The sequence below is a fragment of the Ambystoma mexicanum genome, chromosome 3p, assembly GCF_040938575.1.
Source record: "Ambystoma mexicanum isolate Mex_15411 chromosome 3p, UKY_AmexF1_1, whole genome shotgun sequence".
Taxonomy (NCBI): domain Eukaryota; kingdom Metazoa; phylum Chordata; class Amphibia; order Caudata; family Ambystomatidae; genus Ambystoma; species Ambystoma mexicanum.
In genome coordinates, this window is record NC_090925.1 from 150165806 (window position 1) to 150454163 (window position 288358).

The window sequence follows — 288358 nt, forward strand, 5'->3', positions numbered from 1 at the left end:
TTAGTGTATCATCAAATTTGGAGTCCAGGCCAGCTACATGACTTTCAACAGAAAAATACTTTCCACAGATGATAGGGCTGGGGGCCAAGATGAGGCGCCACCCAACAAGCAAGAAAGGCAGGCAAGCAATATATAGTCAGTCCAAAGACATTGTAATAGTGCCAAAGACACAGCAACAACTAAAATGAACCCCAAATGGACAATCCAGACTTTTAAAAGACTTCTCTCTGCCCTTTTTGTATGGCAACCACCCAGCAAACTGTTTCCCAGCAGCACGAGCACCTGTCCCCAGAACTACAGGAAGGCCACATTGGGAGGGATACGTCATCGTTCGTGCCCAGGAGCAAAGGCACAGGGCTTCTGCTCAAGTCCTCTTGCTGAGAAGACATGTCTCAGAGCAACTCCGGCTTCATATCATCGCGAGGGGCCACGCCCCACTGGATCGACATCCCGGCCCCTCGCCTGACACAGATAAGTGCTGCAACGCTCTGCATAACCACGGGGAGCAGTGGGGTCGCGCAGGGGGTGCCAGCCAGCCCCACCAGACAGAGACAACTGGTGCCTGCTTCCTGCAAAGGTAACTGTACCACTAAACACTGCATGCCACGTAACGGAGCACAACACTAATCAGCGCTTCCCAGCCATGCGCAGCACCATAAATCATTGGATAGCAGGCCGGCTTGCTAGGTGTGTGAACACAATTTCAGAACACCTTCCTAAGGCATTACTATTACTGCTTACTCCTGCATGCACTAACACTTTACCACCACTTACCAGAGCCACATGCAGCCCTACTGTGCATGTTAAGTAGCCACGTGCGTACGGCGCCTCTCTAAATCTCTTGCATGTGTACAAGCATGTGAACAGCAAAATGTGGCAGTGTTTGATATGAGCACTAATTGGAGCACTTTATTGCAGGATTTGAACAGATACTACGACACGCCCTGGCACAATGAATTTGCGAGAGACAACAAGGGACACCCTGGTGACAACTAACCTAAGCTAAGTGCTGCACTACCTCATGTGTGTTTATTATGTTGTTGTGCCTTTGTATACTGCTATAGTGATATTGTATATGTGTGTAGAGTCAGAAGCAGAGACGCGTGTTTCTATGAGTGTAACAGCTAGCTAGAAGCATGCGCAGTGATCAAAACCTTACCCTCACATCCCCAACCTATCCATAACCTCTCCCTAAACCTCATTCCGGTTTCCATACCCCCGCTCCTATCCAACCATTGTCACACTACCCTAACCCTCCTTCCCTGCTGGGGTTGCGGAGCCCTGTATAAGCATTGACTTGCAGCAGGTCCCAAAACCGCAGTGGGGGTGGTTGGTTCATGCCACTCCTGTGCCTCGGAGCTGTGGACGGACCCTGTCACAGAACTGTATGCAAAGTAATGTTATTTTATGAGTTGTGTTGTAATGTAACAGACACATGAACCCTCCATGCGTAGCATTTTCTGACCTCTCCCTAAACCTCATTTCGGTTTCCCTACCCACCTCCCCTCCTATCCAACCATCGTCACCCTAACCCTACTTCCCTGCTGGGGTTGCGGAGCTCTGTATAAGCATTGACTTGCAGCAGGTCCCAAAACCGCAGTGGGGGTAGTTGGTTCATGCCACTCCTGCGCCTCGGAGCTGTGGACGGACCTTGTCACAGAACTGTATGCAAAGTAATGCTATTTTATGAGTTGTGTTGTAATGTAACAGACATATGAACCCTCAATATGTAGCATTTTCTGTAAAAGTCATAAATTGACGCGATTCACGGATGATGGTTTGAGGGCCACTTTTTTTGAGGCGAGGGGTGGGCCACTTTTTTGAGGCGAGGGGTGGGCCACTTTTTTGTTGTTGTCCGGGCCTATTTCTTGTCCCAGTCCGACCCTGATAGTCGATGTACATCTTTTTCTGATACTTGATGAAAATCAAAGATAGGCAGTGGGCTCTGTCTCCGTGGGTCAGTTAATTCCACTAAGGATTGATCAATTGACAATCCAGATGAGGTTGTGGCCAGAGCCTGAGATTTAGTAACAATATCAATCTTAATCTGTTCAATTTTATCAATAAAGAAAGAATTGAAGAAATTAGTCTGCACAGAAGAGGGTTCGATTGATGTAATTTTACAACTAGGGTTGCAGAAATTAAAAACGATGGAAGAAAGTTCCCTGGGTAGATTATTAGCAGCCTTTAATTTTATACAAAGAAAATCTCTCTTTGCTTGAAAGATGGACAATTTATAATCAAGTAACTTCCCACTATACTTCTGCGTATTGAAGACTCTTTCTGAAGTTATATGCATACATTTTTAGGCAATTCAAGTCATGATGTGAGGTTAGTACTTGCATGCCAGAGGGGTGATTGGAAGGGTGGGGCAACAGGAGACTGCTCATTCTCACAGCAGCCCTTAAAGTGTGTGGTTTCAGACGTGAAGGAGAGAGTTAACCGCTTGTAACATTGAAGCTGCACCAAAATAGCCTCATTAGAATGCCTAAAGAAGTTAGATGCCCCTCACAAGGGTGTCCAGTCAATTGGTCGACAGCAAACTGGTCGACAGGACATTTGGTCGACACCATTTGGTCGAATGCCAAATGGTCGATTTTTTTTTTTTTTTATATATATATATGTGTTTTGTGGGTTTTCGTGTGTCGAAAAAAAAAAAAAAAGAAAAAAAAGTGGGTTGGGGGGGGGACACCCCCCAAAAAAAAAAAAAAAAGTGTAAAAAAAAAAACAAAAAAAAAAATTCGACCATTTGGCATTCGACCAAATGGTGTCGACCAATTGTCCTGTCGACCAAATTTTTTCGACCAATTGACTGGGAACCCCTCACAAGTAATTTGCTCCCACACAAGTAAGTTTGCCCCTCCCCCACAGTCTCTGAAGTTAGCGCCTCTCCCAACATTTGAAGGGTTAGCCCCCCTATGAAATGTTATCCTAGGTGCACCCCTGCCAAAATGTAGCAGTTTTGCCTGCACTGCTGCCGCCATGATGTTACGTGACGTGCCCAGCACCATTTCAGAAGTTTCATTCTGTAACTGAATCACAAATAACACATGCACCAAATATAGCTCTGTTGGATAAGGCTCCAACTGCAGAGATCTCTAAGCTGCAGGTCACGTGTCTGAATCTCTGTGTGTTGTTGGCAACCCAGGTAGGCATTCATCTACCAATCCTGTAATCCCCAGCCAGGGGAAAACAAATAGAAGTTACTAGGAGCAGCATTTACAATATTGAAGCTTGACATTAGCTGATGTTGTTATATGTATATTTTACAGTTTTTTCGCTGCTGCCGACATACGTAGTGGTCGTTATCTTGTGATGGCACTTCCTGTGATGTCATCACACGCAAATTAACGGACCCGCACTTAATTCGCCACACTTGTCCCCACAAATCATAGGGCCAGCCCTGGTTAGGTCATGTTAATTACATTTTCAACTTTTGTGAAGTAGAATGCAAACGTAAAGTGTAAAATTACATTACGCCTCACACAAAACCTCGGGGTTTTGCAGTTTTGCAGGCAGGAAATGGAGGCGGAAACACACTTCCTCTCCGGTCTCACTTCGCCTGCAAAATGTGACAGAGATGTCCTGATTCATTAAAGTGAGGCATAACAGGCTCCTGTCCTGGTTTTACACCTCACTTTCCTGTTCTAGGGCATGGGAAATGAGCCACTGTGCCTTATCTGCAAACATTGGGAGTCCCTAGAAGTGATTACTTTGACTCTATCCATAAAAGAGCCTTCTACATTGGGGCAGATGTAATGCTGTTGGATGTGAAATGGTGTCTTCTGGCTCCTCTGTCTGCGGCCCCTCTTGCTGTCACCTAGACTTGGGTTATTGCAGCACTGCCCCGGCCACAGTGACCCCCCGTCACTTCATTTAGTAGGTGGACATGTATGGTCGCCTTCTACAGAGATCACCAGAGATTCTAGTATAGGGGGTAGACTGTAGGAGAATGAACATTCATTTTCTCCCCGGCTGCCGCAAGTCAGCAGACTAGTTTGGACCCGGCAGCGCTCTGCCCCCCAGTAGAATGAGCTTTGCTTTGCCTGGCATTTATGTTCTGTTATTGGGTCTTTTATAGAGCTTTAGCACGCTACAATGATGCAACCAAAGCATGGTCACTGGAGCTTTGCGACACACTCCTTCTCATCTCCCGGCCCTTTACTCTCCCTGGGGGTGGGGCCTAGAGGCAAGAAGTGATGGGTGGCAACATGTTAGGACATTGGACCTGAATTGCCAACTCCCTACTTTTATTTGTATCCATTTACTTTCTGTGAATGCCCAATACCATCTGCACCAAAACCCCTTCCTGGACTTGACGTAGATGCCATTCACCTCCCCCGACCCCATGCCACAGCCTCCTCTCCATGCATTACTGTTGTGGACTGTCTGGTGCCACGACTGGAGCAGGGGCGTAGGAGACACATAAAATCTGGGGGGGACAGGGGACATCTTGGGAACTTTGCTTTATTTATTTATTTATTTATTTATTTATCGTGTTTTAGTCAAAGAACTCGACTTTTCACAAATTTAGAATTAAAATAGCAGTACGTATTAAATTACAAATATCACTGTATAAAACAAGAGAAAAGAAGAAAAGAAATCAGAAGAAAATTAAAGGATGCAGCAGCAAAGAACATGTCTTTGTATGGTGCATTTATGGACTTATCATTGGACTATAAGCTCATGGTAAGCGAGAGGAAATAACAATTACTTCCAGTGGGCCACAGCTAGGACGCCAGCTTGTTAAGAGGCAGATCACCTTTAAGTGGACTCCTGCCAAATAAAGGAGTTGCAGCTTTTTCTACCAACTGCAAGTTGCTACTTTTTTTGTGTGGGCAAGGAGACGTGTGTGTCTCTTGGAATGGAAGGATGGTGGTTTCAAAGAAAGAGGAAATCTTGTTTGTGCCTCTGAATAAGCCCTGTTATGGGAATAGAGGGACCAGGTGTGTGATGTTGCTGCTTTGACTGTCCTCCGGGGGTGGGGGGTACAGCAAACAAGGAGGATGAGCGATCACAAGCCAACCCCCTTATAAGCACTCCGAGATCCGCAGCCGGATGTGTCGGACCTGGGGGATGCCTAGTAGGTGGGGTGTATGTGGACCCAGGGGGGTGGCCAGAAGGGCAGCCCGCTATGTGGGCTGCCCCTCTAGCACCCCTGCGAGGGCCGGGCCAGCCTCTCACGATGAGTCTGGTCCATCTTATTCCATCTCATGCTGGCTTCAGAGCCTAGCCTTTCGTTGCCTTTGTTATTATGAATGCAGAGCTGGACTCTGTTCCTTTCTCGTTTAACATTTGCTGCAAAGCCTGATCTATTTGATTCTTTTGTATGTTACTAGAACGGCAGAGCATGGGTCCTCTGCCCTGCTACATTATTCAAAGAGCTTCTCTGGCCTTTCTTTGCTTCTCCCTTGTCTCACTGCTTGCTTGCTTAATACATACCTCCTAGCTTGAACACCCAACATATTCCCCCTAAAACAGCAATGGCAACTGCAGTGTGTCTTAACTTCTATTTGTTCTGTATCTTGAATTGGCCTCTTATTTCCGCTTTTCTGTCTGCAGCGGAAAGGCATTTGCCAGTCACTGCCATGATGGTTCTACCTGGCCATAAGAGGGCAATTGGAAGAACATGGGCCTATTATGCCAAAGGCTGGCAACTGCCTTCCTAATGCCTATACAAGAGACAACTCTTGCCTTTGTTTCTAACAGTAATTCAGTGGATGAAGAAACGCGAGAACAAATATATTGCTTATAATTGAAGGGGATGATGTCACACTTGGTTAAGGCATTTTGATCACGCCAGGAGCTAATTTCCAGCTGCAATTAAGCGATTACCTTTTAGACATCTGTCTTTAAATAACGTTAGTATCACCTGGAAAGCACAGAGGTTGCTCAACAGGGTTCCTGGAGCACGAGGGGTACCCTACTTGTGGGCATAGATAATTGGAGGGCATTCTTGCCCTGGTTTGGAGCTTGGCCCCTACAGCCATGATGGGGGGACGGGCCTATTACTTTTGGTTGTACGTACCCTTTGAGGGTGAGCAGACATTGCCTCCTGCTTTAGCCCACTAACAGCTCTGCTTTGCAACTTTATCACACATACCTGTTAGATGGCATGTAACTCAATGCTACTAATGTTATCAGCCTCAGTGGTCTGGAAACCTTTGCCACATCAACTAGGGTACAGGCTTGCCACCTGAGACTTACCCATGTCTGAGTCTGCATCTGTCGCCCTGTGGGGAAGACACACGCAGAAAGAGCAGGGCACAGTGCCCTTGTGGGTTTTTCACACTTCCTCGAAGTGGGCACAATTCACTGCGCAGAGAAAGTGGCACATGCTGGGAAACATTCTCCCACTTTGACAATTTCACCCAAAGAGCGAAATTGGCCATTTGAAATACCTCTGTCGACTTATTATTGCACAATCCACACTGATGGGTTTAAGCACCTGCTTAACGCGAGATGGCATTAAGGGCATTTGCCAACACATTAAAGAAGCACAGGACACCCTCTTACCAACGACATGTCATGCTCAATCATTCTGATCACGAATTGCCATTTATCTGGGGTCATGTTAAATGTATTTATTTATTTTATTTATTACATGTGTAGCATCACACAAAACCCCTAAGCATCAAGGCACAAAGTAAACTGCATGGAGTGGACCACTTCCGTGGGTGCACGTTTGTACATTTCCGCCACAAAATGGAACATTTTGGTGTAAAAGGCAGGTGAAATCACATTGCTTTTGCACTTTGGAGGAGTGTAAATACCTTGCGCAATTAGCAATTGCTGGCAGAATTGACAATGGCTTCCTCTGGACTCCGCCCGCTTTTACCAGGTTTCATTTCCAAGCAGATCCCAGAGGAATCCCTTTCCTTATTTCCAGCATAAGAATCCATGCTGGCAGTAAGGCCACATTTGTCTGGTGGAGCGGGAAACACAGGGGGTCCTGGTATGTCCAGTCGGCTCCCAAACTCCACCCAGAAAATGCACGAAAATCTGGGCAATTAGAAAAAGCGACAGTAATAGTGTTTTCCACCACTTTTTCTGAACCAATTGACCTGGAAAATGCTGTGTTGCATCGGAAGCTGAATGCATTCACTCTGCCTATTATACCACCGGAAGATTAAGCCAGGAAGTGAACACAGGTGTTGCATATTCCTGTGCACAATCTGCATTTGGAGCTTTAATTAACTGAGCTACCTTACAAATGATATCTCCTCTGGGGCTTTGCCGTCTTAACCCCTTAACTGCCATGGGTATTTCCCCCCAGTGCCAAGGCCTTTTTTGGTGATCTCGGTATGTCGCCATTCAATCCCTTGTAACTTCTTTGTCACATGAGATATCTCAGCCAAAGTTGGCCCCTTTTTTTCCACATGTAGGCGTTCGTAACGCCATCCAGGAATCCTAGTTTGCTGTAGGGGGGGTGAGAGAAAATAACCCAAAAGGAGAACATTTTTTTTTTTTCAGAAAATGCCAATAAAATGTTGTACAAAGAAGCCTGTGGTGTTTTCCTTATAAGATATAGGAACAAATGGTTTGCTGTGCAGGTACGCCATTTTCCAGGCTTTCAAGAACAGATTGATTTTAGATTTTAGGCTTTTCCCTTTGCACCCAGGTTGGTGCACCCACACTTGTGAGGTACCATTTTTGTCAGGACACCTGTGTGAACGCAGGATAGTAGGACATGTGTTGTTGGCGGTGTGTTTCAGTGGGTGGCCAGAGTGAAATATCTAATAATTGAGTTTTTTTCCACCAAATTTAAGAGACATTTCCCTCTGCCCACCCACCGAAACACACCGCCAACAACAGATGTCCTACCTTCTCACGTTCCCACAGGTGTCCCGACGTAAACGGTACTTCACATGTGTGGATGCACCTACCTCGGCGCAAAGGGAAAAAGCTAACCCACTGATAACCCCAAGCCTTTCGGCAAAGCAGATTTTGCTCATATGGACAAGATTTGGGCCTAGGGTGTTGAAGCCACCAAGGAAAACAGAGAACCCCATGCATTTCCGAAAAGAAGACACCCGTGGGCACCCCCCTTTCCACTAAAAACATCCATGGTGGTTTAGTGACCCCCACACCCACACAAAACAAGTTATCATTAATTTTATTTTTGTTTTTATTTTGCCTCTTTCCTAGGGGCAGATTGTGCTAGCAATCTACCTCCAGGGAGGGCTACATGAGATATCCCCATCCATTTGGGGTGGGGGGGAAGACCACCCCCCTTTCCACTAAAAAAATCTATGGTGGTTCAGTGGCCCCCCACACCCACCCAAAACAAGTTATAATTTGTTTTATTTTTGTTTTTCCCCTTTCCTAGGGGCAGATGGGCACATGTGTGTGGCCATCTACCCCCGGGTGGCAAAACGTACTGCCCAGGCTTGGGAGGTGGCAGTGCCAATATTTGCAGTGGCCTCCCTCTACCCCAAATGGATGGGGGCATCTCATGTACCCCTTCCTAGGGGCAGAAATCTGCCCCCAGGGAAGGCTACATAAGGTGCCCCCCATCCACTTAGGGTGGGGGGGGAGGGCCACCCCCCTTGCAAAAATCCCTGGTCCCTAGTGGTCCCACCCGTATATTTTTTGTTTTGTGTGACCCCCTTCCCTGGGGCAGATGATCACCCATCTGCCCCCAGGGTATTGCCCCCATGCTTTGGGAGCCAGGGGGGAGAGGGCATCTTACATAGTAAGCAGCCCCTCCCCCACTTCAGAAACAGATCCCTGCACATCACACCAAACACATATTCTGGGGGGGATAAATGACATTACATCCCCCCCACTTAAAATTGTGGGGGGGATTTGTCCCCCCTACCCCCCCCATGCCCTACGCCCAAGGACTGGAGGGAATGAGGACACTACTCACCACATTAAAAAAGTACATTTAAAAAAGGGACAAAGTGTGCGTGCTTGCATTCATTGTTTGTAACGTGTGTTCATGCAAGAGTGTTTGAAGGAGAGTGTGTGGGTGTGTGAGTGTGTTTTGGCATGTGTTATATACACGGGCATCATGAATATGTGCTTTACAGTGGCCAACCTGGCATATATTTTGCAGACTGATCAGCATCATGAAAGTGTTTTACATTGGCAATACTACCATAGATTTGGTCACAGGCAGCGTGGGGAAGTTTTTACAAGGCAATACTGGCATATAACTGACAGACACCAAGAGCACTTGCATCACTGTGGCAATGCTGGCATACATTGTGGGCACAGGCATCATGAAATTTCATGCAATGCTCCCGTGTACTGTTTGCCACGTGGCCATTATCGTTGGGATTTTTTCATACAACAGATAGTACATTTTTTATCCAGTTTTAACCAAATATTTTACTTTAAAATGCTCAATTTTATCCCATTATTTAAAAACACATCTTGGGGGAGAACTTCCACTTAACCCTCTGACCTTGGTTTGGGCTACCCAGCTACTCTTAGTTACTCACATACATTTAGGGAAAATCTTCCTGCTTCTGCAATGGAAACATCTACAGCTGCCACAGACCTGGTATAATCTATAATGGAAGTTCCTCATCAGGGTCCCCAGACCCGGGAACCAGATGCCGCCTCCACCACTGAGGAGGGCCAGCACTGCTCACCAAGTGAGGACTAGAACAAAGATCAATGGATTTGGGAGTAAAGACTGCCACTGCCCGAATTAATTCTGAGAGAACAAGCCCACAGAGGAGAACTCAATTTGCAAGCATGGATGTGCTCAATCCCTCAAAAACATTTCTTAGAATAAAAATGAATTGCAGCGGTACAACCTTGGAAGTCAAACTTTCCTCAGCTCATCTTTACTTGTGTTTCGTTCTCCTCCCCCCCACATAGTTTAGTTTTTAAAGTGATTTAGTGAGTAAAAGTGTGCCAACATTTTCCCTTAAATATAACCCCACACGAGTATTACATGTACAATACATACATTTTCTTTCCCATTGAGGGGGTTTCAGCAAAGCCATGCTGCATATCACACACGGACCTTGGTCATAGATCAGCAACCACAGAGGAACCTCAGATAACTGTGAGTTCTCAATTGAAAACCAATGGAGCACTCTACCAGAGTATCCTGTGCTTAAGTAGCAATCCCCTACTACAAGTGTCAGCATGCAATATGCAGACCCAGAGTGTCTGATAGTGAGGGAAACTAGGAGGCTATGTGCCCCTTTCATGATATATATTTCGTTTTGGGGGCCTCAAAATCATGAAAACATTTACCAGGGTTTGCACAAGTAAGGTACAGGGATTGTGTTTTACAAATGTTGGACAAGGCATTCCACGTTCAAGGGAGCACTGACTGTTCTCCACTTGCAGCAAATGTAACATGTACAATCCCTCTCCATCACTCACTCTGTCCATCGTTGAATTCACTGTTTCTTGAATCATAACAATACATATTGACATTAAACAAGCAACAGGTCACATGTCAAGGTTATATATACAGCAATTAACAACATGAAGCATTATCAGCCTAGCCTGGGAGCATCACGGGGTTCTCAAGGGCTTATCTCGTAGAATCTGGATCTATTACAGCATCAAGGAGCATCGTGGGGCTACCGGGCACTAAGATATGAGCAGACATAAAGTGTCAAGATTCCTCCCATTTCCCCCAAAAGTTCCAAAACTTCCCAGGGCACCCTCTAGCCCTATAAATGCGTCTTTTCAGGGATGCACATCTGTCTATTTCATTACACCATCTGTTTATGCTCAGCTTGTTGGCCGAGCCCCATGGTGCAGCGGTTTGTCTCTTCCCTGCACCCAGTGCAACTGCCAGGAATGCCTTTTCATGTTTAATGAAGCCCGTCTCGCCCCAAATACCCAGCAGTTTCGGATCATGTGGAACCGGGGACCCCAAGACAGTAGAGATTTTGTTAATACATTTCCTCCAGAAGCTCTGGAGCACATCACAGCCCCACAGCAGATGAAAGAAAGTACCCTCTGTTATTTTGCAGCACCACTGTCTCTCCCTCCAACATGCCATCAGTATTCGAGGGTAGTACACCTGGTGAAGTATTTTGAGTTGTATCAGTCTTAGCTTAGCATCAATACCAATATCCTGTGGGAACATTAGTGCCTCCATCCATTCCTCAGTTTCCAGTGGACCCAGGTCTCTTTCCCATTTCTCTCTCAGTCTAATCAGTTCTTGTGTTCCAAAGGAATTAGTGACCTGATATAACGTGGAGGTGACCTTTGTCGGAATACGCCCTGGAAAGACATTTGTCTCCAGGGGGAAACATTTGGGGATCTCCTACAGGTTAGGAAATTGGGCGTTAATGGCATGTGTTAGCTGCATGTGTCTGTAGTGCTTGCCCGTTTGGATCCCAAATTTCCCCCGTAGGGCCCCGAAGTCCAGGAGGTGTCCGTATTGCACTACATCTGGGAATATGCGTATGCCCGGTCTCTCCCATGTCCCAAAGTGCCCCATCTTCTGAAATTTGGGGTTGTTTATTGTGCCACAGTGGTTGCTTGAGTGTTGGTTTACCCCTCCACCCAACATGTTGGTGAGCCTCTCCCCAGACCTGGAAGATGTGTAGTGACATCATTGATATCCCCCCCATCTTTTTGTCTACATCATAAAATATCTGCATGGCGGTGATCGTGCCTGCTTTTCTCATCTCAGCCCCAATATGCAGGAGTGCAGGGTCTCCATGTATCCAGTCGTTTACTACCCCAATTTTTGTTGCCCAGTAGTAGGTACGGAGACACAGTAATCCTATACCTCCCTGCCACACCAAGCGTTGCAGAGTTTTAAGGGCGATGCGAGGTTGCTTCTCACCCCACAGCAACCCGCGGAGGATGCTATATATTGCAGCGAAAGTTGTGTGGGTAATGGAGAGCGGGGTGCTCTGGAAGACGTATAGAAAGCGTGGAAGTGCTAGCATCTTGAACAGGGCTGCTTTACCCATTTGTGTTAAGAGGAGGGTTTGCCAGTGGGACACGTCGGGTGTGAATCTGTCCATCGCAGGGTGTCGATTAAGCTGGAGAAAGTCATCCAGAGCGGGGCTAATGCGTATGCCAAGATAGGTGAACCCTAAAATCGACACTAAGTACGGGCATTGCACAGGGATAGCGGCGTCTCCACCCTGGAGTGGGAAAAAATTGTTTTTTGTTTGTTCACCTGAAGACCTCTGAATTGTTCAAATTCCGAGAGAATGTGGGATCCCAGCGGAATTGATATTGTGAGGTTGCTGAGATATATGAGAAGATCATCTGCATACAACGAGATACGATCCTCCCTTCCCCAGGGCCAGGAGAATCCGATCTGTTCTCAGTCTTATTGCTAAGGGCTCAATCGCGAGAAGAAATAACAAGGGGGAGGAGGGACATCTCTGCCTAGTCCCACAGCCTAATTTAAACGCCCTGGAGGACTTGCCATTCACCCTCACGAGCGCCTCTGGAGAGTCATAGAGCAGTTTCACCCAGGACATGAATCCCTTCCCGAAACCCATCCGTTCCATAATATCCCACAGGGCATCCCACCCCACAGAATCAAATGCCTTCTCGAAGTCCATGGTCAAGAGTGCCAGTGGGTCCAAGATGGCCGGGGCATGATCTATAGCGAAGTGCACCTTATGCAGGTTGATCCGGGAGGATCTGTCAGGCATGAACCTGCACTGGTACTGGTGGACTAGGGATCCTATCACTCCTAGCAGTCTGTTAGCCAGGACCAGTACAAGGATCTTGGCTTTCCCATGAATTAATGATATGGGCCTATTTGACGTGCATGTATAGCAGTGATCTTCCCGGGTTTGGGGATCACCCCTATACATGTCCTCCTGAGGGCCAGGGGAAGTTGTCCCTGTTCCCTGCATCGTAGGAACATGCGGTGCATGCGTGCCGTTACTGCGCTCACAAGCCACTTCCAGATTTCTATCGGGAAGCCATTGGGCCTGGGGGTTTTCCTTGATTGGAGTTGTCACAATGCTGTCGCCATTTTTTCTTCAGTAATCTCGGAATCAAGGTCAACTGCCTGTCTCTCTGAGAGACGGAGGAGTACAATTAAGTCCAGAACGTTTGGGTCGCATGTCTCGATTGTCCTCGTGGAGGGGCGGAGTATCGTTTTTCATAGAAGGCAAAAAATGCCTCAACAATGTCGGAGTCAGCAGTCAACAATTCCTTCCCTTCCGTGAGTATAGCCTTAACCTATCATTTGCTATGGTTTTGCCTTTCTAGCGAGGCCAGAGTCTTGCCAGCTTTGTCGCCAGTCTTATATATTTGTCTTCGGACTGACCAGTGGGCGGTCCGTGCATTATCTAATGCAAGGTTTCTTAAAATCTTAAAATATTTTGTGATGTAGTTGGGGCCTGTGAGGCCTGAGACCCCAACTCCAAAAGCTGCTCCTCTGCCCTGGTCACCTGTTCATCTGCTTCTGTGATCTGCTGGGTCTGTTGCCGACGGTAGGCCGACACCAGGGAAATTGCTTCTCCCCGGAGGACCGTCTTATATGCTTGCCACATCGTTATTGGGGAGTCAACTGATCCCTCGTTAAGGTCGAAATAGTCTGTGGTCTTATGCGAGAGACCCTCCATAATCTTGGGTACTCCCAGATGATATGCATTCAAGCGACAAGCTGTCGCAGGTTTGGTTTGCCCATTTTTCAGTATTATCAGTAACAGGGAGTGATCCGAAATGCCTCTCACGAGGAACTTCGCTGATAGCAGCCTGTGAGCCATATTTCGTGGGACCAAGAAATAGTCTAACCTGGAAAATGACCTGTGCGCTTTGGAGTAGTAGGAGAACCCGTGTTCTGTTTCATGTAGAGCCCTCCATGTATCCACTAGTCCCATTGCCTCTGCAAAGGAATATAGTTTAGCAGTATCTGGGTTTTTGTTGCCCCCATGTGACCTATCCTTGTTCACCTCCATGACTTCATTAAAGTCTCCCCCCAGGACCCAAGTGTCTGCCTGTTCAGTGAGTGTTGCTAGTTGGAGATCGTTCAGAAGTTCACTTGTGGGTGGTGGGGGGGCATAGCCTGCAATAATACCCCACATGTCCCCGAGAACCATAACAAATCTACCTCATGCGTCTGCGTGTACCTTCTTCAAATAAAATGGCATTTTCTTGTTTATGAGGATCATCGTGCCTCTAGCCCCCCGCGAGAACCCAGCGTGATACGCCTGTGAATAGTTGGATCTCTTAAAGAAGTGGCAGTCGGTACTGACTAGGTGTGTTTCGGTGAGAAGGGCAAGATCGGGAGAGTGTCTTTTGAGAAACTGAAGGACCTGTCTTCGTTTTATGCTAGAGCCCAGCCCATTGACATTCCAAGTCAGTAGATATATTTCCGCGTCATGCATCATGTATATCCTTGTGGTGTTTTGCAGGGTCCTGGTGAGGTGTCATGAGTCTTGGACCTTGCCTATCGCCCCTTGTTTCTGTGTGCTCTCGTTGCATGCTTCGCTGCCAGTAATCTCTGATCTCGCTGCTGCCATGTGACCCACCCATGTAAACGATGGGTAATAACCAACCTCAATTGCCCTGTTTTTGGCCGATCGTACCCAACAGTTCCCACCCACCATGCACTCCCCCCCAAACTTGAAGTACCTGTCGCCCAAACTTCTAGAATTAAAAACGTATAACAATGTGTACAGGGCACCTTTCAGAGGCAACTTCAATTACCCCCAGACAAGCTCACACAATTTATGCAACCAGCAATAAGGAAAAGATACGTCCGGCTGCAAGCTGTCGCACGTCGGGGGGTGGAGTGGTGTGCCGGGTCACGCACCTGTGACTCAAGTCATGAGATTTTCTTTCTGTGAATATTTGCTCTGGATTGAGGAGATGCACGCGGAGGTGGCGCATTACTGGTTGTTCGTTATATCGTCCTGGTGTCTGCAGAGTGCTATCTCATTCATTGACCTTAGGAGGTGGTAGGTCCAGGTCCTGGTTCCGTGGTGGCTGTTCCAGTGGGAGTCTCTCTAATGGGGCCCTGGGTATATTATTGTTTTTCATCTCTGGCCTCCAGTCCCCTTCAAGATGCTGTTCTGCCCATCTGCATGCCTCCTTGGGGTCTGTGAAGTGTACCGTTGTGCCTTTATGGTATAGTTTAAGTTGCACAGGAAACAGGAGGCCATTCTCAACATTCAAGGATTGCAGACGTCTCTTAAGAGGATCGAAGAACTGCCTGGCCTGTTGCACCTCTCTTGTGTAGTCTGGGAAGAATGTAATACGGAACCCGTTATACTTTATTTATCCTTTGGCGCAGGCCGTCTAGAGCAGGGCATTGCGGTCTCTGTAGTTTAATAGTTTCGCGATCACTGTGCCTGGCAATTCTCCCAGTATGGTTCTTCCGGTTGGCATGCGGTGGGCCCGCTCAACCGAGAAAAAAGTAGAGAAGGTCTTGCGCGCAAACATGTCTGTCAGCCATTGTTCCAAAAAAATGTCCATGTTTGGCACTTCCGTCTTCTCAGGCAGACCCAGGATGCAGACTGTCAGATACCTGATGTGGTAATCGAAGGGTAGAAGATCTTGACCACGTAGTGTAGGCAAAGATTTCTCCCTACCCTACCCTACTCTCTGAGTAAATGCACACACAGAGAGATCATTTAGCCGAGAGATGAAAGGACAGAAGCTGGAACCAGGTATTGTCAGTTGAGAGTAAAGGACAGCTGCCGGAATCGGAAGGCTGTAACAAAGCAAGGGCCGTTAAGCAGCAAACATAACAATAAAGAACATGACGCAAAGCACTTGGTACCTTGGCTAACCTGTAATTGGGTGTCAGGGCTTCCCAGAGAAGTGTTTAAGGACCCTTCTGTATATGGCAGAGAGCAATGTATGGATGCGCTAGTGATTCCCCCTAAAGCAGTAGAAGAAGGAGTTGTAATAGTACTGATGAAGCACGTACTGATATAAGAAGAATAGAACAGAACAATAACACTTTCCAGCCGTGAATGAAAGGAAAAACTCATCCAGTCACCACCCCACAGTGTATATTGCCAGAGTAGATCCGTCCCGACGGCACAAGGACTCCTAAGACACGGTGTACAACAGTCTCTAGTCCTGAGGTTCACCTGACCCGATGGAACACAGATGCCTAACGGTCTAGAAGCGCCAGGGTTCGAAGTCCAAAAGTTCCTGAGCTGAATTTGTGCAATATACATGAGGGGTGTGTCAGGCTTAGTGAAGGGTTGTTTCTGAGACCAGTGTAAAAGATCCCAATGGTTCCGGAGAGCTGGCGGGTGTTCCGTCCAAAATCTGTTCAACAGGATAAAGCAGGCAGAGGTGATAAGTCGGTGAAACAGTCCGGGTTAATTTCCATGATTAGCTAGAACAATGACCAAATCAGCAGGCGGTTAGTAGGTCGAGTAGCGGTCTGGGTTCGTTTTCCGATGCAGGGTAGAACAATGACAAAATCAGCAGGCGGTTTGCAGGTGAGTAGCGGCCCGGGTTCGTTTTCTGATGCAGGTTAGAACAATGACAAACTCAGCAGGCGGTTTGCAGGTTGAGTAGCGATCCGGGTTCCTTATCCAAGGTAAGGCAAAACAAGAAGCATGGGCCGAGGCAAGGAAACGGAAGGAACAAGAGGTAAAGGTCGAAACAAGAGCAAGGCAAAATACGTAGCGACTAGATTTAGCAAAAATCAGAAGCACCGAGTACTAACGACCTGGAAGCTAAATACCTAATGCACCGCCCCCCCAATGCGTCGTACATTAGAACGTAATGGACGCCAAAGTCGCCATTGCAACCTCCAGGTTCTGTGTAGGTTGTAACGAAAGCTTGGGGGCAGAGTTGAGTGTGGCTGATGGTGATTCCGTTGAACATATACTAGAGCCGTAGAACGCCCTGATTGTGAATGGGGAGAAGCAGGTATAGTAGCCCGAACATTGGTGCCCCTGCGGCATCTAGCATGGAAAAGGGTCGGAGCCCTGATAGCTCTCGTCCTTCTGACGGAATCCTGACACGGACATTGTTGCACCTCGATCTTCCTTCACCCTCTTCCACCCTTTCCTCCAGTGTTTCAAGGTGTCTCATCACTGTGGCTACTTGTTGGTCCATGTTCCGGAGCCCATCTTCCGTCTCAGATATATGGTGTTCCCCTGTCCCGTGCGGGATGTTAGCTTCTGGAGGTCATGGGGCAAGAGGGACACATCCGCGCTGATTCAGATGGAGGCTCGCAAGTTGGAGATGGCAGTCATTACGTCCTTCAGGGAAATGTTGTCTTCTGCTGCCGCCCCGCCGTCCGATTGTGTGCGCGCAGTGGATGTGGTCGTTGCAGCGGTTGCGTATTGCTCCATCCTGCTCCTGCTTTTGAATTTGTCTTTAACCATATTGAAGTATTTAGGTGGGTTGCAACTTAGCTATTTCAGGTGTGGCCCGGATACAAGCGCTGGGGAAACAATGCAGTCAGAGTGCGAAGCGTGGTGGGTCGTATGAGGGTCTCTGTTACCTGTTGGAGCATCCTTGCCTGGCCAGTCTAGGCCCATGTCACCCGTTCCCCAGAGGGTCCTATTCAGCCATGGTAGGTCTCCCGAGTATTCAGGCAGCGGAGGGGTTGTGACTCAGATCCCCTGGTATGGCATAGCTTTGGTGGGTGTGTGCACCCACGTAGGTCTTGTGGGTCCTGATCCAGTTGTCCTCGTACAGCCAGGCAAGCTGGTGTCTGTGCTGTTCTTCCATGGCTGTATGCCAGCGGTTTCAGGGCCAATGGTCAGGATTTTGGTGCCAGCCTTGTCCGGCCTCCGGGGTGTGTATAAAGTGGTAGATGCTCCCAGCTTGGATGGGAGCCTCTATCATCTTTGTGCACCCACCAGTTTCTCCCTGACCAGTGCCTGTCTGTGGAGTGATCCGTTCAGTATTTATACTGCTGCTGTCCGCTTCTTACTTTGGGGGCTGGGGATCTGCCATGCTCTCAAGTGCCAGTGTTCAGAGGCAAGACAGAATGTCTATTGATGGCGACCCCACTGCAGCCGCCGGTGATTGTTACAGTCCGGAATGTTCCTCTGTCAAATGCGCAGACTTGTTAGACCAGCCCATGTGGACCATCTGTTTCCCGAATGGCCTCCTGGGTTCCTGTTCAGTAGTAGGGGTACCGGGAGAGAGGTCTGCACTGCCCATCCGTTTAATTGGGCTTACAGTAGTTGCTATTGCCGGTTTATGGTGGTGTATTCACAATTTCGTGCAGCGTTACAGTGTCAGCTATTGAGCTGACAACGTGCACCGTAGCACTACGGTGCTCAAACCCCTCATGGACCTGTATTTTAAGGTGGTTTCCTGGATAGCCCATCAAATATACCAGCGTTGATGCGGGTGAGATGTCCGTGTTCCTGGCCGTGAGTGGTTGTTAAGACTGTGTGCCGGTAGTAGAGTCTTTGCCCTTGGCCGTGTCTCACTGCTGCATATTAATTCTGTGGGTACGTGGCATGCAGACAATCGTCCGTCAAGTAACCGCCGCGGGGTAGGCACCACCAATTATTCAGTGGTTGTGCGGATTGAGAGCAGTGCTTTTGGTTGTCCCCTCAATTAGCCTCTTAATGCAACGGGCTGAGGAGGGTCATATCCATGCAGCGCAGGATCGGTCGGGTGTTGCTTTGGATGGTAACAGGTCACACAGAAGAGGAATAGCGTTGGGGGTTCCAATAGCGTTTGCTAGCTTCAGGCGCTGACTCCAGCAAACTGTTTGGTGTTTGGTCCTCAGGTTGCTTACAGGGGAGTTTGGGCGGGGGGTCATGTTGCCTGGTCCTATAGATCGCAGCTCTAGGGTCAGCAGCGGATACCCTCCATCTTCTCTTCACCACGGGTCTTATTTGTTGCCATTCTCAACCTCGCCTCTCCGCCCCCCACAACCCTGCCCCCTCTCACCACTGCCACCCCAACAACAATGTACCCCACCCGGCTCATGTCCTACATACTAGCTCCTTCATTCACGCACCCCCCCTGCATGCCACTTCACCCTGCCATCTCAACCTCTGCACTCGAACACCTATACACTCTGACCCCCCTTGCCCTCTACCCAATCACCATACCCCCTCTAACTAATTTATTTTCAAATTTCTTTATTGGGATTTATGTGATAAACAGTTGCATCATAGCATCGAGCAATCACAGTGGTAATAGTCAGGAATAATCAAAATAGGCCATTTAGAAATTAACGATTAAACAGAAACAATAAAACAAAAACAACTTTAACAAGTCTCCATATGGTCAATAGTGTAAGCAACATGGGGGGTCAGGCAGCAGATAAGTTCAGGTTAAGAACTGCGCAAGTATTCTGTGGCAGGTAGCATGTATCAACAGGGGCGAGTTGCTCAAGGGGGTTTATCGTCATTGGGGGGGTTAAGTAAGGCCCAGGTGAGCGTTTTCCAGGCAGCAAGTGCCAAGCTCGTGTCATCGGGGGATGTGGTAACACCATCCTCCCAAGCAGAGGTTTCTGCCCCTATCCAGCGCTCCAGTTCGTTGCGCCATACCTGGTATCGTGGGCCACCAGGTCGCTTCCAAGCCATAGCAATGGTCCTTTTGACCAGAATGCATACCAGGTCCATGAGCTTGACTGAGTGTTTGAGCTTGGCCAACCTGGGATACGTTCCAAGAAGGCACTCTTTCGGGCTCCATTCATATCTGGTCATGCCTGCCTCGCTACAGAGGATTTCCACTCTCGCCCATAGTCGCCGGACCTGGACACATCCCCAGAACATGTGTAAAAGATTTGCTTCATCTCTGCCACACCAAGGGCAGTTATGTTGGGGTAGCTCATATATTTTGGCTATTCTAAGTGGTGTCAGGTACGAGCGGTATAACATATTGAGCTGAATCAATTTGAATCTAGAATTTCTAGATACCACGTTAGGGAACGCTAGTGCTCTACCCCATTCAGCTTCAGACAGTTCATGACCCAGGTCTCTCTCCCATTTGGGTTTGAGATCCCGACTGCGGGGATTGGGCCTGTCGATTAGGTGACTGTATATACGGGACACAGGCCTCCATCCATCCCCCAAACTATATAGGTGTGTTATGAAGGGGTCAGGTTCAGGCTCCTCTGGCCACGTGTCCCATTTAGTCCGAGCCAATTTACGGATCTTTAAGTACCAAAGGAATTGGCCAGCCGGAACGCCATCGACAGATTGCAAGGAGGAGAAATCCCGGAAGGAGCCCTCATTGTATAGATCCCCCCAGGTGTACACTCCCAGCCTTTCCCAGTATCTAATGGAGGCAAGGTCTACAGAGTTCTGACATAGGTCGGCAAGGAGCGGTATGTCCGGATTGTATCTATGTTTCAAGTGAAGAAGAATTTTAACCCTTTGCCATATCTGACGACCCAGGGTAGCTAAGAAAGGAATCCCATCCACAAGATGTTGAGGGGCCCAAATGAGTTCGTTTAACCGGATTGGAGCAATCGGGCGCTGTAAAAGCAATGTTTCGGAGGTATCATCATCAGCTAGCCATTTAGCCACAAAGCTTAGTTGGGCAGCCAGGTAGTAACGTTCCAGGTCAGGGAGCCGGATGCCTCCTTGCTCGTAAGGGAGGGTCAGCGTGGATAATGCAAATTTGTGCCTACTAGTTCCCCACAAGAAGTCTTTAAGTATCTTCCCCAAAAGACGGAAGAAGAGAGTCCTAATGTAATAAAAAATATTTTGGAAACCATAGAGAAATCTGGGGAGAACAATCATCTTAATGATGGAAGCCCTGCCCATCATGGATAGGGGGAGGCGAGCCCAAAACCCAATCGACCTGCGCAAGGGGGGCAGCGCCGCTGCCGTGTTATTGACGTGCATGAGTTCTGGCGTATGATAGATATTGATGCCCAGATAGCGGAACGTGGTGGGGCACCAACCTATACCCAGCAAGGGGAGGTCATCAACGTGTGTATTCCGGAGGGCGCCCAACGGAAACAGACAGGACTTATGTCTGCTAAAGTGTATGCCTGATACCTTGGCAAAGTTGCCGAGGACCTCCAACATGGTTGGGACATTCAGCTGCGGGTCCCTCACATAAAGGAGGACATCATCCGCATATAGGGAAATTATATGGTCCACCCCGTCAAGCCTTATACCAGCATCAAAGAATTGTTTCCTAAAGAAAATGGCAATGGGTTCAAGCCCAAGTATATATAGCATGGGGGAGAGCGGGCAGCCCTGCCTAGTGCCCCTTTGTATATCCCATGCCGTGGAGATGAGCCGGCCAGATTTTACTCGTGCTCGCGGTTTGGTGTAGAGGACTGTGATCCATCTAATGAATCGTTCTCCAAAGCCAAACTCCCGAAGCACCGCTATCAGCCATTCCCAGTAAATTGAATCGAACGCTTTAATGGCGTCCAAAGAAAGCAAAGCGTAGGATTCCCCTGCATGAGTGGGATGTGACAATACATGTTGTAGCCTACGTAGATTGGCAGTGGTGTTGCGACCCGGTACAAAGCCACTCTGGTCGGGGTGCACCACCTCTCCAATCACCTTGGACAGCCGCTTAGCCAGAATGGTTGTAAGGATTTTAACATCATAATTGAGCATAGCAAGAGGGCGATAGGAGTCACAGTCATCTTCAGGTTTACCAGGCTTGAGGAGCGGAACCACTAAAGTCTCGCGCATACTCCCAGGCAGGATACCCAACTCATAGGCTTCTAGGAACACCTCGTGCAGCAGCGGGGACAATTCCGGCTCGTAGGTTTTGTAAAATTCGGCGGGTAGCCCATCACTGCCCGGAGCCTTACAAGTGGCCAGAGACTTGATAGCATCTTTTATATCCTCTATGTTGATATCAGCGTCCAAAGCCTCCTTATGTGGCAGCGGGAGTAGGGGCAGGCTAATTTCGTCCAAGGTGTTTGAAATTTCCTCAGGGGGCACCATATCATTATGGGAGTATAGTCGGGCATAGAACTGCCCGAAAGTGTCATTAATTCCATGTTGGGTCCGTTGCAGCGTGCCATCAGCATCTCTTAAGGCTGTGGTCGAGTATTTAGGGTGTTCTTTCCTACACAGCCAGGCGAGTAGCCTACCAGGTTTATCAGCGTGGGCGTGTGCTTTATTGGTTCTGGTGATGTAATCGAATTTGGCAAGTCTGTCCCAAGCTTCCTTGCAGGCGGCCCTAGAACTGGCAAGCCTGTCTTCCTGTGGTTGGGGGTCCAGGGTGTCGGATTCTAGCTGTTCTATTTCAGTTTCTAGTAATTCAAGTTCGGTTCTTAGGCGTTTCCTCATACCTCCAGCCTTTGCTATGACCTCTCCCCTTACAACCACTTTGAGAGCATCCCAGACCATGCTTAGGTGGTCAACACTGTCTTTATTCTCACAAATATAGTTCTCTAGGGATTCTCTGAGGTTTTCCCTGAACTCTGAATCTTTAAGTGCCTCAGTGGGCATCCTCCATGCAGGTATAGGAGGTCTGGGTCCAGTGATATTCCATTCAATTACCAGGGGAGAGTGATCAGAGATGGTGCGACCCAAATAATTGGAAGAGTCGATCTGGGGAAAGCTTTCCCTGCCGGTAAGGAGATAGTCGATTCTGGTGTGAAGGTTATGTGGCGAGGAGTAGAAGGAATAGCCTCGATCCCCGGGGTGATGCTCCCGCCAGATGTCTACCAGGTCTAGACGGTTTAGCATGACATTCATAGCAGTGGTAGCAGTCGACGGGCCCCCCAAGGGAGGAGCCGACCTGTCAAGCACGGGGTCGCTGACGCAATTAAAGTCGCCTCCCCAGATAAGGAATGCATCTCTGTAAAGCGCAATCTTTGTGTATAACATAGCGAGGTGCGCGGGGATGTTGTTGTTGGGGAAGTATGAATTGACAATACATATCTCTGTTTGTTCGATGTGGCCCCAGAGTATAACGTACCTTCCTTCAGGGTCCAGTTCAGCTTTTGTAAGCTGGAAGGGGATGTGAGGGCTGATCCAGGTGAACACCCCTCTGGCGAATTTGGAGTATGTGGACCCGAACCCCTGTCCACCCCAGTATGATTTGAGTGCCGCAGTGGGTTTCTTGTAATAGGGCCAGCCCTATCTTTTTTCTGTGTAGATAGGATTTTATTCTGTTACGGCGTAAGTAGGTACCCAAACCCCTCACGTTCCAGGTGGCAATTTTAAGGCGTGTGGACATGATGGTGGCAGTGGAGCCGGGGCGCTGAACCCATGGCAGTCTCAACCCTCTTCGGGCCAGCTTCATGTGCTGAGCAGTTGCCCCCTGGGTCTGTCGTCAACAATGCGCGTTGTAATCTTCCTGCTGACCTTGATTGTTGCGTTGATGTGTTAATCGGAGACTTATGAATAAATTTAACTTCCACTCGAACAGGTGGATTGAACAAGAAAGTTAACTGTATGTTGCCCCCAGCAGCTGTTCTGGGAGGACAACGCTCGGGGGCTTCCGCTACCCATCGGCCGATCCGGGTCATGTGGTGCGGTTGTGGTGTTGGCCTTGGGCCAGCCATGCTTGGGGTGGGGTGGGTTGTGACAATGCCTGTGGGTAGCCCATAGAGCTCCCGTCCTTGGAAGAACCAATCGATCGTTACAGCAAAAAGATCTATTTGGATTCAGCCATTGGGCGTCAGGGTGTGATCCTCTCCCTCAGCCAAATTATTGTGCTCCATCCACATAGTGGCTGCTGCCGGGGTCTCCATGTAGACGGCTTTGCCTTTGTATAGTATCTTGAGGCGCGAGGGGTACAGAAGCATGTATTTAAGATCAAGCTTCCGCAGTTGGGCTTTGACAGGTATGAATGAGTTCCTGGCTCGCTGCACTTGCGGGGTATAATCGGGATAGATAACGATCTTGGAGCCATTGCGTCTGATCTCACCTCCGTCCCTTGAGAATTTGAGGATCGTCTCTCTGTCGCGAAAGTTTAAGATCTTGGCAATCATCGGGCGAGGGTGTGATCCCGGCGGGGGTCGCTTTTGTAGGGCGCGGTGGGCTCTCTCGACGGAGAATCCCTGTGTTAGCTTGCCAGCTCCAACTTCCTGCACTAGTAGGGACTCAATAAATTCCGTGGGGTCAGTGCCCTCCATCCCCTCCGGAACGCCAAGGACTCTGATGTTATTGCGGCGGGCCCTTCCTTCTGCTTCCTCTGATCTCGCCTCGAGATGAGCCACTTGTTTCTCAAGTGTGATAACTTTGTGCTTTAAGTCCTTGGCAGTGTCTGTGGTATCCTGGAGGTTTATTTCCACCGTGCTTATTCTTTCCGCTAGGTTGCGGGCATCTTGACGGATGAGCTGCATGTCCACCTTGAGTTCATCTATCCTGGTCTCCATGCATGTTTGGAGTGCAGCAATAGCCTGCAGCACTTGGGCGTTACTGGGGTCATCAGTAGTTGCAGGGGGTTCTGTCTGTGTGGGGATCTCATATTGGCTGGGCTGTTTGGGTTTAGTCCCTGAGAACGAGTCCATAATTGTTGCACCCCTGTTTTTGTTACGTGCAGTAGACATTAGTCCCTCCTGGTGTTGTGACGGCAGGTATGAGCCCCCAAACAGCCCCTAGGCAGTGTAAAACAGTGTGAGCCACACAGGTCTGCGTTATTCAGTGGTGTTCAGCGGTATTCAGTGGTGGCGCCGGAGGGCGCAAGGGGGTGTAGGTAATTATGTGCTCCAGCGCAGGATATTCCCCCAGCAGGGCAATGGAGTGCTCTGCGATCTTCTAGCACGCTGGGCCGCTATCCCGTGACCCTGCTGGGCCCTGCTGTCTATGGCGCAGGCGAGTACCGGCTCCCAAGCGCTGGGTTAGGGTCTGCAGGCTTACCGGCACATCCGTGGGTGGACTGTTCTCTCCCCAGCCACTCGGTAACATGTTCAGGGGGGGAGGAGGGCCCCGCGTAGTTCGCCGTGATGACAGGGGTCCGCCTGCGTCCCCGCCGCCCCGGCGCACGGAGCCCCGCCGCCCTCGCGGCCGGCAGATCGCCGACGGGTCTCCCTCGAAGTGGCAGCGGTCCGCTCGCACTCTGCGTCTCCTCCGCGGCGGTCCCGGAGCCCCGGATGTGGCTCCGTTCGCTCCTCTGGGCAATGCTGGGGTTCTCTCGTGCGCTCGGGGGCCCCCAACAGTGGGACGTCTCCCGGGGGGGAGAGGGGATCTAAGGGCGGCCGGTCTTGCGTTTGGTGTCCTTATTGGGATCTATCCGCTCCGCTCACAGGGACAAGGGAGGCGGCGCCCGATGGTCCGTCTCCCCGCTGACTCGCTGCCGATTCAATCCGTCCCTCCGTCAGGCCTCGGCGCCGTCCGCCATCTTGTTTCTCCCGGGGGCACCAGTTCAAGAGCTGCGTTTTCGGGGACGCCGGTTCCGTTTCTTCTCGTTCCTGCGCCGAGCGGAGTCGGAATCGCTTCCCCCTCCTGGGTGTGAGTTTGGCTCCTGATCGAGTCGAAAATATAGATCGAATTAAGGATCTAGGCCAGGATCGAGACGGGAGCTCCACACAGTCACGTCTTTACGCCATCAGCGCTGGCCACGCCCCCCATACCCCCTCTAACTAAGATCAGAGGAGTGCTCCTGCCCCCTACCCACCTCGCACACACCTCAGCACATTCCCCCCTCTCACCCTCTCTCACCCCCCTGGCATCCTCACCCCGCCGGGCATCCATTGAGAACCAACCCCCTAACCTCCATTCCTACACCCCACACAATTTCCAACTCACAAGCCAGAGGAGCTCTCTGGTGCTCCAAACAACAAGAGCCCCCCATGGTTACCTATCGGCACAACCGCAGCATTGGTGCGGTCACGCAAGAACCCCCCTCAGACCTTCCTCCCAGAACTCAGTCCTCCCCACCCCTGCCAAAACACCTTTGACCCCTGCACTAGCATTCACCTACTCCTCCAGAGCTCCACGTCGCACCATCATTGTCAACCCTCTGCCAACACGCATCCCATCCAACCCCCACCTCAATCCCACACCTCCTCACCAGCAACACCCCTCCTTCAAAATCCCAGCGGATCCTTGACAGGGCAGACCCACTAGGACGTCTGCACCCCCCAAACTCCGCACAGCTTGGGGACTCCCCCGCTTCACCTGCGAAACCCTCTGGCCCTACCCCCATCACACCCAGCCTCCCAACCTCTGCTCATCTTTAGCCCCCACTCACAGACCTCCCCCTTCAACCCCTTTCCCTTCTCTCAAAGTAGCACATCTTGCCTTTTCCAAAACCGTTGCTTCATCCCCTTTCCCCTCTGACCCTCCGACACTCTCTCACACTCCTCTTGCAGCCAAATGCACAAAACACAGAAAGGGTAACTGGCCCTATCCCACGAGTCTCCATACCTCGCCATTTCTTCACCAGTACAACCTCCCTTTCTTTCCCAGCCCTGCCGTCGGGCCCACCTCACCTGCCACTCCCTGTATCCACTTCTTTGAATACAACCTCTCACCCAGTACACCTAAACCACTAGTTCCCTCCAGACATGAACCACACTCAACAACTCGCCTGACCCCACACACCGCACATGCACCACTCAGCCCCCACCCTCTCTCCCCTGATCCACCCCATCACATCTCTTGAACACCTACCACCGCCAGCCTACTCTTCCCGCTCCCCATCGACCAGACCCACTCACTCCCCCCTCAAAGAACACTTGTGTCCTGAACCCCCACTACCACCCCTCAGTCAGGATCAGCCACCCAGACTGTTCCGACCACATCTTGCATCGCAATGACTGACATCTTACCCACTTCCTCTCAATCCAACCGAGCCACCCCAGCCGCAAGCGTTAGGAAAACCACCACGTCTCATGAGTCACCTGACTCCTTTTCAATGCCTGTTCCGTGGCGAGAAACAGACACAGCATCTTTGACCTCCCTGATCTAGCTGAAGCCCTGCTACACAGTCTCCCAGCATCACCGACCCCAGATAGACCATTAACTATCAAATCCTTTGACTCCTGGCTTAAAGCATCACTACTTCCTCTCACCCCCTCATGCCCTGCAGCTTCTTGCAAAGGACCGTCCCCCAAATGCTTCAAGACCCAATTGAAGACCTTCAAAAGCCAAAATAACTACCTTGAGCGCCACTGACGTACATCTAAAACTCCTCTTAGCAAATATATGTTCACCCGCCACCACCGTAATTACAAATCCGAGATCCGAAAGGCCAAAAATGCCTATTACAATAAACAAATCCTGAACTGTTGCAACAGAAGGAAAGAGCTCCAGAGGATCATCTCCAAATTCGTGAAACCCTCCTGCACCTCTGCTCAGACCATGGAAATGCTCTGTGACTCGGTTTCCTTGCATTTCTACAACACATCACTAGACAGGATGGCAACCCTTAATACCAAACTTTCTACTTTCACCCCCTGCCCCACACCTGCCCCTCCTGACTCCACTGCTCTGATCGCCACACTGCCATCATTCAACTCTTTCAACCCCATCTCGAAAGATGAGTTCCTTGATCTACTATCCGGCAGCAGACCCCCTGGATCTCCCTTTGATCCCTGTCCGGCCTCTCTTCTCCACATGTACAGGAGAACACGTAAAGTCCTTACTAAATGACTCCCTCACCTCTGGCATCTTTCCTGAGGCCTTTAAAATAGAGCATGTCAAACCTCTTCTAAAAAAAAAGGGAGCCCTCGACCCCCTTGAGCCTAAGAATTACAGGCCGATTTCCAACACCCGATTCTTGGCGAAACTCATTGACCACGCTGCATACTCTCAGCTCAACCGTTTCGTAGAATCCAACAATCTACTCAACCCCGCTCAATCAAGCTTCAGGCTGCGCCATGGAACAGAAACTACTATGATCTCGAACTGGGATGATCTCAATGTCTCGGCAGACTCGAAGGGCTGTGCAGCGCTGGTTCTCCTTGATTTGACAGCCGCCTTTGACACTCCCTAGGAATCCGCGGCTCAGCAGTCAAATGGATTGCCTCATTCCTCAACAGGAAAAAAATCACTTTCCTCTCCCCTTTTCTCTCAACTGTGAACACTGGAGTACCACAAGGCGCCTGCCTCTCTGCTCTCCTTTTCAACCTCTATCTGACGACTCTACCAGGGATCATCCGTGTGCACAACCTCACCTGCAACAACTACGCTGACGATACCCAAATTGTCCTGAGAATTCCCAAAACAAGCTTCAACCCATGACCCAACCTTGAAGCTTGCCTCAGAGACATTGACCGATGGATGACAAGAAACCACCTCCTTCTGAACCCAGATAAAACTGAGATCATGGTGTGCGGAAACACTACCCTTCCACTGCAACCACTCCCATGGCCCCCCCTCCCTTGGCACCCCACTCCTACTTCTGAAATAGTCCAAAACCTTGGCTGCCCTATGGACTCAGGCTTAACCCTCTCCCATCAGATCAATAATGTATCACAATCCTGTCACTACCACCTCAAGCTCCTAAGACTAATTTTCCCTTACCTCACCTACCCCAACAGACTTGCTGCTATTATGTCCACTTTTATGTCGATACTGGACTATGCCAACTCTTTATATCTGGGTACACCGGCATACCAATTTAACAAACTCCAAAGAGCCCAAAACACTGCTGCCAGACTCCATCTTGCAGTGGGACACAGGGATCACATCTCCCCCGCTCTCTACACCATTCACTGGCTCCCTGTTGGATGATGGGCTGGTTTCAAAATCCTATACATTACCCACTGAGCAGTGAACAAGACCGGCCCAGCATACCTACAAGAGAAGATTACACCCTACCACCCATCACGCTCCCTAAGGTCAAGCACTGCCCTCTTACTAGTGAATCCAGCCTCCAATTCATCCAGGATTGGAGGTTCTGCCTACTCAACCTTGGTTCCAACCCTGTGTAACTCACTCCCTCCTCACATTCGACACACCCAAGACTACATGGCCTTCCGTAAAGCTCTAAAAACCTGGCTTTTTCCGTAAACCATGATTAGGACGATCTAAGGCCGCCAAAACTCATCCAAATATCTAGAATCATGATTTCATTGACATTAAATTGGAAAGTAATTAAGCCGACCAACAAGGGTTTCTAGGGATACAGAGGGAAGAGACCACAGAAACCAACCAATAAGACATGAAGGCGGAATTAGGAACTGTGAGGCCACAGTTGGCTGCCTTAGTGTCCTGCAAACTGTAGGATATGCATCTGCTGACTCTCTGCTTCCCGATTCTACTACACAGACCTAACAGCCTCTCGTGCCATCAAGTTGATCATACCCATTCACTCCTTACCTTGCCCGACTACATACCTAAGATACCAACCCACCCAAGGCACTAAAACAACCAGGCTCTTCAATGCCTCTCTTCAGCCTGTCCTTTAGCACCACTGCCTCAGTAAGACTACGTTGCAACGAGATAGATCCTGACCTATAACCAGTATCCTGCCAAGACCTACCCTGTAACCCACCTTAAACCACAACCAGGGACCTGGAAAACGGGCTCCCTGACGCATAGTGCTGAGCCTAAGTATAATGACCATCTGACCGTGCCAATCATAACTTACACCCAGCCCAACCTGTGAATCTACCTCAGAGTACCGCTATCGCAAAACAGGAGAACGATCACTACCAGCTCATCCAGACCCATAAAGTAACCAGGAACAGTGGGCTCCTAAGAGTAAATCATCCACTCCTGACACTCACCTCTCCAACCACTACGCTCACTCTCCACTTTACACCAACAAACAATAGAGCACAGTTATACCCCTCGATCAATTTCGGCTTAGCTGCACACCTACGAGCAACTCTCCATGAACACCTCAACAACCTGTATACCCCACGAAGAAATCGGCCTAGATGCACACATAAACCTCCTACACAAGCCTAATGCTGCCAGAATGCAATCTCGGAGACCAACCTCCTGACATTCAATTGAACTCTCACTACCACCGCACCTAGTGTTGGGATGCAGCCACCATCACACAAATCACACTGGCTGCACACTAATTGAGTGCATCCAAGCACTTTATTCGACCCTACTCTCTCGGCTGACCTGGACTACGGTCCCCAAAGGCGTTCAACCTACAAGCGCATTGAAATAATACCAATGTTATATAGGGCACTATATAAGTGCCAAATAACATAACATCCATACATCCTTCATCATGCTCCACCCTATGTAAATCTAACACTCTTAGCAGAATGAACAGGTATTACTGTGTCAATGTTAGCATATATTCTTTGCAGCATAACCGTCTGAATTGTCTCTGGGTACACCTAGCACACCTAGTTGAAAGGGGGGGCAGCATTGGCATATTTTCTTGATGCAATGTCCCACACATGGCAACCTTTTTAAGACCTGATTAATTTAAAACCTTCCAGCCATCACCTCTTGTGTTTTGGTATAGTCACTCCAAGTGTGACGGGTATGCCCAGACATGGGCCCCTTGCCTACTGTGCCTAGAGACCCAAGCTACTCCTCACTGATGACGGCCAACAAGGCTGAAACATTCATGGGGATGCTTGTGGTCTCATTCAGAAGGGATGTGACCTAGCAGTTCGTGCAGGAGTGCCCCTTTTGTGGTGGGACAAAGCTTGATTTGCAAATGGTTTTTCCCCTTCTGTAATGGCTTGGCAGGTGAAGAACAATGGTTTGGAGATTTGCCCAGGGCTTTGCCAGAGGCTATGATTAATTCAAAACCTTCCAGCCATCACCTTTTGTTTAACTTTCTAAGACAGCAAGACTACTAGAGGATACTTGCTTCTAACAACCATAACCAAATGCACGAAATTTATTTATTTATTAATGTGTTAACAGCTTAACATAAGCTTTTCACATATAAATCAATAAAACATTTTGTAGAATAATATTCTATTTAGATAAAACAAAAATAATATCATTAATTCATATCTGATAGTAATAATAATGTAACTTATAAAATAGACATTCAAGCTATATTATAAGACTTGCATGTCAATAGCTCGTATAAACCTTAACTGGTACAAACAGCCATAAGACTAGTTGTAGTCACAATAATAAAAATAGGTAAAATGTCTCTATATAGCTATTTCTAATAATTTTTCAATTGTTAGCCATACATTATATACAGCAATATAGAGCTTCATTCCTGAGCCATTAAGCGCTCTAAGCCAAAAATCTTCGCTGCAAATATGAACCGAATGGTGGACAAAGTCCCCATAACAAGTTGCATAGGTTTTTTGCATGGCCGAGCATCTAGTTAATACATGTTTTCCTGTTTCAATCACCATATTATTCATGCATAATCGACAGGATCGTTCTATATTGGTGAGATTACTCATAATTCCGCTGATGGCCAATACTGGCAGTTGGTCCGTCCGCAATAATATAATAAAAAGTCTTAATCGCGGAGAGGGGCATAGAGAGAGATAGGGAACCGGTTTCTTAAATATGTAACTCATATGTTGGACAAATTTATATCGTTTCAATTCTTCCAAGTGTGCATAGTTTTCAATCCAATCGTATAATTCTGATTTTTTAGATAAGGCACACAAGGTAGAAGTTCGAATGCTGTTATGCCTATTTGACCAGCCAATCTTTTCCAGATATTCCTCCATTTGTTTTTTCATGAGAGGAAATGAAGACGATTTGTTTATTTCCTTATGTAATGTGTTCAGAAGAGGATTTTCTGTAACTAGTGACATCTTCAAATATATTCAGCGCTTTTTCTGAGAACTTGTGCTTTTAAAGATATCAGGCCCAGTTCAAGTCTTAGGATAGCCATTGGTATACAATTTGGGAGGCCAAGTAATTTCTTCCAAAATTTTCCTTCTAATATCTGGAGCCACCCCAAATCCATGAGCTGCAGAGCTTCTAATCCATAAGTAATCATAGGAGTTAGTACCTTTAGATACAATTGTCGTGCAGCCCAGACTGTATATCCACCGTGAGAAGTAGAGAAACGATATATTAGAGCACTGATTTGTGCCGCTCTCGTGATTCTGACCTGCTTACACATCGCATATTGACCCTTTGGCTCTATTTCAATTGCCAAGTATCTATAAAAGGGAGTGTATTGAATTCCGGACCCTTGTATTTGTAGACACACTCTGGCGATTTTCTTATTGCTGATGACCATCATCTGGGTTTTGTCTAAATTAATAGTAAGGCCATTCCTATTGGCATAGCTCCATAATGCCTCTGCAGAATTTCGGAGACCTTTGATAGTATGGTCCATAATAACTATATCATCTGCATATGCTAGAACTGCACAGTGAGCTAGGCCAATCTTAGGTGGACAGTTATGGACTTCAGATAAGGCTTTTGGAATGTCATGAACAAAGAGATTATACAATGTTGGTGCTGTCACACAGCCTTGCTTGACACCTCGCAATTGGTCAATCTTATTGGTCCTGTTACCCTTTGCATCTAATTTTAGAGAGACTGTGGTATCCCAATGTAACTGTTTGAGGTAATATAATATTCCCTTCGGGCAACCTAGATGTTCTAATTTGGTCCAAAACAAGTCTCTCGGCACTAGATCAAAGGCAGCCTTAAAATCAATGAATAATATGTATAATGGAGGACTTCCGGGAGATCTGGCCTTATTCCGGAGTATATCCATTATAATAAGGTTGTGTACCGTAGAGTATCCACTCCTAAAGCCACATTGGAATTGGTCCAAGATCTTTTCTCTGTCCATCCATGTATGGAGCTCTTGAAGTAAATATGTCGAAAATAATTTGCCAGTGGAATCCAACATAGATAATAATCGATAGTTTCAGGGGTCGGTACGACTTCCCCTCTTGTATATGGGGACCAAGATTGCAGTTCGCCAGGAGTCCGGTATAAGGCCGTTTTTCAAAGTTTTTTCAAACAGTATTTTCAGAACCTCTGCCCAATATTTAGGGTTACTTTTTAATATAACATTCGCTAGGCCATTGGGCCCAGGCGCTCTCGATGATTTGAGTTTATTGATCATGATTATCAATGAATCGATCGACACCTTGAAAGGAGGGGCAGGGCAGTTCCAGACTGTCGGCACCATAGTCAGATCAGATAGCTGGTTATTGCGACTTCTCAAAAATTCCTCCCAGTGGCCTTTGTCAATTGGATTGTTAAGACTACTATTCGTTTCGCCTCTGGCCTGTCTCAATAGACTCCATATGGAGCGGGAATTTCTTGTGCATAATATTTGAACTGTCTTTTGCCATTTAGCTAATTTAGATGCATAGCGTTTTTGTCTAAGCCAAGATCTAAAGGCGTTCTTGCGTTTCTTACTGGAAATCAGATAACTATCCCAGGTGGTAGAGTTTTTCTGTAGCATCCTAAGTTCTGCTCTTAAGATTCTTTTAGCGTCTCTGATTTCAACATCAAATGTATTAGTTATTTTAGCATCAGGAGCAATTATGTTGACATTCACAGCGGCATACTTGTGTGAGAAGGAAGTAATCCACTTTTCAATATCGTTGCCGGACATTCTGAGAAGAGCAGCATGACCAATATTTGGCGTTTTGTTCATAGCTTCTACAGCTTTTGTGATATTTTTGTCTGACCAGCGAATATTTGAAGCGGTGTGGTTCGTTCTCAAATCGCAGATCGATCGAGGGCAGATATGATGAAGAACAAAATTAAATGTTAACAATAGAGAGGAATGGTCACTCCAATCGTTGTCACTAACCTTCATATCCGCAGTCAGATTAGCCATTGATGGACTTACAAAAATATAATCTAGAGTACTGCGGGCTCTGGTAATTCTCCAAGTAGATTGACCTGGATCGTCACTAGGAGTTCTACCATTCAGGATTTCGAAATCCCAAGCATTAAAAAAATTGAACCACAACAGTCCCTCCGAATTTGCCTCCTTATGCCACATCGTGCCTGTATTCTTCAGCAAAGGGTTATTGGTCTTACTCATTGGACCCACAATATGACAGTTGAAGTCACCTACAATTGTTACTAGATTGTGGTCAGCATCTACCATCCAATCAATCAGTAACGAATGGCATGCATCCCGAATGAGGTCTCTATGTGGGGATTCAGGTGGATTGTAGAGATTAATCACTAACATCTTCTCCATTTTATCTTTACCGGTGAGTTCAATCTCAACTGCTAATACATATTCGTCAAAGTTCGAGTGGATCCTCAATGATTTTAGTGGGTGTATGATTCCTGTTATAAGGCCCCCATACGGTCTTCCCTTGGGACCCTTTTTTTAGGCTAATTCCTGATGAATTGAATATCCATTGAGAAGTGCCTGGGTGGTGATCCACGTCTCTTGTAGACAAATACATGTTTTCCCCACTAGGAGAGAAGAGGAGCCCACTGCCGATAATAAATGGCTAAATCCCAGACAATTCCATGTGATTAGACTTTGATCTCATTGGGATAAGGAAAGCGATGGCAATGATTCAGCAAGCCACCCAGTCCGAATTCATGATAATAATGGTAAGGAAAACCCAACAGTGGATGGAGAGGTTCAGCTGATGCCAAGAACCAGGGTGCCTGGGATAGAACACGAGGCAAAATTCAGGCTCAGTGCATGAAAGCTCAGACACTGATGAATGTGTCTAATTCTTCATCCATGTTATGGCCGGCAGGGGCCTTCATTTGAAAGTCAATGAGTTTAGTCTTCAATTGTCTCCATTTTAAAATCCTATCACCCACTCGTGGGTGTTTTGCAATGTGAGCCGCTCTGGAGTATCTGATGCCCAATAACTGTCCGTTATGGACTTTGCGAAAATGTTTGGCAACGGTGTAGGCAAAGTCTTTGCTTTTGATTGCCCTAAGATGCTGGAGAATCCTTCAATTTAGTTTGTTGGTTGTGCTGCCCACACACCATTTGGAACACGGGCAGCAGAGCACATACACCACAAATTCAGTATTACAGTTTATGTGTCCATGTATGCAAAAGACAGAGCCCGTAACTGGATGTTTAAAAGAGGATTGTGTTCAAACATATTCACACACTGTGCATTTGGTACACTTGGTGAAATCCACCAGACTTCTGTCTCGCCATGATGCAGATTTTAATGGAGCAAGAAAGCTAGAAACCAATTTGTGCTTCTAAGAGGGAACTCTTTGAAAGATGAGAGAAGGACGTGATGGCATCACATCGCTCAGATCCTTATCTATGTGTAACACATGCCAATGCTTAGCAATTATGTCTTGAATCTTGCTGGAGGCAGGACAAAAGGTCAAGATGAGCCGAATGTGTGAGTCTGTATTGGTAGAACTGGGCCCACAATTAAAGGCATGGTCTAGTAAAAAATGTTATTTCAAAAATAGATAGGCCACATTAAAAAAAAAATACTAGCATCCTCCGTTTTAAAACTTCCTATGTAAAATTTTGAGATATTCAAGCTCAAAAAGCAAGCACAAGGGCGCCGCCATTTTGTGAAATGGAGGCCCTCCTGTGCTGGCTTTTGCGGCACTAATGAAGGAAAAGCCAGCCAGCTGTAGTAAACAAAGTCTACCGCTGGGTGACTTTCCCTTCATTAGTGCCGGGACTCGGAGGACGCGGACCGGAGACCAGAGCAGGAAAGCTGCAGCTGAATCTCGGTAAGTGCTATTTATTTTTTTTACAAAAAATAAGCACTAGCTGCGTTTTTTTTTCTAAGTTTTCCGGGCTGGAGGAGCCCGGAAAACTTAGAAATAAAACCGCAGCTTTAAAAACGTTGTATTTATGTTTGCAGTCGCTTTTGAAGCGACCGCAAACATAAATACAACGTTATTGTGTTGGAAAACGCTGCGGTTTTAAAACCGCAGCGTTTTCCAACACAACTGTGTTGTGTCTGCCTGAATCTGCTTTACCATTTGGGGCTCTTTCCAAGTTTCTCAGGCTCCTCCGAGCCGGAGGAGCCTGAGAAACTTGGAACAAAAAACCGCAGCGTTTTCCAACACAATAACGTTGTATTTATGTTTGCGGTCGCTTCAAAAGCGACCGCAAACATAAATACAACGTTTTTAAAGCTGCGGTTTTATTTCTAAGTTTTCCGGGCTCCTCCAGCCCGGAAAACTTAGAAAAAAAAACGCAGCTAGTGATTATTTTTTGTAAAAATAAATAAATAGCACTTACCGAGATTCAGCTGCAGCTTTCCTGCTCTGGTCTCCGGTCCGCGTCCTCCGAGTCCCGGCACTAATGAAGGGAAAGCCACCCAGCGGTAGACTTTGTTTACTACAGCTGGCTGGCTTTTCCTTCATTAGTGCCGCAAAAGCAAAAGCCAGCACAGGAGGGCCTCCATTTCACAAAATGGCGGCGCCCCTGTGCTTGCTTTTTCGAATTTTGAGCTTGAATAGCTCAAAATTTTACATAGGAAGTTTTAAAACGAAGGATGCTAGTATTTTTTTTTTAATGTGGCCTATCTATTTTTGAAATAAAATTTTTTACTAGACCATCCCTTTAACCAAAAGATAATTACGATCCCAGAAAATTGCCTATAGGTATGCACGGTGCACATTTTTCTTTGAGTAGCCCCTGTCCCTAAAGTGTTTTGCAGCATGCCCAGAGTGTACATCAAAGTCTTCCTTCTTAGAGCAATTACATCTGAACCGGACGAATTCACCATAACGTATGCTAGTAATGCACAACCTATTATATTCTTCTGAAACTCATTGGGCCTCATTACGACCCTGGCGGTAAGGGGTCTACGCCAGCGTTAACTGCGCCGACCCCTTCCGCCTTACTACGAGGTCCCTTAGCGCCATGGCGGTTTGTACACCTGCTTTTAGCAGGTGTAAAAAACCATGGCGCTAAGGGACCTTGGTGTTAATTACGCCACCGTGATTTACGGTGGCGTAATTTACGCCTTCCCCACTCCCATTATGCCCTATGGGGCAAAAATGGGAATGGGGAAGGGTAAATGGGGATTGGGGACTTACCGCCCCGCCAACCTCGGAATGGGGCGGTAAGTCCGCAATCCGCCATGGCGGAATTGCCACCTTAGCGCCATGGACCATGGTGCTAATAGCACCATGTTCCTCCGCCAAGGTCGTAATGAGGCCCATTGTCTTTTCTCAACTCTCCTCCTTCGTCTCTAACCTTCTCCCCCAACTCAATCTGGTTTCCGCCCTCACCACTCCACTGAAACTGCCCTCACTTCTGTTCTTAATTCTCTCCTCTCCGCCCGCTACTCTAAGCACTCCTCCATACTCATCCTTCTTAACCTCTCTGCTGCCTTCAATACTGTTGATCACCCTCTACTCCTTAACTCTCTCTCATCCCTTCGCTTCAAAGACTCTGTCCTCAACTGGTTCTCCTCCTATCTTTCCAAACGCACCGTTGCAGTTTACTGGGGCGGTAGCACCTCCCCTATCTATCCTCTTAACCATGGCGTTCCCCAAGGTTCCGTCCTTGGCCCCTTTCTCTTCCCACTCTACACTTCTTTCCTAGCTCCTATCATCTCCTCCTTTGGTGTCTCACACCATTTCTATGCTGATGACACCCAACTCTTCCTCTCCTTCTCTTCCTTCACCTCTGACATCCATCTTAAGCTCTCTTCCTGACTTTCCGCGATTAAATCTTGGATGTCCACTCACTTTCTAACCCTAAATACGGACAAAACACAAGTTCTATTCTTCCCCACTAACACACACCCTGCCCCCCACCTTCTATTCTCTTCTCCTCTTCCCAACTCCCCATCTCTCCCCATGCCCGCAATCTTGGCCTTCAAATTGATTCTAATCGCTCCCTCTCCCACCATATTGCTCTCACTGCCAGATCTTGCTGCTTCCACCTTCATAACATCCGTAAAATGTGTCCCTTCCTAACCTTCCATGCTACTAAACTCCTAGTCACCTCCCTCGTTTCTCTAGACTCATCTACTGCTCCACCCTATTTTTCGGACTCCCTTCTACCCACATAACTCCCCTTAAATCCATCTACCACTCCACTATCCGCTCCCTCTTTCTTCTTTCACCACAGGACTCCATCTCCTCTTCTCTCTCCTCCTTAGGTTGGCTCCCCTTTCACTCCCAGCTTAAATTAAATTTCCCCTGTCTCATCTTCAAATCCCTCTATGGTCTTGCTCCACCCTACCTTTCCTTCCTTCTCACTTTCTACACCCCTTGTCTCCCCCTCCACTCTACTGAACATTTCCTGCTCACTCCCCTTCCCTCACCCTGTGCCCCATCCCGCTTCTGTTCCTTCCAACTACTTGCTCCTTTCCACTTGAACCGTCTCCCTCTCCCTATCCACTCTATCTACTCCTAGCTCTCCTTCCGCACTTCTCTAAAATCCTATCTCCTCCAATCCCCACCCTGACATCTTCTGCTACCTCTCTCGTTTCGATCCTACCACCCTTCCTAACTCCTTCTTGTTGCTTCTCACTAAGGTCCTACACCACTCATGTTAAACCACTTCATTCAAGTAAACTGTTGCATATACTGTTTTCTGTTACTTGATTCACATGTTGTTTTGTAATGCTTATTGTATTCTCTATTGTCCTCTTGTAAAGCGCTTTGGCGTAAAGCCCTATATAAAAATTACAAATACAATGACTGCTGGTGGCCAAAAGGGGGTGACTGGAGCTGGTCGGTTTCCCAAATACTGTGGTGTGAAGACCATCAAACCCTTTGGTTATCTTCACATATAGAAACACCAATTCTCAAGCGTTCTGATTCTCAGTAAAGCGTAAATTAAGGTCATTGACATTCTTCAACTGTGCTTTTCCAAAGAATGAAAAGGTTGTCTATGTAACATAGCCAGCATGAAATCTTTTCTGTGTCGAACGAATTGGCTTCACTCCAAATGACATTATGCTCCCACCAACCCACAGAAAAAATAGCCCCAATGGCTGTGCCTCTAACCTTATGTTAAAAAGACCCATCAAACAAGAAATAATTATGATTGAGACAAAAGGTAATGAGTTCAAGAATCATTTGCGTGTGCTGCAAGTAGTTCAAGGATCGCATAACCAAAAAGGACTTGCAAGCTGCCAGGCCAACATCGTGATTGATCAAAGTGTAAAGTGATACCACATCGAGAGTCACTAAAAGCATGTCACTAAAAGCATGTCACCTTCCCATAGTATGCCGTTGATGTGGGACAGAAAATCCTTAGTGTCACAAAGATATGAAGGTAATGTCGAAACCAAGGGCTTGATCGTTTCATCAATGAATTTGTTAACATTTTCTAGAAGGAATCCACAGAGGGTGACAATGGGTCTCCCCGGATGTCTAGACAATGGGCCTTATTACAAGTTTGCCGGTGCAGTAACAGCGGTGCCGGTAAGCTACCGGCACTGTTGTTACCGAACCAGCAAACTACGAGTCTGCGGGTGCCTGTCAGCCCGCCGGTGTCCAGTCAAAGGGTCGAATGAAAAAGAGTTGAATACAATACGTTCGACTCAAAAGGATCGAAAACAAAACGATCAAATGCCTTTTTTTAAATGTATTTTTTTGTTGGGGCTTGGTTTAGGTAAAAATAGTGGTTTTAGGGCAAAAAAACAGGGGTTTGGGCCCCCCACCCCACAAAAAAAAATGCATTCCATTTTTTGGTTTTCGGTCCTTTTGATTCAAAACAATTGTATTTCGAATCTTTTCATTCGACCCTTTCACCTACAACCCAGCCCGCCAGGTCTGATCTGGTGGGTGGAACGGCACCCGCGAGCAGACCATGTCCGATGCACCAGCACCATTTAGGAATGGTGCCGGTGCATCTGACCATCCCATTCCCAATGGGAATGGGGACTAATTAATACCGGCACTCGGCAATGGGCAATTACTGGGTCCGGCGGGGTCGGAATGCCCCGGTAATTGCACATTGCCGGGTGCCGGTAAAAAATGACTCCGGCGGCAGCCGTGCCGGGTTTACAGGCACGGCTAGTGCCGGACTCATAATGAAGCCCAATGACTTATCCACCTTGGGCAAGAAATAGATGGTAGGAATTACAAAGGCAGCAGGTGATAAGAAAGCCAACAACTCATTATCCAGAATGCTGCAATCCACCCAGGTGTTCAAGAGAGACAGTAGTTCGAGTCTAAGCGTCAGAAAAGGATAACATCCGAATTTTCTGTAACATTTCTTATCCAGGAGCTGTCTATTGGCCTCACGGACGTAATCTTGGTGATACAGCATGATGATATTGGAACCTTTGTCGAAAGGTTATATGATGAAGTTTAGGGAGATTACGAAGCTCCTGCAGGACAGTTTTTGTTTGACAATGAGGTTATGAGAGAAATTAGAAGTGACTCATTTGCTTCAGATATATATATTTCTATGTGACAACTGTTAAACATTTTCTTAAACTAAAAAACACATTTACACACTAAACCAGCCCGATCGATTTTCAGCCTGCCAAGCCGTTACAGAAGAGGAAAGACCATATGCAAATCAGGCTTGATCCCACCCCAAAAGGGGCAGTTCAGCCCGAACTCCTAGGTCACATCCCTTCTGCACGAGACCACAAGCATCCCCAGACATGTTTCGGCCTTGTTGGACGTCATCAGTGAGGAATAGCTTAGGTCTCTTGGTCCGGCAGACTCAGGACCCACGTCTGGGCATACCCGTACTACTCGGGGTGAATAATGCAAAAACCAAAAGTTGATGGCTGGAAGGTTTTGAACAAATCATAGCCATGGGCACCACTCTGGGCAACCCTCCAGACCATCGTTCAGCGAGACAAGCCATTACAGAAGGAGAAAGACCATATGGAAATCAGGCTTGATCCCACCCCAAAAGGGGCACTCCAGCTCGAACTGCTAGGTCACATCCCTTCTGCACGAGACCACACGCATCCCCAGACATGTTTCGACTTTGTTGGGCATAATCAGTCAGGAGTAACTTGGTCTCTAGGCCTGGCAGACTCAGGACCCGCGTCTGGGCATACCTGTCCCGCTCTGGGTGACTAAAGCAAAACCAAAAGTTGATCGTTTGCAGCCACCATTAAGTATCCCAGTATCATCAAGAACTTTGTCGACCTTAAGCGGTCCATGGAACTTGCTATCACCCTTTAAAACACTGCGTACCCAGACCTGCTCTCCATTTTCTATTCTTGTGAGTCTGACATTGAACTTATTATCATGTATTCTCTTTGTGTTACAATTGTTAAGTCTTACTCTTTCCCTTAACTCTTCTTCATCCCAGTCTATATAATGCATCCTGCCCAACAACAGTGGACACACTGCAGTGGCAGCTTTTCTTTGCCTCAGGACCTCGAAGGGAATGAGACCCGTAGTTGTATGAGGAGCTAGTATGCATGCTAGAACCAGTTTTTCCATGGCTCTCAACATCTGCCAGCTTGAATAGACATGCATGCTCCCTGCATTATTGTCCTAACAAATCTATCAACAATGCCATTAGTGGAGGGGGGGGACAGTACTGTTTTGTGGTCCTCCAGATCCATTGAACTTAGAAATTGCTTAATTAGTCTAGACGTAAATTGAACTCCATTGTCAAAAAGTATTTTCTTTGGGATGCCCTCCCTCTGGAAAATATCGTCCATGAATTGTACCACACTCTGGTATCAGCCTCAACCACACATTTTACTTCCACCCACTCTGAGTATAGGTGAACTAACCATTACATATTTTTTATACCACTCCTGCATGTTAAAGGGTGCAGTATAGCTAGTGCCACATATTCCCGTGGCAAATTTGGAAGTTCCTTTGGCTTAAGATGTTGCACATGTGTCCTAAGTACCTTATGAGATGCAGAACACAATGCACATTCCTTGATTACTTCTTCTACATCTGTTTCTAACCCTGGCCTCCTGTAGTCTGCTCGTAATGTACCTTTTGTTTTGGAAAGGCCCAAATGTCCACAGTGAGATAGCTCGAGAAGCTTCCTTCTCATCCCTAAAGGTGGGATGATGCGGCCAGTCCTCACAACGTCACACTCATCAACTCCTAACTCATCTCTTGCTCTGTGAAATGAACCCAAACACAGGTCAGGAGTCCACCTTGACTAATTGCTTAAAACGAACTCCTAGACTTTACATAGTTCATGGTCTTCTTTCTGGGCTGTGCCCCATTCCTCTTGGGAAATGGACTCACCACATACCAAGAATACATCCTGAATAGGGTCTTTGGTGTCTTCTTCCTTTGAGAGAGACTGCATTTCTGGGAAGATAGTCAGCAATGAGATTCTTCTTCTCTGGAACATGTTTCAAATCAAATTCATGTCCCTGTACTGATGTCACCCAATTGACAATTCGTCAGGACACTCCATCCAGACCCTTTGACATGAAAACAGCAACTAATGGTTTGTGATCTGAAAGATCTTAAAATGTCCTCCCCGACACAAAAGTTTTGAATTTTGTAATGGACCACACTATGGAGAGTGCTTCCTTTTCAATGACAGAGTATCTACACTCAGCATCTTTTACAGTTCTTGAGGCAAAGGCAACATTCTTGTCCCCACCCTTGCCTTGTTGCATAGAACTGACCCTAAGCCACATGCACTAGCATCTGTCATTAAAAATGTTTCTTTGGACGTATCAAATGAAGAGAGAATTGGGGCATTAGAAATTGTTTGATATAACATTCTTTGTTAGACTCAGGGGTCCATTTTCTGCACAGAGCTCGTATGTGAGAGCATTTGTCTGAAAGGTTCATTACACAGTTTCAGTAGTATTCATGAACCCCTAAAAATGCCATTACTTGATGTTTATTTTTTGGTGGTAATATTTTCTGTATGGCCTTAACTATGCCCTCTCTGGGACTTATCCCTTCACCAGAGAAGCAATGTCCTAGATAATCGATTTGTGAGGCCCTAAAACAGCACTTGGACTTCTGCAAAGTTAAACCAGCATTGAGTATGATATGATATGATATGATATGGCATTTATAACGCGCCTATACACAAGTGTTTCAAGGCGCGATGAGGCAAGGGAGGGGGAACAGCAGGCAGATAGACAACGGTCCTACTAGGCCAGGTGTCATTCAGATCGCGCAAGTGCATGGGAAGGGGGAATGGAGAAAGTGCAGGGGGGGCGGGGATACTCCACGACTTCTTTTAGCTTAGTGTCATTTATTTATTTTTACATTTATAGCTGCACACAAAGCACTGAGACATCTAGGCGCTAGTTACAGTACAAGTGCCATAGCATAGTCCAAAAAGTGCAAGACAACCCAAAAAGGTACAACATAGGTTTGGTTCATGAGATCACAATCTGGTAAAGCCTCACCTCATGTTGCGGGGGCTACGTCAGGTGTGCACATGGGCATGAAAAGCAAGAATTTGTAAGGGTGCACAATCTGGTAAAACCTCACCTCAGGTTGCGGGGGCTACGTCAGGTGTGCACATGGGCATGAAAATCAAGCATTTGTAAGGGTGCACAATCTGGTCAAGCCTCACCTCATGGTCAGGGGCCAAGTCCTAAAAATTTAAGTGGGGGGACTCATCAACAAATGCAATGGGATGTGACGTCACCACAATTTGGCATATCAAGGTGAAGTATGCACATTTCATTAAATTGGCTTTGCATAGCCACCAATATTGACAGGACGAATGGCATTTGCCTTTCATAAAATCAACATACACACACAACCAAGAGAGGATATTTTCTTCTAATAGTGTTTTTGAAAACGTTAAAAGATGTGCATGCTTTAACCTCCAAGAAACAATACAAATGTTGTCCCTGGGACTTGCAATACCGAAATGGAACAATTTATCTTTAGTTGTTTATTTTTCATCAGGTTATATAGTGCAGTGGTGAAGTGTCGGGCCTACAAAACTGACGACTGTGGTTGGATCGCTGTGGCCAGCTTTGATGCATAAAGTCAAGGCGCAAATTCAATGTTTCTCAATTTAGCTGGGCGGGACTGAGTCCCCCCACGTGTACCCTCGCCTTGAGCCCTGCTCATGGTATGGGAGGTTGAGCAGGTACAGGTCAACAAGTTACATTGCTTTGAGACAGTTACAAAGGAAGGTCATTAGAAGCATTATAGAGAACAGATAACTTGAATTAAGGTCTACAAGTGGACAGAATTAGTGACATGCCCCAGGAGCTGGGTCCACATTAAGCCTGGTGGGGGGTGCCGGATTACATCAAGCCAGAATGGCAACAGTGCAGCAGTGGCCAAGAGCATACCAGATAAGCCTCGCCCTGTGTGGCAGGGCTACATCGGCTGCAACAGGCGTCAGCAGAAGGAATCTGGGAAATAATGTACCCCAGGGGCAGAGGCGGTTGCAAGGTATGTCACTGAATACAATTGCATTAGGAACACGATGCAGGCAAGGCTTAGGGCAGCCTGCGGGTAAACACTAGGGATGAATGGTATTTAAAGTGATGGTAGGAATATTTAGAAAGTAGCATATGGATCAGATTGGGCACCTGCCGCTCTAGGCAAAGGGTCGGGCCTGATGGGAATGTGAGACGGCCATCAAATACAGTGGTAGGTGAGGACGGGCCTCTAGCACTACCTGCAGTACAGTCTCGTGGCATTTTCCAGTATGCAGCAGAGTGGAGGCGGTGATTGCCAAGTAGCAAGCGCTAAGTGGAGATGTAGCGGCTGGGGGAGGAACACGTGGTTATGGACAATAGAGGAGCAGGGTAGATGGGTCAGAGGTATTAATCACATTACCTTTCGATTGCAGTAGATGGCACAGCGATGAGGGTGACAGCGACCCGGTACGGTAATGAGAATCGCAGGTGGACAAGGGAGAATTGTGTTCGGATGCCCCGTACACTCCTTTTGATGGGCCGGCTTTGCCTGCCAGTCCCCTGACTGCGAAGGCAGGCTTTTACTGGGCAGAAGTCCCATGCAGTCAGCTGGAGGGCGTGGTGGCCATGTTTGAAAGGAGCCAAGCTCTCCGAAAATACTGGAGAAGCCCATCCGGGATTACCTGGTGCTGGAAGTTTAGTGGGGCATGGGAGCCATCACAACTGGATTTGATGCTGCAAATGCCCAGACCGGGGTCGTTCAAGGCCCTTAAAGGAGTCATGTTCCCTAATGGTTGAACCCATAACAAGGATATTTATTTATTTATTTGGCATTTGTAAAGCGCACCTAACCCGTGGCCATCTGGGCGCTGGAGAGCAGGTAATACAAAATACAAGTGTTACCACAGGTAACAATGGAAGACATAGGCTTGACATATAGCAGGTTCAGCGTATTTGCAGTCAATAGCTATTTACAGATTCAGTGATCCCATAAGTATAAACAGATACAGTAATCATCAATATTTACAGATAGAGTATTTTTCCCATATGTATTTACAGATGCAATAATCAGATGTATTTACAGATGCAGTATTATTGTATAGTGATGATACTGTAGACATAGAGGCAAGGCTTGATGAGTACTCTCACTGAAGGAGGGCTAGAGGTTGGATGTGAGGAACCAGGCCTTAAGTTTTCTACGAAATGAGGCGTTGGAAGGTTCAGCTCTAATGGCTAGAGGTAGGGCGTTCCAGCTGCCACAACTGGGAAGCTGCGCCCCCGGCCTTGATTCTTTTGAATTTAGGAACCGTAAGAAGGAAGGCTGAGGCGGAACGTGTGGGCTTGGTGGTTTGGGTTGGAATAAGCAGGTTTGTGAAATATTTGCGAACTGTATTAGTAAGGCATTTGTGGATGATTGTCATATTGAATTTTATTTGCTCCTGAACCCATAGCCAACACACTTTACGTCTGATTTCAGAGATATGCTCTCTTCTTGGTATGTTTAGGGCCGCCTATAAGGCATTGTTTTGAGTGAACTGAAGTTTTTTGATACTGCTAGTTGCTGTGCCAGCGAGGAGAATATTACAATAGTCGCGTTTTGACAGAATGAGGGCTCATGCTAAGGTTAGGCAGCTGTCGGCTGATAAGTAGGGTCTGCAAGTGTTGATGAGTTTGGCAGTGCAGGCTGCTGATGAGATTGTTGAGTTGACTTGTCTGGAGAAGGTTAAGGAGGAGTCCATATACGCGCCCAGCTTTTTAACTTCTTGGGAGACGGTGATGGTATTCCCGTCAGTTATGAAGTGTTTGTATTTTGGGTCAAGTTTTTAAGGCATATTTGAGTACCGACTAGGAGTAGCGCCCCGTTTTGTCATTGTTTAGACAAAGTTCATGTTGGGCCATCCAGGATTGGATCATCTGTTATATGTCGTTGAGAATGGCGGAGTCTGTATCGTAGTCTCCAGAGAGATGGATAAGTATCTGCGTATCGTCCGCATAGTTTGTATAGGACACTCCACGTTCATCAAGGCAGTCAAATAGAGGCTTGGTATATATATTGTAGAGCATTGGTGACACGCATGGTCCTTGGGGTACACTGCAGAGAATGGGGGCAGGGGTGGCTTTAGCTAGGTTGGAGAAAACTCTCATAGTGCGCTCAGAGAGGAATGATTTTATCCAGGCGATGGCTTTAGGTGAGAATTGGGTTGCGCTGTCCAGGTGGTGGTACAGTATTTTGTGATTCAATAAGTCAAATGCCACAGAGAGGTCTAGGAGGAGTGATATGGCTAAGTTTCCATTGTGAATTATGGTGTCCATTTGGTTTTTAGGGTTGAGGAGTGCTGTTTCTTTGCCGTGTCTCGGTCTGAAGCCCGATTGGCGTAGGCCAAAGAGATTGTTAGTTTCCAGATGTTCCTGTATCTGGAGGTTGGCGGCCCGGTCAAGGATTTTCAGGAGGAAGGAGACAATCGTAATGGGATGGTAATTGGTTGGGATGCTGGGGTCAAGGGAGTTTTTCTTTAGGAGCGGGAGGACCCACTCTTCTTTCAAGTTCTTGGGGACTGTGCCTTGTGAAAAGGAGTTATTGATGAAAGAGGTAATAAATGGTGCGAGTTCTGTAATAGTCTTCGATGACTGGGGCAGGGCATATGTCGCCTTGACATCTGGACGGTTTGAAACTGGAGATGATTTTGATAACCTCCGGTTGTGGAGACTGGCCTGAATTCAAAATGGATGGGGGATAGGATTTCTTATGGTTGGAGGGTCGGTGTTTGTGACTGTAGTTTGGAGCATTGCTATTTTGTCCAGATGTGCATGCTGTATCTTGGCACACCGTGTTTCATCTTTCTGACAAGTGTCTGGTGGGCTGGTAGAAGACTCGAGTTCTCTCAAGATGGTGAATAGTTCCTTACTGACAGATTTGGCAATGGCTATGCGCTCGTTGTACGTGGCATTCTTAGCAGGCATTATTGCTTGTTTGTATTTTTTGGCAGAGGAGATAAATAGGTCTCTATTATTTTTGGATGGTGAGGCTTTCCAGAGTAATTCAGAAGCACGTTTATTAGATCTAAGATTCTTGAGGTCAGGTGTGAACCAGGAGTTCAGGTGAGCTGTAGGTTTTGGTTTGTGGTGTTTGAGTGGGTCCATTTTGACAATGGCTTGGAGGATGGTGGTGTTATGGAGATCTACCATGGCTGGTGGGTTGGTCTGGGAGTAGGTGCCTTCTGTGAAAGGGCCTAGTAATGGGAGCAAGTTTGTGCAGTTGATGTTACGCGGGTTTCTTGCAAGAGTAGCTGGGGTTAAGTGTGGGGCAAATTAAGGTTGGGTTTGTCTAGGGATAGTGAATGTGATGATGTTATGGTCTGACCAGGGGCAAGGGGAGTTGGCTGTAATGCTGGTTGATACATTTAGGTCAGCAAGCCAGTCTAAAGTGCAGCCTTTGTCATGGGTAACTTGTTCAATGCGTTGAGTAAGTCGAAGGCGGCCATTGTGTTTTGAATGATCGTGGCATTCGGATCCAGGCTGTCGCGAAGATCAAGGTTGAAATCGCCTAGAATGATGATTTGTGTAGATGGTTTAGTGTTTTTTGAGAGGAGGAGGATTATATCCTTGTCGAAGGTTTGGAGTGGGCTTAGTGGTCTGCATATGATGTGCATAGTGGTAGATGCGGTGTTAGGGTAGGATAGCTTGATTGAGAGAAGTTCCACGGAGGGGAAAGCTTGGTTAGGTGATTCTCTGATGGATAGGTTAGATTTAGCGATCAGGGCAACCCCACCTCCTATGGCAGAGGTTCTATCTTTTCTGTAAATTGTGAATCCTTCAGGTATGGCTAACGAAAGTACAGGGCCTGCTGCGGAGTGCATCCAGGTTTCTGTGACCGCTAGGAGGTCAAGTTGGTTCGTGGTTATGCGGTCAAATATTTCAAGGGCGTGTGCTAGAAATGATCTAGCGTTGATGAGACCACCCTTGATGGCAGTTTTGCTGATAGTGGTAGTCTGTATGTCTTTCGGGCCTTAAGTGCTGGGGAGTTAATAGTGCGGATAGGAGCATAATTTAACTCAGTAGGATTGCTAAGCCTTAGAGTGGTGTGAATGAGGCTGGGTATCATATTAGCTTTGGATGGCGTAATGTGCTGTTGGTCCAATCTGCTGGGTCTGGGCAGCACATTTGTTTCAGCGGGGGCAAAGAACAAATGGTCATACTCAGTAAGGTTAGGCAGCATGTATGGTTCTGGAGGGCTGGGCAGTGCATTAGGTTGAGCAGGGGTTATAAGCAATTGGTCACACTCAGTAGGGATGGGTAACAAGTTTGGAACAGCAGGGCTGGGCAACCCAGTTGATTCAGTGGGGCTAGGGCTGATTGACCCAGTGGGGCCAGGTGCAATTGATTGAGCAGGGCTTGGCACACTCAATTCAGCAGGCCTAGTTGCAATTAATTCATTAGGGGTAGCTACATTCAGTTCAGCAAGGCTAGAGGCACTTAATTCAATAGGTGTAGGCGTAATCAATTCTGGGCTGGATGCAGTTAGTTCAATAGGGCTAGGTACAAACAAATCAGCAGGGCTGGGCACAATAAGGATGTCAAGGCTAGGTAACACGTTTGAACATGTCCTTGGTCACAATCAGTTGTGCTGGGGTGTAAAATTGTCTGTGGGAGCAGTGTGCGTTGGTGTGAAGAAGTTATGCGCTCTGAATTGTGGTTCAGAACAAGCGTTAACATTGGCCAGCTTAGATTGATTGCCGTGCAGGTGCTCTGGAGCAGCTGGAGCTTTCGCGATGAAGCGCAGGGTGCAGGAGGTCTGCGAAGCTGAAGCCATGAGGCTGCAGGAGGTGGTTTCAATGGTTTGGGTGCCATCACTATACGGATGAGTCAGGGTGCTGTGGGTGTTGTGTTGGGCCATAGGGGTGGCGGAATAAGCATAGGGCTTATTGATGGTGCTGATGTTTTGAAGCGATCTTGTCTCCGGACAATTGATGGCGTAGGCAGAAGGTAGGAAAGGAGATTTCTGCCTTTTGCGCAATCGTGTTGTGTATTCCTTGCTGTGGGAGCGACGCTGGGAAGGCTGCTCGTAAGCAGCAAGGATAGCACGCTCCTCAGCTATGAACAGAGATTGTGCCGGCATGAAAATGTTTACAAGAAGCCGGAAATGTGGAGCAAGTAACATGTGTTCGAGATGAGGAGATTGGCGTTACCCGTCGTGAGGAATGTAGATTGCTTTCTGCAGCGCTGTGCAAATCTCCCAGAGCAACTGTATGGGTACATTTTAGGTGGCGAGACCTGGCCTCTTGGTAGTAGAAAACACCATCAATGTCACCAACCACATCCTTCATCACTCTTTGAAAGAAAGCTGCTGCAGATACTAGGCCAAAGGGCATTCTTTTGAATCTGAACATGCTCTCTTGAGTGATGAAGGTGGTGAGATCTCTGTGCTTAGGATGGAACTTAATCTGGTGGTAGGCTGAGGCTGAGGCCAAATCACGTGTGGAAAAAAATCTTTGCACCAGAGGTGAGACTGACCAATTCTCCAATGTTCGGCAGGTGAAACCAATCTACCACCACACATTTATTTAATGCCCTTAGGTCCACACATAGGCATAGCGAACTATTGGGCTTCCTGACCATCACCACCAGAGAGCCTATTGAACACACCTGAGTTTGGCAGCCACAGGAATGGATCCTATTTTCAGTTTAATTTCGTGGTAACTACCTTTCAAACACCCAGGTTTTTCCCTGAATACATGAGGCATTTTCCTTTTGGGGAATGAACTAACGGTGGCTACCCTGCCAAGGACCTTTGGGTTAATGGTTTGTTCCATGTCTATTTGCTGATACCAGCCTAAAGTACATCCCACTCCGTCAGAAACATATACCTGGGATCTTGTGATCTTGTTCTTACATCCAAAAGTAGCCAAAAATCACCCTAGCATGGTAATCTATGAGCCATCAAAGGCACTAGCATTAATGTCTGAGGGTTTAAAACTAATATTGGAACATTTGTTTTGCCATGTGTCACTATTAATAATTGTATAATCCAATCCTGAATCAATTAACATCTTCACAGCCACACCATCAATCAATATTATAGAGTGAGGATTTTCATCACATTTCTTGGAAGACCCCACCTCACATACCGACCAACAAACACCAGAGGATTCATCCTCAGATATATTGGGCCTCATTACACGATGGCGGTAAGGATTTACTGGTACCGGTAAAATACCGGTACCGGTAAATCCTTACCGCCTTACTACGAGGTCCCTTTGCGGGTTGGGGGATTTAACGCCTGCTTTTTGCAGGTGTTAAAAACCAACCTGCAAAGGAACCCAGGGAGCTAATTACGGTACTGCAATTTGCGGTACCGTAATTAGCGCCTTCCCCATTCCCATTGAGCCCTATGGGGCAAAAATGGGAATGGAGAAGGGCAATGGTGGAAGGGGGAATTACTGCCCTGCCAACCTTGGAATGGGGCGGTAATTCCCCTTTCCGCGAAGGCGGTGCCGGTATTTTACCGGCATGAACCATGGCGCTAATAGCGCCATGGTTCTCCGCCATCTGTGTAATGAGGCCCAATTGTCATCTATACATTCCTTTTCGGTATTCTCATAAACTTCTCTTACCATTTTGTGGGACAGATTTTGGCAGCATTTGGTAAAACTACACTTTCTACCACCACATTTGGCACATTGTGCCTTGTGACCTGGGCATTCTGGGTTGTTTGCCAAATGCAAGGGGTTCCCACACCTAACGCACCTCCTGGGACCTGAGGAAGTTAGGTTCCTTTTGTGATCTAACTTATCGTCACGCTCATCCCTTTTTTGATGCTGCTTGGGGAGAGTAGCAGAAGTTTTCTGTTTTTACAGGATTTTGTGTTTGTGGAAGTTAACAGCATTAACAGATTCTTTGGGATCTAGCTCTTTGGCACATGCTAACATATGTTCTAGACTTTTGCCAATTTCCAGAACATCATCTAAACTGGGGTAACCCCTTGCCCATACTTACTCCCTTATTTTGGCTTTGCAGACCTTCTTCATGAATTGATCATAAAGCCGATCATCATATGAGGAGCCAAAGTTACATTTGTTAGCGAGTTCCCTGAGAGCTGTAATAAAGCATTCAATAGAGTCACCTTTGGTATGCTCTCTAGTGCTGAAATGGTAACATTGTAATATCATGCTAACTTTTCTTTCATAATGTTTATTCAGTTTCTTCAAAATGACATGATATGCAAACGGTAGATCTAAATCTATGGCCTCACCAGAAGCCTGTGAGGTTGTGCCCAAGTCAGGGAGACGTTTTAAAATGCATCTGCCCTCGTAACCCAAACAATGCACCAGCAAGGCCCTGCGCCTTTCCATATTGAAATTTGGGCCATGGATGGCCATCACATAATGAAGTCGTCCCTCCTTGTGTCCCAGCGGACAGCAGGTTCGCCAGTTGTCTGCAGAAAGTAGGGGGCCAGATTTGTCATGGCTAGGATGAAGTCGCCCTTAGGCAAGGTAATAGACTCGGGGATAAAAGGTTTGCAGAAGGAAAGGGCAGATGAGGGTGCCAGAGGGGAAAAGAGTTTAGATACAAGACATGCAAAGTGAAATGAGAAGAGTGCAGGTAAGGTAAGGTAACCCAGAAGGAGACTGCGCCCAATATTCGATACTGAAATATATTTATTTTTATTTTCGTACAGAGTAAGGGCACTCTGTACGAAAATAAAAATAAATATATTTCAGTATCGAATATTGGGCGCAGTCTCCTTCTGGGTTACCTTACCTTACCTGCACTTATTTTTGGGGTTTTTCTTGGCATAACCCTATTACCCAGTGAGACGCGACTGTTGGTATACAACATAACTGTTTTTTGATATAAGGATACAACTAATAGAAAAATGTCGCCAAGTTAGACCCAACTGTCATAGCCAAGAACTCTTTGGAAAACTGAAATGAGAAGAGTACCACAGTCCCAATAAAGCTACCAGCAGTAATCTATCTACAGATAATCACCATGGAAGCAAAGAAGAGGTTAGTAACAGCGCACAGGGCACTCATTATGTGCAGTGAAGACCTACAACAAGGCAAGGTAGATTATACAGTAACACAAAAGTATAATGACTATGGTGCATGTAGGCAGAAAAGGTCACAGTGACAGGGGCCAACCTTTCGCCATGTAGTCTGCTCCAATGTTCCAAAGAGAAAAGTTCAGCCAGACAGGATTCTTACCATTGAAGAAGAAAATGTCATCATGCTATTGTTGGATACAGCAGGTCAGGTGATGAACAGCTGGAAGTCTGATGGAACCGCCATAGAAGAACAAAGCGTATCACATCATCTAGGGGCCGAGAGATGGTGGTGCGAGGAAATGCTGTGGACATCCACAACTGCGTAGGGAGCAGAGTTCCAGGCCTCACCAGTACACTATGAGAGTAGTCACCAGGGAAGCGACGAAGTATCCAATGGTCGAAGCGTACCAGCTCCAGACAGTGACAAATGGCATATGATGCTGTGCAGGAAACCAAACCATGCAGTCCACATAGAATGTGCAGGAACTCAAATGAAGCAACATGGAAACTCCCATCAGAGCTGCCATAGCCAAGCACAAAGCGTATGGAAGACAGGCTCCTGCAGAGCCACTGAACGCAGGGAGCAAACAGACACAGCAGCCACCAAGGTCCTTTTCTCCCGGCAACACCAAAGTCTAGATGTGCAAGGCAGATGAGAAGACAAACACAAAGCAGGAGGAGATGTAGGAAAGAAGCTGCAATTAGGGCACAAAAGAACTGGATCAGGCAGAAGAGAAGTAGGAGGGCCTCCAGGGTTCAGCCCCTCGCCATTCTGAAGTAAGGGATGTCCAGTAAATCAGTATGTATTTATTGTTATAATTAAGGAGACCCTCCTGTCCAAGATCATCTGAACCTGAACAGCCATGCAGCCTTATATACAGTATGTGTCGGAACCTTGAGAGATTCCAGATTACCCAGGTAACCCAATAACATGTTGTTCTTACATTAAGAAATAGAATGGCAACTAGATAAACAAATACATAACCATAACATGTTTATGCATATAGTTAACTGCCCCAAAACATGTTCACTTATTTCATTTGGATTAATTGAGATCAGATAATGCATTAGTAATATAATTGCTAATAAATATTAAATGTACAATATAAATGAACATATATAACAACCGTGTTATCTGAGCTTAAAATTCCAACCGCACTCTGGAGGCCGATTCAAATGTTATATGACATCAACGAAGCAGTGGTCTGCTGGAACCTAAAGGGGTCAGTTACCAAGATTTTTTTTTTAAACTTTATTTATACATGGTCATAATAGCCACATCCGGCAACCTGCAATAATACAGTACAGCAATACGTTACAATCATTCTTAAATTACGACGACAACATTTTAGGGTTTAGGGGGTACAGAAGTTTCGTTATCAGATGCCATGTCACATCGGGACATCCTGAAGGGGGCCCATATGTCTTTGGGGCAGCTAGTCCGTGGAAGTGTCAATACATTCCGTTCCTCCCTTTCATTAACTGTTGAGAGTTCCTTGAGGAAGCAGTTTACCTGTGGAGCGAAGATACTTTTCCATTTCTGGAGTATGCATTTTTTTAGCCACAACGCAGGATACATTAAACATTCTTTTAGTGATAACTGATGTCTTCCCGATATCCTCAAACAGATACCTTTGTGGAGAGAGGGAGGCAGGGATTTGTGTTATATTCTGTAGTATTCCTGCAACCTTTTTCCAATAGTCTATTATCTCTGGACAAGACCAGTACATATCAAGCGGGCCAGCCTGAGGTTCTCTACATTTGGGGCATTCTGTGGGATATACTGACCCACTCAACAGTATTTCACCACATCACCAAGCTGCCTGTCTGCAGAAAACAGCAAATGGCTGTGCTGACTCCTGTGCGCACCAGGACTTCAAAACTGCGTTTTTGCAGCAACAAAAAGATGGCTGCACCGTACTGCTAAGCATACTTAAGGCAGGATGGAACAAGGGCACACACTGAAGGAACGTGCCAGTGTGTTCTGAAACATATAAATGGAATCAAGTGAAAAGGCAGCACTGCTTTGCTGAAAACCCCAAGTTCCCCTTCAAAATTATACTTTTTCACCTTTTAAAAATGCTGCTTTGACGCTTATTCCATCTGTTCATTCTGAAACCACTGTGATTAACAAGGCGCTGCCATTCCCAGGATATTGCATTGTGCCTCAGCAAAACCAGGCATAATTCCTGAATGACAGGCCCTGTCAAACCAACTTTGAGAGAAATTAACAAGGTTGCACAGACTGGAGGATTGGACTGCAATGTGCTGCACAAAATATGTAACCTGTGTATATAATTTGTTAAGAGATTACAACTGTATAAATGTATGTTTGTGGCAAAATCGAATTTTAGTTAAAGTAACTATGGGAGGTTTTTGGAATTTGTAAAACTCATAAATCTCATAAATCTGACATCATTTTCCTGAAATCCAACCAGCTGAGAGCGAGGCAGAGACTATCACCCTTGTCCAATCCCATTGTTAGAGGCGTGTTTAGTTAAGCCTGCCCCAGTCATATACTTTGATGATGTCACTAGGCATCCCTGACAAGACTCTAGACACACACAGATGCTTCCTGATTTTCCTGCACCGGCGTCCTGTTCCATCTATCCAGATTCCAGATCCCAACTGCAAGGCCAAAACATTGCTGTCCCTACTCCAGGGCCCACTGCAAAACCCAAGCATTGCTGATCCTTCTCCAGGAAGGCCTCAATTCTGAAAACCCACTAATATCACATTAAAAAGGGGAAAGCTGTGGTGTTTTTGGGAAGCATCCTGATCCCACTAACTGCATGCATCCTGCAAACCTGCCATCCAGCTGATCTTTAGTATCCAGTGACCAGAATTGCCAGTCCAGAAGTGCCATCCGGTGACCAGAACTGCCCAGCTGTTTGCCAGGCGTGCTGCCGTGTAGTGACCAGAACCCTTGATGGTCCAAATTCCCAAACTAAAGTGGACTGTAAGTATCATCCCTACCCCATAACAATCCATAGTCTACTTGTCTTGCATTTGTCCTTATCCGACTCTCTAAGCCATCCTATCCTTATCCTGATCACTTGTTCAAACTGTCAGGATCATTCTTGCAATCCTGTCCTTGATTTCTAGTGTTAGGGCCACATTTCTCTTCATTTCTGTCTTGCATAGATCCTAAGCCATTAGCGATATTGTGTTTAAATAAATTAATTTCCCTTAAGAAAAGGGGTACACTGCGTGAAGGGTTACAACTGCAGCATAACTTTAGATATTCACGGGTGGCGTTCCTCTTTTCTTAGCCATTCAAACTAGTTTAAGTGAGATTTGCATTTCTATTTTAAAGCCGATTCCTCTTTTCACTGCTCTATTTTGTTAAAAACGAACCTCACTCTATCTTGCATAACTCACTCAATTTACCAGCTAGAGACTTACTTTCACTTCCATATTGTACCTGAGATATACCTCTACATCGCTCTCCGAATCAATGTATTTCACCCGTTTTTATTAAAAACCGTTTGGTTAAATTTAGGCGGGAATAGAAAAAATGCAACTTTCACACGTCATTTTGCTGCAACATGTTTTAAACTTGCCACTCATTTACGAACTGTATATTTTTGGTAATCCATTCTTTGTGATTGTTAGTGTATTTGTATTGTGGCTTTAGTGACAAATTATATTTGCTTCAAGGTTTTTCACACACATTCATTATCTATTTGTCCATTTCCGGATGTCATTTTATAACATTGCAAGGAGTTTAAAATCTGTTTTTCTCTCTTATTTGGGGAGGGAAGGTCAGATTTAGATTTGGTTTCCTATTTCTCATTCCTGCTTACCTGCTGCTCCTGTTTATCCACTCAGAATCTATTATTTGTGGGTTGACTGAACATTGCAGGGGAAATGCTAACTTGAGTGCTATCTTTCCTAAATCAAAAAGTGCTCCTATTCTGCTGTGCTGTGTATATGTTCCCCATGAAAGTTAAATCCAGTGCATTGCTCACATTCTCATTGTAATTATCACCCCATTGGTGATTGCTGCCCTATATTAAAAAGTGTATGATTTCTTTTGAATTTTAAAATAAATAAATAAATATTGTATTTTACCAACCAGCCTGGTTCATGGTCCATTGTGTCCTGGGGTATTTGAAATGGGGGTGTGATAGGAGAGGTGTCCCATCTCAATATTGAATCTAATATAAAAAGATAAGCATTTCAGTTGTGCGCTGCATCCTAGGTCGAGGCCAAAGTTTGTGTCGCCTGATTGAAATCCTTAACAATTCCCCATCACTGTCAGGTATACATTTTGACATTCTGGCCGGTGTGTAGTGTAGCCTATTCAATACTTTGAACTGGATTAGGCGTAGCCCCGCATTGAGTGATACGTCCTTGGTTAATTGGCAGTATGCAGCCCATTTCTTATCTGTAATTGATATCCCGATGTCTGCTTCCCATTGCGATTTAACATTGTTAAGAGAGGGAATGTGTGTCAGTACCATTGAGTAAAGTGTAGAGATACCAGGGGAAGACCAAGATACAATAGTTTGTATGCATTCATTCAGAAGAAGTTCATCTGGAAAGAGTGGCCATTTGGAGCGGAAAGCTGCCTTCATGCGGTGGTACTGAAGTTCCCGTTAGGAAATATATCCCGCATTTTGATTTCCCCATGTCTTTTGGAGGGTTTCATCAAATGTTGGGGAGATGCCAGGGAAATTCCACAGTGGGGCTCCCGAGTCATATGGGGCCTCAATCTGCAATTTCTATCAAAAATAATCGTGTGGAGGTTGACTGGAGATGCTGCGTATCTCTCTATGTAGGTGTGAGGTGAGGAGTCGTACCAATGCCTAGCGTGTTGTGCCTGTGAAACTAAATAATACAGCTCAAAGTTCTGGGCTGCTATGCCCCCCTTGTTATAGGGTTCAGTCATTTTCTCCCATTTCATTCTGGCCACGCCTCTATCCCACATAAACGTTGTGGCCATGGAGCGAAGTTTCAGGAAGAAGGCTTTCCCAGGCCATAAAGGAATGTTTCAGAACAAATATAGGAGCTTAGGAAGGACCACCATCTTCAAAACAGCATACAGAGAGATATCCAGCTTGGCCCAGATTTGTAATTTAACATTGAGTGATTGTAATAATTGGTCATAGTTATCCATGTATAGAAGTTGTCTATCCCTGGATACCATTATGCCTAGGTAACGGATGTTTAGCGTCGACCATTTGAGACCACATGACTCTGTAGGGCATGTCGCAGTGGGTGTCAAGGGGAAGATCTCAGATTTAGCATTGTTTATCCGGTACGCAGAAAAGTCTGAGAAATTTTGGATGTCCACCATAAAAGGTCGTAGGTTGGTTTCTGGGTCTCGGATGTACAAGAGTGTGTCATCTGCATAGAGTGTAATTGACTGGGTCGGACCCGTCATCCGTATCCCTCTATCCCCATGCTTTTGTCGAACAAACGCAGCCATAGGTTAAATGGTTTGGGCAAATAACCTTGCCTGGTGCCCCTTCCGAGTGAGAACAGCTTAGTGTGGTTAGTAAGAGCCTTTGCTCCAGGCGATGTATATAATAATTGAACAGACTTTATGTAATAAGGTCCTAGACCGAATGCTCTCAGGACTGCAAATAGGTACATCCAGGATACAGAATCGAAGGCCTTTTCAGCATTGAGTGAGGCCACCACTGCTTTCGCTCCGGGATCTACTTGTGCCATTATGTGACTGTTTATGCTGTTGAACCCCTTTGTCCTCCCGTACCTCCACACTCTCCTCACCTGAACCTTCGGAGTTGTCTGAGTCCAGTAGGTTCCGCCGGCTAAGGTAATCCCTTCCTTTTTTTAGTGGCACATGCCTGCCTCGGAGCGAAGCCACAGTGACCGCTGACTGGACAGCTGTCCCGGGACTCCTCTTCCGGGAACAAGCCGGAACAAAAGGGAAAAACCCACACCGGGGAGAAAAAACCCTTTGCGAGGAGATAGATGGCAGGTGAGTAGGCGAAGATCCAAGGCAACTTGTTGGCGGGATGATGTGCCGAAATCCACAGGAGAGATCTTAATAAAGTAAATCCAACAAGGGAATAGGCTCTGGTGACTGAGGAGAATGCTGCCGGTGAGTATAGAATCCCTGCGAGGAAGGGAATAGCCAGCTGAGGGAGGAAGGCAGCAGCGGAGCAAAACAGGGCCCAGAGGGACACGGCCCGGGAGGATGGAGCAATAAACACCAGAGAAGAAAAGAGAAGGAAGGAAGGGAAAACTAGAGGACCGCTAGGGTGAAGAACGCGGCAAAGAGGAAAAACCCGCCGCCGAAGCAGCGACCGAGTGAAGGATAGTCAGCTAGAAAAACTCTGAAGAAACAGCGGAAGAGAAAGGGAGAAGGGAGAGCCACTTCCGGACGAACCGACAGACAGGGAGGAAAGCAGAAACCCCTTCTCCAAGAAGAGTGAAACTAGCCGGCACCAATACCGCCGCAACGCAGAGGCGAGCAGAGGATAGCAGGAGGAGCCAAGAAAGTAAAGCGAAGGAAACAAGGTAGCTGGAGCGAGAACCAGCGAGGTTGAAACGCAGCGACTGCCGGGAGTAGGGATCAGATGACTTCCGGCAGTCCTGCGACCGGCCAATGGGCCGATACCAAACACAAAGAAGGGACTACCATCCCAGCCTGCCATGTTGCAGTTTCCAACGTGGAAGGAGCCGCCACCCGCGGCAGCGATTGCGGATGACAGTATGCCCTCCTCCCCACCTAACCGCCCGGGCTTTCCTGGGTAACGGCGGTGAAATTGAGTTAGCAACCTTGGTGCATGAACTTGAGAAGCGGGTTCCCATGAGTCCTCCGACTCAGGGTAGCCCTTCCAGCTCAGAAGGTATTCGAGACACCCACGATAATACCTGGAATCGTAGACACGAGATACCCCGTACTCATCTGACTCCGGGGAAAGTGCCGGAGCAGACCTAGGAATGGGTCGGTGGTGTAGGTCAGGATAGTATGGTTTGAGAAGAGAGGAATGAAAGACAGGGTGAATGCGGCGAAGGGTGGAAGGAAGCCGGAGGCGAAAAGCTAATGGATTCACCTTAGAGAGAATAAGAAAAGGTCCCAGAAATGGAGGAGACAGTTTGGAAGGCCGTGTCCATCTGGGCAAAACCGGGTGGATAGCCACACCTGATCACCGGGCACCCAGGCCGGACATTCTCTTCAGTGTCGATCGGCACAGGATTTTGTCCGTTGTCTGCTGGCCTCTAGACTCCGGATAGCAGAAGTCTGGGCATTCTTGATATTCCCTAATACTTCCTCCGCTGCCGGGGAGTTGGTATATCCAGTAACCTCTGGAAACACAGCACGGGGGTGAACCCCATACGTACAGAAGAAAGGAGAGAGTCCTGTGGCAGAATGCCTGGTATTGTTGTAAGAGAACTCCGCAGTAGGAAGCAAAGAGACCCAGTTGTCTTGATGTTGAGTAATGTAGCACCGTAAGTATTGTTCCAGGGTTGCGTTGAGGCGTTCCGTCTGACCATTAGACTCTGGGTGAAACCCTGAAGACAGAGCTCTTTCAATGCCCAACCGATTGCACAAGGCAGACTTTGAGATGTACTGACTTCCCCGATACGATACGACCTTATCGGGAAGACCATGTAGCTTAAAGACGTCCCGAGAAAAGACCTCTTCCATTTTGGCAGCAGTGGGCAGACCTGGAAGAGAGGAGAAGTGTGCCATCTTGGAAAAAGCATCCACCGTAACCATAATGCAAGTACAGGATTCTGAGACTGGCAGATCGACAATGAAATCGGTGGAGATCAGTCCCCATGGACGAGCAGGAAGTTCGACTTGAGTCAACAGACCCAAAGGTTTCCCCAGGCGATACTTGGCTCTGGCACAAATCGGACAGGTTTTGACATACTCGTGGATTTCCTTCTTAGCGGTAGGCCAAAGAAACGTTCGGGAGAGGAGTTCAAAGGTGTTATCTGCCCCTCTATGGCCGGCCGAGCGAGAGTCATGACTCCACTTCAGGATCTTAGTGCGTAGAGGACCCTCAGGAATGTACAATTTCTTCTTATAGAAAAGCCAGCCCCCTTTTTGTTGAAAAGGAGAGGTAGGGCGTAAGGGTAGTTGAGGCATTTCCTGCACTAGGGCTGTCTTCACCTCTTGGAGGAAATATCCGATGCAAGCCAGAATTTGATTTCGGTTAAACATGGACTCTTTCTTGATTGCCGTGTGCTCTTTAGTGGAGTCTTTACGTGACAAGGCGTCTGCCAAACTGTTCTGATATCCAGGGATATACGTGACTTGGAACTCGAACTGTGCAAAAAGGTGTGCCCACCTGGCCTGCCTGGAATTGGAACACACCAACTCTTGTAGAACCTTGAGATTCTTATGATCAGTTCTGATCAGAAATTGATGTCTAGCCCCTAATAGCAGATGGCGCCACTCTTCACAGGCGAGTTTCATGGCCAGTAGTTCCTTTTCCAGTACTGAATAATTGAGCTGACTGGGAGAAAGAGTTTTTGACAAGTACGCCACTGGATGTTCTACACCCTGTATGGCCTGGAGAAGAACGGCTCCTATCGCGACCGCTGATGCGTCCGTTTCCAGAATAAATGGCCGTGTTGATCTGGGTGCTGGAGAATGGGAGCAGAACAGAAAAGGCTTTTGAGATAACCAAAACTCTTACCGGCCTCGTCTGACCAGATAAACGGAACTGCCTCCTTCTTGAGTAGTCGCGTAATCGGGTACACCACCTCCGAAAAATTAGAGATGAATCTTCGGTAGTAGTTTGCTAATCCCAAGAATCTTTGGACTTCCCGAACCGAAGTAGGAGCCGGCCAATCGAGAATGGCGCCCACCTTGGTTTGGTCCATGGCAACCCCTTCTTCGGAAAGAATGAATGCGAGATAATGTACCGAGGACACTGCGAACTTGCATTTCTCGGCCTTGACCAGCAGCTGATTCTCCTGGAGACGAGACAGAACTTGTGTGACGTTTTTGATATGCTCCTTCATGTTAGGTGAAAAAACCAGGATGTCGTCAAGGTATATTATGACTGAGACCGACAGCAGATCCGAGAACATCCTGTCCATGAATCTCTGGAACGCCGCTGCTGCGTTCACCAACCCGAATGGCATCAGCCTATACTCAAAAAGACCGTATGGGGTGCGAAAGGCCGTCTTCCATTCATCCCCTTCTGTTATGCGGAGCAGATGATATGCGTTCCTGAGATCTAACTTGGTGAAAATCCGAGCCCCCTGTACCGCCTCAATGATGTCGGTTATGAGTGGCATCGGATACCGATCACGAATCGTGACCTTATTAAGACCCCGGTAATCAATACAGGGTCTGAGATCGGTGGTGTCTTTCTTCTTGATGAAGAATAGGGAGGCACCAGCGGGAGACTTCGAAGGTCGGATAAGACCATTCTCCAAGTTGGTGTCCAGATAGCTCCTTAGTACCTTCTTTTCAGGCTGAGAAAGAGAGAACATTCGCCCAAATGGAACCAGGGCATTTGGTTCGAGATCGATTGAGCAGTCTTATGGCCGATGAGGAGGTAGTCGAGCGTGAAGGTTCTCTTGGAACACCCCAGAAAATTCAGCACAAAAATTTGGAAGAGCTTGAATCCCCTTATGATCATTGGAGAGAACCCTGACCGACTGTTGATCTTCCCTGGCTTCGGGCGGAAGACAGTTGGCAGAACAGTAGGAGGAACAAAAGCTCAGTTGGTTTTCAGTCCAGTTGATGCGAGGATTATGCCTGCGAAGCCAAGGAATGCCTAGGATAATGGGGAAATGAGCGGCTCTAATGATGTCGAATTGAAGTACCTCTGTGTGTCGGTTGATAATCAAAGAGAGTTGCTCTGTGGTATGGGTGATAGGTCCGGAAGACAAAGGTGTACCGTCGACTCCTTCCACCTTCTAACCTTCCTTCCGGGCTAACCGTGTTAGACCCATCTTATCTGCCCACAGAGTGTCCACGAAGTTTCCTGCCGCTCCGCAATCCAGTAAGGCCAGTGTTTCCACCGGTATACCCTTGAGGTTCAGTATGACTGACAGAACCATCAATCTGGAATCATCTTGGGATTCTGATGCCGACACTGAAAGAGTAACGTAGGGACGATGAAGAAGATTTGAAGTCCCCCGGACACCGGTCCCTATTGGCGCCGAGGGTAATCGTTTCCCACCTTCTTTTCTGGTAATTCAGAGCAGTCTTTAAGGACATGTTGGTCAGACCCACAGTATGCGCACAGTCCTTTCTCTCTTCTTCGTCGTCTCTCAGCAGATGACAGAGGTGCCCTTGTGGCTCCGATTTGCATCGGTTCGTCGGCCGGGTTAGAAGAGAAGTGTCCAGAGGAAGAGTGTGAAGGGGGTTCTACTGGAATTCCCGATCCTCTTTGTTTCTGGCGTTCTGCCCTTCTCTCTTGGAGACGGTACTCGATGTGAAGAGCAGCAGCGAGTAGGTCTGAAAAAGTGGGAGAGCGTGGAGATCTGGCTAGCTCATCCTTAATCTCCTCTCTCAGACCTCTCCTGAATACAGCATAATGTGCCTGTTCGGGCCATCCCGCCTTGCGGCCAGTGTCTTGAAGGAGGAGATGTATGACAGTACATCTAGAGTACCTTGTCTTACGTCCAGCAAATCTTCACACGCGGTAAAAGATAGTTCGGGACGTTCAAAGGTCTGTTTCAGTAGGTTTTGGAACCCAGAGAAGTCCTGCAGGATGGCATTACCACTTGTCACTAATGGAGTGATCCAGGTCAACACGTTCCCTGTCATATTAGAGATAAGAAACCCCACTCTGGCTTGGTCCGTAGAAAACGTATGAGGTCTGAAGGTGAAGTAAATGGTACAGGCCTCTAAGAATTCTTTCACTCGCTTAGGGGAACCATCGAATTTCCCTAAAGAAAGGGCCATAGGGGGTAGTTCCGGAGAGTGGGAGGGTTCCCTGGCTGCTACCATCTGTTTAAGGAGGGCGTTCTCAGTCTTAACACCCTGTAATTCCAGTAACATTGCTTGGAAAGCTTTCCATAGCTCCTGGACTTGTTCTTCGGCTGACATCTTGATAACTTTTGGCATTTCAATCTGTGACTGTTTATGCTGTTGAACCCCTTTGTCCTCCCGTACCTCCACACTCTCCTCACCGGAACCTTCGGAGTTGTCTGAGTCCAGTAGGTTCCGCCGGCTAAGGTAATCCCTTCCTTTTTTTAGTGGAACTTGCCTGCCTCGGAGAGAAGCCACAGTGACCGCTGACTGGACAGCTGTCCCGGGACTCCTCTTCCGGGAACAAGCCAGAACAAAAGGGAAAAACCCACACGGGGGAGAAAAAACCCTTTGCGAGGAGATAGATCGCAGGTGAGTAGGCGAAGATCCAAGGCAACTTGTTGGCTGTTGGCGGGATGATGTGCCGAAATCCACAGGAGAGATCTCAATAAAGTAAATCCAACAAGGGAATAGGCTCTGGTGACTGAGGAGAATGCTGCCGGTGAGTATAGAATCCCTGCGAGGAAGGGAATAGCCAGCTGAGGGAGGAAGGCAGCAGCGGAGCAAAACAGGGCCTAGAGGGACACGGCCCGGGAGGATGGAGCAATAAACACCAGAGAAGAAAAGAGAAGGAAGGAAGGGAAAACTGGAGGACCGCTAGGGTGAAGAACGCGGCAAAGAGGAAAAACCCACCGCCGAAGCAGCAACCGAGAGAAGGATAGTCAGCTAGAAAAACCGCCGAAGAAACAGCGGAAGAGAAAGGGAGAAGGGAGAGCCACTGCCGGACGAACCGACAGACAGGGAGGAAAGCAGAAACCCGTTCCGCAAGAAGAGCGAAACTAGCCGGCACCAATACCGCCGCAACGCCGAGGCGAGCAGAGGATAGCAGGAGGAGCCAAGAAAGTAAAGCGAAGGAACCAAGGTAGAGAACCAGCAAGGTTGAAACGCGGCGACTGCTGGGAGTAGGGAGCAGATAACTTCCGGCAGTCCTGCGACCGGCCAATGGGCCGATACCAAACACAAAGAAGGGACTACGATCCCTACCTGCCGGGTTGCAGTTTCCAACGTGAAAGGAGCCGCCACCCGCGGCAGCGATTGCGGATGACACATTACTCCGAACAATCTACGGAGGTTTAAGAATGTGGAACTGGTCGGAATGAAGTCACATTGATCCGGGTGGATCAAGTGTGTTATGCTGGGAAGGAGTCTATTGGCTAGTACTTTCGCAAAAATCTTTGAATCTGTATTAATTAATGATAGTGGCCAGTATGAGGACATGTCCTGGGGTGGATGCCTGGGTTTAAGCAGAACTGTAATAACCGCTTCCCTCATGGAGTCTGGTAAGATGTTTCGTGTCAGTGCCTCTTCCCATACCTTAAGAAGAATCGGGGCCAGTTCCCCTCGATAGGTTTTATAGAGTTCAGCTCCCAGTCCATCTGTACCCAGGGCCTTCCCTGATGTTAGAGCTTTGAGTGCTTTCTGTATCTCCTCACACGTTATTGGCTGTTCAAGGGCAAGTTTATCCTCACCAGACAGCGTAGGAAGTTCTAAGGTTTCTAAATATTCATGTATGTCTGCTGGTGATTTGTGGTCCTGATTTGAGTATAAGTTTGAGTAAAAGGATTCAAATTCCTGATTAATATCTGCTCCTTTCGTGTATTTCCTCCCATCCCCGCCACGTATACTAGCAATGGATGTTTGTGGTCTTTCGGCCCTAACAAGAGAGGCCAGTGATCTGCCAAGTGTGTTCCCTTCACCATATCTGCGAGCCCTGACTGGGGCATGACATATTGTATTTCTCTGGCTGCCAGTTTTATCAAAATCCTTTAGTAACTTATTTATGTCTGCAAGGGTGCTTTTGTCGTGCGTTTCACTATGTCGGACCTCAAGCTGTCTGAGCTGTGACTCAGTAGAAGTGAGTTCCCGTCTTACTGATTTTAAGAGCCCTGTAGACTTGTATATAATGGCGCCCCTCACCCAGACCTTAAAGGCCTCCCAGAGTGTCTCGTAGCACCCCACAGACCCTAAGTTATTGTTGAAGAAGTCTTCAATATCTATACGGAGGGAGTCGACAACCTGCGGGTCTTGGAAGATGGTCGAGGGAATTCTCCACCTCCTGGTCGGTTTGGGAATATCATGAAATGTAAGAAGAAGTGATATAGGTGAGTGGCCTGATATTGTATGAGGAGGAATGTCACATTGCATGTGGAGGATATCAGCCAATGATCAATGCGTGGCTCGGAGTCATGAACTGAGGAATAATAGGCATATTGTCGATCATCTGGATGTAGTGTTTTTCAAGCATCCACTAATGATAGCTGTGTCATTATTTGATGTAGGGTGACCGCTGCTTTGGTGGGGGTTCAGTGTGTAGCAGAGGACCCGTCACATGTTATGTCAAGGACTGTGTTAAAGTCCCCGCACCAGATTATCCATGCTTTGTCCAGGGTTGTGAGGATATCAAGGATGCTTATGTAAAAAACCAGGTCATCTATATTGGGACCATATGTGTTTACTAGGTTTACTGGTTGTCCTGCAATCTCCCCCAGACCACTGCGTATCTACCCTGTGGATCAATCTTATCCCCTCTATGTTTAAATCCCAATGCCGGATTTACAAGAATGGAGACTCCCCTGGCCTGGGTGGAGTAGTTGGTGTAGTACCGTTGCTTCCCCCAGTTCGAAAGTAATTCTACATTCAACCTTCTGGTTGCATGCGTCTCCTGCATCATTAGTATGTCGGGACTGTGTCTATTAATGTGTGAACACAGTTTTCTAGCCTTCGTGTGGTTGTTAAGTCCACGAACGTTCCATGACATCAGATTTACCTTTAGTTTATCAACCTTTGAGAAATTGTTTAACCAAAATGAGCAGCATTTACTGTTATGGTAAGATGCATAATAAGGAGGAAGGTACCATCTGTAGCGGCATGACCATACCTTTTTAACAATTGAACTGCAACAACTGATGCAAAAAACAGCATCGTAAATATTGCCAACCCCCCTCCCCAAGTGCCCTCAAAAACTCGCATCCCTCCACCCCTCTCTGCATCATCCCCCCTAACTGGATGATGAACCCCTTCAAACTTTTGGAATTTTCCTGAAGTGTGCATGTTGCAGCATCTTGTCCATCAGGTGTCCATGACCTCGTAATCAAGGAGATCGTGTGAAGCCAACCGTTTAACCATCAAATAATGTTCAGTTCACTGGACATTGTCTGCCATCCTCCGGCTGAGGTCCCAGGTTATGGCCATCCCCTCGGTCTCAGGGGGGCAACAGAATATGTGCCTCAACATATGCCATTGCAGCCGCCAGAGTCTCAAAGAAGTGCGCTCTTCCACCGTGTTGTATTCTCATCTTGGCTGGGAAGATGAGGGCGTAAGGGATTTGGCGGCTGCAGAGCTGCCTTTTGACGGCCTCATAAGATCTCCTTTGAGCTTGTCACTCGAGGTGAAGTTGGGATAAATGTGTATATTATCTTCCTCGTGATACAGCATAGCTTTCTCCCCTGCGAGTCTAAGGATTGTGTCTCTATCTCTATAGTTCAGAAGATGTGCAATTATTGTACGGGGATGTGGTCCAGGTTTGGGGGGAGGGGCTAATGTGCGATGTGCCCTTTCAACCAAGAAATGTTCAGACAGTTGTTCGGTGCCAAATAGTGATTTCAGAAGATTTTCGACATGGCGTTCCATCGGTCCCTTACAGAAGGATTCTGAGACTCGACTATTCGTACGTGGTTTCTTCAGGATCTCGATTCTAAGCATTCGCATTTATTCTGTAGTTTAGATACGTCCCCTTGGAGTTGTGCGATGTCACGGTCGTGTCTGGAGACCGCGTCCTCGTTCGAGCTAATGTGGTTCTCAGTTTCGGTGATGCAGGCACTTTCCTTATCCACCCTCGCCTTGAGGGAGCCTATGGTGGCTACTATTTCATCAAGGTTAACAATGACCGCGAGGAAGCCATTCTGCATGGTGGCCAGTAGACGGTCGTCTCTTGCACTCTCAGATGACGTTGCTTCGGAGTCAGGAGGAGATGCAACGGCATTGCTGGAACCTGGAATTGAGAGTTTGTAAAGGAGTCCATCGGACCTTTTTTCATGGAGCCGTAGCCTTTCGCCATTTCAGATGATTAGCTCTTTTTTGATGGCTAGTGGAGTTGGCCTTGAGGATATCTGATTTGGGCGTCCAGTGGTTTCCGTATAACTGTGGTTGTGTCTGTTCGGAGGCTTATCGAAGCATGCAAAGGAGCCAGTTTCCGGGGGCTTATTTGATGAGATGGCAACAAGGATTAGGATATATCAGTTGGCTTGTCAGGTATAGGATTGTTGGGGAATAGTCTGGGAACTTTCTTGACTCTGAAGTCCGTGCTCGGTTATAAGGGCTATATGGCTTGTCCCGTGGTATGTATTCGCCTGGGACTATTTCCGGGTAAGAATTCGGAGTCAGGGACCCTGCAGGTCTTTTGGCAAAGAAGCTGTTAAGCCAGGTTGGCTTCGAAGTGTAGGTTGTGGTAGTCTCCCCCAGGTTACAAACTCAGGATAGTATGAATTTCTAGGGTCGAACACAGTTCCCCAGGTTGGGTGGATTTTGACCGTCCTTCTCCACGGTGCTGTCTGTCAGAGCCGGGGTGCCCCGTCCTCACAGTCGCATATGGTTTACCACAGGTCCCACTTGCCTAATTTAAGGAAGTTCCTATCCCAGGGTCCTCGATGGCTGGTTGCTTTCAATTATTAGGATACCCCGGTGTAGAGTGCATCAACAGTCCCCGGCTGTGGTGGCAGTTCCAGAGCATGAGAGGCATGAACAGTAGTGTATTTAGTACAGGGGGGTAGTTTTGTCCTCAAGCATTTATAGTACAGTGGTTTATCGTAGTCATAATTCTAACACATCTCCATATTATGGTTAATACATCTACATAAGTATGCATCATTGGAGGAAAGTAGAAATCCAAATTCTGGAAAAACAAATGCAGAATCCTTTATTTCTTAGGCCGCATGTTTAAGCATTGATAATTCAGTGTAGATGAGGGAAAATTTAAACATAGAAGAAAAAAAAATAAAAAAATAATACACCTTGTCACCAGCTCGGTGAGTTTTGTAAAAAGAGGACACATGTGTTACAAATATTTAGTGCATATTTAAATAGCATTACATGTCCATTTGTGACAGGAGGTCACTGAATTTAGCCTGTTGTAGTCCATACAGTGCAGAATTCTTCAATGACATTTTAGCAATGTACCAACGTTTCAACAGAAGTGCACATTTGTAAAGTTAGTTACCTCCACACTCCTATACTGATGCTGTGTTGTATTGCCTGTGTACAGTGTTGCAAAGTATTACATCATATTTGCCCACCTAGTGATGTGTTGTCACAGTCGCAACCAACATTTGCACAGCACAATGCTTGTAGCTTAAAGAAACCTAAAAATAGGGTCTGCTCAGAGGCGACGTCAACATGAAGGTGGTAGTGAAGATTCAGGTCATCGGTCTGAAAGGTGTGGGGGCAGGACTCGATGACGTAGGACGTTTCGGCTGTAAGAGGGTGGCAGCCTTCTTCTGGGGTCAGGTTAAGCAGGTCTCCCTATGAGTAAAAACAATATAAAAGTGTATTGGTGGATGTTCCAGGAAGTGGACCATAATTGTGAGTGTTTAAAAAGCCTGTGAGAGGCTACACTAGGGGGTGATCCCTCCGGTCCCAGGCACTAACCTTGCATTTGGCGAATTGGGTTCATTAGCTGATAGGTAGAACTCTCATGGTTAAGTGTTCGGTGTCCTGCTTGCTGAAGGATGCAGGATATTCACTGTGAGTAGATCTGTAAATACACACACAGTGAATTTAGTCATATGTGGCTGGAGCGCCTGACTGTGGTTCTGTGGTGAGAGAGACTGACTGAGGGTACCTTAAGGCTTATGGAAAGCAGGGCGCAGTACTGCAGGATTCCCTCAGTGTGCTTAGAGTCTCGGTAGCAGGAGATAAGTTCCTGTCTGGAGGTATGGGAGCTCGGAGACAGATACTGCAGAGCAGGAAGAGGAGACAAAAAAACGATAAGTGCTGGTTACCGGCTTGGAGAGGGATGAAGGGCTGGGAGTAAGGGAGCCCTTTCCAGGTTGGGGTGGACTCACCTCTAGTCTACGGACGGGCCGCGTGTGCTGTGTCCGCACAGTAATGGAGCTCGCGTTCGAATGTGGGAGAGCTGTATTAGGTATATGTAGTGCGCACGCATTCAGAAGTAGTATCTGTGCCTTGCGCATGTGCACGCACGATGATGGCGGGTCTCCAAGGAAACATAGACGCGGATCGGAGCGGAGTCTAAACAAGGCTGCTGGGGGTGACATGAACCCGATGCTAAGTATGTGGCACGGCTAATTAGGCACATAGAGGGGCTGGATGCCTGAGTGGCAAGTGAAATTGTGCGATAAAATAATAATAAATACACTCCAGGGGTGGAGCGCAGCTGTGAAATGAATAGTGAACGCAGCTGGGGGTATCTACGGCTGTAATACTTGCTGGGTGTAAAGAGGCGTGTGGGAGCAAGCCAGCAACCCAGATGCCTATGTCACATCTGATAAAAGAAAGTGAGGGTGTGGAGGGCCTCCAGGGATGGGTGGCTCTCAATAATGGGTGGGCGGGTGTGTGCTTACAGGATGGGAGCCCTTGGGGGGCCATGGGGCGTTACCTGGGTTCCCGGGGGGCAAACAATTCCCTGGCCGGCAGTAATTCTAGGTGGTGGAATCCATGGACTGAAGGGTGAACTACTGGAAAAGGCCTAAATGAACATTTACAGATATTTAAATGGTGTGAGCTCATTGATACCCTTTGAGGTGGTCTGTAACTTGAATATCCACAAAGCTTCTTTGAAGTTCAAGGCATTGGTGGTGTTGGAACAATCAGTTACTTTGTCTACTACCCACCATTTAAAGGAGTCACAGTTATGTTGGAACTCAAGGAGATGAGAGACCAGGGGCGCATTGTGTATTTTACATCTTATTCTTGACTTGTGTTCCCCTATTCTTTTGTTCACTGGCCTGGATGTTTGGCCTATGTATCTTAGATGGAAGGGGCATTCAATAAGATAAATGACATTGGATGTCTTACAATTTGAAAAATGGCGCATTTCCCATTCTTTGTTGTCTATAAGAAAAGATCATAGTTTTTTGGTTTGGCTACAAGCTGAACAACTTCCACAGGGATGGTGTCCGCGGATCTCCCGCATATTCCACAAAGTAGATCTTGAGTCCTTGCGTTTATTTCTAGCATGGGTCAAGAGATCTTTAAGATTTTTGAATCTCTTAAGGGCCATTCTGGGTACCACAGAAGAAATCTCCCTCCTGGCGAAAGGCCTATCCTTTGTTCCCACAAATACACTGACTGGTTTAAATTGGATGGAGAACTCTCCACTTTTCTTCGTACTATCAGAAGCAAAATTTTCTTCAAGGACAAAGACGGTCCCTTGGAAATAGAGGACACAGGACTCAGACCTAAAAATGATTCTTGATACCCAAGAGACAGTGACATCCCCTCTACGTTTCTTGCATTTGAAAAATGCCTCAGACAAGAAATCAAAAAACTCAAATCCACAAAAAATCATCAGAGAAACAAATTAACGATTGGGGAACACAAAGCCCTCAAAACCCTGTCCAACAACTCGGACATCGTAATCAAAATGGCAGATAAAGGAGGAGGTATTGTTATACAAAGCAGAGAACAATACACGTTAATGGTCATGGCCCTATTGAATGAAGACAACAATTATAAAAAACTCAAAAAAGATCCTACCAACATGTTGAAATCCAAAATGTTTTGTTGCAGGGGGTTTGGGGTTGTTGCTTTTCTGTTTTTTTTTGTTTTTGTTTTTTTGACTTCTTTTTTTAGATCTCTTGAATTTTGTGTCATATCTGCGGTTGGGAGCTCTCAGTTTATGATTTCCTCCTGGAACGTTAATGGTATGAATAATCCTGTCAAGAGGCAGAAGATTATGAACAGCTTGAGAGATATGCTGTGTGATGTCTTTTTCTTACAGGAGACACATCTTTTGTTGGAGGACGCTGAGGTATTACGAAAAAAAGTGGTTGGGTGAGGTTGTTGTTTCCTGTTATTCCTGTAAGACTCGGGGGTGGCAATTCTTTTTCGGAAGGGTTCTCCTATTACAGTTCTGAAGACTAACTGTGATCGGGATGGGCGGGTTGTGGTTGCGTTGGTGGAAATACAGGGTATCCAGCATGTGTTGTGTAATGTCTATGCTCCTTCGATTGACAATGGCTCTTTCTTTGGGGAAGTGTCACAGATGGTGCTTGATTTGAATTCAGCTAATATTGTGGAGGGTGGTGATTTCAATCTGGTGGTTAATCCATCTATGGAAAGCACCGGACGCTCTGATGTTCATAGGCGGCACAGCCATTTTGGCTCTTTTCAGATGCTGCTTGGGGATTGTGATCTGAAAGATTGTTGGCGGTTACAACACCCGGATTCCAGAGAATATACGTTCTATTCTGGAGCACATAACACTTATTCAAGGATTGATATGTTTTTTACTGCTGGTGTTGCGACTACCAATCTTTTAACTAGTCGAATCGGCTGTATTGCAGTCACCGACCACGCGCCTATTTTTTTGGGCCTATCTTTGAATTTTACGAGCTGTAGGACTTTTCAATGGAAGATGAATACTTCTATATTACAATATGAATCTATTCTTGAGAGGATTAGAACAGAGGCTGAATGTTTTGTGACTGAGAACTCTTCACATGTTATTAGTAAGAAGGTTATTTGGGAGACATTCAAATGTACGATGAGGGGCATTGCATTGAGTATATCCTGTGGTAGAAGGAAGAGACTGTCAACGGTACAGATGGAAACTGAGGTCCGTATTGTTGAAGTGATGGAGGATCTGATTCGTGATCCGAATGATATTGACAAAAGAATGGAATTGAAGAGGCTGAAGAAAAATCTGAATTATGTTTTGGGCGCTAGGGCTGAAAAGGATTTATATAGAATCAGAAGTGCTTATTTTGAAAAAGGCGAGAAGTGTGACAGTTGGCTTGCATACAGGCTGAGGCACCAGGTTTCGGAGGGAGCCATTAACTCTATAAAAGGATTAGATGGGGTGATCACTTTTGATCCCTGCCAGATTAATGCTGTTTTCAAGGATTTCTACATGAAATTATATGCGAACAAGGCTGGTGTTACTGGCAGTGATGTTGGCTTCTTGGATGGCTTGACTGTTCCAATGGTCTCTGATGATGATATGTCTGGTTTGAGTCGGTCGGTTACTGTTGATGAGATTAGGCTTGCTATTGCAAGTTTGAACTCTGGGAAAACACAGTGTCCTGATGGCCTACTGGCTGAGTTCTATAAGATTCTTCCCGAAACGGTGCTGGGTCTTTTGAGAGACATGTATGTTGAATCCAAAGTTGAGGGGCTTCTTCCAGAATCTACTAATCATGCCACCATCTCTGTGTTCATTAAGAAAGGGAAGGATTGTGTCCTGCCTTCCAGTTATCGGCCAATAAGCTTAATAAATACCGATAACAAAATTTTGGCTAAAATCCTCGCTTTACGCATTGAGGATATGATTCAGAGGCTTATTCACGCAGATCAGTCCGGTTTTATTAAACATCGTAGGACTTCTAGTAACATTCAGAATCTCTTGTTGACCATGTCTTGGGCCCAGGATCTGGATGATGATGTGGCTGTATTTTCTTTGGATGCGGAAAAAGCGTTTGACCGTGTTGATTGGCAATATATGTTCACAGTGATGAGGGCAATGAATCTGGGTGATGAGTTTATTTCATGGGTCTCACTTTTGTATGATCGCCCTACGGCTACTGTCAAGACGAATGGCTTGTTATCTGGAACCTTTAATCTCTGGAGAGGTACTAGGCAGGGGTGTCCGCTTTAGCCTTTGATATTTGTGTTGGCTATCGAGCCGCTTGCAATTGCACTGCGGAATGATTTAACTTTGAAAGGTGTGCCTTTTAATGGAGTTGAGCAGAAAACTTGTTTTTTTGCAGATGACCTTTTGTTGGTTTTAAGGAATCTGGAAGTCTCTTTGCCTTCGTTGATGGATATTTTGGGCAGGTTCTATGTGGCGTCTGGGTATCTGATAAACTGGTCAAAATCTGAGGCTTTACCTATCACGAGGCGCTGTGTTAGGTCATTGGTGACTGGATTTGTTTTCAATGGTGCGCCCGCAAAATGAAATATTTGGGGATTTGGCTGACTCTGGTTGTAAATTATATGGTGGAAGCGAATCTGGGGGAGGCCTGTTGTGAGCTGAAGTCATCCACGCTGAGGTGGTTGGCTTTACGTTTGTCATTGTGGGGGAAGATGAATGCCTTGAAGATGGTGGCGGCCCCCAAAATCAACTATATTTTGAGTATGCTCCCTTTGAAGATTAGCGCATGTTACTGGAGAATGATTGATGCTTCTATGCAAACCTTCCTTTGGGATGGGAAAACTCCTGTGCTTAAGTTGTGGAAGCTACAGCTCCCTGTTGACAGAGGGGGACTTGGGGTCCCCAATTTTAGGGCGTATCACCTTGCTTTCTCTTGTCAATTTTTGATTCCTTTTCTGGATGTTTCTCCGGGTGCTTGGGCTGTGGCGAAGGTGGGTGTGGTGGGTCCTCTTGCCCCACGAGGAATACTGACGACTGTTAACAAACGTGGTGGGACGCTCCCTTTGACTGGATTTTTGCAGGATGTGTGGAGGGGCGTTCATGAAATGTGTGGCTCTTCTGCTCAGACTTCCCCTTCGGCTTCGATTTGGTTCAATAAATCCATCACAGAGGCTGGCAAGCCTATTTTTTGGCCGTAGTGGTTTATTGGTGGTGTTCACTGGATTAAAGATATTTACAGAGATGGGAAATTGATTGATTTTGATCAGTTGTGTGCTGATTTTAACATTGAAAATGTGTCCGTTGCAGAATACAGGAAGTTGAAGAGGTGCATTGGTGAGATTGGTGTGAGTGAACTTGAGGTTTTGGAAAATATGGTGGTGGATTGTAAGTCTGTGGCGAGCAAAATGTATCGCCGGATGGTTGCAAATTATAAAGATAATACTGGGCTGGTGGATGAATGGAGCAGACGGTTAGATTGTGAGATTACTATTGATATGTGGAATGAGATTTGTGCGAATGTGAGGCTTTGCTCAGTTAATTTGTGTGAACAATCAAGACAAATTAAAGTTCTAAACAGAGTATTTTGGTGTCCGTTGAAACTCAAGAAGAGGGGCATGTCTGATTCGGATGTGTGTTGGTGTTGCGGTTTGGATGTTGGAACTCTTGAACATATGCTCTGGGATTGTGTCAGGGTGAGGGGCTTTTGGCAGGAGGTTTGCACTATATGCTTCCGGGTTCTGGATTGTAACATTGATTTGGATTTTAAGACGATGGTTCTGGGCAGTGGTGAATTACTTGAAGATCTTTCTGTGTCTGAGAGGAAATTTTTGTTCAGGGGTGCGTCAATGTCCAAGAAAATGATCTTGAGGGGCTGGAAATCCCGGATCCCGCCAACAGCGGAAGGTTGGATTGATGAGATGCTTTCCTTGGCAAGTATTGAGAAGGTGATGTATAGGCGATTGAGGAAATTGCGGGTCCATGCTAAGGTGTGGCATGTATTTTTAAATTTGTATTGACAAAGAGAATGTATATTCAAGAGGAATGTATATAGTTAAAAGGGGGTTGGTGGGGTTTTTTAAAAAAAAGAAAATTCTCTCTCTTTATGTATCCGAATACTGTTCATATTGTGGTTCTCTGCTCGTGATATTTTGTGATTGATGTATCTTCTTTTGTTGTAGTAAAATGTAAATAAACATTTAAAAAAAAACAAAAAAAAATAACAATTCACATTTCTTGGCACAATTTGCATTACAATTGCTTTTCATTACAATCTCAAAGAACGTTGTCCCTTAGACCACCACCCTCAAGTCCAATATCTTCCAGTCCTTAGGAAAAACCACCCGCCAGTCCAGCGTGTTACAGCCCCATTGTCAAAATTCCAATGCAACACACTGTGCTACGTTAAGATAAAAACACCACCCACATGTCCTTGCTTCCCCATATAAGGAATAAACCCTCTAATCCCATGGAAGCACCACCTTAAACAGTGAGCATAGGTTAACAGAATTTCAAAATATGGCTTAACATGGCAACTACGGCTTAACATGGACTATGAGGCCACAACAAAACACACCACTGGGAAGGGACAATGGCCTCACAACATTAGCCCCTTACTCTAACCGGAAGCTACACCTCACACCCCTAAGAATTGGGCCACAACATAAAGGACAACGACACACTGGCCCAAGACACTAACCTTGTCTTTTCGTTATTTGATCTTCTTCGAGTCCACACGGTTCATTGTAGCGCCTGAACACGAATCCAGGAAGTGAAGGTAAGACATACTACTTCCAGCGCCGGCACAAAAATCACCCTCGCACCATACCACACCATACGCTGTCCTCTGCTGGGCTTCCATAACCAGGACCAGGACAACGGAAATCACTTTTCGGAAGGGGGTACGATATTCCTTGCTGAGCGACCCCATCAGGACCAGGGGCATCCACGACACTAGACCCCTTCATTGGAAAGGGAATTTCCACGGCATCACCTCCACTTCTGTATTTCCACATCACATGACCGCCATCCGTAGCATCCGGAAATGAGCTACGCAATTTAGCATTAACCTCAATGCTGACGTGGACAGGACACGAACCACAGGAACACCAACGGCCTAGACGATGATTGGCCAGATTGGTTGGAGGTGGAGACGACGTCATCATTCTTCCTCCAGCCTTCGACCCGTCAACAACGCTACTGGATGATGCTGTGACCTCCCCCGTGGACCTCCCGTGATGGAACACATCCGTATTCTTGGACGGGAATGTCAGTCCGGAGAAGGAACCAGGCATGCACAACTGCCGCTTGTCCGACAGACACCCGGGCCTTCTCCTCTTCTCCATGCCCAGGACCAGCCGTGTGCCATCGCTTAACCGCTCCTTCACACCAGCGGACGGAATCTCACTGCCACCAAGTGCTGGCAAGCATCCATACAGCTGCCAACACGGGCACAAACCTCCGGCAAGAGCCGACAGCAGCTGGACTGGTACTTGTCACTCTGCTCAGTCCTGTTCAGCGCGCCAGCACGGAGTCTGCAACATAGACATAGGTACTTGCACAGACCAATCCGCTCGGGGTGCGGGGCTTCCTCTGGGGGCAGTGTTCTCTGGTGGCACAGGGCTGCACCCCCCCAGCAGCAACAGTCTCCCGCTACAATCCCATGCTCGTCGCCAGTGTAGGAATGAAGGTCTCCCGGTACTCAAGGTAAGTTATAATGAGTCTTTAATGTCCAGGTCCAGCTCTTCCATCAAACATTAGGATTGTAGGGGAAACACAGGATACAAGTATAAGGGAGAAAACACTGGGACAGCCCCACACCCCATCAACACACTGGGACAGCCCAACACCCCATCAACACCTTTGCTCACTGACAAGCCAACCGTCAATAATAGAACAACTGAACCTCCACATTCCTCATGATGACACCCTCATCATTCCACAGCCTAGTTATGAGCCTATGCTCATTAGCATACAATATAACAGACTACCCCCCTGTACTAAATATCAATCCAGCCTTTACATCCTGCCCGACCACAGGCTATCCTTTAGGTTACAAATGAATAGTAGTGTAGCCTGTGGTCAGCCAGGCATTCCAAAGTGAGTGCCACGTTCCGGATATCTCAGTGACCAGAGTCCTTAAGCTCTGCACCTGGCAGGGTATGGTTTCCCCTTCGAATGAAATGGGGCTTGATAGGGATGAGAAAGCAGTGAAAGTTACATTGGCTGAGCGGTCATATGCTGAAGAGGCCCATTGTAGGCTTGTTTTGTTCAGTGATGTGTATTATGTGGATTTGAATTCACAATTTTACAGTTATAATCAGATCTATTGGCCGATCGTTACGCCTGTTGCCATCAATGGTATCGAAAGAAACAGGTGAATGAATGAAGCTTACTAGCCTTATAACTAATGGACTGTTGTCTCCCACGTGTCCAGCTCCGTGGGATGTTATGTTCCACCCCTGCTAGTTCTCCCTGTAAGGATCGGGTGAGTGGGTCCAGTAGGGAGGCTGCCAGGGATCTATGCTCAGCTATGAGCAATGGAGTTGTTCCCCTGTGATGAGCTCAAGTTCGTTGTAGGGCAGATTTTTCGCTGCGTTTTGTCATGCAGGCAGAGTGAGAAGCACGAACGCTGGCTCCAGGCCGATCAAACACGACCCTGCAATCAACAGTTCAGGGGATCAGCAAACAGCAAATAGTGAGCCGGAGTTGCGGTCCTTCATTTCCATGCGTGCGCCACGGACCGGGGCTCCGGCAACAGCACGTGGCCCTTAGGGGGGGACCAGAAGTTCCAGGTCTGTTAGATCCAGCGTCCGCCCTCAGCTGCCTGCGGTGTCCGTTTTGTGTACGCAGCAGCCCTGTGAAACCCATAGTCAGAGGCGGGGTTGCGGGTGGTAGTGCGGTGGGCGGTGGGGCCACAGATGTCAGCCACCTCCTCAGGGAGGTGCCTCGTTCCTGTTTCACAGTGTGGGCTGTTGTCCCCGACCCGGCGGTGCAGAGGAAGTCTTTAATGTGGAAGATCCCACCTGTGTTCTCGCTGTTCTGTTTCTCTGCTATCATGCCCCTCGGTGCCTTCTCTGTCCACGACCTCCCGATGCATGTTGCTGAGTGCGAGGTGGCATGGAGCTCAGGCCCATTCGCGGTTCTCCCTCAGCCTCTGTACGTAGTGAGTGTCATTAGCCGTGCAGGGAGATGTTAGGGTGAGCAAGAAATATCCATGACCCTGAGCGGAGAAGCTCCTCCCACCCCACCATCCAAGCAGGGGCCGCAGCACGCGGCGCATGGCGGGTGAGCCGTGGAGCCAGGATGCGGCTTGTGGCACTCGGATTACCCGGGGGATGTTGATGTTGTAATATCTCTGCTCCGCCATCACGGTATTACAGTGGATTTGGTCAGGTTGCTCCACAGGTTACAAGAAACCAGCGGCCCAATATTTAAGCGTGAAATGTGGCTCCAACCAGGATTGCTTGAGTAAAGGATGTGAGGCAACGGAGCTCCCGGATCAGGCAGCCATCTTTGTTGCGTGCAACAGCGCCTCCCCAGTTACCAAGACCTTTGATATACAGATGGGTGTGCACCAGGGATGTGTCTGGCACCCAAGTTTGTATGTTTATTTATCAACAGGGAAATCCAGGATCTATTAAGCATTCCGTCGGATGCACCAAAGCTTGCTAGTGACAGCTAACCCGTCATGCTTTTTGCTGACGATGCTGTCCTGTTGTCTCTTACACTGTCTGGGCTTAAATAGCAGTTCAAACTGTTTGAGCAGTTTTGTGTAACAAATGGGCTGTCGATAAACATCCTGAAGACTAAGACACTGGTGTTTAGAGGGCTGAGGGCCAAAAAAAGAATGGGAGCAGGGTTGATCCTGAATGGTGAGGCAGTCAAGCAAGTGTCTAGTTATAATGACCTTGATCTCAGGACCACGGATGATTGCAAGTGGAATGCCCAGGTTGATAGGGCAGGGTACAACCTTGATGAGGTACAGTGGAGCACTGAGACGGTTTGCAATAGAATGTGGGAGGGGGGCATGCAGTGTCATGCTAGAAGCTTATAAATTACAAGCAAGACAAGCTGCCCTCTACAGGGCTGAGCTCTGTGGTGCCAACAACTGTAAGAAATGTTCTGCATTAGAAAACGAGTTCCTAAAGAGTATTCTGGGTCTGCCCTACTGTTCAGAGCATGCCCGTATTTTTAGAAACTAGTATGCCCAGGATTGACACCTTATGCAAATCTAGACCTTTGTATCATTGGATAAGGATTTGGTCTACTCCAAAATTGATTAAATTGAAAGAAACTATTGAGGATATCATAAATCCAAACAGTGGTTGTTCCCTAGCGTGGTTTGCTCATCTTAAAGAGGAGTTCGAAAAGCTTGGTCAGAGTGCTTGTTGGGGCATGCCTTGCTGGCTGTGGGAATAGAAGCACCAAGTCTCTTATTAGAAAAGCCTATAAGGATAAGGCAGAGTGTGATGTGCAAGCAAAGCATGGTAAGTAATTCTCCCATGCTTCTACCTACTGGGTTATAAAGCAAACTTTTGGCTTTGAAGTGTACCAGAAGCCTATGAGAGTAAAATACACTACGTTGCAATTTGGTCTTCTTTCCTTTGCTTTTCTTCACAACAAATGGGATAATTGTAATTCACCTTTTTGCCACCACTATTTAACGAGTAAAGAACGGCTGACACCATTTTTAATTAATGTGTCCTCTGTATTTGGACATAAGGAAAAGCCTTTTGAAGCTGCTGTTTATTGCTAGAAATATAAGGTCTACCCAGCAGGCCATGGACATCTGTTGTGATGGCCTAGTTGTTCATACCATTGCAAATAACCTCTTAAGAGCCTGGAGGAAATGGAAATGGAGTTTGGCCCATAATGGATTAGCCTAGGTTTCTGGGCATCATATTTGTAAGAAAAAAGCAGAGTTTGATGGTATTCTTAGATTCATGAAATTGAGGGAGGAGTGGGTTATATATGAATTAGCCATGAGTACGCAATGCAAACGCTATGAACTATTGTTGGGGCGGACCCCTAATTATCTCAGCCCAAACCGGGTCCACCACCTGAGGAACGAATGCCGATTTGTACGTAAAACAAGTTTATTCTACAATTGCCTGGGGAGCAGTTAGATGGTACCACAGGACCAGACTAACCCAAGTCTCAATGAACCACACCAATTGATACATTTTATATATTTTTGCAACAAACTCCAAGATACATTATTACAACCCACCCCTCACACATGATTGGACAAAACATATCCAAATAAGTTCAATTTTTTTTCCATGTCTTTCCTTCTCATCGGTCATCAACAGTCTTTACTATCATCTTCAGATCCTATTCGAAGTCCACCTTCGCTGGGGATTGGAACGTGGTAGGTCATGACATGACACAATAAAACATTCACCTACAAACATAATTCATTACTAGCAACAACAGGCCTAGGGCATTTTAACCTTAAGTGTGATTGCACATGGTCTGCACGGACAGCAATATGAGGAAAAGCTGAGAGAAAAGGAACTACTGATTGCTATCTCATCCGCCCTAGCTTACTGGCTCCACTTAGGTCAGAAGGGCAGAAGGGCAGCCGTACCTCCAGCCAGAACAGCGATGCGAAGCGTGCAACTGCAGTTCCCATTTGTGCACATGGCACCATGCCATCATCCTTGAAACCCAGAGAAAAATGTGTGTCTGTACCTTAACAGGTTTTTCTGGCTCCTTGAGCCACGTCACATGCTACAAGTAATTTCTCCATACAGTCCCACACTCTTGATTTATTTATGCCACCCCCTCTTCTGAGAATCCCCTCATTTCTCCAGCTCAGGAAACTCGTCATCCTTGGTTCCCATCAATTTGTAGAAAAAAATTGCACCTTATAGACTCATTTGGGCTCTCTGGATAAACTGTATATTTTTCTGCTCTTTACGATTGGTAACTGAACAGTCTTCATCGATAGAAAGTATTGATGCCGTGACTGATTGCCCTTTAACTGCCCTCAGAACCGGCACAGCGCTAGGTGCACTAGACATAGCACATTTGCTACCTCTAGCTCACTTGAGATAAACACCCTAGGGATGCCAGAAGCATGGGGGTTGAGAAAGCAGATGTAACATTATCCTACAGATATCTCTCCTCCAACCTTCCTCATATATGATATGCTATCCACTGCATAACCATGTGAATTTGTTGTGGGATCTAGTTCATCATCCAAAAAAAATCAACATTAACACTTCCTTTCTCTCTGGCCATCATTTCTTCGAATTCCACAAAATTAGACAAATATAAACCTTCTGTATTTACACTGGTTGCCATCTTCAGACATGACACATGGACCATAAAAAACCATTACATTATTTGTTTTAACACAATTTACAAAATGTAAAAATGTCTTCTTTTCTTAAACAAAAATATTCAAGTTCTGGATTTCTATTTGCACCCCCATTCGCACTGGACTGAACGTCATGTCCTTATGGCATACTTAAATTTGTGCCTGCTCCTGTGCCGCTGAAGAGGTGCTGGTATCCCTTCGAGTATCCCTGAGATGAAACCAATTCTTGTTGCCCTCCACAGCAGTCAGAGTTGCGTAGATCACATGGTGAGGCCCATTGAAACACTGTTCGTTCCAGCAAGGCACAAAGGTCTGACTATAGACACGGTCTCCCGGGATCAGCTGTGTCTTGCGTTGTTCTTCAGCATCTTTACCTTTTTTTTCTGTAGTCTGTTGGTGAGAAGACAACCTGTGAGCCCTAAGGTACTCCCCAAACTCCTCTCCTAGGACATCTGCGGTCTTTTGTGTGTCTGATGCCATGCGTGCAGGAGAGGGGTGTATGTATCCTACTCCCGTCACAATTTTGTGGGTCTTAAATGATGGTCTTTTCTAGGCTGGTTTCTCAAATAGAACAGGGCAAGAGGAAGGCAGTGGTGCCAGGATTATTTCAATTCAATACACAGTTTCGCTTAACGGGCCTTAATGACCCCAATAAGCCGCACCACGATTCCGTTGGCCTGCAGGTGGTAAACTGAGGACAACCTGTGCTTTTTCCCCAAAAGTGAAGTGATTTATGTGAATAAAGCATTAAGAAAGTGGATTACATTCGCGGATTTTAGGACCTCACATCTTCCCCCCTGTGGAAATACCTCACTCAGCAAAAATCTTGCTGCTATTTAGCATCAGGGTGTATGCATGGACCAACCTCAAGCTACCGGGAGAATGGACAAGTGGCAACAATCAAATAATGATAGTTACTACACCACCGTAGTCATGTCCAGGAAGTTGATATGGAGCCTCCTGAATGACCCAGAGGGCCTATGCAAGAATCCCCTTACATGGTGTTTACAGGATTAAATTCTTTGCACACTACACAATTCCCTATGGATCTGCTTACCACTTCCTGTAGGTTAGGGATGAACCATTCTTCCTGTAGCTCTGATGTGGTTTGTCACTGAGAAGTATGCAACAGGTAATGCAGTTGCTCTCGAGCCAGAAGAAGTAGCTCACCTTCCCCTTCTGGCTCCACAGCAAAATTGTGGGTGAGGGGACACATCTTATCTTCTTCTAGAGCTCTTGTTATTCTCTAGGCTCTCTCTCTTGCATCTTTGTCTGGGTATCTGTAAAGGGCAAATACGCTGCTTCCTTTGCCGCCTTGTCTGCAGCGTCATTCCCAAGAGCTATTAGATTAGTGCAGTTAGTATGCACTGTGCATTTAACCAAACCTATCTCAGCGAACAAAGTTAACACTTCAATTAGTCAGGATAGCAGCACAGCATGCTGGACAGGGGACCTCTCAGACCCCCTAAACTATCTTCTCTGCCACCTTGATAACTCAGAATGTACAGTGGAGGTGACGTACGTGTAGTCAGTGACTGCCTTCCCTGGACTCATTTCTAGTGCCTTTATAAGTGCCACTAGTTCTGCCACTTGCGCAGAGTAATGCAAAGACAACCGTCTCTTCGGTCTGACCTGGTATTCCCCATCCACAAGACCCACAACAGCTGTACCTATATGCCTCTCACTCGTCTACAGGTTGATGATTGAAGACCCATCAACAAAAAGTACCTCACCCCCCTCCAGGGCATCCTCTTAAATATTTACCCTCTCTTCCTCTTCTCCCGCGTAAGTGGAACAGTCATGGACCATCTCCTCAGGTTTGACTGGTTTGGCTACAAATGTGGCAGGATTGAAAAGGGGACACCGCATGGGATGCATCGAGGCATTCGATGAGATTACCTCATACCCCGAAACTCTTGGAGTGGGTTACATTGACTTTAATGGTCGAAGACTTTTGAATCGCAAAAGCCGCTGCCTCTAAAGGTTGCTCGCAAGGGAACGGCCCATGCATCACTGGGTCTAGGAGTCCGCTATAGTACACTAAAGGTTTGTAGCCTAACAATGTATGCTGGGTAAGGAACGCTGTCATCACCTGCCCATTCGAATGTGAAAACAAATAAAATGGCTTCTCATAATTTGGGGTCGCAAAGACAGGAGCATTGCTGTTCGCAGCCTTGAGTTCCCAAAAGCAAGTCCCCATTTCCTCAGACCACTCTATCTGCCCTTTCACCTTCTGAGCTTCTTTAAGCCCCTGCAGTAAGGGCCTCACATAACTAGAGTAATCAAAGATCTATGATTTGCAACAGTTAGAGCCCCAAAAATGGCTGCCTCTGTCTCACTGTGACTGGCTGAGGTGTATTCTGAACTGCGGTTGCTCGTTCCAGCATTACCTTCCAGGTGAAACTACTTGCCCCAAATATACTACCTCTGTCTGGCAGTACTGCAACTTTTCTTTGTCCACTTTGTACCCCTTCTCCGCGAGCAGGATGAGGAACATAATTGAGTCTCCTCTGCACTGCTCCTCTGAAGTGCTCCAAACCAATAGATCATCTGCATACTGAATTACGGTACTGGACACAGGCAAATTCCCCAAATCCATTTGAACCACCCTGTTAAAGACACTCAGATTCACCGTACCCCTGGGGAAAACCTGTGTGCTTGAATCTCCGACTACGATACATAAACGCTGTGAGGTACTGAAAATCGGGGTGTAAGAATGGAGAAAGATGCATTTTTCAAATCAATCATTGTGAAGTGGGTTGCCCCAGTAGGGATGTTAGGGAGAATGGTGGCAGGATTCGGTACCACTAGAAATTCTGCCTCAATGAATATTGTGGGGGGGGTGCAAATCCTCAAACATCCTCCAACTGGACCCCTTTGCTTTCTTCGCAGGGTAGATGGCTGTATTGCATCAGGAGACAGAAGGTTATATTATGCCTTGCTTTAACAATACCATAATGGTCTCGTAAATCCCTTCATCCGCCTCCTTCGACATGGGGTACTGCTTAGCCCGTGGTAATGTCACATCAGGTTTAAATTGTATCTGCACTGATCCAACACTTTCTAGCAGCCCCACATCATGAGGATTGCTGGTCCACAAATGGTTTGGCACCTTTTCCAAATCCTCCTACCAATATGGCGATATATTTCTAATGATGAGCATGGTCTGTGGTACTTCTTTTCTCTATTGCTAGCTGTCAGGGCACCCCAATTTCAAAGACCAGCTCTTCTGTGTGTTCAGTGAATTTAAACAATTGCTGGTCGGAGACGTCCCTTAATGATAAGGGCAGACCAATGCCATTGACGCCATTCTCTGCCTTCCTCATCTTTCGCCTTTTGATCACTACCGCCTCTACAAGAATCATAACTATAGTGCCTGGTGTTACTTCCTGTGGCACAGCAGGCCAGAACAAAAACTCCATTGGCACCCACTATGTCTGATTTCTGACCCTCAGGACCCAACTTAACACAACCATTAACCCATAAAGAAACCATAAAGAAAACATGCTGAATGTACAGGGACACCTCTAGTCTTGTTGTAACCAAAATAGGCATGTAAACACGCTGCTTCTCTCACCAGATACAAACTTGGGATCGAGCATACTAGATCTTCCTCTGTAAAAGCAAGCGACATCTGTAGTTTCTCTTCCCAAAAAAAGTAGCTGGGGTGTCTGTACAACACAACAAAGGGACAGATCAATTTTGAGTACCTACCTTAATATGAAGATCCTCAGTATAAGGAAGTGACAGGATAGCCCCAGAGAATCCCAGTGTGTCCATTGTTTTGCCTGACAAGAGGAACTCACTGCCCTTAATGTAAGATTTTGTCGCCCGTGTGTCGACCATAAACGAGAACATTCACTCATCTACCTGCACACCTATCTAGGGTTCCTCTTCCAGATCGGTGGTAACGGAGAGGACTGGACACATCACATCAGAGACCCCTGTGGGTTATCCTACTCTCGGAACATATTAGTACCGGGCAGCGAAAAATAATTCTCTCCAAAAACACTTGCTCCTGTATAGTGAGTAACCATTCCTTTGGGTAAAGGATCCTTATCCCATGTCTGCACCAATAATTGTGCTGACATGGTCAGTGCTAACCCATGGGTCTGTGCAGCCCCAGTCATTGGGTTTTGTTCAACCTGTACCTGCTGCAATTGCACAGATCCCGGGGCATATGGCAGGGCTGGGGATTGCATCTGCTGAGCGCCCATGTTAAAATACTGTGATCGGTCACTACAATCTTGTGACACGTATCCCAACCTTCCACACAACCAACACTGGAAAACCCTCCATGATTATTCCACATTGGCCCATTAAACCGAGGACCCATTCTGTCAAACTAGAAATTATATCATGCCTCCTATTGCATTGAATATATGTATATTGGCCTACGCCAAGCTGCTCGTGAGCTACTTGTTAGGAGATTCGTGTTGCAAGGTCCTGACCCTAGAATCAATGTAAACCACCATTTTAGGTTCTCTCTCTCTGTGAAGTCACCCTGTGAGTTAAAATGGTGGATAGTGTTTTTTCTGTTTGTAGCTTGGCCGTCTTGACCTCTACATGCAAGTTAATGTTTAAACTGCCATAGGCTAAATGTTAGAATCATGTAATGAGACCTTGTCCTTCATTGACCTGTAGATCAAGGATTACCTGTGTCAAACGAAACTGATCCATGAACATATATTAATTGCAATGTTGTTTGAATAACTGAATGGGAATGCCTGTTTAACTACATTGTATAAACTATGTCCTAAGGCTTAATGTTAAACCTAGAGAATACACTGTTGCCCTTATGGCTTGTTGATATGTAAACCAAAGATGGACTAGATACATATAGACGAACAAATCAGAAGCGAACCTGGCATGAACCCTAGATCAGTAATGTATTAGAGTAATATTAACCTGCAGTAGGGCTGGACATCATGCTGAAAATTGTATAAAAGCCTGACTATTTCAATGTATATTCCCACTCACTGAGCACACCGAAACCACGCTGGAGTTCGCTGTGTTGTACTGAGGGCCGATAGCTATCTGATTTGTCTTTGACTTTTGTAACTGTTTAGTATAAAATAAAGACCTTTGTATGTTCCTTTGTAACCTGTGTTCGGTGTATTTCCTTTTGGGCTACCCAGCCTCAACATTATTTCCTTGTTTTCACAGTTGGCGCCCGAATAGGGACCCTCAAGATTGATGCCGGATTGTTGAAGGTTGACGCAGATGGTGCCTCACTCTGTAGATGTTCTACTGAACAGAACCCAAACGCAACACCTCACTTCCACACGGTTGACGAGATATGAATTGATCTTGTTTGCTCCTCACATTCAAATTAAGAGGTGTTGTGTCCTTAATCCAGCTGAACTCTTACCTTTCCCACAAAATACTGTTTGTAGTGACGAAGAGTCACATGACTGTCTGTATACTACCGAACAAGAGACAAAGGGTAGAATTGATCTAAAAGACACTCCTTTAAATAATCCGCAAGGAGAGCTGTTTTGTGATGGCTCCTGCTTCAAACTTCCGGATGGTACATCCACAGCTGCTAATGCAATCACTACATTAAGCATGGTTGTGGAGACCAAGAGAATCACGCATGACTCCGCGCAGTCCGCAGAGATTTTGGCATTGACCCGAGCTTGTGAACTATCCGAAGGGCTTACAGTAAACATATATACCGATAGTCAGTATGCCTTTGGGGTGGCTCACAACTTTGGGAGACTTTGGTCAGAGAGAGGATTTTTAACTTTGCATGGCACAAAGATTCAGCATGGCTCCCTAATAGTACAACTGCTCTCAGCACTTGTGCTCCCTACTCAGTTAGCAGTCGTGAAATGTGCAGCACATCGAAAGATTATAGATGACATAGGAAAAGGGAATGTTTTAGCTGATCAGATAGCTAGACAAACTGCCACTGATCTCTTCACGGAGATGTATGTTTTAAGGGAAACTGTAGATGCCTATGCAGTGGATGAGGGCATTGGGTCTGTACGGGATATCCAAGCTGATGCCACAGTAGAAGAATCTATGAGGTGGGCTGAAGGCTTTGGAAAACTCGACGATGATGGGTGTTGGGTGGACATGGTTGAAGGGAAATGGCAACTTCCTGATGCTTATGTGATGATGATGGTCATCATGGCACACGGTCCTACGCATGTGTGTGCTCAGCAGATAACGAAAATGTTAGAGAAAGTTTGGGTAAATGATAACATTTCAAAAATTGCCCAGCGCTATGTCCGGGATTGCATGATTTGCCTACAACATAATGTGGGAAAGGGGACATCAACTCCAAGGGGAAGTTTTGGGCCACCCTCTGTCCCATTCGAAGTAATCCACTTTGATTTTATTGAAATGGAACGATGCAACAATCTAAAGTATGTCCTCGTGGTCATTTGTGCTTTCAGTAAGTGGGTCGAGGCTTTCCCTGTCAAAGATGCTACAGCCATGACCACTGCAAAGACCATGTTAAAGGAATACTTCCCACGGTTCAGGCTGCCAAGAGTCATCTGGTCGGACAATGGTCCACATTTTGTCGCTGCTGTAATTCTGAAGATATGTGCGGCATTACAAATTGACAAACGGTTCCATTCGGCCAGACACGCTCAGAGTGCCAGACTAGTTGAGAGACACAATGGTATCATCAAGAACAAGCTCGCTAAGACGTGTGCCGGCACCAAATTAAAATGGCCGGACGCCATACCGATCGTGTTATTATCAATGCGTAGAACCCCTCAAAATAAGACTGGGCACTCTCCATTTGAGGTGGTAATGGGGAGACCTGCCAATATCTGGAATCTTCCTAAATGTAGGACATTAAAAAATGTTGAAAATATATTACTTTCAGATTATTGCAGCCAGTTGACTAAAAACCTGTATTTGATTTATCACCAGGTACGAGAAGCTTTACCTGTGCGATACGAGGGCCCGGGACACAGCATACGGCCTGGGGATTGGGTGCTTGTGAAGGCGTTTGACCGTTCTTCCTGCCTTGCACCTCGTTGGCGGGGCCCGTTCGAGGTCCTGCTGGTCACCAAAACAGCGGTGCGCGTCGCAGGCCAGAAGCATTGGATGCACGCGTCGCATGTCAAGAAACTTCCTCACCCAGTGCCACTCTCTACAGAAGAAACAGAACCCCTCCCTAACGCTGCAACCAACGATCACGAAGCAGTAAAAAGCACCGAGAGTGTGTCGGAGAATCTCTCTGAGCCCATGAGGCTTAGGGAAGCCGCCATTTTGTCTCCGCACTCTCCAAAAGTTTTGCATCCAGAAACTGCTGTCCCAAATTCAGTATCTGCACTTGTCTCTGATACGTTGCTTCCCACGGGGAGTGACGACACATTGTTTCCAGAACACTCAGTACCGGGAACAGCATGGTACGACCTACGCCCAAGAAAATAGACATACGGCACGGTTTTGCTGTGCATCTGATAGACTTACGGCACGGTTCGGCTGTGCATTCGGAGGAGGAAAAGAATCATCGAGGGCTTGCTTTTTGCCTAAATAATTGTTTGAGGAAAAAGGGGATTCTGTTGGCTAGAGTTGTGGAAGGACTAAGAAGTCGCTCGGCCGAGAGGTCGCCAGCCAAAAACAATGGGGTCTTGTCGTTTGAAGATTGCAATGCCTGCTACCGCCACCGCTCGTATTGGACTTGTAAATGATCGTGTGACCAGCCAGGACAATGGACATAAAATATGGGCCCCGAAAACGTATTGCTGTGTTTTTATAATAATATTTGGTTTTATAATAGTCACTATTTTAGGCTTATGGTTCCTCTGGGAAACTCATCCTTTAGAGTCTTTGCTGCCGACTGAAAATGTACCCACTGTACCTACACCTTTTGTACATTTGCATACTTTGTCTCCTAGAGATTTCCATCATAGACAAAAATATCATAATACTTTGCTACTTATCATGAACGCTACACATGCCATCTTTAATAGGTCTAACTGTTGGGTCTGCTTGCATTTACCGCAACATGGGGATAAGGGGCTAGGTTGGTATATTCACCCTTACCTTTGACAACTGCTTGTTATGCTTCTCTTAGAGCACTGTTCTTTGGTCGTTGGGACGATAGCATCTCGGAACTTTGATGGCACTAATTTGAATAGTTTTGAGAAACGTGTTTTGACTCCCCTGGGATGCTCGCTTTTCGCGAATAGGAGTAAGCTCAACATTGCTTCTATTAGGCCTTCTGATAGACTGTCTCGTCCTTTCCAATCTTTGATTTCCTTTAAGATGGCTCTGATAGGAAATAAGGACACCATGCCTCCTTCTTATACTGTTAACCATAGCCCCGATTCAGTTTCTTTCTGCATACAGAGGAATGGCACTCGGTCAATGGGGTATTTTAAAGGTTGTGCCAACGTTGCAAATTTGACTGGGGAAAACAGACCTTTGTATGTAGGCGAACCTGTCTATTTCGTTTGCGGTAATGTAGCATTTCCATGGTTACCCAGGGATTGGCAGGGAACTTGTTATTTAGGAATCCTATTACCTGTGGTGTTTATAGCAAGTACTGTAGAAGTTTCAAAGGCTCGTCCACGGTGGGACGAGAATGGTGACACTCCAGCACAGGTTTTGGGAGATGTAGCGAAATCATTTCTTCCATTCTTTGGGCAGATAGCGAATTCCGAAGATATCAGGAGACTAGCAAGAGTACTGGAGAGAACCATCAACCGGACCACAGATATACTCTATAACATGACATTAGAGCAGAAAGCGATCAGATTAGTAGCACTTCAGAACCGAATGGCATTAGATGTCGTTCTGGCTGAACGTGGTGGAGTATGTAAATTAGTGGGGTCCGCTTGCTGTGTTTTCGTACCTGATTCCTCCCCAACTATCTTCAAGGCAATACAGAATCTGCATGTCCTTAGTTCAGAAGTGCATGTTCCCGAGGGAAACTGGGATTTTAGCGCTTGGTTCTCGGACTTCTTGCGATCTTGGGGTTGGAAGGTGATTTCAGTTTTGCTGATTATTTTGGGAATAATGTTATTCCTTTGCTGTTGTATCCAATGTCTACCTAGTATATGTTCGATGCTGGGGGGATGCTGCGCTCAGGCGATAGCTACAATAGGACATAAGGTGTATGCCCCGGATAAAACCTCCAAGGAATATGTGTTGAAAGAGATCTTAGTAAATGATCTGATGTTAATAGATATTTCTGACAGCGATTCAGGGTGCATGGATGATGATGCATGGAATTGTTCGCAAGGAGATCAGAAGTAGTTTAGCACTTGGCATAGGCCAAATGGAGGGTTTGTCAAACAGGAAATTATATTGTGCCTCCTATTGCATTGAATATATGTATATTGGCTGCTCATGAGCTACTTGTGAGGAGATTCGTGTTGCAAGGTCCTGACCCTAGAATCAATGTAAAGCACCATTTTAGGTTCTCTCTCTCTGTGAAGTCACCGTGTGAGTTAAAATGGTGGATAGTGTTTTTTCTGTTTGTAACTTGGCCGTCTTGACCTCTACGTGCAAGTTAATGTTTAAACTGCCATAGGCTATATGTTAGGATCATGTAATGAGACCTTGTCCTTCATTGACCTGCAGATCAAGGACTACCTGTGTCAAGCGAAACTGATCCATGAACATATATTAACTGCAATGTCGTTTGAATAACTGAATGTGAACGCCTGTTTAACTACATTGTATGCTTAATGTTAAACCTAGAGAATACACTGTTGCCCTTATGGCTTGTTGATATGTAAACCAAAAATGAACTAGATACATATAGAAGAACAAATCAGAAGCAAACCTGGCATGAACCCTAGATCAGTAATGTATCAGAGTAATATTAACCTGCAGTAGGGCTGGACATCATGCTGAAAATTGTATAAAAGCCTGACTATTTCAATGTATATTCCCACTCACTGAGCACACCGAACCACGCTGGAGTTCGCTGTGTTGTACTGAGGGCCGATAGCTATCTGATTTGTCTTTGACTTTTGTAACTGTTTAGTATAAAATAAAGACATTTGTATGTTCCTTTGTAACCTGTGTTTGGTGTATTTCCTTTTGGGCTACCCAGCCTCAACATTATTTCCTTGTTTTCTCAATTCCTCCGAACCCACGTCCTCGTGAAAATCCTCCTCTGCCCCTCGGAAACCCTCTCACCCTCTTGGACCAGGAGTATACCTGTTCATCCACCCCTATGTCATACCCAATTCACGATGTCCTGGTTGTCCCGATTGCCCCTGTTTTCCTTCCATAGAGTTCATAATTACTGCCCCTACTAAACAAATCTTCGTGAATTTCTTTTGAACAAGCTTAGCCTCTGCCTTGTGTGCCTGCTCTATACTCTCCCTCTCCTTTTCTTGTCTTCTATTAAAAGAATTCACAATGTGTGCTTGAATCTCCAGCCAACTCCTGGCCTCCATTCCTCCCACCATATCTAAATCATGCCGTACTTCCTTAGGGAGTCCTTTCTTTAGCATGTGGTAAAGAATTGCCATGCTTTGGCCCCACCCTTCTCTCGTCTCTGCCTTCCACATCTCCTAAATTAACTGGATGTGTGTGGCAGGATCATCCTCCAATTTCATTGTTTTTGTTCAAATTGAATTCATAGCTGGATACATAATTCACAGGGCCCCCCAAACCTGTGCCCTATAATTATTAAAAGCTGCTCCATCGTGGGTATTCGTATAACTGAACTCCCGCATACCCCACTTTTCTCCAAAGCTCATCTGACCACTCAACCATCAGAGCCGTAAATAGGCTTTTTTCATGTCTCCTATGGCCAACTTGACACTGGTGGTATGTTTCTCCAATGCAAAAATACACTTCCCTGCAGTGAGCGGAGGGAGTGTATTCATCAAGTTATTCCGGTCCATGTGTGACCACGGGACAAAATACGCCACTCTTTGGCCCTTCTGAAGTAACAGAAACTGGGTTACACCGTTTTCCCTGAGGCTCCCCCTATCTCTCCCCTACTACGTCCTTGCGAGTACCCTGGCACGTCCTATGAGTCCATGGTGTGCTCTCTATGGCTACTACTGGACAGGAGGTAGGGCGACTATGCCTTGCTCTCCCTGCACAACATCCCAATCCTTTTTATCTCTGGTTCTGGTTACCACATCCCCCGACCCTTCTATAAGCATGGAAGCATAATCAGCACTAAAATAGTGTGCCCCCTTCCGTCCTCCCTGTCCAACCCCTTTACCTGTGACAGGGTCCCTGTTATCCACATACACCAACTGCTTTGATAACCAATTTATCCAATCCCCCAAGAACCTGCCCAAGCCTCCACCTTCCTTCTTTTACATCCCTTGCCAGTCTTCTCTCTTCTTCACACTCTTCATCTCTTTGACGGCATAGCAGCACTACCTCTTCCTAGGATAGTAGCCTATCCTCTATCCTAGCAGGAAAAGGCCGGATAAGTCTCTTTCTTGACCATTCATACGCTCTTCTAGCTGCCGGCCTCACTCCCTCTCGTTCCTCCACCCTTAATCTGTCTACTAATCTAGCAGTAGGGTGAGTTACTCCCTTCCCACTCTGCGTTCGCAACCTCTCTGCCGCCCTAACCATTGAAGGAGTTAACCTTCCACTCTCTTTAAGATCCCAATTCTTAGTAATCGTAACTGATGAAGGCGCTATCCATGTCCAACTCACAACCACTGGAGTAGACACTGGAGAAAATGGAGGTTCAAACTCGAGGTCTGTATACCCCTGTAAGGGTGATAAAGGATAGCACCCATATGATGGCTGTTCAGAAGGAATTCCTGCACTCTCCTTTTTCGAGACCTCTTCCACGATTTTAACACTATGGCCCTTACCGCCTTTTTCATACATCCTCCATAAGTCCAAGATATTTAACAGTTTCTCTAGTTTCCAGCCCTTGTGCCTGGTAATTAAAAAGGTATGCAAGTTCTCCAATATCCCTGTATTATAGGTTCCCTCGATAGGCCAAGAATTTATCGTTTACCCTTACTTTCCCACAACCCTTCCCTATGGTACTTAAGGATTTTCGCATCGTTGTTGTGCAACACCTGGCACAAATGATATCAACCGAGTCTCCATACTCCAACCCAATTTACCCCAAATAATTCACCAAAAAGAGTACCATGCCAAACCCGTGGCACAAAACATTTCTACACAAAGAATTCCCCTTTTTACCCCTATCCATCTGCTTAGTTGTTCCCAACACTCACTAACCGTACTCATTTATACCTCAATTATCTCGCTCAGCTACTTTCTTTAATTCTACTTCTCACTCTTACACAAAAGACAGCATTTTATCAAAAACAATGTGCTGGCCAACATCCTCCGAGATATCTCCCCCACTCGAGCATTGAAAGAGGGCAATGCTTTTTACTACAGCGCCGCTGCTCTCGTTTCCTTCATTGACTAGTATGGCCTTCTCTACTACAAGCCCGTCTTTTCCTGACTACAGGAAGTTTCCCCGTCACTAATTCGACTAACCAAGAAAACCAAGGTTAGGGATCCGCCCGCACAGCCGATACACCATAAAGATTGCCAAATGTAGAATGATAATGATGTGCTATTTATATACCGCCTTAATCCAAAGCGCTTTACAGAGCACATATTTACATACAATATCACCCAACCGAAATTGGTACTCATTTATCGACCTCGGAAGAATGAATGGCTGAGTTGGCCTTGCCAGGATTCGAACCTGCAACCTGCAGATCACACTCAGATCGCAGTAGCGATTGCTCAACCCGCTGAGCTATCTTATCGGTTTACCGGTATACTTCAAAAAGGTATCTACGGTTGTACTTACCATAAGATCTCACCCCACCTTCAGGTGAGGGCTCCAGCCAACCAGACAAGCAAACTAAAGTGTATCAAGACAAACCCCACAGTGGGCTTGCAGGGTGGAATACTACCTCACCCCTCTAAAATAACAAACTAAGTAAAAAATACATAAAAAGGACTAGCAACACAGAACAGTTCAATTACTCCATCAAAACGTTCACTTCTCTAATCCCTGCAGCTTCGACTAATTCCACACCCTGTACTCCAATTCTACCCTTACCAAAAAAAGAAACATCCCTCTTTCCCTTGTTGCTTTACCTCCAAAAGTACACTCACGAGACACGAAGCGCTCCGATGTGGTGCTCCGTCAAATCACCCTGCATATCTGGACCATGGCACCATGCTTCCGGGGAGCAGACAGACCTTTTAACCAATATGATGTCCGCAGACCTCTATTTCACTGTGCACGGAAGACCTGACACCGCAGTGAGGTGCCGCAGCAGAGTGGTGCAGAGAGGACTGACAATGTCTCGGAAAGCTTGGGGTCCCTTCGTGGTCACCAAATTTGTCAGGCGGACCCCTACTTACCTCAGCCCAAACTGGGCAGGAGCGAGTGCATGTTTTGTACATAAAGCAAGTTGATCTCTTTGAACTACAAATTGCTATCTCATCTGCCCTAGCTAACTGGCTCCACTTAAGTCATTCTAATTTATGCGACTACCACTCCAGCACATATAGCCTCTAGTTGCACCCCGAGAAAACAACTGAACACCGGACACCATGGCCTCGGGCCCCATCTTTATTGCCAGCCCAAGCAAATGGCCAAACCCATCTGCATGACTTCAATGCAATGGGCATGATTACATCTGTCGCTTACGGAATTCTTAAGCCATAAACCACTGCGTCATGTTCGCAGGCTGACCTTCTACTGGAGGACTCATTATTCCTCTGTCAAGCCCCCAATCCCGCGAAAACCAGAACTTTCCAGCTACTTAAAATTCACTGTGCAACTGCAAAGTCCGAATACATTCACAAAACCCCACTATATGCAGATTTATATAACCTCCTTATTAAAACTCCTTTTATATGTTCCTCCATGTGCAGGCCTTATAAATATTATTCCTTCTTTACCGCAGGATTTCAGGACAGGCCCCTTTCGCATGCGCATAAAATCCCCGTCGCACAGTTTCTACGTGCCTCAGAGCACTGCATGTGTGAATCGTGTTCATGTTACATTTGGTGGTTTTAACATTGTATTTTTTTTATGCACATGCAGATCTAATATGTATCTGCTCTATATAAATGTAACATATCCCACTCCATACTTATGATATTGAAACATCACCCCCATTATTTTGCTGCCTCCCCGTCATCAATATGGTGCACACAGCATGAACCCCTCATGCTCGTGGGGACCCTTCCTGACCACCCCAACACTATTAATTTGGTGGATTTGGAAGTGGTTTGCCTGATAACCTGAAACATTATAGCAGGATGTTAACTTGCTTATTTGCACACTGATTCTTATGTATTGTGTCTACAGTGTTTTATCGGTATACTTAGTGATGTTTTTATAACTTAATTCAAGTTTTTAGCTCATTGCTTAATATTTTTCTCTGTATGAAAATGTATGTGGATTTGTGCACTTTTGTGGCCACCCCGAATAAAGCTGAATTGAATGAAAAGCTAGACAAGTATAAAATAAATGGATCGTATCCATGTTCATGGTAATATGTATGATGGCTTTTTACAGATAGACTTTAATTTGAGATGTTGAACAAATTGCTCCATCACAATCCAAATGTGTAATTGAGATTCTCCAAACTTTTTGCAGCAAGTAAGGAGATTCGATAGGGTTTACGTGCACCAAAAAAGTGGCTGCCTAATTCACAAAGGGCATCTGAAAGAGCTCAGGTGCCTATTTTTAATCCTTTCGGCTGTTTGCCCAAAGAAGGGGCCGTTTCTGCACATTTTAAAGGGCATCCCGAATTCGCAATGGGATGCGCTTTAAAACGCGCAGAAATGACGGTCATCCCTCAGCGGCTTTTAAAAAGAGGCAGATGTCTGACCCTGCCATGATTTGTTATTGAAGTGTGACAGACACGGGTAAACCGCGGCTATCACACTAGCATTTGCATTGCCCAAACAGGAATGTAAATGTAATTTCATTGAGACAGGCCCTTTCACGAGCTGTCCGAGTGGAATGCTCTCCCAGCAACCACATGGTTGCTGGGAGTCTGTCATACATCATCGTGGGAAACATGTGTTGTACAGACCCTCCTGAAACGTGCAGGCTACCTTTGAGAATAAGCTGACCTGCACATTTCTAAAAATAGTGCAGATCAAATGGACACATTCAATGCGCTCCTTTCATTTGCGCCATTTATTGAAAATCTGCACTAAAGGGTTAAACCCAAAATAACATTGGGAGAAAGTACATTTAATGTCCAAGAGAGCCCGGAATGTAGTTATTTCGCATGTAGGTGCTTAACAAATGACAACAAAAATGGACACAGCACAAAGGCCTCCATTCAAAAGGATTTATCTGCGACATGAGCTGCAAAAAAAACAGGAGAGACATTTACTAAAGAGGGGATGTACTTCAGCCAGCAAACCTCCATAAGACGGCCGCCATAAATCTTGACTAAAGTGCTCATTGGAGGTCTTACTGCAAACATCTGAGACAGGATCACTCGTCTCCCCGACAGGTGCAAAGAGTAGATTTAGTTACAGTGTCTATTTGCCTATCATCCACACGCCAGTCAATATTCCCACGCCCCTTTGCGAGGATTGTTTCTCTTTATTTGATCAAATAACATAATTCAAAACAGGAATGAAATTCATTAACAGAAAACTGTGATATTGAATATAGCAGCGATGGTGCCAACCCTTTCCAGTGCATTAAAGGGCATTAGAGCAGCTTTGAGGGCACATATTGAGAGTTACTGTCCCCTGGCACTGTCCCTGCCCTCGGATTCTGCTCTCTCGGATCAATAAAACTGATCCAGGGAAGAGGAGATGCCGACATCCGTGTGAACTGTACAGCAATGCCCAGTAGCCGGCCATCAATCAGTTCACATCACACACATCCTGAAAGCAGCCCGAGGATGCACAGAGGTAGTCGTTTCAACGAAACGAAAATTGTCTTTTTCACCCACTTTTTTTTATCTTACTATCAGTCGACCTTACGCCAACCCGCAGTAAGTATGCTGGGGTTTTTCACAGTGGGAAGCTTTTAGAATTCCACCTCTTTCCAGCGCCGTGTGCTAAAGGAATGCGCTGTTATTTGGGTTGCACACATCATGTGTACGAGGGTAGGGGGAACGCTGACTCTTTGAAGGTAGATGCAGTTTTCTGAGAGGTATGCGGTGGTGAGGTGTTTCTATAATACATTGCCATCCCCACACCCCCCCACAACCCCCCCACCCCCCGCACACACACTATTTAAAAGGAAGGCTAGGGTATGTTTTTTTGGGAACCTTTGTAGAAAACGATGTACTTTAATGAACGGTGGGCCAGCAGCATAGACCAGCCAGTACCATCTAAAGACAGTGGCCCTCATTACGACCCTTGCGGAAATTGACTGACCGGACCGCAACAGCGTAAATAGCGTTTCCGCCATTGCACGAAGGAGCAAAGTGCGGCCAATCACGACCCATCGGGCACGAGCATTACGCCATGGCGGAATCCGAAAGGCTGCGATGGCGGAAATGACCCCAAAACGGCCCTTACCGCCGCCGTACGCTGCACCAGGTGCAATACCGCCACCCATCTTAGCGGTCACCGTAATGAGCGGTCACCGTAACGAGCGTGCACCGCAAATTACGGCCACCGTAAATATACGGAAACGGAAGTAAAAGCATGTGGCCGGAACGGGAAACAGCACGCCGCACAACTATAAAATCCGAATCCCAACACAACCATAAAAAATCCGACCCTGACACACATCCCAACCCGTTAGCAACCCCAGTTAAAAAAATAAATATGGGAAAGGTAGCCAAGAAAGCGTGTGACCGCAAGCGGCAGGTACACTTCTCCCGAGAGGAACTGACCGTGCTCACCGAGACCCTACAGGAAAATTCCGCCGTCGTCTTCTCCAGTCAAATGACCAGGACGGCCCTTGCCAACAAGAAGGCCATATGGGTCCTGGTGGCACAGCGCGTAAGTGCGGTGGGGACAACACCCCGCACGCCACAGCAATGTCGCAAGCGGTGGGACGACCTGCGGATCCGCGTACGCAGCATACTTTCTGCGAACAGGAACATCGCCACAGCTACCGGGGGGGGTTCAGAGTCGCCCATCAAGTTGACCCCCTGGGAGGAAATCTGCGCCTCCACCATAGGAATGGAGAGCATAGAGGGAGTCGGAGGGATGGAGAAAGGAGTGCCGACATCCGGAGAATCAGGTAGGTTGGCCAAGAGAAACAATGCGAAATCCACAAACCACGAACATGTGCAGTACCATGTGACCCCATAGTGCAATACATACTTAGCCCTGACAGCGCCCTCTAAAAGTCAGAATGAACAAACAAATCAATCAAGAAGCCATAAACAACCCCTACATGTGCAGCATGCACCCCCTAACTGCAGGCAGCCAAATGAATGCATCCTCAATCCACACGGAAATGAGACCACCTCCAAGGCCCAGTCCCAAATCAGCCTCATGTACCACCCCAATGCATTTGATACGTTGCCATTCCAAATCCGACAGACCCATAACTAACGCTCGCCCCTCTTTACTCCACCACAGGGTCCGATACCAACGACGAGCTGCAGGACACCCCTACCAGCACGCCTGCAAAGAGGGCCAGGACCAACGTCCCAAGAGCCTCCACCTCAGGTGCAAGGATCAAGACACGGCAGCAGCAGGAATCAAGTGGCAGCACACTGGAGGGGACTGCAACAGGCACCCCAGCAGCCAGCAAGTCCACAACCCCAGCACCACAGGTCCCCCCAAAGAACGTATCTGATGGCACCGCCTCTGGTGGTAGCAGCACCATAGGGGACACAGCTGTCATGCCAGCATGCTCCGACACGGAAAACAGTGCTGGCGACGTAGGTACCATCCATGACCTTTCCCAATCCCCCTGCATGTCCCATCCCCTACACCATGACGAAACCACGCAGGGGCACCCTGAAGACGACGACTGGCCAACCCCCACAAGTCCTGTGCCAAGGCAACATGTGTTGAGCAGCCCCCCTGTCACACCACCGCAAATGTCCATGGCCCAGCAGAGGCAACAGTCCCTCGACCTGCTGATCGAGCAACAGCAGGAAGCGTCCACGCTACTCAAGGACCATGCAAATGAATGCGGGGGTTCCAGGGCAGCCATGGAAACATCCACCGAGACACTCAGGGCACAAATAGAGAAAAGTAGTGAGAGCCTCAGGGGAGAAATGGAGAGAAGCACCGAGAGCCTGAGAGCACAAATGGAGAAAAGCACCGAGAGCCTGAGGGGGGAACTGCATGCGACGTCCAAAGACGTCTGTGCTGAACTTGCTGCTGTGCGCCGTGTGCTCTCGGAGCTCTCACAAACCCTCAGAGACATGCATGGACGCGAGCAGGCAGAGACCTCATCCGTGGCAAGTTCCGTCCAGGGCAGCCCCCAACGCAGATCTGGCAGGAACCTGCGCTCCACGGGCAGGGGTGCCCCTGATACCCGTAGAGGGGGCTTGCAATAGCGTCTACCCACGGACAGCATGCATATTTGGACACTGGTGTTGGGGGGGGAGGTAGTAGGGTGGAGGGGGTGTGTTGGGCTTCACTGGGTGGCGGGTCCATAGGGTGTATAAATCAAATCACATTAACAATACAGCACCTCATTATCATCCAATGACATGTGTGGACATTGATATTTGCGTACGAGGCCTTCATAGGCGTACAGTCCACAATGTGCCTGTACTACACACACACAGTGCCACAGGTGCCCTTTCCGTGTAATAGGCACCATGCGTGGTTGCTAGAAGCATGCATCTATGATGCTCTGTCGGATTGCACGTGCATCCTGTGCCTCATGGACTCCTTGAGGTGCCTCCACATCCCCACCCTCATCATCATCATCATCTTCAGGTGCATGCAGTACAGCGTCAGGGGGCATGGGCACATTCCTACGTATGCACATGTTGTGCAGCATGACACATGCCATGACCATCTTAGAAACCTTCTCATGGCTGTATATGAGTGCCCCGCCAGACCTGCTGAGGCTGCGGAAACGAGCCTTCAGTAGGCCGAATGCCTGTTCAATGACCACACGGGTACGTGAGTGGGCATGGTTGTAGTCCTCCTCATGCTCGTTCTGTGGGTTCCGGATTGGTGTAAGGAGCCATCTCTTCAGTGGATACCCGGCATCACCTGTATGAGACGAATAAAGGGTGTCAGTGGAATGATAGTGCTAAGTAGCCCCCCCCCCCCCCTGCAAGGTCATTGACGCATCAAATGGGCCACGATGTCATGCATGAAATGAGACTCACCGAGTAGCCAGGATCTGTGCCCTGCGTGTCGCTCCATGTAGCGTGGTATTCTTGTGTTCCTCAGGACCATAGAATCATGGGTAGATCCTGGAAATCTGGCACAACAATGCGTAAATATCTTGTTGGAGTCACACACCATTTGCACATTGATTGAATGAAATTGTTTCCGGTTGCGGTACTGGACCTCCATGGCATGTGGGACAACCAATTCAACATGGGTGCAGTCGATGGCACCAATGCAACCCGGGATGCCGCCAAGTGCATGGAATCCCACTTTAGCGTTGGTAATCTCCTGGTACGTGCGTGGTAGTGTGATGTGGTCGTCGGCGTGCTTCAGGAGGGCATCGTGCACTTGGAAGAGTGTCCGTGAGAACAGTGGCTGTGAAATGCCATGCAACTGTCCCACTGTGTGCTGGTAGGTGCCTGTGGCCAGGAAGTGGAGTGCAGACACCACCTTCAGTAGGGGTGGGATGGCGGTTGGGCTATCTATCATGCTCACGAGGTCAGCATGTGTCATGTCCACAATGGCGATTATGGTGTCCCGGTCCAAACGGTAGAGGGTGTGGATCTGCTCAGCAGTGAGGTTGAACGGATCGGCTCGGAGGCGTGGGATTGCGGGCCGCCTGCGTGGTGGTGGTGGCAGTGCTTGTGGGCCTTGCTGACCCTGCCTTGCCCTCCTCCTCCTCCTCCTCCTCCGTCTCCCCTGTGCGCCCGGTTGTTGTACCTGTTGTTGTTCGTCGTCTTCTTGTAGTTGTAGCACTTGCAGTGCTATCTGGTACCCCAGGCCCAACATCGCTAGTCCTGCCGGTAGCATTTTGGAGTGGGAGTGGTTGTGGGAGGGGTTTGGGTCTGCAATATATGTGCTGTCGGCCTGTATGGCCTCCACCTGTGCTGATTGAATGAATCTGTGGCAGATGCAATCCCTTCTGGTCGAGCACGGCCCGCACGTAAGGCTGCATTTGGCCGCATGGCATCTTGGGATTGGAATCATGTATCAAATCCCGATGGCAGTGTGATGTACTTTGACTGATTTTCATGCTATGCTCCCATTGTTACACATGCTATGATTGCAGCCGCTTACATACCTGTGAAGAGTCAGTGGTATGTAGGGCTCGATCGATGGCCGACCCTCATGCAGCACAGTAACGTACTTCACCGACGGGCGTGGCGTCCCATTTGTGATTGCAGCCAGTTAGCATCATGACACACAGCCGCACTACATTGATGTAATTGTGAATGCAAGCGTTCACAGAAGCCTTTTCGACGTAATGTTGCAAGTGAGGAATTCGAAGGCCAGCATTTTTGGTTTTGAAGTAGCGGCGAGGATACGCCCACAGGTCTGGCTGGAAATGTAACGTTCTATTGTAGAATGTCCTTGGGACATGGCCCATAACGAGCAGGCAATGAATGATATGAATTGAATGGGATGCGCAATAGCGTAGTGGACGATAAGGCAGGACGTTCCCAAATCCATCTTGCTTCACAACACTACAGATCCGGCCAGGGGCACAGTGGTTTTTGCGGACTGCATTACGCACAGACGCGATGGAAGTTTCACATATTATGTGAGTGAATATTCATGCGTTTTCATTGCGGGATGAGGGAATGATGTGTGGATGCATGGACTGATGAATCCGTTCAGGGTCTGCCATGTACATGGGTTTCTTGGTTCACTCCCCTTCCCCTGCGTTATGTGATGCAAGGCTGCCATAGTGGGACATACGTCTCTCTGCCCTTGTCGGATCCTCCCTGTCTCGACGCGCCTTCATACACTTGTGTCTAGGCACGTTACTAATCCCATGTCATGGGTTCTATCTTGACGGACGCATGCACAGTAACCGACGTTGCCAATGGTGTATTTAGCTCGATTGGTTTCGTTGTGATTCGATACTGGATTAGGGGTGTGTATATTCCTTTGGAGTGGGCTAGCATGCATATGGGTGTGGATTTGGTGTGTTGAATGAAGATTGTAATGCATCATGAGTCCCGTAATGCAATCGGTTGATTTGTGTTTCTTTTGGGTGACAGGTATCTCCTGCCCTATTGCAGATGCCATCTCTACGCCACTCCTCCAGATGGTTTTTACTCTCGACTCCTGCAGCTTCGGGTGAATCAGTGGAGCTCCATTTCGATCATATGGGACGATCGCCAATGGGCCACATGCCCTTACGCTGTACTGGTGGCTAGGTGCAACATTTCGGCCTTTCAGCTCGACTAGTGCCTGCCTCATGGGACGGACCTGCGGTTCTTGCCGCTTCCATGTTGCCTTTTGGAACGTTGATGTAAGCCCTGTGTGCCATGATGGTACAGGGCGTCACACAAGTGGAAGCCGGTCAATTATTGCAGATGCAGCCCTCGGTGATGATGGTTGTTTTGGTGGGATTTTGCAAATTGATGTGGGGCCTTTGTCATTTGGATGTGCATTTAAATTGTATTCCGATATTTGTCGTGTTGCGTTGTTCTTTGCAGGTGATGTGGCGATTTTCGCTTTGTGGCGGTATGTATTGCATGATGATCTGCTTTGTGTTCCGCCTTCTGAGTTGAGTTGTGTGGTACAGTACTGGCCGCGTTTGCCTACGTAGCACAGTATGGTCACGGATAGAGGCTGCCATTGTGTCTGTTTACATGATGTGCTGTTCAGGGGCGGGGGATTGGCTTTTGGCCGACTGGTGCCTGTCAGCCAGGTCGATTGGTGGAATGATGGGTTGTTCAGAATGTGGCTGGTCACAGGTGACTGTGTTTGCGTGCGTTTGTTGGAGGGGGACTGGGGTCATGTCCATTGGAATAGCTTCTGTATTGATGCCATCTGTGCCCTGCAGCTCCCATCGGCCCCTCTTGGGATGGGCCTGGCTGCTCAGTCACTCTGCCGACTTGTGTGGTACATGCTTCTGCTGATGGTTGGTTTGTTTACTGGCATGAGTACAGGGCTGGTGCAATCCCCCTCAGGATGCTGTTGTGGATGTTGCCTTGCGCTGGTGGCAAGCGATGGGGGACTACTGTTGTTTTGTGTCATGTGTTCTTGATTTTCATTTTGATGTGTTGTACCTTCACATGCCTGTGCTGCGTCAGTACGGCTATGGTGACATGCCGTACATGGATGCCCACTCACGGGGCGCTTTGAGCCCCTGCATGCTTTTCTACGTTGGCATGCATGGGTGAATAGTGGATTTCACTGGTTGCATAGTGTGTGTACATTGCGCCTGCCAGGAGTTGTGCAATGAGGCCAGGGAGTGGAGTACAGGCACTCAGTGGGCCATTTACGGTTGGTTCGCGTTGCCGTATTTCTCGCCATGGCGGAATGGTACTTTACGACGTGCTTGATGGCGTTCAGTACATGTCCGCTAGGGTCAGAATTCGCGTACCGTTGCGCCATGGCGGTGATTCCGGTTTTGCAAGGCGCGCGTGCGCGTACTTGGTGCAGTTAGCGTTGCCGTTCACTGCGGTGTCGCTAATGGCATCGTACTTTACGGTGACGGGTCATGATCGCAACGAGCGGTGTTCGATGGCGGTATTGCATTTCCGCCATCATTTTTCCATTTCCGCAAGGGTCGTAATGAGGCCCAGTACCAATAAAAAAGGGAGACGGCAGCAAAGCCTGTGACTACGAAAGCAAATACCTCGCCAACTTTAAGTTGAGCACATGTCGGTCCTAAGAGGGAGGAGAGCAGGCAGACAGGCTTTGCACTGATGCATTCAATCTTAGCTCACCTTGTGATCGGTAGTGCCTTGAATGGGCACATGACCCACAATGGGGATTGAAGAAGACAGGTGGGCTTATTCTGCTCATGCAGCATCCACGCCCTCACAGGGCCTTCCATCATTGCCGTGTTTATTTGTGCTATGGTGTGCCAGAGCTGGGTGGAGGGGCCTCTTCCCCAAAGTACCCCAGCACCACCAAGGAAATGCGCCCCCTTTCACCTCGCCAGAGTGACCCTTCACGTTGAGTTGAACATGACAGACCAAATTCTGCCTGATAACCTCTTGGAGTCCTCGTGTTATCTCCCTCCAAAGAATGAATTGCAAAATTAACCTTTCATGGACTACAATAAGAAATTGGGACTGGAATAGTTCTTGTGGCAGGTCTTCTGAGGGCCATTGGGCCATGCAGCATTTTCCTCTACCCTCTGCCAGGCTACAGCATGGTAACATTATGCAAATTAAGGGGTGTGGAGGAAAGAGTAACAGGAGGGCTTAGTGGTCGCTTGCAAGCAAAAGATTTTGGTTTCTGTTTGCTATATATTTGCCACCTGTATTTTATGGTAAGCTTTGCAAACTCAGCAAACGCCCACTGGGAGTATGTTTCCAACTGTATGAAGCAGAGCACTAAGTAACTGAACGCATCATTCACATATGTAGTCCGTCCACCAACCGGTCTGGCTGTCGCATTCTATCTGGGCAGGAAGTGGTTTGCATGACTCGTACCGTCCACCAACCGGTCTGGCTGTCGCATTCTATCTGGGCAGGAAGTGGTTTGCATGACTCGTAACTCTGCTTCCTACTCGGTGGTGAACCGAGCGAGAGGGCAGAGGGGCAAGCTGCCTAACCAGGATGTTTGTCACTGGGACACCTCTCCCGTTCGGCACCTCAATCAGGGTGCCCAACAGGGAAAGGTGTCCCGCTTGGAGGACAATGTTTGCTGAGCAATTCCTGCTCAGCACGCTCATTGTCCTGGCAGCAGGACACCTTACTTTTTACAAACAGGAGTAGGGTCCCGCCGCCAGGAGCTCCGTGAGCTAATGTGAGCCATTAGGCACTGATGGGAGGGAGGGGGGGCTATTAGCAGGGAATTTTGTGCATGGGAGGGAGTGATCAAGTATTAAACACTGATGCGATGTCCATTTCTGTGAAGTCACTTCTGTTGGTGCAATCCATATGCAAATTAGGAGGTGTGTATGTATTTTGTCCCAGAGCGCCTGGACAGAGCTCTAATAGATGTGTTCCCCTGCATCTGTAATTATTCTGTAGGTTTTGTTTTGTTGTGTGTTAAAATGCCGTCTACCACTAATTTTGGCAAAAAAGTAGATTGGGGCGGGGGTGGGTGGTTTGTGGGCACGAATGAGACCATATTGAATTGCACGCACTGCATTGGGGGGGTTGGGGGGGGTGGGGAAGCACGACTCTTTCGTGGCTCGCCCCCACTCTTGCAATGCTGGATACTCCCCTGGGCGTACTGATGCACTCTGCAGGGGGCACGGGAAAGTGGTTGCCTGTGACAAGTAACTGGACTCGATAAGAGACTACAGTGTGCACATATTTCGACCTTATTGGGTCTCATCAGTACCCTGTAACCTGCCCACCCACCAGTCTGCTCTGCACAATCTATCCCAGCCGGGAGTGCTGTGCATGACGGAAACCCCTGCATTCTGCCGATATGCGCTGCATGGGCAGTGCCAGTGGATGTCTCTGACAGGTAAGTGTAGATATGTGCCCAAGAAGCTGCTCAAATGCCTTCAGTGAAAATGTGGCCGAGTCCAGGCGCTCCTTTTCCGCTTTCGTGCATCAGAAGGTGCTTTGGTCCTGGTGCAGATCCAATTCATCTTGCTGTGACATCCACTGCTTCTGGCAAAAGTGTTCAGGAAGGCGCACTCGGAGTAATCGCGTATCTCGAACCTGCAAAAGCAAAACAAGGAAATAAATGCACAATTTCAGGGAATTCCTGCAGGTTCACAGTGGGTACTGATTAAAGGCGGAAAAGGCTTTTAATATATACGGACACACACGGACACCACCCACTCCCCCCCAGATTGAGGGGAAACCATGATGGTGCCAAATTAGAAAAGCTCAGAGACGCATCTCGGGGGAGTTGCCCTTTAAATTTAGGGACGAAAAGAGCAACGTTCACTTACTGCACAGGAACCCTGAGGCCAAAGACAGGAATGTGAGACAAGGTGCTGCACCCAGAGCCAGAACTGGAGTTATCAAGGTCAAGGACTGTGGAAGTGGGGTTACCATGTAAAACTGCTGAAGAGGAGCACACGTTGCTATTCAGAGGGAGCGAGGAATACCTAACACAGCAAGGATTGTGAATCTGTGATCTTCACGATGGGGAACATGCCTTTTCTCTATTGCCACAGATGCTATTATATTCGATATTCTATTCATGCCATTTTCCATTGATTGGCAACTGCCATCTTTTGATAGGCATTGCCATAATATGTACTAGCACTGCCATCGTTTGCCAGGGATTGCTTTAATATTCCTATATACTGGCATCATTTGCCAGGCTTTGCCAATCCTTATAGGCTCTGGCATTCTCATCGTATGGTATTTAAATCAAAGGTTGTGCCATCATGTGTCTGGGTACTTCCACCGTATGCCAGGTTTTTACCGCTACACTCCCATTACTTCCACCATGCAATATCTCTTCACATCAAATATGGAGGCACCCATGTCGTTTGCCAGGCATCAGTATGACAGGCCAAGCCTTTGCCTACTATTCCCAGCTGTTCCAATTAAATGCCTCGCAATGCTATCATATGATCACATCGTGTGGTATATGCATGGCTATCATATACCAGGTATGGCCATAGAATGCCACACGATTGGCAGGCAGTGCCTACAAAAGCCCAGTTACTCAAACCACTGCCAGTAGGGCCATCAAAAGCAGCTGCTCACATTTACTTAAGTAATGGCTGGAGAGAGAGGAACCAAACACCACTGCTCCCTTTGCTGCACAGCCAGAGCCATCAACCTCCACCGTTCCTCTGCCTTTTCACAGGGGTCTAGGTACCAAATGTGGCTGTCGAACAGGGAGCAGGGAAGTTGCACTGTTCTAAGGTAAAACAGAACTGTGGAGAACAAGGCCACAAGAAAAGGAAGGTAATATCCTTGCCCGCTCCATCCTTGCCTACTTCTCTTCAGTGGGTATGGCCGGCAGGCAGTGCAAGTGGAGTGTGTTGTACTTCCAGCACCCCCCTAACTCCCCACACTTGGTGTTCATGGAAGCAATAATAGGAAAGAGAGGGTGAGTGGGAGTGCAGGGACTCCACACCTCTCTCCCACGCCTCTCTTGCAGCAGCGATTAGAAGCCAGGGCACATGTAAGCTTAAAAAAATAAAAGCACTCCTTTGGATCAATAGATCTTTTTGTGCTAGCATACAGCATCACTTTGCCTTGGTGGCAAAAGTACCACCAGAGACCAAAACTAAAAAAGAATGTTCTTTTCTAATGTACAGGTCAGAGTCACTAGTGACTGGTGAACTTTCAAACAGGTTGGACTAACTGGGCATGCAAAGCGAGTGAGCCACCTCTCATTACCTCGAAAGAAACGGGCTAAAAAAAGCAAGATGATTTGACAGGCTCTGCAGTGGCACTCACAAAACATTACTGTACTTTGTGGGGTATATTTACCAACCCCGACTGAAATCCCCTGCAGCACAAAACTGCATTTCAGCAGTTACAAAAAATGGCTGTGCTGTGTTTGCTGAGCACATATGGGGCTCGATTGAACATAGCCCCCCCCCAAGAATGGACTGCATTTTGTTTTCTTCATGTGAACCCAAAATAAATATCTCAAAGGCAGAATGGCTCAGCGCTGCTGTTCTGACATCAAAAGAAAGAAAAAAGAAAAAAAAAACTAAAAAGCTGCACAAGAAAATGTCCTACATTTGAAACGAACTCGCACTGGTGCTACTTTCCTTTTTAAACATCACAAGTTTGGTTCTAGTAAAACACAGCCATGTCCATCTGTTTTATGTTGAACACCATCAAATAAGGCTATCCTGCCCACAACAGCATTGTTTATCAAGTAAAATCTGTGAAGCACAGAGAAATTCATTCCAACCCGCATGACCGGCATTCACTTTTGCAACAAATTAACACACGCAAGATACTTCAAAGAAAATAAGTTTTCCCTAGCCTTGTGTCAATTACCCAAAAAACTATTTCAAGCATCTTTCTGTGCTCTGAAACTGACCTTATCTGTAAAGGCCTTTCAGAAAATATATGCCAAAGAAATCGCATTTGTGAAATAAATAGGAGCTAAAAAGAATACGTGTAAAACCCGCTTTTGCAAAGCAGGGAAATGACACTTTTGAAAACTAAATGTGAAAGAATGCCATTACTCGCACAGGAATAGTAGTATATGTGTGGGGATGGTGTTTAAAATGTATAATATATTTATTTACAAAAGACTTGGGTTCTGTGAAAGAAAGAAAGGGGAAAAAATGTGTTAAACCAGCAGAATAAGTTGGCCTAGGCAGGCACTTCAAAGGTACCAAACCTTCTTGGGAAAGGAATCCCCTCCATAAAAAATGAAAGGGCCAAAGTGTGGAAATTTGCAACCCCCGTCAGACTGTTCGGCATTTCTACAGCAAGGAACAATGGACCTAGGGGGACTGGCCCTGTCACAAAGAAGTGTGAATTCATTTGACACCTCTCCCAGCTTCCACTACCTAGGTTCAAAGGAGGAGTCATGGCAACCCATACACAAACTGACCAAGGGAAGACATTTGGCTGGGGGGTTGGAATTACCGCCCACATTTGAGGACAAATCCAGCCCATTTGATTAAAAAATGTTTACATTAAGACATCTATTTCAGTGATCTGAATAAGCAGTAATGTGGTATGATGACAATTTTAATGTAATTTTTGGAGAAGTGAAATGAAACTGTGTGTGTCTTCCTCACATAAGGTGGACGTGAATGGCAGTAAAAAGGCATTTCTGGGGAAAACGTAAATGGCACAGATATTGAACTTGATGAAAATATGGCAGTCACCATTAGGCTTATGTGTAGCCATTTGTAGAATTTTAGATCAAATGTTTCACATAAAAAAACTGCGAAAGGGTGCCAAAAGGGCAGAGCAGCATCATACAGACTTGGCGTTTGGACCGGCAATTTCCTTGTAAAATATGGGATCTGCCTATCCTATTTTTATGAGTGTGACGATTGTGAATATAAAGTTGTATTCCATAAGTCCTTTTTGTGAAAAATTAGGGTTGTGGGACAAAAGGAGCCATAAAGGCATATATCTAAGGGGAGGTCACTTCCTTCATTCCAATCAGCTCAGAGGGTGGTGGCGGCAGAAATAGCCTGACCTATCCTAGTCAAAGAGGTATGTCCAGATTATTTCCGCCTAGCTTGTAAATTCTCTGATGTCATACTGCCTATATAAGACCTAAGCAAGAAGGCATAGGGAGATTCAACATTCAAAATTCACCCTGCAATACTCCAAGATTCCAGAACCAGGTCCATAGATCCAGGCAGGACCACCGAGCTAGATCCAGGCAGACCCACTAATCCTGGGAGAAAAGAGGCCGCTGATCCCCTTTTGGGAGAATCCAGAGACCAGACCCCTTTTTGCCCAGCTGTTCCCATAAAGGAGAGCCCAGCTGCTGCCCAGTGACCAGACCCTGGCCTCGCTGTCCAGAGACCCGGCTAAGCTGTCCCAATTACCCACCTCAAGTGCAATTTGTAAGTATCACCCTCCCCAGTACCAAAAAGCTGCATACACTGCTCTGTTACCTTGCATTCTGTCCAAACCCTATAAAAATCCTAAAAGAAACCCTAGTAATTTCCCAAATTGTCAGCATTCTCTATCCTGTCCTCAGAAGAAACTGTGTTAGTCCATGTGTTAGTATAATTCTTTGCCAATTATTTCAGCTATTTAATTCCTTAGTACCATTTTTTAAATAAATTAATTCCCCTATAAGGAGGTGCGCGGCGCAAACTGGTTAAAATTGCAAATTAAAGGGTGCAGGGTCATTCTTTAATAATTTAGCCATTAAAAGATAGTCTCAGTAGAACCTGTCATTGTACCATCAAAACCGATTTTGCCGTGAGATTGTTTTCATTCTAAAATCCGATTTTCCTTTTTTATAAAGAAACCCATACTGTCACCACATAAAGAGTCATCCTTTCACTTCAGTATCATACCTGTTCTGTGCCTTTGTACCTTATCAGAAAAAACGATTTTCGATTTTGACTGTTTAGCTCATTTCTGTAGCTGTTTGCTTGTTTAAATCTGTAAAAAATAAGAAATTGCAATTTTGCCACGTGTGATTTTGGATGCAATGTTTTCCTCCCCAAAGCTGATTTTCTCACCTGTATTCATGTTGTTTTAGTACTTTAACACACAGTAGCTTGTAAGCTTCCTTGCCTCATTAGTACAGCCACACAAAATTCTAGTCCTATCTCTTCTACCGCACATGTAAACTGACCTCTAATTAGCCAGTGATTTCCGAGTGCCATTTTGCTCCATTTTTCAAGGTTTTACATTTTTGTTTTTAGCCTCTGATTCTGGATGGTAGGTTGAATTTAAAATCTGATTTTTCCCTCTGAATTTGTGACTCCTTGCTACTCCTTTCCACCCACACAGAATTTAGTTAGCAGGGGTTTGGGGGAGTGTTGCAGGGGGAGTACTTAACACAAGTGCTATCTATGAGTGTGACCAAAAAGTGATCTTGCTTCCATCTCCATTGCAAATATATATATATCTGATGTCAGAAAGTTAAATTAATTGTATTATAGCATTTTGCTGTGTATTATCACCACACTGGTGATTGCTGCCCTAAATTTGATTAGTTTGATTTGCATTTGAAATTAAAAATAAATAAATATTTCAATTTACAAACCGCCTGGTTCATGGTCCATTGCGACAAGGGGTGTTTCTTAAGGACACGGGGGAGGAGGGTGAGACGGGCTGGGTGCCTTCTCAAAGCTGAATCCGAAATCAATAAAATTGAAAGCGGTTTTATTGTGCGCCACATCCCTTGCCAGTGGAAAGAGTCATGGTATGGAGTGTGGATCTTTACATCCGTGACAACTTCAGGCTGGCTTATTGTGTTTGAAGAAGTTAAACAATGGTCCAGCAATACATTAGAAGGTATGCACAATGCGAGGTACATTTGGGTACTTATTACTGTATTTTATATTTTTCAAATTATTCTGTAGACCATATTATCTTGTCCAGGGTTCTGAAGAATACTACTCAGTGGCACATGGCTTGGAGTGGCATTGTGCCAAGGTACAATATTGTTATTGGACAATTGTCTCTGGGCACAGTACAGGCATTATTTGTTCTGTGCAGGAAATTCCAGCGGTAGCATTCCCCCTCACAAAGATTACTGACGGAAATTCTTAAAGCCACTGATGGATATATCTCTCGCAAAAGACACTTTATGGCACAGTGTTTCAGACTGGCTCAGTTTATCCTATGACACAAGCAACTTTCTGCTGAATATGTAGTCTTTCTGCAGACACACAAGCCCTACTGTGGCAAGTTTTTTTTCTTCTGGAGTGTGTGGTATTCCTGGGAAGAGTTGTCACTTTGAAATGTGTAAGTTACACCCGATTCACCAAACATTGTACAGATGTTCATACTGCGGAACTACATATGTTTTGGCACAATTTACTATAGCATTAAAGGTCTGCGTTCACGGTTAGACTGGTTAGTTAATGATCAATTAGCCCTAGTTTGGCAGGCTTGAGTGGATCAGGCACTTACCTACTGGTGAGCTGTCCACAAGGTCAGCGGGATGTGCTAGAGGTAGGGCAGCTTATTCAATGTAAGGTTACGGGGCGGCCTGCAGAGCTTCCTGAGGGTGTTCAAAGACATTGCCAGGTTGGCGCAGCATAATCCGCTTGATTGCCCTTATGAATTTGGCAGGGTCCTCAACACTTCACGTTAATTGGGATCTTGTTTCAGACCCGTGGATCTTGGAACGGCAAAGATCTAAATCCTGTTCTGGTTTTTCCTGGTGGGAAGTCTCCATAGCTGATGGGGGTGAGGCTAAATATTCAGGGCACCTGTTCCGACCTCCATCCTTTGCTCAACTGGGAGCCAAACAAGAGTTTTACATTTGCAGTGATGTGATCCTGGGGTTTAAAGCCAAGAATAATTATTGCTGCTTTTGTCTGAAATTCTTTTCTGGTAGGTCAACCTAGAGCCATCAATAGCAAACTTGTTTGGATAAAATCAATGCTTTTACAATTTTACTTCTGTGGTTCATGTTGATATGTGGGAGGATCATTTTTAATACATGCAGTTGCAAATGTGCACTTCGATGTGGTATTGGCATTGAAGGTGTACCCTATGTTGGGGGCAATTCGGAATGGGAGAGGTTTGGCTGCCAGTGGTTTGGGCCATTTGAATGATAAGATGATAGGTGCCAGGAGTTACATTTTGTTTCTATCAAGGCAAATATTGTTCAAGGTCATTCACACATGACTTTCTGTTAGTTATTCAGTCATGGTTTGGTTGTCCCTAGGGTTCTTGCTCACTCCAAGTTTCAGTTGAGTACCCCCAGCATATTATTGGACAACAGGTGTGAATTCTTCCATGACTGTTGTCAAGGGACACACACGTGTACTGAAGAGGCAGGTAGAGGGGGATGATCCCTTTGGGAAGATTACAGTACAAGATGTCAGGGCTAGAGAATAACTGCCTTAACCGAACTTATGATATCTAATTCTCGAGGGAATATTCAATCAATTTCTGGGCATTACTTTCTAGCCCCAAAATGGAGACCAGGCAAAGTGTTTTCTGATCTTTTCTCCTGTCTAGGAGAATAAGGAAGGACTGTTGGATGGCATTCGTAGTCATCACGAATATCTAACTAGGTCAGTGGTTTGGAAAAGCAGGAACTCACTGGGAGTGCCTCCCCTTTAGGGGACAAGGACTCCCAATTGAACACAGTTGTAACATCTCCCTTAGCCTCAATGTCCCAAGTATTTTCTGCATAAATGAGAACAGATGATAATATGAATCCACCTCTCATTAGGATGATTGACTCCCATGCAACCTTCAGGAAAGCTATCAAAACTAGGCTCTTTGTGTGACATTGCATTTATGCCATTTGCTGTTTATGTCGAACTTGTAACTGCAACTAAGCTCTCTGTACCAAGCTTTCTCTGCAGAGGCTGCATTCGTGTAACCTTGAATCAAGCCTTCTTAAGTTGTCTCATAGCACCTTGATGCCCGTGGGCTGCAGTGTGCTTTACAAATAAATAAATAAAATAAATATAACTAATGCTTACATATGCTTGGTTTGGCTGCTGACCCCTCTGTAAAGATGAATCCCCAGGAGCAATGGGACTGTGGGCCTCATTACGAGAATGGAGGTAATGAAAATAGGAAGGCGGAATGGTATTACCGGAATCGTTAACGGGTCCGGCCCATTACGACCCGACAACCCGCCAATACCGCTACCGCCCGTACCGTGTCTCTCCATACCAGCTTGCGCGCGTACACGCGCCCCTTCGCGGAGGAAATGCTGGGATGCCGATAGTAGGAGGACATCACAAATTATGCCGGCATGCACTTACCAGCATCCTGAAGGCGGTAAATAGGGCCTGTACGACGGCGGCCATACAGGCATCGCGGACCACCCCTAAACAGCAACCTGCAGTGAAGGCAACTGCCACAGGTGCACACAATCACCACAGGTGGAGTCAATGGAGCCTGTCCCAGTATAAAAAGAGTACACCCACACACCACACCCCTTCCCACACCAAAATGATAACACTAGCTGTTGCAATCATGGGGCTGGAGGACATGCTTATACTGCTACAACTACAGCAACAACACCAACTACAAAAACAATTACAGCCACAACAACAGGCAGCACAGAGGAGACGCAGGAGGAGAAGGAGGGTGAGACAGGTCCAGCAATTACCACCAGTGCAGCCAGTAGTACCTCGTAGGCAGCCACCAATCCCTCGCATCAGACCCATTCCATTCAATCTAAACCCTGAGCAGATCCACACCCTGTACCGGTTGGACCGGGACACCATCACTGCCATTGTGGACATGATACATGACGACATTGTCAGCCTCACTGAAATATGCACTGCCATCCCCCCGCTACTAAAGGTGGTGTCTGTGCGCCACTTCCTGGCCACAGGCACATACCAGCACACAGTGGGCCAGCTGCATGGCATATCACAACCACTCTTTTCATGTATGCTGACCCAAGTGCTGGATGCCCTCCTGAAGCACGCTAGCACCCACATATCCCTACCACGGACTGCCCAGGAGATTGCCAACACCAAAGTAGGCTTGCATGCACTGCCAGGCATGCCCAATTGCGTTGGTGCCCTCGACTGCACCCATGTCGATTTGGTAGTCCCTCATGCCATAGAGGCTGTGTACCGCAATCGCAAGCAATACCACTCCATCAATGTGCAGATGGTATGTGACTCCAGCAAGATCATCACACATTGTTGCGCCCGATATCCCGGATCTACACATGATGCCATGGTGCTGCGTAACTCCACGCTACCCCGTCACATGGAGCGACATGCTGGACGACGTATCTGGCTGCTTGTTGAGTTGCCTGACTATCCCATGGCAGTGCATCGGGGTTGTGAGGTGGGGGATGCATACTCAACCAGGGTGGGAATGGGCGGTGAGTGGACAATGCACTCAGAGCTAAACACTTCTGACCTGAATCTCCCAACCCGAACATGACATATCACTGCCACACATTGGACCAATGCCGTATATCAATGACAACATGTCAGACGCACAACCAGGCCACCATGGGTATGTCAAGCAATGCATGACCAAACATGATTACAACTGTCCCAATGTGGCTAGTGTGATTATGCACAGAGTAGTATACACTGCAATCATGGGAGGCAAGACATCGTTCTGCATCCACAGTACATCCGCATCAGCATGCAAGTGATTACCCTGCATCATCTGTTCAACGCCATCCAGACTAGCACACCATATTGCAGTACACAATGCATCTGAATAATCTTTGTGCATGTCAACAGCAAATAGCTGCGGCCATGACTGAATCCTGAAGGTGGCAGCTCAGAGTGACCCACACAGACCTCTTTGTACTCCCATGCAGGTGATGGAGGATATCCCTTGAAGCCGTGGCGACTTACCCCTGTGCGAAACCCACGGAACAGCCATGAAGAGGAGTACAATCGGGTTCATACCCGTATCATGATTGAGCAGACCTCTGGCCTGTTAAAGGCGCGGTTCCGCTCCCTAAGCAGGTCTGGTGGAGCACTCCTTTATAGGCCATAAAAGGTGGCAAAGATCACCATGGCCTGTGTCATGCTGCACAACATGTGCATCCGGAGAAATGTACCCCTGCCACCTGACATTAAAATGCATGCACCGGGTGAGGATGATGAGGATGAAGACGGAGGAGAAGCAGCACCCCTGGCAGTACGTGATGCACAAGATGGCCGTGCTGTACGCCAATAACTGATTGACGAATACTTCTGAACCACAGGGACGTTGATGGATATGTGTCCGTGATACACTGAGCACTGGGTCCATGTGGACATGCACACAGGGTATGTGGGGAGTTGGGCACTGTGCACTGTCATGAATAAAATTAATACACACGAAATGAACAATGTCCAGGCATTGAATGATTTTTTACACAACGGGTGTATTAATGTAAACTACAGAAAAGTGCCTCACCCCTCCCCCATCCACACCAAAACCCCCCATACCCCCAATGAACTCCCCATACCCCCAATTAACTCCCCATGCCCCCCAATGAACACCCCCTTATTCACCTATACACCACCGACACCATCTCCCCCACTCCCATTGTTGACCCACACTATTTTCGTGCTTTCTTTGTGTCCTGGGGCAGCATTTCGGACTGCCTCGCACTCCGTCTTGTCAGTTGCACAGGGCTGGAGGGTGCCGAGGATGCAGAGGATGCGGCGGCTCCCCAGCCCTCGAGAGAGGTGTCCATGGTGATAGTCACCTGCGGGGTGGGAGGCCGGAAAGGCTTGCCTGTCCGTAGGTTGCAGTCCCTGTACCACCATGAGAGGTCCGGGTGTAGAGATGGAGGAACGTTGATTTTCTCGGCTTGAGAGCCCCGTTCATGGTTCCATGATGCCATGAAGTGCAGCTGTATCCCCCTCATACTGAGTCTTGTGTGTGGGACGGCCAATAGGACCGCCGCTAGAAGACCCAGGAGATGCTGGTACCACCAGGCCGAGGTCACTTCTCTGCTGAGGAAGTGGCAAATGGCCCTCTTGATGGCCGTGATGTTGTCCTCTGAAGGGAACACCTTCTCGGAGCGTGTGTCCCAAATGAGGCCCAAGGAGGTCAGAGTCTGCATAGGTTGCAGCTGTGACTTCTTGAGATTGAGCAAAAAGCCTATATCGTGCAGCGTGTTCATAAGAGCGTGGGAAGAGTGGTGAACTGATTCTGGAGATGTAGCCCTAACGAGCCAGTCGTCGAGCTATGGGTAGATTTGGAGGCCCCGAGAAGGGTGGCCACCGCATTCATGAGCCTGGTAAAGACTCTGGGGGCCGAGTTGAGGCCAAAAGGAAGGACCTTCTACTGGAAATGGAAGCCCATGATCCTTAACCGGAGGAACGAACGATGGGGCTGCCAAATCGGGACGTGTAGGTACACTTCCTTCAGATCCAAGGAGCACATCCAGTCTCCCTTGCAGTGTCTCCGCAATAAAAGCTGGCGTAACCATCTTGAATCTTTGTAGAGGTTGAGAGTGTAAAGGTCCAGCACAACTCAGGCCAGCCTGGTTCTTTTTCTGAATGGCAAAAATCTGGGAGTAAAAGCCCAAGACTCGCTGGGAGGCTGGGACTTCCTCCACGGCCTGGCTCAGTACAACCGACCGAATCTCTGCCAATAGAGTTGCTGTCCCAACTTGAGGGAGTGGAGGGGAGGAGGGAGGATAGGCAGGGATAGGTAGGCGGTACCCCGTGGAGACTACAGAGAGGATCCAAGGGTCCGCGAAGTTCTGGTGCCAAAAATACACGTGGAGAGCAAGCCATTGGAGACACGTGGACCCAGAGGGGCATGTCATGCCTTTTTTCCCCTCAGAGGCTGTTGCGGAGTAGGGGGGACTGGAAAAAGCCTTACCCCCCCTTTTTGTTGATTCGCCGATGAGGAGTCGGCGAGCATTCTGGCTGCCTGGACCTCCTTTCTTGGAAGCCGTGGGACCCTCCGTATGTACTCCCCTTGTCAGAGCACTGCTGTGACTGAGTGTAAGATTTGGGCATGGTCTTTGTCAAGATGGATAAAGACTAGGCCATGTGTGAGCTGTTTTTCTTCTTGTCCAGCTCCTCGTCCGTGGTGGAGTGGAAGAGGTCGCTCCCCTCGAACGGCAGATCTAATATGTGTTCCTAGACATCCGGATTGAACTTCGTTGCCCGGAGCCAGGCAGTTCTTCTCATGTCTGTGGCAATACAGATGGCATGGCCAGAGGTGTCGATGTGAGCCACAGTGGATTCCATGATATCCTGCACCACAAGCTTGGCCTCGGCTAGCCCCGCCTTAAAGCATGATTGGCTCTGCGTGGGGATTTCTGGGAGGAACTCTGCAATTTCCCGCCATAATTTCTGGTTAGCGGCTGCCAGAATGGCATCTGCATTGGCCTGGCGAAGATGTAAGGACACGTTGGAATACAGCTTCTTCTCATATGCCTCCAAGGTCTTCTCCTCCTTGCCTAGCAGTGCCACAGACGAAGAGGAGGACGACGACTCAGGTTTGGAGTATAGTGATGCCGCAGCAATCACTGAGGAGTGTGGCTGAGGATGGGCCAATAGCAAGAGTGTATCCCCATCCATCTGCGTGTAGTAGCCGTCCAGGTGTCGATTGACCGGCCGGGCATAGTGGGGTTTAAGCCAACCCTTCTTGGCCAGAGAGACTACATCGTTCTGTAGTGGAATCCCTTTTTTTAGCAGAGGGGCTCTTTTGAGGACTTCAAAGAGGACCCCCTCTGCTAGCTGCTTCACCTCGGGCTGGGGAAGGCCCAGGTACTCTGCCAGACCGGCAAGACGTTCGTGGAAGGGCTTGGCCGATGAGGGAGTGTCGGGATCCTCCTCCTCATCTGTGTCTTGGGGGTTGGGAGGATCCTGCGCAGAAGGAGGAGTGTTAGGAGTCATAGGCTAAGGTGCAGGGACCGGAGCCGGAGGCTGCTGAGGGGTTTGCGGAACCGCCTGGACAATGGGTTGGGGGCTGGGACTGCCGGCACAGGCTGCACTGGGGCCGGAGGCATCAGCATTTGTGGTGTCGCTAGCATCGTAGGGAGGACTTCCCCGACGGCGTGCCTGAGGATACCCCCCCCCATCCCCATCTGGGGCGATTTCATAAACCCGAGGAACTTTAAGAAGAAGCTGTCCTCGGATGCTGAAGAGGTGGTAGGCGATATAGAAGGAGTAGCGGGTGGCTGCTGGGGCCGGTGCATACTCTGCCCATATGGACACACAGGGAAGCTGCCCTGAGCAAATGAGGGGTAGGCCGTAGGCCACATACCTGGTTAATGCCAGTCCCACCTTGACATACGTTCCTCGCCGAACTCGTGGAATAGCGGCGGACAGGTGCGGATGTCCGGCTCGGTGGCCATCTTGTTGAGCTGCCTCCACGTGCCTGCGTCGTGTTGCTCGGCTCGCTGGGCCCAGCCTCCTCCAGGACTCTTGAGTGTGGATCATGAGGCCGACCCCGCTCCTCGGACCTAGGCCCGGTAGTTGTGGCACCCTCGGGCAGGTAGAGCTGCATTTAGGCACTCCCACGGCAGAATTGCTGGTAACAGGGCATAGCCCCTCGGGTGTAAACCCAGTAAAAGAGCCTTCCAGTCCCTCAACACTTTCATCGAGAGGATCCGAAGATCCCTCGACCAGTAGCCTGGTAGCTGGAGCAGCCTCGGTGCGCCTGTTGGTGTAAGAACCTGAGCGGTCCCTCCCACATGGGTGAGTCCCTTGGAAGGTCTCCCTTGCGGGATGCGTTGGAAAACAAAGGCCCTACATTGGGCCTGGATTGGTGGTAGATGAAGCCCTTGAGGTCCTCTGGAATCAATTTCTGGAAGAGCTCCCTCCACCTGACAAGTTCTTTCTTCAGTGCCTTCGATGACAGAGCGTCACACGCTGTACAAGCTTGCCAGCCGTGGTCTGGGTCAAGGCAATGTAGGCATAGGGCGTGGTGGTCTGAAGTTGGGAAGAGCCCGTCGCAGGATGGACACTTGCTGAACTCTGTGGAAGTTGACATGCGCCGGGGTGGAGCGTGCCACCTGAGGACCAAGTACCTGCGATAAAAATGACAAAAAAAGACAGAATAAGAAGTATCCACGCGTGGAATTACATGGCTGAAGTCAAACCCAAGAGCGCTGGTGAATTCGGCCCATTCCCATCGACATGGAAAAAGGGGACTACAGTGTGGCACTGGAGGGCGAAGTCAGGCAGCGCATGCTCCCAGGGCCGCACTGGGGCGTGCCTCTAAATTTAAAGGGGAAGAAGGTTTTTTCTGGTGAAAAAGGTTCCGTCTCCCATCCCTCGCAAGGGACGCCCATGCACTATGGAGGAATGGGGGCGAGACGTATTAGATGAGAAAAGAGAACATAGTAGGAGCCTCATATATGCAGTAGGCTCGATAGCGAATTGAAGAGTTTCAGGTTTTTACATTTCTTAGTGTTTTCCAATATTGTGGAGTAAGGCCCAGGAGGGGCACGGGTGATGTGAATGGAGGACGTATAAAAAGGGGGTAAAGAATTGTTGGGAAGGGATAGAAAGGGGAAAATTATTTGTTCCATGTTTTGTTTTGTTCAACTGTTTGTTGGTTGTGTTTTTTCAACGTGTTTCGTGGTTCACGTCAGTTTTGTGTAACAGAGAAAAAGAGTAACAAAGTAGGGTGAGGTAGAGTACACATATACCCCTTGTGTTACCTTCTGAATAGAAGAATAGAAGAATTTAACAGAAAAAGGAGAAAAAGAGGTATTTGTCAAAACATGGGGATAGACACCCCCATCCCATATTTGTAAAAACCTCCCCCTATACCAAGAAAAGAAATACCATAATGAGTGGGTAACGGAACTGAAGGGGGAGGAAGCATCCTGTGCCTAGCTGGAAGAGGGGTCCTTAGATAAGGGAACACTTGATCATGTCGCCACTCATTTAATGGCTAAATACAAGGGAAGAAACTCCAAAATAGAAGGGAAGTATTAGACTTGTGGGAAATGTTCGAAGAAACGCCCGCCGCACAGAAAAAGAACGAAAAGGGGGGCCCGGCTGGGGAAGGGGATGGTAAGGGAGAAGATGAAAAAGAGTAAGGAGCCCAAAAAATTATAGCCACTGCTCACGCGACCCGCAGAGGGATATGCAGACCCAGTAGATGTGCCCAGGGGAAGTGCGCCAAATGCTACGGCAGCGGCCCAGTCCCTTCCCTATGCCCAACTAACAACACCTTCTACTCGCGCAGGACCAACCAACCAAAATTTAGAAAGCATAATAACATCTGCCCAGGCAGAATTGGCCCGATTACGGATGTTCTGTGAAACACCTTTATTAGTGCCGGTGGGTGGACAACCACCTTCACAACCCCCAGTACAAGGTGCTCCTCAGTTACCAGAGGATGAGTGGAAATCCAGAGATTTTCTTTTTAGAATAGATAGTACACCAATTAAGACTGTGAGAGTAGAAAGAGAAGGGGAGGCAGACAGTGCGAGTTACGACACTGTAGCGACAGAACGGGACGAAGAGAGCTGGAGTGATTGATGAGGGTGAAGGGGGTGCATCAGAAGGGGCACCACTACCACAAGTACATTGGGCCACCCCACAAGTGACAGAGGAAGCAGGATGAGAGGGAAGATTAAGGAACAGGTTAGGTAGAATAGCACAATCGAAAAAGAAAGGAGTGAAGGTAAGTAAGGAAAAAGTAAGGTCGAAACTACAAATTCCACTCATCCATAAGGGAGCAGGAAGGCCTCATTACGTGCCCTGCGCGCTGATGGACAAAAACAATCTTCTCAAGGCCCTCACACCACTTTCTGGGAGTGCGGGGAAATTGATCTATGAATTTGAAAAGAACACGGCAGGGGTCCCACTAGCAATTGGAGACGTTAAGAGTCTTTTTTCTTTAATTCTTTTTTTTAAATTTATTGTGATGTAACCAAGTAGGTTTTTTTTTTACACATTTTATCCACTTTACAAAAAGAAATATACAAAAGGAAAAAAAAAGAGATAAAAACCCAGTATTGTCATATCTCAGTCAAACTACATTTCCAATAAAAATGAAACATCATAATACTAAAAACAGATTATATCCTAAAAGAAAAAGCATACAAACAGAAGAAAAGTAGAAAAAAGAAAAGGAAGAAAAAATAAGATTCACAGTACAGACAAGCAAAAATTACCAGAATTCATGTGGAATAAACCCAGTCTGCTGTAAAACTCGTAAGACATTCACTGTTAGTTTTGTCTCATGTCCTGAGATCATCCTTTCCCAGAATGAATTTGACGAAAGCCTGTCGATGTCAATTAACAAAGGGGGTCAAATGTTGTACTCTACTATCCCAACCCCTCCTACAGAATCGCAATATGTGTTCAATGGTCTGATCACTAGGGACAATAAATTCAGGGCAGGAATTATGTTTGTCAACTGTTATGCCGCATTTGCTCAGAACCGAACCGGTCCTGATCAAATTGAGGTGTAGTCTAAGGAAGTTATGCCTGGTTATAGCATCTGGAAACCTTGTAGGATATCTAGCAAGGTATCCCCGTTTTTTGCCATATTTGGAAAATGAGGTAAGGATTGAAGAGGACCTCACATTGTCGCCTGTCGTGATCCAATCTCTTTGCGAAAGAGCTTTTTTAACCTTCACAGGGTTATTGAGCAATGTATGTTCGTTGAGCTCACAGTGGAGTAAAGTTTCCTTCACTTTTAGCCTAAGACCACTCAAGATATGAGATGATTCAAGATTCAGATATATCAAGATATCTTCGTAAATTGTGTTCTCAATTGGGTCAATAAATGACCTATAGAGTGAAAGTAATTTTCAATCCATTTGCATCTTAAAGGATCTAAGGCCCAACTCATATCTCAGGCCTGCCGTAAGTGAACTTTTGGGCAGACCCAACACCTGCTTCCAAATCACAGCTTCAATTTTCTGCCAATCAATTGACCATAGCAAAGGTTTTGCCTCTATACCATAGAGTAAAATAGGTATCACCTTTGCCACGTAGAATTGAATTACGGGTAGATTTGAGAATCTTTTTCATTTGTGCTGTTAACTGTGGACTCTTGGCCAGTGTTTCCTCTAGCTTCAGCCTGATGGTTGGGACAGAGTGTAACATGTATCCGAGATAGGTTATTTCGTTTACTACAGGGATAGGCTGGCCCCCTATTGACCACGGAAATCTACATCCTCGAGATCCACAATCTCCAAAAATTATAACCCTTGATTTCTCTGGGTTAACAACGAGATCGTTAACTTTCATATAGAGGTCTAGTGCTCTAAGGAGTCTTTGCAGACCGACTGGTGTTCTGTCTAACAAGACAATGTCGTCCGCATACATGAGCTACTTTATGGGTAGAGAGCCTAGCTTAACACTGGCCAGAGCTGAGGAGTCTCTTTGCTGACTAAATTCTGCAAGATAGAAGGTAAACAGAAAGGGAGCCACCAGACAACCCTGTCTAACCCCTCTGTTAACCATAATGTGTTCAGACAAGTGGCCATCCAGTGTAAGTCTAACTCGTATTGTATTTGTGTCATGGAGATTGACAAGGATGTTCACAAGTTCCTTCGGCGCACCCCTCTGTACCAGCTTAGACCAGAGCCGATATCGATTAACGAGATCAAAAGCGCTTGAGAGACCTATGAAAGCTGCATATAACTTGCCTACATTAGTTTTATCCTTTTGTTTTGTTAAGGATGCAAGTATAATACTGTTTAATGCTGTTGATTGGCCCCGTCGGAAGCTTGTCTGTTGTTTAGGAAGTATGCTGTTAACCTTCACCCAGGCTTCAAGTTCTCTCAGCACAAGCCCCGTAAATAGCTTGCTCTCAGCATTTAATAATGCTATGGTTCTATAGCTGGATGGGTTTTTCCTGTCCTCTTTGTAAAGATCAGTACTATAATGGCCGATTTCCATGACAGGGAATGGTTTTACTTTCGATAATTCCTCCAAATAATGTGTAGAGTATGTACCCATAGGTCAGGGTTACTCTTGAACACTTGATAAGTAAGACCATTAGGTCCAGCAGATCGCGATGATGAGGATTTTCTGATCAGATCTAAAATGTCTTCCTTGGCGAATCGTAGTGCCCACTTCCCTTCCGCTATAAAGGTAGGTTCACCTTGTGGCTTGTGATAATCCACTCGCACTCTGTAACAGCGTTTGTTTGGTCGACCCTTTGATCATTGTTGATATTATTAATTAGTGACCAGAAATTACGGGTGGAATTGGAACCCAAGGAACGTAACATAGTTTCTCCGCATTTGCAGACGGGGCGCTATATGATTTCTGGACCAACTTCGGAAATTATTTAGAATAATTTTTGTTTCAGCAGCCAGAATGAATTTGTTAGATTCCTCCGTCCTTAATGTTCTTAGTGTGCTACATGTTTCTCTTTTTTTAAGCCAAGTTGCCTCATCAAACACGCGTCTATGTGTATGTTGTTTTCCTTGTGGTAAATTCTGCGGGTGGTCAATAGACCATAGAAAGTTGGAGGTGCAAGATTATTTCCCAGATCGTACAGGGGCATCGTGTCCCAAAGTTGGGCCAAACCATCATTAAGGCGATCACCGTCTCTACGATATTTTACAAGCCTATTTTTTTGAGAATTTACTGTGACCTCATTTTGCCATAAAGTCACAGTCCTATTAAGGTTCCAGGTTATAAGGGCTTCTAGACACTTATGGTCACTGGTGTCACCATCTTTTACCGAGAAATGAGTACACATTTCTAATAGATTCCTTGATAAAAAGATGTAATCTAATGTTGACTCAGAGGCTCCCTGAGACCATGTGGTAGCAGGTGGAAAATCCCCCTCTACTGACCCATTTAAGATCTTATAATCCCATTCCTCAAAAAAATGCAACCACCTTCTTCTATTCATTGTTATTGCTTTCTTAAGTCCCTTAGAATTTGAATTGTTAATTCTAACACATTGGGAGATTAGACCCCGCCAACCAACACCACCAGTGCATCAGGATAGAGTAGCTTAATTTCGGTGAAAATAAGTGAAACAGAATTTTAAAAGTTTGACCGTTTTTCTCGAGCTGGGTTCCAGTACAAATTTCCAACTATTACCATGGGAAGACCACTGCCTAGGGGTGCCACAGCCTTCGCAACAAGGATACCTTCTTGTTTGCAGTGAATCGGTGTTATCTGATCAAATAGAAACTGTCTACAAGCTATTAGGAGGCCTCCCATCGGTCTACCCTTCGCTTTCGACAGTGCTGGTTGGATTATTATTTTAAAGCCATCTATTTCAGGTATATTTACTAGCCAGGTCTCTGGCAGTTATATCAGGTCACCTCCCCCAAAAAGCAGCGTTCTCATCTCGTTATTCCTAAATGAACTGGAACCCATCGTATTCCAACTAATGATTTTTACAGTCTCATAAGTAAAGAGAGCTTTGGCCTGCACCCAGTTTCTGACACACTTGCATGATGATCTTAGGTAACAGTGGCCAGGGGAGTGAGTCAACAACCACCTTAGATGCCACATCAGGTCCCTTATGCCATTTGTTTTTCTCAGGACCATGTTTGAGAGGAACCACATCCGTACCAGCCGTCCTCACAGAATTTACTGCATTGGCTGGCTTAGTTTTCAATACTTCCAAACCTAGAAGATGTAGCTTGTCAGCAGCATTTAGTACAGCTTTAGCACCCATCTGGGATGCAAATCCTACTTCTACCAAGCTCGTCACACTAGATTCTGGAAAAAGAACATACTCGATGAAAGAGTCTTTTAGCAACTGCAGTAGGGGACCAAGCAGACTCAGTGTGGGTGAAGGTGTGGTTCCCAGGAGTATCCCTGGGGAATGACATACATGATGGCGCGTCATTTAATAATGTACGAGCAAAAGTGTAGGATGCCATGTGGAGAACCTTCCCAGATATCCCTGATTTACACTCAATAATGCAATGTAATAAGGGGGAGGAGGAAGATGCTGCGCATTTATTCTTCGGGTGCAGGAGATGCGGAGGGCGGATACGGGCACGGCATTTGACCAATCAACCTCCCTATTCTACTGAAGGAGGTATAAAAGGCCCTTGATAAAATAGCTGGGATAGAAGCCAATTTTTTTATATTTTTTTATATTTTTTTTGGGGAGTTCCACCATTCCCTTTCTTTCAGTTTATATCCATTACCAAAAACCCATATCCCATATATATCATTTTTTAACCCCCCCCAAAAAAATTTGATGGGTTTTTTCGATAAAAGAATTCACAGTAAAAAACCCAGTGAAAAAATGTCCCACGATGAAAGGAGGTTGTACCCATGGAAGATCCACCAGAGGAAGAGGTGGGTACAGAGGACAGTGGGGAGGAGGAGGATATGGGGGCAGGTACCACAGGAGGAGCTCTGGGACAGAGTTGGACGTGTGGAAGGTGGGTCACTTTGCAAGTAGGCCCATGGAGAATTATCAAAATAACCAAAGGTACAGCAATGGACAATAGAACAGAGACCCACACCCTGGTAGCCCTTATGGCCTACCAATGGGGAATCATGAAAGTGGCGAACAGCCAGATAGCAGGCCCCTGCCAGGGTATAGTACTTTCAGACACTCCCCTCCCTGTATGCAAAGCCATCCAACACAGCAAGCTCAAATGACCCACACACACACAAATAGGTTTGCTACTTGTGCCAACGGCGCACATTCTCTGTTCCATGGAACGTGTGTGCTTGATGACAATATTTTCTCTTGCCTTGGAATAGGCACCCACCCTAACTAGGACAGCCCACAGAGAGCACTTGCGATTCCCCTACCATCAACGACCTTACGACCAGATGAGGAACACTGGTGGGGCGGAGATAGGAAACAAACAGTTCATCTTTATGGTGGACTCGGGGCTGAGAAATCATGTTTACATGAAGGAAATTTTCCGCTAGCTGGTAAGAATCTCGAGACGCAAGGTTTCTTTGGGGCAGTGGTCATGGTTCCATACACAGAAGATTTAGATGTCAGAATAGGGGGTAAAACAGTGCGAGCACCCCTACTGTAACATAAGGAGTCCCCCATAAATTTACTGGGTAGAGACTTACGGAGTAAGATTAATATAACAATTGAATTCACACAGAGAGGAATAGTGTGCTCAACCCCCGGGATTTGTGCACTTCGAGCAATGCTGTTGTTACAGACACTGGCAGATGAGACCACAGTGTGAAGAATACCTACTAATGTATACATGTTTGTCTATGGAATACAAGTATTGGCTCGAGCAGTGCCAGAATTAACACGCAAAGAATGGAGAGTACTTTCTGATTTCATTTTTCATCCTGTGGCCCCACCTGAAATAGTGCCAGGAACAGTGATCTCACTTGATCTACAAGGAGTGCAAGTATCAGCAAAATGCATTGTAGCAATAGGACTAGACGCGCATGAGTGCGAGTGGAGGACGGTATTGTGCATAGATCCAAACATCCCATTGAGAGAGCTAACCGATGAAGAATTGTTCACTGACAACGATACTAATGGGGAGATCATACTAGAAATGTGTATGCCTTGTGATATTATGATTCAGAAAAGAAAAGTAGCAAGTACCCTCATGGTCACTGTCAGTGTTCCGCCATCTTTTTGTGACGCAGCTTTAAAACATGTGCCACCATATTTGTGGACCACGAACCCACATGATGTAGGGTTACTGAGAGAAGTGACCCCCGTGAAAATAAAATTAAAACCAGGAGCTGTCCTCCCCCGTGTAAAACAGTACCCCTTGTCCAGGGAAGCAGAGGAAGGAACCCGAAATACAATACATGCATGGTTACAGCAGGGCACCATTGTTCCCTCTATCTCCCCATGTAATACTGCAATTTGTCGGATTAAAAAAGCAACGTGGTGTGGCATATAATACAGGATCTCCGCCCCCTTAATGATATTGTCCAAAAGGCATTCCCTCTTGTCTCAAATCCAGAGTCCATTTTGTGCAGCATCCCAAAGGAGGCAACCCACTTCACAGTAGTGGACTTAAAAAATGCCTTTTTCGCAGTATCCCTCGATCCTGAGTCACAATACCCAACTGCATTTACAATAGGGGGAAGGAGATACGAACACCACAGATTGCCCCAAGGGTACTGTGAAAGTATATTTAACAGAATACTACATGAAGACTTTGGCAACATTGTAGCACAGAGTACCATAATACAATATGTGGATGATCTCCTAGTATGCAGTGAAGGAGAAGAAACATGTAGAAAATACTTAATTGTCCTGCTGACATTATTGGCCCACAAGGGGTACAAGGCAGACAAAAATAAATTGCAGTACTGCTTGGCAGAAGTGCTATACTTTGGTGAGCTTTTCTCAAAAGACGCCAAAAGGATAATACCAGACAGGAGCAGCAGTGCGAGCAGCGAGTACGCCGCATAATGTAAAAAACATGCAACAGTTTCTTGGCATCTGTAACTATTGCTGTGCATGGATTTTGGATTATGCATCTTACACACGCTGTTAAATGGCCTGAAAGAAGCACTGAATGAAAAGGCTGCAATAAAATGGACTCCTGAGATGCACACTGCATTCTTGACACTAAAAGAGCTAATAAGTATGGCGCCCGTCTTAGCGCCACCCGATTAAGGCAGAGAATTTTACTTATTCTCGCACTCAAATGGAACACTCATGACTGCTGTGCTGACACAAAAAATATCTCTAGGGTGCAAACCATTAGCATGTTACAGCAGCACACTTGACTCAGTAATGCAAGGACACTTTGTATGCGAACAATCTCTTGCAGAAGCTGCGTTTGCCCTAGAGAAAAGTGCCAGAATCGTGATGGGGTACTCCGTCACTTTATACATTGAGCACTCCTTGTTTGCAATTCTTGAAAGATCCAAATCTACCCTTACCACGCAAACAGCATCAGCATATGAGATTATCTCCAGCCCAAACGTCCATGTGGTTCGTTGTAAGACAGTAAAGCCAGCAATGTTCATTATCGAACCTTGTACAGTACAAGATATGGAACAACAGGATTGTGCCACATATGAAGGGGAAGGACACGACATTCCCAAAGCAAGTGAAAATATGCACTAAAGGAAGGAGACGTATTCTTTGTAGATGGATCAGAATCCATATGCCCAGGAACAGGGGAAAAGCATGTTGGGGCTGCAGTGGTCCGACTCAAAGAAGGGGAATATGAGATCCTAGTGCAAAAACGTTTACTGATGCATTATCTGCCCAAGCAGCAGAGCTAATAGCACTAATAGAGGCACTACACGCAGCAAAAGGATGTGAACCAACAATATGTTCTGACTAAGTATATGTAACCACTACGGCAGACGCTGGTCTTTCACGGTGGAGGAGAAGGGGATTCAGGAGAGCAGACAGGGCCCCAGTGCAACATGCACAGTTACTTAATGAATTAATCACAGCCTTGGCAGAACCTTCAATGGTAGCATTAGTGAAATGCCAAGCCCATACAAACAACAATGATGAAATATCACTTGGGAACACAGTGGCAGATGCCACGGCCAAACAAGCAGCATATTTCCAAGAGCCACAAACGACAGAATGTGTGTTGAAAGAGAAAGTACAAGAGCCAATGGAGGAAGGATACAACGCCTTACAGATAACACAAATAATAGAGATTCAAAAAAAGAGCACTGCCACAGGAGCAAGAATTATGGACAAAATGAGGGTGCACCCAGTCCCCCACTGACCACCTGTGGAGACAGGAAAAGTAGTAATGCCTGTGGAGTTGCTTATAGTAGCATTCCAACAAATGCACTTCCCTGCCCACACTTCGAAACAACGCATCGCTGCGGATATCCAGGATGATTGGTTCATACCAAACCTCCAAGAATATCTTACTAAAATGTCAATTGAATGTACTACATGTCAAACGTTTAATTCAGGAAGGACTCTCAGAACAATACGCAGTACATTGCCATGCCCAATAGGTCCATTCCGTGAGCTGCCTATTGATTATGCAGACATGGGAAAAAGATGCAATGGAGCCAGATATTTGATGGTGGTGGCCTGCCCCTTTTCACGCTGGGTGGAAGCCGGACCGCGTGCCCACCCAGACACGAAGTGCGCAGCAAACTTTTTAGGCAGGGAAGTGTTCCCGCGTTGGGGTGTATGTGATGTCATACGGTCTGGCAACAGAACACATTTTGTAAATGATCTTCTCAAAGAAGTGAAGTCCCTATTAGGAATAAAACAAAATGTGCTCCATTTACCACCATCAATCAAACATGGTGGTAGAAAAAATAAACGGCCTCCTCAAAAGCCGATTGTCTAAATTATGCCACACAATGAACAAAAACTGGGTCTACTGTTTACCTTTAGCCCTTTTCCAGCTGTGCACACAACCCAGCAAAGACCACCACTTGTCCCCCCATGAAATCGTGACTGGGAGAAGAATGCAAACTCCTTTGTCACCGGTGAGAAGAATGTCAGATGCCCACTGAACAGCCACTGAAAAGAATATCTCACCCATTTAACAAGAGCAGTGCGATGCATTGCCAAACAAATAGCGCCTCCCTACACAATAGAAAATGAAACAGATTCAATAACTGCCGCCCCTGACAGCCCCACTAAACCACTCTTGCCTGGCAAACATGTATATGTTCGTAGTTTTGTAAGGATATGGAACTCACCCAGGTTCCATGGCCCATATGAAGTAATCTATTGTGCCCCACTAGCTGTAAAGGTTAAGGGACTTAAATACTTGGTGCACCTGTCCGACATAAGAAAAGCACATGACAGCATAGCAATCCAATGCCCCCTGAAAATGAAATTGAGGCGGCAGTGCAATAAATAGAAAAAATATATAAACACAGTGAAAAGAAGAAATAATGCCTCAGCACAAACAAAATAAAATGTGTAAAATTAAAATTGCAGTGTATTATTAAGTGATCTTTCTCTTTTCTCTTAAATGCCCTATATCCGTGTTTTATATTTTCATTAACCCCCGTCCCCGCTTCGGTTTCAATTTTTTGCAGGTGCAACGATGGTGGAGAGTACACCTTTGACAACTGAAATACCTCAATTAGCTAGTAAAAGGAATAGAATAAGTGCAACAAGAGCTTACAGCTATGACTGTGGGCTCTATTTTGTAGCTATAGTATTTAGTGTTGTGATGTTAGGATTGATAATTTTTTGGGGAGTGGCTTTTATTAAGGGCGATAAAAGCCAAGGAGGCAGGAGGGGGGAAAACTAATACGAGAAGGGGACACCTTCTATGGGATGGCATTAAACTAATGAGGGATAATACAATGCGCCCCAATGCTACTGAAAACACAACACAGGGAACCTCAGTGACAGAAAGTAACATGATGAATGAAAGTATGTATGCATTTTTTGGAGATAATGTCCCAGAACAACCGTCTACCGTTGTCCCTATATAGCCTACCTCGCAACCAAAGAGTTCAACTACCTCATGGCTGGCCCAAATGTATGATCTGTTCCCTAGAGCTACCTCACGTGTTCTCTCAAGTAGTCCTTATTGGCAACAAATGGCTAACTTGTGGAAATGTAAAACTAGTTTTATTTCCACTGTACCGCCCCCTATCATTGAATGCACAAAAGGCACTATGTACAGTAAATAGATTGTGTAAAAGGTCTTTAGGTTGGAGAAATACTTTTCAGCCAAACAGTAGAAACAAAAGACAAATGAAGCAATCTAAATTTGATGGCTGGCAGGCAACAAATGGTAGCTGTTATGTGTGCTCACTGATACTTCATGTGTTAGGGACACCTAAGATTTTAGTTCCTCAAGAAACCCCCATTGTGGAAGAATGTTTGATTCATCTTGCACTATGTAGGATAAAAGGCACTTTACAGGCACACACAATACACATGAAGCTTCTTCCGCCTGATTTCATAATATGTCAAAAAGGAACTCCACCCTCAAAGTGTTTTAAAGAACCTTTCTTGGCAATAGAAGGAACAAGATTAGCAGAAAATAAATGGCAGCAGTCCACATGCATGTGCAAGGCAGAAGGGTTGCGTGGTTTGTCAGACAAAAGACTGCAGTGGATGAATGACATGTGTGCACAAATATGGACTGATCATGTTTCGAAACTAACTTGGGTCACCGCTTTGAAGAATCCAATACAAATTCAACATGAACAGAAATATGAACTTTGCTTCCATGCAGAAGGAGATGTGCCTATGGATTCAAACACAACTTGCAACTGAACTCTCATCATTGCCGACTTGAAAAAAGGAACTGCAGCACTAATGGACTAATATTGGGTATGTGGCAACCCGGCATATTTGCACCTTCTGTCGTCTTGGAGGGGTGACTGTGCTCTGGCAACGCTGCATTCCGCTCTGCTGGTGTTCCCTGAAGAACATGTAGCAGGGGGAAGGGTGCAACACTAACTGGCACAAGCAGACCAACAGGCAGAAGAAATGTCACCACTCGTGAATGTGCTGTCAGAGGATAAACTGCAAGAGCAAACGTTGTGAAAGGAAAGGTCATCGAACTAGATCTCCACCGACTCTTCTAATCTCCTGGCGCAAATTCCTGCAAAGTACAAACTATTCAACTCCGCCTAATTCTTTTTTTGCATTGTTGATCCCCAGTATCCAGGCCTGTGCAAATGCCAAGTGGCTCCAAATAGTGCGCTGGGAACTCATACAGCTGGCAAACGACACTGAAGAGGGGTTCAATGTCATCAAGGTGGAGCTAAGAGCACTGAGACTAATGACAATGCAGAACAGGTATGTGCTCGATCTACTCACAGCTATGTAAGGAGGTGTTTGCCGAAAAATTGGGAGCTCATGTTGCACATTTATATCTTCATCCGATGCAGAGAATGGGACACTGTCACACATCATAAAAGCAGTGCATGAGCTAGGAGTGAGGATGAAAAAGGAAGGTGGTGTGCAACCAACAGACTGGTTTACCTCTGCATTCGAATGGGTACCATCTTGGCTTGGGACTGTGATGAAGATGCTGGTCCCCATGATCGTTTTCCTATTGCTGATCTTTTATGTGTGGCAACTAGGGATTCAGTGTTGTGCCAGAACAATTCCTAAAAGTGCAATGATGATGGGGACCATTGGCAGCCAGAAAGGAACTGATGGAGGACCTCACAACATAAGGGATGCACAAATGCAAACTGGGGAAAGGGAGGAGCCCAAGTTCCGCATGGTAGCCATTTATCATACTGGGGATGTAGTGGACAACCTTTAACACGCTACAATAAAGCAACCACAAGATTTGGAAAATCACTGGGAAGTGTGGGTGGATCTGGATGAGGAATATATATATATATATATATATATATATATATATATATATATATATATATATATATATATATATATATATATATATATATATATCATGTACCCCTGAAGAGCATGTCCGACATAGGGAGAGTCAATAAAAAGTACCTCAGCCTGGGACGAGGCAGTAAGAGTGGCAGAGGAATGTAGACGTGATAGAACAAAGTATTCGTTACATTAGAAAAAGTGGGGAATGTTGGGGAGGGGTGGTATATTCCGCCTCCCTGCACCATTCCTGCAACAAGTAAACAAGGTGTGAGCTAAGGGGGGGGAGACATCACCCCTATCGTACATATTTGCATTACTCATTTTAGTAGACGTGTGTATGTGTAGAAGCAAAACTAATGCCTTTGGACTGGACTCCATTGAGCACTGACAGGATGTGCTCATCGGAGAGTGTGAGACCAAGGCCTGCTCCAGATCCAGTGCCCCATCCATCTCTGCTGGCCGACTCATCCCTGCCTATCCCCTCCCTACCAAGCCATAGTCCACAGGCCCCATGGCCCCTATTCTCTTTGAATGCATCAGCTTACCAGACCCTTCCCCTGGACCACCCTAAATTGCCCTCCATATACCAACTCCATTTCCTAAAGCTAACACTTACCCCCAGGTGTTTGAAATCGTGAGGCCCCAGAGACAACAAATCACTGATCAACCCTTCTGATAAGGCACCTGAAAGGAAGACCCTGGCCCCATGGGTTAGAATGTACATATATTTGCCTTCGCTTTATGAACGACCCCCTTTGATGCAATGATTTCATGCCAGCTATTATTCTATGCATACCAACCTTCATTGTTTAGTTTAGTCAGGATTGTATCATCTTGTGATCCTCGACAGATCTTCACTCTGCAAAGATGAGCCCAGCTGATCCACGTGCCAACTGACAGCCCCAGCATCCTCAACCAATTGTAGACGGTTATCGCCTATGCTCCATACAGGACTAGGCCAGTTAACCAATGGAAACTGTTATTTTGTACTGTATATAATTACATCACTCATGACGTTTTTCAGATTCATAATGTGCTGCCTGTGTATTATGTGGCAGAGCGCTCTCGTGCAGCAGAGTTCTTTGCTTGCATTTACTTACTTATATAAAATTTGGATCCCTTCTCATTCCATAGTGGGGTGTGCACTTTATTCTGTCTATTGGGACACGTGCATGCTAAGGTGCTAGCCTTCAAGAGGAAAAGACACAAGAGGGGTGTGTATGAAGGGGGTATTTCTAAAGCAGGAGGCATATAGCCGAGTGGCAATGGTCTGGCCCAACCAGATAATCAAATCCACCTACAAAAGCTGGAGGACTAAAATCCTAAAATAACCTGATCCCCCATGGGTTTTGCTGTTACAATGTCTCCAATTTTTTCACTGGGATTTCTAAACTCAACAAGTAATTGCATTTCTTTCCTAGACCAGCCCAAACAGATGAAATCGTGTCTACGTAATCAGGGACTTTAATCACCGGGATGTTTCCTACCTTCAGCCCCCATCAACCATTAGCATGGAGCGGATTCGTTACGGAGTTGTATTCTTAACAAATATACTAGGCTAGGCTTGCTACATCTAGGAGGTACTAACATTAGGGGCAGTATCCACCTTTGTGCATATGATAAATGAACTTGACCTAGATAGCTTGACTTTTGCCTGGCTTGACAAGCAATTGCTCATGTTACTACCTTCCTTGCTAGGTGCAATTTTCAACATCTAATACCAAGGCGGTGCTGCAGTCATCTCTTCGGCAGCAAGGCAGATGTCGGTTATTTGTAAACTACGTGTACTTTGACGACACTTCTTCCTCCATAACCACAGGAAGAACTGGAGGACAACATAACCATTCGATAAGCAAGACCCCTCTTACTGTCAGTGCTATGCTTTGGTATTTAACTTACAGAGCCACCAAGTATATAAGTAGAACGTATTTAGAGAAGTGCTCCAGTAATCTTGATAGACATTGTTCTCCGGTGTGATAACCCAGAAGGGTATCTTCCAATTAGGATTTTTAGATAATCCGGAGTGTGTTGACGGAAGGATTACTCATTCTGTTTTCACTCTTTGAACCCTAATGCTGCCTATTCTTGTGCCTTGGAATAGAACTAGTATGTCTATCCGCTTGGTGCCCATTCTGATCCATTCAGATGGGTGTCCGTTTTCTACTACTACTGGTCATTTATACCAATGTCTATTTATCTTTGCAGGGGATGCCTGCTGCCTGCAGACCTTAAGGAGAACCATTGATGGGCTCTCTACCACTGAATGGATGCTTGATTCTTGCGGCGTCTCTATGCATATAAAATACTTGATGATTGAATTTATGTATAGTTCCCTTATGTGTATATTTTGAATTTTGTTTTCCATTTATTGTGTAGATCATTTTCTGTTGTATGCTTTTTTTGATTAGTGCTTCTCCTGTACTACAGTTAGCCCCTGACGAATTTCCTACGAATGTCTTCTGTCTACTTGAAATAGGAAAGAAACATGTTGGTCTATTAGGTTAATAGTATGAATGAGTATGAGTGATTTCTGATTAGTATGAATGTAGTGTGTGATTGTGTTAGACTGCTCGAATTTGCACAGCACTTGACACTTTATGTGGGTTATCTATACATGATACCAATTCTTTTGGAACCCACTTACAAATAACCCTATCTGTTTTCCCTGACACACTGACTGACTCATTATTTAATAATGGTCTTTTATTAATATTGTATATTGTGAGTTATTTGATTATTTTGTTTTTCTAAAATAATGCTGCTGTAATCGAGATTTAATAAAACTGCGTATATTTTGAATTCATAGTTGTTGAGTTTGTTTGAGGTTTTGGCCTCTACTCTTTGAGGTCACTTTATAGTCAGGCACCTAGCCTTTGCACTAGGTATTGTCTGCCCCCTAACACATGAGTTTGCATATTAAGGTCTTCTAACCTTTTCTGGGGGATTGTTAGGTTTGGGCGTTGTGTCCCTTTTACCTCTCTGCGTTTTCCTCTGAACCATAATCCGTCATTTGACCCAGAGGTTGTAGGTCCATGTGGGACCAACAAAAGCTCTCCCCACAGGGACCTGAACCTATTCTAACGTGTGAGCCAAAGATCATAAATCAACAGTGTTGAACGTACCAAAACAAATTCTATATGCAATGAATAAGATTGTAAATGTAGACCGCATTGTGTAGAGGGGCACAGGAGCATGTCCTTTTTGCTTTGATTAAAAAGAGGTACTTGTGATTTATTGAAACTGTAAGAAATACGTAACACCTGGGAATCAGAGAGTGGCCTTTATAATTATAATTGTTCTTTTATAATGTGCTTAATACTGGGGACCAGTTTCTAAGCACGAGTCTGGGATTCTAACATGTGTTGCTATGCGTTGCCTTGCTTCCAAGACAAATGTGTTGCCCTTGAGCTATCCTCCCTACCTGATTTCAAGAGACATTTATTGGAAGAGGGTCATGCCTTAACCAGCAGAATACCAAGCCAGAAAAACAAGAACACTTGTACGAATTACATTTCTTTTCCTTTATTAGTGCTTGGGCCAGTTAAATAGCTTTGGTTTGGAGAAAGGACAAAATTGGGCAAGTTATGTACGACATCCTGACAAGCCCCCTTTTGTTAGTTTGTTATACAGGGAACCTCTTCTGTAGTAAAAGGGCTAGGTGACGGATTTTCTTTTACTTTAATAATAAACCTTCGTGTTTCACAAACCTGTCTAGTTGCCCGCGTCCTGACATACCACGACACCCAATTGTGTATCATTTTAACAGCAGTCTTGCAGTTGTTTTACTATCCTTTGCTGTGAAGGGGAGGCTATATATGGGATGGTAGGTAATGAGTTCGCAGAGAACTACATAATTTTAAAGGAGTGGGGGAATCCCTGCCTCCATTTATTGTGTAGGGGGCAGTGTAGTTTTGCAAGCACAGGTTACTTATTTGAATAATGTTAGGAGCCAGGATTGCAAAAGTTATTTCCATAATTCTACCAGGGAAGCAGGGGTTGGGGAGGACCATGGTTTCGAACCCCAGACTAGTTTGCTTAGGTCCATTTCATTGATCGCTTTCAAGGAAGCAGAGTGTCTTATTGGACAAGAGATATCAGCCTCTATAGTGGATGTAAAGCACCAGCCTTAATGGCAGATGTGATCTTTTTGATTTTGGCCTCAAAGAAATACCCTGGATTGTCAGGCAAGGTTGAACCAGAGTTGATGGTGGTCTTAGACTGTTGAGGTATGGAAGCTTCTCTGTTGATTAAGAGTGCTTTGGACTTATGTGGTGCTTATGTAATGAAGTAGGGCAGAGCATTCTTGAAGAGCTCCGAGCAAGCCGCTGGCATGGGTCTGCCAAGGTAGAGCAGGGGGCTACAATGATTCTTTAGGTGCTTGCCATTAAAAATGGCATCAATCCTAACTAGCACAATCAATAGTGAGAGGCCATGTCAGCCATCCACAGGTTGCACCAATGTGTGATGTTGAGTTGTGTAATGTTCTTGCAAGTTGCCTTCCTGATCTTTTTATCATGTAAAGCTCTAGATTGAACCATTTGTATTTTAGAAAAAAGTGACCCTGTTATAGTTCTCCAGCATTGGGATCTTTTCTATATTCACATGCTTGCAATTACTTCTTGTCATCAGACCTGGAATCATCTGTATGCATTTGCAATAGCAATAATCAGGAAGTAAAACTGAATACACTGTCCATTTCATTATGGGGCATTTGCCTCTTACCTAAAGAGCCTAGTTTCAGATTTCTAACAAAAATGTAAAAGGGCCCGATTCAAAGCGTTTTTTAATGGTATTGCGCCATTATGAAAGGATTCTGTGAATCAGGCCCTAAAAGAGTTGTGGGGTAAAATACAGCCCCAGAATGTCTAAGATAGAGTGGCCATGCCAGGCCATATGAAGAGAGCAAAGCTGGCTTGTGCAACACCCATTGGAATATGCAGGCCAGTCCAACATGAGGCCTAGTGAATGAGCGAGAATGTGCCTCCCTCCATTTTCTTAGCATGTACTGGCACTCAGCTAAAGAAGAGTGCTACTCCGAACTGTAATATTACTAACATTGTCCAATGGATTCTAAAAAAGACGTGTGGCATTCCAGATGCTGGCTTTGTGTAAAAAGGGAAAATGCCCACTTTACAGATTCAAAACTACAACAGTGCACATGGAAAGAAAATGTAAATTTTAAACAATGGGGATTTAGAAGATAAAAAGGAGGAATGATGCCTGACATTTAAGAAATAAAATCAAGTGACAGATTGCAGTTATCAGGAATAAAGAGACTCATTTAACTCCTACAAAAGGACAGCATGTAAAGAGAAAGGTCTATTTCGTTTTTGCATAAATGAACACTGGTTCTCTTTGTTAACTGTGGCCCATCTGTGTGCATGGAATCAAGAAGCAATCCACCTCTGTTCTAATATAGTAGAAAAGAAAGATTGTCTGTATGAATGACAGGCCTAAGTGTAATCGAAAATGTAATATGGGAAACACATCGTGCCGATATAAAAGGTTATTCTTTTAGAATTCTGTGTGTAACTGGCTGCTGTTGTTTTTCTCCATGTAACTGAACTGGTTGTATCTGGAACCGCCCCCCCCCCCTCCCTCCAGACCTTTGGGCTGGGTTTATCAAGTAAACAGGCTTGGAGCTTCAGTTAAAAATATAAGAAATGTAAGGGAGATCTGAATTGCAGGGATTTACAGATAACATTACCAACAGAAATGACCCTCAAGGTCAAACCTCCCCATAAATTGTGCATTAGCTCTGAGCAAAGACCTTTGAAGCTCAGGAGGGGAGGGCAGAATCACAAGGGCTGAAAAGCTAGATGTCCCAGTCATGTTTGGAGAAAATGAAACTGCTTGGGTTGGATCTGAATGTGAAACTGGAGGTCCCATGTAATGCATTGAACACATTTTCCTAAATAAAAAGAAAACTGTGCGTCCCAGTGAGCCCACCCCGGACATTTTAAAGGGCATAAAGAGCACGTTGGGACCATATGGAAACTAAATGTGTGTGATGGATGTAATTTAAGTCATGATCAAAATTAGGATTCTGGCATTTTCATACATCTGAGGAACTGGAAAAATTGATAGTGATAGATAGCCACAAAGCGCGAAAAACAATAGCTCTGCCGAGGAAGGTGTGCCAAAATAAAATCAATATTGTCCGATTCGCCATAAAATGTAGAATCAAATAATAGATTCATGTGATTATCTGAGAAATTATCATAGCTGCCATGTTGTGAGATTTTCAGAACCCAAAAAGGTAAAACCCACCTGTCATTTTGAAATGATGTATTTTTACTTCTCCCTCAGCTTCCATAACCCATACCTCCCAACTCCTGGTCCTATCTGTTAGGCAAGATGTGTATGCAGTTCCCTCTGGGACCACTACACACAATTCTGTCAACAGGTGTAAGCAACAACCAACCCTTAGTATAAGTCTGTACCACACAATTTTGGTAGCGAGCCGAGCAGCCAGGCTTATCTCAAGAGGGAATGTGAGCAGTAAATGATGTTACATAGAGGTTTACAATCACAATTATTCAGATAGACTCTTACTCGAAGTTTCTTGGTAAAACACTTAATTTATTTTACAGTCAGTTCCAAAACATTCACTAGAAGGAGGCAATTAATATCATACAAAAAAAAACCAAAGTACTGTACTCTAAGGTTCTGAGGCATTTACACTACTTTGAAGTAGGAGCAAAATGGCATTCAGGTTACTGAGATAGAGGAGCAAAAAGGCAAAGGTTATTTAGAATATTAACAGAAAGGATCACAAGTATTCTTAGACAGTGCAGATAATTTGAGTTCACCAGAAGAGTCAATGAAATTCAATAGGATAGGCCAAAGTCCATGGGCTAAAAGTCTTGGTTAGGATACAACGGTTACGGTTTTCAGGCGTTAAAGTGTCTGTAAAAGTTCTCAGCAGTAGTTTGCGAACAAAAGCATCATATGAGGAGTCACAAGCTGATCAGGCCTAAAAGTTGCAAAAGTTGTACGCACTTTGTCGTGAGAGGCAAGTTCTCTCGATCAGGTTTTCACAGTACCTTACAACGAAGAAAGATGCAGCTGAAGACTTTTGTTCCTGGCAGTTCCTGCAGATCTCGCTGTTCCTGAGCCTCAGTCGTGGGGACGAAAGGGAGGACATCGGGGGACTCCTGCACTGCACGGAGGCTGGTCCACAAGCTGGCAAAACTTTGATTACTGGTAGCGGTTTCTTCAAGCACACAAGCTGGTGTCTTTCCCCCTGGTTAATCCTAACCAGCTCTGAGAATGGTATCCAGGTGGCTTACGAGTTATTGTCCCAACAACTCAAAGGAAGAAGTCGTCCTTGAAGGGGTTTCTCTGTCGAGATGAGTTTCAGCGATTCGGACCTGCAGCAGGGTTTCACCGGGCAAACCAACGGTCCAGTAGTTGCAGCAGTCGTCTTCCTTCAGCTCGTTTTTGGTTCTTTCATTCCAGAGTGCATTCAGGTCTCCTAGGAGACTAAGCACAGGAAGTTTCGGGCACCTCCCTCACTTCCTGCCCACCCCAGAGACTCAGGCGCCAGAGGTGGTCTTCAGTCCTGAAGCCAGCCAAAGGCGATGGAACAAAGGGAGCAAACCTGGTTTGGCGTGCAGAGACAAACACTAGAAGGACCTTTCCAAAAAGAAATGGCGAAAAAAGAAGTCTGGGACATGTTTAAACAAAGGGGGCTCAGACGCCATCTAGAAAAACATGGCTCCGTGGTTTTTAGCTACTGGAGCTACGAATAGTTCACATCGGGAAAAATCATAGTAATACCACTGCCACCAGCCATTCTGAGAGCAAAGGGTAGAATTTGACTGCCGCATGAGTTTCTAGACTCAGGGGACACTAGGTATCCCCTCCAGCACTCTGTTGTAAGACATGGTGTGCTGGGTCTAGGAATTTAAAAAGACTAGTAAAGCCAATTTAACTTTACATTCTCTGGGAAACAGTTTATCCCAGAGAAGGTATTTAAACCTTGGGAGAGCCTGTAAGGCTTCCCTGTGTCACTGCACTACGGGTGTTGTGTGACATACATGATAAGATGATGCCTATGGAGTGGTCTAAAACCCCATAAACAAAGAACACAGTAAAACACACATCAAAATACATGAGAGAGTGGGAAAAAGAGAGTCACACTCTCTCCAGGTAAACAATTAAACCCCAAAAATCCAACAAAGTTGCTGAGGGACTCTAAGGTAAAGGGAATTAGCATATTTTTGAGAATTCTCCCAACACTATCAGCAGCCAGTGGGCATCTTGGTGGGAGGTGAAAGGAGAGTGCTAGACAGTCCTTACCATGGGAATTCTGATAATGTAGGAGTGTCATCAACCCTATAAAAGGTCAATTTTGCATCAGAATGGGGCTTTCCCACTTTATGGAAATCTAGAAGCTACCTGGGACCCCCACCAGAGGAGCCAGAGAAAGTCTGGGTGCAGGAGACAATCCTTGACTGAAGCCATTGACCAGATCTGTGCTTTCCTCAGAGGCGCCCTGCTACTTCCGTGGATGCCCCATAATCCAGGCCTTCCATGTAAGTAGATCTATCCCAAAGGTATCAAAAGTGTGTGGGGGGAGGGAGGACGGGACTGCCAGCCTTAATCTCCATCTCGCATAGCGGGTAGGGGGGTGGTACTGGGAAGACCCGTGGCACAGTTTATTAAATCCAACTCAAATTAATTCCACTATAGAAAATGATGTTGGGAAAAGCATGCCTGAATCCTTTTCATTATATTGTGGGGGGAGGAGGTGAAAGCGTGTATATCCTTAGTACCTTTAATTAAAATAAATCAATTAATTTCCATATAGAAAAATAACAGGATGAGTGTTGTTGTTCGAAACTAACAAACTTCATGCCCAGTGGGTTAGAGCCGGTATAGACAATAAAGTACTTGGGTGACTCTACTTTTCTGAAACCCCTGTCTTCTGTCCAGAAAGGGGGCGGGGGGTCCTGAATCCCAAAAGAAGCAATCCTAAAACACTACCTTTCAAGTGAATGGGTAAAACAAAATTTCCCGTTCATCCCCTTGCATCCCAAACCAGAATTACCAAGCATTACATCTCAATTGTATGTGTGCTGCAAAACGGAATTTCTCATTTATTCCATACCTCCCAAACCACAATCCCAAAGCACTGCATGTCCTTTGAATGTGTTCTAAAAAAACGATTTTCCATCGAGTTCCTTTCTTAAATGTTGCCTTTCTCAAAACAAAGCCAAAATGATTTTTCCATTGTGTTGTGAATGTTTTCTATTAGTTAATTTGCAATTAAATCTGATGTAAGCTGTGACTGCCCATTTCAAAATTCTACCTGTGTTTTAATAACAAAAGGTAATTTGGATTTGTGATATGGTGTAGTGCCACATCACTGGTGGTTGAAGTTTTGGTTGCTATTTCATTTTGTAAAACCTTCAATAAATATATATTCTTACTATACACTGGCCTGGTTCCTAGCCCATTGGTGCTATAGAGGGTATTTGTTGGGGTGGTGCCAGACGGGTTGGAGGCCTCAGTAAAGTTGAATCTGTATAAGCGCTTTGGGTGCATGGCCACCTTGCTTGGGGGGTGGGGGGGACAAAGGAACTCCCTGAGTTGAGAGTGACCGCCTAATTAATCGCGACAGAGTTAACATAGGTCTTCCTACCCCAAAGGGGAGGCTGTGGGCGACTGTGAATCTATGAAAGGCACCAATGCCTGGGAACTATAGTTACAGGTGAGTAGCTTTTAATTCTTCATCATCGTCTCTTTTACACACGTTTCCAATAAATTAAACAGCAGTGCTCCTAGTGGAGGGCAGACCATGTAACATACTCAAGATGGTTTCCCTCTAGCGGAACAGATGCTGAAACGCGGCTTGACCCACTGTTGTCTTGGTTCCCTCATCAGCGTCACAAAGATAATTGTTGTGTAAAGGTAGAAGCATTCATTACTCCACGCCTTTCACCATTTCCTTTAAGTTTTATTGGAGTAACGACTCGCGACAGCAGGCACTTCAACATACAATCTCCAACTGAACAACAGCTGGTTCCAGAATACAACGTAGGTAAACATTCTATATAGAACACATGTGAGCTCAGAGTATCTCCAAGCTCCACATGAGGCATCTAACACTTCTAATAACTTTGAATCAACATATTACTACTATGTATTAATTTACATTTTGTTTTGATCACTCAAAGTATGTTTTAACATAACTGTCAATCATAACACATCTCCTCCCTTGGCGACTGCCAATTGAATCTCATTCTACATAAAAGTATTTGAGCCATGTTGGTCTGCTTCTTACTCTACCTATATTCAGACTTGTGCTCGTACTCACATCATCACTAGCATCATCTTCCTTTTGACATTGCTTCCTTTCCTTGTTCTCTTTGTTCATGGTTTTAACACTGACATCATTGTCATACTTCACATTCTCACTTTGATCAACTTTGGATAAACACTTAACCAATTTCGACATTGACCAACATTCTCCCCCTTCTAATATTACATTTCCTCTCACAGATGCAATTTTCTTTGGTCCTAGAAATTTGCTCTCAACACATTTGGAACTTATTCTGGGATTCTTAATCAAAACTAAGTCGGCTTTCTCCCATCATGTTTCTTTGGTCTTGTTTATGTCATCAAACTTTTGTTTATACATATTCTGTGCCTCCCTAATAAGTACCATAATTTTTTTCTGATCTATATCCCCACTCTTTACCATGTCCATCCAACCTGGACAAAGCTTTGTACTAGGTTGTCTATCGTTCAATGACATGAATGGAGATATTTTAGTGATCAAATGTGGAGTGGTACAATAGTTCCAGACCAGTTAAGTACTTTTGACCATGCCAAACCAGAAGCTACAGCCAGTTGTATCCCACTCTTCACAAATCTATTGGCCCGCTCCATTAGGCCATTAGCCCAGGGATGATATAGGGCTGTCCTCACATGTTTTATACTGAATTTTCTCAAAATGTCAACATCCTATATGAACAGAATTGTACACCATTGTCGGTGATTATTACTGCAGGAAATCCTTCCCTGTAAAACACTTTTTCAAAGAATAGAATAATTTCTGCTGTGGTAGCATCACGAAGAGCTTTCCACTCAATCCATTTTGTATGGTAATCTACCAAAACCACCAAGTACTTATAACCTTCACCTAGTTCTTGAATAGGTCCTACTAAGTCAACAGCTACTTTCTGCCAAGGTTCACTGGGCACACACACTGGAATCAAAGTAGCTTCTCTCACAATTTTTCCCTATCACTCTTCACACACTCAGTTTGACACATTTCTCAACTTCACTCTCTAATCCGGGCCACCAAAATGATTGCCTGAAATACCTTTTTGTGCCTCCAATACCTAAATGCCCTTGATGAGCTACTTTCATTAATTGGGATCTGACTCCACTCAGAGGTACTAATTTACTTCCTCTTGTAAATGTTTGTCCATCTTCAGTCATATTGAGTTCCTCTATAACTTCATAGTATCTCTCATACCCTCTTTCAATCTCATTTTAGTGAGGCCACCCTTCCTTTGTCCACAATTTAATCTGATTCAATACCAAATCTTCTTTGTCTGCACTTGCCCATTCATTTTTGTCAATCACATTACACTCAATTTCAGATATACTGAACTCTTGACAACCAGTACTTTCAGTGTTTTCACCACCTCCCACCAGTAGCCTTGATAAACAGTCTGCCACAACATTTTCTTTACCAGGTATGTAGCATACTGTGAAATTGTATCCCAGTAATTCCACCATCCATCTAGATATTCTTGGGGATCCCTTGGCCCAATCGACACTGCCCATCAACTGAACCAATGATTTGTGGTCAGTCCTTACTTGAAATGTCGGACCCCATAGGAAAAACTTAAAATGTGAAATGGCCCATGACACAGCCAATGCCTCCCTCTCTATAACCCAATAGTTTCTTTCCGCACCTCTCAATGGCCTTGAACTAATGTGGCACCCAACCCTAGTATACTAGCATCAACTGATAGGGTGGTTTTCCTGCCTGAAATAAATCCTCCCAGTGATGGTGCTTGTGTTATTCCTTTCTTGATTGACAGAAATGCCCCTTGGCATTCTGCGGACCACACATTTCACACCGTTGAGTAGTTGTCTCAAGGGAGATGATATCACCGCAAATCCATTCAAAATGTGTGGTAATATTCCGCCAGACCCACGAATGTACGCAACTGGTCCTTATCCTTGGACTGGGGAGCATTACTGATACTTTCGATAAGTGATTCTTTTCGTGAAATGCCATCCTTTGATATTTTATGGCCTAAATATTCCACCTCTTTGACAGCAATCTTACACTTACTTCTTTGAACTGTCAAACCTGCCTTTTTAAGCCTGCTTAACACCTCTCTCAACACTCTATCATGCTCACACATCTTCAGCAAATACCAACATGTCATCTTGAAACACTGATACTTTGTTTAAGCCCCTCAATATCTCCTCCATAACTTTCTGAAACACTGATGCCGCCGATGTTAGTCCAAGTGACATCCTATTGAATTCGAATGTTCCCTCCAGAGTAATGAATGCTGTCAGATGTTGTGATTGTTCAAAAAGTGGGACCTGGTGGTACGCTGCTGACAGATCAATAACAGAAAACCACTGGGGTTCACCCAATGTAGCAAGTGTTTCTGAAATATTGGGTAGTGGGTGCCTCTCCACCAATATGTTCTGGTTCAAACTCTGCAAGGCCACACATAATCTTAATTTTCCATTGCTTTTGGTGACTAGTACCACCATTGATAACCATTCTGTTGCAGTCACAGGCTCAATTACCTCTTTATTCATGAGACTTAAGTTTGTCACGTAGTTGTCCTTTCATATTCAAGGGTACATGTCTCACTTTGTAAACAATTGGTTGGGCATCTCTTTTGAGTTTAATGTGATGTTCAAACTGTTTGAGTTTGCCTAGCTCCTCAGTGAACACTTCTGGGAACTCTCTGGACCATGTATCCTCAATCTCAGCGATGGTGAAAGGTTCTGATGCGTTTGCTTGGACTCTCACTCCTAATTTTCTTTGTTCCTCCCATCCGAGTAATGAGGCACCTCTTTCTGCCACCAATATGTCTGCAGAGCATCTCCTGTCCTTGTACTTCACTTGCACATGAAACCGTCCTAGTATGTCTATTGACGACTCTCCATAACCGCAGGGCTGGACATCAGTTGGTGTAAGCGAGTCTTGGTCTTTCCCCAGTATTTTGTTTAGGGTTTTCCTCGATATGATGGTCCATTGTGAACATGTATCAACTTTCATTGTCATCTTGCACCCCTCGATCTCAAATTCATCCACAGGTCCCTTTTGTTCCCCTGAGACGACTGATATTTCAAATACAAGTCTCGGCGCAGTTTGTGTGCCCGCCATCTCTGGTTCATTGTATGCCATCTGGTTTGATGTTGCATTGTTTCCTCTCGGTTCCACCAGATTGATGGATGAACTCTTGCATACATGGGCAAAATGTCCTTTGCCTTTGCATCTAAAGCACTCAGCAAACTTGGTGGCTGGACAAGTGGGATAATTTGGACCATGATTGGGGCTGCCACATCTGAGTTCCATACTTCCCTTTTGCCTGAATTGAAGTTAGGTTTCCTCCTTTGACCTACCGCACATACAGCCTGAGGAGTCTGCTTATCGACCTTCAATTCCTTAATATATTGAGTTGTTTGCTCTATGCTTCTGGCCAATTCGATAGCTTCTTCTAACTTAATGTCCTTGGCCAGCAGCTTTTCCTGAATTCTCGTATTATTTGTGCATCTCACAAGCTGGTCCCTTATCAGTGAGTCAGTCAATAACTCAAAGTCACGGGTATGACTCAATGTCCTTAAAGATGCAATATAGGATTCAACTGATTCAGATGGTTCTTTTGCGCGCTGAAAGAATTTATGCCTTTCAAATGTCACGTTCTTTTTTGGTTCAAAGTGCTCCTCCAATTGTTTTAGGGCCGTGGCATATTCATCAGCATCACCCGCTTCTGCTCCTTGGGTTCTAGCCAGTCCATCAAAAATGCTCCGCCCTTCAGGTCCCAGGTTGTGGAGTAGCAGGGCTTTCTTCCTAGCAGAACTAAATCTATCTCCTCCCATTGCCACTAGATAGTTCCACCTATCCCACCTGATGGGTGGACGGCCAGGTTCCAATAGAAATGACGTGGGCGGGGGTATCGTAGCTGCCATGCTTCAACAGAAGTATAATGTCACAAATGCTTCTTGGGCTCAACCGCTGACGACAGTTTTCCCTAGTCTCTAATCACTACCTATTATGATAGCTGTGCCCAGTCTTTAATTTGCACCTTCAATTTGCACTTGCCGGTCCGAAAAACACAACAATGGCTGCTGAGCTGTAACTAGGCTGCTTTATTAGTGATTGTCTGCCTCACAATGTCCTTAGAACACTGGCTTTCCTGTGCAGGCATTGCCATGCAACCCAGATCACAATAGCAGCCTCAGCCTGTGCTCCAGCAGCGCTCTCTGCGATGCGTGTAAGGCCACGCCCACTAACGTGCGCTCGGGAGGAGGGGAAACCAAAGTAAACAAACGCGGCGTAGGCCGCGGCTCGAGCAAAGCTGGTGGAGAATGGGGGCCGCCTGAAACCAACGTTTCTGCGTTAATTATCCCTGCGCATGGAAACCAAACAGTGGCTTGCTGCTAGGTGTGGCACGCTGGAGATAGGGGACGCTGGACTCCAGGTCACGCCCCGCTCTCTGGAATGCCCATCGGGTTAATTCGCTGAATTGACATAGTGTCAAAGGAAATCCTCCAGCCCAAACGAAATCTTCCAGCCCCACCATGCACCTCCTGACCTGGTATCCTTGCTTCCGCCTGCTGTCGCGATGGCAGGGAGGATCGTGGTGAGGAACCAGCTGGGAACAGGCGCTGGCTGCAGTCGGGTAGGGGAAGTGCGGTCCAGTTAACCCTCGTCGCCAATCTTAAGTGAATATTCCACGCCTCTCACCATTTCCTTTAAGTTTTATTGGAGTAACGACTCGCGACAGCAGGCACTTCAACATACAATCTTCAACTGAACAACAGCTGGTTCCAGAATACAACAACGTAGGTAAACATTCTATATAGAACATCCACGAGGCATCTAACACTTCTAATAACTTTGAAACAACATATTACTACTATGTATTAATTTACATTTTGTTTTGATCACTCAAAAGTATGTTTTAACATAACATTACTATGTATTAATTTACATTTTGTTTTTCTCACTCAAAAGTATGTTTTAACATAACTGTCAATCATAACAATTCACAAGAATGCCACCTGATGACTATGTGGATCAGGACACTGTCAAAGCATGTACAACCTCACTCGTGTGTTCATGCACAACCACTGGGATAGGCCTCATCTGCTGCCTGACAGAGTGGGAGCAAATGCTGAAAGGTATTTTGTGTGTATGGCAACTTGCTATACAGTTACAAATCATAGGTATTCACCTTAAGGAACCTTAAGCAGACATATCCCTTACTCCAGGGACTCTAAATAGTGTGTGCATGTACCTCTCCGTAGGCACCTCTAAACAGCAATTATTTATATAGGATAGTACAGATTTTATTCTGTTGAGATTTTTTTTTTTTTTTTTAAAAGACAGTACCGGCCCTTTCCTACTAGGAACACGAGATGATGTTGCTTAATTACATGTGGAGTACATAATTAGGCAATAACACCCGCACAGGCTGGCTTTCTTGGTAAGGAAGATCCCAGAGACGAGGTTAAAGGGCCGATTCGGGGAGGGCACTCAAGGAGGGCTCCAATGCGGGCACTGCCGGCAATAGTATTATAGCCATCATTACCTCATCATAACATCTAGGGTGGAAGTGAGGCGGGTTTATTTTTACTTGATAAACAGCATGCATAGACTGTGCTGCCCATTATTAGGTGGGCAATGCTCTCCTTCCGAGCCTCCAAAGGTCCTTTCAAATGGGGCAATATGGACCCCAGGATACCTACTCTTTTAAATGCCTAGCAGTGTCCTACTCTGGAGGGACCTTTAGGGCTGCATCATCGCATTGACTACACTGAGCAGAGGATGGAATGGTTTGCATCAGGCCTCCCCATATACATACCCATGAGCTATCGTCCAAACATGTTGGTGTTGGGGTTGACTTGCACCCTCACGCATGTCACACCCAAAGACATCCTCACAATGCTAGAACTCAAAAGCACACGTTTATGGAAGCCGTACTTTGTGCTGCACCTTTTTAAATTGTTGAGAGCCACCAGTGATTAGCTTCTCAATGTGATGTGAGCTCAATACTTTTAAACTGTTGGACTGGGAGTTAAACAAGAAATAAGGATTTACCAGTTGCTGAATTCAGTGCCATTGACCCATCTCCAGGGCTGATCAGAATCCCTCCTCAGGCCAATCCAGTGATCAATCTCCCCTTTATAACGCATCACGAAATCCTGAAAACAAGAAAGAAAAAGGACACGCTGGAATTTACTGAGCAGACCATCGCTTAAGGTTCTGTAAATATGACTAGTGTCGAACATTTGCGGGATTAAGAATGCAATTTGCAGACACTAGTAAATCACAAACCGAAAATGCAGTCACTCCCCTGAATGTGTAGGTCGCCACTGTCATTTTGGTCTAATATATGTCAAGATAAACATTTATGAATAATTCTAAACAGTGCAAGTACTATACTGTTTGCATTGTGTTGTCAAACGCAGAAGCATGAGCAGGCCACATTACATTAGGCTTCTGTAATGCATTCAGAGCGGGTGGTGTACATCCAGGCTTAACTAAGTAACATTCACAGGAGAGGGCCACTTTCCCTTGAAACCTGAATGCAATTCGTAACCAGCCTAAAGATATTGTCCAATAGTTAATCGTATAAGTGGTTAACAGGTAATAATGAAAGGTGTTCCTCAATACCATCTTTTATTATGTTATTCCAGTATTCTTTTTAAAGATTGAGGAGTTTTATGGTACGCAAGTCCTCTTCACCAAAAAGGAGGGAAAACGGATACAGAGGAGGAACCAATGAATCATCAGGTAAGTGAACATAAGTGTATTAAGAGCCGTAGAGAACAATGGCAACCCCCTCCTTCCTCCCAAGCGTTTCCTCCTGCTCCTCCCTGATTCCCCACACCATGCGACCAGTCCCACTGTAACACACCCCCCATTCCACAATACAAAACATCGGGGACAACAAGATGCAAAAAGCAACCTCAAAATATGAACATACAGAATTGTATCATAACACAATCTATACATTTGTTAGGGAACTCAGCATTATTGTGTCTGAGATGATCCATTGCACAGCGCCTGTCTTCGTCTACATCCCAATCACTTGACCTCCACACTGCCTCCCACTAGCCCCAACCCTATCCTCATACACTCACCCAGCACCACCCACACTAGACTTGTACTTCAGAGTTCATCCCAACACCCCTATTTGGTATCCTCACTCGTGGAACATTATTCTTTCCATGTGCCATCCAACCCCTCCCGCATCTTCTGTGCTGTGACCACTCTCCTTATTCCACCATCCACCATTCCTAAGCTTAAGAGCACTGCGACCAACCTCAGTGACAAAGGGTGACCTTCTGGCAACATTTAATGGCTTCTTCAAATGTACCATGTCACCCACTTTCACCTCAAGCTCTGTCGTACACTTGCGACAGTTTGCGACCGTCATAGCGTATCTTGTTCCTCCACTGTGACTGCAGCACCCTCTCATGAATTTCCCCTACACCCTTCTGTGGAATACGGGACATATCACATCATGACTTTAACAAATGTCGTGACATCACAAGTAGTATAAGTATATGCACGCACACATGGAATGCTGCCAAAGGGAGATAATCAACCATTTACAAAAGATAAGCTACAAGCCACAATAGGTTATGTAAGGGAACGTAACATTAATTCAGCTATAGTCATGATACAATAGGTGAACAGATAATTATTTGTTTTCACAGGTATCATCATCCTTACTTCCAAAAAGTGTACTTTGACTGAAATGTTATAGCATGAGGAAGGCCTCTAAAGAAAATCTATTAGGTAAGAGAGCATCCTAATAAATGCATCCGACAAATGCCATCTAATTGGAATATTCATATTAATGGAATATTTATGGCTTTTCATAGCACAAACAATTTATAAATGTAATTTTAGATAAAGCGGTCATAAAAGGTAAGAACATTTGTACATTGGATACAATCTTTTTTTTATATAAAACATTATGAAATGTATCTAACAATATTTGCACTTTGTCTGGTAAAATTGTTTCATCAAATTGGAGGAGCTATGGGGGTGGACGGTCTCCAATTGTCTAAAGTTAAATGCTAGCAAAACTGAGGTACTGGTTGTAGGTACTACCCCCCCCCCATCTGTTCTGGACCAATGACTTTTGGCCCTCTTCCCTTGGCCAACTTCCTACACGTGTTCCGTCAATCAGAAATCTGGGGATACAAATCACTGCCTCCCTGACCATGGACGAGCAGGTGGCAGCAGTCTGCAAGACCAGCCATTTTAAAACTCTGGGTCTTGAGGAAGGTTCTCCCTTTCATCCCCATAGCCTCCCAAGCTCCTGTGGTAGCTGCCCTAGTTTTGAGTGGAGTTGATTATTGTAACTCCCTTTATCTAGGGCAGCCTCTTTACCTGGTCAGGCGGCTACAACTTCTCCAAAATGCAGTGGCGAGATCCATTCATCGCCCTCTGTTTGGAACACACATGTCCCATCTGCTGAGACAATTACATTGGCTCCCTGTGGCGGCTCAGATTATGTTCAAATCTATGTGTATGGTACATCAGGCTTTTTACGGCATTGGAGCGGAGTACTTGCAAGCAAAATTTGTGTGCTATTTTCCTACCCGCCCTCTCCGCTCCCACTCTGCCCTCTTGATTGACGTCCCTCGGTTTAGGCGCGCCCGCTTTGGTGGCCGTGCCTTTTCTGTTGTGGCTGCCAAAGCTCGGAATGAACTTCCCCTTGACTTACGGAGGATTGTTAAATACCTTGGGCCTCATTACGACCCTGGCGGAAATGGAAAAATGATGGCGGAAATGCAATACCGCCATCGAACACCGCTCGTTGCGATTATGACCCGTCACCGTAAAGTACGATGCCATTAGCGACACCGCAGTGAACGGCAACGCTAACTGCACCAAGTACGCGCACGCGCGCCTTGCAAAACCGGAATCACCGCCATGGCGCAACGGTACGCGAATTCTGACCCTAGCGGACATGTACTGAACGCCATCAAGCACGTCGTAAAGTACCATTCCGCCATGGCGAGAAATACGGCATCGTGAACCAACCGTAAATGGCCCACTGAGTGCCTGTACTCCACTCCCTGGCCACATTGCACAACTCCTGGCAGGCGCAATGTACTCACACTATGCAACCAGTGAAATCTACAATTCACCCATGCATGCCAACGTAGAAATGCATGCAGGGGCTCAAAGCGCCCCGTGAGTGGGCATCCATGTACGGCATGTCACCATAGCCGTACTGATGCAGCACAGGCATGTGAAGGTACAATACATCAAAATGAAAATCAAGAACACATGACACAAAACAACAGTAGTCCCCCATCGCTTGCCACCAGCGCAAGGCAACATCCAAAACAGCATCCTGAGGGGGATTGCACCAGCCCTGTACTCTTGCCAGTAAACAAACCAACCATCAGCAGAAGCATGTACCACACAAGTTGGCAGAGTGACTGAGCAGCCAGGCTCATCCCAAGAGGGGCCGATGGGAGCTGCAGGGCACAGATGGCATGAATACAGAAGCTATTCCAATGGACATGACCCCAGTCCCCCTCCAACAAACGCACGCAAACACAGGCACCTGTGACCAGCCACATTCTGAACATCCCATCATTCCACCAATCGACCTGGCTGACAGGCACCAGTCGGCCAAAAGCCAATCCCCCGCCCCTGAACAGCACATCATGTAAACAGTCACAATGGCAGCCCCTATCCGTGACCATACTGTGCTACGTAGGCAAACGCGGCCAGTACTGTACCACACAACTCAACTCAGAAGGCGGAACACAATGCAGATCATCTCGCAATACATACCGCCACAAATCGAAAATCGCCACATCACCTGCAAAGAATAACGCAACACGACAAATATCGGAATACAATTTAAATGCACATCCAAATGACAAAGGCCCCACAGCAATTTGCAAAATAACACCAAAACATCCATCATCACCGAGGGCTGCATCTGCAATAATTGACCAGCTTCCACTTGTGTGACGCCCTGTACCATCATGGCACACAGGGCCTACATCAACGTTCCAAAAGGCAACATGGAAGCGGCAAGAACCGCAGGTCCGTCCCATGAGGCAGGCACTAGTCGAGCTGAAAGGCCGAAATGTTGCACCTAGCCACCAGTACAGCGTAAGGGCATGTGGCCCATTGGCGATCGTCCCATAAGATCGAAATGGTGCTCCACTGATTCACCCGAAGCTGCAGGTGTCGAGAGTAAAACCCATCTGGAGGAGTGGCGTAGAGATGGCATCTGCAATAGGGCAGGAGATACCTGTCACCCAAATGAAACACAAATTAACCGATTGCATTACGGGACTCATGATGCATTACAATCTTCATTCAACACACCAAATCCACACCCATATGCATGCTAGCCCACTCCAAAGGAATATACAGACCCCTAAATCAGTATCGATTCATAACGAAATCAATCGAGGTAAATACACCATTGGCAACGTCGGTTACTGTGCATGCGTCCGTCAAGATAGAACCCATGACATGGGATTAGTAACGTGCCTAGACACAAGTGTATGAAGGCGCGTCGAGACAGGGAGGATCCGACAAGGGCAGATAGACGTAAGTCCCACTATGGCAGCCTTGCATCACATAGCGCAGGGGAAGGGGAGTGATTCAAAAAACCCATGTACATGGCAGACCCTAAACGGAATCATCTGTCCATGCATCCATTCATCATTCCCTCATCCCGCAATGAAAACGCATGAATATTCACTCACATAATATGTGAAACTTCCATCGCGTCTGTGCGTAATGCAGTCTGCAAAAACCACTGTGCTCCTGGCCGGATCTGTAGTGTTGTGAAGCAAGATGGATTTGGGAACGTCCTGCCTTATCGTCCACTACGCTATTGCGCATCCCATTCAATTCATATCATTCATTGCTTGCTCGTTATGGGCCATGTCCCAAGGACATTCTACAATAGAACGTTACATTCCCAGCCAGACCTGTGGGCGTATCCTCGCCGCTACTTCAAAACCAAAAATGCTGGCCTTCGAATTCCTCACTTGCAACATTACGTCGAAAAGGCTTCTGTGAACGCTTGCATTCACAATTACATCAATGTAGTGCGGCTGTGTGTCATAATGCTAACTGGCTGCAATCACAAATGGGACGCCACGCCCGTCGGTGAAGTACGTTACTGTGCTGCATGAGGGTCGGCCATCGATCGAGCCCTACATACCACTGACTCTTCACAGGTATGTAAGCGGCTGCAATCATAGCATGTGTAACAATGGGAGCATAGCATGAAAATCAGTCAAAGTACATCACACTGCCATCGGGATTTGATACATGATTCCAATCCCAAGATGCCATGCGGCCAAATGCAGCCTTACGTGCGGGACGTGCTCGGCCAGAAGGGATTGCATCTGCCACAGATTCATTCAATCAGCACAGGTGGAGGCCATACAGGCCGACAGCACATATATAGCAGACCCAAACCCCTCCCACAACCACTCCCACTCCAAAATGCTACCGGCAGGACTAGCGATGTTGGGCCTGGGGGACCAGATAGCACTGCAAGTGCTACAACTACAAGAAGACGACGAACAACAACAGGTACAACAACCGGGCGCACAGGGGAGACGGAGGAGAAGGAGGAGGAGGAGGGCAAGGCAGGGTCAGCAAGGCCCACAAGCACTGCCACTACCACCACGCAGGCGGCCCGCAATCCCACGCCTCCGAGCTGATCCGTTCAACCTCACTGCTGAGCAGATCCACACCCTCTACCGTTTGGACCGGGACACCATAATCGCCATTGTGGACATGACACATGCTGACCTCGTGAGCATGATAGATAGCCCAACCGCCATCCCACCCCTACTGAAGGTGGTGTCTGTACTCCACTTCCTGGCCACAGGCACCTACCAGCACACAGTGGGACAGTTGCATGGCATTTCACAGCCACTGTTCTCACGGACACTCTTCCAAGTGCACGATGCCCTCCTGAAGCACGCCGACGACCACATCACACTACCACGCACGTACCAGGAGATTACCAACGCAAAAGTGGGATTCCATGCACTTGGCGGCATCCCGGGTTGCATTGGTGCCATCGACTGCACCCATGTTGAATTGGTTGTCCCACATGCCATGGAGGTCCAGTACCGCAACCGGAAACAATTTCATTCAATCAATGTGCAAATGGTGTGTGACTCCAACAAGATCTTTACGCATTGTTGTGCCAGATTTCCAGGATCTACCCATGATTCTATGGTCCTGAGGAACACAAGAATACCACGCTACATGGAGCGACACGCAGGGCACAGATCCTGGCTACTCGGTGAGTCTCATTCCATGCATGACATCGTGGCCCATTTGATGCGTCAATGACCTTGCAGGAGGGGGGGGGGGGCTACTTAGCACTATCATTCCACTGACACCCTTTATTCGTCTCATACAGGTGATGCCGGGTATCCACTGAAGAGATGGCTCCTTACACCAATCCGGAACCCACAGAACGAGCATGAGGAGGACTACAACCATGCCCACTCACGTACCCGTGTGGTCATTGAACAGGCATTCGGCCTACTGAAGGCTCGTTTCCGCAGCCTCAGCAGGTCTGGCGGGGCACTCATGTACAGCCATGAGAAGGTTTCTAAGATGGTCATGGCATGTGTCATGCTGCACAACATGTGCATACGTAGGAATGTGCCCATGCCCCCTGACGCTGTACTGCATGCACCTGAAGATGATGATGATGATGATGAGGGTGGGGATGTGGAGGCACCTCAAGGAGTCCATGAGGCACAGGATGCACGTGCAATCCGACAGAGCATCATAGATGCATGCTTCTAGCAACCACGCATGGTGCCTATTACACGGAAAGGGGACCTGTGGCACTGTGTGTGTGTAGTACAGGCACATTGTGGACTGTACGCCTATGAAGGCCTCGTACGCAAATATCAATGTCCACACATGTCATTGGATGATAATGAGGTGCTGTATTGTTAATGTGATTTGATTTATACACCCTATGGACCCGCCACCCAGTGAAGCCCAACACACCCCCTCCACCCTACTACCTCCCCCCCCAACACCAGTGTCCAAATATGCATGCTGTCCGTGGGTAGACGCTATTGCAAGCCCCCTCTACGGGTATCAGGGGCACCCCTGCCCGTGGAGCGCAGGTTCCTGCCAGATCTGCGTTGGGGGCTGCCCTGGACGGAACTTGCCACGGATGATGTCTCTGCCTGCTCGCGTCCATGCATGTCTCTGAGGGTTTGTGAGAGCTCCGAGAGCACACGGCGCACAGCAGCAAGTTCAGCACAAACGTCTTTGGACGTCGCATGCAGTTCCCCCCTCAGGCTCTCGGTGCTTTTCTCCATTTGTGCTCTCAGGCTCTCGGTGCTTTTCTCCATTTGTGCTCTCAGGCTCTCGGTGCTTCTCTCCATTTCTCCCCTGAGGCTCTCACTACTTTTCTCTATTTGTGCCCTGAGTGTCTCGGTGGATGTTTCCATGGCTGCCCTGGAACCCCCGCATTCATTTGCATGGTCCTTGAGTAGCGTGGACACTTCCTGCTGTTGCTCGATCAGCAGGTCGAGGGACTGTTGCCTCTGCTGGGCCATGGACATTTGCGGTGGTGTGACAGGGGGGCTGCTCAACACATGTTGCCTTGGCACAGGACTTGTGGGGGTTGGCCAGTCGTCGTCTTCAGGGTGCCCCTGCGTGGTTTCGTCATGGTGTAGGGGATGGAACATGCAGGGGGATTGGGAAAGGTCATGGATGGTACCTACGTCGCCAGCACTGTTTTCCGTGTCGGAGCATGCTGGCATGACAGCTGTGTCACCTATGGTGCTGCTACCACCAGAGGCAGTGCCATCAGATACGTTCTTTGGGGGGACCTGTGGTGCTGGGGTTGTGGACTTGCTGGCTGCTGGGGTGCCTGTTGCAGTCCCCTCCAGTGTGCTGCCACTTGATTCCTGCTGCTGCCGTGTCTTGATCCTTGCACCTGAGGTGGAGGCTCTTGGGACGTTGGTCCTGGCCCTCTTTGCAGGCGTGCTGGTAGGGGTGTCCTGCAGCTCGTCGTTGGTATCGGACCCTGTGGTGGAGTAAAGAGGGGTGAGCGTTAGTTATGGGTCTGTCGGATTTGGAATGGCAACGTATCAAATGCATTGGGGTGGTACATGAGGCTGATTTGGGACTGGGCCTTGGAGGTGGTCTCATTTTCGTGTGGATTGAGGATGCATTCATTTGGCTGCCTGCAGTTAGGGGGTGCATGCTGCACATGTAGGGGTTGTTTATGGCATCTTGATTGATTTGTTTATTCATTCTGACTTTTAGAGGGCGCTGTCAGGGCAAAGTATGTATTGCACTATGGGGTCACATGGTACTGCACATGTTCGTGTTTTGTGGATTTCGCATTGTTTCTCTTGGCCAACCTACCTGATTCTCCGGATGTCGGCACTCCTTTCTCCATCCCTCCGACTCCCTCTATGCTCTCCATTCCTATGGTGGAGGCGCAGATATCCTCCCAGGGGGTCAACTTGATGGGCGACTCTGAACCCCCCCCGGTAGCTGTGGCGATGTTCCTGTTCGCAGAAAGTATGCTGCGTACGCGGATCCGCAGGTCGTCCCACCGCTTGCGACATTGCTGTGGCGTGCGGGGTGTTGTCCCCACCGCACTTACGCGCTGTGCCACCAGGGCCCATATGGCCTTCTTGTTGGCAAGGGCCGTCCTGGTCATTTGACTGGAGAAGACGACGGCGGCATTTTCCTGGAGGGTCTCGGTGAGCACGGTCAGTTCCTCTCGGGAGAAGTGTACCTGCCGCTTGCGATCACACGCTTTCTTGGCTACCTTTCCCATATTTATTTTTTTAACTGGGGTTGCTAACGGGTTGGGATGTGTGTCAGGGTCGGATTTTTAATGGTTGTGTTGGGATTCGGATTTTATAGTTGTGCGGCGTGCTGTTTCCCGTTCCGGCCACATGCTTTTACTTCCGTTTCCGTATATTTACGGTGCCCGTAATTTGCGGTGCCCGCTCGTTACGGTGACCGCTCATTACGGTGACCGCTAAGATGGGTGGCGGTATTGCACCTGGTGCAGCGTACGGCGGCGGTAAGGGCCGTTTTGGGGTCATTTCCGCCATCGCAGCCTTTCGGATTCCGCCATGGCGTAATGCTCGTGCCCGATGGGTCGTAATTAGCCGCACTTTGCTCCTTCGTGCAATGGCGGAAACGCTATTTACGCTGTTGCGGTCCGGTCAGTCACTTTCCGCCAGGGTCGTAATGAGGCCCCTTGTCTTTCGGCGGAAATTGAAAACTATCATATTCTAAAGCGCACTACATTCTTATCTTATTGAATTCTTTGGGCGTGCGTACGCTTTACAAATCCTGATAACATAACAAAGTGATGTATGTAAAATGTGTTTGTCATATTATCAGCCTTGAAAAAGCCACTTTGGCAAATCACTAAGCACGTGCTACTGTTTTGGCATGAGCTGCAATACATTAATCATTTTACAATATAAAAAGGAACCGATCCTTTTTGATGAATTCATCAATAATACAGATTTAATGTAATAGTAATTCCTTTGATTTACTATAACAAGTAGGTTTCAAGAATAGAATGTGTCCAGCGCTTGACCTACTGTAGAAAAATGCCTTTTTGTTAAATTGATTAACACAGCCCCAACCTCACATTCACTGGCATCCACCGTCCGAATGAATGGCACATCCTCCCGGAACACTTAAAAAATAAAAGCTTGTACAATGCTCTTCTTAAGACACTGGAAAATCTGCTCTATTATCTTGTTCCATTCAAACTTTATCCCCCCTTGCACAACAACTCTCTCAAAGGTTCGACAATAAAGCGGTATATCCAGGCACAAGCCACACATAATATTAAAAACCCTAAAAATGACAGCACCTGCTCCCTATCCTGGGATCTAGGTGTCCACCCAATGGCCATCATCAAACCGTCACTCACTTTTGTTCCATCAGCTGACATCACATGGCCTAGGCACATCAAAGAGGCCTTTGAATAAACCCATTTCTCCCTCTGCAGAATCATCCCTCGCCTTTAAAATCGCAGAGAATTCACCCAAAATCCTGATACGCCATCTTGCTGTGCACCCGAATATAAGCAAATCTTGAAATGCCACCACCCCTGGCATTCCCTTGAACATCACGTACATCACTCGTTGAAACACAGCGGTGGCAGGCGCTTATCTGCACAGCATCCTCCTATATTTGAACACCCTATCTGGCAGGATGCAATATTATATGATGGTATGCAGCGCTCAAATCCAATGTTGAATAAAATATGCCGTCGACCTTAGCCAGTAAGTCTTCGAACCTCGGTAACGAGTAACAGTCAACCCAGATCACTGCATTCAATCCTCACAAGTCTACACATCGAGGAATGTCTCCATTCTTCTTGTTCGCCACCCCTATTTGTTACAACCACACAGAAATATCAATCAGATTGATTATATCTTCCTCCTTTATGTGGTCCATGTGTGCAGCAGTTCCTTCCTCTCACTAAAGGCACATAACCTTGTCTTAACCTTATGCACTCTACAAAGCCTTTCAGACTTCCCAGTTGATCAGGGAAGACCTCCTTGTGTATTTACAGGACACCTTCCTCTCGACTCAGCAAACGTTCTTGCTTATCAATACATGAGTTTAGGACAATTCTCAACTTGGAATGCAACATAAAAAGTGTCCTCTGCAAACCGTCCATTAACATCCAACTCTCTTTGGAAATATCCCATCAAGGATATTATTTCACCTTCAAACTGCTTTCGGGCCGATCTGTACTTTCATCAGACTTTCGTCAGCTTCATATGGCCAAACAATCCGTTGCATGCATCTTGTGACATTATACTCACTGTGGCATTGGAATCCATCACAAAACCAATGTACTTGCCACAAATCTGTAAGCAGCCTCAGTGTCCTTTTACTCTTCATAACGGATGACACTCCCACCACAAGCACCATTTTGCCATACTCCCTTCATCCTCCAGCTCTTCATCTTCAATGCAGTTCACTCTGCTGCACCTTACCATCCAGCACATTGTGGCAAGGTAGCCCACTCATCTGCCTAGGTTGCACTCCTTGCCTTGTGGAAGGCACATCTTACTGGATGTGCCTTCCACAAGGCAAGGAGAAACACCACCATATCACAAGCATGTCCTTCGATCTTGCACTGGAGCTTTGCTGCTCCTTTTCTTCATGGATCCACCTCTTCTCACCTCTTCTTTGTTTCAGCGGAGCATGGGTGAGCGGTCGCCAGTAGCCCTAAGGGAACTGGAGGCCAAGGAAGCCCTACCTGGACCTTGCAAGCCTCCGTGAGTGGATTTATTTTTTTAAAAAAAGAACTTTGATTATTGCTTTTCGCGCTCTGAGCGCGTTGTTGTGCCTGCCTGCTCCCACTTCCTGGTCCTCCTCTCCCTTCCCGCCTCTCTGCCCGCCCACACCCCCTCCCCTTCCTCTCCTCCCTCTGCCTATAACCTCTCCCTCCTGGGCAGCCCCCTGCGGCTAAGGGCCCCAAGGCCAAGGGCGACTCCTACAGTTGCGGCTCCCTGTGTGTCTGCAGGTGTCCGCAGGGGACGCTTGGCGCCGGTCCACCTTTGGTTAGCTCCACCTGCTTCCTCGGCCCACCGCACTTAGACCTGTCACCTCCTCGCATTGTGCCCCGTCTTCATTATGCCTTGCAAAAATGTGGTAAAGTAGGGTTTTTTTCTACCCTCGAAGGATTTTCAAAACTAGGTGGCCTCTCCACTGGGTACCTGATTTGCATTACTGTGTTCACTGTGTTCTGAATCTGTGGTAAACTAGGGTTTGCTGCTCTCTTCCTGTCCGCTCGTGCTTGTCCTGTCTCCCCCCACCTCACTCCCTCCTATCCCATGGTGCTCTCTATCTCACCTATCTTTTCTAACTGCTTCTCCATTGACTATCCTGCTCTCCTCACTAAATCTGGTAGGAAAAAGTTTAAAAAGGACATCCTGGTCTCCAACCCAGGCCTCCCCATCGCTGACACCTACACCAGTGCCTCCTCTAAGGAAACTCTCACTGACATCCTCTTTTTCGTGCCTTCACCTGACCTATGGACCCTTCATATGGTCTCTGTGCTCTCTCTTTTCTCCTCTTCTCCCATTAATGGTGGCACCCGCTGGGACGTCCTCTTGGCCTCCTTCCACTCCTCTAAGGCCATCATTAATGTCTACGCTAATGGGACCGTCTTGGTCCAAGGCCCTCAGGCCAACCTTCACCTCTTTGATAGACGCGCCTCATCAACTTCCTTTCCTCTCCTGCTGTCCCCTCTCCTCTGTCCTCGGCTACCTTGCTTCGACCCTCCCTCTCTGCCCCCTCCCATGCTCCTTCTCCTCTGCAGGTCATACCTCTGATCTGTACCCCTCCCCGGAAGTCCTTCAAAGATGGCAACCTTCTCCACATTGCCACTCTTAACTCTCGCTCTGCCGTTACACATTCCTCCGATATCTGCCACCTTCTTGAGGATCTGGACCTTGACGTACTCGGTCTCACTGAGACATGGTTCACGGCCAGCTCTGTCACCAGCTTTGACACACTCCTACCCGACGGCTACAAGATCCTCTCTGTGCCCAGGCCCAACCATGCTGGGGGGGGTGTGGCCCTTATCTTCCCAGAGTGGATTCCCGCCACTGCTATTCCCATGCAGACCTACTCCTCTTTTGAATGTCTTCTCTGCCGACTCTCTCTCTCTCTCTCTCCTAGCCATTCCCTTACCGTGGCTACTATCTATCGGCCACCTGGTCAAATTTCCTCCTTCCTCTCCGAGTGGGCGGACCTCTCCTCCTCACTCCTGTCCTCAACCACACAACTCCTCTTTCTTGGAGACTTCAACATCCACCTGGATGCCTCCTGTCCCCCCTCTGGACTCTTTTGCGACCTCTGCGACTCTCTCTCACTCTCTATTCTCCCGTCTGGGCCGACCCATTCTGCTGGGCACACACTTGATGCCCTAATCTCTTCTGACCTTCCCCTCTCTGTCCCTCTCTCCACTCCTCTCTCCTGGAGTGATCACTTTCTCCTCTCCTCCCACCTCACCCTCCCTACCCCACAGGCAAAGCCACTCTCATCACTGCCATCTTCCTTCTCGGTCATCTGACCCATGAAGCGTGTGTCAGTTGAGGCCTTCGCTGCCACTTTCTCACCCCCTCCTCCCCCCTCGGCTGACTCCCACCCTGACACAGCCCTCTCCACTCTCTACTCTGCTATATCTCTGCTATATCTGATACTCTAGATATCCTTGCCCCTGTCATGAGAATCCGCCTGAAGCCCAAAGCCAAATGTAACTCCTGGTATGACTCGGATCTCGTCACCCTTAAACGCTTGTGCAGGGTGGCTGAGAGGAAATGGCGTGCTTCATGTTCATCCTCTGACAAACTGGCCTGTCGCCTGCTCCAAAGGCAATACCGGCTCTCCGTTCTCACCAAGAAGAGAGCCCTTATCCAAGCCCGCATAACTGCGGCATCTAACAATTCGGCTGAACTCTTTAAAATCTGCAAGGAGCTGGCCAATCCTGCTGCAGTCTCTACCTTTCCAGTCCCCTCCCAGGCCCTCTGTACGGCACTGGCCTCTCACTTCATTTCTAAAACTCAGGACATCCTGTCCTCACTCTCCTCCCTTCACCTCCCCCCCTCTATTCCCTGCCCATCCTCTGGCCCTTCTGCAGCCACCCCTCCTCTCTCCTTCTCGGCCTTTCCCCTTTCTTCTGCTGATGAGGTTTCGAGACTATGAAAGTCTCATCAACACAGGTCCACCCCTGCTCCTCCAAAACTATTAAGGACCACATCGACTCCTTGGCTCCTGCCCTTGCTGACTTCTGCAATCACTCCTTCGCCTCGGGAGTCTTCCCATCCCGTCTCAAGCACTCCCTTGTGCACCCCTTCTTAAGAAACCCTCTTCCAACCTGTCCTGCCCTGCTAACTATCGCCCTATCTCTATCACTCCTTTCCTAGGCAAGCTCCTGGAGAAACTTGCCATCTCCCAGCTTAATCTCCATGCTGAATCTGTTGGTAGCCTCCATGACCATCAGTCTGGCTTCAGAGCTGCCAGAAGCACGGAAACTGCTCTCCTGAAAATCCGTGAGGACCTGCTCTCGAACCTTGACTCTAACATTCCATGTGTTCTCATTTTCCTTGATCTCTCTTCTGCCTTTGATACTGTCAACCATACCATCCTGCTCAACCGTCTCCGTGATAACCTGGGTATCACTGGTCAGGCTCTGGCTTGGCTGACCTCTTTACTCTTAAATCGACCCTCCCAGGTCCAACTGCGGTCTTTCCTGTCTGACATCTTTTTCTCTACCTGTCCCCCAGGGTTCTAACCTCTCTCCCTGGCTGTTCAACCAGTATCTGGCACTTCACGCCCACCGCATTGCTGCTCTCTGCCCTAACTTTCAGTGCTATGCGGATGATACCCAGCTCATTTTCAGGCTACCCTCGGCCTCCTCTTCTCCTTCCCTCATCTCTGACTGTCCTTCTGCTATCCAGGAATGGTGCGCCTCCAACGACCTCTGTCTTAATGCCAGTAAGACCGAGATTCTGCTCATCGGCACACCTACTCCCTCCTTCCCTGCAGCTCTCTGGCCGGCCTCTCTTGGCCCTCTTCCTGCTCCTACCTGTAAGGCAAAAAACCTTGGGATCATCTTCGACTCCACACTCTGCTTTTCTCCTCACATTTCTGATGTTTCTAAGAAGTCACACTACCAGCTGCACCTCCTCAGAGGTATCCTTCCTTTCCTCTCCTTCCCCCAGAAGCTCACTGTCTCCAGAGCCCTGGTTCTCTCGAAGCTGGACTACTGTAATAGCCTCTATCTAAATCTGCCTGCCTCTACAACTCATCCAGAACAGGACTGCAAGACTTGTCCTTGGCCTCAAGCCCAGGGACAGTATCTCTCCAGGACTGAAATCGCTACACTGGCACCCTGTGGCTGCGAGGATTAAGTTCAAAACCCTCTGCATTGTCCACAAGGCCTTCTGGGGCCTGGGGCCAAAATACCTCCAACTCTCCCTTCCTAATCTTCCTTCTCGAGCACTTCGCTCTTCCACCTCCAACTCCCTCAGGGTTAGCCGCTTCTCCAAGCAACAAGTTGGGGGGAGATCTCTCTCCGCAGCAGGGGCCTCCCTCTGGAACAGCCTTCCTGAAACTTGAGGAGAACCATCTCCGGTTCCGGAAGCACCTCAAAACCTTACTCTTTGCTTCTGCTTTCTCTCCCCCTCTCCCCTGCTAAATCACTGAAACTGTACTGAATCAGCAACTGGGCCACTCACCTATCTCGGTCCTTGGCCCAGCCACTCTCCCCTGCACTGCCTTCCTGGCAACCTCTGCACTGCGGGACTGTCTCTGTATCCCTACAGTCCCCCTTCCCAGCACTTGTCTGCACTTATCTTGCACTTGCCACCAGCTGGCCCTTATTATTTATCTTGTTCATTACTAACCCTGTACTGCACTTTCCCCTCTCCCTTTCCCCCTTGCACTTTTCCCATCCCCCTTACCCATGCACTTGTGCGATCTGAATGACACCTGGCCTAGTAGGATCGTTGTCTGTCTCCCCTTGTCCCCCCCCCCTCCCTGCCTCGTCGCGCCTTGAAACACTTGTGTATAGGCGCGTTACAAATGCCATATCATGTGTATAGATTTGTTGCTCACATACGCACACAATAACCCCTCAGTGCCATGCTTGTCAAGCATCCTCCCATCACTGGCAGACACGGCCATACTCTTGGCCATATAGATTGTTTGCTCCAAGGTCAAATCCCTACAATGCAAGAGTCTTTCTTGGATTTTCTTACAGTTGCAATGCACCACAATCTGATCTTGGATGTGCTAATCAACCAACTGGCCAAACTCTTGAACTGACTCCTCTGTGCCCTGCTGACGGATATGGAACTGATATCTTTCAATAGTGACATTAGTTTGGGCAGCAGAGTGCCTCCTCAGCCACAGAAATGCCTGTACATATTCATTCAAGGCAGCATTATGCACCTGGGTAGGTGATGGAAAACAGTACCTTTGGTTTGGAGGGGTGAATTAATTACTGAAATGGGCCAATTTCTCTGCTTTGTAACTTGCTCTATCCCTGGCATCTAAGTAAGTTTCAAAAGCTCTGATCCACACTTCACAGGAGGTTTACCCGGTGTTGCAAGGAATGGCGGTAGTGGCTGGGCAAGTTCATAATCTGCCGTTCTCATAATGTTAATCATTTTCTGATCACACTGCAAATTCACTGTGTTTTTCTCCAAAGGTTCTTCCTTTTGATTTGCTTCTCTGGTCTTTCAATCAATTTTCTGCTCCACCCCTCCGGATTTACCTCTCTCCCTGTGGCCCACTCTTACCTGCATTTGCAACCAGGCAGAGTTCCAAGCCCCTCTTCTGCAGCACACTTCACAGGCAGACAGGCTTGGAAGACCGAAGAGTTGCTTCTCTCTTGCATGGGGCAACAAATGAAAATCCTGGTCCTCGTTGCCAAAATGATACAGCCAGAGGAAGAACCAAGGAACTGTCAGTAAAGTGAAAGTATAATTATTAAATGGCCTGTGTAAGGAACAACATGTCTTCCCCAACCGCCACCTCATGGAGGTGGATTGTACCTCAGAACCTTGCCAGTCTTTACTTGTTTGTATAAAGGGCCCGGCATTCAGTGATCCAGAGTGGTTTTTAGATGCATGTTTTGCAGTTCAAAAAGGTTCAAACTGTTTACTGAAAGACGGAAAAGATTGCTCCCTCCCAACAAGCGTTTTATCATTTAAGAAACAGACCGGTTATTGAGGAAAACTCCTTGCTGTGTCTGGAGATGCAGCTAATGTTGCTAGGGAAGACTGTGGCTGCCATCTTGCAGACCTCTGAAAAAAATCAGAGGTGTTAGGTAGCTCTTACTTTTGATAATTAACAAAGTAGCTCTTCAGTATCAAATATGAGCACCTGGGTGGGTGTGGCAGACAATCGGGTTTGCTCCAGCCCCGTGCTGAATCGCATGATCCAAGCCTGGGTTCGGAACAAGCTGCACTCTGCTCACACAAGCCCAGTCATCTTCCCACACGTCCCCTTCGCTCCTCTCATAGCCATCCCCTCATCCCCCCCCCACACCACTTACGCGTTCACCGTTTTGCTGCTCCTGGATCCGCCACGAAAATGGAAGGTCTATGCAAAGAGTCCCGCCTTTCATTTCCCTGGCAGCCATCTTATGCGAGTATTGGCCTGAATCTACAGTCTCTGCGAGCATGCCATATATTGATTCAACCAAATACATTAATACTATCACCCTGGACACTAACCCAGGGTGCTAATAGCAATAATAACCAGGTTCTTGGGCGGTACCGAGTGGCAATGTCCTGGGGTATATAAAACACACCGCCAGTATAATGTCATAAGAATCACCCCCAGAGTCAGGACCTCACATGCAGTGTTTATGGGCAGGCCGTGATTGGCTCCTTCCTTGCTTCTTGTGAGTGTGTTGTGCAGGTAATGGTGGCCCGTCACGGAAGCCACCTTGGCATCTGATAGGAGATTGGTCCAGGTGACCTAAGGGACAGTTAGTCCATGGAGAAAAGACAATAGGGGAAAAACCCTGGACACAGTAGAATTGGGTGGCTGCATCCTTATGACTGGACCCCTGGAACGGAGACTCCTTGCATATCAGCTGGCGTGGAAGTATGCAGGATGAGAGCATAGAAGACAAGCAGGGAATAACTGAAGACAGGAAGGAAACAAGCAGTCAAGGAATTGGAGGACGGATGGAGGCCGAGAGCCCCACAACCACAAAAGGAAGCATGAAGAAGGTAAGTGGTACAGAAGCCAAATAACACACAGGATTGAATTGGGACAAGACAGACAGCAGGATAAACAATCTGGAGTGTTGCAACAAGTCCCGATGTGATGTGCGGCTCACTGAAGATGGAGCAGGTGCCATGGAGCGTCAAATGCTGTACAGCCGCACTGACATGGACATCAAACATGGGCTGGTGGCGTGCCACGTTCTTGGGATAGGAGCGCTGTCGGGGATGGTGGACATCTTAGAACGGACGCATATCCAACATTAAAAAAAATAACATTGGACCCCAACATTCCCACAAACCATCGACCCATCTATACCATTCCATTTTTCCATAAATACTGGACAGGGCAGTTTACCTGCAAATACAAAATTATCTAGAATCAAATAATCATCTAGGTCTTCGTCAATCGGGCTTCAGACCAGGACACAGGACTGAATCAGCCTTGATAGACCTTAAAGTGCAAATGGACAAAATAAAGATAATGGTAACTTAGCTCGCCTACTTTTGCTAGACTTCTCTGTGGCCTTTGACTTGGTTGACCACAAAGTCCTGTACAACCATCTGACCCTGGCGGCACACTTAAACAAAACATCTCATTGGATTTCATTCTTCCTCTCCAATAGGACTACGAGGGTATTTGCACCGTTGGCTTCGGCTGAGCTCGCCTCAGTCGACTGCTGTGTTCCACAAGGCTCTTTCATTTCACCCACCCTATACAATATCTTTACGAAGCCTCTATTTGACCAGTTGGATAATTTTGGTGTCACCTACACCAACTATGCAGATGACACCCACATTCTCATTCCCATCACAGGCTCCTATGACGTAGATTCTAAGAAACCTAACAAAACGTACCAAACTATTCAGGCATGGATAGCTATCCATGGCCTTTGTCTTAATGATGACAAAACGGAGTTACTTCTCATTGAATCACAGAATCAACAAAATAAATTAGACTACCAGTTTAAATCATTCAACACCAACAACATTAACATCAAGGGCTTTAAAGAGGTTAAAACGTTAGGCATTTACTTGGACTCCGCACTCACGCTAACTAGACAAGTTAATGCGACGGCCTCGGATCGGTCTACACTTCAAAACTCATTAATGCCTGCAGACCCTTCCTGTCATCTGACCGTTTTATCACCCTCGCTAGAGCCCTCATAGTATCCAGACTTGATTATTGTAATGCCCTATATGTCAGAACTAACAGGCGCCACCTAAAAAAACATCAAAACTTTGTTCACCAGTAGCAGGCTAAACTCTCACACCCGAAACCAAGCCAAATATACAACTTAGAGGGGTCATTTTTGTCAAGCAACTAGAAAGTCAATTTAATAAGCAGTAAGTATATTCGGTCATGCATCATGGATAATAAAAGTATTTTTTTTATCCAACTTTCCATCTTTTGCAGCTGGTGCATTGCGCATGAGAATTGAGCTACATTTTTCTTTATCATTGATTCTAAAAGGATCTTTAAGATTTACAACATCTGTATTGCGCATGGGTTACTACAGTCCCCAACGCCATATAAAACGAAGCTCAAACCCTCATGAAATCTTTAGCAGAAACCAATATGATTGGAAATAAGGGTGTGGAAAATTCATTTGGTTCCAATTGAAATAGGTGGTCTTTTTGGCCCACATTGCATGTTGCAGGTAAGCTGCGAATGGGCATTTTTTGTGGAAACTTTTTTAAAACAAATTAGGACATTTGCTCAAAAATGGACAATTTTAAAACTGCTATTTGTTCAACAAAATGCATTTGTTATTTTAAGTGCATCTTTGCAAAATGGTTTAAGTATGCCAATTCCAAGAAATAGTTATATTTTGAATAGCTATACATTTCGATTTAAAAAAAAAAAAAAACAATGTTAAATAACATTTGACTGACAGTAGCAATTTTCTTAAACATTCAACCAAATCTCAATTAAAACTGTTTAAAAAAATAAAAAGGTTCTCTTTTTGGATATATTAAAATATATTGCAGTTTAAAGAGATTTTCCATTCGCTTTCCACAGATAGTTTAATGCCTTTTTTCCACGTACGATAAAATCCACACACCCGACCCTCTGCAGCAAAACCTGTGTAGGCCAAGGGCACAGTGTTGTGCTGCGCAGGTCCACATAACACACTGCCCGATGCTTCATTCTACAAGACACTTGCCTTTTCTCCACATATGATAAAATATACGCACCGACTCTCTGCGGCAAAGCACGCGTAGGCCAAGGGCACAGTGTTGTGCTCTTCAGGTGGTTGGTGAGGAAGAAAGGAGCTGCCACACCCACCGCTCCAACCAGCTAGGATGGACACACCTCACCTGCCCACTGGACTTACACGGTACGTGCTCCCGCTTCAGTGACAATCATACTCTTTCTCTCAGTATGGCCACTATACTGCCCCCATTTTCCATCAACAAACTACATTCGTACCCCCATCCCAGCTCAAGAGTTCACCCTCATTGCCAAGACTGTCCAGAACTGCTCACCTTATACACCTACCCCCCCGTCCTGCCAAACCATGGCTACCCCCACCTCGTATTACTTGCCCGGGACCCCCAGTCCAGTCCCTAGCCCTCCGACAGCCACGCAAATACGCAATCTCAGAATCGGACCAAGAGTAACACTAGGCCATAAACAACTTAAACAATGCTTCCCCACCCGTAGCTCCAACACCAGTTGCCCAATATCCACGCGATTATGCAACCTCAGAATTGCATCCAGAACACCACTAGGCCATACACAACTTAAACAATGCCTCCCAGCCCGCAGCTGCATTATCAGCCATCCGATATCTATGCAACTTCAGAATCGATCCAGACTCTCCCCACACCATCCGTAACTCCCACAACCAACCTCTGAGTTACCCATGGCCATCGCTGGTGCGCCCCCATCAAGCATGGACACCCCACCTCTACACCCTCTCCCAACCACTGACCACAGTATATCAGATGCCCCCAAGAGCCCTTCAATCAAACTAGCCTCATCAACACCGGATCCCTGCCAGCTCATGCTCTAGAAATCCTCGGCCTCCTAACTACCAACAACCTTGATGCACTAGCAATTGTGGAAACCTGGCTCCACGCAGCGCAGGACCAGCCCTCTCCCTCACCATACCACCAGGATACACCATCCTTAAAAGTGATAGACTGGATGCTAAAGGAGGGAGTGTAGCCTTTAATAGCATAGAATACCTATGCATCATATCACCTTCCAGCACTATAACCACACATCTAGTCTACCGGCCGCCTGGCAAGACCTTCTCCAAATCTTACAAGAAAACACCAAACCTACCTCTCAAATACTCCTCCTCAGCGACCTGAACTTAGGCCTCAATGACCTTAGCGACTCACCAGCCACCAGCCACTCTCTTGCAAACTCACTATCTGCACTTGGCTTCAATCACTGCATCCACTGCCCCACACACAACAAAGGACGATCTTTAGACTGGACAGCCGACCATAACTGCCACATCGATATCAAGTCAAAACACCCCATGGTCAGACCATCATATCATCCTGTTCACCATCCCCACCGCTCAACATACCAAAACTCCGACCACCACAATGCACCCCTCCCTTGCCCGCAGTGCGCGTAAGCGCAATAAAGAAAACCTCCTGCCCTATCTAGAAGCCCTTAACCTAGTTATACCAATGAGCCTGGACACAAAAAGTCTGGTTGACCTTTATACTAAAACTCTAGCTAAGGCCATCGAAACGATAGCCCCATTAGCTCCTAAAAAAGCTAAACCTCTAGCACACTCCAACTCATGGTTTACAAAGGACCTCTCTGAACTAGAGCTAAAAAGAACAATTGGAATTCTCCTGGAGACTCCTGCCCTTACACCCACAAACAAGAATTCCTGACTGTATCCAAACAATATAAAAATACAATTATCCAAGCCAAAGCTAAACATTCAATTCCAGAATTGCCAATGCGACCTCAAACACCAGAGGAATATTCTCCATCCTCAAGGAACTGGAGACCCCAGTATCCCCCCCATCCCAGCTATCCAAAGATCGTGCATGGTGCGACAGCATCCAAAGCGCCATGTTAAATAAAATCAGCCTACTCCATAACAAAATCATCACCAAACAAAATACCTTGAACAACTCTAAACAACCCACCTTGACCAACACCGGCCCCAAGGCCACACACACTGCCCCACCCAAGTCCACACTGCTATTCAAATTCAATACCATTTCCAACCAAGACGCTCTAAACAGCCTGAAATGCCTCAAGCCATCCAGATGCAAAGGTGATATATGCCCAGCCCCCGTGATCAAAGCCTGCGTGTGGTACCCGCAAGCCTCAACGAAGCATGGGTATTACTGCTCCTAAAAAAAATTAATAAAAAAAACATTGATCCAACTTCCCACAACACAACTAGCACCCCATCACAACCATTCCATTCCTGTTAAAAATACTTCACCGAGCAGCATACGTCCAAATACAACAACACTTAGAAACAAACCATATACTTGGAATCCGCCAATCCGGCTTCCGCCCCGGCCATGGAGCCAAATCTGCCCTCCTCGACTTAAATCAAATGGACGATATCAGAGATAAAGGTAAACTGGCCTTCTTGCTGCTACTAGACCCCTCAGCAGCGTTTGATTTAGTTGGCCACAATATACTCTGCCGTCACATCACCCAAGCAGCTTCCTTCTCAATAGAAGGAACAGCATGGATAGCCTCCTTCCTAGAAGGCAGGAGAATGAAAGTCTTCGAGAGTGCCAGTGCAACACCCTCACCAATCAATTGTGGGGTCCTCAAGACTTGTGTGTTTCCTCTACACTGTCTTCACAAAACCCCTCTTCGATCTCCTTGACTCCTTTGACATTGCATATACAAATTACACAGATGATACCCAAATTCTCCTCCCCCTCTCTGGCACCTACTCAGAAGATGCTGCTACACTAAATTCAACCTTTGCCATTGTTCAAGCATGGATGGCCTCCAACTGTCTCTGATTGAACAATGATAAAACAGAACTCTTCATCATAGGACCCTCAACAGCTTTGAACAAACTGAACTCTGAATACTCGTTCTGCACTATCGATGGCACCCATATCCCAGTCTGGCCCTCAGTAAAAACCTTGGGAGTCTACCTAGATGCATTGCTCACCCTCACCAGACAAGTCAACGCTATTGCCTCATCAGCTGCATACACCACAAAACTCCTTGATGCCACAAAACCCTTCCTTGCGCCAGATAGTTGCCCGACATCGCTCGCGCCGTGGTGGGCACTAGACTATTGCAATGCTTTATTGGCTGGCACCTCTTCCCACAACCAAAAAAAACTGCAAGTCATTCAAAATAATGCCTTAAGAGCTGCCATCAACCACCCCAAAACCGAACACATCAGCTGCCTGTAGGAAGGTACATTGGCTCCCCATACGGGAAAGAATTCTCTTCCAAGACCCTAACCTTTACACATAGATGCATTTCCAAATCAGTGCCACCATACCTCTCCCAAAGATTCTCCAAACCACTATCAACCAGGGCCGTCATAACTCCTTATGCACATAGGCTAGTGCAACCCTCTTTCAAACGTGCCAAAGCAGGTGGCTCTAGCTTCCCTGTCATTGCAGCAAAGCAATGGAACTCCCTCCCACTCAACCTCAGGTCGGAAGACTCTTACTGGGCGTTCCGCAGAGGCCTCAAAACCTTGCTATTCAATTAACTCTCGTCTCCCTGCCTGCCATCGTCTTACAGACCTTTCTAGCATTATCTATGCATTGTTTATACAATTCCTCTATTACATGTATGGTTTCCTGTTTTAGGGGTTTATTATTTTTTATTCCGTGGGTTTTTTCAGTGTTTCCAAAAAGTTTCAGGATCTGCGTTTCTGTGTTTTCCCGTTAGCCCACTTCAAACAATCGCAGATAACAGTTTTTTTCCAGTGTAAACACACAAATATTCTTTTATTGTTTCATTGCGTGCATAGAGCAAGATGTTATGAACACCTTCCGGACAATAAAGTTGAATGTGTTAATCCTGTAATATCTAACATTTCTACAAATCTAATGTTGTAAATTATGCAATATTTTTTCCAGGGACTCTTTGCCCATCCTTGCCCTTTCTTTTCTTCCCATGAAGACTTTGATTTGTGAAAATTACCTTTCCACATTGTACAGACTTCTAGTTTTAGCAGATAAGGCATAGCATGATAAAAGGATTTGCCGAGAGCACTCACTTTGGTGGAGATAAGTCTTATTTTGACTATCAAAATAAATAAACTCAAAGCAGATAATAACTGTTTATCAAGTGCTGCTCACTACAAAATGAGAAGGAAGTCTCATTAATGTACCCCCGAGGCTTGATTGGGTGGAGTGGGGGTGGGGGTGGGAGAGCAGGCCCAAACTGTTCGCCTGGTGTGGGAATATCAGTGGATCCTATAGCAGGATTTTTCAAAGGCAACTCAGCAGTTAAATGATTGTTGCTGAGATGTTATATGTTTATACCTTCCTATAAATCATATTGCTTTTTTCCTATTGCTGATGCAACAAGTGCCGCAAAAAGTGTTGTTTTGAGTGGGGATAAGCACGGCTCTCTCGCTTCCCTCTGTCTGGGAACTTTTGTCCTCATAGCGAAAATCAAAAGCTGGCACCCATGAATATACGCACAGTAAGTGAACATATCTTAAAGTGAAATATACAAATGTAGTTCAATTGACCTAATGAATGCCAGAAAAATAACCGGAGAGAGGAAATGTTCCAATAAAAATGCTGGTAAAGTATAAAAGGTGCTCACCTTTTAAACTGTGCAATCTGTAGTGAAATATTCTCTGGAAAACAAAATCCCAATACAAGACAAGTGCTTGTTTTCTTGTGGGTAAGTGTCTGCACTGGGAACATGACACTCTGGTTAAAATCCTGGTAGCCAAATACTTGAGCAAGCTTGCCAACCTCAAAAATAACCAAGGGCTTATGCTCGCCCTCAAGTTACACTGTCCACCCACATGTATCCCTTAAATGAGCCATCATTTATGAAATCGCTCCCAATGTAAAAACTCTCCTTAAATAAAGAAAGTGCTAAGCAGCAATTAAGGGGCATGCAGCTTCTGATGGGCTGCTGGGAGCGGGTGCTCTAGAGTGCCACATGAGGTTGGGAGGGGACCGTTATACTATGGCCTCACGCAAGTGTTAGGGAGCATTCTCAATATGTGCTAATTTCCCTTACCTTTTGAAACCCCCAGCAACTTTGCTGGATTTCTAGGATTTGATTTTTTACCTGAGAAGAGTGGGAGCCTTTTTTCCCCACTCTTCCGTGTATTTTGATGTGTGTTTTACTTTTGTGTTCTTTGGTTATGGAGTTTTAAGACAACTCCATAGGCATCTTTATCTGTGTGTCACACAGCACCTTCAGTGAAGTGGCACAGGGGGTGTCCAGTCATTTCGTGGAAAATAAATGATCGAATGACCATTTGGTCGAAAAAAAAAAATGGTCAAATTTTTTTTTTTAATGATTTATATCGTCTTTTCCCGTTTTGGTTGGTAAAAAAAAAATAGAGAAAAAGGGAGGTTGGGGGAACCCCCCCCAAAAATAAAAAAATAAATAAAAAAAACGACCAGTTTTTTGACCATTTGGCATTCGACCAAATGGCATTCGATCATTTGGTTTTCGACCAAATGTCTGGTAACCGGCACAGGGATGTCTTTCAGACTTTCCAAGGTTTAAATACCTTCTCTGGGACTGACTACTGTCTCCCAGAGCATGTAAAGTTAAATTGACTTTACTAGTCTCTTTAAATTTACTGACCCAGCACATCCTATCTTACTATAGAGTGCTGGAGGGATTGCTTCCCCTCAGTCAAAACACTCATGTAGTTAAATGTTACACTTTCCTACTTTAAATGGCTGGTGGCAGTGGTTTAGCTCAAACTACCATGATTTTTCCCGGCCGCTAACAACGGTAGCTAAAAATCGGGTGAGCCATGTTTTTCAATCTGTAAAAACAGACTTTTTTCGTCATTTCTTTTAGGAAAGGTCCTTCTTGTGTTTGTCTCTGCGCGCCAAACCAGGTTTGGTCCCTTTCTTCATTGGCCTTTGGCGGGCTAAAGTTCTGCAGCCCTCCGCTGGCGCCAGGGTGTCTGGGGTGGACAGGATGCGAGGGAGGTGCCCGTAACGCCCTGTGCTTAGTCTCCTAGGAGACCTGAATGCACTCTGGCGTGATTGGCTGGCTAGCTGTCTGGCAAGGACAGTCACACTGCTGTGTGAGTGACAGCCAGGCTGGAATGAATGGGGGAAAACTGTTTAAAAGCAGGTCTCTGGGACTTGGAAGGAGAGTCGACCACTGGAACGAAAGAACCAAAGACGAGCTGAAGGAAGAGGACTGCTGCAACTCCTGGACGACCGGTGAAGCCATGCTGCAGGTCTTGCCTGAAGCTCCATCGACAGAGAAGCCCTTCAAGGTTAACTTCTTCCCTTGAGTTTGGTGGGAACAACAAACTCGTAAACCACCTGGACACCGTCCCCATCTGGTAGAATTTTAATCAGAGTGCTGTTGAAAACTCGGATTGCCAGGGGAAGGAAACCAGCTCGTGGAATTTAAGGCACTCACACCTTAAACTGACGTCTTGCTAAAGCTTTTGGCCTCATCCCTGGGCAGTGCAGGAACCTCCCGACATCCTCCTTGTCCCCACTACTGAAGCTCAGGAACAGCGAGATCTGCTCGAACTGCCAGGAACAACTGCCTCAGCTACAGCTTTTCTTCACTAACAGGGTACTGTGCAAACACGGTCTGGAAATCTTTTAGGCCATCGCGAAAGTTTGTGGAAACTTGTCCTTCCCTAAACATTTGTCAAACTTTTCGCCCAGCCAAATTCTTCTATACTCTGTGGCAAAGACTTAACTGTTATCTACCTGAGCTGTGCTATCCTATACAAAGACTCTGAACCACTGACTTTGGCCCAGGCCTATTGAGAAGAATTGCTGGTTGTAGTTAACTGAAACCCTTTGCCCTGCCTATGAATTTATTCGGGCTGTCTATTTTTATAACCTTGTCTTTTTACCCCTTTAAATATCTGAAGTGCCATGTTGCTCTGACTTCAGGGGAGCTAAACTTGTTCATTTACTTACAGGTTGTGTAATTGTGGTTTATTAGTGTGCGATATTGAGCTGCTCTTGCTAGTGTAATGTTTTCAAACTGACTGAGTAAATAAATGTATATTCTTTTACCAAGAAACATTGAGTAAGTGTTTGTTTGAATCACTGTATTTGTTGTTCCTTTTGTGTAACTTGTTCTACTGCTCACTAAACTCTTGAGATAAGTCTGGCTGCTTAGCCACTCCTACCACATAACTGTGCAGTACAGGCTTGTACCAAAGGTGAAATTGTACTGACATTTGTAGTCTTAATTGCATGTAGTGTTCCCAAAAGGCACTGCATGTGAGTCTGCCTAACAGCAAGCCACATGGAAGCCTCACACGGCTTTCCTTTTAAAGCAAAAAGGCAGCTGACACTTTTCAGTTCTCCTCCAGACAGATACACATACACAGAGGGTCTCTGACCACAAACCGATACACTGAAAAATCCATGTTAAACCATTTCTTGCAAATACAAATATTTGTCAGTGTTCAAGGGCTATTTTGAGGAATTTTACCCAATTTTAAGATGTGAATCAGCAACCATACAAATGGCTGCAATCTGTCTACAATTACTCAAAATAGCTCTGACCACACATGAATAAATTTTGTTTTACAAAGAAAATGATGTAACATTGAATGTACAGTGTTTTTGAATAAGGACAGGGGGCAGAGTGGAAGCAACGGGAGAAAGCAAACAAGCATACATGGGGGAGTAGGGCACTTTACCTATTGTCTGCCAAGCCCCCTCTCCAGCCACCCCTTCAATTCTAAACTTCATCTCATCCCTGCTTATACTAAGGCACCACTGGGAAAGGGGAGACAGTGTTTTTCAGCTGAAAGCTAGGAGCCACTTTTTCTTCTGGGGGGTGTTTTTCCGGTGTTTATCGATTTCACTGAAAACAGGAAAGCCTAATTTTATGCAACAACAGAATCATTTTATTTATGCAACCTGTAACCACTGCAATATGTATGCACCATCTATACAACCTGTCTATATGCAATTATGCATTTCAAGGCATCACTGTAACTTGTAACCACCTTCTTGCCCCAGTGACCTCTGTGTAACCTATTCTCCACAGTGCCCTGATGCCTGAGGGCTTGCACATGCTATACAAAAGCACACTAAACAAGATGGAAATACTAATATTTCACCCAGTCATTGTTGCCCAAAAAGAAATGGGCCTAGCCAGCTCCACTAAAACAGACCAGTGCACAAGTGAAAGGGAATCTACCAGAGAGCTTAAAACTGCAGGTTATGCCCAATGAACGGGAAATAACCTGTGGTGCTGCACGTACGGACGTTGTGTAAACTGGGAAAAACACCTTTTGGCAGATTCAAAAATGCAGCAGTACACATGGGAAAATATACATGGAAAGGATAGGCATGTGAAAAATACCAAGCCTTACATTTAAAAAGTGGAGCCAAGTGACATATTTTGGAGAAAGACACTTCCTTTTCACAAATAAACTGACATTCAAAAAGGCTCACTTTTTCTATGTGGCTGGGGCATGTGTGTGAATAATACCTACAATGAACTTATCTGTCCAAACCACCTGTCAAGAAAGATTGTATTTCAAACAAAATGCCCAGATATAATACTAAAATGTTACATGTAAGCACATCTTGTCGATTTAAAGCGTTATTTCTAAAGTATGGATGCAGCTGGTGTTTTTCCCCACTGAACTGAAAGGTCATTGCCTAAGAAACTTTAACCTCAAGACCTGTGGGCTATGCCCACAGGCCTGGTACAGTTATAAATACAAAGAATTAACCGAGAATTAAATCATAATTGTGGGAGTTACAGATAACACAGCCAGCTGAAATGACCTTTAAGGTCAGGTCTCCCCATTAGCTGTGCATTAGTGGGCAACAGAAATGACCTTTTCAGGGGTAACTCAAGCTCAAGAACTGGCTTCAGAGCCACTAATGGATGATCAAACATTGTGTATGGAGCAGAATGCTGATAAGCAGATGTTCGGGTCAGTTGATGATGGAGCAACGCAGCTGAGGAATAGGTGGGGGCTGATGTGAAACTGAGCGACCCATTTGATGCCTTGCAATATGAGTAACATTGGGCCACCTTTGTATTTTAATTACAAGAGTATCATATGTCCCAGTGAGCCCATCCCGGGCTCATATTAAATGGGATAAAAAAGCCTGTTGGTACCATGTAAATATGAATCCTGTGTGATGTACACAATTTAAGTTTTTAAGACAATGATGATTCCGGCCTTCCCATAATTCCAAGGGAATAGAAAGTTGGTGTGATGATAGGTTATGAAGTAAGGTTTGAATTAGGAAGGGGCAGATGTGTGACTATTTGGGCTCTGGAGTAAATCGATAAAAATGGAAGCTCCTCCCAGGAAGGGCGTGCTCAGATAGATTAGTATTTTCCAACTCGCCATAAAATATAGAACAAAAAAATATATTTGTGCCTGCAGTGATCTGACAAATTAGGGTAGCTGCGATGTTAGATTTTAAGGACACAAAAGTTAAACCCACTTGTCATTTAGGGATAATTAATCTTTCTCCTCCTTCAGCCTCCATCATTCACACCCCCCAACTCCTTGTTGTATTAGCAGGCAGTGGGCGTATTGAGGGGAGGGTGAGAGCTGGCCAATCCGTAGTGTGGGAATTATGATAATAATGGGGTGTCACCAGACCTATGAGAGATCCGTTTTCAATCAGAGGGATCGTTCTTTGACTTTTTGACTCTTGGGACCCTTCTTTGGACTTTTGATTTTTCCCTTGACTTTCCCACTCTATTGCTGGAGGTAGTCTGCTTCTGGACTCTTGCAAAGAACTATCAGAGAGACGGGGAGCTACCAAGGCCCTAAATATTGCATGGGAGACGGAGACTGGGAAATCTAGAAGCTATCTGAGCTTGCCATTTGAGTAGCCAGAGGAAGTATGGATGCTGCAGACTACCCTTGACTGAAGCCTGTGACCAGGTCTGTCCTGTCCTTAGAGGAGCATTGCTGTTTCCCTGGATGCCCCATAACCAAGGCCTCCCATGTAAGTAGACTAATCCAAAGGCCAAAAAGTGTGGGGGGATTCTGCCAGCCTTAATCTCCATCTCGTATAGCAGGTGGGGGGGGGGTGGAACTGGGGAGACCCTTGGCACATTTTATTAAATGTAACTCAAATTAAGTCTACTATAGAAAATCACCCTATCCATTTAAATTGAATTGTGTTAGGAACTTCCTGCCTTAATCCTTTCCATTAAATTGTGGGGAGCGAGGGAATTGTGTACATCCTTAGCACATTAAACTGAAGTTAAATCAATTAATTCCCATTTAGAAAATCACCAGTTGAGTGTTAGAGTTCGAAACTAACAAGGTTCATGCCCAGTGTGCTAGAGCCAGTATAGACAATAAGTACTCAGGTGACTCTACCTTTCTGAAACCCCTGTCTTCTGTACCTAAGGAGCTGTCTATATACCAAAATAAGTAACCCTAAAACACTGCAATTCAAGTGAATGTAGAGTATGCAAAACCATATTCCCATTTATTTACTTGCATCCCAAAAAGATTTTCCCATGCCCCTGCATTTCATGCAAATAAAAAGCCCAAAACTATTTTCACCTTAAGTTCCTTTCCTGACTTTGCCTTTCAAATAGAACCCAAAACGATTTATTTTTCATTGTGTCTATTTGTCAAACTCTGCCTTTTAATAAAAAGATAACACGATTTTGATACTGTATTCCCACTCCCTGTACCTTGCCTTCATATTAAGGGGTCATATAACTGATGCCTGGGGGTGGGGGATTGCTGGAAGAGAATAGCATTGTGATAACCCCAAGCAACCACGGGAGGTTTTTCAAATGTCATAATTGTTAACTTGCAAGAAATCCTCTTTGTGTGTTTGATGTACAGTCTCTAAAAATGTACCTGTGTGTTGTAGTAGCTGTAAATTCATTAGAAATACAAGTCTGTCGATTGGTGCAAGTAATTTGAAATTGTGACCTTGTGTTGTGCCACAGCGTTGGTGGCCGATTTATGGTCACTATTATTCTTTGTCAAACATTAAACAAATATATATTCTTACTACACCGGCCTAGTTCCTAGCTCATTGGTGGTACACAGGGTATTTGCTCGGGTGGTGCCTCACTAAAGTTGAATCTGTATAAGTGCTTTGGGTGTTCCACCTTGCTTGGGGAGGCGGGGGGGGGGACTCCGAGTTGAGTGACCGCCTAATACATCATGACAGAATGCATGGCTCTGTTGTCAATTTAGAGAAAATGTCCATACACAATTGTTAAAGGTAGGCTAATTTTTTTAATCAACAGAATTGCATCTTCCATATCTGCATATACTGATTTTCGGACTGACTTTTTTTTCTAAACTAAATGTTATTTGCTTCTTGAAAATGCTCCATAGATATTTTGCTGCTATCTTCCTTGAAGTCCATGGCGCTATACAAATTGGAGCAAATATCAGTCTACTATTTAATGAAAAGTGATGAGCTAATTTTAAATGATAACGCATTCAGAATAGTCCTCCATTTCTACTTGAACGAAAAGACTACCTAACTGCACTACGTCTAAGGAGACTTGTGTGAGCAGTGAAGACCAACAAATGTAAACTCTTGGTGCACCAAGAACTAAGAAGCACAGAAACACTGGCCCACAAAGGCAGCACTTTGAAGATCAAGTTCTGGGGCCCTATGCCTCTAGAATCAGTGTAATCCGAAAGGTAAAAGCAGTTGCCGCTGCCTAGCGGGGGCATAACCAAATTCCCCACCTCTGTGGAGAGGACAAAAGTCTTTTTTGGGGCCTTCTTGGGGGTCTCCAGGAATACACTGATTGAACAGGAGTAGAACTAGGCTACAAGAACACCCGAGATATTCTTTTGAACAGGTGATCATTATTTTCAGTATACTGCGGACATACCTCGACAAAGCACTGTATAGGGGGGCTGTGGAGGAGGTCTTGGGCCTGCAGGCAGTTGTGATGAACTTGGTGGCTTAAAAGGTATCCTTGGGACACTTTGTCCTGGACCAGATATGGAGTGGAAGGGTCTGACCTTGAGGGTTCCTAGGACTTGGTACTGGAAACGTCTATATGTAATGTTGTGAGGTGAGGAACCCAACAGGTGAGGGGCACTGTCCCCATATGGTGGGGGCAGACTAACTGCGACACTGTAAACAGTGACAATTGTTTTAAGGACTTTAGCTGCAGAGAAAAACCAAGAAATGGGTCATGGCTGGTGAGGTCGCCCAGGACTGAGGGGATGACTACATGTTTCAGCCTGCAAGGGCCTGCATTACTACTGAAGTAAAGGTGGATAAGAAGAGTCAAGCGTGCTGGAATTACTGTGATGGAAGTGTTGCTACTCTGAGTAGCAGATGTCTGATGTAAGAGCATATGGTTTAGAGTACTCAAGCGCCATCAAAACAATTGGCTGTGGAGATCAGGGTAAACTCAGTGGGGGCATCTGGGGGTGACAGAGCACTGACTGTGTCCACGATTTATGCAGGAGGCTGGGGAGATGTTATTTGGTTGCAGTGATACAGTGTGGAGGAGACTTCCAGGGTGCTAAATGCACCACTTTCATCAGGGCTGGTGAAGTCAGCATTAAATCATCTGCTGGCTTCGTGACTTGTAATACAGCATAATATGGCTGTTTCTAGGAGGACCCACCTAGTAGAAATAGAGGAGGGGAAGGGGGAACATAAACAGACATCCTAATTAGAAAGTTCCTACTGGGAGCAGATTATCCCATACATCACGCCATACGGGACACTATATCATACCTCATAGTCAGTATTCCCCACTCATATATACTGGAAGCAAAACTTCATCTTCCTGAAAGGGCTGTTCTTTGATAAGCCAAGTGTCATACAACTGTCAAAAAAGAGAAGAAAGCCCAGAAGGGGGTCCTTTAGTCTAATGATGTGGCTGTATGGCAATAGCAGTTTCATAATGCAGTGAAACTTAAAACTCATGTTCACAAGAAGAACATGCTCTAGCTTGAGTTATTAATACATGAGTGCGGCTCCTGAGCGAGTCCGTCCTCTGTTCGCATACACAGATTACCCAATTGTGACATTTCCTGTATAATGGTAATGCTTCATATTCAATGTGATCCTTGGCACACCCTCAATTAAACTACACACATGCTAACCCCTTTGTGTGTTAGACACGTGTGAGAGCGCCAGGTAGCCTGCTCCTCTTTGTAGAACCATCGAAAAACACACTGTTTTGCGCGGGATTGCTCCCTTCTAGTGGAATGTTATTAGAATATTGGACGCGGTGGGGGCCGCGTGCAGAAATGTCTCTGTATGGGCCCCAGTCTAAATGGATAAATCAGATATGCTGAATAGCGTTCTCACCTTTTCAAAAGTTCCAATTACGACGGTGCGATGTTGCCGTGGTGCATCCCGGCTGATATTCGTTTGTAATGCCGGCAGGGTGTAGCAAATTGAAACAAAAGCGACGCTGCATGGGTGCTGGATCATGTGACCATAGCAGAGGGAGGGGGTTGTGTAAAACTACCAAGAATGCTGGGTAATGGAGTTCTATTTACTGAGGGGGGGGCTGTTTTGACATGTTGCCACAGAAAAAAGGGTGAGAGACAGGCAAAGTTGGAGGAATCAAGGTGAATCTGAAAGTATATCCAATAGCTGATTGCCCAATTACACAACATGACCCATTCCGTACTCAAATAGAAGTGGCCCAACTGATTTGAAAAATACGACTGAAGCAGTACTTTGAATCTATGACCATCAGGGAAGATGAGGAGTCTGCAACTAATTTGAGAAAGATCTACCTTTTATCCTCCAAAGGGAATCCTACCGGAATCAATTACATTTGAGAAGGCACTCCTAAAACGTATTGACAAACTCAAAAGAGAAGAATTGCTTATATTTAACAACGTCTCAAAAAACAGAATAGCCTTACGTACTCTAACAAACAATAGGCACATTACCATCAGACAAGGGAGGCGCCACGGTGATCCAAAACACAGAAGACTACAATAAAATGGTCTTAACACGTCTAGATGACAGGACCAGCTACAGGCAGTTAGGAAAAGATCCAACTGAGGATATACAGAAACTGATCTCGCCAATTTTGGAGGAAGCCATAGCTGAAGGTTATATCCGCACAAAGGAGTAGGAGTTCCTAAATGCCTCAACACCAAGGAGACCCGTTTTTATGCGTTGCCTAAAGTGCACAAAGACAAAATACCTGTACCTGGTAGACCTATCGTGTCTGGTATTGGATACATTCTGGAACCACTCTCGGAATTTGTAGATTTCTTCCTAAGACCAATGGTGGGTAAGATGAGATCATATTTGAAAGATAACACTGCAGTATTACATCTCTTGAAAGAATGGCCCTTCAATCCAGAATATAACATACTAGTGACCATGGATATTGAAGCACTATATACCAAAATTCTACAGATGGTGACACTACAGGTGGTTGAAAAGAAATTACGAACTGCACAACCTCCCCTAAAAACTCCTGTTAATTTTATAATGCAACTGGCAGAAATTGCCCTCACAAAGAACTACTTTCTATATGGAGATACATTCTATGAACAGATTTTAATGTCATGGGTACCAGGCAGGTAGTTGGGGTAAGATGGGTGGAGGCTTGGCAGGCCTGGCATAGGCACACAAAAAGCCCATAGCAGATACTTTCTTTTCATTCCTTCCTGGTGTTTATAGTAACTTCCTGGTTACCACTTCCTGTTGCCAAACAGGAAGTACATGATAAATCAAGAGCTCTCTAGTGTTTGGGTGTGTCTGGCTATATAAGCCACACCCAAGATTCTTCCACTGCTTCGTGTTGCTTACTGTGAGCTGCATCAGCAACACACTCGCTGTGCTCCGGATCAACCTGCTCTGCTTACCTGCTCCAGATCCTCCTGTTTCTGTTTACCTGCTCCGGATCATCTTGCTTCTGCTTACCTGCTCCGGATCATCCTGCTTCTGTTTACCTGCTCCGGATCATCTTGTTTCTGCTTACCTGCTCCGGATCATCTTGTTTCTGCTTACCTGCTCCGGATCATCTTGTTTCTGCTTACCTGCTCCGGATCTACCCTCGTGCTTTCTCCACGCTGCAGCCTTCTCTGGTCAAGAGGGGAATCCTACACCGGCACCTGTAAGCACAAAGAAGAACTTGTTAGCGCGTGCACTTCCATAACGCAGCGCCTACTCACCGAATCTTCTCACTACACTGGAATCCATGTCAGTAGTCCAAGCGCTCCAAGCCCTGCAAAAGAAAGAAGAGACATTATTCATTGTGCTCGCTCCAATAATGCGGAGGCATTATTCACCGCACACTTTCCAATAACGCGGTGCGTTCTTACCACAGTTTCTACTTACCAGACCACCAAGTCTCCAGAAGCGCTGAACCCAGCCTCAAGGTGCTAGCACTCCACAAACCATTCCTGCAAGGGAAAGGAAAGACATTACCTGGTGCACTCGAACCTATGACGCTGCGCATGCCTACCAGCAGCTGACTTCTACACGCAGCGCTACTCACCCAAAACGCACCTTGGCAAATAAGGACAATACGGACAATTCTGGACACAACATCCACCGCGCAAATTCACTTTGTGGAAAGGACTATTTAGCTAGTGAAGAAACTGGTACTTTGGACACTCTGCCTCGCTGTGAAGGCACATAACAGCATGTGGCATCAGAACTCAGCCAACAGATATTGGCACCATCCCTATGAGTAAATCGCGCCCCTGTGAGTGCAGGATGGAGTGCACACCCTACTAAAAATCAAGTTAACCCCCAGCACAAAAAGAGAGAAGGGTAGGGCCCAGGGGAATCAGGTGAATTCTGGTCTGAGTGTACATCTTGTATTTGACAGGTGTTCCTCCGGGCGAAACAGGGGAAGTGAGAACTCTGGGTCAAAGGAGGCTCATCCATCGCTCCTGCAGAGACACAGGTGAGTTTGACAGAACACGAAACCGTTCCCAATACCTCTGCCCGAGCGATGGAAACCTCTGAGGTAGACCAGCTTTCCCTATTGTTAAGCGAACTACGGGCCAAGGTGCATGCAGCCCATTCTGAGATGAATGCCTTAAGGCGCAAACTGGTAGTCAACAGGGATAAAACAGACGACTTGGCAAGACAGCTCTTACAGACCCAAGCTGGTCTAGCACCCCTACCAGGTGGAGCCTACCGTGGCACCCGTAGTAACACCCGTCCAGGTATTACTTCCAGGCAGCATCCCTTTAGCACCCCCGGAACGCTTCTCTGGGGATCCCAAGAAATTTGGAGCGTTCAAGAATCAATGCCGCCTACACTTCATATGCAAAACAGACTCCTTTCAGAATGACAAAGCTAAAGCAGCTTTCGTTCACTCCTATTTAGGAGGGCACGCGGTGGACTGGTCTGTCCCGTTAGTGCTTAGGGACGACCCTTTACTGAGGAATTACCCAGGTTTTCAGCATGAACTGGAAAAACTATTTGCCCATCGGACTCGAGGTCAGGCCTTGGATGATGAGCTACTCTCTCTGCAAAAGGGTGGTCAGGATCTTATTTCATATATTGCCACATTCAATCGTCTAATAGCCGTATCAGGTTGGCCAGAAGAGAAAAGAATAACGTTATTTTATCGAGGACTGAGAGGAGAATTAAAAGAGGTCATGGCACAAGTAGTTAATCCTCCCGAAGATTGTAGTGAATACATTGATTTAACTATGCAACTTGACCACCGGTTACAGGATCGCAAGGCCGACCGAACCAGATCAGAACATAGACCAGTGTATGTCCGACCAAAATAAGCGTCCAATCGCCAGGCCTCCGAAACACACTCAGAGCCCATGCAATTGGGTGTCCTCAGGGGACCACTCACCAAAGCAGAGAGAGAATAGAGGCATCAGGAAAAACTTTGCTTATATTGCGGCCAATCGGGTCACTTCCTCTGGAACTGCATGGTTAAACCTCCACGGAAGACAATGGGGGTACTAGATAACACAAGGGAAGACACTGAAGCGGAGAACTCCAATGCCCGGCAGATGTAGAGATCGGTCTGTCGAGCCAGGAACGGAGCACTCAGATCTCACATTTCACTATTCCAGTGGTTCTGGTAGATCCTTCTCAGCCCACCCGAATGCATGCCCTCAAGGCTTTCATTGACAGCGGGGCTATTGGAAACTACTTGGACATAAACACTGCAAAAACCTTGTGATTGGCATTTCACCGTAAGGACACCGTAGAAAGTGTGACAGCTGTGGATGGCTCGCAACTCCTTTCAGGACCAGTAACACTGTGTACTTCCACTCTCACCTTAATCTGCCAAGATGGGCACAGGGAAAGTATTAGATTCGACCTTATCACTGCACCCCAATTCCAGCTGATTCTTGGGAAGCCCTGGCTAGAGACGCACAACCCAAAGATAGATTGGCGAACTCAAACCTTACTCTTTTCCACGGAATGCACCTCTTGCTACGACAACAAAGGGATCCAAAGAAGCCCATTGTTAGCTTCACAGGAAAGGATATCAGGTTTAGGCTTGATGGGCACCTTACCAGCGGAATACCAGGAGTTCCAGGATGTGTTCGCGAAGGAGCAAGCTAATACGCTACCACCACATCGAGTTTATGAGTGCCAGATCGATCTGCTACAAGGGGCACAAGTACCGTGCAGCTGTATTTATGCATTAACAGAGGAAGAAAACACTCATCTACGGACCTATTTGGACCAATACCTGGCCAATGGTTTCATTAGGCCATCTAAGTCACCAGCCGCCTCCCCACTTTTCTTCGTGCCGAAGAAAGAGCGGGATCCAAGAACGTGTATCGATTACCGGGCCCTAAATCAAGTCACCATAAAAAATAAGTACCCATTACCACTGATACCAGTACACATAGACCGGGTGACACAAGCAAAGATTTTTTACAAAGTTACACTCATGTGGCGCATACCACCTGGTACGCATGAAGAAAGGGGACGAGTGTCAGACTGCGTTCCTTACCCACTATGGCTTGTACGAATACCAAGTCATGCCCTTTGGGCTTTGCAATGCCCGGGCTGCGTTCCAGCATTTTATGAATGATGTGTTACTGGAACTCCTCGATGTCATCGATGTAGACGACTGGGCAGACATTTTGATTTACTCCACCACTCCCCAAGAACACATAACCCATGTGCGAGTAGTACTTCGCAAGCTGCGTGAAAACCAACTGTACGCAAAACTTGAAAAATGTTCCTTCCACGTCACTGAGGTGGAGTTTCTGGGATATGTACTGACCCCGCAGTGAATCAAGATGGACAATAGAAAAGTGGAGGCAATTCTCACTTGGTCCTCACCCACGTCTGTAAAAGGAGTACAGAGTTTCCTAGGTTTTGCAAATTTCTATCGATGCTTCATACCAGGATTCTCACATATTGTACACCCAATTACATCATTGCTGCACAAACATCGAAAGTTTGAATGGACACCAGTGACGGAAGAAGCCTTCTGAGCCCTCAAGGAAAAATTTACCTCAGCCCCAATACTGCAACACCCACAGCCTGATTTACTGTACATCATGGAAACCGATGCTTCAAGCATTGCCATGGGGGCCGTATTGTCTCAACAAAATCCCGAAACCGGATGCCTTCATCCCATTTCCTTTTGGTCAAGAAAATTCTCCCCAGCAGAATTAAACTATGCGATTTCTGAGAAAGAACTCCTAGCAATCAAGAGCGCACTGTGCGAATGGCGACATTACTTACTGGGAGCAAAACACACCAACACAATAATAACAGATCATCGGAACTTGCAATACTTATGCTCAGCAAAAGCTCAGTCTTCAAGACAACTCTGTTGGGCCCTATCCTTAATGGAATACGACTTTGTGATCACCTACCGCCCCGGAGTTAAGAACGGGAAAGCAGATGCATTATCCCACATTGGCACAGGAGAGGAAGTCTACAATGCCCCAATCCAGTGGAGATCATACCCAGCCATAAAATTCTCGGCCTCTGCATGGGCCCATCTCAGTTAAACACACTGCAGGAAACAAAAGTAAATATGTCTGAAAAAGACCTACTGGCTTGGGACTCGAAGGGAGATCAGCTCACCATTCAAGACAAAGTACCATACTACCAAAAACATCTCTACGTTCCAGTTAAAGATCTGCAACAAGCAATTATATCAGACTACCACGACTCGCTATTAGAAGCCCATCCAGGTATAGGAAAAACCATGAAGAAAGTAAGCAAATCTTATTGGTGGCCAACTTGGCGAGAGGATATTGCTACCTACATAGGCACTTGTGAGGTGTGTGCACAACACAAGACATCCAGGCAAAAACCAGCCAGCCTCCTTCAGCCAATCACCATTCCACCAGCGCCCTGGCACACAGTCTCAATGGACTTGGTCACTGACTTACCTCCTAGCTCAGGTTATAATACCACCCTCGTAGTAGTTGACCTCTTCTCCAAAATTACCCAAAGATATGAATGAGTTCAAACTGGAAAAGGTGTATCCGTACTTGGCTCCCGAATTTAAAGAAAACAAGGAAAAAGAGAGAGCACAAAGCAATGCAGGCTCGGCAAGACAAAGAAGAAGATGGGTCAAGTTCTCTGACACCTCCAGCTCTGGGTCAGGCTCAGGAGATTCCAATCAGCCAATCAGACCGTACCCTCCACAGAGACCTCCATATTTTCAACACCAGCCGCCTTTTTTAGGCAGAGGGGGTCCCAGCAACATGTTCTGGGGCCCCCCACCCATGCAAATGTACCCCCAGTGGCAGCCGCCTCCAGGACGCCGCCGCAACCGACGACGCTAGCAAATAGTGACACCTTGCCAATCTTTAACCTCTCGGACTACAATCTTTCAAATGAAGAAACAGCTGTCCTTGGTAGAGGGCTTTCATATGTACCTACCAATCTAACCAACTGGTTCACTTTGGAAAATGAGCTACAAAGTTTTTTTTGAAAAATCCGTCTGAAAACCTTCTTTCAAGACTCTGAGCCTCCCAATGTGGAAGATAGCACAGGCTTGAAACATAAATCTACGTTTTGCCCAAGTGACAATGAGACTAAACCAGCTCTTATCACTTTTGAGAAATGCGTCATACAGGAGATTAAAAAACTCCAGAAGAAACAAAAGCCACTCCGTCATAACCTCTCGAATGGAGAACAGCAAGCCCTCAGGCAACTATCATCTAACAACAACATTGTCATCAAGAAAGCAGACAAAAGCGGCGGTATAGTGATACAAAGTCTAAGCCAATACAAAGGGATGGTCGCCACACTTCTTGAGGATGAAAACAACTATAGAAAACTTAGTCAAGATCCGACTCAGGCGATCCAACGAGAAATTTCCACCAGTACCAGATACGCCAGAGAACAAAATTGGATCACACAAGATGAAGAAACATTTCTTAACACCTCTGAAGGAAGAATTCCAGCTTTTTATGCACTTCCTAAAATTCACAAAGATGCCTCTAATCCACCTGGCAGGCCTATCGTGTCAGGCTGTGGTTCCATTTTGGAACCCCTCTGTAAATTCATTGACTTTTTCCTAAAGCCTTTGTGTCAACTCACACCGACATATCTTAAAGATACTATGTCTACTATTAACATCTTTGAAGACCTTCCGTTTGACAATAGCCATGACACTCTTGTCACCCTGGATATCAAAGCCCTCTATACAAGCATTCCTCAAACAGCAGCTCTGGATTGCATAAGACACCACCTCACTCACCACATGGAGCAAAGCAGGGTTCCGGTTAACTTTATTTTGGAACTTTTGGAAATTGCTTTAACCAAAACTTTCTTCACTTTTGAAGAAACATTCTACTTACAGGTCAGCGGCACCGCCATGGGAGCAGCATTTGCTCCCAGTCTTGCCATCATTTTTATGGCAGAATATGAAGCATCCTTTGTACTTAATCAACAGAACCCATTCCTTGAGAAAATCTTTCATTGGCACAGATATATTGATGACATTTTGTTTGTCTGGAGAGGTACCATACCTGATCTCACCACATTTTTCACATGGCTGAACACTCAAGTAACAGAAATTCAATTCACTCTCAATTACAGCCGGACTACCATTAATTTCTTGGACTTAACAATCTCTCCAGTTGATAACAGGCTTCAATGCACATTATATCGGAAAGAAACCGACCGCAATACACTGCTACATTTCAATAGCAATCATCCACAAAGTCTGAGAACCAATCTACCTTTCGGACAATTCCTCAGGGTCCGCAGAAATTGCTCAACAACGTGAGAATACCGCCAACATGCATCTCACCTTGAAAGCAAACTCGTGGAACGAGGTTATCCCAAAAAATTGGTCAAAAACACCCGCAAAAGAGTACTCTGCATTCCTCGAGAAACATTGCTTCAACCCAAGGATCAAGATACATTAGAAGACCGTATCACCTGTGTTACTACCTTCGGACCAGACACAAACAAGATTAAAAAAATCATTAAACAATTCTGGCCTTTGGTACACCAAAACCTTCCAGATGAACCTATACCCAGGATGGCACTGAAAAGGTCTAAAAATCTCAGCGAATGGCTTACTCATGCTCGTCTACTTAAGAAATCCATTAGAACAGGATTGTGGGACCTCAGAACACCGACAGGCCCACGTACAAGTTTTATACATATAAAAACATATAGTTTTTAACCGATTATTAAAAGATTTATATCCTCATAAATTAACGGTCTATGAGAAAATTTTTCTTTGTATAAATGTTGTTATGCCAAAAAAACTATTGCTGTAGATTGATGTAACAGTATCTCAGTACCTACACCTGTGTTGCCGAAAGACCAAAGAGAGAGGGGTCGTCAGTCTGTTGTGTTTCTTTGTCACCACCCTTGTGGTAATTGCATAGTTTGCAAATACACAAGTAAAATAAAATCCTTCAAAATCGGAGGTAAAGACTGGACGCTTAGGCAATTTACCAACTGTAAAACTCCTAACGTGGTATATGCCATTGAATGCCCTTGTGGCTTATGGTATGTGGGCCTGACGACAAGACCAGTACATAAACGCATCGGGGAACATCGTTCTAAAATAAGATGCCGCTCAACTTCAGCACCACTGGTCTCCCACTATGTGGAATTGAAACACACCCAGGACCAGTTGAAATGGTGGGTCCTTGACAAAATCCAACACACGTCAAATATCAGAAATGCTCTGAACTACAAAGAAGCATGGTGGATGTTCAAATTACATACAATTGAACATGGGCTGAATGAAGCCCCAGCATCAGAAAACTATTACTAAATCCAACCACCACCCGCCTAGGACCTCTGCTTCCGCTTTTCTTCTTTTTAGCTTCTTTCATCTTTTTTGTCTGTGGCTCACAGTACTTTACTGAGCTTCCATCATGCGCATTCGAGACGCTTTAACATCAGGCTCGGATGCACATATATCATGGCTAACATGTACAGTGTTTCTGATAGTGTATATCCATCAAGGATAATGTTTGTGGCTGAACTGTAGTGTCATTGACATGTTTCCGTATAATATGGATATAGCTAACTGGTTCACATACCCCCCATGATTGTGGAAGTCTGTGTTTGTAAAGGCAACACTTGCATTTGTAAATGTGGATTGTGTACACGAGGGATTGTTGATGATGCTTCATTTACTTGTATGTAAGATGTTCTCTAGGCTGGACAGTATAGACGTTTGTCTTAAAACGCCTACACGCACATTGTCGCCAGTGTCATCTCTCCTCATTGTATCTGCATTTTTCCAAAGAAAATTCTTGAATGGGAACAGCCCCTCCTGGCCTAGTTCAAAAAGCCAAGACCACCATCCCAAACATTTCCCAATGACAGTAGTTTGGAACTCACCCAGCTTAGTGTAATTCTGGACATTGGCTCGCGCCAAATCCGGATAGAGCTGAGGGGAACATCAGGCTCGGATACACATAGAGCATGGCTAACCTGAACAGTGCTTTTGATGCCGGTGCCATATGTTTGACTTTTCGACCCGAGCTGTCTGCTCGAGGTCTGGCTTCTCCCGTGGCGAGGGTCGTGCAACTTTGTTGCTTTTCGTTGTGCGCAGGCGCAGGGAGTGTAGTGGCTTATCAATAGGAACTTCATTTACTCTGTCCCATAGCCACTAACCCCCTGCGCATGCGCAGCGCCAGCCCTGTTCTATTGGCTGACGCTCCCACTGCTCCTCAGCACAGGTGCACTTCTTCACATTTTAGCCTAGCGTCCTTGCCGGCTGGACGTATTTTCGCGGCAGCGAGCAGTTCTATAGGCAGCCAGATCCACGGCCCTATGCAAGTAAGTTGCTTTCCTCTAGGGGCCCCAATCTGGCCAGCCTCTTTAATATACCGGTGGTCAATTTTTGGTCCGCTGGCAGCATGCTAAATATAGCGTTTCGTCTTCTTTTTAGACACACCTCTCAATAAAAGTGTTTTGGGCCCTTTGATCGCCCCTCCAGACATACGGACCCTTCTATGCTCAAGTCCCACGCCTATCCGCCCCCAACTGAGCTGGTGTAACATAGGTATGTGGAATTTTTTGACACTATCAAATATTGATGCCTGCATCAATGCTTACCTGCTCCGGATCTACCCTTGTGCTTTCTCCACGCCGTGGAAATACCCTGTATGACTTAATTGATTGGAAGGGGTAAGGACCCCAGGAAAGATCATGGGAACCCAGCACACACGTGCATGCCCCTCGATTGGTGTGAAGATTCCATCGGGACTATCCGGATAAACCAAAACCCCTACACACACCTTTGGGAGGGGTCTTGAGGGTGAAGACTGTCATGGGTGGCAGGCAGGTAGTTGGGGGTAAGATGGGTGGAGGCTTGGCAGGCCTGCCATAGGCACACAAAAATCCCATAGCAGATACTTTTTCATTCCTTCCTGGTGTTTATAGTAACTTCCTGGTTACCACTTCCTGTTGCCAAACAGGAAGTGCATGAAAAATCATGAGTTCTCTAGTGTTTGAGTGTGGCTGGCTATATAAGCCACACCCAAGATTCTTACAGACCTTCGTGTTGCTTACTGTGAGCTGCATCAGCAACATACTCACCGTGCTCCGGATCAACCTGCTCTGCTTACCTGCTCCGGATCATTCTGCTTCCGTTTACCTGCTCCAGATCATCTTGCTTCTGCTTACCTGCTCCGGATCTACCCTTGTGCTTTCTCCACGCCGCAGCCTTCTCTGGTCAAGAGGGGAATCCTACACCGGCACATGTAAGCACAAAGAAGAACTTGTTACCGCGTGCACTTCCATAACGCAGCGCATACTAACCGAATGTTCTCACTACGCTGGAATCCAGGTCAGTAGTCGGAGCACTCAAAGCCCTGCAAAAGAAAGAAGCAGCATTATTCATTGCGCTCGCTTCAATAATGCGGAGGCATTATTCACCACGCACTTTCCAATAACGCAGTGTGTTCTTACCACAGTTTCTACTTACCAGACCACCAAGTCTCCAGAAGCGCTGAACCCAGTCTCGAGGCGCTTGCATTCCTGCAAGGGAAAGGAGAGACATTACCTGGTGCGCTCGAACATATGACGCTGCGCATGCCTACCAGCAGCTGACTTCTACACGCAGCGCTACTCACCCAAATCACACCTTGGCAAATAAGGACGATACAGACAGTTCTGGACACTCAACATCCACCACGCAATGTTCACTTTGTGGAAAGGACTATTTAGCTAGTGAAGAAACTGGCACATTGTACACTCTGCCTCGCTGTGAAGGCACATAACAGCGTGTGGCATCAGAACTCAGCCAACAGATATTGGCACCATCCCTATGAGTGAATCGCGCCCCTGCGAGTGCAGGATGGAGTGCACACCCTACTAAAAATCAAGGTAAGCCCCTTAAGGGACATCACAGCACAAAGAGAGAGAAGGGAAGGGCCCAGGGGAATCAGGTGAATTCTGGTCTGAGTGTACATCTTGTATTGGACAGGTGTTCCTCCAGGCGAAACAGGGGAAGTGAGAACTCGGGGTCAAAGGAGGCTCATCCATCGCTCCTGCAGAGACACAGGTGAGTGCGACACTCAGGCACTGCCATGGGTGCAACATTTGCACCCAGTCTGGTGACTATATATGTAGCAGAATTCGAGGAACAGTCAATCTACCCTAACACAAACCCCTGGTTGGATCATATCAACCTCTGGGCTAGGTATATATCCCATTGATCTTCAAGGGCGCGGAACAAGATCTAACATCATTTCTCTCTTGGCTGAACCAACAGAATCCATAGCTAACATTTACAGACACACACAGCCGGACTTCTGTACATTTTCTAGATCTGAGACTAGAAGTAAAGAATAACGCCATCTCAACCCATGTGTTCAACAAACCCACGGATAGGAATTCTTTACTCATGTTCTCAAGCTTTCACCAAGCTAGTCTTAAACAAAATGTGCCCTTCGGACAATTTCTCAGATACCGCAGGAACTGTACAACCACCGCAGACTATGATAAACAAGCAGACCAACTGACTAGGAAGCTACAGAATCAAGGCTATCCTAAACGAATCATCAAACGGGCCAAACAAAGAGCAAGAAACGTACCAAGGGAATCTACCCTAGAACAACAGGAGAAGCAAGCAAACTCAGATGACAAAATTACTGCTGTATTTAGGTATTCCCCGATGATCAACAGAATAAAAGTACTGAAACTATGGCCCATTCTAAATGTAGGCGATACCAACCTAATGACACAGAGGTTTGCAATCAAGAGAAGGAGGAACCTAAAAGATGCCTTGATCCACACCTACAGAGAGCCCACAAGCCAGACCCCAGAGACCTTGTGGAACCAAGTAAAACTATCAGGACATGGCCCATGTGGGGCATGTAGTGCCTGCGCAAGCACAACGAGGACAAAAACCATAAATATCGGTTGGAAGTATCCCTGGGTCCAGAGAGGCCTGACAAACTGCAATACAAAAAATGTAATCACCTCATTACCTGTCCCTGTGGTCTACAATACATTGGGATGACCACCCGTCCGATTAGAACTAGACTGGCAGAACATTGTTCATGCATCCAGACTAAGAAAATCTCTGCCCCAATGGTCGAACATTTTGCAAAGAAACAGCATGGACCGACGATTTCATGTGGTCCATCATTGAGAAGGTCAATGTCCCAACAAGAGGTGGCAATCTGCATAATCTTCTGTACAGACAAGAGCAACAGTGGATATTCCGGCTAAAAACTGACACCAACGGCCTGAATGAACCAACGTCATGGCAGACTTTGCCAACCTTGTAGTGACTGGCCTATGCCTAGGATGTTCATGTCACTATGTTTATGCTTTTGATCAGTGCATTTCTGATTTAATGTCATTTTCCCAGTCATTGTGGTAACTTGTGGACATTATGTTTGCCGATATGTTTGGCTCTGTATATAGATACTCCATAATAGCCCAAGGGAGGTACATGCTGCCAGCCCAAGTACATCTAATATCTGCAATCTACATATGATACTTAGACCACATCCTGGGCCTTGATTGTCTCTGACACGAACACCTGTTAATCTTCACCCAGGTTGAAATCATGACACTCCGCCTCTTTGTATTGAGTCTGACATTACCAACTGTTGGCCTTTACTTAGGTTTAAATGATAACACTTTGCCATCTGTGTTGAGCTAATCACAAATGTGAAGAGTGGGATTTAATTGAGGCATGTATCGATACATATCGTTGCGTATTACTCCAAACCCATGTCAGCTGTGTTTTTCAGATATAATTCAGCCTTTAGGATGACCTGGCCCGGCCCCTTTGTTTCTCTGCGCTAAAATGACTAAAAAACAACTCCTAAAATACAATTGCAAGAAAGTGTCTGTTTTGACCTCTCACACCATAAGTACTAATTTTTTTGCCTGTATTTTGTTCCGTAAAAAGTAATTGGGCAATCAGCTATTGGATATACTTTCAGATTCACCTCCATTCCTCCAACCTTGCCTGTCTATCACCCTTTTTTCTGTGGCAACATGTTAAAGCAGCCCCTCCTCTGTAAATAGAACTCCATTACCCAGCATTATTGGTAGTTTTGCACAATCACCTCCCTCTGGTATGGTCACATGATCCAGCACCCACGCAGCGTTGCTTTTGTTTCAATTTGCTACACCCTGCCGGCATTGCAAACAAATACCAGCAGGGATGCACCACAGCAACATCCGCACCGTCGCAATTGGAACTTTGAAAAGGTGAGAACGCGATTCAGCATACCCGATCTATCCATTCAGACTGGGACCCATGCAGAGACATTACTGCACGCGGCCCCTACCGTGTCCAATATTCTAATAACATTCCACTAGAAGGGAGCAATCCCGCGCAAAACACAGTGTTTTAAATACCCTGTCAATGGTTGTACTAAGAGGAGCAGCCTATCTGGCGCTCACGCACATGTCTTACACACAAAGGGGTTAGCAGGTGTGTTTTTTAATTGAGGATGTGCCAAGGATCACATTGAATATGAAGCATTACCATTATACAGGAAATGTCACAATGGGGTAATCTGTGTATGCGAACAGAGGACGGACTCGTTCACGAGCCGCGCTCATGTATTAATAACGGTTTATAGTGATAATGTAGAAAGACAAAATGGTCGAAAGTCAAAATGTCGAAAAAAGTGTAGAAAAAAAAAGTCGAATTTTATTTTATGACTTTTTTTATTAGAAAAGAACCCTCCTTTTTTTTCTTTTTTTTTGTTTTACCCATTTTTTTTTATTCCCGGACCCCAAAATAAATATAAATATATAATTTGCTTCCTGCATCAAGGACCAGTATATATGAGTGGGGAACACTGAATATGAGGTAGGATATAGTGTCCCCTATGGTGCTATGTTTGGGATACTCTGCTCCCAGCAGGAACATTCTAATTAGGATGTCTATGTTCCCCCTTCACCTCCTCTATTTCTACTAAGTGGGTCCTCCTAGAAACAGCCATATTATGCTTTATTACAACTCACGAAGCCAGCAGATGATTTAATGCTGACTTCACCAGCCCTGTTGAAAGTGGTGTAACTATCCAATACCACTGAAACCGGTTGGCTTACCATTGGGCTGCAACTTGGCGTAAGAAGGACTGAGGGATTCATAAAAATTCCCCGCCAGCCTGCAGCTCTATCCTCTTAAGAATCTAAAATAGAAGAGGCTTTTGGATACTTACGGTTGTACGTTGTGGTGCTAAGGAGGATTAAAATCACTCTGCGTATTTAGGAGAACCATTTGAAATATTTGGTCCATTCATGTCTCTGATACTTTTTTGATGTCGCTAACCTACAGATACTATTGTAGTAGAACAATGTGGTCCAAAAAAGGTCACTTTGAGCAGCCAGCGCTAGTGCCAATTCTTTAAGGATAAAAAGGCAGCGTTCAACATGAAATGTTTGAGGGTGCCTAGACCAAGAACCCTCAGTAATAGCAAGATGAGTATAACAGTGAACTGCGCCAATTTATAATGAATATAACAACCAGTTGAGTTATAATTTTAATTCCATTCCACAGCCTGACACGTGTTTCGAGCGAAGCTCTTTTTCAAAGGCTTAGATCCCTTGGATACGGCTGTTGCCGGAAGGACGGCAACCTTATTAGTCATTGCACTTGCAATTTAAATTAAGTTCGGGAACTGTTCCTTATACTTAATCTGCAGTATTGATTACTCATCTGGACAAGGATCTAAGCCTTTGAAAAAGAGCTTCGCTCGAAACACGTGTCAGGCTGTGGAATGGAATTAAAATTATAACAACTGGTTGTTATATTCATTGTAAATAGGCGCAGTTCACTGTCATACTCATCTTACAGATACAATTGGTTTATGGTAAAAGCAAAAATAACTTTCTGCTTTCTATAGAAACTGAAAGACTAAAAGAATGTTTCACTTGGAAAGTAGTCTTGATATGGCAAAAAGGCAATAGAAAATGAAAATCAAATATTGATTCCCCGGAAAAATTATTAAGCAAACAATATCATCCTAACCAGCTCTGTATTGGACACAAGAAGCATTATGGCCAAGAGGGACCACAGCATTAAGACTTCCAATAACCCATTTTACAAGCACTTATAGGATCATAGTAAGCTTGGAGGGAGCTGGATATCTAGGAACGCTCGAGATTAGATGTCTGGTTTCCCATCGGTCGCATTTTAAGAGCAGTTGCAGAGTGCATAGTACTTATTGAACCATATCGGTCAGTAGTAAGACCACTAGAGAGGCTGTAGTCTGTAACACTTACATTGCTATAAATATCAAGCAGTAGGTCGAAGTAATGTACCACTGCGTGATTGAAGTGCAGCCGACATATTATATGTCTGTAATCACCCCTTATTTGTACATGTTTGATGGATCTCCAGCAGAAATGTTAAGGCCCTCTAGGCATGGCTACATAATGGAATCAAGTGCTCAGTGATTTTAAGGTGCTCGACATAGGTTACTTATCACGTGGCTGGGTGGTGGTTGATTGCAGCCACAAAAAGGTGCTGTGTGGCTGGTGTGTAGCACTTTATCAACATGAACAGCAGGGCCCGGGATCCCTATGCATGAAGCTGCATCAGAGAAATGTACTGCCACACCTTTTCCCTTGCCAGAGGATGTGCTTCTCCTAATGATGTAGTTCTGCTGACCTGGAGTAGATACGCTCTCCAAGGAGGATGGTATTGTCAGGGAAATACCCGGGGAGTACCCTGGGTGAAGTCAGAAAAGGAGAATGCTGGTACAGAAGAAAATTAATTCCTGTGGCGAACTTGCAAGAGCACTTTGGAGTTGGTGTAGTTATGATATGATTGGCATTTATAATGCGCCTATACAAATGTGTTTCAAGGCGCGACGAGGCAAGGGAGGGGAAATAGAGGGAAGGCAGACAACGATCTTACTAGGCCAGGTGTCATTCAGATCGCGCAAGTGCATGGGAAGGGCCAGTACAGTACATGAGATAATAGAATAAATAAGTAAGTAAAGTACAGCCAGCTGGTGGCGAGTGCAAGGATAAGTGCAGACATCAGGTGTAAGTGCTGCTATTGGGACTGTAGGATACAGAAACAGTCCCAAGTGCAGGGGTTGCCAGGAAGGCAGTGCAGGTGTGCGAGTGGTGGGGGAGGGGACCTGGGCCCGAGAACAGAGGGTGGACAGGTAACCAGTGCAGATTCAGTTTCAGCCAGGAAGTCAGAAGGGGAGAGGAGGAGAAAAAGCAGAAGCAAAGAGAAATGCTTTGAGGTGCTTCCAGAACTGGAGATGATTCTCCTCAAGTTTCAGGGAGGGAGAGAGGCTGTTCCAGAGGGAGGCTCCAGCCTAAGAAAGAGATCTACCACTAACTTGTTGCTTGGAGAAGCGAATGACCCTGACACAGTTGGAGGCGGATGGGCGAAGTGCTCGAGAAGGAAGATATTTAGATAGAGTTGAAGGTATTGAGGCCCCAGACCCCAGAAGGCCTTGTGGACAATGCAGAGGGTTTTGAGCTTAATCCTCGCCGCCACTGGGAGCCAGTGCAGATATTTGAGTCCTGGAGAGGTACGATCCCTGGGCTTGAGGCAAGGACAAGTCTCGCAGTCCTGTTCTGGATGAGTTGCAGAGGGCAGAGAGTAGAAGCAGGCAGATAAGTACTTCAGCCTAGATAGAACAAGAGCTCTGGGGACAGTGAGCTTCTGGGGGATGGGGGTAGAGGAAAGGAAGAACACCTCCGAGGAGGTTCAGCTAAATGCTGGAGCTAGGTGCCTGGAGCCTAGGGTAGACAAAGCCTTTGCTGACAAGTGACATTAGCCCCCTGCAAGGGGGTGCTGGCTAATCAGGATGCTCGGAATGCAGGCTGAATTCTAAGGTATAAACCTACTTTCCGAGCAGCCTTAGTGCTGCTGGCCAGCAACCCCTTTCCTTCCCCGCTCCTCCTCCTTGCTCCCTCACTCACTGCTTAGCACACTTGTAGTTCATATGCAGGTACGAAGGGTTTGTTTTCATTTTTTAAAACCGTACCTTGCATTGCGGTAAAGTAGTTTCTAAAGTTAGTTGCGTTGTTGATGATGTGGCGGTCATCAAGATAGAAAACATGTGTAATGTGCGGTGCTGCACCGAAAGGAAGGTTTTCTTTTTTATAGTGTACTGTAGTGTTCTGCTAACGGGTTCTGTAGAGTGATACGATAACACGCTCATCAATTGTTGAAAATGAATGATCCTGTAGGTTGCTGTTCCGCCTCACTCAGGTGTAGTTCTGCAGTTCATTGCCATGCAACTATCTCAGAAACCGTGCATCCTAGAGCCTTGAAACATGTTTGAGGTTCCACAAGGAACTCGAGTTTTGTTCCTCATGTCGGGACCAGTTGAGAAACAACATTTTTTGTTTCCCTTCCCGGTGAACATGGTTCACGGCTTCATCGGCAGGCCATTAACTTTTGCTAAAATCCGGGGAAATGGGTGGGGTGGGATGTCCAAATGTCATATAGCCAGTAATGTCTGGAGGGTCCCAACAGGTAACTATGCATAATGTGGTGGAGACTGGTGAAACGGTGTGGAATTGTATAAGGAACCATGCTTCACCAAGCCACAAACCCACAAATCCATAGACACATTTAAATATAGTGATTATTAAAATTAACATATGTATTCATTACACAGTGTTTTTTTTGTTATTTTTCTTGGAGTTTGCCATTTGCTACTGGCCCGCGGGAGTGCGGTTCGCCCTCTCCTCTTTTCTTTTGATACACACATATATATAGACACAACTACACCAGTGCTAATGGCAATATGACTTGGCGTTCGGCTGACCCTGTTGATAGCGGTACTGCTGCCCACGTTAAGGGACCCTCACTTCGCTCTGTCCCTTAACTTGGGCAGCGGGCTGTTACCAACAGGGTCGGCCTGCCACCTCGGGTCATTTTGCCTCATTAGACTGGTCAGGTGATGACTTAGTGGAGTAGCCGACCACCAAATGCTAAATCTACCAAGCCAGAGAGGCTGGCTAGTGGAGTCTTGTGACTTGTGAGGCAGTGTGACCTTGAAAGCTAGAAGTACCTGAAAGACACAGCAGGTGAGGTTGACTTGGACCTTTGGAGGATGATGAGGGCTTAGAGATGAATGAAGTGGAAGGATACTGTGAGAAACCCATGGTGACAACAAGTAAGACAGACACAAGTGATCACAATTCAAGGGTGTTTATTGAACAGTGAATGTTAAATACAGGTTGGAAAAATGCCTAATCTAAACCCAAGTCTAGGATGGGAGCAAGCGACGACCACCAAACGAAAAGTAAGGTGGTCCTAGTGGCGTTGTGTCAAATAAAAAGGTCCTTTAGTAAGTAAACTATTGCCAAACCTCACAACTAATACAAAAAGGGGTGTGGGAAAGTTTGAGAAAAGAAACAAGTGTTCTCAAATAATATGTCAGGATGCAGTAGCCTGTGTCTCCCTTACACACGTTTTAAGCACCGGGTAAGGTGGGGTCTTGGAGCACAGTATTCTCTAGAGTTTTCTTCAGCGCGAGATGACAGTTCAGCTAGCAGCTTCAGGGCCGTGTTTCACCTGAAAGTCTCTTTCCTTCGAGGACCCAATGGGTTCACAATAACAAAACCATAAGTTCCTTCAATAAATGAAACTTTGTTTCCTTGTTTTATTTTGGGTGAGAATTGTTCACCCTTGGGTCCCCCTCTCCTGGGCACTGACCACTGTCGTATTTTTCAGCCTCCCCTCACCAGGTTCACTATGGCTTTTCGGATTTTATGTTTCCACAAATCTTAATGTCCTTTAAAATAGTTCCTGTAGACTTCCCTTGACTGGGTTCACATCTGTCAACACACTGTTTCTCTGGACTTTTAGACTTCGACCCTCTTCTCTAGCATCCCTCCTCCGGGTTTACTCAAATGTTTACAGGGTTCACAACCCTCACTTTCATTCACAATGCGAGATTCGCTTACCTTGCTTTCAGCCAACTTGTAGATCAAAGTCTTTTGATTGTACAGGGATTTTGATTGAACCTCACATATGACCACTTTGATTCAACTTGGCAGCCTTCCTACGGCCGTCTGGTATCTGAGGTTTTTGTTCACATGGAGATTGATCAGAGTCTCTTGAGTTAGCACCCACGTGGTGCCAGTTTCCCTCTGTATCTTGTCTCCCCTTAACACTTTTTACAGTTCTTTACGCTTGGTTCAAACTTGCCGATTTGCGTTTCTCAATCATCACAGCCCGGTTTTGGTCTCCCCTTTGACTCACCGGCTGTGATGAACCGCTAGGCTTTTTTTCCTTCTTCCACGGGTGCGGGAGTCTCCTGTGCTCCGGCTTATCATCATAGGCTGCCCCGTGTACCATTAACATCTGCCGCAAGACACTTGTGCTATTGTTTGCAGCCTTAAGTTAGCCTTATCATGAAGGGTCTGTGGGCTTGGGACGAAAAGGGCAAGGTCGCTTCTCTCCTTGCCACCCTCTCGCTTCCTGCCCCCTCTCTCCTTCTCTTGAACTGCTGCACCACGTTAGCCGTCTCGTCGTGCCACCTGCCATGCTCGCCTTTCTCTCTGTGGGGAAGGGTAAGGGCCATCATGTGTGTGTAATTCTGATCAACTGCCTGACCATCGTATTGGGACATGTCAGGTAAACGGCTCTGGTGTTAGTCCGTTGTCTATTGTGTGGCGTGAAAGTGTTCGTGTTGGAAAAAGGGGGTGGGGGGCTAGTAGTTTTGAATGTCCTACAGAAGGGGATGGGGAAAAGGTGTTGACAGGGGGGGGGAATGCAGTGACTCACCCGTCGGTCTCCCACTGCCCAGGGACCCTCCCCCCCGCCATCCAGGTGATCCTCCCTCACTGGTCCACTCCCAGGAACTGGATCCAATAGCGATGGCCGTGTCCTGGTGTCCTGTCCACCTGGATGACAGAACCCTGGGGACTAGTGGGTGAGACACCTTCAAGTTTCTCACACTACTCAGCAGAGACAGGGGATTCGGCAGTGTCTACCAAACATTGCCAGGATTCAGTGGGTGTCTTAAATCATCATCACACCATGGTGGCAGATGGTAATAATGAGATCAGGAGGTTGTAGTCGGTGGAGGGGTGAAATCTGTGCTTGGCCACAGAGAATAGCCGTAGTCAGCAAAAAGGCGAATCTTTGAGCAACACTTGCATCCAGGTCTTGGCATTCAATGTGAGGTGCCATAGGTCAGCTGTCATGCTTTTACGGTGTGAGCAGTAGTAACAATCTACAATGATTGGATGGCCTTTGTCCAGAGTTTGGAGTTCTTTCTTGCAGATTGTGTTAATCCCGGATGGGACAGGGAATGCCATGACCGGCTAATTACTCAAGGCCACTCCTGGGCTCAATGGTGTTGGTTAGGTAACTCAATGTATTAAGCATTTTCTGGTGAGATGCTGTTTGAATTAATTGAAGACTTTAATTCTTAAGGCTGATAAATCCAGCACTATTAAATCGATATTGGTCACCCTTGTTACTAACGGGAAAACAGCCTTTTGCCGACAGGAGTTTTTTGTTGGAATGTTTACTGAAAAAAATGAATTGAAAAAAACTAATCGAAATATATATATATATATATATATATATATATATATATATATAGGCATTTAAGGCATTAAAAGGGAAGGGGTTGAGGTGAGTTTAAAAACATAGGGAAATGGGGGCTTGGGAATGTTCCCCACACCCCAAATTACAATAAAAAGAATTTCGATTCGTTTTTCGATGGATTCCCCCCTCACACTCCCCTGGAAAATAAACATTGAAAAATCTATTTTTGCCAAAACTCCATAGAACCATTACTAACACGGTTGTCAAATAGCAACAGAAATTATAACACTTAGGACATTGCCCACCAGTTACCAGGAAAAACTGGTTCATGGAGCAGGGAACTTAATAACTGAATAATATGCAAATGACATGTTTCTGATGCCACTTCTCTTATTTGTGTGCCTGTTCACCCCCCTGCCCTACACAGATGGAAGCCAGTTGTGCTGTGGCTATGAAATATACTCAAGGAGGGCGACCCCGGTTGTACAAAAACAAATTATAATATGGTTTCAAAATGACAATGTTATTATGTTTTTTAGATAGTGTGTTACAGATTAGTGAAAGAGTTGCCACAGGTGATTTCACCCAGTACATTCCCTATAAATAAAATAAATGCATCACTTTACAAGCAAATATCACTGTTAGATGACTAGAAATATACACCCCCTTGTGTATTCTGTGGGGTTTAACATTGGTGAAGAGCTAGACAATAGACATTTTTTGTATACGGTATCCGTAACGACACAAACAATCATTTACAGGCTCATCATTATGCCTCAGAAGGAGTCTATATGAGGATGTCAAACTACATCTGACATATCAAAAACCAAAGACGCTGCTACATTTAGAACAAAAGGCTAGAACAATCCTTGAAAAGGCTGATTCTACTGCTGAAATATTAATATCCAATCCATTGAAAGTCAAAAGAGCGATTCAAACAATGGATTGGATTCTAACTATTGAGAGCTTGTGGTCTAGTAACCCATGGAACAGCTTTTTAGTCGTAGACAAGAAACGGGGGCATTTGCCAAACTATTTGGTGAAATTCCCAGATTGGAAAATTAGAAGGAACTTTATGAGAGTGCATCTCAATCTTATTCACACTGGGGAAATATTGAGTAAAAGGGGACAGCGGGGTAACAGCAATTAAACTATGCAGTATATGTACTAACCCAGCTACACAGAGTGTGAAACATCTCTTGATGGACTGTGAGGGCACGTGGGAAACAAGATTTACCAATTTTTCCAGTTTGTGGAGAGGGAAGAGTGGATGCACTCAGACCTTTTCTGGAATAGATGGATCTCAGGCCAGAACACAGCAATAACAATAGCAGTGGTTGAAGTTCTCCAGAGGAGCGGACTTATGATTGAATAAGAATGGGTTTGATGGCCTGTGTTGGCTGCCCTGGTATGGTATGCCCTTGAAAGAGAAGTAGTCTAAGTGCTGAAAACTGCAAATGTTAATGCTAAAGGCAAAAGCTGAATGAAAGAAATGCTGAAATGTTCCACTCCGATATTGTCCTACAACAGTACCTTTTTTTTCTTTTTTTTGTATTCCATCTGTATTGTGGCCCTTTCATGTAATCCCTGAAAAGTGGTTCCTTTTCTTTGCCGATTTCTTTTTAGCCTTTAACAATTTGTTTTTGCTTTGGCCTTCTTTTTTGTCTACTCTTGATTTCTTGAGTTTGTAATAGTATGATGAATTTGTCGTTGAACTAAGTATGAAGATTATTTTAATGGCTCTGTTTTGTAAAGGTTGTTCTTATAACCATATAAAAACAAAAAAAACAAAAAACACAACAAAAAAATCAATCATAAACAGTTGACATGTGTTTCGGCATGTAGCAGTTCAACGAACTACTACTACCAACGGCCTTCATCAGGACTGGGAATTGTTTTCCAGGTACTTGAGAACATTTTCCGTGGTGTGATTCCTGCTTGACGTAAGTTCAGTTGCACGGTTTATCGTGGGACAGTCATGTTTGAGCTCTGGCCACGTGGTCCTTTGACTTGGACTATGTATGATCTAACTTCTGGTATCCTTGTAGTGACCCAGTCAAAATATCGGGAGACAAGGACAGAGCTGGGTGGATCCTCTCTGATAGCCAAACTTGCTAGTAACGGTCCTTGCTAAACGAGTGGGAGGCACTCGTCCTCGCCCTTGCTGTGTCTATTACACTGCTGCCGCACATAGCAAACATAGAAGAAGGGCTTGGGCAGAGCCAGATATCTTTCTTCTAAAATTATGGAAATGGCAACAGCTAGAGTCTTTTTTGGGGACATTCGTCTTGAGTAAGGACTTTGATGAAGGAAGACTAGGAATGGGTGGAATGAAGATTTTAGATAGGCAGTGAGTAATTTATTTAAAGATGCCATTCTCTCCGGCAGACTATACCCCCAAATATAGTCTTCAAGGAACTGCACTGCAGTAGTAAAGCATGATACCTTTCCTCATCAAACTAGCCTTGACAGGTTTCCACGCCCCTTTAGGGTGGGATATCCGGTCCCTATGACATCATATCCAGGGCATGGCCCCCTCGGCCTTCCCCCGGAAGTTCTGCCTGGGCAAAATTCTGTCCCAGAAGTGATGTAGGTGTGTTTAATAGGCCCTGGGTCCTTAGCGGGGGTGTCCCACCAGATGTGACATCATGGGGGCTAGCGGGAAGGTCCCCCCAAGGGTTGGAGTCCCTAGGGGCCCCAAGGGGACTTCCTTCGGATGCCCCCACAAAGAACCAGAAGTGTGGAGTTGATGTTTGAGCGGCACCAGCTTTCTGGCGCTCCTGATCAAACTCTGCCTGGGTATCCAGGTCTTTCAGAATCAATTTATTGCTTTCCTCTTTCTCCCTGTCTAATAGAATTTGCAGGGTGGCTACCTGCTCTGTGCATGCCCTGTTGAAGTCCAGTTGTTGCTCCAGCTTTTTCTGGCTCTGCAGAAGGGAGTCCAAACCTTCTTGGTACTCCTTCTGCAAGGCCAGAAATCTGGTATCCTGGTCAGCCTTTTCCTGTTGCAGCCTATCCATATCCTCCTTTATTTTAGTGATGTACTGTCGGCCGTCATTTTCGGACTCCTGGCTCCCGTGCAGCCTCTGCTCAGAAGAGAACAGGTCAGATTGGGCCTTTTCTAATGCCATCTGTTGCCTATTTGCCAGATCTTGGCCTTCAGCACATTTGTCCTGCATGACTTCCATATATAGATACAAATATGCTGCTATCCTGGCAATCTTATTGTGTTCATCTTTTGCCTTAGGGGCCATATATAGTTCACTCAGGGCCACATGTAGGGGACCCTGATCTCTCCAGATATCGGACCCTGTTTCAGTGACCTGTTGCGCGATTGCCTTCAACCAGACCACCTGGTCCTGATGAGTCCACTCACCTCTCACGAATAGCTTTTGTAAGAGGTGCTCCCTCGCTATTTTCATATCTACCATGGTCGTCATTCTGGAATTTGAGTTCCTTCCTGACTTACAGAAGTTTGTATTTTATTTTGCAAAACAGACCGTTTCCTTAGAGCGTTCCTTTGAGGAGTGCTTTCACAGTGTAAAACAGCGTGGTGATCTAACCGGATATGTGTATCTGGTCAGTAGGCACACTATTTTAATCTGCACAAGTGGTAAATCTAACCCAGAATATCCCGGCTCTGAGCCCCCACTTTGTAAGCGATATTCAATCAACACTACAGCTAAGTCAATGCCTAGTCTGGGATGCTGAGAAAAACCCTTATTGATGTATTTTATGTCCAGTTCAGTACTCTGGATGACAACCCTTGTATAACATCCCCTCTTAGAATCCCCCTGACCCAAGAAGTAGGTTTGTTTTGCAAATTAAAAGGTTTATTAGAATATGTAAACAATATATATATATCACACTTCTATAAATAAATTGATAATGGATATTACACTTGTGAATATGAGCAGTAATCAGCAAGAGGTTATTTATGAATAGAAAGAAGAATAAGGTGGGAAAGAATGCTTTATATGGTTCAACGAAACACAATGATGAATGAAATGCAGTACAGAAAATAACTTGATATGGCTTCAACAAAAGACAATATAATCACTTTTCCTTGACAATTCACTCCCCCCCTATGCAATGTAAGAAATGGAAGGAGACCACACAGTCTTCAAGAATCCCAACAAAATGCAATACGAAATGTAGTCCCCCCCCCCAGCAAGCTTAGAGGAAAACAGGTAGAGGTTTGAAACACAGGCCCAAAATGCTTTGAATGTGATGACAATGAAGTGAGAAATGTGCTAAAAATGCTTTTAATTCCCTCTAGAGGTTCAGTGTAGGTGATGGCTACTTTATATTAGTTCAGGCTCACTTTAGCAATGTTCTATGTGTAACTAGCAGGTTAAAACGAATTTTAGCAAAGGAAAGCAGGAAGCTGCTGATTTTTACAAGTGGCTGAAATTGTGCAAAATGTCAAATCGCGGCAAATTTACTCGCGCGCGTCGAGCGTAATTATGGGTTCGTTGGAAAGCCTAGGATCTTAGCTTTAAGATGAAAGTTAAATCTAGCTTCTATCACAAACGGTTCCGGAGATATGGACAATTTAGTAAAGGTAGTATTTCGGATTTGAAATTTTAAAGTTCAGAATGACAGATGACAGTTTTGCAGCTTTGAATTGACAGAAAGACACACACGATTCTTATGAGGCAGTTCTAATAGGTTAAAATGGATTGAATTAGATTATTTTAAACTAAGAGATTGGTTCTGGCACAGTGCTAGCTGAATACTCACACCTAATTGGACAGGAATGGGCCTCGTCACGGATCTGGTCAACAGGTTGAACGGGACTTCTGGCGGTTCTGCTCACAGCGTCTGGTCTCTGGTTCTGGAAAAAGTTCTATCTCTGGTTCTGGATACAGCGGTCTCTGGTTCTGTGGGTCTGGATCAAGTGGATTCTTAGCAAGCAGCAAACCGCACAGCCCGGCGGTTGAATAGTTTGCAAATGATTTTTGAGGCCTGCTGAAGAGAACTCAGCTTGTGGATTCAGGCCTCTCTGCTTTAAGTTCTGGCTTGCTTTCAAAGTTCTGGTCTCTGGAGATTGATGGATTTGAAGTCTGAAGTCTCCCGACAAAGCGTTCCACAAGAAAGTGGAAAGTGAATCTGTCTACCTGGGTTCCAGTGTTCCTTTTATATCTTTAGAAAATGGGTGTGTGCGTTGGTCATAACTAAGCCTGCCCCTCTCACTTATCATTGGCCAAGCTTTCCGCTCTCCCTTGATTGGGGGAACTGAGTTGTGAGTCAGAGTGATGAGGTAGGTTTATGGTCAGAGGATCCTCCCTTTGTCAAATTGCACACATCTATTTTTGATCCAAATACATATTTATCTATGTACCATTTTTCTAATATTATATGTCCAGTTAACATATTTTCTGTAGCACCAAACCATCCCATCCCTGTCTTTGTACGATGTGTTCACTTTTGACAGAATTCTGCCCTTTTCATCCAGAAGACAACCTCTAAACTCGTCCAGAATTTACACAAATGTGCACAAGGGATATGGGTTTCAGATGATAAAGTGTCAGATTTTTAACATACATACATTTGGAGTAACAACCTATTTTCTGCTACTACTCCCCAGGACATACCACAGAGTCCTGATACCTCTTAAAATGTGCACAGAAAAATCACAAGAATGATTATATTATTTATATAATTTTGACAAGTCCGCACTATGAGTTATCCATCTTTTTTTTTAATTATGCCCTGGTCCAAAGGGGTGTGATTTCCCCAAGCACATGGTGGAATTTCTGGTTTGTCCACTTCCCCCAAGCTCAGCTTGCTCACACAGGCACTTCTCCTCCCAAGAGGAAGCCATTTACGACCCCCCCAATATAACATTTGCCTGGGCCACAGAACAGTGCATTGTTCTGCTTCCTTCCAGTCCCAGGCTGCTCCTCCCCTAATTCAATCAGAGAGGCGTCATCTCCTTTTAGTGGGGGCAGCAGGATGCAGCCAGGCCTGGGAACACAGCTCTGCTTATCAAGTTTCAACTCCTGTCGGGGGTAGTTGTCAGGCAGAATTCAATCTCTTTAAGCCAGGCCTCAGCTAAATGTCACTTTTGTTCCAGTTTTCTACATTCAAATCAAACTGACAATTTTTACACATGCAGCTAGAACGCTGATTCTAAGTTCAAAACTATGACATTTCAACAGTTGCAAACTATGTGACACTCAACAGTAGGTCACTCATTTATTTTAAACATTTAGATTTTAGTGGCTTTGGGTCCAGTTTAACTTAAGATGCTGACACCCACAGCTCAGCCAGTTTCCTTATGAACAATGTTTTAGGCTCTTTCTCTTTCCAGATTTTGTATGCACACAAAACTACATTCTGCCAAATGTCTGCTGGTGTTCAGTGAGATTTTTGAATATCCTGCAATGTTTGAAATGGGCATTTTTAGCTTGCATTCAGAGAAACAAAGGTGATTTCAAAGCGCTTTTTGAGCTAACAGGCACTGATGTTTTTCCTTTGGCACACATTCCACTCATGGCACCCCTGGCCCATCACGCTCGCACTGGTGGATGGAAGGTCAGGGGACCATTTTGGTGTGCACCCAAACTGCGCGGTTTTCCTGGATTCTGGCGCACATGTGGGCTTTTCGGCCATCTTGGATTTTCTAAGCCCACAGCACCAAATGTTGCAGCTTAATGACTCAAACGTGGGTCAATACACCCGACAGGCCGAGGGGGCCACGCCCCAGATATGACATCATAGGGACCGGATATCCCGCCCTAAAGGGGCATGGAAACCTGTTAAGGCTAGGTTTGATGAGGAAAGGTATCATGCTTTACTACTACTCACTGCCAATAAAAGAAAAGAATGTGCAGATATTTATCAGATGGGGGTGTCGGGGTGAAGCTAAAGTGGGCGCTGTGACATGGATCTGAAAGGAACCCATGCTTAATACCCTCCACTAGATCTGTAGCCAGGCCCCAAGAGATCCATAACTTCCCACTCAGCTCCCCCCCCCCCCGACCTCTGGCGTGCCTGCCGCTGGGCCTCGAAGAGGATTCTACATGGGGGCCCAGTTTCACAGGGACCAGCATGTTACTCGCAGAGGTCTGATTGTGATAGATGTGAGAGTGGCTGGGGCCAGAAACACGAAGACTGCCCTCTTAACCAGGACAAGTAAAGTGGCAAAAGCCAGAACCCGTGTGTCACATATCCAATGTCAGCAGCATCACCAGAAGCCCAAGTTTGGTTCAGTTCAAACGGAAATGACCGGGAGACCCGCTTCCATCTACCCCAATCTACACTGGATTCTATTTAATGCATATGATCCCGCTTGCATTACTGTGAAATAGAATGAACCCATTACAGGTACATTGTTGAGCTGCTGCCCAGTCTTCTCGCAAAGCAAAATACTTCCTTTATTTAGTACATTAAATGTGCGCGTAGAGAACGTAGGTTACAGGCGGTCTTTGCTCGGCCCTCAACTCCTTTTGCCCGGGCAGTATCCAGAAGCGTGCTTGTGCTCATCACCAGGGGGGTTGCTAGATCTGGAAAAGATCCGGGGCTACGCTAATTTTGGGACTGTCAGGACTGGGGGCTAGCTAGCCTTTTTGGTAGTAACCCCTGAGCTTCTATCCGGGGCTACAACCAAATGACCCAGGGCTATCGCCCCCCCCCCCCCAAGCAATGCCTCTGCTCATCACCACCTTTCCCTTCTACTCCTGGTTTCGACTAAATTAGCATATTGCTGACTCGTCACTTAGGGTTTCATGTTCCCAATGGCACCCTTTCTTTGTTCTGCCATGCCAAGGCCAACAACCCTGTCCTCTGATAATCTGCAGCTACTCCATTGCTTGATCTAGGTTTGTGTAACTGAATGAAGCCTCAAGGCGTTGTTGTTGGTAGGCGCATATATCCGTCATAACCTATCCACAGCTGCCTTAGATAGGTTGCCAGGTGTAGGTAAGCCCCTCAGCCCCACATCATTTTGAAATGGACCCCCACAGGACCCCTGGAACTTTAAACCCGCAATGGTCAGAATAGTAGATCTAAGAACAACTTCATCTGATCACCCTTCGATGTAAATGCAGACAGATAAAAAAGAAAGAGTGGTGGGTGTGGCCTGAATGGCTGAAACCAGGTGTTGTGTTTGCCGGGTATGAGGACCTGATGTGCATATAGGATGGTAGCAGGAGACAGGGTGAGAGATGTTCACTCGTCTTACCATTTCACGCTGGTTGTCAATCACGGCCAGGGAGGAGTGCAGTGAAGCGCATGCATGTTCAGCATCGGTCCAGTTTGCTTCGGCTTCAGAAAAGAAGTACCACTTACTCCTGAACCAGATCCAGCCTTCGCCACAAGGTGGCAGCACTTCTCTGTTCGCGTTTTCCGAGTTGCTGGCAACACCTGTAGCCTGGTCCTGTGGATTCTCCGCGCTGCTGGCCACATCTGTAGCATGGGCCTGTGGATCGGGGCACTGGCTGCTCTTTAGAACTGTAAAGCAGAATGTAATGTAATAGTCAGGAGGGCAAATCTACAGTGCAATTATTTATAACAGCATTTCCCCCACATTGACCACTGTTCAATAGAGTGTGTGACTCGTGTGAGGGCTGGATACATGGGCCGTTGGGTACAAGGCGAGAACCGCTGGCACTGCTGACTGGGGGCTTTAATGGCCATAGACATGGGAGGGCACTCACAGGCCCAGGCGACTACCGTTATAGATGGGCACTTACTCAGGCTGCAGAGCAGGCCAACAGTGAGAGGTGGTGTAACTCAAGACAGAAGGGCCAGACCATGGAATGCACTGGTAATTGAAGTGAGCGAGCGACCTACCCACCCAATGGGGTTCAGGACATGGGGCAGACCTGCCATGCTCGCAGGCATTACCCAGGAATGTACGTGAGCGACCGAGCGTATGGAGGGAGCCAAACCAACCAGGGGTGCAGCAGGGTCTCCCCCAAAGAATATGTTTAAAATGATGGATTACAATTGAGCATTTTACAGCACAATGGCCGTGCGAGATTTGGTAAAAAGCCCTGTGGTTTACATTCATTTTTGTAGGGTAACACAATCCAACAGATGCAAGTCACCAACAGTGCCCAGGAGCATTTCCAACCCATTTTCATGATGCCTTTGCCCACAGTATATGTTAGTATTCTTCCCATAATATATGCCCATATTCTGCCACTATATTAATAAAAAAAATCAAATCTAAATAAAAACATTTTCATGTATACATAGTTGATTAACCATAAAGTACAAATTGTATTGAAAAAGTACACATTGTTTTAAAAGTCTATACTTTAAATCAATTACACATATAACATACAATAATCCAACAAATATTAGACATAAATGATGAATAAAAATTAATTACAACAAATGAATTTTTATTGATCTTTTATGTCTATTTGTTGGATTATTGTATGTTATATGTGTAATTGATTGAAATTTAATATTTGTAGGTTTTATGTACTCGTCGTCTATAACCTGGTTTTAGGGTTGTTTAAAGTATAGACTTAAAACAATATGTGTACTTTTTCAATAAAATGTGTACTTTATGGTTAATCAACTATGTATACATGAATTAGTTGATGTGGTAACACTATGCATGTCTTGTTAAATGATTAATTTGCTCTGTTCTCTTTATATATTATAAGGCTTTGCCTATGATACCAGTAAAACGGGTCATGCCACTGTTAGCACATTTACATAACGGTTGCCCTGATGCGCCCCCAGCCTCCCAAACCGGCCTGAGTGTGCACATGCCCACAGCCAATTGCAAACACTGTCATGCACCACAACCTGCAAACTGCTCTCATTCACAGGTTCAACCACAGGACATTCACACAGCACTCATTCATATGCACACTTACATAGACAATCCCATGCATGTGCGCAGACACACACAAACACAAAAATATACTTTTTGTTAACTGCTCTTCCAACTGCGGACTTGCTGCTGCGTCCAGGCTGCACTCAGGCCCCCTGGCTCATGCACACCGTGCAGACAGGAACATGGCGACACCCAGGAGACGTCAATATGCCTGGAGGTGCAGGAGCACCACCTACTCACATTCGAGCCTGCAGTTCCCAGGATTGCTTGCCCACAGGTCCCAATTCTGAAAATGGGGCACATTTGGGAAAGTGTTCTATGGCAGAACACCACTTTTCTAAATAGCACCATATTCTGCAGCAATGTGAACGTGCGTGCTGAAGGGGAACATGCCACTTTCTTTCCCTGCTCCATGTACTCGCCTTACGGCGGGATAACGGTCCTGTGACCTCAAAACATGCAGAGCTGTTGGTTCCAGCAGATTCCGAGGGCACAGCACCATTCCTGCACCATTAACATAAGAGGCGATACTACAGCACCCCGTAAGGTGTCGCTAGACCCGACAGGCAGCTTCATTTTTTACTTAAAAAAACCCTTCTCTTCAGCAGGCTAAGACAGTCCCTGCAGAGCGAGGACACCATCAAGAAATGTAAATAGTTGTTCCCTTTACTTTTTGTTGCACTCCATGTTCTCTGAAGAATGGGGCCAGAAGTTAGAAGAATTCACTCCAAGTATAATACAGGGAAACACTACCCGTTAGCAAAATGTAATGTACCATGCGAGCCGCATTTCTACTTTACCGCAAGTGCCGCCGAGGATGTGAATGCTTGTATACCCTTCAGTGATGTGGAAGGTGTGTCTTAAGTTGCCAGAAGAGGCGCTCTGTGCATGGTAAGCCTGTAGCGCTTCGTCTGCGCACACTTTACATTCATTTTCTAGGCACCTGCCATGACAACACTACTCCCCTCACCCTCAGAATGGAGATGGGAGGATTTGGGGCGGGGGAGGGGAAATACCTGGGGGGTAGATGTATTTCTAAGGGGCATTTACCATGTCTTCCAAATCAGGCCCTCAGTGTCTGGCCTGCATTAGTGACGGTCCCCAGGCCTTTGTCAGGCTGTAAATCAGGTATAAGCAAAACAAGAGGCGATGGCTGGAAGGTTTGCAATCAATCCTGAACTCTGGCATTGCTCTGGGCAACACGCAAGACCATCGTTCTTTACCTGCCAAGCCATTACAAAAGGAAAACCCATAAGCAGATCAGACTTGGTCCCACCCCAAAAGGGGCAGTCCAGCCCAAACTGCTTGGTCACATCCCTTCTGCACGAGACCAAGCAACCTCAGACATGTTTCAGCCTTGTTGGGCCTCATTGGTGGCAAGTAGCTTGGGTCTCTTAGCCCAGCAGGCACGGGATCCCACGTCTGGGCATGCCCGTCGAACTCGGGGTGACTTATGGAAAACAAAAGTTTCCATGTGATAATCTTGCCGTGATAAAGTCACCATGTATGCAACTTTTTTCCTGACCCCAAATATTCTAGGAGGGGTATAATTATATATTATTCCCCGTGGCTTACTGAGATGGATAGCCATTCCAGGATTCAAGTCAGCCTAAACAAGCACGGTACATTGTCTCGCCTGATAAAAACCTATAGAGGTGTGAGACAGAGGTGTGTATTAGCCCCTTCCTCTACAATCTGAACATGGCAGACTTAGATCAATACCTTCAATCCTTGCCAACTCCCAAAATGTCCATCTTAAGGCCATTGTGGCTTGGCAATGCAGACGACTACCTAATCTTCGATAATACACCCATAGGTCTCGAATATGACTTGAATGGTTTCTCTGCCTTTGTGTGAATGCCCGCTCATGGTCTGTCAGTCCAGCTAAGACAACGGTAATGCAACCAGCGAATGCTAGGAAACCAGCTCCTTTTAAGCGGTATGTCCAGACGGAACCTATGGAGAGCGTGGACTCTTCTTGATCTTGGCTTCATGATTAACTCCAAATCCTCTGTTCTATCTACTCGTTCTTGGTTGAATACTAAGGCTATCAAAGAATAAACTAAGCCAGGTCGACTCCAACTACGGCAAGTTCTCTTTACTTCCTGCCTTGTGCTTTTTGGGGGCAAGATTGTTCCCAAACTATTGTACGGGATCGAGATGTATGACCTGGAAATAATAGAAGATATGCCCCAATTAGAAGCCTTGATTTGGAGAGGAGTCCTTAAATGTGACATCACATTCAATAATTGGCTATGAATTGTGCATTACTTCTCTGAAGGCCAGAGCATTCTGGAGATATCCATCACTCTATGGAAAGATGCTGGCGCCAACAGTGAATTGGTTGGTTTTGGACTTTGGTAAAGCCTGCGAGATTGGACATCTGCAAGCGCTGTCCGAAGTAAAGGGGCTTGCCTTATTGCTGTTGGCTGAGCCAGGATGTACTTTACTTGATCTTACGGGTAATCCGACACGGTAAAGAGGGCTCTCTACGCAGTGGATTGGCCTAACAGTGGCGGCATTCCATTCATACTTGCAATTCATTTAAACGAAGATCACAAAAAGCAAAGCACTTTACCTCCATATTCATAGATTTATTCTAGTAAATCTGTTCATTCCACTTTCCTAAGATTTCGTTTGAACTTGATGTATACTACGGACATTCTGTTGAAATAAAGCCTTGTGAAAGAGGACGCTGCATTTTGCCATGTTTTTCTTTTTTCTCGTGATTAATTTTGTATGGAGGTTAAAGGTTGATTTTATTTTTAACCAATAAAACAAAAAATTTAAATAATTATATATTATTACCTCCAATCCTAGAATATTTGGGAAGTGTTTTGATTGTCTGGAGGGAGCATGTTAAAAGAAATTTCACCACCTCGCGGCCATTTTCAGAGTGACATTATTATTGAATACCAAACATTAAGAGGTGATGGCTGCAAGGTTTGGAATTAATCCTAACCTCTGGCATTGCTCTGGGCAACCCTCCAGACCATCTTTCTCTGCCCAATCAGGCATATGCAAGGGTTGAGGCTTTGATGTCAGGCAACCACATTCTTTCTTTCACAGAATATGATTTTAGGCAAAGTGTTGTTCCTTTATGGAACAACACATTTCTAATTTTACATGGACCTCAGAATTGCCCCCCTCCCACCTCCAAGGACGCTGGGTGGTACACTTAACCAGTGGTTGAAGTGTACGAAAAGAAGTAGTGGAACTATGTTCCCTGCTGGCCTGCACGCACTCAACACAAACCCAATCAACACGGCTCCTCCCACCAGGGCTTCTGGGGGGTCTCAGGGTATGGGAGGCCCCAACACTTCCCATTTTACCCAAGGGAATGCAGCAGAGTCCAGACAAGCAGCATGTTCCAAAACTGTGGTTTATTTCTGGCCAGCAAGAAAAGAAAAACACACAGGGATTCGTGCACTGAGAAATTCCAGGCACACACTCTCCAGCAAACAAACAAAAAACACAGGGATCTGCGCAGGGACAGAAATCCGAGCACTGTCTCTCCCCCAGACTGGCTTGCAAGCCAGTTTTGTAACACACCGACATCACAAAATTGGGCAGCTCCCAGAAAGCCATTGCATCCTGAAATTGGCTGCCGAGTGATTGGTCACATATAGTTCCCTTATAGAAACGCTAATGATTGGTCCTCTGCTGTCAGAGGACTGGCTTGGCTGTTCTCCCAGTGAGCTAATTCTAAAAATGTTGCATTGTGAAAAGCTTCCCATCGGTTTTAGCTGAGCAAGGCTTTCCGCCCCTGGGCCCTCGAGTGGTGATTGGCCAGAGCTGAGGTATTCTTGTAACAATTATGTTTCAAATGATGTCTGGATCTTGCGAAAATGTCTGCGAAAACACTGCTCTTGGGCTTTCTGCTCTGAATGACTTGCATTTATGACTAATTAAAAATGCTTGTCTGCCAGAGTTCACAGTCATTCAAAGAAAAAGAATCTGATCTTGCTGCATGGCCTTGAGCTGCTCCTGGGTTTGCAAGGCACATTCCTGAGGACTGCGCGAATCCGCTATGCTGCTGGTGTTCAGTGAGACAAGTGTACTTTGCTGGGATTTTCTTGTACCGAGCATGATTTACACTGTGCCATTTGAGAATACATGAGTTGAGTTATAGTGCTGTTCGGTGGCTCAATGATTTGCTTTTCAATGGGGTTAATTCATGTGGGCATCTGCAAGCCTTTAAACAGGAATTCTGGTATTTGTAGATTCTGCATGGCGGTAATTCTGCATTGAGGCTAATGTAGCATGTCTTCTTAGCGCTTTTAGCCAGCACTGTCAATTGAAATGGCTCTGCTGGCACCCAGAAGCTCTTCATCCACTTTGGGCAAGGCTGGTGTTACTTTTGGGTTGCAGTTTGGTGAAGTGAGTTTCTTTCAGCATCTTTATCACCCATGGGCACACTGGCAACCGGTGCAAAATGGTGAGGGTGCTCCTTATTCTTCCTGCTGTTCTTCCCAGTTGATGCATATGGGGTGAGGGGGCAGGAGTAGATTTTGGTCCTTCCTCTTCAATACAAACCCACAAACACATGCACCTGCTGTTTCAGGCACAAGTTTCAACTTCTTCCTACACTTTCATTTGAAAACAAAACCATTCCGGAACGGTTTCTTTTAAAAATAAAAGTATAGGAACAGTAAAACTTAATTTAAAAACGTAGAGGAGTGCCGCTCTTGCTCACTTCGACCACTGCACTTAACTCCAAACAATATAAACTAACCTAGAAAGCTGCATGCAGGCTAAGAGCTGCGCGAATATGGACTTTGTTGCTTTTCTGAGGTCCGATTTTGATATTACAAATATCAGCCCCCCCCGATTATCCAGCCACCCCGATTATGCCTTGGGACCGTTCCCAAACATGAGTTACTCATGACCCCCTTGTGTAGTGTGTGGGGCAGTTTAGTTAGACAATGTAGCTCCCAAAGCGAGGTACTAGAATGCATTCACCCCGTGCCTGACGTAAAACCACAAACCCAGCACCACCATCACAATGCTAATACAGCATGATGCGAGTATGCCTGACATTGACAGCAATGGCCGGCATACGCTGAGAATATCTGAGCATTGGATTCCAATATCTTGAAAGGATGGTCTGAGTGTCCAGGACTAGAACGCCCACATAGATCAAATGGCGGCAAAGCCTGGCGTAAGATGGGAGTACCGTGGCAAATGTGCAGTACTTGGAATTTTTTTTTAGAGTAGTTGGGTGCTTGATGGCAGAAGTTGTGAATTGGCGCAGGTACCTGGCAATGATGCGACAACCCTGCCTGGCGAGTGCCTGGGCACTGGTGTCAAACCACCATGGTGGTGACTGACAGTATAAAATCTGATTAACATATGCCTGCAACACCTGCAAAGCATGGTGTGAGCACCTAGACTTGGAATGTCAATACCTAGCAACAAAAAAAAAGCATTCCACTGTACAAAAGCTCATAAAATAATGTTGGCTTTGCCAATGATTGCGTCCTACCTGCGCACATACATGTTTTTACCACTGAACAGTGCACATACGTGAGAAATTGCAACACCCCCACAACACCAAATTGAAATGCAGTGACACCCTCCTAAGAGCCCCCACTCATATCCGTCCTCTGCTAGACCCCTATAGCCGCCATTTTTTTATCCAAACCTACCCACGCGACTAAAACAGCAGCAACACACGAAAAAGGGGCGGGGGGAATAATGCGGAATTATTTCACCCCTTTCTTTAGTTAATTCTCCCATCTCTCTACGCCTCATCCTGTCAGTTTCCATCACTTTTGATTAAAGTCAGCAAAAGGGAAACCATGGTTTATAATGACAATGAGCAGCTGTATACAACACAGCTTATTTAAATGGAGAAAATATGCTTTTATTCCAGTGACTCACCGTTCATGCAACACAGACACTATACAGAGACAGGGCTATTTTGTGTTTATAAAGATGCATTAGTTCTCGCGCCATGACACATTCCACCAATAATTCACTCTGAGGAGCGAAAATCCCCCAATTGCTCCCCCTCAGCCGATACAATTATTAGCACTAGTGTACCTGTGTAAATGGGCCAAAGTGCAGGTTTTCATTGACACACTAGGACACTACATATCCTAAGCCAACAGCTCCCTCTAGCAGTGACAACAGGCGAAGCTATTGCATCTGGCCTTTTATTATATAATTAGATATTAGGACTGAAATCGCTAATGTTTGTGTTTTTTTTTTGTTGCTGTGGGTGCGCAAACATTTCTTCCATTTCAGAGGCCGAAATGTTTTGTGCCTCAAAAGTAGGCAACAATGTCCATGCGCCTGTGGCGCAACAATCAACAAGTTGACATTTTCATGCCAAAATGCTGATGGGTGACTTTTTTTCAAATGTGCCACTTTGTCTAAAATTGAAATCCAAACATCAATTTACAGAAAAAAAAGAAACAGATGCGTGTATGTGTCCTGTTCTGATCTCAGAAGTCAAATCCGGAGAGTGGGAACTGCAGGGGAGTAGGGCGGCTCCTGGGAGGGCCGGAGCTCTGAAGCCTTCCAGCTCTGACCGCCGTCCGCTCCTCTGCTAAGCAGCCCCCTCCCCAGTCTACTGGCGCAACCTCTATCGCTCAGTGAGAGCCGCTGTGACTGCGGATCACCAAGGACTTCTGTCCTGCAGATACAGACACTCACCTGCAATGTAAACTCCCAGGGCCAGGATAACGAGCACCAGGCCTGCTAAATAAACAGCCAGAAATCGGGTTTCGGTCGCTCTTCTCAGGCATGACGTCAGTTTATGATCTGCAAAAGAAAACACACTGTTCCTGCAAGGTACATCACGCAGCAATGACATAAGTAATATTTTAAAAGACATGTACGTCATACAACGTTTCACCCACTGGGTGGCGCTGTGACTCTTCCAAAGAGCAGCTCCACAAAAGTAGGGACTAGACCATGTCCGGGACTTGTTACCGCCTCTCTATTATTCAATCTTTCTTTGTTTATCTTCGCCACTTTCTTTCAATCTTCATTTTTTTCCGTACTTGATCTTCAGTGCAAGTGGACATTTCTCGAGTAATGTTCTGGTCTCTTAAACGAGAACTCCCTGCCTTGCAATTTCGAATCTCATTGCAAATTCGACTTACCCTTTAATTCGCCAAAAGTCAATAAAGGAGCACATGTTATTCAGGGACATCATTTCACCAAAATGCCTGGGGTAGCGGAAGCGACATTACACGACCCTTGACCTCTGATCGCACCACAGGAAGTGATGTCATTTGACCCCACCCAAAAGTTACATCACATGGTGATGGCACGCGACCTTTCACCCCTTGACAATATAGGAGCTAGCATCAAATAGCATTGTTCCCAAGTACACTACGAAAAATATGGTTACAAAATCACTAATGTGATATACATTTCATACAAGAATGGATCACCATATGTATCGTTAATATCCGTGTGCATAGGCCCATATTACCAAATTGCTGTGGATGCAAGCAGACGTCCAAGGCAAAATAATGATGTGTTATTATATAGCACTTACACTGAAGCACTTCATATAGAACAAATGTACATACAATATCACCCAACCTTGTTGGTGCTCATGTATCGACCTCAGACGGATGAAAGGCCGAGTTGGCCTTACTGGGATTCAAACCTGCAGATCAGACATCACAGCAGTGAGCACTCAACCCACTGAGCTATCTTACCAGCTATAGTGAAATTTGCAATTACATGCCTGAATGTTCTCAGCGTCAGAAAGCAAATGAAACTCTGTAGTGGATACAAATAAAGTGGTAACTGAACAGCAGGACAGTTCATTTGCAGGCCCGGTGCAAATTTGGCCACATATCAAGCTTGCGTGGATCTACTTTTCAGGCTTCAGAGCTTGGCAAAATATATACCATTGGGAGGGTTCATAAATGTGTAATAAAGAATTTAGAGTAGCATAGGGAATGCAGTGCACTCACACAGCATCCCGTACTCTAGGTACTCATTACCTCATACATGCAAACAAACATCCTGAACAGCATACCAGGGAGATAGGAAAGATAGAGACATTACAATTAAGCATTAATTGTGGCACAATTAAATCAGGGGTCACTATGTGCTACTGTACACATGCTTTTAGGCACAAGGATTTTGTCAAGTGACTGAGGACACCAAGATGGAATGTCTTGTGATGATTGTAACAGAGACAACAGCAGAAAAAAAATGCTATAACTGCAATCTGCGAAAAGGAAAATACATAGTTCCGAAATAGATGATTATATTAATGCGTTTTAGACGTTTTTGTCTGCATGTGCATTTGAGATGCTTAAAACAGACCAAATCAGTGACTCAACCCCTGAAATGTGCCTAAAATAAACCTTAGGATCACTGTTACATTTAGTGGAACCCTCTGTTTTTTTAAAGAGGCTTGAAGAAGAAAGCCAGCCACTCCGGAAACAGAGCCACATGGTGCTGGCCACAGAACCAGGAGTTTCGTTTTGTACAAAAAAAAAAAAAAGTTTCAAAGGAGACCGACCGCAGGGGTAGCAAGGAAGACCACAGCAGTCGCGACCGCTGGTGACCCCAAATGATGTCCCTGCTGTTATTACAGCACTTAGAAACCGGGGGAATCTGGCATGAAGCGCTGCATAACACAATGTTAAAATATTCCTTTCTTCTAACATCCATTATTTCTTTTGTTCCTGTCTTACCTTTTTCAGTTTTCTTCTTTATGTCCTTCCGTACAGTCCCTTTCTCCTTCCATGTTATTTCTTTCTTTGTCCTTTGTTTTTTCTTGGTTTCATTCCATCTACCAATTATTTTTCTTCATTTCGTTCCTTCTCATTCGTTCTTTTTCTGTCACTTTATTTAATTCCATCCACTCACTTTCCTCGTTCTTTCGTCTCATTCTTTTCGCTTTCCCTGCTTTCTTTTTCGCCTTCCCTGCTTTCTTTTCTTCCGTCAACTGATAAACAACACTTAGTCCTCCACTGAATCCTCCAAGATTAAGGGCCTAATTCACAGAGCGCTTTGCGATGGGGGTTTGCCATTATAAAACGCTTCTGTGAATTAGGCCCCAAGTTTCTTCCACTTGTCAATATGGCAATATCTGGGTGATAAATTAAGATGGAAAACTTTGCCAATCTTCTTGCCAAAAAGTAAGATCAACCTGGCGCCCCTGTCCGTAAACATTAGGATCAGAGGAATCGTGCCAGCCCTTCCCACGATTTACCACTGGGGAACATATCCGCACTCTTCCAACCTGGAATAAGAGGATGGCTGGGACTAGAATCCGCGCAATGGAATAAGAGGATGGCTGGGACTAGTACCCGCGCAATGGAATAAGAGGATGGCTGGGACTAGTACCCGCACAATGCTTCAAGCCATTCCTATTCCTAATTAAGCTGGTGCCATTTAGCCTCGTGGACGCAGTGTGAACTGTTGCCCTTTCTGACAGGCTCACTTCAGAGGCAAAACCTCCAGCCAGTAAGTTATTCCAGGTTGAAGTAGTGTAAAGACTTTGCTGCCAGTAATAGAAAGGACGGATACTTTTGTAATGTCATGCTCATGGGCACTGCAGCCTCCAAACTAAATAAACCCCAACTCTTGCCCAACATAGTCCTGCACGCAGCACTGGGCCTAAGCCAATCAAATCACATTTCAGCAACCAGGCGTGACGCCCACCGGTTGCACATCAAAGCTCGCATTGACTTAAAAACTCTGTCCTTTGCCTACCACTGCATTCCCAATGAGGCCCGCCCTCTACCTCAACAGTGTTCCCCAGAAAATCACGATGCGTACCCTCTGATCCGGCACCAGCAGAACCCTATTCACCCCTCCCTTCAAAAACAAGACAACATGAGGGATCAGTGTGTGTCATTGCTCTCGCTCTTTGGCACTCCCCGATAGCTCACATCAGAAACAAACCTTCACATGCCTCCTTCAAAAAGTCTGTACATATCCTGGCTTTTCAACAAATAAGACTAATGCACTTACCTGGTTTCTACCTGCTGCACCATAACAAGTGCTGTGATACCGCTGGGTATGGGCGTTCCATAAGTGTAATAAACATAAAATACATTGTTGCTCTGATCATGATATTTGGTAAACATCAAATGATAAATGTATATGCTATGGGAATTGAAAATCCACGAATAGCTCCACGAGGTAGATATCACTATAGATTTATCCATATCCAATCCCATGAGAGCAAAAACCAAACTGGGAGACCGATTATGAACAGAAAAAGAACAAAGGAAGGAAAGATGAAATGGATGAAACAAATGAAGAAAGGGAAAAAAGAAAAGAGCAGACAAAGAAACAAGATAGAAAGAAACAGACGGACAGGCCTAGACGACCCACTTCTTGTGAATTTGTCAATTTCAGAATGTATCATTGCACTTCAGAGCTGACAAATATTTGTAATTGCCAAATCAGTTATTGATACATTGTATTGCATCCAGTGCCTATCATTGTTGTAGAAAGTGTAATGCAGTGATCTGTTCAACTGATACTTTCTAACAGGAGACATAGCACCGTGAGGAGCAATGGAAAAATGACAGCCCCCAGGAGCAAACTGCAGGGTTTCTTTTTTTGGGCCATTTATATTTATTTTACAATTGTTAGTTTTCAAGGTGTCACAGGTTATTACTTCAAAGTTATAATAAAAAAAAACATTAAAGGGGAACTGTCATTAACAGTACTCTGGAGGTGTGAGATTACCACTCAATGAGTGGGGCCGAGACCCGCAATCAATGAATTACACTTTTTGAAGGGGTGAAACTCACTGAGTGAGTGAGACAGTACAAGAGTAAGATTCACATCCCATGAGTGAGACAAGGTTTGCATTTCGCATCAGCTCAATATTCGCATCAGCTCAATGTGACTGTGGGTTAAGGTATGCCACTCCCTGCCCTCTCACCACCCTCGAGACGGTGCTCCCTGCTGTGAGGCTCGCACTGAGGGATGAGCCTTGGCTCCACGCTGTGAAACCTGCAGCCAGTGACTGAGACCCTGCGGGGAGATGTTTGAGCAACAATAATAGACATGATCCATCACAAGGGGTCCTCACTGTATAGGGAGACATTGGTCATTTATTGCGAGACCAGGACCTCACACGTGAGACTCGCACACAGTGAATGAGACCGTTCTCCAAGGTGTGCAGGTCACACAGTTCTGCCAGTAGCAGCCCTCACATTGAAGGGCTCAGATTGTTCTTCAAGTTGCGAGACAGCACGAGACATGCTCCTCCCTTCCCTGTGGCCCTCTAGTACTCAACACTGCTCTCCCTATAACGCAGGTTCTGTTCCACGTGCACTGTCCCTGCCAGAGGAAGAGGCCCATGTGGCCTTGAAAGCCAACAGAGAACACGGAATTAGCCTAATAAAGGCCCCTTCTCCACAAGACCTCTGGTTATTTTGTACACTTTCCTTTCCTTTAAAATAAACAACAGCCTGCGCTGTTCTGTGGCAAAGTACTTGATGGACAAGTCCCCTTGGGCACAATACCTGGTGACCAGGCCTTCTGTGCTCAAGTAACCAGTGGGGAAGCGTTATGCTCATAGTAACTGAAGATCATGCATTGTTTGGCTCTGTAACTAGTAAATCCTAGTAGCCAGAGCTTGTTTGTTTTCATTGTGGGACATGCAATCCTGATTTTAAAGGAAATGAAGTCCAGACGCCTGCTGTGTAGAGAGTACAATGTAATGAAAACCATGTTTCTTGGCAGATGTTATGATTCTTTCCCAAACAGGACACACGTGCTTTATTAACGTGATATCTTTGTATTATATAGAGATACCGAACTTGGGGACAGTGGTGCTCGAACAATTCTCTGAATGGGGGTGCTGGCCCGTGGTTTTCCCCCAGAGGTCGAAGGGGGCGGGAGCGGTGCTCCTATACTTATTTTAATTAAGTTTTACCGTTCCTATACTTTTATTTTAAAAAGAAACCGTTCCGGAACGGTTTCCTTTTAAAATAAAGTGTAGGAAGAAGGTGAAACGTGCACTTTCAGTGCACTGCACAGGGCGTTTCCTTAAAGAGCAGGCACATGTGTTTGGTTTTTTTTTATTGTGCATCGGAGGGGGTGCAGAGATGGGGTCTGTGTGGAGCGGTGCAGGCCAGTAGGGAACATAGTTCCACTACTCCTTAGTTTGCGTACACTTCGACCACTGGTTTTCCCAAGCCCCAAGTCAAAAGGGGTTAGAACATTCCCATTGTGCCAGCAAGTGAAGCAAATGCGATAACCCAGTCAGCTTAAAACATTTCAGAACATGCATTGGCAATGCCAATAGTTTGGGCGTTTACTGCTGTTCTTTGCATTTATAGGCACCAGGGTGCAAGGTGGAGAGAGCAATGTATCAAAGGAAGGTGCGATAAGGAGCGCAGGTGTGCAACAGAATGAGAAGGGGAATAGAGCAACGAGGAAGCCATTGATGAGCAAGAGGAAATATGAGCGAGAAAGGGAGAGAGTAAGAAATAAAGCACGAGTGCGAGAGAAGGATGAGTGGGGTAGAGAGAGGGGGGACGGTTTGTGGTGGGGTAAAGAGAGAAGAGGTAGGATTGAGTAGAGAAAGGGGGTAGGATGGGTTGATGAGGGGGTAGAGATTCTGAGGGTAGAGAGTTGTGTAAGGTGGGTAGGTGGAAGTATAGAGTTGGGATTTTAGAGACAGTTGGGTGTGGTAGAGTGGGGGATGGGTGGTGGCAGTATAGAGGGAGGGTAGAGAGAGTGGGGGTACTGTGGGTTGTTGAAGGTAGGGAGAGAGTGGGGGTAGCAAGAGTGGGGGTTTGGATAGAGTCAGTGGGGTAGAGAGAGTGGGAGTATGGTGGTCGGTGGGGTACAGAGTGGAGGTAGGGCGAGTATTGTTAGAGAGAGTGGGGTAGGTTGGGTGAGGGTAGAGAACGAGGGTACGCTAGAGTAGAGAGTGGGGGGTGTGTAAGGGTAGAGAGAGGGCGCAGAGAGTGAGGGTAGGATGGGGTGAGGGGGTACGGTGGGTGGGGGTACAGATAGTGGGGTAGGGAGGGTGGCTTGGGGTAGAGCGAGTAAGAGTAGGGTGGATGAGCGGGGGTAGGCAGGGTGGGTGGGGATAGAGAGTGGGGATTGGTTTGGTGGATGCGGGTAGAGAGTGGGGGAAGGGTGAGTGGGGGGGTGGTGGGTGGGTGTAGAGAGAGTGGGGCAAGCATTCACGTCACTACTCCCAAAGCAGGTTAACTACATTACAATGATAGTGTCAAATATAAGTATGTCTATGATTGCTGAGCAACTTTGAGAGTTATGTAGCATCATAAAATGTTGCGCAATAAGAGTATGGCTTTAGTTTTATTCTTCCCATCCTGCATATAAAGTAATAGCATCATGCAGGTTAATATAAGCCTAACAAATCGTGCTTGTGTTTTAAAGTCAAAGTCAGTATCTCAAAGCCTGCAGCATTATGCACCCTTCTCACTTCAGATCGCCCCCATTAAGTGCGGTACTGGACGTATTCTGGTCAGGGCTTTAAGTGGGCTAGGGCCAAGCCCTGGCAGTCTCCAGAAGGGGCTCCCAAGTCGGAGCCCTGCCAGGGCCGACCCGGACTAGCCCCAACCATGCCGACACCTTGGGCAGCCGAAGCGCTGCACAGTTACATGGACTGCTGCATGTGTCAGCACTTCAGAAGTACTGACATGTGCAGGCAGCCAGTTTAACCGTGGCTTCGGCTACACGGCTGCCAGATGTCTCTGAACTTTTCGGAAGTACAGTGTCATCACGCAGCCCTTTCATTGAAGGAGCCCATGGTTTTTAACCACGGGGGTGCCTTGAATGAAAGGGCTGCCTGCGAGAGTTGGGGCACACTAGCGTCACACCAAAGGCAATAATGTCAATGCGCCCCAGCTCCCCTGCTTTCACCCCCCCCCCCCCGCCTCACCAATTGGCGAGAGTGGGGGGGATGACGTTAGGTGGGTGGCCTAGGTACACACATACTTAGGCCACGGTCCCTAATGAGACACCCCCCCTCGATTTAGCATCCCATTTAATCCACTGACTCTGGTGCACCTACGTGTACGGGGTGCCGCGACTTCCCCTTTATCCGGTCCAGCAGGCGGCAGCAGCCGCGCATTAGACGATGCGTCCACACTCCCAGGAAGGGGTCTCTTCTGTGGGTCTATCGCCCCTATAGGGCCACCGCCAATCGCCATGCTCGCAGGATCCACTCGAGTGCCGCTTCTGCTTGAAAGGTGCGCTATGAGTGTGGCTGGTTAGTTACGCCCTCTGAGCAGAATAACGCAGAGCCTCGCACCGCCCCTCGCAGCCTAAATCTTGAAACCGCAAGCAGCAGCGCGCACTTCACCAAGGCGCAACATCCGAGTGTCACGGGGCCAGTGTCAAAGGTCATTGTGCGCCTAACGTTTCCAGTGAGGGGGTCTCCCGTTTACTCATGTCACAGATTCCTTTTATCACCATAATAGAAAGCTGGAGACGCCGCACAACCTACTTTACCCGTCCTCTCCTCCCCAACAAAAAGAAAAGCAATTGCAAGTGCTGTCCTAGATGGACTCCTACACGTCCTGCTACTGACTGCCCCTTACCAGGTTCTCCAATGCCACGCGTCCAGGAGCTCCTCTTCACACAACCTATCCTCCCTCCCAGGCAGGGGTCCCTTCGGTGTGTCCCACACCCTTAGGCACTGGCAGCTCTCCAGCTGCAAGGCGTGCTGCACCTTTATGTGGCCACGTTATGGGCCTAAATAGGCGCCCCAAAAAAAGACGCGGTGACAGTTGAATTACAGGAAAAGTCACTACATGTCCACCTGCTCCCGCTGCCTCCTGGGATTTCATGATGGCGGATAATCGAGATGAGTGGGGGTCTACCAGGCACAACTGACCCCTGAACAAGGGCTTGGCAAAAACTGAGTCCACACCTTTCTGTTCTCAGCATCTTATCAGGGGATGGGGCATTTGCATCTGAAAGGCAGCAGAGGAGCTCGTGTGTGCACTAAAATACCTTAACTCCACAACACACGTGTGTAAATCACTCACGATGCTACCTGCTGCTAATGCGCTCACCAAAAAAATGCTCATTTGCGCAGCACCCAAACCTAAAACGATGCCGGTCGTTGCTGATGTGAGTTGGCTGTCATAGTGAAAGCCACTTCTCCTCCCATCAGGCTTTACGCGTGGCCGGCTACTGTTGTTCATTTTCACCTCTGGGTCCATAGCAGGCCTCTGGTTTGGGGAGTACTGTATCAGCCTGCGACGGCCACGCCGTTTCCTTCATACTCACTGTTACCTCCACTGCAGTAGGAAGGGTCAGTGCTACTTACATGATACGTCTTTGACATGTTATGTATGTTCTTTGGACTTGTTCGTGTGGACCACTAGCAAGGCTCGAATGCCTACAATCATGTTGTCAACTTGGTCCTTGAAATTGCAGGCAACAGCTAATTAGAGGACACTTCTTATGTAATGATTTGCTGACTAGTATGCACCTGGGCCGTGCTGAAGAATATGACCTTAAATAGAACAACATTTTCTTTCGAGCCAACCTCCTCTTGTCTTCTTCAACCTGTGATGCAGCTGTCCTCTCAGACACCCTCCACACCACGAAAGTGAGGCTCTCCCAGCGTCGCTGGCTCTTTTACTCCTGAGCCACCAGCGCCCCCATCGTTTGCCTCCCTGCACTTCCTTTCATTTGAAGATTGCCAACCAATAGCGTTTGCAGCTGTCCATTTCTTTGGCCAAGGCGTTCTTAATGTGTTAAGAACTGCAAAGGGGCATTTCTATTTCGAAAGCACATGCAAAGCAGCAGTTACCTGCCTAAAATCTGTATCTTCCTCCAGGGGAATTAAACATATCGCACAAACCGTTTTAGCCATTTGCCTTATTGTCACATGTTCATATTTACCAAGCCAAAAAGCATTTCCCTCACACTATGGGCCTCATCACGAGTTGGGCGGTAACCCTTAAATGTGGCAGTAACGCTATTACAGCCACATTTAAGGGTTGGGCCTATTATGAGTTGGGTGGAAAGCGAGGAGATTTACCTCCAGCTTTTTGCAATCATTTTCGGCGCCATTACTGCTGGTGCTATTACTGCTGACAGTAATAGTGCCCCTCCCCCGCCCCCAACAGCTATGCCTCTACTTGTGATCCGGTGCAAGTTGCGCCGGACCGAGTAGCGGTAACGCTATTAGTGCTGGCCCTATCCCGGCAGGTTTACCGCAAGACTCGTGATGAGGCCCTATATATGAAACATGCAAGTGAACCATACATATTTACCCAGAATGTGAAAACGGAGGTTGTCATCCTGGAGACTGGACGGGATGGTTTCCAGTGGGGAGGAGTTATGTTCATAGTAAGTGAAGATTATGCAATTTGTGGCTCTGTAACTTGTGGGCAGGCGTTCTGTGCATAGCAATCAGTGGGAAAGCGGTATGTTCATAGTAACTGAAGCTCAAGCATTTTGTGGCAGCGTAACTAGTGGACAGGCATTCTGTGCATAGTAACCAGTGGGGAGGAGTTATGTTCATAGTAGCTGAAGATCGTGCATTTTGTGGCTCTGTAACTTGTGGGTAGGTGTTCTGTGCATAGTAATCAGTGGGAAAGCGGAATGTTCATAGTAGCTGAACATGCATTTTGTGGCTCCAACTAGTGCAGAGGTGTTCTGTGCACATAAACTTGTGGTCATTCTGTGGCGGGTAACTGATGGCCAAAGCTTCTGTTGCACGAAAGGCTATTCATGGGCAGAGCTACTGATGGGCAGGCATTTGGGGTAAAGTCTGAATGGTGAACCTTCTTTGGCACATTGAAGAATGGGAAGGCACAGGAACTGGCATAGGTGCATTGTGGCAGAGTTGCTGATTGGACATATATTTTGTAAACACTGATGCACAGTTGTGGCTATCAGGTGATGCTTAAGCGCCAAACTATTACACTGGAGTACATCTAGGAAGGAAAGGACATCTTAGGAGGAACACACACCTTGTGGGCGTTTGGCTATTTATATTATCCATGTTTGCCGAATGACGTTGTCGCCGACAATTGTTTTGCTGCATTTTGTTCCCCTTTTTTGTAGCAAAAATATAGACTAAGCTTAGGTAAGGTATAATGAAAGGGAGAGTAGATGGAAGGGGAATGGACTGGGGGGGCTATCCCACCTTTTTGCGGTAAGAAAAGTGGTCAAAATCAGCACAAAAAAAGTTCACCGTCAAGCAGCAACATCTAACTCTGTGGTGCATACGGCCCGCCTGTGTTATTTCTAAGCTGTCTGCCGAGAGTTAATGGCTTAATCTCTGCTGTAAATGGCCAAGAGCATCTTCAGCCACTTAATTTATAACTGTGCCCCGCGCTGAAGTCCTGTTAAAACAAGCATTGACAAAGCCAACAGTTTTGGCTTGTGTATAGGCATTAGGTGGGGATTTGTAAGGCACTGCTATTGTATGTGCAGATAATCATAAGTAAGAAATAAAGCACTAGTGCGAGAGGAAGGATGGGGGGAAGGGTGTTGGGTAGATGGGGCTAGAGAGAGGGGCTAAAGAGAGAAGGGCTAGGATTGAGTAGAGAAAGAGGGGGTAGGATGGGTAGTGGTAGAGAGGGTGCTAGGGTGGGTTGATGAGGGTAGTAGCGATTGTGAGGGTAGAGAGTTGTATAAGGTGGGAGTTGGGTTTGGTAGAGAGTGGGGGTTGGGTGGTGGCGGTAGAGAGTGGGTGGAAGTAGGAAGAGAGTGGGGGTGGGGTAGAGCAGGTTAGAGAGTACAGGGGGGGTAGGGAGAGTGGAGGTAGGGTGGGGCTAGAGAGTGTAGTGGTAGGGTGGATATCAGTAGAGGGTATGTGGCGGTAGAGAAGGTTGGGGAGGGTAGAGAGTTAAGGTAGGTGGTTAGGGGTGGGGAGGGTGAGAGTAGAGTGGGTGAGGGTTGAGAGGGGGCAGAGAGCGAGGGTAGGGTGTCTTGTGGTAGAGTAAAAGTAGGGATAGAGAGTGGGGGGTAGGTTCATGCGGATAGAGAGTGGATGTAGAGATTGGGGCTAGGGTGGGTGGAGAAAGCATTAATGTCACTGCTCCCAAATGCCAAATATAAGTAAGTCTATGATTGCTGAGCAAATTTGAGAGATATGTAGCATCATAAAATATGTTGCGCAATAAAAGTATGGCTTTAGTTTTATTCTCCCCATCCTGCATACAAAGTCACAATCGCATCATGCAGATTAATGTGAGCCTAACAAATCCTCCTTGGGTTTTAAAGTCAAAGTCAGTATTTCATAATGCATGCAGCATTATGCACCATTCTCACTACAGATAACCCCCATTCACATGGAAAGTGCGGTCCTGGACAGACTCTGGTAGGGGCTTTAAGTGGGCTCGGGCCAAGCCCCGGCAGTCTCCAGAAGGGGATCCCAAGCCGGAGCCCCGCTAGCCCCAGCCATGCCGACACCTTGGGCAGCCTTGTAGCCGAATTGCTGCACAGTTACATGGACTGCTGCAGGTGTCAGCACTTCGGAAGTACTGACATGCGCAGACAGCCAGTGTAACCGTGGCTTCGGCTACACGGCTGCCAGAAGTCCCTGAACTTTTCGGAGCACAGTCATCACGCAGCCCTTTCATTTAAGGAGACTGTTTTTTAACCACACGGTGCCTTGAATGAAAGGGCTGCCTGTGAGAGCTGGGGCACACTAGCGTCACACCAAAGGTAATAATGCCAGTGCGCCCCTGCTTTCACCAGGCACCTTGCCCCCCGACCACATTGGCGCGAGGGGGTAAACATTTTAGGGGCGTGGTGGGGTTAAGGGGTAGGATTGAGTAGAGAAAGAGGGGGTAGGATGGGTAGTGGAGTAGAGTTGGGGTTTTAGAGAGAGTTGGGTGTGGTAGAGAGTGGGGGTTGTGTGGTGGCGGTAGAGCGAGTGGGCGTAGTGTGGGTACAAATAGGAAGAGTGGGGGTAGTGTGGGTGGGGATACATGGGTTGGTGAGGATTGAGAGTGGGGGTAGGGAGAGTGGGGTGTGGCTAGGGTCAGTGGGACTATGGTGATGGGGTAGAGAGTGGTGGTTGAGAGAGTAGGGTAGAGAGTACAGGTAGGGTGGGGCTAGAGACTGGTGCTAGGGTGGGTATCGGTGTAGAGCGGGAGTATGGTGGCGAGTGGGGGTAGGGAGGGTTGGTGAGAGTATAGCAAGTGGGGGTAGAGGAGAGAGTTCAGGGTAGGTAGAGTGGGGGTGGGGTGCGATAGATGGTGGGTGTAGGGAGGGTGGCTTGGGGTAGAGAGAGTAAGAGTAGGGTGGATGAGCGTGGGTAGTAGTGCTGGTCATTGGGCTTGGCGGATCCGGCACCAGATATGGAGCCGGATCTCGGGATCCGGCCAGAGTCAGCCACCCAAGACCATGAACCGCGCGCTGGAATAGATAAAAATGACCGCGACAGCAGCATTTCTTTTTACCGAGGCTTTGGCACTGGTGTGTAATGCACAATGATCGCTACACGTAAAACTGATTCCTTTCACTTGTACATGTAGCGAGCATTGTGCATTACACACCAGTGCCAGAGCCGGCGGTAAAGGGCAATGCTGCCGGCGCGGTCGTTTTTAAAACATTTTTTTTTCTTTCCCGTATTCCAGCATTGCTGGATGTCCACTACGGGCCCCGGCCCCTCTAGACCACGCCTCCTCCCCCCGCCCTTGGTGTGTGGGATCCCTCACCACATTTTTTCCATTTCCACCACTGGTGGTTAGGGATAGAGTGAGGGTGAGGGTACAGCGTGCCCACCCCCGATATAGCATCCCTTTTAATCCACCGACTCTGGTGCACTTACTGTAGCCGATGGTCGGGACTTCTGCCGCCCGCGGAACGGGATAAAGTGGGAGCCCCGCATTAGACGATGCTTGCTTCCTCCTTCCCAGGAAGAGGTTTCTTCTGTAAGTCCACCACACCTGTAGGGTCACCCCCATTCCCCATGCTGACAAGATCCCGCTGCACGTCTCTTCTGCTTGAAAGCTCCGCCAGGACTGTGCCTGGTTTCCGCCCTCGGAGCAGAGAAACACAGAGCTTCGCACCGCTCCCTGCAACGCGCGATACCGTTTGTGAACCCAATTCTGCCCGCGACGTCCTGAAACCTAGACTAGCCGCGCGCACTTGACTCCGAGGCGCAGCAGCCAGCCGCCAGTAACAGCGCCTTACAGGGCAGTGTCTCCAACGCCGGCCTCACGTTTCCAGTGAGGGGGGGGGGGTTCCGGTTAACTCATGTACCAGATTCCTTCACCAACATAAAAGCTGGAGCCGCCTAAACATGTCCGCGGGTGGCAGCACACCCTACCTTAAAGGTCCTCCCCTCCCCCAGAAAAAGAAAACCCACGGTTAAGTGCTGTCCATGGACTCCGACACACTTCCTGCCCCCGATTGCGCCATGTCCATGTTATCCAAAGGCACGGGGTCCAGGAGCTCCTCTTTACACAATACGTCCTCCCAGGCAGGGTCCCAGACACCCGGAGGATCACCCCCACTCCCCATGCTCACAAGATTCATCCGAGTGTCGCTTCTGGTCGGAAGGTCCGCCATGACCGTGCCCTAGTTACGTCCTCGGAGTAGACTAACACAGCAGAGCGTAAACATATCCTGCTGACGGCGCCCGGAAGTAGCAGCGCCAGTGCGCCACCCCGATCTTCTTCTTCTTAATTAACGAACGCGTGGGCGGACCTACGCAGGCGCTTCCCCATCCTAAAGGATGATGTGCACCACCTTCACCAATCAACACACAGGCCACACTTCCACACAAACCACCCGCAACCCCACCGCAAACAACCACACCCCACCAATCCACACCAACAGACACTACACCCCAAACTCACACCACCCAGCGAGCCCGGAGACCGGCGCGCAGACCCGTGAGACCCCAGCCCGTACGCCTACACATGCGCTTCAGGCGAGGCACCGCGCACTGCCGCCAACCCACCACGACCAACCCGAGCGACACCCACACTCACATACGAACCACCAGCCACAAACAACCACTACCCCAAAACAACACCAGCCACCTGCAACCCCACCGCAAACAACCACATCCCACCAACCCAACACCAGCCACCCGCAATCCCACCGCAAACAACCACACCCCACCAATCCACACCAACAGACACTACACTACAAACTCACACCACCCAGCGAGCCCGGAGACCGGCGCGCAGACCCGCGAGACCCCAGCCCGTACGCCTACACATGCGCTTCAGGCGAGGCACTGCGCGCTGCCGCCAACCCACCGCGACCGACCTGAGCGACACCCACACTCGCACACGAACCTCCAGCCACAAACAACCACTACCCCAAAACAACACCAGCCACCTGCAACCCCACCGCAAACAACCACACCCCACCAATCCAACACCAGCCACCCGCAATCCCACCGCCAACAACCACACCCCACCAATCCACACCAACAGACACTACACCCCAAACTCACACCACCCAGCGAGCCCGGAGACCGGCGCGCAGACCCGCGAGACCTCAGCCCGTACGCCTACACATGCGCTTCAGGCGAGGCACCGCGCGCTGCCGCCAACACACCGCGACCAACCCGAGCGACACCCACACTCGCACATGAACCTCCAGCCACAAACAACCACTACCCCAAAACAACACCAGCCACCTGCAACCCCACCGCAAACAACCACACCCCACCAATCCAACACCAGCCACCCGCAATCCCACCGCAAACAACCACACCCCACCAATCCACACCAACAGACACTACACCCCAAACGCACACCACCCAGCGAGCCCGGAGACCAGCGCGCAGACCCGCGAGACCCCAGCCCGTACGCCTACACATGCGCTTCAGGCGAGGCACCGCGCGCTGTTGCCAACCCACCGCGACCAACCCGAGCGACACCCACACTACCACATGCACCTCCAGCCACCAAACCACAAACAACCACCACCCCCAAACCAACACCACCAACCACCCTACCACAAACCACACCTAGCCAATCCACACCAACAGCCACCCTACCACAAACAAACGCCCCCCACCAACTCACTCCCCGACCCCAGCTCCGCTACTCCCGCCACTACCAATCGCATCCGCGCAACACCTCTCAACAGCCCAACCACCGACCCGAAACACACCGACCGCACTCCAACGTTCAATCCCCAAACCCCCGGGGCTCGCACTCCATCTGCCGCCTCCAAAACCCAAGGCCTCGAAGCGCCACGAACTGCGTGCCAGATCCTGAAATCGCTCCGCGCAGCGAGACTAGAAAGAGAACACTGCTACTTCCGGTGGGCGGGCTAATAGCGCCACCGCCACCCCGATCAGCGTAACGCAAGGAGCCTCCCACCGCCCCCATGATGTGAGTGAGCACAATCCTACCCGCCACGTCCTGAAACCCAAAGTAGCAGCGTTGGCACTGAGGCGCAGCAGCCACCAAAAGCAGAGTGCCTTACAGCACTAGTTAACATAAAGGTCATCCTGTGGCCACACACACCGGTGTTGGCTGCTCTGATTACTTACCGGTAATCTTAATTACTCCTGGTCCTACTCTTCCTCGTCACAGTGCTTACCTCATGAGGCCCCTGCCTCTGAGACAGAAACCTTCTTTTATTTCTTTTAACCTATATAACTCCTCCCCCGTAACTACGTTACCCAGTTTTCATATCACCAAGCCATAGCATGGGACCTTCCACGCAGGGAGGGTGAGGAGGGCAGTCAGTACTGTGATGAGGAAGAGTAGGACTAGGAGTAATGAAGTTTACCGGTAAGTAATCAGATCATTACCTCAACGTCCACTCTTACTCGTCCCAGTACTTACCTCATGAGGCATACCAACATACATGCCAACATTCCGATGCACCCAGGAGGGAGATTTCCACAGGGAAACCTGGAGACTCATATTTCCCCATAGGAATGCATTGGGGCTACAGTTATTTTAGGTGGGAGACTGTGAAAAATAGCAATATTTTTCACTTAGAAATCGGGAGTCTCCCGCCTAAATGGGGAGGGTTGGCATGTATGTACCAAAGCAGCAACGGGGAAAAGGTCCCAACGAGACACAGAGCCAAAAAAATGCAGAAAAAACACACCTTTAAAAACTCCGAATTCACATCCCCACAGACAGAACTCCAACCCCGAAGGAACCAACCCTTGAGTGGGAGACATTCAACCTATAGTGGTTGCTGAAAGTGCTTTGATCAGCCCAAGTGGCAGCCCTACAAATCTCCTGCAGAGAAACCCCCCTTGCATCGACCCAGGAAGCCGCCAAACCCCTGGTGGATCGCCCCTGAATGTGCGCAGGCACAGGCAGACCAGAAGCCACATAGGCCATGGAGACCACCACACAGTTCCAACGGCTAATGGACACAACAGACACCTTATGCCCAGCACTAGCTGGGCCAAAAGTAATCAGAAGACTCTCTGATTTGCGGAAAGGAGCAGTCCTGGCCAAATACTCCAACACAGCCCGCCGCACATCAAGGCAATGTCAAGCCACCTCCTCTGGCGATCACAGATCCTGAAAGAAGGCAGGGAGAACCAGATCCTGAGAGGTGTGAAAACGAGAAACAACTTTCGGGAGAAACTTTGCAACACACCAAAGGACCACCGAGTCAGGCAGCACCCTCAGGAAAGGGGGGTGATATAACAGCCCCAATCCCCCCAAGCCAACGGGCAGAAGTGATGGCAATAAGAAAGGCCATTTTTAGCGTCAGATGTTTGATATCAATTTCGGAAATGGGCTCAAAGGGAGGCCCCTGAAGGAACCGTAAGACAAGAGGGAGATCCCAAGGGGGAAGCCCTTTATAAGCACAAGGCCGGGAAGAAGAAAAACCCTGGAGCAACTTCCCCACCAACACCACCCCATCCAAGTGACCATCAGAGTCCCCCAAAAGGAATTTAATGGGAGCCCACTGAGAGCGAAGAGTGGAGACAGCCAGTCCCTTGTCAAATCCCTCCTGGAGGAATTGAAGTATAGTGGGGAGGCCCTATGCCTTTAGAGTGGAGGGTCTAAGAGCATTCATTATGGACTCGACTACGGGACCTGAGAACCCCTGCAACATCAGCCTAGACCATGCAATAGCCAGACTGCCCATTGCATCCTGTGGACTTCCAACCGCAGCTCCCCTTGAAGGGGACAAGGCCACTTCGGAACCAGCCAAGGCTCCTGGGACCAAAGCTGCAACAGAGAGGGGAACCAACTCCGGCGGGGCCAGAACGGAGCCACCAACAACACAGTCACTCTGGACACTCAGATGCGCTGGACCACCCAGGACAGAAGGGGAATAGGTGGAAAGGCATAAAGTAGACCCCGAGGCCACTGCACCGAGAGGGCGTCCACCCTCTAAGCTCCCACTGCCTGAAACCGAGAACAGAAGAGGGGAACCTTGCCCGAGGCTGGAGATGCAAATAGGTCCAAAACAGGGGTCCCGAATCTGACACAGATCTCTGCAAAGACCCGGACCGATAGGGCCAGTTCCGCAGAGGAGGAAAACCGGCGGCTGAGAAGATCCGCTCGAACATTGTACACCCCCTGATATGTGAGGCCACCAGCGACACCAGATGCGATTCCCCCCAGACGCCTATCTGAGCTGCCAGAGCATTTAAGGAGCGGCCGTAACCCCCTTGGCGGTTGACATATGCTAGGGCCGTTGTATGGTCTGTCCAGACCAAAACCGCCCGGCCTTCCAGAATCTTCTCGAAGTACACCAGAGCTGGGAGAATGGTGCACAACTCTCGCCAATTGGACGACCAACGGCTCTCCTCTGGATTCCACAACCCTTGGGCCGAGAGGACCCCCAATGTAATAGCCCAACCCCTCCCGATGGTGTCGGTAGTAAGAGTGGTCACAGGAGGAAGGACCACAGACATCTCAGCCCGGAGATTCGGAACCCTGAGTCACCACAGCAGGGAGTCCCGCAGCGCCGGGGACACTGGAATCAAAGCCTCGAAAGCTTGAGATGTCGGGAGCCAGTGGGAGAGAAGATAAAACACCAGAGGATGTAGATGAAGACAGGCCCAGGGAACTAGAAACACACAAGGCGCCATATGCCCCTGCAATTTTAGCAACAGGCAAGCCGGGACATACTGCTCTCTGAGAACCCTGCCCAGCACAGCCAGCAAGCGACGGACCCTCTCTAGGGACAGGAAGACCCTCCCCATCCTGGTGCAAATCTGTGCCCTGATGAAAACTAGATCCTGAGAAAGCTCCAGCTGCGACTCTGCCAGTTCACCAGGAAACTCCAGTCCCGTAATGCCTGGCAGACCAATCAGAGATGGGACATGACAGTCTGCCGGCAGGACGCTTTAATCAACCAGTCGTCCAGGTAGGGAAAAATCTGTATGTCCTGCAGATGCAAATGCACCACCAGGGGAGCCACCATCTTGGTGAACACCCTGGGGGCTGACCGTAGCCTTAAAGGGAGTACTTTGAACTGAAAATGTCGGGAACAAACTGCAAAGCGGAAGAACATCATGTGCCGGGGCCGGAGAGCCACGTGGTAATAGGCATCCTGGAGATCCAGCAATGCCATCCAGTCCCCCCTGAACAACACTGGAAGAATATTCTGTAAAGTTTCCATCTTGAAGTGTTCCTTCCGGATGAAGCAGTTCAGGGCTTTGAGGTCCAAAATTAGACGAAACTTCCCTGCAGGTTTGGGAACCAGGAACACACGTGAGTAGAACCCCTGACCCCGAACCTGGAGAAGAACGGGCATGATGGCCGCCTTCACCAACAATTCGCAGAGAGCGGTGTCCATGGCCAACCTCTTGATCCGTAACCTGGGTACCACAGTCCACACCATGCAACCCTGGACAGGGGAGACAGGAAATCCACCTGATAACCCCTCCGAACTGTGTCCAGAATCCAGCCGTCAGAACACCACCTTTCCCACATCGGAAAAAAACTGCTGGAGCCGTCCGCCTACCGGCATGCCCAAACCGTCAGGATTTAGATACTGGCCCAGGCCGTGAAGAGCATGGAGGACCCCGACCCTCCCTTGATCCCGGAAAGGAATGTGATGAGAAGCCAGGGAAAGACCTGCCGGTCACTGCACCAGCACCAGAGGAAGACTTCTTGGCCATTGAAGGAGGCTTGCGTCGCAATTAATCTGCATGTTTGTTCGCCTGTAACACCTTGTGCACCTTATCCTCAAGGGAATCCCCTAACTGTTTGGTCCCATTAAAAGGAAGCTTTAGGGCAGCAGCTTTCTGAGAACCATCAGTCCCCCAATCCTGCAGATGCACATGCCTCTGGGCAGACACACCAGCCGCCATGGCCGAACCCTGCACCCCATCAAAGACCAGATCGGACAAAAATTCAACTTGTCTCTGCATGTCCGAGAGCAAAGGGGCACAATCGGATCCACCGTCGACAGCCTTTTTCAATTTTCTGAAACCGTTGAGCATCGTTTCAGCCATGTAGGACCCATAGATATTCGCCCTAAGGGCCCGATGCGCCCCTGCATGAACCTTCTTAAGGCTGGAATTCACCCGGCGGTCCACCGGGTCCCGAACAGCCGCTTCCTCTGCCGACATAGAGGAGCGACCCACCAGGCTGGCGAGTATGTAGTCAATCTCCACTGGATCAGACATCAAAGTATCACCCCCTTTACACGGGTGAAGTTTCGACATGAAGTGGGGCATCATCATTTTCTCAGGGTCACACCATTCCCGAAGGATTGTATCCCGGATGTCAGCATCCAAAGGCACCCCCATCCTAGGGGTATGCCTATATTGGCGAATAGAAGGGTCAGCCCCCTCCACCAGTACCAGGGGCTCCGAAAACCCCAAGCAATCCCCAACTTGAGCAAGCATCCCCACTCCCTCTCTGTCTAGGTACTTCCCTTCCGCATCAGCCGAAGAGGAACAAGAAGGGTCTGAAGACTCAGCATCAGAAGATGATGAGGACGAGGAAGACAGACGCCTGCGCTTGTGGCCATGTGCATGTGCACGACTCCCTCCTTGATGCTTAAGCAGCCTCTTCAACTCCTGCCTGGACAGGGAAAAATGCATAACCTTCTTCTTTCCTTTTCTGCATACCTCAGGAGAAGAGGAAGATGAAGAAGAAGAAGACAGGACCAGATGCCTGCTCTTTGAGGAATGTTTACCCATAGTGTATTTCCAGAACACCAGGGACCAAAGGGATGCCCAGTCCTCCCAATACTAAACCAAGGCTGCACATACAAAAAAATACCTAACTAGCCGTTACTACAAATAGAGGCCAGAAAAACAAAACAACCAACAGGAACAACATCAATCAATTCCCATGGTAACCCCGCTCACAGCACCAGAGGCGGAGCCCACCCGCCTCCGGAGCAACGCAGAGAGAAAACCAACAGCTGTAAAGCCGCTCGCGTTAGGCGGAAACGTGCAAATATGGACTCCGATCTGCCACCGGTCTGAGAGGTGCCGGTAGACACATGCTCTACCCGTTGAGCAATCAGAGATCCCTCCCCAAACCTCCTCACCTGCACCCCGGCCCGTTCTCCAGGACCAGGGCCGCAATTCCCAGTGCTGGCCAAAGCCCCGCCAAAGCCAGGCGAGGCATCCAACTCAACCGGGTCCCGAGCCCCACAGGGAACCCGGGAGTATCGCCGCACCTGAGGGAGCCGAAGGCCCCGCCACATAGCCCCACCAGGGGGCCAGCAATCGTTGCTCCCCAGCGCACCGCGCTGGGAAAAAGAAGACCAACCTGCTGGAGGTAGGAAAATTAAAACTGGGTAACGTAGTTATGGGGGAGAAGTTATAGGGGTTAAAAGAAATAAAAGAAGGTCCTGTGTCGGAGGCAGGGGCCTCATGAGGTAAGTACTGGGACGAGGAAGAGTGGACGTGGAGGTAATGTATAAACAACCTCTGGGACCACACCCACTTGGATACCCCGCCCACTCAAAGATGGCTATAGCCATAGAAACATCTCAAAATGAAAATATGAAAATACAGCGTGATAGCCTGCCCTCCAACAGCTCTGTTCCTGGGATTGGCCAGTGATGATCTTTGTAGCGCCGCCCCTGCCCATTCCAATCATCAGTGGGGGGTGCAGAATATAATAGAACGCCAGGAGCACAGTGCCATTGAGCTGACCGGGTTGAAGCCCCACCTCTCCAAATGTTAGCTGAGGGCTCGGGGTGGGGGCTTCCGTGCCCTTAACAGTTCAAAGGATTAGGAACATGCTTCTGCATCCATTGTGTTTCTTCTGAGGCAAATCTATTATCTGCTCCGCTCGGATGATCAAGCACTGCCCGTTTCCCAGAGTCACAACCCCCCTGAGACACACAGGCTGCGTCCCTGATGAATTCGACAACACGCTTCGTTTGTCATCAGCAGCAGAGCCTTTCGTATGCATGATAGGGGATTTCCAACAGAAAGACCACCAGGCACCCTGCAAATCTGTGACAGTTAAAGAGAGCAACATAATAAAGCACCCTTTGAAAATGTGTTGACACCCATTATGTCTAATAGCTTGATATGCTAAAAAGTAAAGTTTGCTTTGATGTCCTTAATTGAATGTTCTTAAAACCATACATAACATGCTGAATCTCCAAACCTCAGTGAGTTTTTTACACCTCTTTTATTGTGTGTCTTAAAGCGCTGAAAATAACTTGGGTACATAGATATTTTGCCTTTTACATCTTATAATTTTCCATTCAGGATGTAAAGGTACACTGATATTATTGTGGCCCAACATACTGCTGCTATACGTATTTACATGTTGTCATGATGCTTTATTATGCAATTTGTGGATTTTGCAAGTATTATTGTAGGTCTTGACACCCAAAACTTAAATATGTGTTCCAAGTAAAGCATGGAAGAAGGTGGCCATGCCCAAATTGCAGAACAGGTTAAAATCCCTGCTTCAGCGTTTAGCGTAAGTGTGTGATCCCGGGCAAATAATGTAATCTCATGCTGACTTCAACTGCAAAAATTGGAGTGCTTTTAAGTGTTCTTTGTAAAGGTTTTATTACACGGCACACTCGAGCCACGGACTACTTCCTCGACAATGAATGTGGCGTACAATAAACAGCTTTTTATTTTAATTAAACCACTGATTCTTTTCTTGAGTAGGCCTCCAACCTATCTCGCACCCAACCTTCTCAAACACCCTTTTGTCACAATGGACCAGCAATTAGGCCGGTGTGTATCAATAAGCTATTTATTAATTTATTATTTAATGGAAAAAGGAAAATCAAACAATTTTACAACAGTCACCAATGGTGTGGCAACACAAATGCAATGTCCTATCTAGAGCAACCAAGTGGAAATAGACTGTTACACTTTTATTATAATGACAACAGGAAAATACAATCAGGTTGAAATTAGACCGTTACACTCGCTTTTGTTTTAATGACAAAACAGGAAAATACAATCAGATTGAAAGTGATAGCACCAATATTTAGCACTCCCCCCTGCAACACTCACCCCCAAATATCAGCTAACTTAATTCCTTAAAATGGAAGGCAGTGGCAACGAGTAAGGATAGAAAGAGAAAATCGGATTTGGAGTAAAGCCCACCAACCCCAGATGGGAAGCCAGAAAAGAAAGTGAAAACCCTTTTTTTTGGTTTCGCTGGATATCTCCCTTATCACACTAAACTCACACCAACGTGAAAATGTGTCTATTATCACCAACACAAACTTTCCTCTTCCATAACCCAGATCAACCGGGCCCAGAATATCCATGGCAAGATCTCTCCACACACCATTTGGCACATCTACTTCCACAAGGGGTTGTTCCCTTGCAACCTCTCCTTTTACAAACTCTCTACACATGGTACACTACCGTACTCTTCTTTCTATATCTCTGTCAAACGCCGGCCACCAATAATCATTGCTTAGAACACCCTTCGTTTTGGTGACTCCTATGTGACCCATATGTGCTAAATCAACTACTCTATTCCGCAACAATGCGGGCACAACAGCACGTTCCCACCTGAACAAAATGCTGTCTACAATACTTAGTTCATTCCTCACTTCCCAATATGTTTCAGTGCCTGAACTCAAATCTGCTTTTCTGGGTCACACATCCGATTCCACATACGTTTTGACCAACATTAAACACTCATCCTTTGTAGTTTCCCCCAACCACTCTTCCATAGATACAATTCCATCCGAATTTACAAAAACCATTTCCATTTCCTCATTCTCACTATCCATATCTGATTCAACTTTCCTCCTCAATCTGGACAAACAGTCGGCTAAAATATTTTCTTTTCCTGGTATCACCATGACAACACACTGATGACATTGCATGGGGTTAATCCATCCCGCAACTCTTCTGGATACTTTATCCAGACCTTTGTTTTCCAGAATTTCTTTTAAAGGCTTATGATCCGTACGTAACTCGAAACATGAGCCCCAAATGAAATTTTTAAACTTCTCCTTTGCCCAATAACAGGCCAATGCTTCTTTTTCCAGTACAGAGTAGCGACATTCCGCCCATTTCAGGCCACGTGACGCATTTGCAATAATATGTTCTTTTCCTTTCTCATCCAACTGGGACAACACTGCTCCAATTCCCACTTCAGATGCATCCACTGTTACTACACTCTGACAACGTGTATCAAAATGCCCTAGTGGCTGAGCCAAATCTATCTCCTTTTTCAACCTTTCAAACTCCTCCTCACACTTTCGTGACCACACAAATTCACAACCCTTCTTCAGTAGTTTTCTTAATTTGACAACCTTGCTAGAATAATTGCGCACACATTTTTGATAAAATTCAGTCCTTCCCAAAAAACGACCTAAATTGGGCCTTGTCATCTGGACTCTTGATATCTTTTATGGCACTCACTAGACTTTCTTTTGCTCTCACCCCATTGGATGTTATTTCGTGTCCTAAGTACTCAACTTCTTCCACTCTAATTTTACACTTCTCTTCTCTCAACACAATACCACTCCTCTCGAATATCTTCAACACCCTATCCAGGATGCGATCATGCTCCTCTACGTCTTTCCCACACACCAAAACATCATCTTGGAAGCAATATACTCCTCTAATATGTCCTACTAACCTATCCATGATCTTCTGAAACACAGCCGAAGCAGATACCAAACCAAAAGGCATGCGCTTGAACTGAAAAACACCCTCGTGGGTGACAAATGCTGTCAACATTCGACAACGCTCCTCCAGTTCCACCTGGTGGTATGCAGAAGCCATGTCCAACTTGGAAAATATTTTCACCTGGGCAATTCTTGCCAGCATTTCTGACATATTAGGTAGAGGATGTCGATCTGCCATAACACATTTGTTTAATTGGTGTAAGTCTACACACAAACGGAGTTCTCCAGAGCTCTTCTTGACAACAACCAACGGCGAAACCCGATCAACACCTCCTGCTCTCTCAATCACACCCGATGACAAAAGTTTTGTGATTTCCTCCTTCACTCCTTCCCTTACCGCTAAGGGTATTGGTCTCAATTTTGCTGCTATAGGTACACTCCCTTTCCTTAAAATGATTTGGTGTTGTGTACCTTTTATTTTGCCAATTCCTTTTTTTTTAAACTTTGGGATGTCTGCTCATGACTGATTCAGTTATTTGTAACACTTGTTCCCTAGCAATGGGATTAACTTGATATTCAACTTTTTCTGTTCCCTCCAACCCAATATCTTAAGTCCTCTTTTAGTTACATATATCGTTCCCGTACACTCTCTGTTCTTAAATTCAAATTGATTAACAATGTAACCTAATAACTCAATTGGCTCTTGGTTATAACCACCTGGTCTAATGTCAGGTTTCAATAGTTTTTGTACATCGCCCTTAACATCCCTCTCATATATCTCTCTTGACATTAGTGTGATTTTCGATCCCGAGTCAGCCATCATGCATGCTTCTTTACCATTGACTTTAATGTTTGCATACGGCCTCTCACACTCATCATCTTTTACACAATCCACAGTATTAATATTGTTAACAAGAATGTTCTCTAAAGAAGTATTGTTCTCTTAGTCTGATGATCTTCTTCCTTCTTCTTCAGTCACATATAAAACCTTCTTCTGGCTGTTCGGGTAGTTTTTGCAACAGTTTACAAAGTGGCCTCTTCTCTTACATTTGGTGCACGTTGCTCTTCTTCCTGGACATACCACTGAGGCTGCAAAGTGTGTATTGCTAGCACATCGATAACATGAGCGTTCTTCCTTTTCCGCTTTCTCCCCCTTTTGTTTATTTGTTTTAGAATCTGTGCCACCCCGTTGGATAGGTCTCTCTTTGTCCTTGTTCTTTTTCTTGTTCTTTTGATCATTGACACTTAATACTTCCGCCTTAGATTCACCACCATCTTTCTTGTCTACTTTCGCTATACAGGCTAGGGAATGCTCAACTCTGCGGGTGATATTCAACACCTCATCCAAAGTGGGCTCATCCTTGAGCCATAGTTCCTTGCAAATGCGGTCGGAACAACAGTGTGTCATGAATTGATTGCGTAGCTGTTCATCATACGCATCTTGGAACTTGCATGACGATGCTAAATGTCGAAGAGCTGTAACATACTCTTCCACTAATTCCCCAGATTCCTGTACCCTCATGCAAAAATTGTATCTCTCGAGAATTGTGCTGGTTTTTGGATTAAAATGCAAGTCCATCTTCGCAAAGGCATGGTCTAATTCGGACATGGCATCCCCTTCACTATCCCTTGTGATTTGTGGAAGAGTCTCAAAGATCCTTTGGCCTTCGTCTCCTAAATGATGCATCAACAAGGCAAGTTTCCTTTCATTGGAGAAAGCATTTCCACCAATTGCCTTTAAGTAGTGCGAAAACTCCTTCTTCCATTGGGCCCATTTGATTCTTGCTGGACCCGGGGTTGGCATAAACATAGGCGGACCACTTACATTCGACATGGCTATTGTTCCTTGGTATGACCAGAAAATTGTCCAGTAAACAAAAAAGAAAAGAAAAGTTTTCTGTGATGGCTGGTAGCTCTATAATCTTGTTTGAACTTGTTATTTGTCTTTAATCCTGTGTGCTTCACCCTTTTTCTCTATTATGGCTTTAAGGAAAAGCTCCAGCTATAACTATCTTTCTTCCCTTTCAGCTGCCTTCTGTGCCTACGACTGCAATGTGCTTGGTGCTGTATATTATCCTCCGTTTTCAACTTCCTCTCTATTAGTTAATGGTAAGTGTCTGGTTAGCACCTCCCTTCTTTGTGTGCTTTCAATAACTTCAACTTCTCCACCAGTTTGAATGTCTGTTTAACACCTTCCTTCTTTGTGCGCTTTTAGTAATGTCAATTTCCTCCTTCCCTCATTTGTATGGGGTGAGCCTTACCCAATCTTCACCCCTCCTCCCAGGCGCCTCTGCTTGAAACGCCGCTATTGCACTGCGCGCATATACCGTGCAATACGGTAGAAGGGCGTCGTGTTGGGCTAGCACGTCGGCAAAGGCACGTTTACGACGGGCAGCAGGGGGGACTTAAATGCGCCAAGGGGGCAGGCTGGGAGGGACAGCGGCAGGAAGGGCGCACTTACTTGGAGGAGGGAGAGGGGCCGCTGCAACGTTCTGCGGAGCGGTAGATGGAAGGGCACAGCAGGGTACCTTCCGAAACTCCCAAGACTGCAAGAGGTCTTCAGATCACGAGATCCTCGTCGCCAATGTTAAGTATGCAACTCCGGACAGCAGGCAAGAGTGAATAATATGTTTATTTAGGTTTATATCTAAAGCAAAGACCTCCATCACTAACAACTCCTTACTATACTAAGGCAGGGAAGCAACTGACAAACCTAGAACACAGTATCTAAAGTAAACACTTACATCATAATGCCATAGAACACTGACTCACAAGCCAGCAAGGCAGGAGCTCTGCATATTATCTCTGAAGCATTCCCAACATTGCTAACAATATTAAAACATATTACACTATCATATCTCTATCAAGGAAACATATACATTTATATACATATTAATAAGTGACAATCATGTCTGATTATATATTGAACCATAACTCTTCAGACCAACATATAATCTATTGAAGATACAACTATAACAAAAACCAAGCCGGTTTTCATTTGCAATGTTTAGCGCTGCTGCTCACATGAAAGGGAAAACAAAAGCTGTGTCGGGTGCAATGTTCAAATCCTTGCCCCTCATGTGAATGTGAATTAAAAGTGAGACAAGGCCGTTTGTGGATGTAGCGCATAACATTTTGTCATTCAGATGAACACACTCAACGCAGAGCCAATTTTGGTGAAATGTTTAACTTTTTGTCATTTAGATGGAATAAAGCAAACGCAAGGCCGTTCTGGGTGGAATGTTTAACTTTTTGTCATTCACATGGAATAAACGCAATTGCAGAGCCGTTCTTGGTGCAATGTTTAACTTTTTGTCATTCAAATGTTATAGAAGCAAACGCAGGACCGTCTTTGGGTTGCAGTGTTCAAATGTTTGCCACACATGTGCCAGGGAAAGCAAAGCACAGCCGTTTTTGGTGGCAATGTTTAATGCAGCTTTTCAGGTGACAGGGATTTCTGTTTTGGGCCTGTAAATGCAACCCATAGATCCCCCCTGCTCTTCCATGACTTTTTGTTGGAGAAGAGTAGGGCAGAGTGGGGTTTCCTTCGACGTAATTTCCTTCATCAGGGTGTGGCGCTCCAGGATCCTTTTCCGTCTTTGGGTTGGAGAGTTTGGCACGGCACTCTCTTTCCTTCCTTCCCTTCCAGGTCGCGTGGGTGTTCCTCTCCAGGCTGGAATTTAAGCATGTTAATTATCTAATAGATGAGAGTCAAAAACTAGTTTTAGTACTTTTTACAGACATTTTCCGCAGAAGATTTACAAGGGATTTACAACAACACAATTTGCAATTTTCTAGACATTTATTTTTTCATTTTTATAATAACACCAAGTAAATTACTCTCTGTTATAGATATGAATATAATCTGCTTCCATCCGGGTTCCAGTTCCTTACCTGTATCCTTTGGAGGATTTGTGGGCACTACTCTCACTGGGCTCTTCAATCAGCCACAAGTCCTTCTCTCTTACGTTTTATGGGGATGGGGAATGGTCGGGCCAGTCCTGGGATGGTGACCTCTTCTCCAGTTTGAATTTCAACTGCATCCAGTAGCAATTGAGCGAACCAATATGCTTTTTAGTATTGATATGATATGATATTTTATTTATATCACGCTCGTACACAAGTGTTTCAGAGCGCCACCAGCAAAGGGAGGGGAACAGGGGAGAACAATAAAAACAAAAAATAACAAAACCAACGATCTTACTAGGCCCAGTGACATTGAGAACGTGCATGGGAAAGGGAAACATGGGGAAAGTGCATGGAGGGGGCAGAGGTGGAACGTGCGGAACAGAGGAGAGAACAGAATAAATAAATAAGTAAAAGAAATGAAGGTGGAAGTGCAGCCAGCAAAAGGCGAGTGCTAGGGTACATCTGATAAGTGCAGAAGGGTATATCTGATAAGTGCAGAAGAGAAGTGGGTGGTGGACTGTATGGGTACAGATACAGACCCCAAGTGCAAGCGGAGGCTCAGAGGCAGCGCAGGAAGGTGGCAGGGTGAGCAGGTACCTGGGTCCGGAGGACAGAGGGTGGCCAGGTGCACAGTGTTGAGAGAGATAACAGATCAGCAGGGGAGAAGAGGAGCAAAGGCAGAAGCGAAGAGGAAGGTCTTGAGGTGTTTTCCGAACCAGAAATGGTTCTCCTCAAGTTTCAGGGTGGCAGGGAGGCTGTTCCAAAGGGAGGCTTCAGCCGAAGACAGAGATCTACCCCCAGCACATTTCTTTGAAAAACAACTGACCCTGAGGGAGTTAGAAGTAGAGGAGTGAAGGGCTCGAGAGGGGAGGTATTTACAGAGGGATAGTTGAAGGTATTTTGGACCCAGGCCCCAGAAAACCTTGTGGACAATGCAGAGGGTTTTAAATGTAATCCTTGCATTCACTGGGAGCCAATGAAGGGATTTCAGAGCTGGAGAGATACGATCCCAGGGCTTGAGGCCAAGGACAAGTCTCGCGGTCCTGTTCTGGATTAGTTGTAAAGGGCGGAGAGTGGAGGCTGGTAAATTTAGAAAGAGGCTGTTACATTAGTCCAACCTAGAGAGAACCAGAGCTTGGGAGACAGTAAGCTTCTGAGGGAAGGAGAGGAAGGGCAGAGTACCTCTGACGAGGTGCAGTAAGCAGTTTAACTTTTTAGAGATGTCAGAGATGTGTGCTGAGAAAGAAAATGTGGAGTCAAAGATGACCCTAAGGTTCTTGGTCTTGCAGGTGGGGTAGTAGGAGGGCCAAGGGAGGCCGGCCAGAGAATGAGGGGAAAGGATGGTGAAGGTGTACCAATGATGAGGATCTCAGTCTTGTTGGCATTTAGACAAAGACCGTTGGAGGCACACCAGTTTTTAATGGCATTTAGGCAATCAGAGATGAGGGAAGGAGAGGAGGTGGCTGAGGGAAGCTTGAAAATGAGTTGGGTGTCATCAGCATAGCACTGGAAATCTGAGCAGAAAATGGAGATGCAGTAGGCAAGAGTTGCCAGGTATTGGGTGAAAAGCCAGGGCGAGAAGTTAGACCCTTGTGGAACAACACAGGTAGAAAGGGAGATAGAGGATAGGATGGACTCAAGTTGTACCTGGGAGGGTCAATCAGAGAGGAAAGAGGTCAGCCAAGCCAGAGCCTGATCAGTGATGCCCAGGTTGTCACGGAGACAGTGAGCAGGGTGGTAGGATTGACCGTGTCGAAAGCAGAGGAAAGATCAAGTAGGATGAGGACAGAGGGTATGTTAGAGTCAAGGTTGGAGAGAAGATCTTCACAGATGTTCAGGAGAGCAGTTTCCGTGCTTCTGGCAGATCTGAAGCCAGATTGTTGGTCATGAAGAGAACCAACAGAATCAGAATGAAGGTTACGCTGAGAGATGGCCAACATTTCCAGGAGTTTACCCAAAAAGGGAGTAATGGAAATAGGGCAATAGTTAGCCGGTCAAGAAGGATCAGTTGTGGGTTTCATAAGGAGAGGATGCACAAGGGAGTGCTTCAGAGGGGAGGGGAAAGATCCAGAGGCAAAGGAGAGGTTGCAGAAATCAGCAAGGGTATCAATGTGGTCCTTAACGGTTTTAGAGGAACAGGGATGGGCCTGTTTTGATGAGGCTTTCATAGATCAGACTTGTCTAGCTACCTCATGAGGGGAGAAAAGCGGAAAGGAGGAGAAAGAGGGTGGGGGCATAGCTGAAGGAGGGTCAGCCGGCAGAGAAGGAGGGGGGAGAGGCGGGGGAGCTGAGGAGAGGGTGGACAAGATTGTTTGTTTGTTTGTTTGTTTATTTATAACAAGCAAACCATCAGGCCCGGAGGCATCAGGGCGCAATTTGTACAAGGTTACAGATATGCATATATGCAGACATGAAATTACATTAATTTACAGAAAAAGAGGCATCAGGGCGCAATTTGTGCACGGTTACAGATATGCATATATACAGACATGAAATTACATTAATTTACAGAAAAACAGACAACTTAACATGGATTCTATCTACATGTATTACAGTGGTTTCAGTGCCGCTAAAATAATAACGGAGGTCAGCAGGTCAGGGTATGTAAGACACAGGCGCTGAGAAAGTCTTAAAGCTGGTCGAAAAGCCAGGATTTGGTTTTGGCTTTGAATGTGTTAAATGAGTCTTCAGCTCTGATTGTAACGGGGAGGGAGTTCCATAGCTTAGAGGCTAGGACAGGGAAGCTTGAGCCCCCCACTTTTTGCAGTTTAAACCTAGGGATCGCTAGACAGTGGGACTGGGCCGTTCTTAGTGGTCGGGAGGTCGAGTGGCGCGACAGCCGACTGTCGAGGTAGATGGGGTCCTTGTTAGCCAGGCATTTGTGCCTAAGGGCGAGTGTTTTTAGTGAAATTCTCTGCTTGACAGGTAGCCACTTTAGATTCGTTCTAGATTCTGTGATGTGATGGTTGCGGGGAATGTTTAGGGCAGCACGAATGGCATTGTTTTGGGTTGTTTGGAGTTTATTCAGGTTCTCTTTGCTAGTGCCTAGGAAAAGAGCACTACAATAATCAAATTTTGCCATGATGAGGGTTCTAGCTAATGTAATACTGTTGGACGTGGTAAGAAAAGGTCTGCAGGCTGCAATGAGTTTGCATATGCAGAAGTAGATCTGACAGCATTTGTTTGTCGGGTTAATGATAGGGTAGCGTCAAGGTAGAAGCCTAACGTTTTAGTATCTTTCGAGACTCGTATGTTGTTACCGTCTATAGTGAATGACTGATAGGATGACTCTAGTCTGCTCAGGCGTTGTGCAGTGCCCAGGATGAGGAGCTTCGTCTTAACGTCATTTAGGCATAACTGGTGTTGGGCCATCCAAGCTTAGATAGACGTCGTTAAGGGCCTTGGTGTCAGCTAGATAATCACTTGTGATGGGAATGAGTATCTGGGTGTCGTTGCATAGTTAGTGTAGGAGACACCCAGATAGTCAAGCACATCAAAGAGTGGTTTCGTGAAAATGTTGTAGAGTGTAGGTGACACGCAAGATCCCTGAGGTACGCCACAGTGAATTGGGGAAGGGTCCGCGGCTGCGGAAGGGGCAAAGACCCTCATGGATCTATTGCTCAAAAAGGATTTGATCCAAGCCACAGCAGAGGATGAGAAGTTGGCAGGAGAGTGGAGGTGCTTGCAAAGGATCTGGTGGTTGACTAAATCAAATGTGGCTGAAAGGTCGAGAAGTAATAGCATTGCTAGTTTGCCCTGATCTTTTAATACCTCAATTTGGGTTTTTAGGTCTATTAAAGCAGTCTCCGTCCAGTGTCTGGGGCGGAATCCGGATTGTCGTAGGCCTAGCAAGTTGTTAGATTCCAAATAGTTTTGGATCTGAAGGTATGCGGCACGGTCTAAAATCTTAAGCAGAAACGGAACCGTGGTAATAGGTCGGAAGTTAGTAGGTATACTTGGGTCTAGGGATGGTTTTTTGAGCAGTGGGATCACCCAAGCGTCCTTAAGGTTGTCCGGGACAATACCAGTTTTAAAGGAGGAGTTGATGAAGGCCATAATGAATGGGGCCAGATCATGCGCCGAGTCCTTAATAATGGAGGCTGGGCAAGGGTCACCTAGGCAGTTGGAAGGTTTAATTCTCAGGATGATATTTTCTACCTCGGTAACGGTAAGTGGTGAGAAGGCAAATGGTTTGGTGTTAGCAGTGTCTAGAGGGAGGGCCCTAGCAGGGGAGTGTGAGCGGGTGTCAAGCTTCAGGCTGTCCTGCTTGTCTTTAATTTTCGATTGTAATGTGGAGATTTTATTTAGTAAGGCTGCTTGAATGTTAGCACACCATTTACTATCTTTCATGCAAGTGTCAGGGGGGGGAGACTGCGGTTTCAAGCTCTTTTAGGATTCTGAAGAGTTCCTTTGTGTTCGAATCAGCTTGCAGAATGCGATTGTTAAGAGATTCCTTTTTTGCAGTGACAATAGTATCTTTATAAGTGAGTGAGGCAAGAAGGAAACCATCTTTGTGCTCATCAGACGGGTGGCTTTTCCATCGATTTTCAGCGCAACGTTTAGCTTTGCGGAGCATTCTTAACTGTGGGGTGAACCATGGATTTAGATGTGTTTGTGGTTTGGCCTTCCCGAGTTTGATGGGTGCTATGGAGTCAATGGGCGTAAGCATTGTTTGGTTATAGGTGACTGCTAGGGAGGTAGGAACAGAGCAGGTGCTAGTGGCTGCATTAAGGGAAGGGAGTAACAATGGGAGGAGTTTCTCCTTAATTATGTCCTTTTTGCGTCTAGTCGGGAGTGCTGGGGCTATTGGTGTCGGAGTTCGCGGGGTTGCTTCAATGTTAAAAGTTATAATGTGATGGTCAGACCATAAGCAAGGGGTATTGTTAAGAACCTTGATATTGCAGTTAGAGCCGGCTAGCCAGTCAAGGGTTCTTGAATGTACAAGGTGTGGCCGAGGTCAATTAGAACATTCTCCAGGTCTGCGCCACGGGATCTTTTGGGTCACCAAGACCTAAGTTAAGGTCGCCTAGGATGATTGTTTGTGAATTATTTTTAGTTTTGTCAAGGAGGAGAGTGGAAATTCCACTGACAAAGGTCGGTGCTGGTCCTGGTGGCCTATAGATAAGGTGGAAGGAGGCCGTTTGGTTGGGTGTTAGTGATAGTTTGACTGACAGCGACTCAGCTGATTTGAGTTTGGAATCGGGTACCACTCTTAGGTCGAGAGCATTTTTATGGATGAAGGCCACACCACCGCCTCTGGAATGGGCAGTGGTACGGTCACATTGCGTGATGCCGTAGTCAGGCAGTAAGGCCAAGGATAGTGAGGGGCCAGATGCGGCATGAAGCCATGTTTCGGATATGGCGATGAAGTCAAGGTCAGAAGTGGTGATGAGGTCAGCTATGTCAAATCGTGTGCAGTGAGAGATTTACCGTTAATAAGGGCACCCTTAAACATGGGCAGTTTAACCCCTGTGGTAGTGGATTTGCATGTGGCGGTAATTGAAGGTGAACCAGGTGGTGTGAGTGAGGTTTGCTTAGTGGCGTTGCACGCACAGGAGTGTCATAGGCGGAGTCTGGTGCCTAGTCTCTTGTTTCTAAGAGAGAGGGGGCATGGTTGGTTAGGTGTGGTTTCCTGGCGAAGTGTTCCAGCCATAGCGCTGGGTCATTAAGGTATTGGTTGATATAGTTGCTAGAATAGTGTAGGCCTACGGTGGATTCTGCCGGGCTCATTCTGGGAGACACAATTGGTCGTGCCTGGTGGTGTGGGTTCGGGAAGACAAGACTGGTGGGTGGCTGATCAAGTTTAGCCCAAAGGGGGAAGGTTGTTACAGTGGGTAACTGAGTGACTTGTGCAAGCCGTAGGGCTAGAGTGTAGTATAGTGGAAGGAGTACACTGATGTGCATGATGGTAGTACTAGTTACCTGAGTAAGGTACCTCGGAATTGTTCACACAGGTCGAGATAGGGTCTCAGTAGAAGGGACTAAAGTATCAGTGACCAAAGCGGTAACTGGCTGCCTAGGCATCAAATGCATAAACAATTCGATCAAATGCATAAACAAGGACACCTGAATTCGATTTTAGCAGTGAGAGCCAGGATGGTACTACAATCAAATGCATAAACAAGGACACCTAAATTCGGTTTTAGCAGTGAGAGCCAGGATGGCACTACAATCAAATGCATAAACAAGGACACCTAAATTCGGTTTTAGCAGTGAGAGCCAGGATGGCACTACATTCAAATGCATAAACAAGGACACCTAAATTTTCGGTTTTAGCAGTGAGAGCCAGGATGGCACTACATTCAAATGCATAAACAAGGACACCTAAATTCGGTTTTAGCAGTGAGAGCCAGGATGGCACTACATTCAAATGCATGAACAAGGACACCTAAATTCGGTTTTAGCAGTGAGAGCCAAACAAGGACACCTAGATGTGAATTGCCAATGAGGAGTAGGCAAAGGTGTGGTTGTCCACCACGGTGCAGGGTACACAGGCACATCTAGGGTTGGGCATGGTAGCAAGTGCTGAGTTGCTGTCAAGTCCAACACAATGATTAGTGCACATGGCAGGTGCGGGTGATAGGTGGAGGGAGCAGTTTTGAGTGAAAAGATGTATAGAGAGAGTAGGGGGAAAAGTTGGATAGACATGGATTACTCACAGCCTCATGTCATACAAGCAAGGGGTATGGCCCTGGGCTCTGGTCAGCTCGGGAAAGATGTCCTGGGTTTTATAGATACAGTGAGAGGCAAGAGCATTGCAAAGATCCTGGGAGGCTAGAGGAGGGGTGGAGACTGAAGCATGGTTTGCCAGCTCCTTACAGATTTTAAAGAGTTCGGCCGAGTTGTTAGATGCCCAGAGATACAGGCTTGAATGTGGACTATCTTCTTGGTGCGGACAGAGAGTTGGTATTGCCTTTGGATCAGACGGCAGGCCAGTTTGTCAGAGGATGAACAAGAAGCCCTTCATATCCTCTCAGCCACCCTACAGTTATGCTCACCTGGTCTCTGTGGAGGCGTTGGGGCACGGTTGCAGCCCTCCCAGGAATGTGATCACCCCCGTCGAATCTCTCTCCCTGCGAATAGGCTGTGGACTGCGACAATTAGTGACTCTGCTCCTGCGCGGATATGAGAAAATGTGAGTGCGCTGCTCGGTGACTCTGGTACCTCTCAAACCCTTCTACCCAAGGTGCGATTTCTGTGGGCACGTACCGGCCCATAAGGCTCACCTGCTAATTATTGATGGTGAGCTCTGCGTCCTGCTACTTCTGGCAGGGACGCTTGTTGATGGGATCTAGTTCCTTCACTGATCCCTGGTGAGTAATATTCCAGTCCAGCTGCCACTATTCTTCTCTTGATTGGTAGTAAGTGTTTCTCAATGTCTCGTCTTTTCCTCTTTCTGTTTTTCCCATTCCCGCTTTCTGTCTTGTATTAGTGCTCTCAATTTTGTTGTTATTTCCTTAATACCGTTTTCTCTTCTGTTTTCTTCCCAATAGATGGAATTGCGGCTCAACAGCAGCTGTGGCGGTGCGGAATGCGGCTGGGAGGAAGATAGATGAAACCGCAATGTCTGACAACAGGTGAGTGTTGGTTTAAGGAAAAGCGTGAGATGAGGTGGGAGCGCAACCTTAAACTCAATGTCTTTTTAACGTCTAACCTTGCTTTTCACTTTTTCTTGCAGGTTTTGCGGTTGCGGACGAAGCGTGTAGTGCTGCAGTGCCAAGAAGAAGATTTCAACGTCCCTGAAGTCTTTAAGGTGAACTGCAGTGTTATTATTCAGAGTTCGGCGCTCCGGAAGATGTGAAGGTAAGCTGCGGTGCCAGGATGAAGAGTTCGGCGCACAGGTGAGAGCAGATTCCCCAGATGGTAAGTATGGAGGCAGGAAGCAGGATTTCTAAGGTAAGTTCAAATCCCAGGCGGCGGTGAGCGTTACGCTGCATAGATGTGCACAATAACGCGAAGCGTCTGCCTCATGGATTGGAGCAGCCTATATAGCTGTGAGCGTGGGCACGCCCAGTATGCCTGGCTTGCCTGCCACACCCTGCCACTCCTAGTGAGTCAGCACCTGCAAGGCAAACCAGTAAATGGCAGCCCCACCCAAGAGTACACGTGGGAATGCTTTAAGTGATGAAAGTGCCCAGGTTAAATGCACCTTGTACCCGGAATGAGGTGCTATGCTTATAATAAAAGCATTTTGTCCCCAATCAAGGTTTCTTGTTGTCTGTTATTTATGAGCCTGGCGCCAAAGGTGCCAGGACTGTGTCCATCCGGGCCCTGTCTGTGTTCTTGGCCCGATGACCATGACAGTACGCCCCCTCCAGGCCCCTCTCAAGGGTTGTCCTCCTCCTGGTCCTGGCTTGGTGGGATTATTGTGATGGAACTGCCTGATTAAACGTGGAGCATGGACGTGTTCACTGGGTTCCCATGTTCCGTCCTGAGGTCCGTAACCTTTCCAGTCTATAAGGTAATACAATTTGGACCGAACCACCTTGGAGACCAGGATGGATATAACTTCATACTCCCGTTCCCCATCTAGTAATTCAGGTTCTGGTGGAGGACTAATTCATGTATTAGGTTTCATTGGTTTGAGAAGTGAGACATGAAATACTGGGTGAATCTTCATGGGAGATGGTAACTCCAACTTCATGGCGGCAGGATTGATTATCTCTTTGATAGTATAGGGGCCCAAATATCTGGGGCGAAAGGCTCTTGGTCCTTTCAATGGTATGTACCTGGATGCTAACCAGACTCTATCCCCAACCTGGTAATCGGGAGCTTCTTTTCGGTGCCGATCAGCAAACAGGTTTTGTCTTTCTTTGGCTTTAGTCAAATGTTCTGTTGCTTCCGCAAAAACCTGGGTGATGGTTTTATGCAAGGATTTTATTGCTGGCATTTCCAAAGTATTAAGTGGATCAAACACTGATGTCCGCGGATGCCTTCCGTGCACAGTATAGAATGGAGTTTGCCCAGTACTCGTGTTGACAGAGTTGTTGTATGCATACTCGGCTACCCAGAGTATGTCTTTCCAGGAGTCCTCGGAGTGCTGCAGCATACATCTTAAATACTGCTCCAACGTCTGATTAGTTTGTTCGGTTTGCCCATCAGTTTGAGGGTGATGGCTTGTGGACAACCGGAGGTCAATCTTGGCGATTGCACAACACCTTCTACAAAAGGTGGAAACGAACTGAGTTCCACAATCTGATATTAATATCGATGGGAAACCATGTAACCGGACGATTTGTTCTAAAAACACAGTAGTGAGAGTCGATGCAGTTGGGAGTCCTTTCAGAGGGATGAAATGGGCCATTTTGGAGAATAAATCCACAATAACTAAGGTGCTGTTAGAACCATTGCAGGGGGGAAGATCTGTGATAAAGTCAATTGACAGAGTATGCCAAGGTGCTGGGGGTATCATCAAGGGACGTAATAAACCAGCAGGGTTTTGCTTCTGAGACTTATGTTGTGTGCAAACACCACAGGTTGCAACAAACTGAGCAATATCTTTTCTCAAAGTTGGCCACCAGTAGTTTTGCTTTATTTTAGCTTGCGTTTTGGCTATTCCTGGATGTCCTTCCACTAATGAATCATGTTAGTTCATAATGATCTGGTTCTGTAGTTTCTTGTCCTGGATATATAATCGTCCCTCAAAATATGGTAAATTGTTTTCGATGGTGTATTGGTCTCCCTTTAAAAGCCATTCCTGTTGTGTTGACTGAGTCATCTAGGACTGCAAACAGTTTTTTAAGTCGTCTACACACGTGGTAGTGGCGATCTTGGTTTGGATTCGTTCTTCGGGAATGATGGCCACGGGATCAGTTGTTGTAAAAGCCTCTTTTCCTTCACTCATGCGTGATAGTGCGTCTGCCTTTCCATTCCGTACTCCTGGTCTATAGGTGATAATAAAGTCGTAAAGGACATGGCCATTCCCGTTAAATGCTGGAAAGATGAAGAACTCTTCTCATTTAAGCCCATCAAGGAGGCCAACCTTACAGTGATAATTCAAAATCTCAAACCATCTAACTGTGGGTGACATATGCCCGGCACTCACAATAAAAGCCTGCGCCTCATCCGCTTATTCCTACTCTCTGCAAGTTTGTCAATGCATCCTTTATGGACAGTGCTGTGCCTACATGCATAAAACACTCCTGGGTGACTCCACTATTAAAAAAAAACAGACCTCTCTCCTGATGATCCACTGAATTACCGCCCTATCTCCAACTCACCATTCTTGTTTAAAATTCTAGATAGGGTTGCATATACTGAACTACTAACCCATCTGAGAACTACTGACATCTTAAATAAGAGGCAATCTGGTTTCCAGGAAAAGCACGGCACCGAGCCTGCCCTGCTGGATTTAAAATCTAGGCTTCTTCGCCATATGGATCAAGGCAGCCCCAGCATGCTGATGCTGTTGGACCTCTCTGCTGCCATCGACCTGGTAGACCACTCAGTTTGGTCTCCAGGTTGAGGGAGGTGGCTGGCTTCTCGGCTCCGGCGGCGGCATGGGTTGCCTCTTTTCTGAAAGATCACCAATGGCGAGTGAGCAGCAACATGGCAGAAGCTAACCCCATGGATCTGACACAGGGAGTCCCGCAGGGAGCCTGTCTTTCAACAATTTCTTACAACATCTTCACTGTTCCCTTCCTTGACTTTCTGGACAGTAATGACATAGAGTTCACCAACTATGCTGACTATACCGAGTGTATCATTCCCATCACGGTGTCTTCTCGGATGATGAAACTAAAATCAACTGGATCTATTCGCTCATCCAAAGTTGGATGTGTGCTAATGGATTGGCCATTAACACCAACAAAACAGAACTCATGCTTGTGGGCACTGTCCCACAAATTCGCAAACTGGAAGATTTATACTCCCAGTTTGTGATCGATAACTGTGAACATGAAAGCGCAGGTCAGTAGTCTGGTGTCCTCATCATCGTATTATATCAAACTACTCTCTCATGCACGCCCCTTTCTCTCTCAAACTAGTAGAGAGACGCTGGCTCGAGCATTGATTAGCTCTGGGATAGACTACTGCAGTAGCCTCCTGATTGGTCTCCCAAAATGTGAAGTGAATAGATTGAAGGTAGTGCAGAATAACGCTGTCAGGGTCGTTATGGATAAAAAGAGATCAGATCATATCTCCCTGTCAAGAAGGGAGCTTCTTTGGCTTCCTATCAAGGAACGCATTCTCTTTCGACTCTTGTCCATTTCCTTCAACTGTTTGAAAAATTCTGGTCCTTCCTACCTTAATAAGGAACTCAGGCCTAAAACCAGAAACTACAGCCTCAGATCTAATGATCTCTCTCAGCTAACCATTCCAAATTGCAGATTATCTCAGACCAAGGTTGGAGCCTTCTACTCTGCGGCCCCCATTGCCTGGAACAACCTTCCCCTGATATTGAGAACTGAAAGCTCAAACAGAGCGTTCAGAAAAGGACTTAAAACTTATCTATTCAACTAATATCATCTCGGTCTGAGATCATGTCTTTCAGCACTATCTTTACCTTCTGTGACCTTTTCTTGTCGATGCTTTATTTGTTTCTGTATTTGTCAGCACCCTTAAGCCTCAGGGTCAGTGGATCTGCGCTATATAAATCTTAAATAAAATAAAATAAAATAAATTCTGCGAAAAAGAGAGCCCAACGAAGTTGACGCGAGGATTGTGCTTTGGCAGACTTTAAGTATTGTAAGTTACGATGGTCCGTGATGACGGTGACCGTGTGTCTTGCCCCAAGAAGATAGTGTCTACATGCCTTGAATGCTGCCTTAATCGCCCGTAATTCCTTGTCTGTGATCGCATAGTTCAATTCAGGGGCAGAAGATTTGCAAGACCAGAATGCGCCAGGATGTAACTGTCCTGTTTCCGGGTCCTGTTGGGACAATATCGCTCCCATTGCCACATTTGGTAGACCACTCAGTTTGGTCTCCAGGTTGAGGGAGGTGGCAGGCTTCTCAGCTCCGGCCGCGGCATGGGTTGCCTCTTTTCTGAAAGATCACCAATGGCAAGTGAGCAGCAACATGGCAGAAGCTAACCCCATGGATCTAACACAGGGAGTCCCGCAGTGAGCCTGTCTTTCAACAATTTCTTACAACATCTTCACGGTTCCCTTCCTTGACTTTCTGGACAGTAATGACATAGAGTTCACCAACTATGCTGACGATACCCAGTGTATCACTCCCATCACGCTGTCTTCTCGGATGATGAAACTAAAATCAACTGGATCTATTCGCTCATCCAAAGTTGGATGTGTGCTAATGGATTGGCCATTAACACCAACAAGACAGAACTCATGCTTGTGGGCACTGTCCCAAAAATTCGCAAACTGGAAGATTTATACTCCCAGTTTGTGATCGATAACTGTGAACATGAAAGCGCAGGTCAGTAGTCTGGTGTCCTCATCAACGTATTATATCAAACTACTCTCTCATGCACGCCCCTTTCTCTCTCAAACTAGTAGAGAAATGCTGGCTCGAGCATTGATTAGCTCTGGGATAGACTACTGCAGTAGCCTCCTGATCGGTCTCCCAAAATGTGAAGTGAATAGATTGAAGGTAGTGCAGAATAACGCTGTCAGGGTCGTTATGGATAAAAAGAGATCAGACCATATCTCCCTGTCAAGAAGGGAGCTTCTTTGGCTTCCTATCAAGGAACGCATTCTCTTTCGACTCTTGTCCATTTTCTTCAACTGTTTGAAAAATTCTGGTCCTTCCTACCTTAATGAGGAACTCAGGCCTAAAACCAGCAACTACAGCCTCAGATCTAATGATCTCTCTCAGCTAACCGTTCCAAATTGCAGATTATCTCAGACCAAGGTTGGAGCCTTCTACTCTGCGGCCCCCATTGCCTGGAACAACCTTCCCCTGATATTGAGAACTGAAAGCTCAAACAGAGCGTTCAGAAAAGGACTTAAAACTTATCTATTCAACTAATATCATCTCGGTCTGAGGTCATGTCTTTCAGCACTATCTTTACCTTCTGTGACCTTTTCTTGTCGATGCTTTATTTGTTTCTGTATTTGTCAGCACCCTTAAGCCTCAGGGTCAGTGGATCTGCGCTATATAAATCTTAAATAAAATAAAATAAAATAAATTCTGTGAAAAAGAGAGCCCAACGAAGTTGACGCGAGGATTGTGCTTTGGCAGACTTTAAGTATTGTAAGTTACGATGGTCCGTGATGACGGTGACCGTGTGTCTTGCCCCAAGAAGATAGTGTCTCCATGCCTTGAATGCTGCCTTAATCGCCAGTAATTCCTTGTCTGTGATCGCATAGTTCAATTCAGGGGCAGAAGATTTGCAAGACCAGAATGCGCCGGGATGTAACTGTCCTGTTTCCGGGTCCTGTTGGGACAATACCGCTCCCATTGCCACATTTGGAGCATCTGTTTCAACCACGTATGGCAGGTCTGGTCGAGGGTGTTTAAGAAATGGTGCGGTGGTAAATGCTAATTTCAGTTTCTGGAAGGCTTCCTCAGCTTCTGTGGACCAATGGAACTTCTTGTTCTTTCTCAGAAGAGAGGTAATAGGGTGTACAATTTGCAAAAACCCAGGTATAAATCGACGATAGAAATTGGTGAATCCGAGCACACTTTGTACTCCTTTCGTGGATGTTGGTGAGGGCCATTGGAGGATTGCGTCCACTTTTCGTGTGTCCATATGTACGCCCTGTGGTGTGAGCATGAAACCAAGAAATTTGACCTCTGTTACATGGAAGAAACATTTTTCCAGCTTGGCATACAACTGGTGTTGTCGAAGCTTCTCTAAGACTGCCCGGACGTGACCAACATGTTTGTCTTTGGAATTTGAGTAGATGAGAATGCCATCTATGTAGATAAGTGCGCAAACGTCCAATAATTCTTGGAGTACGTCATTCATAAAGAATTGGAATGCCGCATTGGCGTTACATAACCCGAAGGGCATGACCTGGTATTCGAAGAGGCCATACTTCGTACGGAAGGCCGTCTTCCACTCATCTTCTTTTTTGACTCTTACAAGATGATAGGCCCCTCGTAAATCCAACTTTGTGTAAATCTGAGCGTGTTTCACCTGATCCAGGAGCTCTGGTATATGTGGTAAGGGGTATCGGTTTTTCACTGTGATCTGATTGGTTGCTCTGTAGTCAATACAGGTTCTTATGTCACCCTCGTTCTTCGGCACGAAGAAAAGAGGCGATGAAGCAGGGGACTTGGATGGGCGGATAAAGCTGTTTGCAAATACTGATCCAGGTAAGTTCTAAGATGTTAGTTTTCCTGTTCTGTTGGGGAGTAAATCCGGCTGCAGGGAATTTGGGCTCCGGGCACAAGGTCTATTTGGCAATCATAGGGTCTGTGCGGGGGTAAAACGTTGGCTTGCTCCTTTTCAAAAACATCCTGGTAGTCCTGTTATTCAAGTGGTAAAGAGCCAGTGAGGCCCAGCACGATTCCTTTCTTTGGTTTCAGGTTGATGATGTCCTTGTTGTAACAGGTGTCAGCACAGTCTTGAGGAAAGGTCAGAACTCGTTTTCGCCAGTCGATCCTAGGATTATGGGTCTCCAGCCAAGGCATTCCCAATATCATCTGGAACTGAGGAGCACCGATGAGATCGAAGATAATGTCCTCTTGATGTCCATCCTGAAACAGAAGCTTGACTTTTTCGGTGTGTTGTGTCACCGGCCCGGATGATAATTGAGAACCATCCACTGCAGTAATGTTTTCTGATTTCTGCTTCTGGTGGAGAGGAAGGCCCATTCGGATAGCCAAATCTTGCTCAATGTAGTTTCCCACCGCTCCGCTGTTAATGTACGCCTCCAAGGCATGTATTTTTGACGGTTGCTTGTGATTCACCAAAAGTACCGGAAGCACTAGATGTGAGGTCTGCACGGATTCCTTTTTCTCGCTCGACAAGTAGACCCCTACACTTGCCGGGCATTGTAGTTTCCCGAGTCCTGTACTTCTTCTTCTTTGTCTTTTCTGTCGGTTGCTCCAACAATTTTCTTGGGTGGTTTTATGGGCTTTCAGGGAGGAAATGACCTGCTTTACCACAATACAAGCAGAGCTGTGGCTGTATTCTTTTCTCTCTTTCCACCTTGGTAAGAGGGCTCCGTAACCCACGATTTGCATTGGTTCCGACTGTTCGTGTGGTTTGGTTTGGTTCTCACGGGTTCGCATATAAACGGACCTTACTTCTGTTCTAGCTCGATCCATTTTCCTATTCTGCAACCTATGATCCAGTTGCACTGTCAGGTCTATGAAGTCCGCACACCCCTCAGGTGGGTTCACAACTTGCGCCAACACATCCTTAAATTCTCCACGCAACCCTCGATAAAATAGCGTAGTTTTCTTTTCCTCTGGCCAGTTGGTTTGGGCTATGAGACGATTGAAGGTCACAATGTAGGTCAACAGATCTAGATTCCCCTGTCTGAGTGACAACAATTCGTTGTCCAGGGCTTGTCCTTGAGTATGTCGGGCAAATAATTTCTCCATCTCGTGCTGAAATCCCCAAAGTTCCGAAGTAAAGGATCGTCTTGAGTTACCAATGATATTGACCAGTCCGCCGCATTGCCTCCTAGGTATGTGAGTACTGTGTCCATCCGGGCCCTGTCTATGTTCTTGGCCCGTTGACCATGACACCTACACTTACGTTTAAGTGTAGCTAGGTCAGGGTCATACCAAGAATTGCACTTGGCTTTGGACTTCAAGCAGATCCTCATGACAGGGGCAAGAGCATCAAGAGTAGCAGAAATAGAGGAATAGAGCAGGGACAGGGCTGTGTCAGGGTGTGAGTCAGCCTGGGGTGGAGGGGGGGAAGGTGGCGGCAAAAGCTTCGACTGACACACGCTTCATGGGTCAGATGTCGAAGAAGGTGGGTGTCAGTCCTGGGGTAGGCTTGGCTTGAGGGGAGGAGATGATAAAATGAGAGGAGAGGAGGCAGTGATCACTCCATGAGAGAGGAGTGGTGAGGGGAGTAGAGAGAGGAAGGCCAGAGGAGATCAAGACATCAAGTGTGTGACCAGCAGAGTGAGTCGGGACAGAGGGGAGGATAGAGAGGGAGAGTGAATCGCAGAGGTCGCGAAAGAGTGCAGAGGACGAACAGGGAGAATCAAGATGATGTTGAGGTCACCAAGGTGGAGGAGTTGAGGCCAGGAGGGAGGAGGAGAGGTCTGCCCACTCAGAGAGAAAAGATGTGATTTGACCAGGGGGCCGGTAGAGAGTAGCAACAGTAAGAGAGTGGCTAGGAGAGAGAGAGCGAGCCTGCAGACAAGGCATTTGAACGAGGAGTAAGTCTGATTGGGGATGATAGAGGCATGAATCCACTCAGAGTAGATCAGGGCTACACCCCCTCCATTGTGGATGGATCTAGGGGCGGAGAGGATCTTGTAGCCATCAGGGAGAAGAGTGTCAAGGCTTGTGACAGAGCTGGCCATAAACCATGTCTCAGTAAGACCGAGAACATCAAGGTCTAGTTTTTCAATGAGGTGGCAGATGTCAGAGGAGCGTTTGACAGCAGAGCGAGAGTTGAGAGTGGCAAGATGAAGAAGGTTGACAGCTTTAAAGACCTTCCGGTGAGGGGTACAAATCAGGGGTACGCCCAGCAGAGGTGTGGAGGGAGCTTGATGTAAGGCAGAGGAGGAGGGAAAAGAGGGCAAGGTAGCCAAGGGTGGAGAGTAGGGGACAGCTGGAGATGAGAGAAAGTTGATGAGGTGAGGGAACCACCTATCAAAGATGAGGAGATTGGCCGGAGGGCCTTGCACCATGACAGTGCCATTTAGGTAGACATCAATGATGACTTCTGGAGGAGTCATAGGAAGCCATGAGGACATCCCAACGGGTGCCACCATTAATGTGAGAGGAGAAGACAGGACAGAGCACAGAGATCATATGAGGGGCCCAGAGATCTGGCGAAGGAACGACAAAGAGGATGTCAGTGAGTGTTTGTCTGGCAGAGGCGCTTAAATAGGTATCAGCAATGGGGAGACCTGGGTTGGAGGCCAGGATAACCTTCTTAAATTTCTTCTTACTAGACTTAGTTAGAAGGGAAGTATAGTTGATAGAGAAGCAGTTGGAGTAGATAGGAGAAACAGATAATGCCATGTGCAGGTAGAGTGAGGAGGCAGCAGGGAAATACGTAAGTACAGCGGTATGGAACAGTCACTGGGCTAGCAGGCTACAATTTAGGGCCAAAGTTAAATGAAAAAGACACCCAAATTTGAGTTCCCCAAAACACACCAAAATTTGACTTTCCCAAAACACACCTAAATTTGACTTTCTAAAACGCACCCAAGTTAGACCTTCAAAAACAAACCAAGTTTGACTTCCCCAAAACACACCCAAATTTGACTTCCCCAAAACACACCCAAATTTGACTTTCTAAAACACACCAAGTTTGACTTTAAAAGGTAAATGCTAAGTTACCATAGGTAAAAGAAATTAGTTAAGAGTTAGAGGTGAGTCATGGAACGAGATCATTAGAGAGCATAACAGGGAGAACAGGTAGAACAGGCAGAGGGGAGAGTGAAGGACCATGAATGGAAAATAAAGGGTAAAACAGAAAGGAGGGAACTAACCCATGGAGAGGCAAGTAATAAAGTCTTGGAAGTCCAGTTTCATTGCAGAGTGAGCTGGCAGCCCCAGGGAGGGCCATGTTGTGGTAGTAGGTTCATGTAGCGTCCTGGTAGCGCCGGCTAAAGCATGCCGGTCCCTCGTTGGTAAACAGAAGCAAATCTCCAGCCAATCCCTGACCAGGATGGAGAGGGGCAAACACTGCCTCAGATGGTCAAAAGGCCCAGGCGGCCATGTTTAAAGCACTGCATGGTGCAAGATAATTGTAGGCAAAAGTACATAAACACACGTTATTCAGTGCAGGGCAGCTGGATCACAAAACAAAATGCTACACAGCACGCAATGATGGTGCGCTGTAATTTCGGCAAGAATGCACTGAATACATTGTTGAAAGTACTTTTGCATATTTTCCAGAAAATTGCACAATATTCTTTGGAGGATCCGGGTGATGAAAACAATTGCCTCCTACCTCATCCAGAGGGTCGAGAGCAGCCTTGCTTCAACACGGGCTCCAGGAATCAAGGCCAGGCAATGTGAGACTGCTGCAGGACCTCTCGCACTGAGGCATTGGGAGGAGTGAACAAAATGCTACACAGCACGCAATGATGGAGCCTGTCAAAGCCCAGGTGTTACCTCCCCATCGGGACCAGAATTAGGAATAAGTTGAGTCCAAATTAATGCAAATCGATTGAGAATGTCACTGCCTAAGTAGAAGGAAGAGGGGACATCTCGCACAACCCCACAATTATGCTCTATGCTTTTCTTACCAATGGAAATTTTTAACACGCACCTGCTAAGCAGGAGATGTTTAGAATCTGGAGTTCCCAGGCCCATTTTCCACTTTTTATTCAACTTAAATGAGGGAATGCTCTGATCTTTTGGGAGTTTCCTGAATAACGCTTCACTGATGAAGCTGCTTACATTATTCTGGCATACTCTGGCGAGGACATGCTCCCCACCTCATTTACCTGACTGGGGAGGAACATCTGTTCACCCTTTTTTTGAATATCGACCAAGCTTTGAGCTGGTTTTTCATCACATTTTATCATGCGGTTTGGGTTTTCAAATTGTGGATCAGTATAACATTTTGGGGTATTTCCTTCCAGTGTGGAATGCCTCTTTGAACTGGAAGGAAGGTTGATTTTCAGAAATGGAGAAGGGTTCCCATCACCAGTTTGTTGTCCCACAGCAATTACAGGGATGTCGGGAACTTGATTGTTCCTGAAATGGAACTCAATTTTGTCAGACCGTTGCTCAACCATGTGGAATGTGCCATTTAGGCTTACATAGTTGGTGCTCTGTTTTAATTTTATTGGCCGGTTTCTCTGGGTCCAGAGGACCTTGTTCACACAGTCTATTAGTGGAGACAACCTCTGAAATAGGTCATTCCCAAAGAGAAAGGGGGTCCCCTCTGGAGTAACAACTATAACCAGGTGTTTCACCTTGTGTCGCCCAATTTTGATCTCCAGATCCGCAGTCCCCTCGACAGGAATGTCATTCTCGTCGAAGTTCTGGAGTTGTCCAGGAAGAGGTGCGAGGGGAATTTGGTGACTCTTGCCCTTTTGGACAGAAGAGTGGCTTGGGATCTGGTGTCCACCAGCGCTGAAATTGCACACTGCCCTTGCACCCGGACTGGGGCATAAAACCTACCTTCTACCTTTAGGGGGCAAAGGGAATGGGCATTCTGGGCTAACTCAGCAGTTAATTTCTTTATTTTGGACTCCGACACTGTGGAATCTTGGGCAATTATCTGTGTCAGAGTTTGGGAATCTGTAAATAAAATTTGGCATCCTGAGATTGGTGCGATTTTGGAATTCGCTTTTTCCCTTGATTCTGTGCTGTCCCCCTTTTACTGGAGACAGTTACTTGAATTGGTTTGGGGAACATGGGAATCCCCTTTTCCCTCTGATTCGGGGCTGTCCCCCTTTTCCTGGAGACAGTCACTTGAACCGGTTTGTGGAGAGGATCCCTCATTCATTTCTAAGTGCTCAAGATGACATTTCTGGGGATCAGGGATAGGTGGTTCAGGGTTTTCTAGGGGCTTTTCACGGCTGAGTAAGGAAGCTTCTTCTAGGGCTTGGCATCCCCTTCCTCCCAGGCCTCCTCCTCTGGAACCTGCTGGTTGTTGGGGTTCTCTCCCTGTCATTGTTCCGGGTGCCACACCCTGGGTTCGAGCTGTTCTGAGTGGCCAAGTTCTGGACCTGGCACTCCAGTTGGGACACCCTCTCTGGCGAATACAGGGGTCTTGAGTCGAATCTTAGCTGCTCTCGGGAAGGGTAACTTTGATATGGAAGGTTTCCCTGGCGGCCCTCCATTCTTGGTCTCCCTTCTCCCTGATTTGGTGATCTAGACTCCTGAAAGTGGGGAGAGAAAGGGGGGTTGCTCTGAATGTTGGGGTTTTGAGGGTACCTGGGGAAGAAACCTAAACTAGAGGGTGGAAGATTACTGACCTCCTGAGGGAAGTTTGGAGGGAAGTTTCCTGGGGCCATACTCACCTAATTGGATCCCCCCCTGAGCTCGGGGAGTCCATACATACCCAATGATCTGTTTATTCCGCTTGTACCTCGGGCTGATGTAGGTGGCAGAGTAAGGTGACACATTTGTGGGGTACCCTGCCTGGCTAACACCTGTTTGGGACTGGTCAGAGGGTCTTTGCCTCTGGTTTGGTCGGTTAGTGGGAGGTGTATTTTTAGGCCCCCATTTCTAGGTCCAAAATGGGGGCAACTTTCACCTCCGCCACCTTGGCAGCAGCAGGGGTGTTGTTTTGTTTGGGGTTTTTGGGGGAATTCATATTTTCTATTGGTTTCTGGACCTAATAGATCCGGGTAGTTTGCTCTATTACCCAGTCCAGGGTCCTTTCATCGTGGCAGTCCCTAACCAACTGCATCATAACATACGTAGGGAGTGCATGGAAATAGGTATTGATGAATTCCCTATTGTTCGTGCGTACCCGCCTAGTGGTTTGAGCAAATGTCCACTTCAATTCCTGGACAAATTCTCTCGAGGCCTGATCCTCTCCACACTGCAGGTTGTAGGCCGCCTTGCGAGTCTCCTTGGGGTTCCAATGCACGGAGAAGTGCTTCAAGATACCGCCTTTTATGTAGACCACCTTGAATGGTTCTGATCCTCCAGCCCAGCAAAGGAGCTGGAGTATTCTGGGAGAATGTCCATTTGGCCAACTCCATAGAATTCTGGTAATTTTTAATACCAAATTACGTCATTATCCGGTCATACAGCTCCAGATTTCCCCAGACTGAGTACTTCACATTTTTATGGTAGAGGGTCATGAAACTTCTTATGGCTTTTATCTGTCTAATGGGGTCTTTCACCAGAGTTCTCCTTTCTTTAGCAGCCTTCTTTTTCCACTGCATCTGAGTCCATTTGCCCTCTGAATCAGAGCTGCTGCTATTTTAGGTCCCATCCCTATCCTCTAAGTGCGCCCTGATTCTTGAGACTGAGAGTCTCTCCCAGAATGATGGGGCCTAGTCTCTTCTCCCCTGTTGCATTGTGGGATCTCTGGTTCACTTCCCTTGGACTCCCTCTTTTGCACAGGGGAGTAGTCATCTGACTCCTCCCTACTTCCGGGTTGATGGAGAACTCCCCCCACCTCCCAGATTGGGTGGAGGTTTTCAGGATGCTCTTTTGGGGCCTAATCTCAGACTCCTTTTTATCTGCAAAGTCGACCAGGTGATTCCTTTGTAGCTGATGTTTCTGCCAGTCTAACTCCCTGATTTTCTCTTCAGAGGAGTCTTCCTGGTCAGATATATTGGCCACAATATTTTTGAACCTGAACAGGGATGCACGTCCATCAATCTCTGATGGACGCTGGCCTGTCAGCTCAATCATGCTGGGCCTAATTGAGTCCGGCTGACTCATGGTTCCTGATTCTTGTGAATTTGTAGACATGAAGTTAGTAGCACCTTGCGCATACAGGGTGGTAAATTGGCTTGAGGCCCTTGGTACAGAGGACATCACACTGTGATTAGGGGTTGCCCTGCCACTATCTAACTGTTCGGGGTTCCTCAAGTCTTTATTTAACCTATCATACTCTTTTTCTAACCACTCTAATATCTCTTCTCAGCCCCTATTTCTTGATGGTATGCAAAGGCCTGAGCCTTGTGCTCTGCTATCAGGGCTTGACTGGCTTCTATGACCTTCCCGTGTGCTACTCCATGGCTCTGGAGTCCCCTGTTCTCATCACAAAGGGCCTCATTTTCTTTCTGGTCTTCTTGTATTGTCTGGGAGTACTCAGACCATTTCTGTTGAAGGATATATATCTCCTCACTCTCAGCATTTTTTGTCTGTATTGTCTGCTCTAGACCATGTTCTATTTGCCTTATGTGCCCCTTTAACGTTTCATTCTCTACTTTTATGTTAGTCAGTTCCTGAAATCATGACTCACTTCTCTCCAGATGTGTTTTTAATTTGCATACTTCCTGGCATAGGGCATCGTTTTCCTGATACAGTGTACTATTCAGTTCACTAAGGTTTTCTCTCTGTTGCTTCCTAACGCTTGACTTCCAGCGCTCCTAGTCAAATTCCTCTTGGGAATGGACCTCTTTAATAATTAACTTGCTATTCTCCTCTTCCAATTGCTTAATCTGATTTTGTAAAGTGTTTATCTCCTCTGAGCAGGCTCTATTGTATGTCACTTGTTGGTTCGATTTTGTTTGGGGAATCAACCCTTTCCTGGATCTCCTCTTTCAGTGCAGACAATCAGGCCCCCTGTTCTGAATTAGTTTGTTGCTCAACTGCCAAATCCTCCTTGAGCTGCTGAATGGTATTTCCTAATAATAACTCAGAGTTTTGGCTCTCTCGCATTCTCTCCTTCACCTGCCTTAACTCCCCTTTTATTTGCTCCAATAACTCAGATTGATTCTGCCCCGAGGTTACAATTTCCTTGTACCTTTCTTCCATGATTGTCATGTGGAAGAACATGTACGCAGTAAGTTGGACCATTTTAATTTGTTCATCTTTAATGTTTTTCTTCATGTAGAAGTCAGTCAGGGCTTGATGTAACAGGCCACTGTCCTGCCACACATCCATACTTATAGAGGTCACCTGTTTCATCATACTTGATAGCCAGGCTTCCAGTTCTTGTTCTGCCCATTCTCCTCTAAGGATCAACTTGGATAGAAGGTGCTGTCTAGCCATGTTAATTTCCACGGTGCCCATTATGAAGAATGTTCTTCCTTTGGTTATCTATGCAAGTTATGCAAATTAAGCCTTGGTTTGGGATTCTGGAAAGTCAGTGGGATCTCAGGACCCTCAGGGCAGCTAGGGCAAGGGATCTGGTCACTGTGCTCTCCTGGATGGGATTCTGGACAGCCAGCTGGGTCTTAGGACTTCTGGACAGCTAGGCAAGGGGTCTGGTCTCTGCACTCTCCTGGATGGTAAGGTTCAGCTTTCCCTCCATCCTCTTTCTCCTGTCTCCCTTGGATTCATGTTGGTGTCTTTCTCTCTGTCTAGTACAGTCCCCCCTTATATATCCCAAATGACATCACTCACTTAACAATCTAGGCTAGGGGGAGTACTCTATAATTACCCCTACCGTGGATAGGACAGTTCACCATTCCTCTCTCCGCCCCCTGGCCTTATTGGTTCCAGTGGAGAGAGCATCATCTGCCTGTTTGGCATTTATTACAGTCTTTGTTTTCAGGTACATTTTTTTAGCAAAACTAAGTTATGTGTCATAACTTCAAACTTCAGTGGGTCATTGGGAATTAGGCAAGCCGTTCGCCAACTCTGTGCGAGGTAGTGTGGCCCTTTGGCACATTTTTGTCCTTTTCATGAAATGCATAACAGTTATAGCTCTGCAAATGATTAAGCATGTTCATAATCTCATGTTCCATCTTCCCACCAATTGTCATCGTTCCATTTTTAAATCAACGAGAAACACGTCTTTACTGCCCCTTTCAGTGCACAAAGTCCTAGGGACATGCACTTAGCCTCTTAAGAACCCCCTGGAAATCACATGGAAAAATAGCATAAAACAAAATTACTTCTTATTCTGAGTGCTGCAAAAAATGCCTAAAATGAATCAATCCATTAATGTCAATTTGGAGGATCTGTCATGTATGGGAGGGCAGTGCTTACTCTCCCACAGCCAACTGTCTTCCTGTGGCTGAGCTGGTAACCAGAGAATTTTATTACACCCTTTGAAGTTTGTCAGTTTGTCCTTGGTAGTGGGTGCAGAAGGAACTCACACTTCTTGGTCAAGCTCTCGACACATTTGCTTTCTTTGTCTTACCTGCTAGTACTGCCTTCAAGTATAGCAGAGCAGGGAATTCTAACGTCCTCAGTCACATCACATGTCATTGCGGAATAGTTCACTGATAGGTGCGACTTCCTTTCCTGCCTGAGCCCAAAAACTGTTTTTTCCAGTATTGTGAGCCTTTTCCAAGTTGATTGAAGTCTTGTGGGGGAAAACATAATGTACATGGCTTTAGTCAACACCCACCTACAACATATTTCCCTAATAGTTTCTGTGCGGGCAAAGCTGTTTTTTTTCACTGTGGCTTTTAAAAGTTATTTTTCTTCTTTTACACGTGTGCAAGTCGTTTTTTTATCTAATGTTTGAAATGCTGTTCTGTAAGTCATGGGATTCTTTAATTTGTCCCTTTTGAGTGGGTTTGCAGTTGCTGTTGATCCATTGATACGCAGGGGGTAGGCCCCCTGCACAGGGTTCTTTGATTTGACACTGGATAAAAGAAAAACAAAGCCGTTTTTCATTTGCAATGTTTAGCTCTGCTGCTCACATGAAAGGGAAAACAAAAGCTGTGTCGGATTGCAATGTTGAAATCTCTGCCCCTCATGTGAATTAAAAGTGAGACAAGGCCGTTTTTGGATGTAGTGCATAACTTTTTGTCATTCAGATGAACACGCGCAACGCAGGGCCGTTTTTGGAGAAATGTTAAACCTTTTGTCATTTAGATGGAATAAAGCAAATGCAGGGCCATTTTTGGTGAAATGTTAAACCTTTTGTCATTTAGATGAAATAAACACAATTACAGAGCCGTTCTTGGTCAATGTTTAACTTTTTGTCATTTAAATGTAATAGAAGCAAACGCAGGGCCGTCTTTGGGTTGCAGTGTTTACATGTTTGCCACACATGTGCAAGGGAAAGCAAAGCACAGCTGTTTTTGGTGGCAATGTTTAATGCAGCTTTTCATGTGACAGGGATTTCTGTTTAGGGCCTGTAATTGCACCCCACATTACGTTTACACCCTTGCAAAAGGACATTTTCAATAAGTGTAGGGACACATTAGTGTACCCTGGTGCTCCTCTGCTTGTGGCTCCAATACTCTCACATAGAATTGCATTATTGCTGCACTGGCCCTCCCCCAGTCTCATAGCACTTGATTTGACAGGCATACATAGTCTCACCATCCAGTCAGGGACCAGAGATTCTAGTATAGCGGACTAACTATGGTAGAACCAACATTACATTTTCTCCCCTGTTGCTCCCAGCCACTGAAGTTGCTTGGGCCGGCCAGAGTACTGCCACACACTCTGCTATGTCCTGGTATGCTATGGTATTGAGCCTCTAAGAGTTGGACCAGACATTGGGAGTGTGGGGTGAAATGGCCCCTGTATGCAAGAAATAAAAAGGCCAGAGTCAGTTATGAGGACACCCCAAATTCCCAGGCCTGTATAGAAATAATGTGGAAATGAGGACCTGCATTTTCAAAGCAAAAAGGAGTGAAATTTGGCCTCAGAACATTGAGATGCATAAAAATGCCAATTGAATGGCGTAAGGGAAAGACACATTGCAAGGTTTGTCAAAATTATTGGAGAGCTGAAGTAACATTCTCAGAAACTACAATCCATAGAACCCTCAATGGGATGTCAGCATTGTGTGCAGAAGTTGCAGTGAAAGATTTCTTTCTGTCATGAACATTAAACAAAATGAGTAATTCCGTTTTACCCTTTAAACTAAAGATATGCTTAGTCAAATGTGTGCAAAACTTTTAAAATATGAACTTGGTTTCCGTCATGCTGGGAGGCTGAACTGGGTTTAAACTGATGCAGTGAAATGGTGGCCTTTCACGGCTGAAACCAACATGACATTTCGATTTTGCCTCTAAAGTGACACTCTGCACGGCTAGATGTGCACAAAAGCTGTTAAAAGTGTAATTATGATGCACTTCTTTAACCACCATATGCAGAGAACAACTTTGCTGTGATACTTCAACATATTAATGATGTGACTTTGAAGAGTTCATGTCAATTTTAAATGTGAGCAAAAAGGCAAATTCAGCTGAGTGTGAAAGGCTTTGGCCTGCTTGCAATTTCCTCAGATGTGAAACTGAATTCCTTCCTTTAGGTTGTCATAAAGACCAAGCGGGCCTGTAAACTTCAAACAGGAGTGCTTCCCTTAAAAATGCAGCTAAAATACTTGTAGAAATCAAATGTGCAGTGTGGCGAGATAAGGACATTTCTGCTCTCCAGTTTTATGACCCTACGCCCGACAAGCTGCAATAAAAACTTGCATTAGCTGGCTATTAGCTCTTGAAATGTGCAAGCTAATCCCGACACAGAAGCCCTCTTGACATCACAGCCAGGAACAGGGACTTCCAAGGGTGGGGGCCAGGTAATTGAGTGGTTTCACTGTCCATTGTGTAAAATGGGAGAAATGGTTTTCATCGTGTAATATCCATAAAATTCATCCCACAATAGTCATTTTGAGATTTCTGTAAAGGTGTCAGCAAGACCCTTCTAGGTGTGTCTCGGGAGGATAGCACAGGGGCAACGTGCTCGCCTTGGAAGCAAGGCGACAAGGAACAGCGCAGGTTCGGTCTGCGTTTAGAAACGTCTGGGTATTAAGCATGTTATAAATAACCTATCATATCATCATATCATATCCCAAAGGGTAAACACAACTGAAGTTATTCAGGAAAAGGTGATAGGGGCCTTATTGTGTTTACCAGGGATGCGAAAATTTGATTAAACATGCAAAATATGATTCATATTCCGCCCACCGAGCTGATATAATTATGGGTTAAATGAAGAAAAACTATAGCTCTGCACAGGAATGACACACAAACTCCTGAGCAGGGTCATTTGACTTACAGTAAAATGTAGTGATACAAAATGCCTTCATATGTGTCAAAATATGAAGATTAGGGGCACTTGTCATGCAGTGAGATTTGTATGTCCCTGAACAAGACCAAGCCCCCTGTCAAAGTAAGATGATGGAAGGGTCTCCTCCCCAAACCAGTCCAAAGCACTCCCCCATTTGCTGGACCTATCAGCACACAGGTGGGTGTGGAGTATTAGACATTAACAAATACCTTCTGCAGGAACTATGACACATTTGTGATGTCATTTGCCCTTCAACTAGGTAACCCCGCCTCAGATCAGGACTCTTGCCACTAACCCCAGAGGTGATCTACATGCAGAAATCTGGAGAAACATCCCAGCACAATGAGGCCTAACTTGCAGTGGAGCCAGGAGGTTTAGTAGCTGAGTTGAGACCCCTTGGAGGAAAGAGGGAATGCTTGACTGACCCATTGGCTGTCCCAGCAGTGTCCTCACGCCATCTGATGTCCAGTCCAAACCTTTCCTGTAAGTAGCCATCCTCCAAGCCATAGATTGGTTACGCCCTATATTCTTTCAGCAGATCCCCCCTCCTTATTTGCCTGTGTATTTTAGTAATTTTCCCATTGAAGAATTCCTTATTTGCCTGTTTGCTAGTGTATTTCAGTCAGTTTCCCATTGAACAATTCCCCATATGCCTGTGTAAATCCTTAGTGTATTTTTCTAAGTAAATCAATTAATTTCCCCATTTATTTAATGGGATTTGTATAGTTGGAATTCAAAACCAACCATCTCTTCCCAGTGCTTTGTGAATTGGTGTAGTCATAAAGTGTTGCCCAAAAGAATTAAGCCCACTGTGATCTGAGAAACAAATTTGTCTCTGTGTTTAAATTGTGCCCTGCTAAACACATTTTCATCTGCTGCTGCTGTATTTTCCCATTGCATCTGTCATCCTAACCCAAAACCGATTTACCTCTTGTGAGCTACCCCATTTCCCAGAGCTTGCCAGTCATATGAAGTATCAGTATAAATTAATTCCCATTTGCATTTTCTTTCCCATTTAAATTGTGCTTAACATCCCCAAAATCATTTTTCCTATTCTGTTCCTCTTTCCCCAATGTGAGGAAAAAATGAATTTCCATTTGCTTTTCTTTCCCATTGCCCATGTGTTGAATATCCTAAAACCGATTTTCCCCTTGGGTGCCGACTAGGATTCCCTAAAGCCCTGCCTGTCTTTTAAGTGTAAGCAGTACGAATTCCCTTATGTCCCTTCCCATAGCAGTTGTGATAAATAATTAAAACCCCATTCTTTCATTGTGCTCTAAAACGAATTGTCCCATTCTTTGCTTGCTCCCCATATTGCTTCTGAGCACCATCCAAAAAACGAATTTTCCCTTGCACTCCTACCCCCTGCCACTGCTTTTCATCTAAATCTGACAAGCCCAGTGGATGTTTGGTGGGGGCGTGGGGAGTGGAGGTTGCTGGGACTCAAGCAACATTTTTGTGTGCATGCGCTTTTCTGTTTGTTTGCATTTACTTTCTTGATATGTTTGCAACTGTTCTCTGATTATAGTGGAGATGTCATTAAGGAAATTCTTGTACTGTATATTTTGAGTTATCTCAGTGTACTGCTTCATCAAAAAGGATATTGCGTTTTGTGTTGCCACAAGATTGGTGGCTGTTGTAATTTGTTGATTCTCATTTGACATTAATAATACATTAATAAATATCTTATTGATACACACACCGGCCTGGTTCCTAGTCCATTGTAACACAGGGTGTTTGTGGAGGTTGCGTGCAAGACAGGTTGGAGGGTTTCTCAAGAATGAATCTGTGTTGTAGAAATAAAAAGCATTTTTATTGTGCGCCACATTCATTGTAGGGGAAGGAGATCCCTGACTTGCTTGTGCCGTGTAATATATCGCGACAGGAGCAAAGGTGCCAGGAATAGCCCTTCAAAAAAAAAAAAAACAGTGCGCAGGGACTAGAACATTACTTACGTCTGTACGTAATACCTTTTACTTAAACTCTTCAAGCTAGTCTTGGAGGAAAGATGGGGGCATCAAGCAAGCTCTGCAACAACACAATCTACTGCCAAACGTCCACATCCTGGTCAATGGAAGAGTTGTATTTAGCTCAGTTTGTACATGTGTATTTATAAACCAGTTATGAACTTATCGTTTTATGTTAAACAGACTCTACAGCTGTATAGCCCTGGTGCATAGCTGCTAGGTTCTTCCCAGCCATGTTTGCTGTATACTTTGCTTAGTAAGCAATAAGGACAGTACATTAGTAGAAAATCAGGGATGGCGGCAGTGCCTTTCAACTCTTTCAAATGAAAAGGGCCTCGAGCCTCAGGGGGCCCCCAGCAACAGCCCCCATATTGCCACTCAGCAGTGTAATAACACAGCAATATATTCCTTTATATGTTGCTCACTTTCTGGCTCTTACAGTGTGCGCTTTGCAGTGCTCGCCTTACAAGCTGCTGCTGGAGCCCATCCTGCCGTCACTTCTATTGAGGAAAATAGAAATATTATCACCTACTTTCAACACTGGTTCCTCCATGTCAGCAACTTTCTTATGAAGAAGGATCATTCACAACTATTCACCGGTCATTCAGTGTTTCAGCTCCCTGCTGCCTCATGATAATTGGCGGCTATTAACCTTATCTTTATCTCCATTATAACATATGCCCTCCTCCCCACAAGAGCCTCAGCCTGCTTTCTGCTCTAAGCAAGAGGAGCCCCCAATCATCATGTTGAAATAGTCCCCACATTGAAGAGGGGAAGTCAAGTAATATCCCTACCCTAGTCACTCCAGTTGCCCCCCTACCATTACCTATTGATTTCCTACCAAAGTATGTGATGTATGAAGAACAATTGAATCAGCAGAGAGCAGCTTATGGGCTCTACCCAGTACCAATCAGAATGACAGCGCCTATCAATGTACCGACACCTAAGAAAACCTGGACAGTAAGATATCCATTAGGGAAACCATAAATACATTCGAGACAATATGATGGTCATTTGAATGAAATACCCAAAGAAGCAAAGAAGATAATGAAAGAAGACTGGTGACGTCATAAGAAATTGAACTGACGCCCAGATAGAAGATATGATGACCAGAGAATGATGACACAACTTTCCACAATCACATAAAACCAACAGACAAATTCGGCCGGCCACATATATCTCTTATGCCGTCTGCTCTCTAAGACGCATCTTGCCCCTATTATCTGCTCTGAAATGGAACTTAAGCCAATCTCTTTTGGATCGCCTTTAATCGATCCAGTCTCCTACGTCATACTTTTAACAGGACTTTAGATAAGGGCTTCTGCTAGCATTCTTTAAAATCTAGGAACTGGCCGTATACTCTTATTGTGGCCACACTCCTGATAAGCTCTTTATATTGCTTGGCCGTAGGTCAATGTCTTCCCCCTATATATATTACTCTCTTACTCTTACGTCATATATTTTTGTCCTGCCTCCCTCCGTTACCTTCACTTTGCTTGCTTTATGCATGCGCGCTTTGCCAAGCTCTTTAGTCTTATTCACTCACCGTTCGCATGTTTTTCATCTTCCACTCCTCGGGATCAGCGCCTTCTTATCGCCTCTCCATGCCGTCGTTCGATCCGCTGCTTGTAGATGTGGGAGGGGTCTTTGGGGGAAAACAAGGGACCCGTCAAACCTATCCTGCAGGATTTTAACGAACTTTAAACTAGCCACTATCTACGGGGAGCTTCTCGTTCTGTCAGCCAGATGGCAAAGGTTGCGTGATATTGCCGAGGACCCAAAGTTACTTATGCCGACGGCCGATGGTTATCTTATCTAACCATCCTGACTCTGCTACCAAGTGAACTGGATGTCTGCCAATCAGTACAAACAGCCCTTTAAGATGAGTAGCATTACCCTTGAGATGGGTGGGGATGCAGATTCATACTCATGCATCAATAATTAAGACAACTCTGTAGTTTGGCAAAGTGAGTCCTTTTTAATGACAGGCTTATAAAACGGGGAGTACAATGAACCGCGGAATGGAAAGCACTTAGAGTGCTGTACCCGGATACTTCCGATATGGGAGCCATAATGACACGTAAAATGAAAGAGGGAGACGATCCGTTGCTTTACATTCAGAATTTTCAAGACGTGTGGGTACTGGAAACTCGTGAATCTTGGGGGAAATCTATACCTGTGTTCTATCATTTACTATGCCAAGGGCTGCCAGAACAAGTGCAGAAGCAGCTCAAGAGGTTAGTTGGTATAGAAGCCAAGCCATGGTCGGAAATACAACTGACCATTGCACATTGTTGCAGGCTGTTGCAGGAGAAGAATCGCAAAAAGGACGATGTAAGGAAAAGGGAGGAAGCAAAATTAGTGCAGAAAAAATTGTCGAAGTACGCCAATGTTAATTAGTGCAGATGCATCTAATACGCCGCAGGTGGATAATCAAAGACAGTTTGATCAAAGTAATAATAGGTTCGCTTCAAGAGGAAGAGGCTTCCGAGGTAGGGGATGGCAAAATAATCAAGGAAACTGGCATAATAATCAGGAAGGCTTTCAGAATAACCAAGGTGGAAATAATAAGACAGCACATTGGATTAATACCCATCTCCCAGGGATGAAGGTGAACCCTAGAGGTATTCTCATGGCTAGAAGGGTTTCCTGGGTAGGGAAGCAACCAAAATAGGTAAAGGGGGATTGTTTGGTGGTGTCTATGACCGCACCAGCTATGCTTAACTATGTGGTCTCTGCTATTAACCCCGAGTGGTGTGTGCACACTTCTCCCTTAGCTAACAGTGCCTTTTTTCCTCTATCAGCGTTTTATCCCATAAGTCCCCCCTGCTTGAACATCGGGCCTTTACTAAACCTCCAAATCCACGTATGGTCCCAGAGGGTGTTGGGGGAGGGGCCTTACCAGCTGGTATAACATTAGCCACAGTGGATTTGACTAATCGTTTCAGGCCCTGGGGAAAATAGAAGAATTGGATTGACCTGTTGCTATGGGGGAGGTGGCTCAGACTAAAGATTGATCGGAAAGGGGAGGGGAATCTGAACAAAATGTCCCTTTAGTTGATCAGGCGTTCGTTGACCTGCTTGTGTTGGAACATAGCTGTCGCTGTGTCCAAGTCATCTCAGGGGGGGATAGCTGCTATCCTTAGGGAATATGATATTATATTCCTTCAGGAAACTTGGGCCCTCGCTACAATCTGCTTTGATGGATATGCTGCAGAATTGTCCCTGCGGAAAAAGGAAAATTTGGTAGATGTTTTGAAGGCCTGGCAATATTGGTGAAGTCATCATTAGCCTTAACTATCAGGGGGAGAGAAACTAAAAGTCTTAATATACAATGGGTTATGGCATGCCCCGATAGGGGTTGCCCCCTATTTCTGGTTAATCTTTACAACAGCCCTCATCATGCTAATCAGGGGTGGCCAGGGGCTCTGAGAGACCTGATCGAAGAATTTGCCATTCTTAATGGGAAACAGGCCTTATTATTAATCATGGGAGGTGATTTTAATGTGAAAATGGGGCTGGGAATTCCAATAGTGAATATAGACCCGGGTGAAGATTTGTTGTATCGGGTTGCACCTGCACAATTGGTGGATGAAAGAATGTGTTCAAGAGGCCTGCAGTTCTGTGAGTGGTTTTTGGAGTGGGGTATTCGCTCATTGAATGGGCGTGTGGGAGTGGACCGGCCTGGGAGGCCAACCTGTGAGGGAACACAGGGCTCATCTACGATTGATTATTTTTGTGCCCATGTGAAGGATTGGCATTTAATTAAGGAGTTTGAGGTACTCAAGAATCTACAGAGTGATCATTATGCACTCCGGTTGGTCCTAGGAATAGATCTGCCAGTGGTCCCACTTGTCAACTTTCCCCAACTGGACCAGTGTGCCATTAATCCCCTGTGCAAGCAGAGAATTAAATGGGCCAGATTGGACCCTGTGGACACTCAATCGTCAATTTGTGAATTAAACATGGGGGAACTCTCCACTATTCTGTCCACTGGATCTTCTCCGGGTCCTATAACACTGACATTTCAAAAGATTTGGAACTCTATGTGTGCAATTTTCCAAAGGGAATTTAAAAAAGGGAAGAAGAATCTGGAAACCTGGTTTGATGAATCTTGCCAGGTAGCACAGAAGGATCTTAAAGACATTTTGGAGGCAAAAGATAGCACCCGTCGTGAGATAGTCACTGCTCGGGCGCATTATAAATCTGTCCTGGCAAAAAGGAAGACTCAGTTAGAAGCACACGTCTGGGGAGATCTTATTCAGGCTGTGCAGTCAAGGGACTCTAAGACCTTTTGGGAATACGTGCCCAATGGGCCTGCCCATAAAACAGTAAAAACCTATAAAGAAAATAATGTTAGTGCAGTGGCTTGGTCAAATCATTTTATCTCCCTATATAGAGCAAATCCTCTAACTCCTTATAGTGGGCCTAGAGGATGTCAACTCCGATTAACTAGAGAAGAGGTAGAGGTGGCTATTAATAAGCAACTTCCTAATCGTGCCCCTGGACCTGATGCTATCCCAGCAGACATTTTCTGCAATGAGGTGGCCCTGTGGGCTCCAATCTTGACTAAGTGCTTTAATGCATTTCTGGAGCTTGGTCTTTACCCGTCAACATGGAGGCAGGCAATCATTTTTCCTATCTTTAAGAAGGGTGATCCCGGTAGTCCTCTTTCTTATAGACCCATTTCCTTGCTCGATACTTCTTTTAAAATCTTTGGTGGGGCGGTCTTGGCAAGGTTGGAACAATGGATCTCTGACTCTGGGGTCCTTACAGAGACTCAATATTGTTTTCGCCCGGGGCTGGGAAATAGGGACCATGCTTTGAATTTGTATTTGGTGGGAGCTACCTCGATATATGTGAGGGGTGAGCCCCAGTATTTAGCATTTATGGACCTGAGCACTGCATTTGATAAAGTAGATAGGGCTATGCTCTGGGCGGTGCTCACGGACATGGGATGCCCGCAGGATCTGGTCAAGGTCCTCCAGCTAATTCACGAACAGACATCGGCCTGTGTCAGATTTGGGGAACAGGGACAGTGCACAGCTTTCTTTGAAACCGTGTTGGGTGTTTGTCAGGGCTGTATTGTGGCCCCGGTAATGTTTGCTCTCTATGTAAATGGTGTCTACCAAGCCTTGGTCAAATCCTACACTGACTATATCACGGTGGGTGGTGTCCCCCTCCCAGTCCTAGGCTATGCCGATGACATGGTTCTAATCGCTCGCACCCCTAGAGCCATACAAAGTCTGGTGGATGTTTACACCCACTTTATGGTTTCACATGGGCTTTCTGTTAATTCAAAAAAATCTGCAGTCATGGCATGTAAGAGCTCGGGAGTTAGACACCTTAAAATGCACAAGATATGGAGTGGAGGTAAACCCATTCCGAGGGTCACTAGTTTTGACTACCTGGGAATTTGCTTTACGGAGAATTGGCGAGGGTTGGGCCATGTTGATAAGCAGTGTCTGAGGATGAGGCAGGCGCTTGGTGGTCTGTCACGCTTTCAACATAACTGTGTGGGGTGCCCAATTAAACTTATCTTAGAACTATACAGGGCTGAAACAAAAACTGCTAACTACGGGGCTGCACTGTGGGGCATGGAAAGGATCATAAAAATTGAAAACGTGAAGAATGCCTTCCATAAAAAAACTTCTTGGATTGCTGCAGTCTGCCTCAAACTATGGGACACATTTGGAACTAGGATGCCCCCATATTGCTGATGAGTGGTTATTGGCTCCGGTCTTGCATTGGTTGGCATCATGGGCAAATCAGAAAGCTATTCTCTCACATAAGATTTTAAGAGCCCTCCTAAGCAGCTCAGCAGTAAAGAAAATCCCATGGCTCAGGTATATTCAGAAATGCATCAGACAGTTAAACGGCGCCAATCTAGTTTGCCCACCGAACATTTTGACCCCATGTATGGTCAGGGCACAAAAGCAAGTGTTCAATACCATTTTGGTGGCAAATAGGGAGTCTGCTGCCTTACACATTGGTGCAAACAGAAGGCATATTGTGTATGCAACAACAGATGCTATTCAGCCATATCTACTCCATAGTGATAATCCTGTAGACCGCTGGGCTTTGACTCGAGCACGGTTTGATTCCTTATGGTTAGGGGCACGAACTAAAAGCTGGACAGATAGTGTGCAACCTACAGCTTGCCCCTTTTGTCAGTGGCTGGCGGAGGATCTCCTACACTTTGTATTGTTCTGCCCACATTATATAGACTTAAGACGGAGAGCACTTTTGCCACTACTCAGATCGGCCGGCATGTTTCAGGCTAAGCCTGCCTTATGTTATTTGCTGTCGGCAGCTATGATTCCAGTGGCCTGGGATATGGTGGATTATTTGAGATGGGCCTGGTATCGGAGATCCAAAACCGTGGCACAGAATTTGATTGAGCTCTGAAATTTTAATCGTAATGAATTGTTTGGCTGCTCTTTGTGGATATTACCTGACTTACACACATGCACATTTTAAATCTGTATGTATTGTTTGTAAATTTATACTCTAGATATTTTTTTAATACGTTGAATTGACTTTTGTAATGTATGCATTTTTATTCTGTTAACGGTTTATGGATAATTTGTTTCCGAATAAACTTTTATGATGATGATGGAAATCAGAATATGCAAAATGGACAAATGAGCAGACCGCCGCCCACTTGTTGGACGCGTGGCATGACGGGACATCTAGCGCGCATGTCCAGAAGTTAAGGGATGGTACAGAATGACCAATTCTCGAGAGGTGGGATGACAAAGCCACCTGCGGACACACAGCAGGGTGGAAACGGATTTACGCAAAATCAAACTGTGCACCAGCAAGCGCCGAGAGTACAACACAGCTTGCAGCCGCAGCAAATAGTCACCAATTCCCAGTAAGGACAGTCCCAACAATCCCCCATGCAGCTTCAGCAAACCACAGGCACAGGACAAGTATTAAATCCCAGAGCAGGAAATGTCACTGTTGATGGAGGAAATCCTTTTACAAATAATGGTACAAGATTATACATGATGTGTTCCATTCTATCAGTGACATCAGACCCTCATGAGGCACCAAGGGTAGATGTCACTAAAGGGGGGTAAGGATTATTCGTTCTTAGTAGACATGGGTGTGACACGTTTGTGTATACGTGAGGGCAAGTTTCTTTATCTGGTGATGCCATGAATACCCAGGGCTTTACAGGAGCAATGAGTCGTGTTCCTTTTACTAAAAAACGTCCAGTTACTATAGGAGAATGTGACATGCAAGTGCCACTACTTTATTCTAGGCAAACACCTGTCAATATATTGGGACAAGATTTAATGACAAAGGTAAATATGACAATCTCGTTCTCTAAGGAAGGTATAGTGTGTTTGACACCAGGAATGCATTATTTAAAGGTGTGCGATATGATTAGAGAATGCACAGGACGAATAGCTATGAGAGCTATTCCATTGGTACCCAAAATATTTGCATATGGAGTGCGCATTTTAATGTCATGGCTGCCAGGCCTAGCAGGCAAGACAATGAGAACTCCTGATGAATTGCTGTTTAGACCCAGAATACCTATGCATGAGGAAAAGGGACAAGTATTTCCCTTAGTGATACAAGCAGCCATAGTACAAGGAGAGATGGTTTTGCTTGATGGCAGTGATGATGAAGGCAGACAATGGTGTGCAGTAGTCGCCATTGGGCAAGGTTACAGATTGACTGACGTCACTGATGACGACCTGTTTGAAGATCAGTCAAGTGAGGATGACGTAACATTTGAGATGAACATCACTTGTTGGGTGAAATGATTAAAAGGGAGGTGCCTCAGAGAATGATGTTGGCACAAAAACGTCAAGCACCTATGACGTAGGCTTACTGAAGGGGGTTGGAGAAGTGAAGATTAAATTGAAACCAGGAGCAATTTTACCAATTCTAGGGAGGCAGATGAAGGAATTTCTAAGACAATTTCCGCCATGATGGATCAAGGCATCTTAGTGACGTCAGAGTCGTCATGCAATACTTAGGTTTATCCGATTAAAAAATCAAAGGGAGGGTCTTGGAGGCTAATACAAGATTTGATACTGCTAAACCAGATAGTAGAGACCGAGTTCCCTCTAGTCCCTAACCCGTCCACAATTCTGTGTAATATACCTGTTGATACACGTTATTTCCCAGTGATTGACTTGAAAAATGCATTTTCTCAATCCCATTGCATAGAGACTCGCAAGATTTGACATCTTTTACCTTCAGACAAGTTTGTCTGAAAAGCACAAGGCTGCCCCAGTGGTACTGTGAGTCCCCTTCGATTTTTAATAGAGTCCTTCAGATGGAGTTGAGCAATATTGCATTAGAAAGAGTTGTTTTACAATATGTAGGTGACATTTTAGTTTGCAGCACCACAGAGGACGAGTGTAGATGCGATTCCATTCAGCTGATGACTATACTTGCTGAGAAAGGATATAAGGTTGACAAGGAAAAGTTACAATATTGTCAACAAGAAGTGCTGTACATAGGCCAATTGATTTCACATGAGGGAATGAAGGTCACTCCTGAAAGAGCTGAGGCTAGTTTGAAAACAGCCAAGAAACACACTGTAAAGCAAATGCAAAGTTTTCTAGGATTATGTAATTACGTCAGGGCATGGGTCTTTGACTACAGTTCTTACACCAGGCCTTTATTACAAGCCTTAAAGAAAGCACAGGCAACGCAAGAAAAAATCGTTTGGACAGAGGCAATGGGGGAAGGGTTTGATGAATTGAAAAAAGCCATTTGTACGGGTCCAGTTTAGGGATACCTAATTATGCCGAGGAATTTTACTTATTCTCACACACATATGGCACTGTTATGACAGCACTACTGACACGGAAAACCATGTTGAGGTATAAGCCCCTTGCATATTACAGTGGGATTTTAGACCCAGTAATGAGAGGTCATTTCCCATGCGAACAAAGTTTAGCTGCTGCCGCGCTCACCATAGAGAAGGCTACAGCCCTTGTAATGGGATGTCCGATGACGTTATTTGTTGAGCACGCATTATTTGCCATTTTAGAGAAACCAAAAGGCAAATTGATTTCACAAAGAGCTTCAGCCTATGAGGTAGTCATATCAAATCCAGCTATTAAAATCGTTCAATGTAAGATTGTGAACCCAGTTATGTTAATAGCCGAGCCGGTTACTGAAGGAGAGTCAATACATGATTGCGCAAACTATGTAGAGTTCTATGATGAAATCCCAAGAATAAAAGAAAATGCATTGGCAGAAGGAGAGACTGACCTTATTGATGGTTCTTCGAGGATCGTTCAAAATGACGGGCAAAGATATACAGGCGCCGCTGTGGTAAAGCACATGGCAGATGGGGAATTTCGAGTGCTTATCAGTGCACGATTACCATCTCATTATTTAGCACAGGCTGCAGAGTTAGTAGCATTGAATTGGCAGTTGAAAGGCAAGGCACGAACACCAGGAAGTGACGGTGTACAGTGACTCCGCCTATGTGACGTCAACGGTACACGCAGGCTTAGCGTGCTGGAAAAGGAGGGGCTACCTCCGAGCGGATGGCACGCCAGTGCAACACGCCGCCTTATTGGATAGACTCATTAAAGCACTACAACTCCCAGTGAGCATAGCAGTCGTGAAATGCGCAGCTCACACGAAAGGGACAGATTTTATCTCACGCGGGAACCAAGCAGCAGACGCTGAAGCCAAACGTGTGGCAACTGAAGATGAAATAATGTTGAATGTGGAAATGCCTGATGTGTATGAAAAAATGATTGTTGTAAGAGATGAGCCAGTGGGCTACAGCAATGTGTCTAATACATAGTTAATGGAGCTCCAGGGGGAGGCACCGCAGGAAGAGAAGAATCTCTGGAAGCGAAGAGGGTGTTCTTTAAACCCCTCTAAGGCTCTGTGGTGACAAGACAACACTGGTAAACTGGTGATGCCTATAGCCTTATTGAAAATAGCACTGGAACAGTCACACTATCCAGCACATGTGACAAGAGAGAACTTAGCAGCAACAATTGCCAAAGACTGGATTGTACCAAACCTAGCAGAGCATGTTGCATTTTTTATGATAAATTGTATAGTCTGTCAGAAGTTTACGGCTGGGCATACACTACGTGTAATCAGGGGAGTCATTCCAAGGCCTAATGGTCTTTTTCAACACTTGCATATCCACTATGTTGACATGATACAAGTATGTAATGGGTACAGGTATTTAATTGTCGTGGTGTGTCCATTCTCTAGGTGGATAGAGGCAGGCCCATGTACACATCCAGACTCTTCCTTTGCAGCCAAATTCTTGGTAAGGGAAGTGTTTCCTAGATGGGGAGTTTGTGAGGTAATGAGATCAGACACCGGTCCCCATTTTGTTAACACAGTATTTAAACAGATCAGCTTGTTGCTTGGTATAAAGCACAAGTTTTCTTTGATGTATGGTACATGGTACATGCGAGAAGCTCAACGGCTTGTTAAAGGAAAGGATAGCCAAGTTGAAGCTTACTCTGAAAAAAGGATGGTTGCACTGCCTTCCACTGGCATTGCATGCGCTCAGAAACCAGCCAGGTTCTGACCACCATCTTACGCCAAACGAGATTGTGACTGGCAGAAGAATGAGAACGCCTTTAACGCCTCCGACTAGCGCTAGATGTGATGCTCAGCCAAGTGCAGAAGTACTACGGTTGGAATTGCAAAACTACCTGAACTGTTTAACATCTAGTTCTTCTGTAATTTCAGGACAGTTGCAGAGATGCGGGTGCAGGGCAGTACAGAACACAGAAGGAGATGCTCCAACAGGCAAGCCTAAGGAATTATGTGTACCTCAATTATACCCTGGTGACACCGTCCTAGTTTGCAATCATACAAGAAAAAAGTGGGACGAGCCAAGGTTCATTGGACCTTTTAATGTGGAGGACATCAAGCCATCTGCTGTCAAATTGCAGGGTAGGCAAGCTTGAATTTTCCTTGGCGACATTAAGCCATATACCGGAGAGACCCCGCTGCCCGCACCCCAGCACGAAGAGATTACAGACAACGGGGAAGAACCACAGCACGTGCAGACGAAATCTATGACGAGGAAGAAGGATGCATAATCAGCAAAGTGGAAAGAATCAAGGAACTTTTTGTGTTGAACTGTGGCACAATTCTGGACATTCCCTTTGAGCAAAAAACATAAGGGAAAAAGAACACAATTCGAACACTCTGTGCATCCTAGTTGCAGGGTAAAAATAAGATTTGCATTTATAAAACCACTGTAGCTTGTTGACTTTGGACTGAGACACACTTAAAGCCTTGATAGAAATTATATGCCAGACTTTTATCGAGGATATATAAATTGCAAGAGAATACAGTATCCAGAGTCATTCAATACTGAGTCTTTGTTTGGACTTACTTATGGTGACACACAATAGTGACCTCACCAGGAATATACTTACCTATTTCAAACTAGTACTGAGGTCGTACCCTTCATTGGTGGGGAGACTTACCAGTATTACAGAGTTTCTGCAAGATCCTGATATTGAAAAGACAATATTGAACCTTCTCATAGTGATCACAGAACAATTTCTATTACTACCGGAGTACAGTGAGGACAGGACAAATGTCCCTATCACAAGAAGCAGCACTTTTCAGTGTGGTTTTTTTCGCTTAATTGAAGACTTTCCAGATCTTGTTGGGAGACACACTGATGTGCTAAAGTTCCTTTGTGATCCAGCTAACACAGCAGACTTAAACGTGATCCTGAACGGCATAATCATCCAGGTCGCACTTTATTCTGAACAAAATCATAGAAGGGTCTAGAAACTTTTTCCTTCGAGGGACAGATTATGAAAGTGTTGACAAGGAATACACTTTTTGTTCATGCTGACAGGGAAGCAACATGCCATCTGGATTGAAGCAGATTCGAGGCATTGACTGGGAACTAATCTATGTAGTACATACAAGAAGTATAAACTTGCTGAGTTCGTTGCTTCGTTTGAAACATTAACGTGGTAAAGCAGAACTGGTTCCAGAAAGAAACAGTCTTTTTCAGCCAAGGACAAAGTGGTCCAGAACTATTGATCAGCAAGCAGAAGTTGCAGTACACAGGAAGAAGCAAATGATAATGCTAATAATGTATTAAAGGATTTTTTCCTTCCTTAGATGACCGAGATGGGTATCCAGAGTAGTAACATAGTGCTCTCGCAGGAGGAGAGGCATCCATACTGTCCAAGGAACAGATGCTGTAAGATGTTGTATAGGTGTATTATCTATGCATGCATCGTATTCATAATAATATTGTTGTCATTGACGGTTAGGACAGCTTTCTTCATAGGTGCACAAAGTGTTCAGACTCCCGTGCACCCACCAGAGAATGTACGTATAGTACCTACAAAGCATCCCAGACCCTATATAGTCATTCCTGTTCCAAAAAAGAAAGACAGAGTGACTGAGCTTGAAATGGATGTGGTAAGCAATGATACACACACATCACTTGTTTTAGCAAATGTGTTTCAACGCTGGAGACAGGGTCGGCAAAGCAAACCAGACAAGGGGTTGATAAAGGTTACACCTACACAGATAACGAGTACTAGCACACGTGGTCTAATGTCAATGGTTCCAGAATCAACTTCCAAAAAATGTGGGTTGTTTGAG

At 46.3% G+C, this 288358-nt stretch overlaps 1 protein-coding gene across 1 annotated transcript; it reads right to left on the minus strand.

Moving 5' to 3' along the window:
- Positions 1 to 101219: 101219 nt before the first annotated feature.
- Positions 101220 to 232945, minus strand: LOC138580180 (C-type lectin domain family 2 member D3-like). Its single transcript, XM_069650508.1, has 5 exons — positions 232097 to 232945; positions 219028 to 219135; positions 210754 to 211022; positions 148368 to 148471; positions 101220 to 105538 (listed from the first exon to the last, which is right to left on the minus strand). The coding sequence occupies exons 1-5, from the start codon at positions 232230 to 232232 to the stop codon at positions 105379 to 105381; spliced, it is 777 nt and encodes a 258-aa protein (XP_069506609.1). The 5' UTR covers positions 232233 to 232945; the 3' UTR covers positions 101220 to 105378.
- Positions 232946 to 288358: the final 55413 nt, after the last annotated feature.

Bases quoted from the DNA above. Each gene is read 5' to 3' on its own strand.
- LOC138580180 (XM_069650508.1), bottom strand. From the start codon at position 232,232: ATGGGGGTGACCCTACAGGTGTGGTGGACTTACAGAAGAAACCTCTTC. The intron at 219,136-232,096 runs GTAAGTGCACCA...TTTCTTTTGCAG, and splicing joins AGTCCCGACCATCGGCTACA to ATCATAAACTGACGTCATGC. The intron at 148,472-210,753 runs GTAAGACGAGTG...TCTTGTTTTCAG, and splicing joins TTGACAACCAGCGTGAAATG to GATTTCGTGATGCGTTATAA.